Here is a 288,358-nt window from a genome sequence, read left to right on the forward strand (position 1 = left end):
CGGGTGGTGGCGGTCCGTGGACTCCCTTGCAGCACTACAACGCGCTGTCACGTTCCACTCCAAAAGGCGAAGCTTAAGCGACATTAATTAGCAGTTAATTAGTATTCAGGCATTAATCAGTAATTAACCATTAATTAGTGATTTGTTATCACTTAATAATTAGTACTCAATTATATGTGACGCCACCAGTGCCACAGAAACAGCGAAGGTGGTGCGGAAAACGCTTCCGCCTCTACCCACTTTAGACAGTCAAAGTGCCCCCTGAATTTTTTTGGAATACAGAACGGTAAAGATGGCAGTTTTGCCAATATAAGCCAATGTGCAATCAAATTATTTCTGTACCAAATATTACAAGAAATTCCTCGATATCTCAGTGCTATTTCTTGTCCATAAAACTCACCAAAGAGGCCTTCAATGTCAAAGCCCCTGGATAGTGGTTAGGAGGACGGCGGTCGGCTCTTTCATGCTGGACGGTCTCCCGTGCTAACAGGTAGGGTGGCCACTGAGCCGGAGCTCTATGGCTGCGGGCGACTGCTGCCCCCTGTACTCCGTGTTTGCTGTCCGAGAGTAGGGTCGTGACGAGGGGGTGCTCGGCGAGCTCGACGGCGGTTTGACACCGATAGGACGGCTGCGCAGAGGGAAAGCTGTGTGCTGACTTCCCGCGGTGGCAGCACAATTACTGTTCGGCGCCGCTGCGCCAACAAGTTGCAGTCAGGAGCATGGTGCATGCGCAAGCAAAAGTGCTGCTCGGACCATATCTCCCGCGCTAGCACGCGAAAGAAATTCCTCAGTTGACGCGGACATGCCAAAGAGTATGGCATGAAAGAGAAAGGAAAGATTTTACAAGTATTAGAAAAACCCTTAACAACATGTCGTTAATGGGTCGCGTGTGCGGCTTTTTGACCTCAAAACGCTGATATGCTGGCACCTATGTGTGGTGGCAATTACATCTTTATTTAAAACCGCCTTCATTCTTTCAACACCTTTTTTTCCTGATATCAACCCTGGTGCTCGCGATCGAATATGGGTAATAGCGCTTCCGCTCACCTCGATTTTAATTTCTTCGAGCTTAGCTTTCTCGAACGGTTCTGAAAAAGAGTAACGTTTTGAAGCCTCATATACCTGCTAATTACACAGTGAGAAATCGCTACATAATGGCTCACTTTGCATGCAAATTTTTTTAGGCAGTCCACAGACTGTCCATAGAATTCTGTCGATAAAGTGTATGCTCTCTATAGACAAATCCTAGAGAACAGACTATAGGCAATACAAATGCTAGTCTCTAGATAACCTTCAATTTTATGGCCATACAATTTTAGCAGACTTTTGTCTATAGACAGTCTTGGAAAAAGAATAGACAAAAGAAATATTTATTGAAAGGCAATAAAGTCTATAAGAAGTCTATAGACTGTCTATAGACCATTTTCATAAGGGTCTCTACGAACCTGTACAAGAAATGTTTCCTAGCAATTTGCAGAACTTAAGAATTGCAGTGGCAAAAGAATAGCGTGAATATCAGAACTAGTTGTTGCTTTACTGTGTGGCTGTTTCTGTCTGTTTTGTGTACCAAACTTTCATTCAGCTCTGCAGCATGAAATGAGGGTGTACGTAAAATTTCAAGGCGATATCAACCACTATAGAAAGGAATTTCAATTGGCAATCGCATGCGTGTCTGGTAAAGTGAGCACAGTTGACATCATGCGGCGCTTTAAAATTGTTCTTTCGACAGCAAGCTGGATCATAGGTGTCGGTTGAGGACATCGCGAAACGTTGTGCCGCTCCCTCATAAAATTTATAACGCAGTCGAACACTTGGCGGTGGTCTTGATAGAATTTCACTGACACTCCTTGAACAGGCAAAAGTTTGGGATGCGGATTCCCGCAGTGGCGTCTGACGGAGAGGAAAAAGCATGTCCGCCTGGCATTAATCTTTTTTCCCAGCCTTGTTCCATCACATGGCGCACTGGTACAGCGAGGATGCAATGGTGGTGGTGGTGGTGTGACACTTTTTATTAAAAGCCTTTAAGTTAGGCGTTCAATAGGTCCTGGGCCAAGGTGACGAGGGCGCGTGGTAGGTTTAGGTCCCGCGAGGCAAGCCAGATGGGCCACGGTGGGGGGTGGCGGGAAAGGATAGGCGGGGGACTGGAAGGCTACGTGGCACTGTGTAAGGCAGTGTTCTATGTCTGCATATGTGTGTGGACAGTTTGGGCATTGAGTTGTGGAAGTGTGCTGGTACAGATAAAGTTTGGGTGGTGAACATAGGAGATTAAACTGTATTCGGCGAAGAATGCGAGCTTTACGGATCGATTAGGATGGGTGTGGTGGTGGTAAATGAGCTAAGTCTAATTTTCGCTGCGTGTAGTATTCGTAGACAGTGTGTCTGTAAGCCCTCACCGCCTGCTCCGTCGGTGGGCTCGTCCAAGGGATCCCCGGCGCCCGGTGTACAGTTTCGCTGGCAAGCTGGTGAGCCAGCTCATTGCCGGAGATGCCCATGTGACCAGGGATCCACCGAAGGGTCACCGGTCGTGGGCTTAATGTTAAGAGGCCGGCATCTAAGGGCGATCGGGTAGGGAAAGGGAGGGCTCTTTCATGGAAGGCACGCAGAGCTGCCTGCGAGTCTGTATAGACAACGTATTGGGGGGCGGGGGGTAGGGTGGCAAAGTGTGTGATGGCATCGACGATCCCGTGTATTTCTAGGGCGAGCGTGGAGGGTGGGGAGGAGTATGAACCTGTTGTGTGAGTGCTGGTTGTAGAGAGGCAAGGGTGGAGGAAGAAGGCTGCTGTGGAGCCCGCGGTTTCCATGAGACAGGCGTCTTTGTAGGCCACCGCCGCAGCGTCCAAGGGCGGCTTGTGTTTGTATGCGTATGCCTGGCGGCGGCCTGCGTGTGTGTGGGCGGACATGTTGCGTGGAATGGGTGCGAGGCGGAGGTTAGGGGGGTAAATCGGAGACTTCGGTGGGTCTGGGAAAGAGATGGGTGCGTAGGGAGTCTGTGATAGCATCCACCGCCCAGATGATGAACTGGACAGGCGGATGATTTGTCTCTATCGGTGCAGGTTAAGGAGGGCTGGAAGGGGTTGGAAAAGGCCTGTTCTGTACAGGGTGTCTGTAGAAGCCTGAGGGGGGAACCCTAGTGTTGCTTTGTATAGTGTATTGAGGGCCCGGATTTGTTTGTCTTGTTGTGTACTTGTAAGGGGGCAGTAAGGGATATAGTATAAAAATTTGTTTAGGGCCAGCGCTTGAGCAAGACGGCTGGCATGTGTCTCGGAGAGGCCGGCATGTGTTAAGACTACGCGGCGGAGTAAGTGTGTGATTGAGTGCCATGTGCATATGGACTGATTGATGGCAGAGGTGAAAGTGTTGGAGGTCAGTGGCATACCGAGGATGCGACAAAGGTCGACACGGGGGATGCGTTGTCCGGCTAGGGTGAGGGAGATGGAGGGGTTCATCGTACGTTGATATTTACTGCGTGTTATGAGTAGAAGTTCATATTTCTCCGGAGCGGTTTGCAGGCCCGCTTGGGAGAGGCGTGAGGAAATGGTGTTAAGTGCCTGTTGGGGTGTAGTTTGGACCTCTCCCGGTGAGCCAGTGGTGACCCACAAGGTGAGATCGTCTGCATAGAAGAGGCAATGAAGGTCGGGAATATCGGCTAGGTTCCGGGCGAGCGGGACCATGCCTAGGTTAAATAGAATGGGAGAGCCTGTGGAGTGCCACGAGTGAGTGGAATGGGATGAGACAGTTTGTCGAGACAGCGGATACGCGCGGAGCGGTGGGAGAGGAAAGCTCTTATGTAGTTGTACATGTTGTGTCCGCAGTGCGTGTCAGCTAGTATGGCGAGGATTTGGTCGTGTGATATGTAGTCGAAAGCCTTGCGTATGTCAACTGTTACTAAGGCTTTGACCTCCGCAGCGTCTGGAGCATTTGTGTTAAAGAAGGTGTGTTGAAGGAGTAGGAAAAGGTCTTGGGTGGATAGTGCTCGGGGAAATGAGGGTGGGGGGAGATAGTCGGTGGCCTGATGATGGGAAGTGAGGCGGGCAAGCACCATGTGCTCCATGAGCTTGCCCGCGCAGGAAGTGAGGGAAATAGGACGGAGATTATTGATGGTGGAGGGTGTATTGGGTTTCTGTATGAATGAGACCAGGGACGATGTCCAGACCACTGGCAGGGTGCCAGAAGTCCAGGTGTCGTTGATGACAGTAAAAAGAAATGTTTGGGCTTCGGGAGGAAGGTTCTTGAGAGTTGTGTATGTGATTTTATCTGCACCGGGGGCAGAGTGTGTGTTACAAAGTGTGAGTGCTGTGTCAAGTTGTGTGTGAGTGAAAGGGACGTCTAGTGCAGGAAGGGCTGGGCCATGATATGGTTAGTTTAAAGAGGATTGTGAGGATGGGGAATAAAGTTGCTGGAGGTTAGTGAAAACCTCTGTTGGAGTATGGGAGGCGAAGAGGCGTTCGAGAGTGGGTGTGAGATGAGTTTGAGGTCCGAGAAGGGAGCGGAGAAGGTACCAAGAGGATTTTTGATGTACAGTTCCGTCTAAGCGGTCGCATGTTCGTGTCCACTGTTCGGTGTCGAGTGTCTTGCAGTGGGAGATAATGTTGTTGCGGAGTGCTTGTACTCTGTCGCGGAGCTGTGTGTTGTGTGGTTGTGGTTGTGTAGCTAATGCGCGTTGGAGACGTTTTCTCCGCTTCCGCAGTCGTAGAAGGTGAGGATCAGGATTGTCACGCGGGGTAGGATTGGAAATTTCACGTGTGGCCCGCGACTGGGTATTTCTTAGATTAGCGACCCATGAAGTGTAGTCAGAGGGGTGAGACGGGGTTGGGGGTAAGAACCGGCGAAAGTCTGACCACGAAGTGTGTCTCACCTTCGCTGTGCGTCGGGGGTGTTTTATGGGTATGTTGATAACAAGGATCTAATGGTCACTTAGTAGGTATGTGTCAGTATTGTACCAAGTAATATGTGCAATGTTTAGAGCGAAGGTCAGGTCGGGTGTGGTGTCTCTGGGATAGAAGGAACCCTGCCTAGTGGGGCGTAAAAAGTCATTCAGCAAGTAGTAGTGTCGATAGTATATGTGATTGTGAAGTAAGCGTCCTGCCTTGTGTGTGGTTCTGTAGCCCCACTGTGTGTGCGGTGCGTTGAAGTCGCCTGCCACAAGGAGCGGGGTTTGGAGGAAGCCGAAAATGTGGGCTAGGAGGGAATGTTGTGGGGGGGGGGGGGGGGTTGTAGAAGTCAACGAGAATGGTGGGAGGGGATGTAGGTATGAGGAAGAGTTTGATGGCAACTAGATGCTGTGTGAGTATATAAAGAATTTGGAGGACTGAGGAATGGGGTCTCTTCGGACATATCTTAAGACCAGTGGTTTTCGATCCGTAGAACTCGCTTGAATTGCTCTGTATCCCGGGAGGTTGCATTCTCCTCTGGTTTCGTGGAGTAGGAGACCAGTGGGGGGGGAAGGGTGAGGAGATGTTGGGAAAGGGGCGTACGTGCCGTGCGCATGCATCGGCAGTTCCACTGGAGAAAGCTATGGAATGGGGTGTGTGTCATAGTCTGATGTGTCCTCGGGGTTGGGGCTCTGAAGACGGCCACTGGGCTTTTTCTTTTTGATGAGTGGGGAGTCAGATGGTGAGGAGAGGGCTGTAAGTGTATATTGGATTTGTTCTATGAGTTCCGCCTGCTTGGTGGCGGCGTTGGAGAGTGTAGTGACTAGAGCTGTGAGCTGAGTTATCTGCAGTGTTTGTGCCTAGATTTGTTGTTCCAGGGCTTCTTGTCGTTGTGGTATGGTGTCAAAGAAGGAGGCGTGGTGGTTCATGCGTGTCTCAAGGGCCTGCATGTCGAGTTGAAGCTTGGCTAGGGTATCGGGTTGTTCTGTGGGGGTAAGGGAGAGTGCCGGTGCGGGTAGTGGAGCTGAGCGAATGGGAAGTGGCCCACTGGGATGCGGTCGAGAGACTGGTGTTTCTTGGCTCAGGACGCTGGCGTCATCCGTACTGGAGACTGGGCACTGGTGGAAGACAGGTTCTGGGAGCAGGCTCGGTGCTGCAGTGGTCGGTAGTTTGGGCGTTAGGGAGCTGTGCGTTGTTGGTCGTGAAGGTCCTTGCAGGACATCAGCATAGGTCTTGGTGATGCCAGTTCGAATGGGTAAGGGACGATTCTGGCGAGAGGAGGGGTTTGGAGTGGTTGCGGGGATTTCAGGGATGTTGCTCGAGAGGTGGCTTGGCGGTGGGTACTGAGGTCTGGCCTTTGTAGAGGGCTGTGCTCGGGCTTGGTCCTGCTGCTTGCGGACAGGGCAGGTGTTGGCGAAAGTAACGTGGTCCTTTTGACAGTGCAGGCACCATGGGGCACAGAGATCGGCAGCGTTCGGGTGCAGAAGGGTGGTGGTACAGGTAGGGCAGAGGGTTTGGGTGGAAGGGCACTGGAACTGTCTGTGCCCATACTGAAGGCAGCGAAGGCACCACAATGCCCGGGGGCGGTGTGGGTAGCAGCGGTACACTATTTGTTCAAAATAAATTGTTGGTGGGACGGTGCGGCCCTCAAGCGTAACCAGGACGGTGTTTGTGGATCCCATCATCCGTTCCCCGATGATGGTGTGGGTCCGGGAGGAGATGCCAGCCAAGCGTTGAGAGTGAGTGAGCCCGGTGCGGTCGATCCGGAATATTCCACGGGCTGAGTTTGCGGGGGTGAGATCGTAGGGGCTAGATGGTGAAAAGTCGAGCTATAGAGTGATGAAACGCCAGCTTCTGATGAGACGCCAGTATCCGATGAACGCCGGGGCCCGATGAGTCGCCGAAGACCGCTGAGACGCCGGAGACTGATGAAACGCCGAGAAGGCGTTTCGCAGTGTCGTTGGAGTTAGTCCGAAGAATTAGAAGCCTTTGGTCCAGACGGGTGTGGACAGTAATTTCCGCGCGCGCATGGTCAGTGAGGCGGGCGGCGGACGTGATAAGGTGGAAGATATGGCTCACCGGTGCAGCTATGAGTGAGGCAAGTAGGTGAAAGCCAACTGAGATGAGCGTGTGTCGATGACGGGGTGGCTCGGGAAGCTTGCGGGTTCGGCGGCCGTACACAACGGTGGTGCATGGGGTGGGGTCTTCTATGTCTTGAAGTGGAGAGATCTTGGGTAGCAATGCGGGAGCAGGCAAGGCTTGTGGTGAGGCCAGAATGGTGTCCGGCGCAACGCCGTCTTCGGCGGCTTCCATCGCCTGCATAGATTGTCGATGGCATGGAGAAAATTGAGTTATTCGGAGCGGACTCTGACAAGAATGACTTGGTTCCCGAATACCACCAGCACCAGGGGGCCACAGTCGAACAAGAGTTCGAATAGGAGTTTCATGCCTAGGCATAATATTTTTCCCTGTACATCGGGCACTCCTTTCTTTTTTACTTTGAACTACCAAAAATGTTTCTATGGTGTTGTGCAATGTCTTTTCACTTTTAAAACCATATGCATGTGTGCCAAAGCACGCCGTAAGAAATTCCAGCTTGCAGATTGAAGAAAATTCACCTATCTTTTGTATAAACTTAGATTTCCTAAATATTTCCAGCGCAAACTTTTACTTCTATACAAGAATATAAAACACGTCCTTTTGTTTTCATGCATTAAACATTAGCATAAAAAAGCTGACGCTGTGCATGGTTAGGTGTGAACACACAAACAGTGAAGTCTGCCTGTCTCTGTCTGTGCCTGTGCGTGTGCGTGTGCGCGTGCGCGCGCGTGTGTGCGTGTGCGTGCGTGCGCGTGCGCGCGTGTGTGTGTGTGTGTGTGTGTGTCTGTCTCTGTGTGTGTGTGTGTGTGTGTGTGTGTGTGTGTGTGTCTGTCTGTGTGTGTGTCTGTGTGTGTGTGTGTGTGTGTGTGTGTGTGTGTGTGTGTGTGTGTGTGCGTGCGTGCGTGCGTGCGTGCGTGTGTGTGTGTGTGTGTGTGTGTGTGTGTGTGTGTGTGTGTGTGTGTGTGTGTGTGTGTGTGTGTGTGTGTGTGTGTGTGTCGGCTGCGGGAGGTGGATGTGCCCCGCTGTGCCCCTTGCGGGCAAAGCCCGGTTTCGAACAACCTCGCAGCCTGCTAAAGGTGGTAGGCACCCCTCGGCCAACGCGGTTCGAACGCGAGCAAAATGCCCAACGCTGGCACTGGGCGCACGCACGCCCTAGCGCAACGGCCTTTCACTCTACTCGAGGAGAAAGAAAAGCCCCTCCGCAGGGAAAACCTCCCTCAGCGCCACGGTGATGTACACACACACCGTCCTACAGTTCTACCCACAGAACGGCCCAACTCTCGCACTGTTCCGCTGGATCACCGTAGCAGCATCAGCAGCAGGCATCAGCAGCAGCATCAGCAGCAGGGACCGAAGCGTGGCCTTGTGGTAGAGCATCCGCCTCGGATTCGGGAGGTGCTGGGTTCGATCCCCAGTGCCGCCGGGTACCCACCGGTTTCTTTAATGGGTACAAGATTTTCCCTGGCCTGGTGCTCGGCTCTTCTAGGGTGGAATGCTTGGGAAAAAGGTCTTAGACCAAACAGTTGCCTTGACGGATGAGTGATAAATTCCCCCGCCAAGCAACCATAAGTCCGCCTCGGACGGCATAAGCCCAATTTGTGGCCCTTTTTTTTCGCTTTGTCCACACGACTCTCTGCCCACAGTGACGGGATTTGAAGGCGCAGGCTACTTTCCCAAGCAATGTAGCCCTAGTAAGCCGAGCACCAGGCCGGGCCATAGCTTGTACCCATTTTGAGAAAACCGGTGGGTACCCGGCCGGTGGCGGGAGTCGAACCCATCACCTCCCGAAGCCGAGGCGGGCGCTCTGCCACGAGGCCACGGCTGCAGTGCTCGGTGTGTGGTGAGCCGCAGCCCCACCCAAAACGTTAGCAGCCTCGTGTCAGGGCTGGATTGACTGGGGTGTTGTGTCTATCACAGCACCACCGCTTGCTGTCGGCTGTCAACCGGAGGGTTGGCTACCTGGCCGCAGTTGAAAAGCTGTGACTGGGGCTGTGGTGTATTAGGGTTGCTCCCAGGCCGGCTAACACTGGGAGGGATAGCGTCCTCCTGTTACCTAGCGGGGTGTGATGGCACTGGCGATGAAAGTCCTGAGGCGAAACGCTGGGAGTAGTTGCGTACTCTTGTAATCCAGTGAAATAGGAGGCGATGCTAATGCATCCCAGGACCTTGATCCTGGGAAGGGTCTGTGGTGATCCTATCCCAGGACTTAAAGCGAGAGAGTTCATACGCTGCGGCAGTCTAGGGATAGGCTGCTGTGGCTAAGTCTCCAGCAGATTCGCTGCAGGGAAATCCCCGCTGACTAAAGTCATCAGGGGTAGGGGAATCCCTGTGTAACCCGTGTCCAAAGACCACTCGGGAGCGCTGCTGGGGTCTGCCCTCGTTCCCCCTCCGGGAAACCAGGGCCATCTCTGGGAAACGCTGAGGCCTTCGGGCGTCTCAGTAGGCTAAGAGAGCGAGGGCAAAGCGAAAGCAGAACTGGCGCTTGCGTCCCTTGAGAGTCTGTGAGTAGTACCGTCGTGAGACCGGACGGGTGTGGGATGAAGCCCACACTCGCACTGCGGGTACGTAGGCGGTAGGTCCTGCTTGCAGGGCCGGCGTCAAATCCAAGACGCTTAATAAAAGTTGGTAGAATCGGGCTCCCGCTTGCAGTGTGGCGCGAAGGGATTACCCGAAGTCGAGGGCGCTTCGGCGTCTGGCAGGGGTGCACATCACAGAGGTGCACCACGGGGAGTAGCGACCCCGCCTTTCCGAAGCTCGTGGGTTGGACCCACACACGACCATCGGGGTGGCAGTAGTTCCTCAGTCCGCCACGCTCGATGGGAGGGCTTTCGAGCCCGAGGATGACCAAACCTAAATTGGTACAAGAGCAGTCTCTGGTGAGGGGGCGCACCAAGCACTTTGTGCAAGAGACTTGCACTTGGGAAGTGGCCTGGCCCTGGCCTAGTCTGTGTATGGCCGGGGGAGGCTGTTTTGGCAGGCCGAAAACTTCTTTGACCGAAGCGTGGCCTTGTGGTAGAGCATCTGCCTCGCATTCGGGAGGTGCTGGGTTCGATCCCCAGTGCCGCCGGGTACCCACCGGTTTCTTTAATGGGTACAAGATTTCCCCTGGCCTGGTGCTCGGCTCTTCTAGGGTGAAATGCTTGGGAAAAGGGTCTTAGACCAACAGTTGCCTTGACGGATGAGTGATAAGTTCCCCCGCCAAGCAACCATAAGTCCGCCTCGTGCGGCATAAGCCCCATTTGTGGCCCCTTTTTTTTTGCCCACATTTGACGGGAATTTTGCGGCGCAGGCTATCCTTCCCACGCGGTGCACCCCTGAAGAGCCGAGCGCTAGGCCGGGGGACCGCCTGTTCCCATTGGATTGACCGGCTGGGTGGACCGGCGGCCGGGGGAATCGAACCCCCGACCTCCCGTAGCCGAGGACCACTCTCGATCAATCATAACTTTCATTCCCACCTTCCACATTGGGCAGGTTGCTCACAATATGGTAGCCAGATTATCAAATTGTGATTACGTGTAAAGGTGACGTGACGTACCTCGACCAATCAGCGAATTTCGTGGCAAGGGACATCAGCGGGGGTTTCGGATTGACGACAACCTTAAAGCTGTCGCATTAAAACGTGCAGCCGGAAGATGGAAATCCACTCTCAGTTGTAACGGGCGTACCGAGCACTACTGCCAGTGCGCGAGCAAATTCGCAGCATCTGCATAACACACCCAGGGAGCTTGGCACTTGGCATGCGATTTGTGTTGGGTCAGAGATACACAAAGCAATAGCGGAAGGCAACGGCACACCAAGAAAATAAAAAAAATGATTTTCGATATGCGTAGTTAGTAGAAATGCCAATTAAGTGCTACAGGAGTTCTGTTTTGAGTTTGGTTCAGGTGTTCACATGCAGTGTTCACAGATGGCATATATTCGGTAGCGAGAAGAGATTAATTCCATACATACAGAACTAGCCATTCTCTACATTTATATACCCTTGGAGTCTTCCTACCACTATTGGCGCAGTGGTGCAGGGGTCAAGCGATGCGCCACAGCCCTTCTATGGTAGGTGCTGCGAAGTTTGGTACTTGGATGCGTGGGTTGGGTTGTGATCCAGGTTGCTCTGCTGCCTGACGTAGAGGGCTGGTTAGCACGCTGCAACAAACCCAGCTTCATACCAACAGGCAGACAAACACGAGGGCTTCAGGGAGTGGTCAATATAAATGTTAGCGCACTAAAAAAGCTTAATAAAACCACACATAAAACAGAACGTCGGCTGCTATGCACTCAACTCACACATCCACTTACACAGAGCTGTTTAAGATGAATAAACAGCCTTCGCGATCGTTTTCAGTCCACGCAAAAATTAGTCATTTTCTACGCCGTCCTTTGAACAGCCTGGGTGTGAATTCCGGTCGTTTTGAGAAAAAGTAAGTCGGCCGCAATAACTGTTTACAAGAATATTATGGAGATCACTTACGATGACGTACGTGCTTTGAATGCACAAGCAATGCTTTTTTGTTTTCCTTGCTCATGACAGACGTACACATTAGTATGCTTTCATAAGGAAACGCGTACACTAGGTTCATCTTTATTCGCGAAGAAGCAACGCTCTTTTGGGACCTCCGGATTTCCTGCTCGCGCCGCAGTCACAATGTCCTCCTTTCCATTGTACTTACCTTCGGATGAAGTTCTATTTTTCATTGTCTGATGCTTTGGCTGTGGAACACCACTGTTCCTTGACATCCTGTTTCGTTGCCGGGGAGGCAGATATCATAGTATCAGAGCACTAGTGTGGACTACTTTTGCGACTAGGGTCTAACGTCCAGAGTCAGAGCAATGTACGGGCGCTCTAGGCGTTCGGAGATCGAGTGAGTAATGGACGCCTCTGATTGGTTTAAGCCCTAGCGCCGCAGTTGAGGTTCGCCAGGCTGGTGAAAGAAGTGGCGAGAGCACGCTAATTTGTGAGCTCTGGAGAGCAACGGACATAATGACGACGACACGGAGTTCGCTCGGCAAAACCACAAATTGCAAAAGCATGCAACACATGTGCTGATCAAGCGCACTGATGAGAAACCATAATCGTAGCGCCTTTTTTTCTTCTTCATTACGAAGCGACAAGTATTACGATATTTTTACCTTCCATCTCGTTCCTCAAACCTGCTCCCTTCAAGCTGACTTCAGAAGAAAAAATGTGATGGATTCAAAAGGATCTGTTTTGAGAAAAGGAGAGCTTTTGAGGGAAAAGAAAAGGAGCAGTAGCTCTCATATCTCGACACCTTGGTGGAGCGACCTCAACCGCGCCTTGAAGTGTGGAATTGAAGGTGCATATGTCCTCCGGCCGAGCGCCTGTTGGAAGCCAGCCTACAACTTCTACATGTAACCTTCTTCCGAAGGAAATGCTATAACACCACCCGAAACTCTGTACGACGAACGGTTGCTCATAATTGCGGTACGAATGTAGTCGACAATACTGCCACCATATTGAGGTCAACAATTGATGCCTTCGCTGCGATTTCTTCTACTTAATTACAGATTATAGCGTAAGAATTTCTCATGACACCACATTACGTCGTTGTCAGGTTACATTGTGTGTCGTCGCATTATATCGATGTTGCGTGACTGCGTGATTTTATATGATGCCCCAATACAACTGTATAACGTGACTTCGTGCGCCGTCACACTGATATGATGTCATCACTGATTCATTTAATTTGTCTTCGCGCTGCATAATTGCATTATTCAAAATATAATTAAGCATGATAATTAGCGTTAATTATATATGATGTGAAGTGATCATCTTAATCGCGTCACTAGCCGGTTGGTGACGTCACAGGAGGCTGTTTCTTGAGGAAACTTTTTGCGTACGTTACCTTGAAAGTGAGCCCTGTAATGTTTTCGCATTAATAACGGTCCCCTAGACCTCAACATCCGTACTTTGCCCATGTCAAGTGCACATAGTCACGTGCGTATTAATGCGGGTTGCATTTGTGTGACCTCTAAAGGATTCTCTAAAGGAAGTAATAGTCAGATAGATAATCTAGCGCATCACATCATCCCAGCTCTACCTCACTTGCTGGCACAAAATTATTGTCATGGGGGCAGGCTTGGACAAGGAAGATGAAGGAGTATGATGCTTGTGTGGCAGACTGGGTGGACGAAGTATGTTCGGACGCTGAGTCTCTAGGTGTCTTTCATGCGTTTGCGTTTCCGGGTTCCCCTGCTAAATTTCTGCCTTCCCACACCTGGTGCGGCGGTTTCCCCACGGTGCCCATTTTGCGCTGAACCTGGGACAATAGATCACTACTTGCAGTTGTGCCGCCGCTTCTCTCCTTCGAAGAGGCGCCTGATACAAATTCCCTTTCACCAGCTGGGTCTGCCTGTGTCCACTGCCATTGTCCTTTCTATCGGCGCTTCTTTCCTTGGACGACGGAACAGTAGTGTAAGCTCTGCAGCACAAAATTTCCTTCTTGAAACGCAGAGACTGCCTACCTGCATTTCATGTTTTCGCTATCATTCAGTCCGAAATAGAAAAATTACATGCGTTGTACTCGAATTTCCATATAAAGCCATTGTCCCGTCTTCGACCTCCTAACAGGTCCCCTGTCCATACGTCGTCCAACGTGTTAGCGTATACCCGAATACAACTCCTTTTCCTCGTCTAAACGCTCCTGCTTCCAGCAATTGAGTGCCTGTGTCTTGGCAACTGCCTCATAGTGGGCATGTGCCACCTTTATTTTAGGCCAACTAACCAGCCAACTAATCCATACTGAAAGGATGAATGAAGAACATCTGCTTACAACGTCGGAGTACAAACACGTTTTCAGACGCATACAGCGCTCAGCCGTTGGCTTCCTAAACCGTACAGCGAAGACTTAAAAATCAATAGAACGAGAAAAAAACATAGACGCAAGCATGCCGCACACCAGCGGCAGGCAGAAAAGTTCACTGAACATACCAACATAGTCCAAACCTTCATGAAGAGCTGGAGAATGGCCGCAGTACGTGCAACATGCATGGGAAATTCAAGCTCTTGTGTAATCACTTGGCGGCGCAGTGTTGCGCATGTACAGAGCGCAGTCACAATCGCTACTCTTGAGCCGCCGCAGTGGCTAAGCGGTTATGGTGCTCGGGTGCTGACCCCATAGGCGCGGGTTCGTTTCCGGCCGCGGCGGACGAATTTCGATGGGAGCGAAATTCTATAGTCCCGTGTTCTGTGTGATGCGACAGCTTGCTAAAAAATCCCAGGTGGTCGAAATTTCGGGCGTCCTTTACTACGCCGTCCCCCATAGCCTGAGTAGCTTTGGGACGTTAATATCTCAATCATAAACCAATAAAACCAATAGGTATTCTTGCACCGTCCCAGCGGAACGCCACATATGACCCATGACGTAAGCATCCTGACGATATGTGACAGCACTAAGTACATGCCTTTCGTAAATAATAGCACCTGTCAAGGAAGCTTTGCTTCCAGAGCGCGCGAATCGAGACAGACGGGAGAGTAGCCTGAGCTGCTTCCCTCCGAACGCGTCGCTTGTTCATCTGAGGCGACGAGAGCGTCGGCCGCTTAACGCGGGACGGGGATACTGTGGCGCTTATATCAGCGTGTATTTCGCTTTCGTCACGCGTAGGCTGATACCTCAGGCCTGCAGCCAGGCTCAGCCGACCGCGAAGTGTCGCGCTCACGCTCGGAGAAAAGACGCTCACGGGTATTTTCGTCACGTGGTGCTGAAAACGTAATTCGTGCCAAAACATGCGCACACACTACTAAAACTGGGCGTACGGATATATCCAAGCGTGGTCTGTTTTCGACTGTACAGAGATATCAAAGCGTGAGCTTCCCTTCACCAAGGTAGGCATACTTGACCACCCACGACTTGGTGCGGCAGCAAGCCTCCTCTCTAAGCCGTTCTGAAGCAGCACGCCTCGCGGAGCTGTTTATAGAGGATTGCATATGCCAAGGCATGGCCACAGGGTAGTGTACAGAATGCCGCCCCCTCGGCGAGTGGGATGAGAAGTAGTAACTCAAGGCACTCCCGTTCCTAGCTAAGGATTTCAGGGGCCGTCGCAGCGTCGTCGCCCAATGGAGGTTCTCTTTACTCATTGAAAGGTATCTGCGGATGTAAGCTTGCACGGTGCTGGTGGTACTTCCTGCATGTACAAAAGCCCATAAAATTGCTCCATGAGGACCAGCGACCGTATTCAGGTATTTTGAACAGCTTCCGCCCACTCGCCTATGCCTTTTGCAAGCGCTGTAAGAAGCGGCGGAGATATGAGTTTCGTCCTTGGTGCCTTTGGGGGAAATGTCGCTTTTCAGAGAAAACAGAATATTATTTCATACACGTAAGCGCCCGTTAGGGCGCCCACAGTAGGATCTGTGTCAGCGCTGCACAAGATGTTTGGCTATATCTGAGTATATTAAGTTGAGTGGTTGCATGGAGGCCTGTCTTTGAAGCATGTGCAAGTGATGCGTATCGGTGTGTTTACAAACACCGATAGACTGCGTGTGCAACGCGTAAATTCAGCGTGGGAGACGAGTGTCAGGCAGTGTGTGCGTGTATATTTGTGTTGCCTGGGTCATCCCATAAAATTCATTGCATTGTGTCATTTTCAGCCTCCATTTTCTCTGCCTCCCTCTTTCCTTTCCTTCACATTTCCCCTCTGTGGAGTAATAGGGCCGACTAATGTCAACCCTCTCCCCTTTCCACTCATGTTTACTTGGTGTGCACCTCCTGTCGACGTAGTTTAAATAACCGAGACTCTCATTTGACGCATCAATCAATTCTTTACTACTGAAAATTTCTCAAAGAGAAATATTGAAGTACAAAATTTTTTATTTCATTCGTCCCCTGAACACCGCCAAGGCCACGAAGCAGCTGGCGGCTCCTCATGGCCCAATCTGCATAGAAGAAAGATTAGAGATAACGCTGAATCTGCAGTGCAGATTTGGTTCAGTAAGAGTATACAATCCAATACAGCACCTCAGAACCCAATATAAGAAATTATTTCATGTGAGTAATTCCAGCAGATGCCGATACAATCATCGCGCTTATCTACAGCCAGGCCGGAATGAAACGCGAACACGCATATGTCATACATTTCTGCTTTGCAGCGAGATATTCCTTTACAACCTATTTTCCATTATGCATTTCAGTAGGCCCTTTACCCAGACACATGAATCAGGCTAGTTGTACACTTCAGCTGAAAGTAGGCAAGTAAAATATTTTGTTTTCTTGAGATGCTGTGTTCCCGTTTCATTTCGGCCTGACTGTACATTGTTGCGATTTTCACAAGAGTTCCAATAACGCAAGTAAATTTCCCCTGCAACGCGCCTGTACAAACAAGAATCACTTCAGCGTAGGTGTACTCAAACGTACTTTAAAGGCGTTTTCTCACATCATTCAGAATGCCGACCAAAACACGGAGTTCGGTATTATAGACGCGGCTTCGGAGTTTTCTTGCCTCCTTATGCTGGCGATCCATCATGACTTAAGGGCCCGGCCTGCAATGTATAGCCATCCATATTAGGCGCTGTCTGTTCTTTTTGCTTAGTTACAGGCCAGGGTCAGCTGTATCGTGCGTTCCCTGCAATAGAGGCCAGTATTTTGCTCTGGACTGGATGTGCAAGGTTACTGTATTTACTCTGATATAGGCCGATGAGTTGTAGAAATAGAAGCCTCCAATTCGGAAACCAGAGAAAGCAATATAATGCGAATGTCGTGCCGGAGACAAACCGAGGATGGAAGCCAATAGCATTCGCTTAAGGCGACCAGCACGACGCGTAGATATAAGAGCTGTGAGAGCACCTTGCGGAACCTGTCACCGAAATTTGACACTTCGTCTTGAGGAAGGCGCTCCGTTTGCTTTACCGAGCATCTAGCTCAATTTTCGACACTCTTCGACGCCTCCTCCCAAAATTTGACGGCTCTATTAAACGTTGCCGAGCCGTGCGTCTCAACCATTAAGATTCCCCTTTGCGACAGGGCCCCGGGTAGCGCGGCAACGGCGGGGCGATCTTCCATGTTCAATTTCGTATGCACCTTATGCGGAAATCTTTCTTTTGCAAAAGAAAATGGTACCATGGTACCGGTACCAAATGATACCAAATGGTACCGCCGCGCAAGGCGACGGTGTGAGATGGGGCCCTGTTTTTACACAGATGGTATGACGTCACATAGTGCGCAGCGCCCCTGGTGAGAGGAGCGGGAGTCAGGCCGTGGCTATGCGCCGCGCAAGGCGACGGCGTGAGATGGGGCGCCGTTTTTACACAGATGGTATGACGTCACACAGCGAGGTCACGCGAAAGGTCAAGCGTGGCTATGCGGCCGCGGCACGGCACGGGCTGAGGTGGTAGCGAAAGTAGTATTGCTTCGCAATAAAAACGCGATACACGTCGCCTGGAAGGGCACTGGTGCTCATGCTCAAGGAGTCACCCACGGAACAGCCTTGCAATCTGTCCGGCGCTCATTATCAAGCAGCCTCCAAAGCAGACCCAGTTACACATGAGTCAAACGTTTCACCGAACACAGAGTAGGAATGACGATGAAAGATAGGAAGAGCGAAAGTCCTTAACCTCACTGCGGCGCATTGAAAGTACAGGTGGCACTCATTCGCTGAAGTTTCAAATGAAATGCCACGAACTCTACAGGGACATAACGTCATCATCATCAGCCTGACTACGCCCACAGCAGCAAAAAGGCCTCTCTCATGGTTCTGCAGTTAGCCTTGTACTTTGACAGCTGCGGCTACAGTACCGACGGAAACTCCCTAGTCTCGGCCGCCCACCTAACTTACCGCCGGCCCCTGCTACGCCTGCCTTCTCTTGAAATTCATTCCGTTACCCTTAACGACCTCAGCTCGTCTTGCCTCCGCACTACATGCCTTGTCCAGTCCCATTTCTTCCTCTTTATTTCAACTTGGATGCCATTCACTCGCATATGTCCCTCATCTACCATGCATGCTTCCTGTCTCTTAACGTAAACACGCATCCTTTTTCTTTCCATACTTAGCTACGTCGTTCTTAAGCTGAACCCTTTTCGTTAGCCTCATAGTTCCGGCCTCATAGGAAGGTACCAGTAAGATAGAGGGGTTGTATACTTGTCTCTTGAGGGCTATTAGTAAACTATCACTCATGATCTCAAAGAATGAGCCATTTGCGCTTCTTCGATGTTATTTCCTTCCCCTGATCCGGACCGGTGGTGACCACCTGCCCCAAGTAGACGTATTTCCCAACTACTTTCAGCACCTCAGTACCAATTCTGAACTGTTTCCTAGCCAAAATGTTGAACATTGCTTTCGCTTTCTGCATGTTAATTTTTTGACCCACTCTACTGCACTACCTTCCTAACTCATTTATCGTTCTTTGCAGTTCATCTCCAGAGCGATTAGCAAGGCAATGCCATCAGCGAGTCTCAGATTACTTAGGCAACCTCCATGAACGCTTAAACGCAACTGTTCCCAATCTATGCCTCTGAATACCTCCTGTTAACAGGTGGTGACTCGCCTTGGCGAGATCGTGTCTCCGTGCCCGATACCCTTTCTTCTTGACATTTTAATACTGACTTTATGGAGGACTATGCTAGCTGTGTAGCTTTAGGATATATTCGAGCATTATCACATAAATCTCTTCTGCACACAGATAGCAATCCCTGCATGACTGGTGAGGTTTCCACTCAGTCAAATGCTTCTAGTAAACCATGAAGGCTACATATAGTGGTTGGTTACGTTCTGCGCATGGATTGCAGCTGTGGCCTAGTAATCTAAGCATCCTCCTCGCATACGAGAGGTGCGGGGTTCGATCCCCAGTGCCGCCGGCTACCCACCGGTCATAAAATGGGCACAAGCTTTCCCCTGGTCTGCTGCTTGATTTATTTGGGGTGAAATGCTTGGAAGATGGGTCTTCGGCCCCAATTTGAGTAAGCAAATACCTTGTACCATGGTGCTCTTTAACCACACATTCCCTTGCGCTATAAAAATCCATCATCATCACATCCTGCACATTTCTCTCTCTCCTGATTGATGGTGTGAACACGGTCTTTTGTCGAGTACCCTTAACAAAACCTCTCTGATAATTGAGTTGAATGAAATCTAAGATTGTCCTGCTTGTATTAGAGATTATCTTAGAAAATACCTTGGAGCCAGCCGACAGAAAGCTCAACGGTCTGTAATTTTTCAGGTCCTTAACGTCTCCTTTCCCATTAATTAAGTTAATGGTAGCGTTCTTCCAGGCATCTGGTGTACTCGAGGTCGTAAGCTATTCCGTATACAGGGTGGCTAGTTTTTCGAGTGCAATACCCATCCGTTCTTCAACAGATCTGCTCTTACCTGACCTCACGAGCTGCTTTACGACTTTGCCGTGTCCTAAGGCTTTCTTTACTTCCTCTTTCGTTACTGTTCGTGTGTCCCATTGCTGCTGGCTTCTGCCTCTATAATTGAGGTTCAAACCACATACGCTACTGTATAGATTTTTGTACACCTCTTCGGCTACTTTAACTGTATGTTACTAAGGCGGAAGCCTTTAATGCCTCATCGTTGTAAGCAGCAGTTGTTGACAGAAATGTCACGCTTTTCAATTGGACGAAACGGTCGTGACGTCACAGTGCGCGAATTTCAAACGGGGCCAATTGTACTTTGGCTAGTAACCATACAACCAATTAATGGAATCGTATAGTGATGCTCCAAGTAAGTGGGAATGAGTGAAGTTCATTGCTTAATTACTCAATTAGCCCAATTATTCTTTCTGGTCAGGCCAGATAATTAAATAAAACCGGGTATGAAATTGGTCGAGTTCGGGAATCGAACCCCGATCTGCGAAGTGCGAGACGAGCATGCTAACCACTCCGCCATGGCAGCTCGATGGTACGGAATGAACAAAGGCGCGTCTAGTGAATGCGGTGTCTTCGTTCACTCCCATCTTCCTCCCTTCCCGTTACGGCGAGGTTCAGGTGTCGACCGAGATATGCGAGACAGATACATTTCCTTTCCTCAAAAACCAGTTTACCGACGAGCAATTCGTAGAACCGAACGGGCGATGGCGTTCTATGGACTACCTGGCAGCCTTGCAAGACGCTGTCGCGTTTCACTCTTAGAGGCGAAACTTAACATCTTAACAACACATCAGTGACACAAGCCGCAACACCGCGCTTAAGGCTTTCGCCTCACCGCACTTTAGGTCGACAAAGGGCCCCCTGAATTTTTTTTCACATTGCTAAAGACATTACCCTCTTTGTCTCTTATCGCACACATCTGGTATTTATCTAAGGCAATTTTTCTATTCACCGTTTTTCCACTTTTTTAGAGTATGCTCGATTCCCTCCAAATGAAACATCATAACGTCGGCTACCTCGTGACTATTAGCTTGATACCTGTGCCAGTTCTCTTCTCCCTGTAGGATTATTCGCTTGCATGTTTTGGCGTTGCTTAATGCGATGTTTCGTCTCCTGAGAGAGCTTGCCGGCATCCTCTCGAACCAACCTACTTTCTGCACTTTAATGAAAGCTGTGAGATGATCGTTCATTGTTTCAAGATTAAAGCCCTCTTCCGTAGTTAAAACCGAATGTATGTTCTGAAGCGATATCCTGCATTCTTCATCTTACCGCTAACTCTATAATGAACTTCCGCTTCACCAATTTTTTCCGTTCCCTTTTCAAGGGTGAGCTAATTTAAGACCTTGCCATTCTGTGTTCGCTGCAAAGCATCTTTTTCGAGGACATGCACATTCTGCACGATTCCAGGTTCTGCGCATAGTAACGTCTATTTCATTTTAATTGTCACCATTGGGGCTCTTCCACGGTTACGCCCTGTTGTGTCGTTTACAGAAGGCATTGATAATCCTTAAATTTTTTCTCTATGCCGACTCAACTAACTCCCCCTTGCTATTCCTAGCCCCAATGCCATAGTCGTCTACCCCCTGGTCTTCGGCCTGCTTCTTGCCTATACCTTCGCATGGAAGTCCCCCTTCAGTACAGTGTACTATGAATGCTTTGTTCATTGCAAACGTCACTTCTTCATAGAAGCTTTCAGCGATCTGGTCATGATCGCTGGATGTACCTCTTGTGCCTCTTATTAAGCATGATAACGATGGCTGCCATCCTTTTATTCGGCAAGACCTAATTTTTGTTACCAGCTATATTCTGTTGATGAAGGATTCTACATCGAGTTTTCGTGTGTCCGCTAATCCACGATAGCACTGTACCTGGACACTTCTTAGTGCTGTATAGGCGTCATTGGCCCTAACCTCACCAAGCCCTTCGTCATTCCATTTAATACCCACTAGTTCCTCGAACAGCGCTGCTAGGGTAGCCTCACTGGATAAGGTTCTAGCATTTAACGTTGCCAGATTCAGTTTACAATGAAGGCCTGTGCGGAGCGAGAGATTCTTAGCACCCTCCGCTGCGTCACAGTGCTAACCGCCGCCTTGGGAAGTAACTCCGCAGCCGGGGCGACTGAGGGCCAAGGGTGAATTGGATTGTTCATAGAAGGATGTGGCTAAGTACTACTCCAGGGTGGCCAAATCATGCGGGGGTAAGGGAGTGCGCCGTAGAATCTTCATCGGGTACAGTTCGCACCCGAGATCTTGATATTCAATTCTATCGATAAGCGGAGTTTTTCCTGTCAAATCTAGTGGAGATATGCGCGGCATCGGAATTCGATTCCCTTTCATCTTCCACTCGAGGCGAATCCTGTACCTCTGCGCCATCGTTGGAACTGAAACATAAAGTGAAGCTAAGATTGAAGCAAGCCTCCTCCTCCACCACGATTCTGTTGCATGATGTCAAAGAAGATAAGCGCATTTTCCATCCTACGCCGAGCATATGAAATGTAAGAACCAGATGAAACTGCTTTCGAAGTAAAAGCGGCTTCGATGTCGCTAGCGAATTCATCATAAAATTGATATAAGAGATGCGAAGTGCATGCACATATATTTTGCTCTTAGAGGTTCTAAATACGCCCACAAGGTAAAAATCATCTACCTGTTTAATAGATGGCGGCACACTTCTCTTTGGCACGCTTGAGAGGCCAAAATAAGCGGGAAGGATTTTCGCAAGACATTCCTGGTGGCGAAAGCCGCCATTGCTGTTTCGTTTCCTAGTTCTGAAATCTACGCTAAGGGCTGCATGCTGGCACCGGGTAGATGCGGATGCAGTGTGCACGCGCTGTTGAACAGTACTCACGCAATCGCATCAGAGCGGCCGCAGCAGCAGCCTCGCAAAACACCATCCTAGTACCACCACGGATGAACGCGACCTCCAGACCGGTGTTCCTGCAGCAGCGTGGTCTTGGTGGTTTTCGGCCACGCCATTGCCACAATTAGCTGGGCCGCCATCATCCACATGCCGATTAGAACAGCGCACAACCGTTGGTTCACCCCACAAAAGGCTGCGGGCCGTTGCTTGGTGGTAGGCTGCAACAAAAAGGATGAGAAGCTTTGTACAGCAACCTCTACTGCGAATACCTTAACAGTGCTGACTTAACGCAGGTGAATGCAGGTTAATGGCACACGCGTCCAATTACAGAATACAGTTTATAGAAAGGAAACCTGCGCTTGTCGATGGTTTTGTGATATCTGAAACACGTACCTCTCAACAAGGTGGAATTATTGAAGAGGTAAGGTCAGTTAATTACTCGAGTAATTTATTTCGTACCCGCTGCTTTTAATGCGATGGTATTGAAGAGCCCGTGTCACAGATTAGGCGGCGCAGTCCTTGGCGTCCGCTGTTGTTGTCGGTGTGATTTCGGCGTCGTTGACCGCGAGCAGCAAATCCGCGAAAAATCCCCAGAGCGGAAACCTAGGTGGCAGGTCGGCCAGCTATGTCACGCGATCTTGTGGCGTTATCACAGCCTGCCCATCGGATTCTGGGCAAACTGGTCGCGGGAGGTTGAATAGGTGTCGCACGAGCCTCACCAGTGGCAGGACCTGCCATTCCAGGGAAACGGTGCATCGCTTCACCGCTAGACCACTGCGCCAGAATAGGTATGAGGACTCGCGGGGCTCTCTGACTGCCAAGTAGAGAATGACCAGTTGCGCTTGTATTGTCATTTATTCTTTTATGCAACCGCGTCACACTCTTAAGTCTGGGCTTTTGTGTGCCCTTCAATTTTTATGCGAAGCATACTACTTTAGCTACCACTTCAGCCCTTCACCGTGGTTATGCGCCTCCAAATCACGTGATACATGACGTCACACCACGTGACACGATGACGTCACGACAGTAGAGAAACCGGGGCCCACCTCGCGCCGTCGCTGTGGTTGTGCGCCTCCAAATCACGTGATACATGACGTCACATCACGTGACACGATGACGTCACGACAGTGGAGAAACAGGGGCCCACCTCGCGCCGTCGCTGTGGTTGTGCGCCTCCAAATCACGTGATACATGACGTCACACCACGTGACGCGATGACGTCACGACAGTGGAGAAACGGGGCTCCAACTTGCGCCGTCGCTGCGGTTGCACGCCGTGTGAATCACGTGGTATGGTGACGTCACACTCCCGCGCATTTCGAACGCGCGTTCACACTCGGTGTAGGTGAAACGCTCGCTCCACCGGGCAGGCGGACGCGGCTTCCGTGGCAATCCAGGCGCTCACCCAACGCGCGTCTGGGGGTTAGTGGGGCGTTCCGCTGTAGCCATGCCGTTGTCTTCCCCCACGACGAAGGCTTCTAGTGGTTGTATTAAAATGACCAAGTATTCAACCAAGGAAAGCCATGTATTACCAAGCCTAGCCATCAATATGCTTCGCATCTGACCAGGGTTAACCAAGTTAAGCCTCAGCCATTTTTTTAGTGCTGTGGCACTACTAGACACATTTTCCGCATGTGGGCATGCGTACAGTCAGAGACAAAAGTCTCCGGACCACGTGTTCCTCTAACGAAGCCGATAGCTCTGCTATTAGTCGGCGACTGGAGACCACACTTGTGGAGGTAAAAGTTAAATTTTTGTTCTTTCATCTTCACAAGTGCGGCCCCCCAGCCGCTGTCTGATAGTAGAGCTATAAGCTTCGTTTGAGGAACACGCGGTCCGGAGACTTCTGTTCCCGACTGTACGTACAGTACCTATACGTACTTAAGTCCCTTAAGCCTGCTGTACGGCAGGCAGGTCATTTGCAACATGCCACGTGTGTACATCTAGCAGGCGTTCACCTCAGTGAAGGCCTGGTTGTAGGTCTTCAAGGTATAGGGGTTCAATTCAACTGCTTTTAGAACTTAAGTACCTTATGTACCTACCGTAATTTACTGGGCATTTTCAGATATGTGTTGTGTGCCCTGGTTCAGACCAAGTACGACCTCAGCCAAGGTGGCTGTTCGCAGGAACTCAGGAAAGAAATTTTCGAAAAATGGCTCACCGTGGCGGTCACTGGGAGGTCGACTAACGGCTCTGCCGAGATTGGTGTAGTTACGGGCGGATATTCGTCACGGCGTCCGCGGTCCTTGTCCTGGAGCGGGGTGGTGCAATTCAACGCCAGTGCCGAGTGTCCCGTGTCCGCGGGGGCTGAACCGGGCAGAGGAAAGGCTTTGTGCGCGCTCGGAGGACGGCGACCGTCACGATGTGGACGGCATGCTAGTAGTGGTGTCAAAACTCCTGCAATCGCAGAGTCTCTCTCTTTGTTCAGCGACGGCCATCCATTCCTGGTTCCGTCAGGAGCCTCTTTAGCGGCGGGGAGACTGCGAGCCATGGGTTGATTAAACGGCGGTAGGGAGCCCCGTTCAACGTGGCCGTGTCCTATAGACGAAAGCGTCTCAGACCACAGTGGTGCCCCTGGAAGAGGAGAGCAGGTGCAACAAACACCACGAGGAAATCTTCTTCGCCTTCTGCTCCGTGTTCTTTACGCCGCGTGTGCAAGAGTTAATGCTGGGAGTAACTGGCATGTCTAGGTAAATGCAACAAATTTTAAAAGCCTGAACATAGGGCAGAAAAAACCGAAGGGAAAGGAAAAAAAGGGTAGGCGTGTCAGAAATACTTTAGTAAAATCCAAGTTTGATCACAATGTGTTCCTAATTTTACGACTAATTGAAACGCGTCTTTTATCAACGCCCGCACGTGCACATTGCTCGAGACATGTGTGCCGGCGTGCGGCTCCACAGTTGTAAAGACGACCCAGTCAACTTCTTACATTTCGCACAGTGAACTCTGCAATGTCATCTTCTAACAGGCTGCGAAAACGAAATTAGGTTGTAAAGAACATTATAAATACGTGTGCGATCTGTTTCGCATCAGTGTAAAAAAAAACTGGGCGAGGAAATTTGCTTTGCCATCATAATACAACGTGAGTGCCAGTTCTCATCACACACGTTTTAAAAAGCGATAAATTTGCTGCAGCTTTGTAAGAGAAGATAATAGCAAATAAATAATTAAAAAGCTTAGCAGAAGAAAATTGACATGAATGATCATCGCGAAATAACTTTCTATGCACCCATCAAAGAATCAGAGGCGATGAAGACTTGAGTCTTGACCGCCGTCATCTTGCTCCCCTTTCAGCAGGCGGACATTCCTTGGGATTAAGTGCTGCCCAGGGCCAGAGGGATGACCTCCTTTTTTTCTTTGTTGTGGCTGGCATTGAACTCTCCCAGGACTCTACATTGCTGTCGGCTTCCTTGTAGCTAGGGCATGTCCACGGCATGTGTATCATATCTGTAATTTTGTTGAAGTGTTTACACTCTGGTAATAGATCGCCTGCTGCCATCTGCTTACTGCTAGTGGCTTGCCGAAAAACGCTTGCCTGTAACTTTCTCCATATGAGCTCTTCCTTTTTGCTGAGGCCTTTGCCTGCTCGAGGTAGCGTCTATCTTCCTAATCTGCAATGGCTAAGAATATCTTGGCACGTGTCCGGCTCCTCGTCCCTCTGAAGGGTCTCTATGCTCGATGAGACCTCATTGGGATGCCGGTGTATGTGTCCTCGGGCCAATGCGTGCGCTGTCTCGTTTCTTCGCAAGCCATTTGGGCGGGAGTCCAGATTAGACTAATTAGCTCTGCCACTGTCGGGCCTACGTGCGTTGTAGTTTCAGATAGCCTATTTTGAAACTGTTATAATCACCCTGACATTCTGTGGAGTTACGGCAAGCGCAATAGCTCCCTCCTCAGCTGCTGTTGCGTCCCTCTGTCGGATGCTGCAGCATGAGGCTCGGACCTCGTGGTCCTTTGCTGCTACGGCTACGAAACCCGCTCTGCTTTATTATTCCGCCGCGTCCGTCTAAAACACTTCCTGTCTGTTTGCTAGCTTTTTGTAGCGAGAGCTATAATACTGCAGCTGGGACGCATTTCACCGTGTGCCTTCCAATAACCTTGAAACAGCCTTGAGATAAGTCATGGCGAGTGCTGCTATGCACATATAGGTAACAGTGTGTGGTCCATTTAGTGGTTCAACTCTGACCTTGATATTTGAAATTAAACTTTGAACTTTTACCTGAGCTTTGGACATTGAGCTTTAATCTTGAACTTTGATCATGCACTTTGACACTGCATTTTGACCTTACAAGTTGTCGGCAGAGGCAGCAAGAAAGTTACGTAGTAATTATGTGTAATCATAACACGCGAATCAATCGCAGCCGTGACGTCAGGTATGACTCCTCCCAACATTGCGGCAAGCAACTTCCGACCATCCGGCGGACATCACTCGCGAAGAGCGGGCTCTGAACAAAAAAATGAGACTGGCAAGGCTAAACGAGCGGCGGAAACCGCAGATGAACAAGAAGAGCGACTTCCCAAGAGCAGGACTAAAGAAGCAGAGAAGCGACGAAGCTACTACCGCAGACTATCAGCCACCGCAGCTTTCGCTACGTGAAATTCGGTTCGACAGTTTTGAACCGCTGTTTAACTTTTTCTGTAGAGCTTTCGCTCTGTCTTTTCATCTGTCCACATGGTGTACCGGGTGCGTGTTCATTGGGAGCGGTGGGGTTCTGATTTTCTTCCTTGTGTCTGTTGAAATACTCTTTGTGTGTTTGAGCCTCGCTCGAGGTGCGAAGGCGAACTTTTCTACTACTTGTAGGAATAGTTGCTGTTGCACTACTTAGGTAGCCTCAATGAGCTCGTCTAGTCTTTTTTTAAATCCTAATCTTCAGAATGTTCTGGGTGGATTTTTACGGCGGAGGAATATGGTGGTTTCGACGCCTTTCCTGATTAGGATTTCAATTTTGCTCTTTTCTGCCCTGGCCAGCCGTAGGCACGGTGCCACGTATGGGATACTATACTGATTACGAATGATTTGGACTAGTCTCAAGAGTTTCATCTCCTTCATTCCCGCGTGTATATTTGCTATTCTTTTGAGTAGTCTACACGTCTGGCCTGCACTCAATTTGACTTTTGCTATTGTTTCCGTGTTTCTACAGTTCGACTGTATCCTCAGACTCAGTACTCTAGTCATGTCTACCCTGGGCATTTTGTCCTTCTTTACCGTTAGCGTGATCCTGTGTTCATGGGGCTTTCTTTGTCACTTTTACGGGCCGAAGGAGACTGCTTCCGATTTCTCGGCAACGCATTCAAAATTTTATGCATAACAAGAGACACAAGTGTTCCCAGTGCGTTGAAACGACATGAGGAAATATGTATCAGCTTCTTTCCCTTTGCATTTGCAAAGACCCATTACAATGCCAGCAGACCCTTTATGAGCAGCTACGCAATCAAGCATCCCCAAAGCCGGCCCTCAATGAGAGCTTACTGCTCTTTGGGTTGGGAAAAAATGCTACATACAAGTATGCGCGCTAGTTTTTTTGAACCTGGGAAACTGCGATCAGGACGAGTTGAATTTCTTCTCTACATATAATATCTCAAACAAAAGACGAACATAGAGGTAAGCTCGCCGCCAAGTATCGCTATTTTTAATTGAGGATTAGAAAGATCAGCGCTGTGTGTGTATTATCCGTCGTCCTAGCTGCTCTGTCAGGGTTCCAAGCAGTTACACGAACCACTTTCGCGGTGGCGGACATTTTACGCTGGGTTGCTATTCAGTGGTCCTCCTACAAGGAATCTTCGCTTCACTGCCGCATTTAAACCACTCCACGATATTCTAATGCATGTGGGAATGGGCTTGGGAATGGGCGAAAAACATTTTCCAAATCTGAACACATATTGCACGACGACGAGCTTAAGAGTGAAGAGCCACAGCGCAACACACGCCCGAATGGTTTCCCCTTCGTCTGTCGAACCTATTCAAACACTATAAAGAAGAACCGAGCTTTTAAGATACAGTAAATGTAACTTGACCCTCCTGACACCTGAGGAGCGGAGTAAATGCAAGGGTCAGGCGACGTCCGCCAGAGTTGCGTGGTTGGCACGCGGGCGCTCGAAGTGAATATCGTAGCGGTAACCGCCACCGCGTGCTTCTACCGTTCAGATGACAGAGAACAAATTGTGACAAGAGGTGTAAATTCATTCATCTCACCGCAACAGAATTAAAGCCACTTTCTCATACTCACGTCAAGCAGGACTGCCCGCTTCTCCAGAGGTCTCCGGAGGTCTCCGGAGTTAGGCCTTCGCAAAAACCGTCATCCGAGCTGCAGCCCACAACAGCCGCATTACCTCATTCAAGGACACATCCAAAGCGCACGGGAGCGCCGAGCCAGCCGAGGCAGTGGACAGTCGCACGAGAGGCGAACTCGCTGTGTATGTAGACAGACGGCCACATCATGGCAGCGGCGTTAGGCAAGGCAACGGCGTCCTCGCCGGAGCACGACGATGGCACAAGCACCAAGAAAGTCTCCCTTGGTAGACATTTTGACTTGACAATGAATATATTGTGGCGCAAGCAACCGACTACGCGGGATCGACGCCAAACACGTTCAGTTAGCTAAAAGGAACGGAAACTGCTCACTAGGAGCAGCCCGTAACTTCGCACGGCGAGTCTTCGGACATCTTCGATGACCTTAACAACCGCCCTATACAAATTAACTTCATAGTTAAGTGCTTACCAGAGCTGAAAAACTGAAAACTGAAAAACACGGGAAGAATCACCAAGGAGTTTTTCGCCACCCACTAGAAGGTTGAAGCGGGAGAAATTGAACAGATTCATGTCATTGGTAGGCGCAAGTCTGATAGCATCCCCCGATAGTAATTAAACTCTTCACCTACAAAAGCAAAATTTCCATCTTAAAAGACGCATTAAAATTGTAGGACGCAACTTCCCCTAAAGTACAGATTGACGAAGACTTTTCACCGAAACTGCTAGTGGCGCTGGAAAACTTTGATATATTCTGGAGGGCAGGCGAAAGCGAAGTTAGAATGTCACATAAGCTGAGCATAAGAGATATAATATACAGAAACCACAAGATTCGTGGCCGTATTGTGCAGTGAAGCAGAGGGGTGCCCATTTCATGTGATAATTACTAAAACGCTTTTCCGAATGAAGGTATTTGAAACACTTGGACCTATATCATTCATTGTTGCCGACTACCGTAGTTTGCTGCCAAGGCAAGGAGACTTTCCATCATTGGCAGTCGCTATCCAGACGTTACTCTGACAAAATAAACATAGCTAAACAGAAATATCTCGAACGCTGAGCTACTTTTTTCATATGCATTTTCGGTTTTTCGAAGGGACTGGTCCTGTTAAAGGGCTGGAGGCATTCGGATTGGCGTTTAAAACACAACTCGTACATCTCTCTTAATTATCGATTCCACACTTGAAGTGCTATGAATAGCAATATGCACACGTACCCAAATATCCTGGATGGCGTATGTTACAGACCGCGTGACGCTTAGTAAGATTTTATTGATCGTCTGTCTGACGAAATCGATGATGTGATGTCAAGCTTTCCAAATACTCCTATTTTCCTTGGTGGTGATTTCAACTATCCCAGTATTGACTGGATCAACTGTACCATACCGAACAAATTTACCCGGTAGTGCACGTATGGAAATGAGCGATATTACTAATTACTATGAATTAAAACAAATTGTTACGTGCCAATGAGCCATAAGTTTGTTTTAGAATTATTCTTGACAATCAATCCTGTACTCGCGGCATGCAATATTACTGAATGTATTAGTGATCACCACGCTGTGCATTGCACTTTAGCATTTCGAGTTCAGAAATGAGGCCGCATGGGCGAACAAATATTCCATCATAACAGAGGAGATGTGGTATAGGTATTGACAATCCTGAGTGAATTTCGTCTTCCTACTTGCACCAGCTTAATGGAAGAACAATTGAAGAAAACTGGAAGATTTTGCGTGAGAAACTAATTAACTGCCAAGCAGCATGTGTCGTTTACACTATAAACAAACCGCATGGGTGTTTAAGATTTGCATTACAATCTGAAGCCACTGGACTGAAGCCACTCTCTGCCACCGTGAGGTTGCTTGTGGAGCACCTGCCCTGGCAGTGCAGTACACGTCGGTTAGCTGCTGCACCGCAGCGCGGGAAGTGGTATGAGGACTCCCAATGACCTATTAATGTTAAGTAGAAAATGACGAATTTTGCATATAGGTGCCTTAAGAATTAACGCAATCTCGTCATATCGTTCAGTCCGATCTCGCTGATAAATCTCTGAAGCGTGCCTCATATGCTTGAAAACCGACCTGCGTACCGAAACCACAGTGAAAACCAAAGTGCTACAATAATTCGTATTTGGGCTTTCCGCGCCAAATCGTCGGCCATTTTTTAAATATACTTCCGCCATGTGGAGGAGCAAGAAAAGGCACATGGAAATATAAAACTAGCTAGTCGAGCTCCCCCATGTTGAGTTTTCTTCCTTAGTTCCTTGTCCTTTGGTTCAGCGTAAGTATCGTTGCAACTGAGTCTGGTTGCAAAAAGCTGTGAAGAGTCGCCGAAGTGTTGTGTGGTCATGCGACCCGGCTGCTCACTCGAAAGAAGTGGTTTCAATCCCGGGCGCAGCCGTCGCATTTCGATGCCAGCGAAAGACTAGAGGCCTGTGTACACTGCGATGTCAGTTCATGTTAGAGAACCTCGGGTGGTCCAAATTTCCGAGCCTTTCACTACGGCGTCCCTCATGGGCAGAGTCACTTTGGGACGTTAACTACCCAAAACCCATAAACTGTAAAGGTTCATCGTCCCGGCCTTGCACATTTCAGATTGATTCATCAGGAAAAAATAAATTATCACTGATCCATAAGCGGAAATTTATTCACAATACTACGATGTGACAGGCCAGAGGCAAGTTTCTCTGAAAAAGCATTAGCAGCGTTCATTTAGACGTTGAAGCAGCGTTCACTTAGACTGCACCGCCGACTCTGACGCACAGCAACGCCCAGCGTGCGGCCGGCGCCCAGTGTTGCGCTCTACTCTCTCCCTCTGCTCCCTTCGCTCGCCGAAATGGTTATGTGCATGCTTTCTCCTCGCCCTATCTTCCCTGCAGAAGTAGCTCATCGACGCGTCTTCTGTCAACAGTACCACGAAATGAAATGCTGTGGCGACCAGCGACCGTAAAGCAGACGGAATGCCGCTTTTGCACGTCGTTATCCAGCCAGAAACACGCGAAGGATTCGGGTTTATCGTTCAGCGCGCGACAGCCTCTTTCGTTCCTAAGATAACACTTTTTCTTTGGTGAAGTGGCCGATGCACAATCACCAGCATAAGAATCCGGAGAGACCGTTCAATCCTAAACAGCAAATCGAGACTATATTTCCTGTGAGAAGGTCCGTACAAGCGCAGCTAAATTTTCCTTTCAAGGTGCGATGCCTGTTCCTTCAAAGTGTTAATGAACGTCGCTTTTATTTCTATTCCAGGACGTAATAAAATCTTTCTTTTTATGTTCGCGTTTTAGTTCTCTCGTCCGCCTTTCATTTGGTCTGAAGACAACAGCGCAGTAGCAACACCGACAAAAAAGACGGACGCAAACAAAGGCGTACCTCTTTCTTGTCCTTGTTGCTACTGTGCTGCAGGCCTCAGTACGATGAACGAACTAGCCAGCCATTCTGTATTAGACAATTTCATTGGTTACTCACATTTCGTTTAGTGGAGGCAGCTCCGCAAAATGCATGCTGAGTGAAGGCAGTAGCCCGCTAATCTCGCTTGCTGCCGAGCTGTCTGCGCACTGTCCGCGTCGTATAGTGGTGTCGTCTGCCGGTACGCGTGAACATGACACGGTAGGGGCAGCAGACGACAAATGAACCCACGTGGAGGCCGGTACGCTGAAGGCACGGTTGACGGGAAAAAGCGCATACTGTGTATAGGTATTTGAATGCTGGTATTGCGTTAGGGCACATCTCATCTCTCACAGCACCCGTACTGTCCTCTTCTGTTGGCCTATCGTCTAGTGTAGCCGCACAAGCCGAAGAACACTCGAAAATGAGAGCTCCCGATCTGTCGCCAGCATAAGCTCATGATCATTGACGTGTTGTGGAATCCTTTCGTGCCGTCTTTCATTTTGACGCCCACCCTTTGGGCCGAACGTCTGTTTTTAAGCATCGGATAAAAGCAGGCTACTCCTCCCCTGTTCATCGACTGCCGTCCAGAGTCTTCAGTGCCGAACGGACCGTCATCAAACAGGATGTTGAGAAGGTGCTAGGCAAGGACATTGTTGAGCATTCCTAAATTCCGTGGGCCTTTCTCCTCTGGTCTTAGTCAAATCGAAGGACGGTACCTCGCACTTTTGCGTCATGTACAGCCACCGTAACCGAATTGCAAAAAAAGCGTCTATTCATTACCCTCTATAGACGATGCCCTGGACTGCCTTCACAGAGCCATATATTTCTCGTCTATTGATCTTCCTTCCGGTTATTGGCGGATTGCCGTGGACGACATGTACTGCGGAAAAATAGCAGTCATTACTCCCGATAGTTTCTATCGGTTTAATCGGTTTAAACCGTAGAAAAAACGGTTTGTATCAGAGTGACGAATAAGAAAGTACCCATGAACTTCCCATATTATCTACAAGGACAGATGCTAAGGAACGTTCAAGAGTATAAATACCTAGGCATCATAATTTCATCAGACTTAAAATGGAACAAACAGGTAATATATATCGCTAATAAAGCAATGGCAGCTCTGTACTGGCTCAAGCGCTCGCTTAGATCTGCATCAGTCGATAGTAAGCGCCTAGCATACACATCACTTGTCCGCTCTATACTGGGGTATGGAATAATATGTTGTGTCCCCTTCAGCAAAGAGAACATAATAAAACTGAAGCGTGTTCAAAGGAAAGCGGTTAGATTAATTTTTAACAAGTATCGCCGTCATGACTCACCTACAGAACTATTAAGGCAAGCCAACCTTCCAACCATAGAAAGTCGAGCCAGACTACTGCGCCTCAAGTTTCTTTTCGTTCTTTTTATTGCCTGCATGAAAGTCGATACAAGTAAGTACTTACTGGAATCAAATACACGTAGTACCAGAACCAAACAAACATTTAACTGAAAACAGATTTCACAACGACATATTCCGATACTCATTTTTCCCACGAGCGATCCGTGAGTGGAACAGCTTGGCTAGCGATGCTGTCAATAGACGATATGCGAAATTGCTTGGCGGTCTGGCAACACCGCGCCCACAACTTCCGGTTTCCATCTTGGCTCGGTCGAGCTCGTCGAGCTGGTGCATCGTTTGCTATACGTACTTTCTTCTTGCGAGTGGAATTTCAACAGGCAAGCTTCAGCTCCTGCGTCGTTTTCATAGCTGATCTTTGACCAAATGTAGGTGCTTTCAATAAGCGCCAGCTTATTCCTACCACGTCCTCAGCTTCGCTTGAAGTCTGGCGCTGATGATCGCAATAATCGGCACTCGAAAGTGGGTTGGAAAGTCGAACCGGGACCGTGTGCTGTTGTCGTTTTAATGCTCGCATTAAAGCACAAGTTCAAGAAGCATCACGCATTATCATGGCTATTTTATTTCCAGGTGGACGCGAATTCATCTGGTAGGGTAGCGAGCGGCTATTTTGCGGTGAGTGCGCACGTGTGTTGACAAACTTCTGTGACAGTGCGCGCCGACGCCAGGAGCTTCGTGCATTGCAGTATAATCACACAAGACCCTCGACCAGCTGCGTAATTCGATTCCTTTACTGTAATGTCCAATGCGCATCCGCGGTTTTCAACGTCACCGTTTCAGAGCCCGGCGTCGGTTGATTTTCGCCACAATTCGTTGAAACCACCTCCTGCTTAAGACGCACTCAGTCGACATTAACAAGAGGAAAGTAGGCATGCACATATAATTCAAAATATTGTAAGCAAAGACGCAGCTTTCTTTTCAGATAAGCACTGAGCCAACGCGGCGGCTTGATTAGAGAAAGATGCTACCGCTGTAGGTGCATGCACGGACTCGATACGCTGGTCAAGCTGTGTGTGCAGGGGCGAAATTAGCATGTTCGGTTGCTTCAGAAACTTAATTAGCTTACTCCCAAACTTGGACAAATGGCTTTGTTGAGAAGCAAGCTGTTGGAGCTTGCCACAACGATAATAAAATCTGATGGCCTGAAGCTTTTTCAGAACACTGTTGCACGTACTTTCTAGCTTAGAAATGCGTCCCTCCTTTATAATAAAGTAGCTGTATTATTCGCTTCTTCTTTTTTAGATTTTCGTCGCCGCAGGTATCGAAGGTATAGGAATCCTCAAGAAATAAAGCATTCGCACCTCAGTTTTTATACGTAGGGTGTATTGCTTCACAAAGACTCCCTAACGCGCATAACATATGCGTATGGTCCAGAGAGTTTGCTCGTCCTTCTAAAACTAATTGAACACGGGAAAAACTTAACTGAACACGTAGCCAACTAAGCAATAATCGGCATATGGTTCTTCGAGTGAAGCCACGGCACGAGCGATTGGCCCGCTCAAAAAAATTATCTTCTCTATGACGTTGTTCAAGTATGCGTCTATATATATTCACGCCCGACCGTAGAGTTTATAAATGCACGAAATCGGCTTCTAATTTTGATCAGAGACAACAAAGGCTGTGATCCTTATCTTAATTTAAACGCAAATCACCTCGAGATATTTGTCAAAAATCAGCGCAGAAAGCGAAAGCTGCGCACTGATCCGCGTGCTGACACATGATACCTCGCATGGCATTTTGTCTTACTAAAACGTTGGGACGAGGTAAAAAAAAATAGAAAAGCGAGAAGCTGGAACGCACCTAGTTCTGGCACGCATCGTAGTGTCTTTTCGCAGTGGAGAGGGTAGCGCAACACTGCATCGGCATTTTACTTTTCAAACGAAGCGCAGCCGTTTTAACCCAACGCTGGGCAGCGGTTTCGTTTTCTGTACCATACCAACATGGAGGACTTAGTTCTCGGAGCGCCGAGAGATGGCGCTGCGCATTTCGCATTTCGTCTATTGCGCATCTCTCGAAGCTTTCATCGCTTACATATCAAGCAATGCTGTACAGTTTAGACCGGGACGCATGCGCGCTATGTTGCTTCTTGATTTGGTTGTCTGTATGTTTGTTTGATATTTGTCAAAAGATGATGCGTCTTTCATTTGCTTCTTGAATATGTACTCACTTTTTAGACTTTTAGCTTTTTGTCTCTGTTTTCGTGTGCTAAATATTCTTACCTATCATTTACTCCTCTTTATGGCCATTTTTTAGCGTTTGTATAAGCGAACATAGAATACATATCTACTGCCTCATCAGTTCAAATTGCTTATGACCGTGCCTACTTGAAGTTTATTGCTTTCAATGCGTAATGTGTCCCTTTCCTGCAACGGCCTCAAATGTGAGGCTAGCAGTATGTTCAAATAAATAAAATAAAATAAAAAATGCCGTTTGGTCTGTTCAATGCGCAGGCCAATTTCAAGCGGATGACGGGCTCCTTTCTTCGCTGATTCTAATGGTCGACATGCTTATATTACCTAGATGATGTAGTAGTCTTCTCGGCGCCCTTTGACACTCATCTTGAAATACTTTCAGCTATCCTAGCTCTTTTTCGCGGCGCTGGCCTCCAGCTAAACTCCTCGAAGCCTCTTTATGGCCGCCGCCACTTCACAATCCTCGTCCATCTCGTCGGAGCTTCGTCAATGCGCCTGGACCAAAATGAAATCCGCTCCATCAGATTTCTCTATTCCCTAGTCTCCAGAGGATGTCTGCAGCTCTATTGGCCTTTGTCCACACTTCCGACGCTTTGTTTATAATTTCTCGGCAATTACCCGTCCGTAAAAAGTAGTGGGCGACATCCTTCGGCTCCGTACTATCCAGCACAACATCTCCACATGATATCATCCTCCCACTAATGAACTTACCGAACGCCTGAATCGAACACTCACAGATATGCTGTACGTGTCTGCCGACCATCGCGATTGGGATGAAATTTTGCCTTATATCACATTCGCTTATAATTCGTCCCGCCATGCGACCGCAGAGTGCGCCAAGGATGTCATTGCACGTGCCAACATGGCGTGGCAAGTTTCTCACGCTCAATTCTCCGCATTTCAAGTCAAGCAGAAGGCCATTTACGACTGCCAACATCGGGACACGCACTTCTCCCCAAGGTCCCTCCTCCTCTCGTGGTGTCATTCTAGCCGTGTTGGGCAGTCTGGAAAGCTGCTGCCCCGATACACTGACCTTCATCGAATCCTTCGCCAGGTGATCGACGACGCGTATGAAATTAGTCCCGTCTCTTCTGCGACATATCCACCCGCCCTGTAATTCTTGTCGTTGATATCGCTCGCCTCAATCCATACCACCCCCTTAATCAGACTTCACCTTAGCCTTTTACACTGTTGAGCTCTATAATCGCGTTTCGGGACTAAGTGTTATGCGTTTTAACGCAAATCCTAACCCAGTGGTCGCGATCGCAACCGAGGAGATTGCATAATGGAAGAAAATTACAACAGGCGGTAGCGTGATGCCCGAAAGTAAACCGCATCTGTCCGGTAAATAAATCCCTGTCTGTCAGGCGTCACAGTCCAGCCACTTAGTCGTGATATCCGTGTAAATTTTTTGGCCGAACCGTTTTCGGCAGAATGTCCCCGTTGGTGTCATACGATTCTGGTTTTCGTGCACCATAAAGTTACTAGTTTAGTAAGAGCCTAGCTCTCGGCAGGGAGCCAAACCGCCCACCTATGTTATTTGTTTTAACGCTCGATAATTGATCGTTGCGTTAGCGTTGCTCATTTCTTCAACCTTCACCTTTTTAAAAAAAATTAAAACTGCATTGCAGTTCCAAAATATCTCTGCCTCTCCCGTAACCGAGAGTAGAGCAAGCATGAAATGTTTACGGGCATAACACATTGGTTGTAGATGGTACTAGTCAAAATCTTGAAGTGGGTCTTGTGTTCAACACACCACACCACACTCCTCTTCTTCCGTCGAAGCGATCGCCTGCAATAGTGCGGGCTTAAGTAGGCAGCCGCGAACCGTGGCGGCCTTGTCGCTTTCGGGAGCGGCCGCATAATCATGGCGTTGTCGGCAAGGGCGAGCAGTCTTCTGCTGTGGCGTATCACTCGCAAAGCAATCGCTTTCCGCAAGACGCTTCCTACCTCTCCTTTCATCAGGCTCCATTTCTCGGCTTAAGCATCTGTAACGGTGGCGGCATTGAAATGCAGGACGATGCAAAAGCGTACGCGAACACGACGAGACACGGGCCTGACAAGAATGTATATGCAGCGTGTTCGAATACTCCGCGAGCGTGTATACATCTGCTTGCCATAGGGGGAACGTCATGAGCCGAAGGCCCAGCAGCCGGTCTTTTGCATGCGTGAGTGTGGGACCGCTGCGCCATCCTTGGGGACGGCGCGAAAGCAGTTTTTCCGCCCAAAGCCCTTCTCGCCCTGGAGCTCCCCTCTTGCTCTAAGCGGCCCTTTCAGAGATTCTCGTTAAATCTCGTGCTGTGCCCGGATGCTCTTGTTTCAGTGCCCCGATGAGTGGAATTCAGTGCCCGCATGTTGGCTCTCGGTCTCGGCTTGACGTCACCACACTGCCGTACACGGGAGCCGAAAGCATTTCATGCTTAATACCGAAAATGAAATTATGCCCCTAAATCTAGCTGATATAAAGTCCGGCACATGTGTTGCGCCGCAAGTAGTATAGCCACATGTGACGCCGGGGAGCCGCATTCAAAGCTTGCAAAAGGAAGGAGTTTTCCTTGGGCGTCCGACCAACCGGCTCGTTTCCCCTGTGCTCAGCCTGAGACAAAGCCTTCACCTAAAGAGGAAGGCTATTCACCGAGTGCACAGTTACGACGACAATTAAACCCAGCACAATTTCGGCATTAAATTACGTATTCAGTGCCAGTGTACTGCGCAATTTCCGTGCACGTTGAATCAGCAACGTAGTCCAAATTTTCGGTGTCGGCACTGGCGCCCTTTAGCCAGAGTCGCTTTGGAAACGTTGAATATTATAAACGAAATCAAACGTGTTCAACATAAATGACGGAAGCAAACAGCATGCGAAAGGTAGGAGCATAGGGGCTGTATTTTTTTTAGTTGGTAGTTTTATAAGTGGGAAATTTATATAAGCAGGAGAAAAAACAACCAGCGCCAGAGACATCCGAACCCACGACCTCCAATATCGCGTCCCGAGCTCTACCAACTACGGACGGTGAGGGCTGTCCCGTCTGCTGTATTCGTGGGTATTTATGTGTAGTGTAAGCGAACCTTAAGAGTGTTCACCAGCGCCACCCTCGTCCATAGCGGCGGACGTGGTAGGTCCTGTATTATCGCGAGTGCCACGTAGGAACATGGTCGAACATTGAGGCCGGAAGCTGTGCGATAACCCTCTTATGCTACCTTTGGCATCAAAACTACAAGATTCGAAGCCCTCGTTAAACCATGAAGCATACAAGTGAAGAGAAAATATGTGCTCGTGGTATGGTATGCATGACGCAAGCCAACAGCTAGCGAGACCATGGAGCATAGGGGATGTGTTTTTTTTAATTTGTCGTCTTTCATAATTTGGAGAATAATTATAGCAGATGAAAAACAACCACAGGCAAGCAGGTGGGATCCGAAACTACGAGCTTCGATTTTAACTATCAGTGTTCAACATAGGAGAACAGTGGGGAAAATGCATTGAAACGGTAGACTAAGTAAAGTAGCAGGGGATACTGGCAGCCATTGCTGCCTTCTCTGCTGCAGTGTCGCCAGGAAGGGAGCAGAAGCTATTTGCAGAGCAGGAGTCTGCATGACTGCATGTCCGCATCAGGAGCATCCAACGAGGAGTGCTTCGAGTCAAGGGCGCGTCTCTGACGTTTTACAGAATGTGCGTGTGCTTTTGTGGCTGCTGACAGTCCCCTTGCGCGCAGTAGCATGATACCACTTGAGGCGCATGTCACACGTATGTTTTGACATCCACTCGCTTTCGCGCATAATTGCATGTCGGATATCTTGAACTACGATGCGGATCACGAAATTTAGGAAACTCGTTTTGATTGGGTCTTTCAAAGCTTTAAATTTTGGAATTTAATATTGCCCCTAGCAAAAACACTTAAACCCAAATATTAGATCAAATATGCGTATACAAACAGTGCCGTCGTATCTGCTACGCTTTTTTAAAAAAATCGCTACAAAGTAAAAATAAAACACTGGTATGACCAAAGTAAAGCCGCAATTCTATCATTAGAATTATCGAGGAGATGCAAACCTTCCCCGAACGTCACCTGTTTGATCACACCAATCTGGCGCTCTCAGTTACTGGAATCAGCGGAGGGGAGAAAATGCCTCATGGACAGCGTCCCTGAGAGCGCCAGTGTCACTAATATTGCTACCAGCTGGCTGGCGCACAAATTCCACTGACAAAATGTGGCAGCTCATGCAGTCAAATCACATGCTGTAGTAGACACGCAAACACAGTGGAAAAAATACAGCACTTCTTTTCTAAATGCTTGCACTGGGAAGTGGTGTACTAGAAATCTTGAATGAGTCATTCGTTCAGTTCCCGGCTGAGCGCGTTGCAGAAAAGTAGGGCGCAGGCAGCTCGCCGGCCAAGGGGGCTTCATGAAAAACCGGTTTCACCGGTTTGGTCACGCGCGCGCCTTCGTCGGCACAGCTCGTCCGTTCCGAGGGCTGAAATGGCAGAAACAGGGCCGTCGCTGCCTTGACGTGCCTGCGCTCACTTATAGAAACTGTCTTTCTAAACCCTACAGCGAAAACGTACAAACCGATACAATGAGAACAAAAACCAATAGATGCAGGCATTTCGCACATTAGAGGCAGGCACACAAACGCATTGTACTTCAACCATTCATGAAGAGCTGGAGAATGGTCGCACTTCGTGCATCATGCATGGTGAAATCCAGCTCTTATGTCACCACTTGACGGCCCAGGCAATGAGCGCAGTCACAATAGCTATTCCTGCGCCGCCGTGGGGGCTAAGTGGCTATGGCGCTCGGCTGCCAACCCGACAGGCAGGACTTCGATCCCCACCGCGGCGGTGGAATTTCGATGGAGGAGAAACTCTAGAGGCCCGTGTTCCGTGCGATATCAGAGCACTATCAAGAACTGCAGGTGGTCGCAATTTCTGGAGCCCTTCTCTACGGCGTCCCTCATTGCCGGTATCGCTTTGCGACCTTAAACAAACCAACAGCTAGTCTTGCGCTGTCCGCACGGAACACCACGAGTTTGCACTGACGTAAGCATCCTCCCGAAATGTCATAGCACGAAGAACAGACCTTTCGAAAATAACTGCACCTTTCAGCTTCCAGCGCGCGCGAATCGAGTCAGACGGGAGGGTCGCCTGAGCTCTTTCTGCCTGAACTAAAGAAACTTCGCGTGTTTAGCTCAAGGCGGCGAGAGCATCGACCGAATAAAGGCCAGAATACATGGAGGGTTTTTACCGCGGCGAGTCGTCGATTTTCGCCCTACGGCGCAGATTTGACGCCCGGCGTCGAGAAAAACGCCCGCCGCCGCCGATCAGGACCGGCTAGATTTTGACGCGCGGTGTCCGGTGAGACCGGAAGCGGCGGCTGAAGCGAGCCAATAGCAGCGCAGAAAGCCCGCTCTTCCGGTCCTCTGCCTGCCGCCGCCAACATGGCCGCCATGGCCGTCGAGCTACGCAGTGTTTTTGGCACGGAAATGTTATTGTCGTGAAAATAAACGCTACATCAGACTTGAAATGTCACTTTTTTGGATCGAAATGCCTGCGCTCCCTCCCTGAAGCGAATGTGTCGAAGAAAACCGCATCCGCTGGTCTCCGCGGCTGAGCGGGCGTCCAAAGGTACGCGACGGCATGCATTCGAGCACGCAAATCTTTATAGATACTTAAGCGCGCGTGCTAAAATTTGTACAATGGTGTCGAAGTGAAACTTTCCTGATTTTAACAGAATGGTTAGCGTCGCTGTTCTCACAGACCTCCTTGCACAGTGGTGTTTGCCACTTGTTGATCACATTTGCTTTCGCGTCGAGGGGTACTCAGCGGCGCGCCGCCGCTTCAACGCTCCATGTATCTTCAGCCTGGCGTCGCGCCGCCGCGACGTTTTCTGCCGCGCGAATGTCGTAGAAAAAAACGTCGCATGTAACCCGGCCTTAACGCGTGACGGGAAAAACAGTTGTTCGAATCTAAGCGTGCGTTTAACGTTCGTCATGCGTATGGTGTTGCTTCAAGCTTGCAGGGAGCACGAGTCGACCGCGAAGTCTCGTGCTCACGCTTCGAGAAAAGACGCACAGGCGTATTTTCGCTCACATGGTGCTGAAAACGGCATTCGCACCTAAACAGGCGCATCACACCTTGAACTGGGTGCAAGGATGAATTTAAGCGTGGCCTTTTTTTGCACTGTACAGATAGACCTCAGCGCGTGCTTCCCTCTACTAAGGTAGACAAACTTCACAACCCAATCTCGGTGCGGCGGCGGCAGCTCGTCTCTTTGTCTAGGACGGTCTGAAGTAGCACGCTTTCCGGAGTCGGGTATACAGGATTGGTTTTTCGAAGGCAGGGGTATAGGGGAGTGTATAGAAAGACGGTCCATCAGTGGGTGGGATGATACGTTTAAACTCAAGGCAATGCTCCCGTTCCTGGCCGAGCACTTCAGGTGCGCTGTGGCGTCGTTGTTTGGCTATTTCTTTGAAATCGCAGGCGCAATGGTGGTTGTCTTCACTCATTGAAACGGTAAATGAGCACTCTACGGATGTCACCCTGCGCAGTGCAGGTGGTCCTTCGCTGCTAGCAACATCGTTGCCAGCGTTGCCGGCACATACAGGTACCCATAAAGCAGTTGCTTAAATCTTTGCTCAGTTGCAGATCTCGAAACAAGGAAGGAACACCAGCGACCGCATTCGAATATTTTGAACAGCTTCTGATTACTCGCCTGTACGTTTAGTACGTTCAGTACGAGGTGGTGCAGAGCTGACGTTCGCGTTGGTGCCTTTCGGGAAAATGTTGCTTTTTAGAAAAAAACAATATTGTTTCATACTAATAAGCTCCCGTTAAGACGCCCAGAGTAAGATTTGTGTCAGCTCTGCGACAGCTGCATGGCTAAACGGGAGTATGCTTAGTTGAGTGGTTGCATGGCGTCCTATCTTCGAAGCATGTGCAAGTGATGCGCATCTGTGTGTGTGTAAGACAGACTGCGTGTGCAACGCGTCAATTCAGCATGGGAGATGAGAGCCAGGCAGTGTGTGCGTGTACATCTCTGTTGCCTGGGTCATCCCATAAAATTCATTGCATTGTGTCATTTTCAGCCTCCATTTTCTCAGCCCCTCTCTTTCCTTTCCTTCACATTTCCCCTCTGTGCAGTAGCAGGGCCGACTAATGTCAACCCTCTCCCCTTTCCACTCATGTTTACTTGCTGTGCGCCTCCTGTCGATGTAGTTTAAATAACCGAGACTCATTTGACGCATCATTCAATTCTTTAATACTGAAAATTTCTCAAAGGGAAATATTAAAGTACAAAATTCTTCATTTAATTCGTCCCCCGAACGCCGCCAAGGCCACGACGTAGCTGACGGCTCCTCATGGCCCAGTCTGCATATAAGAAAGATTAGAGATAACCCTAAATCAGCAGTGCAGATTTCGTTCTGTACGAATATACAGTCCAATACAGCACCTCAGAACCCCATATAAGAAATTATTTCTAGTGAATTCTTCCTGCAGATCTTGATACAACCATCGCGCTTATGTAAATTGCTGCGATTTTCACATCAATTCCAACCACGCAAGTAAATTTCCTTTATAACTCGCCTGTACAAACAGCAATCACTTCAGTGTAGGTGTGCTAAAAAGATCTTTAAAGGCGATTTAGAATAGCGACCAAAACAGCGAGTTCGGGATTGTAGACAAAGCTAACGAGTTTTTGTGCGTCCTTACACGCGATCCTTCATGACTAAAATGGCCGGCCTGCAATGTAGTCATTCATATTAGGCTGTCTTGTACTTGTTCCAGTTACAGTAAAGTGTATCGCGCGTTCACTGCAAGAGAAGCCAATAGTTTGCCCTAGACTGGTCAGGCTTGGTTACCGTATTTACTCTAATATGGGTCGATGCGCTGTAGAAATAGAGGCCTCAAATTCGGAAACCAGAGAAAGAAATAGAATTGGCAAGTCGTGCCCGAGACAAACGGTGGATCCAAGCCACCGGCATTGAGTTAAGGCGACCGGCGCAACGCATACTATATAAGAGCTGTGACAGCGCCATGCGTAATTTGCCACCGAAATTTCGCACTTAGTCTTGAGCAACGCGCGGTAGAACATCCGAGGTGTAAAAACTATCGTTTCGTTCGATTAAAGTAAAGCAGGCACGCAGAACGCCGGAAACGTCGCGGCGAGGGCGAACATTGGCGAGAGTAGTCCTGACCAGTGGCATAACACGCATGGCTCTGTATCACGCGAAAAGGCGCTCCGATTGCTTTCCTTAGCATCTAGCTCAGTTTTCGAGACTCTTCGACGCCTCCTCACAAAAGGCGACGGCTCGCTGAAGCGCTGGGAGAAGATTCCTTTTTGCAACGCGCACCGGTTTGGGCTGAGGCGGCTCGGCGAGGCTCCGTGTTCATTTTCTTATGGGCCTCACTTGAAAATCCTTCTTTTGCAAAAGAAAAGGAAATGGTGCCATCGCATAGTAATTTTAGCACCAGGCGCACTTTATTGCGAATGCTCGAAATGATGCGAAAGACGGTAATTTTCCCCGGGAGGGTCCTTCCTTTCGTTCTCTCCCTTAATTTTCTGCATTTACAGTTGCGTTTACACCGTGGCTTGTCCATAATTCGCGAATTCGTGTAGCCCCGAGTATGGAGAACGCGATTTGAGAAAAGTGGTGGAAAGGGTTAATATTGCGTGCACTAAGGAAAGGTTTTAAAATGCCTACCAAGGCATACCCTTAAATATTTTTCTAGCCTCCGCCGCTTCAAATGGCCCAATTCTGCCTTAAGAAGCCAGTTTTTTTAAAATAAAACACATAAGACGCCCTTTAGGCCGTTACAAATAGGGCTTTCTGCGTCTGTGTGCTGTAAAGGGCCACAATATTTTCATTAGTGGGCAGCTCATGCAACTCTTTAATGCGAGAAATATCGAGTCACCAAAAGGCACCCAAGTTTTAAGCTTCACTTTTAGAAAAACACGTCTAGTGAGATAAAAACAGGACACGAGTTGCCTGGAAGGGAAGTGGTGTTGACGCTCAAGGAGTTACCTGCGTAATAACTTTGACACCATGTCCGACATTCAGTAGCGAGCAGCTTGCAAATGAGGCCCAATTTCACACCAGTCAATCGTTACACAGAAAATATATTAGCAGTGATGCTGGAAGACAGGAAGAGCGAAAGATTATAACCTCACTGCCCGCTTCCTTCGTCTTAACGCTGCACGTATCATTTTTATTTCCATAGGTAGCCAGTTTATTCTTGAGCTGAACCCTTTTCGTTAGCTTCCCCGTTTCTGCCCCATAGGTTAGCACCCGCAGAATACCGGTGTTTTATGCTTCTCTTTTGAGCGATATTGACAAAGTACCCTTCATGACCTCAGAGTCATCCATATGCGCTTCTTATAAGTTATTTCCCTCCCATGATCGGGATCAGCGTTCACTACCTGTTCTAAGTAAACATATTTCCTAACCACTTTCAGCACCTCGCTACCAATTTTAAACTGCTGATCCAATGCGAGACTGGTGAACATTATTTTGCTTTTCTGCAGGCTAATTTTTAGACCCACCGTTCTGCTCTGCCTACATCTCCTGAGTGACTTAGCGAGGCAATGTCGTCCGTGAATCTCATATTACATACGCATCCTCTATTAACGCATTACCCCTACTGTTCCCAATCTAGGCCTCTGAATACTTCCTGTAAACAGGTGATGAATACCATTGGAGAGATTGTGTCTCCGTGTCCGACACCCTTCTTCATTGGAATTTTATGGCTGACTTTAAGGAGGACTATGGTACCTGTGCAGCTGATATAATATCGTTCAGTATTTTCATATAAGGCTCTTCTACACCCTGGTGTCGCAATGCCTGCATGACTACTCAGGTTTCCACTAGTCATATGCTTTCTCGTAAGCCACAAAGGCTGTATATAGAGGTTGAATATATTCTCCACATTTGTCCATCACGTGATTGATGTGTGATTCCGGTCTATTGTTGAGTATCCTTAACGAAAGCCTCCATTATCACTGGGTTGATTGATGTTTAAGGTTGTCTTGACTCTATTGACGATAGCCTTCGTATATCCCGTGTAGACAACGTACAGAAACCTGATCGGTCTGTAATTTTTCCGGTCCTTAATGCATCGTTCCTCATTAATTAATATTAGCATTCTTCCATGCTTCTGGTACGGTCGAGGTCGTAAGATTTTGCGTATACAGGGTGCCTAGTTTTTCTAGCACAAATATCTCCCTTCCTTCCGTCAACCGATATGCTCTTACCTGATCCTCCCCAGCTGCTTTCCCACTTTGTCATGGTCCTAAGGCTTTCTTTACTTCCTCTTTCGTTACTGGCGAAATGACATATCACTGTGCTCTCCTGCTTGTCTCCTCCACGTTCAGATCAGATTGACTGCTGCAGAGATTTCTTAGGTTTATGGGGTTTGACGTCTCAAAGCCGCTCAGTCTACGAGGGACGCCCTAAGGAAGAGCGCCGGAAATTTCGACCACCTGGGGTGTATGGATACTTTAACTATATTATCAATATTGCTAAGGATATTACCCTCTTTGTTTCTTGTCGTGTGCGTCTCGTTTTTACCTACGCCAATTTTTCTCTTCACCGCTTTTGCGTTCTTTAGAGTATGCCCGATTCTCTCCATATTAAACTTTCGTGTCGGCTACCTTGCGAATGTTCATGAACTTCATACCTTTGCCAGATTTATTGTTTCTGTAGGTTTAGGCGTTTTCATGCATTGGCGTTTCTTAAGAGTTATTTCGCCTCCTGGGAGAGCTTGCCGGTACCCTGCCGAACCACCCTACCGCCTACTTCTACTGCGCACTCGGTAACTGTATGTGCGAAATTGCCGTTCATTTTTTTTTTATCCTGAAACTCCTCTTGCTAAATTCAAGCGGCTATCTATGCTGCAGCGATATCCTTAATTTCTCATCTTTACATCTGTGTGCATGCGATATCGAGAGCTTGGAGTTCGCGGCCTACACTTGAAAGGAGACGCGACGGCGTAGAAGAACCCCATACCTCTTACCTCTAACTCGTTAATTGGCATCCGCTTGACTAGTTTCTTCCGTTCTCTCTTCAAGTCTGAGCTAATTCGAGACCTTACCATTGTGTGGTCGCAAAACGCACCTTGCCGAGGACCTCCACATTCCGCACGATGCCAGAGTGAGCGCATAGTACGAAGGCTATTTCATATTTAGTCTCACCACTGGGGCTCTTCTACGTGTCCTTTCGTTTCCGGAAGCTGTTAATTATCCGTAAATTAATGCCCTCTGCAAGCTCTACTAACGACTTCCCCTGCTATTCTTGCACCCTATGCCGTAGCCACCTACCGCCAAGTCTTGGGCCTGATTCGCATTGAAGTCGGCCATTAACAAAGTATACTGTGATTTTACTTTGTTCATTGGAGATTCCATGTCTTCATAGAAGCTTTCAATGACCTTGTAATCATGGCTCAATTAAGGCGCATGAGCCGGCGCCACCTTCAGCTTGTGCCTCTTATGAAGTCTAATTACGATGGCTACCACCCTCTCGTTAATACAAAAGATTTCATTTATGTTGTCAGCTATATCCTCTTCATAAGAAATCCCGCACCTAGTTCTCGTCTGTCCACTCATACACGAAAGCTGAGTACCTGCCCGCCCCTTAGCACTGTATACGCGGCATCTTTTCTAACCGCACTAAATCCTCTGACATCCCGTTTAATACCCGCTTGTTCCTCGAACAGCACTGTTAGGCTAGCCTCACTGTTTAAGGTTCTATCATTTCACGTTGCCAGGTTCAGATTCCAACCTCAGCCTGTCCGGAGCCCGAGATTCTTAACTCCCTCCGCTGCCTCACAGGTCTCACCGCCGCCTTGGTCAATTCCTCCGCGGCCGCTGGAGACTTAGAGTGAGTTGGTTTGTTCATGGTAGGTTCAGGTCGAGTACTACACGAGAGTGGCAAAATCCTGCGCTCGTGAAGGCGTACGTTGATGAATACGGTCACCGAGTAGAGGTCGCACCCAAGCCCTGGTTATGCAATTCTTTCTAAACACGGGGATTTTTTTGTTATTTTTTTAATAGGTAGATATTTGCGCGGCACCGGGATTTAAACCACGGTCATCTTGCACTTTACGCGGATCCTCTAAATTTGCGCCATTGCTGCTGGTGAAACAATGTGACGCTAAGCGAGAAGAAGGCCTCCACTTACTCCATTACTCTCTAACAGTAGTCCGCAGTCCGCGCGCGCTGTTTCTCTCTGGCGTCGACCATATGCAAATGTAAGCACGAAACGAAAAAATTTTGAAGGTAAAAGCAGCTTCCACGTCACCAGCGAAATCATCGTAAAATTACAATAAGAAGCACGAAAGCACATGGTGATACATTTCGGCCTCAGAGCTTGCAAAGGCTCCCATAAGATAAAAGCCCCTCTATGTGTTTGCTAACCAGCGGCACAATTGAGACACCCGAATCAACACGCCAAATCAACACGTAGCCCAGACTTCGTGGCGGCGAAAGCCGCCATTCCTGTTCTCTTTCCTAGTTCATGAAGGTACGCTGGGAGCTGTATGCAGCAACTTGTTAGATGCGGACGCAGAGTGGATGCGCGTGTTGAACAGTACTCACGCAGTCGCACCGTAGAGGCCGCAGCAGCAGCCCCCGCAAAGGCCCATCCTAAGACGAGCGCCGTCGAGTGCTCTCTCCAGGCCGGTGCGCGTCGAGCAGCGTATTGGTGGTGGTGGTCGACCACGCCATGGCCATGATAAGCGAGGTCACCGCCACCCACACGGCGATTTGAACCACTGCCCAAAACCGCGTTTTGACTCCAGAAAAGGCTGCGGGCCATATCTTGGTCATGGACTGCAAAATGAAGGTTGAGACAATTTGTACACCGAATTATACAACGATTGCCTTAACGAGGCTACCTTGACATAAAGCCGCCGCGTCCCATCCCAGAATCCATATGTTATAGACGGGAAAACTGCGCTTACCGGCGGAGTTATTTGATTTATAAAACAAGTTTTTCTCAATGACGCGTCATTCTGTGGAAAGCAAAGTGAGTTAATGGCTCATGTATTTCCTACCGTACCCGCCATGTTTAACGCAAAAATGCCGCCCATTTTTGGCGTCGGCCTCTGTTGTCGGCATCGCTGTCCGCGAGCGAAAAATCCCCGAAAAATCCCCTGAGAGGCAACCTAGGTGCCATGTGGGCCAGCTGGGGCACGCAATCTTATGGCGTTATCACAACCTGCCGCCGGATTGTGAGCAAATTGGTCGCGAGGGGTTGCTTGGAAAGAGCAATCGGTGTGGCCCGATCCCCACCAGCGGCATCACGCGCCATCGAAGTGCAGTGGCGCGTCGCTTGAACGCTGGACCACTGGGCCAGAAGTGGTGTGAGGACTCCCGAGCATCTCTGAATGTTATGCAGAGAACTACCAATTCCGCATGTATGGGTACCTGCTCATTAACGCAATCGCGTCATTCTCCTAAGACGGGTTTTAAGTGTCCCCTCTAATTTTAGTGCAGCAGCACTATTCGGTGTATTTCCGATTTCAGGCATGCGTACGAATACAGTATCTGCGCTGACTTACGTCCCTGAAGTTTGCTGTGTGGCAGGCAGGTTGTGGGCAACCTGCATGTGTGCACACCTAGCAGGCGTTATCCTGAGTGAAGGCCTCGGGGAAGGTAAAGGCCTTCAGGTCAATTCACTTTAGCGCGTAAGGACCTTAATTATTGACCTTAAATACTGCTATGCGGCACGATATTCCGCGCTTAGCTGTGCTAAAAGTTAAAACGTCTGTATTTTTTTTTTGTATTGTGTGGAACGCTCGCTACAACTTACAGAGCACTAGCCTAGTGAGCTTGCTAGTGATGTTCTGATATGTGTTGTGTTTCCCGGGTGAGATCGAGTACGGTGTCGGCCGAGGCGTCTATTCGCAAGAAATCAGGAAAGAAAATTTTGAAAAGCCCTCACCGTGGCAGTCACAGGGAGGTCGGCTTACGGCTCTGCCAGGGTGGGTCCAGTTGCGGGCGGATATTTTTCATCGGGTTTGCGGTCCTTGCCCTGGAGTGGGTTGGCGCATCCCATCGCGAGCGTCGAGTGCTCCGTGTGAGCGGTGACTGATCCGTGCACAGGAAAGGCGTTGGGCGAGCTGGGAGGCCGGCGACTACCAGGACGAAGACGGCGCGCTAGTCGTGGTGTTACCGCCCCTGCCGTCGCACAGGCTGACTCCTTGTTCAGCAACGGCCAGGCAGCCACGCAATCAGGAGCCTGTTCAGCAATGCGGAGTCTGCGCGCCATCGGTTGTTCGAACGGTGGTAGAGAGAAGCCTCCGACGAAAGAGCCTCCGACCAGTCTTGGACAGCTGGAAGAGAAGAGCGGGTGCAATGAACGCCACGAGGGAATCTTCTTTGCCTTCGGCTCCGTGTTCTTCAAGGCGCGTGTGCAAGAGTGAATACTTGGAATACCTGGCACGTCTAGGTCCATGCCACAATTTTTAAATTCCTGAACCTAAGGCAGAAAAAAACGGAGCGAGAAGAAAAAGAAGGTAAGTATGTCGGAAAAAAGCTGAAGTAAGATCCACGTTGAATCGGAATGCGTCCCTAATTCCATGACTGATTGAAACACGTCTTTCATTCAAAACAGCACGTGCTCATTGGTCGAGGCATCTGTGCGGCCATGTGGTCCCACAGTTGTCAAGACATTTTGCACAGTATACTCAGCAATGTCACCATCTAATGCACCGAGAAAACGCAATAACATTATAAATATGTGTGCGATTTCTTTTTCATACGTGTGAAAAAAAACTAGAGGATTTTATCTGCTATGCCACCTTATTACATCATTAATGCCAATTCTCATAACACTCGTTTGGAAAAGTGATACATTTGCTGGAGCTTTTTAAAGCAGATATAAATAAATTAGGTTAGAAAAAACATAGCAAAGGAAAATTTCATGAATCAAAATTTTGTGCCTAACAAGAGACACTAGTGCTCTCATTGCTTTGAAATTACACGAGGAAATATGTAACAGCTTCTTTCTCTGTACGTTTACAAAAACACATTAATTAGAAAGCTGAATGTTGGTCGCAACCATGGTCACAACTGCCACAACTACATTCCAAACGCAGCACACTAATCTTCCATCCAACTATCGAGTGTAGTTAGAGAGTTCCTTCTATATTTGTCTGTCCGGATTTTGAAAAATTCCTATGCGCCAACTACTGGCTTAATCGAGAGTAGACACGAAGCCCTAGGTTTTGACACAACGGGTCTTGTAAGAATTCAGCAACTGGCATAATCAATTAGCACTGGTGGGTTGTGACGCCAGGGTCCCGTGCACTGCATGGCTTTCTCTCAGGAGGAAAGGGGGGAAGCGGGGGGGGGGCGTGGCTCACAAGTCAGCATATTATAGTATACATTCTTTGAGATATGTAATTAAACACTGATACTTGCCTGCATTTTCTAGAATTAAACTACTGTTGGCTGCAAGCAGCTTTTGTAAACGCAAGCCTCACAAGCCAAGCAGCGTATCCGACTGGCTGTCCCACCTGCTAGACGAAGAAGTAACAGAAAGCCCTGCTCAGTACATAGGCGAGTTGCATATTTGTTTTGATGCATATGGTTGTATTTTTGCAGTGTTTTAGCCAGGGACCCCAGGCAGGGGGAGTGCAAGAGAGGTGGTCGCTCCCCAACATTTCTCCAGAGGGAGAAGTGCTCCCCGTCTCCTTAGGGTGTTTAGAAACTCTATGCCAGTACCAAACTGCTGCACTCAAATCAGATTTCTGACAAGCACCTCAGTTCTAGGATGTTATTAATATAAGGCACAGTGGGGCTCAGCTAGTTAGCTTCATAGGCAGTAGTAAAGCGTTTTGTTTCAGTGAAACTTTCATTAGATTACCAGAATTGAAACAGACTATATGGTCGGTCTTGCAATGCAGCTGATTACTCCTCATTTGTACGTCATTATAAAGCTGCCCATTTGAACTGCAGTGCAAATAAAAATATAAATATATATATAATTTAACATGTCAACAAAATGAAAAAAAAAATAAAAATAAAACAAACTCAGACTTGCCGCCACTCCCCAACTCAGAAAACGTTCCATAGTCCCTGACGATGGTGCTTCCTTTAAACTTTGATTTTAACGAGGAGACAAAACATTGGCTCTCGATTAGGTGCACATGAATTTTTTTGATAAGTGCAGAAGTCTCTACTACCGCAGGGCATTTTATTCCGCAGGGAGCAGAGTTTCACGACTATTTTCGGCGATCATATGGCGCGCTGACATCAAAGATTCCAATTCATTGCGACGCAACCAACTTCACAGGTGCAGCACTCCTTCTTCGCGTGCGCAGACTTCTCTGAGGCACCACGTGCAAGAGTGTCTGGAAGATTTGAAAATTTTTCCAATTACTCAACCATGTACTGTACCACATGCAGGCACATGGCTCGATCTGCCCGTGCACTCAAGTTTCTCGATTTGTCATGTTTACAGACACCTTCACAGATGTCTGTAAAACCATATAACCTACCATATTTTGATGTGATAACACTAAATGCCTCACAGGGAAAAAAATGTGTCATAAAGTTTGCCCATTGGCTGGAGGGGAATGAAGCCAACAGATCTGAAGTGACATCACTTCTGGTAAAGGCATCAAAAAAGAGAATAGTACAGACAATTAGAATTTTTCAAAGTAGCACCCTTTCGCACCTACACGCTACTGCCAATGAATTTTCCAGTCTTCGTACGCCTCCAGGAACGCCCGGACCGGAATGCTGTTTAGCTCCCTCGTCACGGCCTATTGAACCGCCTCTACCGATCCGTGATGTTTCCCCTCGAGCGTCGATTTTATTCTCGGGAATAAAAAAAAGTCTGGTGGGGCCAAGTCGGGGCTGTAGGGGGCCTGAGGCAGCGTTGCCGCCTTGTGCTGGGCAAAAAATCGGGGTCCTCATTCACATGATGAAGATCCTGGCAGATCGCTTTCCGGTTGGACTTTTTCTCCTCTGACAACACTCCTGGCACCAACTTCGCGCACACTTTCCTCATGGCTAAGTTTTCTGCCAGGATCTCAAAAACTTGGGTTTGAGGAATGCTCAAGATCAAGCAATCATTCTGATACTCATCCTACGATCACTGTTCAGTAAATGTTTCACTCGCTACACATTTTCGTTGGTCTTGCTGGTCGAAGAGCGCCCGGAGCGGTCGTCATCTTCCACTCTTTCCTGACCTTCTCGAAACAGCTTGTTCCACTCAAAAAACTCCTGATATACCCATGGCAGCGTCACCGTAGGCCTCCTTAATCATGTCGTGAGTTTCTTTGTTCATTTTATCAAGATGTACACAAAATTTAATCGCGTATCGCTGGTCCAGTAAACGCTCTATGATTCTGCGTGACGAGACATTTCGACAGGGGTTCACAGTACAAGCGACCTGCTCTCTTCAACAGCCGATAGCCGACTGCCGATTTTCCCCAGCATTCCCAATATCCCCCTTCAGCGATCCTGCACGCGTAGACCGCCTCTTGTCCGCCCGTTCGCCCAGGAAAAAACCAGTCCTACTACTTTCAGAACAGACCCTGTATAAGGTAATTAGGTGTATCTGTGAATGTTTCGCATATATAAATTGTGTTGGATTTACCTTTGCTATTAATCATTCATACTGTAAGATATAAAATATTGTGTAGCTAGCATAATGCCACACATGTGCCTAACACTGATTTGACGCCTCGCAGCTAATGAAGCTAGCAAGCAGAGCTTAATGTAGAAACATTATACTGCTAATGGGCACTTTTTTTTTTTAATAGCAACAATATGGTTTTTTAGTGCCTATGGTGACATCTGTGGGCAAAATGCTTTTGATAAGCCCTAATCACCTTAAACCGAACACACAGTGCCAGAAAACTCACTAATAAGCTGGACTCGTCAAGAGCCAGAAATGACAGTCAGCTCATGACAAGCTAAGTACACTAGGGGCTTAAGTAAAACAGCAGTAACGATTGTACAGTGCAAATTACCTTTTATCAGTAGGAGAGAAGCCAACAGCCACAGAAACCAAGGGGCACAGGGGATTTTTAATTATTTTTTTTTATTTCGTGGTGTTGGTCAATTTATAATATTACTGAATATGTTGTCGCTTAAAGTTGATTGATTAGAAAAGCAGAAGAAAAAACAACCACATGCCGCCGGTGGGATCCACGACCTGCGAATTACGCGTCCGGTGCTCTACCTCTGAGCTACGGCGACGGCTGTCAAACCTTCTGCTTTCGGGGGTATTTATGTTTACAAATAACCTAACCTTGGGAGTGTTCACCAATGCCACCCACGTTCTTAAGCGGCGGACATAGAACGTCCTGAGTTACCGCTGGTGTGACGTAGAACGTCATCGAACGGCGAGGGTGGAAGCTGTGTGAGAACCCTCTTATGCTTCCTATGGCGTCAAGGCTGCCAGAACCGAGGCCCTCGCTAAGCAATTAAGCAAACAAGGGAAGGGGAATGAGGGGCTCGTTATAAATATGAGAGAAGCCAACAGCCACAGAAACCAAGGGGCACAGGGGATTTTTAATTATTATTTTTTATTTCGTGGTGTTGATCAATTTATAATATTACTGAATATGTTGTCGCTTAAAGTTGATTGATTAGAAAAGCAGAAGAAAAAACAACCACATGCCGCCGGTGGGATCCGAACCCACGACCTCCGAATTACGCGTCCGGTGCTCTACCGCTGAGCTACGGCGACGGCTGTCAAACCTTCTGCTTTCGGGGGTATTTATGTTTACAAATAACCTAACCTTGGGAGTGTTCACCAATGCCACCCACGTTCTTAAGCGGCGGACGTAGAACGTCCTGAGTTACCGCTGGTGTGACGTAGAACGTCATCGAACGGCGAGGGTGGAAGCTGTGTGAGAACCCTCTTATGCTTCCTATGGCGTCAAGGCTCCCAGAACCGAGGCCCTCGCTAAGCAATTAAGCAAACAAGGGAAGGGGAATGAGGGGCTCGTTATAAATATGAGAGAAGCCAACAGCCACAGAAACCAAGGGGCACAGGGGATTTTTAATTATTTTTTTTATTTTGTGGTGTTGATCAATTTATAATATTACTGAATATGTTGTCGCTTAAAGTTGATTGATTAGAAAAGCAGAAGAAAAAACAACCACATGCCGCCGGTGCGATCCGAACCCACGACCTCCGAATTACGCGTCCGGTGCTCTACCGCTGAGCTACGGCGACGGCTGTCAAACCTTCTGCTTTCGGGGGTATTTATGTTTACAAATAACCTAACCTTGGGAGAGGATTTACAGAAGCTGCAGTTCTGAGGCTTATTGCTTTAACGTTTACATGCAGAAGAGTGTCTACTTTGTGGCCAACCACTTTACACAGCCCAAATGTAACACAATGGGTAAAAAATTATTCCAGAAAAATTCCATGCACACGAGGATGTCGTTGAACTGTAACAGCCCATAGAAAGAGTGGAACTCTCTATCACATGCTCACTTGATGAAGAGACAAATGTGCTCTGAATTGTACATTCTCTTGGCCTTAGCCCACTGCATTTAAATGAGTGTTAGGGAAGACAGCCATGTAGAAATAACTGAGAGTACATTTATTTCCCTGCATAGTCACAAAAATTTTTAATTGTGACATTACGATTCTCTAATGCGTTCATAGTTCTGCATCAGACCGAATGATCATTAAAAGGTGTGGATCGGTCACACATTCTCGATTAGTTTACCTCTGAAGTAGCGTGCTTGTTAAGGCTGCGTATTAACGACAGTCATCATAATAAATGTTTGATACAGAAATGTAAACAGCGAGAAGATGAAATTATGTAGCTCGCAGCTCCCCGTATTCAAAGATGTGTGGGGATGAGAGAATTTCTCCAGGCTTTCCCTTTCCATGTCTTTGTAGTGACACCACTACTGGCACAACCATGCCCTTTATAAACAAGACGAACATGCAAGTAGGGGTGCCTTTTTGAACAGCTCAAGCAATTGACCATACCAGCAGATGTTGGGATGCTATACCAGCTCACTTTCAATTAAATATACAGACATGTATAATAAAGGTGGATGACCGACATGCCCGTTGACTGAACGCAGCTAGTATATGACACTGTATAGATGTCTTAAGTATGTGTTTCTTAAGAGATGTTGTCACTCCAAGAAAGATGTTTCGTTATATTCGACTCGTGAATATATGTCAGGAATCTACCTTGACAACAGCTTACTGAAAGTGCTCAAGGCTGGATCTATCAAGAACTTGCAACACATCTCCAGCATCTTTTTAACATGTGCAGGCTGTAGGTAGGTAAAAACTTTATTGGATGCACTGAGGTGGGATTTAGGGGAGAAAAAAATGTACTCACGCAATGAAAAAAATTGTCTATTCAATATAAGTTAGTCTCTTAAAGCAAAACCTTATTGATGAATAATATCCTAATGCATTTGTACAGGTCAAACACTTCTGCAGGATACTGTCTGCTTACAGGCTGATTGTAAACTTGTACATAAAGTATCACAACAGGAAATTTTTTTTTCTTATCACCCAAGTATGTCTTCTCATCAGCCAAAGAAACACTTCAACCTATTCAGAAAAGAGAGGAAAAGTGGTAACACCTCTAACATTGTCCTGTATTCCCGAGTGTCTTTTGGCCATCAGCACTTATGAGATATTTACTGTACGCTGTGATGAAACTGTAATAATTGTGGTACTATACACAAGTCACTGTTGGGCAACATATAGTGTTTCCAAGATTAAGCTAGTACCATGTACCATGCTCATTGTATGCGACATACTTTTAAACTCATGTGGGTGTACTGAAACAGAGTATTTATCTGCCAGTTACTTTATTGCTGTGGTAACCTAGCTGATATGCTGTGCTTCACAGTTAAATTGCACTACCTTCCAAGAGTTTGAATGATGTGTACTTTTGTAATGCTAAAAACAGCAGAAATGGGTCCGCTTCATTGGCCTTGAATATGAATGATTAATTACCTTTATTTTTCATTCTTAATGTTATGTGCCAAATTTTATGAGGAAACTGTGGCTACATTCATGGCTCTTGTAGGAAGTAGAAACTGCTCTGATGTTCTGAATGAGATAGAGTCTAATTTTTCATTTCTTTGTTTTTATGAGAAAACAGTATTGATCTGAGCTTTAAAACATTTCAGTACGTGCTTCTGGATGAAGCACAAAATGAAATGAAATTGCATGTGTAAGCTTATAACCACATGAAAGAAGGAAGCAAGCTCTTTGACAAACCCATGAAAGTAAGGGCAAAGATAAAATGCAAATATATAATTTGCTTATCAGAATCACAAATTTCAAATTGCTGACAAACCACACGAAATTGAATAACACATACTGTGAACATGATGAGAATGTAGCATACTCACACAGGGCACTCCTCTTCTTGTGTCCCACGTCAATGCGCTATTTTCACATTATGTTCTCACGCAAGCATCAACTAGCCCTAAATAGATACTAAATAGTACTGATGATGATATGGTTATAGAAACTATATATGGTTGTATGGATATATGGATATGGGTATACTACTCCACTAATTTTAATTTGCATTATATATGTGCTAAATTTCAGAACACAACTGGATTGGAATGTTGCTTCGCAATTGAGCTGCATCTGCAATAATATGCAGAGTACAGACCCTTGAAGCCCCTGTGTTAACTGAACATCAAAATGTCAAAGAATCTCTGAACATGCATAGTGTGCCCAAGGGCCAGAATAAAGGCAGGTCTAGTTCCATAGCACCAGATATTGCAATGCCACTTAATCATGCACACAGTTATATTTATCTGAACAATGTTTTAAAGGTGAACTAGGGACCACATAAATAACATTAATAAAAGGGGCACGAAAAGGTCTGTAAATAACCACCATTACATCTTCATGCTAAACATTTTGTTTTCAGAAGTAACAGAATGCACTGCAACTAAATATCCACCTCTACAACATGCAGTTGCACTACACCAATATTCCCTTCTTCTTCCCAAATAAAAGGCAAATACACAGAAGCTAGGGTAAAACTGGGTAAATATAAAGTGTGACTGAGATCAGAACACAGATCAGAAGTGACCTGGAAGGATCGAGTATAGAATGACCACTCCAGGAGCATGAGTAAGGTTGCAAACATAGGAACAACCCCAATGTGAGTGGCAAATGTACAGGAGGTCATAGCTTCATTGGTTTGGTCATGCAATGAGGAGAAATGAAGAATATTTTGGAAGAAAGGCATTAGAAATTGGCACCAAAGGGAGATAGCATGGGTCCACCCAAAGAGAAGGTGGAGAGAGCTAGTGGAGATAGTTCTTCAGGATAATTACTCTGTGTATACAGTTCAAGGAAGGCAGAAGTGGAGGACGTTAATTAGAAACAGTGACCCCACATAGACAAATGGGACAAGCTGAAGGAGGAATAAGATGTTGCATCCGGAGACCATCAGAAACAAGATGCACACAACGAAGTTCTATTTAAGGTCCACACTTTATTTTGCCCTTGTTATTGATACGCCTAATACTCTCTGTAGACAAAGCAGTTCTTTGTGCCAATGTCAAATTTATTTTTCTGGAACCAAACAAGCTGAAGTTAGAATCAAGAGTAAATATATGGCTAGTGAGTTATAGAAACAGACAAGATTTAATTACTTTAATCTAGAAACTAAGTACTATTTAGTGCCTTCCATTACTGCACCTACTTATAGCCATGATATTTATTATTGGTGATAATGTAATGCAATGCACTGTAATGTTTCGATCTCTGTTTTTCATTTTTTTTTGCAGAATGAACATGTTATTTCTTTGCTCAAAGTATCACAAGCAGCAAGGCTGAAAGCTCACTGAAATCAAATTTCAGTAAGCTCTACAGGTGTTATTTAATGACCTGCTCTCATCTACAGCACTGTCACTAGCCTGTAATATCACACCACACCCAAGCAGGATTAATATGACATTTGAGCTCAATAAAAATAAACAACTTGGCTGCACCAGCTCCTTGAGACAGGTCAACTTTATAATAAGCATAATCTAGCAATTTGTGTGTATACTGAAAGGAAGACTCATGATACAAAACTGAAAGTTCCCTTTCCATCCCTCGTGTTCCTTTGACACTATTTTTTCACCATGACTCATGGTACATTTAACAAAATGTAGCTCAGAACGAGAATGCACAAATGAGAACTACAGAAAGTCCAAATTGGGAATGACTGGGCACAGTCCTGTCGGGTGCTATATCCATAGATGTGGATGCGACCACAATGATATAGCGCAATGTCCTCAAATGTGGATGCAATAAAATGTGCTGAAGTCTGAAAAACCTTGCGTAGAAAGGGAGAGAGTCAGGCATATGAAATTAACGCAGGAATCCACTTTTTTCTTAATCCCTGCCACCTTGTTTTATGCTGGTTTGGTTGATTTATAGGGTTTGATGTCACAAAGCAACTTGACCTATGACGGACGCTGCATTGAAGGGCTCCAGATAATTTCGACCACCTGGGGCTCGTCAACATGCTCACACATCACACAGTACACGGACCTCTAGCATTTCACCACACATCAACATGCGACCGCTGCAGCCGGGTTAGAGCCAACATTGTTCGGGGCAGCAGCCTACCTTGTTGTACAGCAACTTCACAATGTGAGTGGTATCAGTTTTCACTTGTTTTGCAAGCATAAACAAGTGCATAAAACAGATTGATTCATTTACATAACTCATCATGACAAAGTATAAATGAAATCTTCAAAAGTGCGGAGTAATGATGCGGATACACAAGGATGCAACAGAAATTGAATATTTACTCATCGAGGAAGACTGGGATAATTTGATGCATAATCCAAGTATGCTCCTTGCAAAAATCTGAAATTATAATTTTCTCTCCACTGGATTATTTGTGCCTGAAGGGAATGAATACTACCAATATAAAGAATTTTTATGCATAGCTACTTAGGGATAGGCATTTCCAGTTCCGCAAGTCTTGCTGTGTACTTAACATTAGTGCCATTGTATTCATTAAATCTCCTGCAGCTGTTTCCCTTATGTTTCATTTTCCATATGCTATATTTTACACTGCTGACATAACAGCACTTACATAGGTGACAAAATTTATCTGGGATATTAAAGTAGCAACAAAGTACCATGTGCATTTGCTTGAAGCCATGTAGCAGAGTCAAGTCAGCTCTGCACAGTGGCACAGTAAATGCACATAAAAATGGCAGCAGAATACAGACAGAACCGGGTTTTATTGGTCACACTTAACTAATCATCCCTGTCCCCTTCCCCAGACCTTGGTGCTGGCCCTCCAGCTGGCTTGGCCATGATGATCTGGTCCACATGCAGAACCGTGGAAGCAGCATTGGTTGCATACTGGAGACTCCAGTGCTTTGTGATGAGAAGATCCAGCAGGCCATTCTTCACCGCATCTCCGACGCCCTCTTCCTTCAGGCATGAATTGGCATCGCCTTGGTTGTGTGCTGCCTGGATCTGAGCCACAAGCTCTTCGGGCTTCGAGGCGCCAGAGTTCTGCGCCAGAGTCCTGATGAGCGACTCCAGCGACTGGGCAAACTTGTGCGCCGCGTACTGCTCGAGCCCCGGGAGGGTGTCTGCCCAGGTGGCCAGGCGCCGAGCCAGCTCGGCTTCGACGGCCCCAGCGCCGGGCACCAGGCGCCCGTCCTTGGTGGCCGCCTTGAAGGCGTTCACGCCGTCGTCCACGGCACGCTCGGCGTCGTCCAGCAGGCTGTCGGTGGAGCCGCGCAGCAGCACCGTAGCCACGCGGGTCTGGTGGCCCTCCTGGCGGAAAACCACCACCGGCGTGTCACCCAGATCGTCCAGGTAGACCAAGTCGCACAGGCCCAGGTCCTCGGGTCGAGGCGCCGCAAGCTTTGGCAGGGCAGTGGCGCCCACGACGCGGCACACGCGTCGCACGTCGAATTTTGACGGCAGCCGGACCGCCATGAGGCCGTACTTGTTGAGGTAATGGAGTGCCATGTTGAGGTAATGGAGTGCCATGGAGTGCTCACCACCACCTTGACGCCAGCATCAGCGATGGCCTTAATCTGCTCCTCGAGCAGGTTCTCTTCGCCGCGCGAGAAGTGGCGCAGCTCCTGCGCCGACTGGATGAGCACTGTGCCTTTGGTCTCGGTCTGCATTGTGTCCACGGCGCACGAGTAGACGGCAACCTTGGCGTCGCGTGCTTTGGTGATCCATGCCGAGGACAACCTGAGACTGGTCGAGACCAGAACCGAGGACTTTGCAGACACGCACGTTGTCCACATTGAGAGCGCCCGATTCAAGTACCACTGCCTGGCAAGCTTCGGCCACCAGCTTGGCCAAGTAGTCGGCGCCGGCTAAAGGCTTGCTGGACATTGCCGTGCGAACTGCCTTCACAGCCTGCTCTGGATTGCGGATGTCTTGTATTTCATCGACGCTCAATTCGGGCAGCAGGTCAAGGGCCTTTTTCAGCGCAAGCTGATAGCCTTCGGCAACTTGCACAGGCGTAAGGCCAGTTCGCACGAGCTCTTCGGCGTTCTCTAGCAAGGCTCCGGCAAGCAGAACGACCGCGTTCGTACCATCGGCCACCTCAGCCTCCTGCATCTGAGACGCCATGACGAGTAGCTTGGCGGCGGGGTGTTGCACCTCGAGCTGGTTTAGAATGGTAGCGGCATCGCTGGTCACAGAGAGCTTCTCCAAGTGGTTGATCACCATTTTGTTCAGTCCATTTGGTCCGTAGGCCGAGGCAAGGCTCCGAGCAAGCTCCACACAGGCTTCGATGCTGCGGAAGAGGGCCTCATCGACGCCCTGGAAATGTCGCGAACCTTCTTTCAGCATCTGCAAAAGGGCTGTCGGAGCACCGCCACGGAACGACATAGTCGTAGCCTTGTTTGACAGAGATGCTTCGGGAAGTCTCAAAACCTCTAACGAGTCCTACCGACTCGATAAATTGCGAAGGCGAGCTTTGAATCGCCCTTATTACGAATACCTCGTGCTCCGCCGGTGGTGACAATGCGCCGGCCGCAGATAGATTCCCTTATTTGGCGCACCCGAGGAGGGGGCGCTGATAGCATTTAGCCAGCTGGCTCCGCATTCTTAACTGGCTTTGGATAGGCCGCTGCTGTGGATCGGCCGCTCCAGCGCTGCCGTCGTTAACGAAACCAACGAAATTGTCGACAACTGCTTGTTGCTGCTCCGATATGAGTCATGTTAAAGGTAGTTAGTAATAAAGGATTAACTAAAGTACAGACTGATAATAAATGACTGAGTACATTATTTATATAAAAAGGTGATGAAAGGACGCATGCAGTTCGCATACACGCCAGCTGAGCGTTTTGCTACATATGTGAAAAGCGCGTATTTTGGAACCCGCGAAGTGCCATCTTGCAATTTTTCTGTCATTACAGTGTTCTCTAATTACAGCCAGCATAAGCATAAAATTCAGTACAAAGCTGTCGCCATTCTCTCTTCGAAGTTCATTCTCCCCTCTTTTTCCCTCTCTCTTGTCAATGCGGTCGGTGCGGTGTTTCAGCAGCTTTTTTTTTTTAAATCGTTATGTCAGGTCGCCACATCCAACGTTCGGGACAGGAAACGCTTGTTTTTTTCCTTTTTTATTCGAACATATTAACGAGGGCACAAACGGGTGCGTCTTATGTCAGTGACTCACGGCGACCCAGATCAGTGCCCAGATTGACCATAAACAAACGCTTACTCAACTGAGCAACAGGAGCTAGCGCTTCCAGCCAACGATAGCACTGGCATGAATGAACGAGTGCCGAGCCAATCGAGCATATCGAGTATGACACAGACAGCGTAGCGTGGTAGTAACGAATGTTACGCACCGTTCTTGTGCTGCCGTAGCGGACTTCCCATTTTTAAGTTTACTGGTTTGCTTCTACACCCACTGTAACGCTGCGCGAAACTGTAGCAGGCGAAGGAAAGAGGTCAGGTGACTCACGGACTAGAGATTGGCAGTTCCGATTGAACGGTTTTGAGCAGCTGGGATTTGAACGCATCATCTTGTGTATCAACGGTGCGTCCACGGGTCTGCATCTCCTTGTATGCTCTCCGACAGCTGTAAATCGGGTCCCGTTTCAAGCTGAGAACAGTAAGTTACCCTTTTGTCTTTGTTAACATTTGCTTTTGCGCTTCAAGGCGTTGACGGCGGAGTTTCCTGGCCTCGTGTTTCCGTTCCTTATGTTCGCACTAGCGGCGTTACTGCGCTGTTCGGTCACCACACGCTCCGTTTTGCATGCGTTCACTATCAGCAAGCACCTCGCAGGAAGACGAAGTCTGATTAACCCATTAAAAGATTTGACGGCAGCTGCTATGTGGGCAGTCAAACTAGTTCTTGCCTTGTATGGTGTTTGTAGCGGTTATAACAACCAGAAAAACGGCTTAGTACATACATGTTTTACGTGGCCGATATGAAACCTGTCATGACTCTGCGTGCATTGTGTTTTTTACAGTGGCTGAGTTCCACGCGAAGGACATCGGCCTGCGCGTCCAGAAAAAACTGCTTAGTCGCGTGAGCAACAAGAGCGTCGCCAAGGCGTTCATCGATGATGTCTCCGCAAGTCTCCTGGATAACTTGTACAAACTTGTAAAGCATGTGTCGGGCAATAAAAAAGATGCAGAAAAAATTACCAAGAATATTATTAAGGTGAGTGCTTGCAAGCTGCGGAGAACGTTGTGACTCGGTAAGCCGCATGTGCGGTCGCACCACCCTCTCTGGCGGCCGTGACAACGTCAGTCCACAGGCCTCTTTTCCGATACTGACAGCTGACATCAACAGTGCATTTGACTTGCGCGTTTCGCATTCAAAAGTGTAATTTTCTTAAAAAGGATGATTTTGAACGATTCGGTTTTGCAGTAGATTTGTTTCGCCTCATTAACCCATATATGCCCTAACTTCAGGAAATGTTTTAAGTAGTAAAGTGGGTTTCAGACTCTGAATCGCCCTTTTATTGATGGAAATATTTTTCTCAATACCGACTTTTGAGCCATAATATAATAGGGGCACTAAGCAAATGCACTGTCTATTGCGTACGTTTAATAATGCTTTAAACATTTGAACTCATCTCTGTCACATTTCTCATCACATATGGCCATTTTCTCATGACAGTATGAAAATCCTGTATGCTTCTCTTGCAGACTCATATAATGTAGTCGGTGGGGTTGAATCAGCTCACTGCTACCAGAGAAGACTCGCTGCTTTCTCAGAACCCAGTAAAAAAAAAGAAACGCAAGTGGAATCAGTTGAATTTCCAACTGGTTCCAGTTGGAATGTTGTTCCAATTCGATAGTCAAAATGGAATATCCAGTTGGGCCAGTTGAGTTTCTACTGGTGAGCCCAATTGGTCTAAGCTGTTTTATCCAATTGGTCTGTCCAAATTTATGTGAATGTTTGCGTATTTGACAAACAAGGCAGAACTAATACGGTTCTTATAATAAGAGCAGTCGGCAGCTTAACCTACTAAATTGCATTCATCATCTGCACCACCACTGCGTTCAAAAGTTAAATAACTGCATTCAATGGGCAAGCATCACTGGCTCCAGCATGAGAGCCTCATAAATGGGGTATAGAAGTTGGAGTCGAAGTGTGTTCTCTGGATGTACATACTGAGCTAATATATATGCTACTAGTGCAGTGTTTCTTGTGTTTGATGTATGCGTGTCTATTGGCCTTGATTTCTATAAATGCATGTGGATTTCAATTCCGTACTAAAAATGTTGGTTGGCACCAGGGAGTGTCTCCCTGCAGTCCTCACAAATCGGTTATCCTTTTGCATGTTAATCCGAAAGACGCGGGTTCGAACCCGGTCACGGCGGCTGAATTTCTTTGGAGGAGAAATTCGAGGCCCGTGTACTGTGCGATGTCAGTGCACGTTAAAGAACCCCAGGTGGTCGAAATTTCCAGAGCCCTCCACTACGGCGTCTCTCATAGCCTTAGTCGCTTTGGGACGTTAAACCCCACAAACCAAACCAAACCAAACCTTTTGCATGTTAATAATATGTTAAATTATATAAATATATCTTGCACTATGTATTTTGCACAACCTAATTGTGAGGTATATTTTGTGAATATTTTGTGGATGCAGTAACTGCCTAGGGCCTAATGGGTCTAATTGGTTAGTCCAGTTGGATCCAGTTGGTCAGATGGCTAAAAACGCAACTGGAACCAATTGATTCCAACTGGAGAATCCATTTGCTCCAACGCTCCAAATCCATTGCTTGCACAGAAAAGTTAGAGCCTCTTGAACCTACACAAGCAGGTGCATCCCGGCTGCGGCGGCCGAATTTCTTTGAAGGTGAAATTCTAGAGGCCCGTGTGCTGTGCGATGTCAGTGCATGTTAAAGATCCCCAGGTGGTCCAATTTTCCGGAGCCCTTCACTACGGCGTCCCTCATAGCCGGAGTTGCTTTGAGACGCTAAACCCCAATAAACCAATAAACCAAATAAGCAGGCGCAAGCTTTTAAAAAAAACTGTCCTACATGTAGCACATCAGGGCGCATTTGGGTTAATGCAATTGACACATGAAAAGCACTCCGGTATAGATGTACTGATTTCTGAACGCTCCAGTAAATATGTTATGGGTATAAATATAGTGATCGGTCTAAATATGGATTGTTTTGCTCTTGACATGTCTTGTGCAGGTCTGAAGAACAAACCTAGAAATCTGGTTCTGCACACTTCGTGCAGATTTTTTTTTTTACCTTAGGATCATAAGCTTGAACTGGTTTAACAATTCAAGCATGCATTCTTATGTTTTCTTGCATTGTTTTTGTACTCGGTCCTGAGAGTATGTTTGCCTCTGATAAAACACTTCTCAGAACCCACTTTTTTCTCCCTATTATTTTTGTCTGTTGGTATCACCATTGCAACCCGTTTTCCCATCCCAGATTGTGGTGAAAGTTGGTGTCCTGCACCGAAACAACCAGTTCTCACCAGACGAGGTAAAGGTGGCTGAACAGCTTCAGCGCAAGCTGCGTGCTCTCGCCATGGCTGTGGTGAGCTTCTACGAGATGGAGTTCTCATACGACCGGCGGTACCTTGTTGGCGCCTTCGACGAGTGTAGAGCTCTGCTTGCCGACCTTGTGCGCTCCCACTTGACGGCCAAGTCAATGGGTCGGATCGAGCACATCTTTGGCTTCTTTGGAAAACCTGAGACATTGGTCTCGGTGTTTGGAAACGACAGTGCTCACCGTGAGTGCCTGGGAAGAGTCGTCAAAGATTTACACGAAGCCTTGGACAAAGAGAGCCTCTGAGGGGAAAGCTGGTTGGCAGAAAAGGAAAATGTGCCTCTGGTGTTTATGCATCTGCCTGGGTAGAGATTGCACTATGGTGAAGCCTTACTCGGTGCGCTTGAAAGCACGTGTCTCTTCGAAACGTTATCACAGCGCACAGGCTTAAGGAAAAGGAGCCAGCCAGTTTCTTCTCCTTGCCGAAAGGTTGGCAGGTTTGCTTTCAAATGGCGCTTGCCTTTGCATATTCAAGACTGTACGTGCATTCCATCTGAGTGCTCGTAGCCAGGTTTGTTCTTTTAATGCTCACTGTAACTAATGGGAAAATGAACGGAGAGTGTAGACACCTGGAGCAAAGAACAAGGAAAGTGCTTTATGCATGGGTGACCCACTGTTCTTATACTGTCCATGTAATGTATTTGGTTGTTTTACTTATACCTGGTGATGCGCTGGAAAGTTACTAGATTTGTGCCTTCCAAGGCGCTGGTCTTTTCTATGCAAGAGGTACCTTTTCATATATGTGTGTAATTAATGTGCACAGGAGGGTCAGTCAGTTATGCGACCCACTACGCAACTGTGCCTGCACTTGGTGTTCAGAGAGACTTGGTACAGCACCATTTTTTTTTAACTGGTTTATACTGTCATCTGGTGGGACACACAGAACATCCAAAATGGGACGGTGTCTAAGGAGAGCCATGGATGCTGAAACCAAATTTTGACTCATTACCTTCTTAACTCACTCACTATGTGTTGAAAAAGGTTAAATGTTTACCACAGAGCAGAACGCTGGCATGTTTGTAGAGCGTCTTGTTAGTGGAGTGTCACTGAGGATGATTGCAGCTGGTTTTTGCCAACTGTCTTACCTGATCAGAAACGTTAGCTAACGCTTCTATGCACAAGTGAACAGTGAGAGCAGGGAAATGGGTTTCATTTAGCCACCAGAGCTGCGCCATTAGGAATAAATCACGTTGGCCGAAGAAACAAAACTGACAGCACAGCAGTTTCCTCATTTTGAACAAAGTTGTGGAACGGAAATAGTTTTTACATGTGTATTCAATGCTGATGCCAAACAGTGTAATGCTCAAGTCTCGGAGATGATGAAGATTTCAATTTCGTGACTGTGTTTTTGTGAATAACATGTAAGCATCCCTTTCATGTAAAAGTATGGCTGCATCCTGCACTGTACTTAATGCTTGTAAGAGCAGCAGACTTCATTGAAAGCAGTACAGTGGCTCTTTCGAACAAAAAAACGCAGTAGTAATGGTGAAAAAATGTACGCACTGCCATATACATTATACAAGCACCGGAGCCAAAGCTGTCTCTTAGAAACCTAAGTGGCCTCCTGATTCAGTACAATTTACCCTGGCACCATTGGAGATTAATGTGCTTAGTGCCTTATGCCAGGTCTTCGGCATACCTGTGACACTACACATGTGGCCAACAGGGTGCATTATGCTGCCAGCCGTGTTTGTCAGCTATGGAGTCTGGCGTACAATTCTGAGCAATGTGCACATTTTTGATGCCTACTTAGCTTCATGCATGCAAAAAAAGGGGTGGAAGGGGACTTTATCATCAATTTCTGCTTGAAGATGCCTGTGCATTATTTCGTCGCTGTTGTCTATAAATAAGTGCCTAAGTCATTGTTGCATCAAGCGAAAGTCTATTGAGTACCGTAGTGTCTGCAACGGCATCCCTGATAGTGCTGCTATGTTTCATTGTGGTTGATTTTGCAGTGGCTAACTGTCTATTATTCCATGCTTTCTTGTGTGCTGTTTTATGATCATTTATTAGTCGATCTACCACTTTCTCTGCAGTCTTGCCATGCCGTAAGTGGTACTGGGGAACAAATATTTATTTATTGTGATACCGCTAACCATAACGGAAGCAAAGCTTTTTGTCTTGGCTAGCCATTTTCCAACAGCATATTGACCAGAGCGACCCAGCTCTACTTGTGGAACTTTGACTCTTTTTTTTCAAAGTTTCTTGACATGTGTGCCTCGCCTCGTATAATCGCATGTCCCTCTTGCCCAGCTGGATGGTTGCCTGGTGTCGCGTATATGGACATGGTGTTGTCATACAGAAAAAAAAAGATCTTGCTCAGTAACTCAAGTGACAATCAACAGTTTGGCAAACGATTGCCATATTCATAGTGTGCTTACTGTTCAGTTTCTTATTTTCCATGTTTCAGAAGAGCTGCGGACTCAAAAAGCCTAATGGGCACTGAACAGCCTGCATGCATGCAATATATATATATTTTTTTCTTTTGCGACACATGCTCCTCTGACGTTACCCTTCGCGCACAAATGGTATTTTCTTTACTCTTTTTTTTAACCTCTTACCGAAGTTTTGCCTGTTTACAGCCTCACTTTGTTATTGAAAAGCCTGCTTACGACCATTTATTCTAGTCGTGTTTTACAGGTTTACTAGCAGGAATGAATGTCGTACTCCATACGGTGCCCCTATTTTTCTTTGCTGTGTTTTTTTCTAACATTTTGGTTTGCCATAACTTTCACACTCACCGGGCCAATGTCGCCACTTGGTGCTGACGCATGTAAACAGACAAACAAAATATCCAGTCACCTGTGTCAATGGGGAAGCCTTTTAGTCATCTGTGTACCAAGTTAAGCAGTGCCATAATCTTGTACTAACCTTTATGGTTAGCTGTCTTTCTTCAGTGGAAGCACTGGAGTTTGGTGAATGTTTGTGTTTTTGATTTAGTGCTGAAAGCCAGCTAAAGCAGCTTCTATAGCAAATTAGTGTATTGCAGCCTGAATATTTGTATTTGCTGCAAGTCAAACGCCTGCTGGTCAGTAGCCAATATACTTAGAAGAATCTTTCAATCTGAGGTCAGGTTGAATATAAACAACAATGGCATGCAAGTGGAAGAAGCTCCCAAATTCTCGGCAAGCCTTGCACTTTGGTTGTCAGTGCCTTTATTGCCCATCTACGATGCAGTTGCATTTTTACACTGCAGCAGATGTTGCATAGCAGCTTAGTTAACTTCCAGACATGCTATGCAGCCAGTTTTATAAATTTGAAAGATCTTGTTATGCATGGAGGTGGTTGTGCCAGCTGCTATTTTTGCACCTTGCTGCTAACTTTTGGAGAAACCGGTTTTCAGAAAAGTCAGTCATCTGCTGTTACTTGCACCTTTTTATGCCCAGATGTTTGTGAGACCCCTCTTTTTTTTGTACTTAACAGAGATAAAACAGTCCCGTAAGCTAACCTGTGCTTTTTCATTGCGTAAACAGCTTTGCAAAACACAAAATCACTAAAGACTTTGTAGACGCTGTGTCAGGTAACTGACCCCTCATTTCTTTCTGGTTCAGTTCTTGCAGTGCTTGCTGCAGTATGTTGTAGCTTTCTCTTAATCCTTGTAGTTTTTGGTCCTAACAAATGCCGTCCTGGTTTTACAACCTCGCAGCTGACGAAGTGAAAACAGCAGCCCTTTGCCCTTTTATGTGTCCTAGCCAAAGCAGTTGGCAAGAAAGACTTCTGGTCAGTCATAGTACAACCCAGTTATAGGAGTATAAGTCAGTCATAGTACAACCCAGTTATAGGAGTATAAGTCAGTCATAGTATAACCCAGTTATAGGAGTATAAGTTCGTCTTTCCAACCACTTGAAAATGCTCTGAAGGCAAAACACCAAGCACTCTAAGCCTTTGCAAGCATGGTGAAGTAATGAAGTCATGAGGCTGTTACAAAAATCAAGCTGTATATTACACAATGCAACTTGCAAAAGGCACTTTCAGATGGCGTTCAATTCAGTCCATTTTCTCTGAGCATTCTCTCTCATCTGCTCCATTCTTCTTTTTCTTCTGTAACCTTTTGGAGCTTGTTGCTGAAAGTTGGAGAAAACATTTTTCACATACGGTCATTACAGTCATATCACACACAGTCGTCAGATTAAGGCATCGTGTACTTTTGGCCAGTCTTCAGCTGCCTCTGTTATGACATATGAAACATCCAAGCCAGAGGAAAGCTCACCTGTGACGCGACAGACTTCGCAGTCCACACCCAGAGCCAAGAGCTCGCGTAGCCAAACAACCTGCTTTGGGGACAGTGTGTCCCCAGGTCCTTTCACTTCTGCTGCCTTGATGCACCGAAAAAAAAATAAGTATGTCGAAAAAGATGCATAGATTAAAAATCACGAAAAGAAGAAGCAGATGCAACCGTCCCCAGCACACAAATACTTTGTCGTACCAAAAACCGTGCAGTTTTTTTTAAATTTCTTCATTGTAGATAGAGGTCCGCAAAAAATGTGCTGGACTAAGTAAAAATCAATTGTACTAGTAATGTAGAACACTGAAGCTCTCCAGACATTTGCTTTAAAAAACTAAAAAGCCGCCATGGTGGCTCAGCGGTTATGGTGTTCGGCTGCTGGCCCAAAAGACACTGGTTCGATCCTGGCTGCAGTGGTCACATTTTGATGGTGACGAAATGCTAGAAGCCCATGTACTGTGCATTGTCGGAGCACATATTAAAAAACCCCAGATGGTCGAAACTATCCAGAGCCCTCCTTTACGGTGTCCCTCGTAGCTTCAGCTGCTTCGGCACATTAAACCTGATAAACTACACTAAAAAAAACGCAAAGATCTCTGCTACTACTCTGTGCAACAGGCATGAAAGCAGAAACATCCTTCACCTTAGCCTTGTTCGTCTCTGGGTTCCAAACAAGCAAGTCTGGGAGGCCGCTGCGACGATGACGAAACTGACGCGCCAGCAGCTCGCAGACTCTTGAAAGCACAGTGGGGCCCAGACAACGTACTATTTCCTACACATGTCATGCCACTGACAATTACCATCTTGAAAACACGTTGGCAACGTGTTTGAATTTACTACACAATCACATAAAATAAAGAAGGCTGAAATGGTGCCATGCCAAAAAAACAACTTTAGTGCACCATCAAGGTGGAATAGAGCCTGAAGAACATGAAGCCCTTCATACTATGTTGCTACACAATCAGTTGGAAAATTTTCGTTACACATGACAATTAAAGCTCAAGCAAGGATCAGAATACCTCCTCACGTGGGTGAACATTAAAATATAATGTGCTCTGGTTCTAAGAAATGGTGCGTCTTCCACCACGACTCAAGAGTGCACATCCTGGCTCCACAAACTGCATTACACTAATATGGGACCTGGCGCTCTTTACCTAGCCTATAACTATCCCAAGGTTGCAGGATTGAATTCCGGCCACAGCAGCCAAATTTTGATGGAGGCAGTATGGTGTGTGATGCCGGCACACGTGAAAGAACTCCAGATGGTATAAACCAACCAAGAGACAGCGTTCTTCGTGGCCTAGGTGTCGCTTCAGGACATTAAAGGGACAGTGAGGAGAGCACTATTAATATCTTTTTTATAGCAAAATCCGATAGTCCGGCATGTCATCGCTTTGTTGCCACTTGGCCGGCAGCGAAAGATGCGTTTATTTCTAAGAAATTTGGATTCGAAGTTGAAAAAGTTTTTCCCGCCGCTCTGATTCAAACTTGGGATTCTCCTATGACGACACAGGACTAAGTGACGTGAAACATGACGTGCATATGACGTAACGCAGACTCCGTGATTTCTGGCTGCCAGCAGTGCGGCCTGCCAGCAGCCAAAAAGAAAGCTACCGCCGGCCGCACGTTGAAGACATCTATCGGCTATTGCGGCCGTCGCTACAGTCGCTTCGCTTACGTTTGCACTGGCGTTTTGCCAGCGTTACGATGGATCCCGTTCTCGAAGCCTTCAACGAAGTTCTCGCAAATAGACACCTTTAGCATACCGTGTACCTTGTTACCGCTAGCGGAACACCGGGAGCCGGTGAGCAGGCGCTGATTGGTCCCGATGATTCAGGCGCGCGCGTAGCTGCCGGGCTCGTGGCGCCATCTGGCGACGTCAAGGAGATTTGCGCATGCATTGGCTGATTTTTGGTGTGAGAAATTTGCGTGGAAATAACTTTCTGCATATCCGCCTGACGGTGTAGTGTGCACATACTGTCAGATGGCTCAACACACATGTCCTCTCGCACACCAGGAGAATCAACAACCTCGCCCCCCTCCCGCACAAATACCCTGCAAAAAAAAAGCACACTCTGCTTACGTGCACAGGACATGATGTAAAATGATTACAGGCTCTGCGATAACGAACATTCACAGCACAGTCCTCAAAGTGCATGCAACAAAAACAAAGAAAATGGCAGAGAACTGCACAAAATGAATCACTGTGTTTACCTTCCTCAATAATCGTGGCTATGTGTGCAGTGCCTCTGCATGTCGGGTTGACACAAGCTTGACTCTTGCTATAGTGGCGAGATAACTGAGTCACCACCTCATGTCAGGTACCCTGTGCACATGTGATATCCGCCGCCCATCCAAATTAGACCTTGGTCTAATTTCTTTGATTTAATAAGTTTCAAGCCATCGAAGAGCGCATATTTTTTACATGACAGGGTGTCCGAATTATCCAGTTCTCCGAATTGAGGGGGGATTGAATTAATTAGGTTGTACTGTACTACTACTACTGGCCGTCATGCAGCCAAACTACTGGTGGAGTGACACAGGGTCAGAGGCTCCGCCCCTGTATCTTTCCTTCCATTGCCAAGAAAGGCTATTACCAAGTGTAGTATTCCTACAGTTCACATGTGAACAAATGCTTCATTATTTGTGAAAAAAGAAACTGACCCAAGAAACTTTACGGCACAGTGCCACTGGCACAGCAAGTGATACCAGACTGCACAAATCAGCAAGCAGAAGTGTTGGTTTGGCACACCCAAACATAGAAAGAAAGAAGAAAGTCAGGCTACCCGAGCCTGAAATGTATTCGCAGGGTTAGTCCAGCATGCTCGCATGAGCTCTCGGAAATGCCAAGCTTCTCGGCCTTTTCATGAGGCAGTGGTGCTGGGTTAAATTTAGAGAAACAGTGTTGCAAAGCTGACTCGGCAATTTGAGTTTGGGATCTTCCAAGGACCTCAGTATTTAAGCTCAACATTAAGAATATATCATTTAAAATTAATGTAATTGAAGCTAAGTGAAAGACTGCCTTTTTTACTCTACAGTTCACAAACAAAAAAGTATGCAGGAGTGAATCTAAGAAGCCAGAACTCTATGGCTGGCACAAGAACAATGCTACAGTCAAAGTGGCTGTAAAGAAAGCTAATAAAAAATACTTGAGGTACATGTGTTGAAGTCAACTGTGTCAAAAAGATGCGCTGCACTGAACGGCAAGTGCAGCACTAATATCATTTCATAATATGGAAGGAAAAGTTAGCTTTTCCTTCTTGTTAGTCCATTATTTAGTGTGTTTGTACATATATATATTCTTACGTGGCGGCCAGCCGAAGAATGAGGCGTGATGAACGATGGACAAGAGATGTTTTAATGGCCGCTGGCCTAGCGCGAGTGCTCCGTCCCGCGCCACTGCCAGCTTCGTCTTTGTCACAATATATATATATAGAGTAAGTAAAAGTAAGTTCGTAAAACATCAGTTTTTTTAATAACTAGCAATGCTGTGCAAACCAGCTTCTAAGCCTATTCCGGCCTGAAATTGGCACTCATCACAAAAGAAAAGAAATGAAACTTAACTTGAATCCATTATAGTCGAATACAACTTAATTAAGTCTGCAGTGAAGCTCCGCCAACATTCAGGACCGCCACACAGAATTCCTCCACGACAAAAAAGTAGTCCATAGTTAAAACTTTCTTTGCTGCCTAAGCAAGAAGCTGATCACAAGAAAAAATAAGCTCTAGACTTCTGATATCTGGATTGCTTAATTAAAAAAGTGATTTCGGTGACAGTTGTGATTGGCTAGAGGAGTAATATAGGATGCGGATCATGGCCTAGTGTCAACTGCTGCTGTATTTTAAGTTGTATCCTACTATAGTTAATATGTTAGAGAAAAAAGCATGGAATGTTTTAGTGAAATTGTTGGCATAGAAGTAGAATTTTGGCTGTACTACTTAAACGCAAAAACAGGTCACAAGTATTGAAAAAAAATGTTGTTTTTATGAGAAAATTTTGTGCATGGTTCAGCCATCAAATGCCATAGCCACTGGCTCAGCCGCTCATGGATGGATAGTAATATAGGTAAACGCAACTACAGGGGTATGCAAACTCTTATTTTTTACAACTGTCTTATTTTTTTGCTTCATTCTGTGTGTGTGTGAGGGATGGGGGTGCGTGTGTGCGTGCATGCATGCATGAATGTGCATGTAAGTTCCTCTACACACTTCACACTTCAGTTGAAATAAAAATGCACAGGTGATTATACTATGCGATGTGAGAAATATCAGCTAGCACTACTATCTATACGTTTCACTTTCTGCACTGAGCGCCTTTTTATCACTTATATCAATCTGCTTTTGCCGTAGGCTTCTGAAGGGTGCCCTGGAGGAGGCATTTTCCAGAGGTTTTTTTCTCTCACATATGCACATACAAATGCACTCACACAGATACATGCATACAGACAATGGGTTGGATGCTTTCTACTGTCGGCACAGAGTAGTACTAGTAGTAGTAGTAAATGCATGAGCCAATGACTCCGGGTACCTGGATGTCAGTGCAGCTGAACCAGTCCCACTGCACTAAGCTGGACTTCCCGCAGTGGGCGCCGTAGGTAGCTGCAACCGTCTCCTCAAGTTCCTGTAAAAATAGGCATAATTGATTTCAGAACACCCTGGACAGTCAACTCCCAATAATGAACTCAAAGGTCACCAAAAATTTGTTTCAAATATTCGGAGTTCCAATTAAAAGAAGCCCTTTCGTAAAAATACACCTGAAGCTGATGGGATCAAACCTTCAGTTTAAACTGGCAGTGTGAATTAATGACAGTTGACCCTGACGAGCAAATGGATGACATTTAGATGGCTCATTCAACTAATTCAAGAATGGTAAGCCATTTAAGGGCAAATATTTTTAGCCACTGAGAATGTGGAACTGTATTTACTATACAGTCAAACCCACTTATAACACTACCGGTTATAACAATATATCGGATATAACAATGGTCAGTTGCGACACCGTCAGCTTTTGCATGTGTTCTATGGTATTTTCGGCACAACCCTGTTATAACAATTATTGGTTATAACAATGGTATTTCCATGGCACTTCAGTATTGTTATAAGTGGATTTGACTGTATCTTTCAAGTGAAATAAAATTTTTAGACACATCAAACTGTGGACACCTTAAAATATCTGAAAAATATGATGTTACTATATTCAAATGTTGAGTATTGCAACAAACATTTGTTTCAAAAAGTCACTTGTATGCTAAGGATCAGAGAAGAAAGAAAGAATATTTACATATGAAGTTTCAAGTATGCATAAGTATTCCATTTTTTGTACTCGGGGTACTAACAAGGGTAGGCAGAAGTTAATTTAAATACAAAGTTTAATATATAGACTGATTTAAGAAATACATACAACATCGTTTAACACGGGCTTTGAGGTCACCATCTTTTAAATATAGAGCCAAGAAAATTGCAGGTCTACAATTCTGAGCTCAGGCAAATACTACAAATGCCCTCAAATGACTGTCACCTAACTTCTCCACTTTTCCAGAGTTGTCACTATTACCTGTATTGTGCTTTCTGAGATAGCCTTGAATGCTTTCAGGAAGTGCTCTTCCCGGTTCGCAAAGAAGCAATCTGAGTGAAGGCCCAAGGGCAGGGCCTGGTGTGCAGATCGAAACGCATCTGGTACACCACTGACGTAGATTACATCCCAGCAGAGAAGGCCAAAAAGCGCACGAAATGTAGAGCCTTCACCATGTACCCCTAAAGGAAACACACCAAATGAAAGAACCCTAGAGGTATCTGCAGAACACAACAGATCATCAGAAAAGCATTTAAAATGTAAAAGACAACAAACTTTCGCATTTTAAGAAATCTCACCTTTTGCCAGAGCTGCCAAAGGGTGTGGACAAAGCTAAAAACCACCTCAATAAAAAAAAAACTGAAGGTAGACAAAAATAGGCACATTTGCATTGCTACAGCACTAAAAAACGCACTTTGCCATTTCGGTATATTTTCCACGAACATAACAAACAATGAATGCAGTATGATATTATAACTAAGTTGTATCTTGGTGCTTGGTACCCTGACAGGACCATGCGATGTTTGAGGAGTGGGATAAAGGCATGGACCGATAATGATATTCTTACCGAAATTGTTCACTGAAGATTCATAGTGTCCTTGTACATCTGCCATTAAAAATGGCACAGCTTACCCTACGAGCATCCAACCCTGGCACTCATGCCATCCGGATGGTGTCGCATGAACAGCAAATTAGGCTCCGAAAAATTTTGACCAGGACCCTGCTGATCCAGGGGCTAGAACACATTGCACTGCGTTGCAATACTTTCAGTTATACTATTAGTCTTTAAGCGTAGAAAGTTGGGCTAGTTGGTTGCTAGTACTACTGTGAGACATTCCAGCGGCTAAAAAGACAGGGACGAAGGTAGACGAGACAGGACGAACGCCGGACTTCAACTGAACTTCAACCAGTTGAAGTCCGGCGTTCGTCCTGTCTTGTCTACCTTCTTCCTTGTCTTTTTAGCCGCTGGAATGTCTCACAATAATACTATTGGTCACCACCATCTCACAATCATAGGATTCAAAACAATGAATGCAAGGGTGCCACGTTGGATTATTTGATCACCACTATGTACAGATGCAGATAAAAGTAACTGGAGCATACTACTGTCTACCAACATTTTTCATGCATTGGCTAATTGAAATTGCGAGCTATGACATGTGCATGCTGTTAATGGAAGTTAGTGCACTTTCTCATAGACAAATAATCTTTCTTGATCACCAATAGTGATTATATTTAGAACAGAATAGCGCGCTCTGCTCACTTATGTCCGCATCTGTACTACTCACTGTGGACATGGATATGCTTGATTTCTCAAGATAAACAGCATAAGGTACATGAACATAAGGGAGCGTACTTCCCTTACATAGATAACTTCCCCCTTCCTTGCTTCACTTTCAGCAGAACATTGCTGAGACATAAAAACTGCTGGTCAAATGTTTAGGGGAATCCCCCAAGGTGGAGTAGATTTGTAATAAGGGAGTAATTACTCATTGACATCCACCCAGAAGGAACAGGCACTGCAGTGGTGGTTCCTAGTTATGAATATCATAAAAGGCCCTATCTACAATTGGGTGGATGTCAATGAGTAATTACTCCCTTATTACAAAAAATTGCTATAAGCATGGCTCCTACATCTAAAAGCATGACAGCACTGCGAATGTAACACAGTATCAAGGTAAGCAAAACAGCAGTGCAACCAGAGAAGGCGCATCTGGGGAAAATGGCAGGACACCCACCTAAGGCTATGTCAGTGCGCAAGTATCCACTATCCTATTCTTCCTCGTGTAGTTGATGGCACGTGCAATGCCAACCAGTGCCAAGCTCACCCTGGGCTGCATAACTTCCCTATTTGCGAGAAGAAACAGGCACTGCAGCGGTGGTTCCTAGTTATGAATATCATAAGGGGCCCTATCCACAACTCAGATGATAGTATTATGTCAGTCATTGCACCCACAGGAAGGTGTCATCTGCAGCCCTCGGGTCTGATAATCTGTCCCAGAATAAAGGTTTGTTGTCTTCAAACTGTACCTTGCCTTCATAAACGTAAGAAGCGGCCTGCACTCGCAATGCCTTTTTTACCATTCTACAGTAGCTTGGTAACTATGATGTTTTGCTACAGAACACAAGTCTGTTTGAATCCAGTCAAGGTAGCTTCATTTCAATGGTAAAATGTAAAAATGCTTGTGTGCGGAGATTTCAAAGCAAGCCAAGAACCTTAGGTAATCGATATTAATACGAAGCCCTCCACTACGGTATGCCTTATAGACCAGAGTGAACCTTCGACGCATGAAGTCCATTACATTAACGCCTTTACATTCTAGAGTGTGGCTAGTACCAAGTTTAGTAATTGACGTGCATTCATAGCTGACCTATGTGGAAACAAATACGGAAGAATATATGCTGTGAAAAGAAATAAAGCACAACAATCAGCATAAGCATCAACCACATTAAAATTTTAACGCACTTCACTTGCCATAATCTTAGGTTACCTTTAGGGTATCCTTGCATGCTGTAGTGTCGCAGTGCCACCTCTTCAACAGAGATGACTTCCATTGTGCTCCCATCTCGCGCAGCAAAAAGATTGGTCCGCCCCGGCACCATGCGCTCAGCCAGCTGACCCTCAATCTCCACCTGAAATGGCAAAACCACACCGGTGCACTCCAAGTGCGGCCCACGACGATGCTCTCTCTTTGTCTATGGAGGCGGCCAACAGCAAAGCACATGTGCAGAAACAACCTGTGATGTTGAACTAGCTGACAAAGGTTAGGCAATTCTAAAACGGAAATGATGAAAAGTAGGGCTCTGGCAATTTGACAAACTCTAATAAAGGGACCCCAAATATGGTGCAAACATTAGAAGCTGAACTGAGATTTCCACATTACCTCATCGTCAGGCATAGTCGCAAAATGTTTACTGCATAAATGTCAATGCCATGCAGCAAACTACACAAAGGAACTCAGCAGTTCCATGCTTGACACCACTCTCAACAGTCGTACTTCGTCACCATCAGCCTAGCTACGCCCATTGCAGGACAAAAGCCTCTCCCATATCTCTGCAATTAACCCTGCCCTGTGCCAGCTACAGCCCCGTTTTCCTCACAAACTTCCTAATCTCATCCACCCACCTGAGTTTCTGCCACATTCTGCTACGCTTGCCTTCTCTTGAACTCCAGTCCGTTGCCCTTAATGACCACCAGTTATCTTGTTTCGCATTACATGCCCTGGTCTTGCCTATCTCTTCTTCTCGGTTTCGACTATGATGTCATTAACTCGCACTTGTTCCCTGACCCACTCTGCTCTCTTCCTGTCTCAACGTCACACCTACAATTTTCCTTTACAAACCTCGCTGCGTACTACGCCTCCAGCAAAAGATTGGTTTTGCCGGTAAATTGTCTAATATTGAAAGCAATCTAGTTTGCATGCTACCTAATTAACCCTTTCACTCGAAACCCTCTAAACAGTGATACTTAAAGCTCCCAGGGGTAGGCAAACTTTGAGTTCCATGATAAAATTTGTTATGGTTTCATTAATTTATTCAAAAACTCGCAGAACACCACACCAGCGCGTCTCATGCTTAATAGACTCAACAACGCTGGCTAGCACCCCACAGCTATTATTGTTCACTGAGCCCTCTACAAAAGCGTTCTACCATGTCGCCTGCAATAGCTGACACATCATCATCATCATCAGCCTGACTACGCCCACTGCAGGGCAAAGGCCTCTCCCATGTCTCTCCAATTAACCCTGTCCTGCGCCAGCCGCGGCCGCCATATTCCTGCAAATTTCTTAATCCCATCCGCCCACCTAATTTTCTGCCGCCCCCTGCTACGTTTGCCTTCTCTTGGAATCCACTCCGTTACCCTTAACTGTTAAACGTCAGTTAACCTTTCTTTATTGGGTAAATGTGGATTCACCTGTGGAAGTGCGTCCCATTTCTCCAACTTCAAGAGTGATTCTAATGTAGGTGACACGCTCTTGGGCATCTTGACCACCAATCGATTTGCCCGAATCACCAGGGCATGACGGGCAGCAGGGCTGATAGTGGGATCGTCCAGGGCTTCGTGCAGAACTTTCAAGGCCTGCAGTAGGTTCCCACCATTGGGAAAATTTTAATGACGTTTCACAGGCATAAGTGAACTCATCCAACAGCTAACAGCTAATGACAATGCAAACCTCTCTGGCTGAACATTTTACTATTTCAAGTTTTGTTCTGCTCAAGACAATCACAAAAAGAGATCCATGGGTTAACCTGAACATGTTGCGGAGCATATCATGCTTATTTTTTTTGTTGTTGTTGCTTTGGCCACTACAATTCCATTAACTTCTCCTCCTTCACAGCTCGACACAGATGCAGAGAGAGAATTCAGAGGACATAATTTAGGCCCCTAACTTACCATTACTTCGTCTCCGCAAAAAATCGCAGATTTATGCATTTCCCGCAAAATCTAGAGCCGGCAGCCAAAATCTCATTTTTTGATACCACTGATGTTACGGACATGAGTAAGAACTACATAACAAGACATAACAATGGAAAAATGACTCATTTACTTTAACTACACAAATATGCCATGAGGGAGAGTTTGAGACCTCAGGAAATTTTAAAAGAAATATTATGATTACACAGAAATCCCAAACAGTGCAGGTCAACCACAGCTGAAGTACGATCAGCTACAGATCAGGTTTCTACCAGCAAAAAAGTTTGCAGTTTGCAAGCATGCCTGGACTTAGTCAAGAATAGCTTAGCTGCTGAATGGCAAGTGTACCTGCTCTAGAACTTGAGAAAACTGGTTGAGAACTGAAATCAAATGAAAGATGTACACTTTCTTTCTATGCAAGATGAAAAAGGTGAAGATTTTGACATCCTGTCTTTCTAGGCTGGACTGGAAGAAGTGACCCCAACATTCTCTTCCACTGGATTGCTTTCAAATATTTGTTCTATCACAATCAACCCTGCTGATGCACGGGGATCAATGAGTCGTTATGGAGATCTGGTATCAAACAAGCACCATTGCTCGAGTGAAGGTAATGGAAACATCACTTGATGCGCTGAGTTCCAACAGCCATATTCAATTTTAGAAGCGGGACCTCTGCAGCATGTGAGGCATGTGCTCAAAAAATAAACATGCATGTTTCTTTCATGCATCTTACACTTCCCGATTAATTTTGCGGATTCTTAATTCTGCATCCGCAGAATGTCACAGATTCTTTGTTCTGCATCCAAAATATTTAGAATTTTCCACCGCATAAAGTTAGGGGCCTTACACATAATATGCTTTCTCTTCTGAATTTTTTTTTCAGCAGTGTTACTGGATAAGTAAAGATATAATCAGCATGCAAAACAACTGTACCTCATTGGGCTTTCCAAGGTGAACTTCCAAGTTGAGCGCCAGCCGATCCCACCAATGACCTCTGCGGCTCTGGCAGTACAGCTGCAAAATGAATGTTGTGCACATGATATCAGCTAACTGCCAATTTCATTGAGATAACTGCAGTTTCAGTAATGTGGCAACAAACTGCTATAAAATGATGACCTTCTAATTTCCCTTGAAAATCTAAGCCTGTCTGTTTGACCAGAACAGGGGTTCTCAAACTTGGTTTCCCTATGTACCTAAATTCATGCATGCCTCAACTGCAACTTTTCCTTTATGTGCTTTATTTTGAGACTAATCACACTATAACTTCTTACTGCAGAAAATGCAGGCAGTGATCATTAATCAGTTTTGGTCGTTTTATTTAGAAGCTGCAGATGCGTGTTCTCATTTGCATACATGTTAAGTAGGAAGGGTCACGAGACAGGGCACATGGATTCCACAGTACCTTTTGAAACCAGTGGTGCTACCAGTGGCTTTTCTGAAAAAGCTACAACCCTTGGACTAGAATGACAATTAAATTTTTCAAGACCAGCAAACAAAAGGAACACTCACTGCTAATTACAGCCGAAATACATTCCTTTTGCAATGTGCAAGCACTCAGCACAAAGAAAAGGAACAAATTACGAGCAGACATGCATAGAACAGCAAGCACATGGCACAGCAACTTGTTTTTCTATGTCATGACTCTTGCTTCCCAAACATTTTTCTGAATAAGATTTTTAACTACTTTACTGATAACTCCCCAGGACAACCAATTTATCGATTACTATATAATTAAAACATATTCAACATTTAGTTTATTAAAATATGTAATGCGCTTACACACAATTTGTGATATACTAAATTAAGTCCATACTTTTTCCCAGTCTGTACACAAGAGGATTTGACTAAGTTCATTCAGGCATTACTCCAATCTTAACAATTATTGGTCACCATTCATACACATTCATTCACAAGCAAAAGAAAACATTTTTTAAGGATTACACAGTCACTGAGTAAAAATGACAGATAAATGAATTGATTACCTTAGGAATATCAGCAGACATTTAAAAAAATCTTTGACAAATTTAACCATCGCACCGTTCTTTGAAGAACTGGGAATGTGGTGTAAGGAATAAAGCACTCAATTTGCTTTCCAGTTATCCTTGTAATTATTTATTTATTTTATTTTATTTATTTACGAATACTGCTAATCCCAAATGGGATTGTGGCAGGAGGGCTTAGTAAGGTTAACAGAACCCGGTCAAGCATAATTGGAACATTCAACTGGTCAGCATGTTAAGAAAAACAACGAACGGTAAAACGAAAATACAACCGAGCTGTGACGAAAACAATCAAATAACGCATAAAATAAGGCTAATGTCGGTAGTATTATACAAAGAATAACAAAATGTTGAAACATTGCTAGTTGTTATAATACGCAGACAATAAGTAAACAGTAAATATTATAATCGTACACTGCAAAGGCATTAACACAGTATAGGTGTTTAGTTTAAGTAACACTGCATAGTTTGACAAAAAAAACTTACACATCAAAAAATTTACACATTATGCACAACATTTTAGCAGTAATTCCTTGCCGCCTTACATAACTGCACTGTGTGCCTCTGGAAAGCCTGCTGGCCCACTAGTGATTTAATGCTTACATGAATGATATAATACATACAATACTAAAGTTTAATGCATGCAGGAAATAAAGTGTGATATATGATGTATTTTTCTCAGTATCTGACATCAGTAACTTTGTCTACAGTACTAACTAAACTGCATGCAATTTCAGTCCGTTATCAAATTCAAATGTGTAAAATATTAGTCATTTAAGAGCTATAAGCTCAACTTGTAGAGGCTATTCATTCTCAAATTTAGTGGCCATTTAATTGTTGGGTGGGTCTTGACTAAAAACTCAAATTGAGGGGAAAATATTGGTAATGCCATGCAAACAAGTAAAACAAGACAAACTTCCACAAAATAAACATGTACAGCTAAACATTAACACTGCCTTCTTTCCCAAAGAGATACAACCTCACAAGTGACACAATCTAAGCTGAAAAAACTCCAGTGCTTGAACAAGTATTCCTCAAACAGGTGCATTGGAGGATCTACCCACTTTTTGACCAAGAAGGTCCTGAAGAACCTTGATGGCATGCCGGTGCTCCTTAAGGCGTTGCAGCACATCAACACCCAGACAGCGGCACCGCGTGTAGACACCACACATGCTGAAGTGCCTCAAGAATGGCGGCAACTGTTGATCCCTGCAAGAGCCCCATTTGAAGAGCACTGTGACAAAATACCACTGGTGCAGGTGTCACCTTTCCTGACGCTCCAATGCATCAGTGCTTTTGGCAAGCTTCTCTATGTCGTAGAAGAGCTGCTTGGCCTTGTCCCACTTCTTTTCAGCAGTGGCTTGGATCAGCTCTGTTTCCAGGATCCTCGATGTTTCATACCTGAAGGAAGGGGTCTGCATTTCAAATATGAAACGTTGCAATCATGCACTCATGTAATCTGTGCAGAAACTGCTGCACAAACTACATGACTGCAGTCTTGGTAGCCTTCACAAATGAGTGAAAAAGAGTTGTGAAAAGCATTCTGATAAAAAAAAAGATTCTTCACTAATCAACAGCCCAACTAAATACATCAACGGCAAAGCTGTCAAGCTGCTGCAAAGGTTTTTTAAATACCAGCCAGTACATTTTCTGATGAAGAGAGTTTGCTGATGAAAACAAGTTGAAGGTTATTTCCACTTGCTGTAATTATGTGTTAGCAAGAGAACTTCGTAGTTTCTGCTGCAATACAACACCAGTGTGTGATTTGAATCACCATTCTGCTTCATGGTCAGAATCTCTCTAGTGTCCACATCACATTATGACTACAATAAGGTGGATAGTGCTGCACTTTCCCTAACACAGTACTGCTACCAAAGAAAGCAATGGGTTCATATGTTCAGCATCTGTCACTATTATATTCAGATGTGATTGATTTATAAAATGAGTGATGCAAAAAAAGACAAAAATATTTGGTTATTTTACTCTGCAGTATTTACGAGCTGCATGTAATTATGAGCTATACATAACCTATCAACTGCTGCTGATTCTATTTGAACTGTCAAACACTTGTGCCGTTTTATATCAAGCTGTACGTCGTATTGTTTCGTTAGCCGGTTACCATCTTTGTAAGCAGAGCAGAGGTGACCACATCTAGAAAGGTGAAATTGTGGATTGATATACAAAGTCTCCTGTATTTGGCTGATGAATTTTAAAAATAACTCTGTGCAAACTACTCTCCTATTTGCAGCCAGACAGCACATACCAAGATTATATTACGTTCTACATTGCTTGAGAAGTAATTTAACATTGTTAATTGCCAGGATTGTCTGGATCATTAAAAAACTGCTCTTGCTCGTGACTCGTGTTTGCAAAGAAACAAGCAGAGCAGTGCATTCAGCAGGTGGCATTATCTGCTGAAAAAGAAGCAACCATGATACTTGCCCATCCACTTAGTTCATTTGCACTTTATGTCAGTTGGTACTTGGCTCGGCAGGTGGCGTCGCCTTTCAAATCCGGACACAAATTCTGTGCCCGCCCGCTACAAAGGGCAATGCCACAATATCATCATCATCATCAACTGCTCAGCTTGCTTCTCAAGAGAAAAGAGTCCCAGCCAACAACCGTTTCCTGATGCCCGCAGAAAACTGAGGTAACTGCCAATGTTGCCACTATGTCTGCATATCAATATGCACAAATCCCACCTTATTAAGTCCAGCCGTGAGGAGAAAACAGCATGCTCCCTGGTGACTTGGTATTCTGGAAAGGCCATCTTGCCTGCTGCAACTAGTTGCAGGCCATACCTGCGCAAGCGGACCATATACACTGCTTGTAGCATATTATGAAAGGGTCAGTGGCTACAGTTTAGAGGTGGAGGGCATTACTCACACTTGAGGAGTCTCTCCCGCCTCCTCCATGTCCCATGGTATTCCCAACGAGAACAGTCTGAGTAAGCGTCTCCAAGCATCTCTTGGCTCATCACACAGTCGCCATGCAGGACCAAGGATATCTAGTTCTCTGATGTGCATAACATTGATTCGGTGTTAATAGGGTGCAGATGTCTGACTTTGGAGCAGGTTCAATTCACAGACTCAGTGAATGTTTGTTTTCTTCAACTGTGGCACTGTTTGCCTCAGACCTGCACTGTATAGAGGACTTAAAGGGCTAGGCCGCTATTCCAAGGTGTCCATTAAGTTCAAAATAGCATGTCCACTTGTTTATGTGCGTTAATCAGCATGAAATTACTTGTAGCACAGAAATAAAGATTAAATGAATCATCCCAAGCAGAAGTTAAAGTAATAGCATTGTCATCTTTTGTAGCCACAGTCTAAAATCTGTTACCTGCAACACAAGTTTTAGCGTACAGTATTTCTTTCGGAGTTGAAATTGAAGAACGCGTTGGTCACAAAGCAGAAATGTAAGTGCAAATATAAAACACTGCATTCAAAAGCCACCATGATCTTTGAAATATGTGCAGTTTATGTTTATGTACAGTTTATGTGCAGTTTATGTTCACAAATATAGATCTGGTTGTTTTAGCTTTCACCGAAATTGCTGACATCTCCTGCACAAAAAACCAAGTGCTGTAATACCAGCATGAATTTACCATATTTCTTCATTTCTATTTTTCAATCAATTCAGCAATTTCTGCATTTTAATTAAGTGCAAAACCCCATTACACAAGGAACACATCACTTCAAGACATTAAGATTAAATGGCTCTATCAGAGACAATCCTTAACTCAACTAGTGGATGCAATATGTTGACAACACCAGCAGGCGAGCTTGTTTTTAATACTCGATATAAAAGCCTCCCACCGTTTCAGTACCAGCTGCTGAAGCGATGTCTTCCTGGAGCCGAAGAGCACAGGCTGCTGTTTGCTGCAGTGGTCTAGCAATGAATCTGCGAGACTGCCTTTGCCCTGGCCACCAGTCTTCAGTTTAAACACTTGGGCTAAGGTCTTGAGCTCATAAGGTGAAAGAAGGCGGAGCGCTACGCCCAAATCCTTCAGGCTTGTCGCTTCCAATGAGCAAGCAATCATCAGTTGCATGGCATGCACATTCAAGCTTTCAGGGCTTACCGTCTTCAATGTAGCCTTTGTCCCGTAAGGCCAGAAGTACTGGGGAGATGTCACGGGCAATGTCAGGATACCCAATCTTTGATGTACTTCTCCCCATGTGTTTTCGCTGTAGAAGTCGAGCAAGCAGCTTCTGACATTTCTCTGCCAAAAATAAGTGTCCACGATGATAAGTAAACACTGTTCTGTTAGTGGTCTTCACGATAGACATATATTTCAGAGGCGTCAAGCAGATTATAGCAAAATGATTAACAGTAGGCCATCTTACAGTGCACCAGAACCAACAATCACCGTCAGCTTCTAGGAATTCAAAAAACATATCTTGCTCTTGCTGACTGAAAAGATTCCAGTCTTCACTATTTTTTACCGTGTTTATAATCAAAACAAGGTTGTCTAAATAGTAGGGACTCTTAGCAGCACCACCATCAGCAGATTCCTCCACTGGAGTTGACACAGTTTGGTCAGTTGAATTTGACTGCTGGCACTGAATGCTGTCACCAGCGGCTGGTTCTTTCGGCACAGGCTTCGTTACACCACCTGTCCGTGCAGACAAGCCGCCACAGTCAGCTGTTATTTTCACTGGACTAGTAAAGCTTTGGGCAGCCGAATCTGCAGGTTCGCTTTCTATGCCACGTTTTTTTCGTTCTATCAGAACACTTTGCTTTAAGTGACTGACTGATCTTTCACGCTCTGCTGTTGTAAACACAGCACCAACACTTGTGGACTTTCCTCGGGTGCATTCCTTCCGTTTTGTGTCATCTTGCGAACTTTTTTCGCGCTCTATAATCGCAGACACAGCGCTAACTGCTGGTGGGCTATTTTCTTCAAACTTTTCACGGATGCATTCTTTCTGCTTCGTATCTTGCGAACTTCTCTCACTTTTCGGCGGCACAACTTTCACGATTTCAACGTCACTGTCATCTCCGCTGGGCAATACTACCGAGCGGCAGAGGTCTAATTTAATTTTTTTACTTGGGCTGTTCCCACACAACCGGGTAGTTTTATTTTTAAGTGATAGCTTTCCACCTCTTCTTCTTGTCACCGGTGTAGAAGGTTTCACGCGTTTTCCAGCTGCCTTAGTAGGGCTTGAGGAAACAAAAAAACTTGTGATTTTAGACTGCCCAGCAGACATATTGTATCATAATTGGGCACATTTAAAGTCAGAAAAATGACTTCTAAAATTTGTGGAGCTTCCCCCCATGCTTTTATCGACCAATATTAACTAAAACACCAGACCGAAGCTGCCGAAGCTTCGATGGCAGTGGTAAAGGAAGTCCGTAAGTCTAGCTACCAAAGAACCAAGGGCGACGCATTCGCATGTAAAAATCCGCTCTGTGCATTAAATCTTTACGCGATTTTGTTAACAAGAATACAGCTCATCAAACGAAAACGGCGCGACCCGCGAGCGCAACACAATCGCGCTAAATGCGCCACCATGCGCGTCACAACGAAGATATAGAGAGATGAACGAGCTAAAAGAATGAAGCCAAAGTGCTGAGAGTGGTGGTGGCGCGCGCGATGTTGCCGTCTCATAAACTCAAGCAGCTGGCGTCTTGAAGTCGGTTTGTCTATAAGCAAGCTGTCATCATGGCGACGCCCGAAGTGCTGAAGATGCTCGAGGATCGCATAGAAGCATTAGAGAGGCGTCTCACTGACTGCGATCCAACGAAAGAACCGCCTAACAAATCTAGCATAACGGTAACGAACCCTTTTTAGTGCCATTCGATGCGGGTTGCTACTAACTATCTCTTACTGCAGGAAGTACTGCTTAACGTCAACTCGAAAATACAAGCTGCCGTCGCTTCTCGGGAGAAACTGTCAGTGCTCAAAAAAAGTACGTGCGCGCGAGATCTGTTAATGATTGCTTCAAAGTAACAATGCTGCTTTTGGCAGTCCTTCAGCTGACGAGCTTGACAAGTACCTGGATGCTGAATTCCAGGACCGAGCCGATTTGACAGAGGGTGCTAAGCTCCAGCTGATTTTAGCAGGCGAGTTGTGCACAACTTTTTTGACGCGTATGCTGATGTTTAGACACTGTGCATGTAACAAAGTGCATTATATAGGTCATATAAACTCCTAGTGATTGTAATTAATTGAAGTGGCTGAATGAAGGTAGCATAGCCAGAGACCTGATTATCATAATTCTATCTGAAGCATGTATGTGAAGTTTTGCTTTGGTCATGTAATAGATTGTGCGCTTCGATGAAAATATGCTATGTGCTGTACTCAGTGTGCGCGCAGTCAGGCCGAGTTCTGCAATGTCAGCGCAAGCTAAAGGACCCCCAGGTGGTCTAAATTAATCCGGAGCCCTACGCTTTGAGACGTTACCCCACAATTTACAGTTTAGCTTTTCGGTTCTGAGCATTCAATCTTCCTTGCTACAGCCAGCCAATGTAGTATAGCAGTGACTGTATGTGCAAAGAAAAAACTTGTTCTTGAGCTGGGTCTGTTTTAAGAAACTGTGCTGAATTTGCCTTGCATTCTAGACGAAGACAGAATCCGACAGGTGATAGCCGCCTTTCAAAAAATGGAGGACCTCAAGCCAGTCCTTGACAGCACTCACATTAAAGGTGAGTATTTCGTACCATGCATTAATGTTCATATTTGTAGCACATTCCTATTTGTTAACGTCTCATTTTTAATCTACAGATGCGCCATCTCACATTGGCAAGGTTTCAGCGCTTGCTGCTATTCAACTTGAACAGCAGGTACGTACGTCACAAATAATTTTCTTGAGAGCAGGCTTTGACTACTGCTATGTAGTAGATGCTTTAAGTTATCACAGTTCCCAAGGGCAAGCTCTCACTAGAGCCCAATGTTCTCTTTTTGTCATTTTCTATTATATATAGTAGTTGTAATATTTTTGTATTTGTGTGCGGCTACTGTGTTCATAAATTTATGTGCATCTTTAAATTGTTTAATGCATTTCTAAGTTTGCCATTGCTAAAAGTTTGCGTAGCTTTTTTTTTCATGCAGTCTGGGCTGACATTACTTTTTTGACCCTGTAGGAACAGGCTGACGAGCAGACCAGGAAATTGCACCATCTGCTAGCAACCTACAATGATCTGGTATGCACTCATTGTCTTCTCCAACATGTAATTTGTAAAAAACTTGCGCAAGAATGAAATTGTCATTTATGATAGCTTAAAAATATGCTTTGTTCACTGGTAGAGTGCAAGTCCAATTTCTGGCTAAAGCTAGCACTTCTTGAACGGGCTCCAGGGGTGAGCTGTTGCAAAGAAATCAGTGTTATACACCATTCACGCGAGCACTTTTAATTCTCAGTCAGTTCAGTCTGCGATCATATTTCCTGCAATGTGATGCAAGCGAAACATTGTACTGTCACACTCAGTGCCCTTTGAGCCAGTTGGTATTTTGACTACCATGAGCTGCTGAATGTTTCCATAGGTGTAGTTTATGTGGGTTTCTGTCGTACTCTGAAAGTGATGTAGAAAGGAAGTTTTAATAAAAGAAAGTTAGTGTTTTAACTTTGTTAAACCGAGTAAGACATGCAAAAGCACTTGAGGCAACACAGCCTCAAAGGCAACCGCATGCAAGATCTTATCGTCAGCTGCTGTTGGCAATGACACGTGAAGAGAGGGGCTTCCACGCATTGACGGAGCAACTGCGCAAGGCCTCCACCGCTGGCACTCTGTCAAAGATCAATGTAGTGTTCCATACATGCCCCTGCCAAAGATTGAGGCTTCACACCTACCCCGAGTTTTTCAGATTTGCTAGTAAGCAGTGCTTTCACACTAAAAGTGCTACTACTAATCGGCAAAGCAGTATAAAGTTGATTCTTGAAATTTAAATCTGCTCATTTATCCATAGAATTGAACAAGCTTACCTGTGCAGTGTTAATATTTGTTGCAGTAAACATTTAGGTGTTGATCCTTGTGACAATCTCTTTTTTAGTACAGCAAAAGCTGTTATAGCCTTATAGCCCCACATTCTAGTATGGATTGTGCAGTGTCAGCCTTAAGATCTTAATTACTTAGTGAATTAATTTAACTTAATTAATGGTGTTTGATTTCAGCCAATTTAATTTATTTAAATTCAGTTTCATTGTTATCTTTCAATTGACTTGAATTTGCCACCTACCAATTCAGTTGCCACCTGTCAACCCAACCATGGCAGGTGGCAAAGTGGAGAGAGGTAAAGCCCTCTCTACTTTTTAGGGAGGGAAGAGAGAGAGGGTGGGAGGCGACGGATGGCCTATACTCGTTTTCATACATAGCAGGCAATGCTGCCAAAGCTAGCACACCTGTTCGCGCAGGCTAAGTCCGCACGCAAAAAGTAGTTCGCCATACGACCAAAGCGAACACAGGCATATTTCATTGCGACAAATCTTATGTGTCATGACTAGCACCTCCTAGACTTCTTTTATCTCTTGCCACACTTTCGTCCTGCGACTCATCGAGTTTTTGAGAAGCAAAATGTACACGTGGCAGTATGATACGCGGTTGGTAGGGCGAATCGCTCCTACTCAATCCGCGCCGAAAAAAATAGTTCACACTCCGTGAAAATTATGGCCAGAGAGCCCGAACACTGAGCACCTGACAGCTTTGACTGTGATTTCCAGTGCTACCACATCGTTTTATACCGCTCTTTGCATTCGTCCAAATACTGACCAGCGTTTCAAGAAGAACGAATGATACTGGGCGGAGTAATACGGTTTCCTGGACGCACTTCTTCAGCTACCTCCGTAACGTTGCCTGCTATGTATGAAACGGAGTATAGTAGCTTGGAAGGTTATGGCGAGAGCGGAGGAGTGGGCAACCTTAAGGTGACGGGAAGAAACCATAGGGTGGCTACCATGGAAGGAAGAGGTTATGACATTTTCACAAGCAAACTGTGATGGCATCAATTCTTGCTGCAGATCTCTGAGGCTAGGCCAAACTGTCATTCACTTTGAAAACGTAATCATGGAATCCTTTTGATCTTTACGCCATGAGTTTATTTCGAGTGGTTGGAAAGTAATGTTCCATTCTTTTAATCTAATTTTCTCAGCATTAAATGCATCTTTGGCTGCCAAACAAGCATGACTATAGCCACAAAAGCCAAACAATAGATTTTTGTGAAAAACATAAATTGGATGGAGTTGGCCTCGCTGTCCCTTCAAAGGAGATATGGTACACTTAGCAACAACTTTTCTTGGAAATGAAAGAAAAGCTACAAGGGTGGAGCATCCGCAACTGTGCCGCTGCACCAAGCAGCTTTGTCGTAGGATATTGCTGCCTGCACGGTTGTTTCGCTCCATCGCTGATGTAGGTGGTGCCATCTATGGAAGTTTCTCTTAACAAGGCATGCTGAGGAAATTCTTTGTAATCAAGGACAGTGTTTTGCCTTGGCTTTCCAACATTGAAACTTGGCAGTAAGGTTATAGAGATGTGTCTTAAATTACGAGTATTACCAGTATGTACCATGTTTTGAGAGGAAATTATTAAAGGGCCTCAGAAAGGGGCTCTCAATAAAGTTTCGGTATGTCTGGGACGTTAAAGGTTGCTGCTTCACAAATGTCCACTAGCAAGAATTTTTTTAATGTGTTCTGTGTAAGACGAGTTATATGCAGTCAAATTTGAACTTCCGCGTCCTTGCGCCTTTCCCTCTCCCCTCGTCAATTTTTGCACGCCAAAACATCAGCGCTCCTCTGCCGGCCCCTCCGCCGGCTGCTGCCATGGTAGCTGCCTGATGGCTGAAAGAGTTTGGCGTCGTGAACCAACGATAACCCCCGGCTGCTGATGTCACTTGCGAGACTTGACGTCATATTGTAACGTGGCGGCCAGCTGAAGAATGAGGCGTGGTGAACGATGCAGCAGAGATTATTTAATGGCCGCTGGCCTAGCGCGAGCGCTCCGTCCCGCGCCACTGCCAGCTTCGTCACACTACCCGGGTCCACCGAGCGAGCGTCCCGATCGGTGACGAACGGATGCGCGAAATGGCGATGGTCTTAAGTGGAGGGTTGAACAGTATGTAAAAGATGGTGCAGTGCTGGCCGCCACGATGAGAAAGATGAGAGAATGAGTCCCGGTCCACGAAGCATCCGGGCGGTAGAGTGCCCGGAGCTGATGGCCGAGGCCCTCGGACACACCGAACGGCAGGGGCAGGGGGTTGGTGTCCTCATGTGTGGGCAGGGTCTTGGGTCGGTCGGGTCATTATGGTCGCGGCAACGTTGTCAGTTCGTCGTGTCTTTTGGTCCGGGCGGGGGACGGGGCTGGGGCGTGCGGCGAGGTCGGTTCAGGTCGGGCGGGCTGGGGCACGGCCGTTGGGGGCGGACCAGGTACTCACTGCCGACGTCCACAGCAGGCGCAGGACGTCGAAGCCCCGTGACCAGGATGGCGATGAAGGGACCCCAGCACCTCACACCAAATGTAACGTGGCGGCCAGCCGAAGAATGAGGCGTGGTGAACGATGGAGCAGAGATGATTTAATGGCCGCTGGCCTAGCACGAGCGCTCCGTCCCGCGCCACTGCCAGCTTCGTCTTCGTCACACGTCTTCGTTGGGGGGTTAGCCCAGCAGCAGACAGGACAGGCCACAGTCAGAAGGCACACCGAGCTAAATCACTCCAGCACAAATTGCCACGTCCTCGTCGTCGTCCACTGCCGAACGTCCAAAACAACGTCGTCTTCGCCTAGCAACTATGCACCGTAACAATATGCCAGGTTTCGCGCGAAAATCTGGCACCGTATGTCGCCACGAAGTGCGAAAGCGGGAATTTTCAAAGATGTATTATAAATTTCCCCCTTACTTTCGAGGTCTTGTAGTTTACATAGTGCAAGCATTTTAAAGCCAAGCTTGAACACCCTTTTCTGTGGCCCTTTAACTGCAACTAGGGAGTATTTTGTGCTGCGTAGGAAGAACGGGCATGCTTTGGCCCTGTAGCTTTCGCTCCTTTCCAAGAAAAGTTGTCATGGAGTATATTTAAGTTCATTTCAGTTTCCTGCTAGTTGTTTACAGCTTGGATGTTGCCCGGAGACGTAAAATATTACACTTTTTATGTTGTGTCGCTAGTGCCGACTAACAGGCTTTCTTTTTCAGGTAAACACAATATCAAAGCAGTTTCTTCTTTGGGACTCCATTCTGACGGGCAAGCTTGAACAGCAGAACACAAAAACCACCTCATCTGAGTGACATTTTTTGACAAGAGTTGACCTTGTGCAGCTTGGTGGAAAAAAATAAAATTAATTTAACGCTTTCTTCACTCTGTTGTATCCAGAGAAATGTTCGAGCGCACATTTTCACTTCTCTTGTGCAGGCAGCTCCACTTATTTACAGCTTTAGATACAAAGAAAAGCCTGTATGGCCTTGGAAAAATGGCGTGGGACATAGAGTCTTGAACAGAATGCGAGCTGGAAATTCCCCTTCATTTGTAGAGTCTTGGAATGTTAATTAGACTAAGCAACGATATACAAGGCCAGTCCAGATTATCCAAATTAAAAAAAAGGGTGAATTAAGTTTTCTTGAATTTACATATACGTTTAGTGAAGTAAGCACTTGCACTGAAAGGACACTGTAGAGGCTATCCTACAATGCAGACATGCTTGGTTGACATCGTCTTCATGTGCAAGTTTAAGAGCAGTTTTCACTTTAATCGCAATTTATCCTGGCCCATGAAGGTCTTTGTTCAGGAACTGCGTGCATGCACAGCAACATGTTGAGTTGCCAAGCTTTATGGTGTTTGGATGCCTGGAGTGTGTCCAGTCCGAACAGATGCAATCTGTTCGGATATCAGCACTGCCTCCGTGACACGAACAGAAAAGTTATTTTAAGTGTTAGTACCAAGGTGCAGTGGCCATAATATGGCCAGGCCAATGAAACTCTCTCCAAGATTTGAGATTTACAGTAGACTCTCAATAATTCAAACTTGGATAATTCACACTGTCAGTGAATTCAAACAAATTTAAAAATTTTGGTTGGCTGGCAATATTTTAAATGCATTTTAAAGCCGTTTAATTCATGCCGTGGCTTAGCTTAATTCAATCTTTTTGCATTGTGCCAACACTCCAAACACTTGAAAGAGCCGTGTCCGAGGTTGGCTACTTCAGGCTAGCAGCGCCATGTCAGGTGCAAGTTCATCCTTCGTATGCGTACCTCGACACGACAGGTGAGCGTTCAAATACCCCTCGCACACTGTTGCCCGCCATGCTCTGACGTGCGCTCAATGGCAGGCGTGATGATGATCGGCAGGCCCTGCTGGGTATAGTTTCATTTTCTGAGCTACGCTACCAGGTGGCGGTGATTGCATCGATAGCGGTTATTGGCCATGTATGGCTCAGCCCAGCCCAGTGCTATCAATTCGTGGATTTATTCAAGAAATCGTAAATTTGTACACAAATAACACCATGAAAAAGCCGTGATAGGGAAGCAAAGGTCACCATGTGACATGAAATCGAGGTAATTACATTCTATCCGATAAGTATTCTGTTTCTTTCCTTGTTAAAGAAACTGGTGGGTCACTGACAAGGGCTATAGCTAAGTACTTTTCAGATACCTTATTATCCATGCATCAGTGGGCATTACAAATATCTTGCGTTCATGTCACAAGATGACCTTGTATGCTTCCCTATCATGGTATTGTCATGCTGTGATTTTTGTGTAAATTCACAATTTTTTAAAATGAACTTACGAGCTGATATATCGTCAATGCTGTTTGTGTCCAGTTTTCGTGTTCATCTATCCTTTTCGTGCTGTGAACAAACGACTTGCGTGAACCTCTACCCTTGCAAGCCCAGCAGTCCAGCTGCACGCCCCTTCAGGCACTGATTGGCGCTTCGCTAGTTGTTTTTCTTTTCTAAAAGGTGTCTCGCGGTTCTGCCGCCAACTGCACCAAGTGATCATGCGCTCCCCTCACTTCCGCCTGGATCTTCCTGTGCGCCAAACCTGCGCGCTTGTCACGAGCTGTTCGCTGTGCGGTGAAGCCTCCTAGTCAACATACCGTATTTTCCGGTGTATAAGACGCACCTGCCATATATGCAAGCTGTCACTGAAAAAGTTTGTATATAAGACGCACCCGTGTATAAGACGCACCCCAGTTTACCCAGTTAGGCTAGTGAGGCTTCATTAAACACGCTTGCGCGACTATCGCGAAATGCACCGTACCTGTGAGCAATTCTTAAGCAACGCTAAGTGATCAAAAAAGCAACACTTACGCCATACCCGTCCACGTTTTAGCAAAAATGAAAGAAAGAACGATACAGCTCCCCATATGTCCATAACAACATTTTATTTCTACTTGAAACCTTTGAAGTCTTCGTCTTCAGATGCGCTATCAAAAGGTTCACCCATTTCTGGAAGCAACTCGGCTGAAACATGCACTACGTACACGGAGCAAAAAAATTGCAAAGGGTGACTAAAAAAGAGCGCCGGCTTGTCTTGACAATGGCGAGAAGCGCGATTGTCACCATCTTTTGGTGCTTCTCGTTACTTTTGCCTTGGGTCTTTGAAACAGCCGCGCGTTTGTGATCCCGGAAGTCGTCATCCCCGCCGTTTCAGGATAAAGATCACCTAGAATGTCGCGCACGGCGGTCCCGGTATTGAAGTATTAACTGTGTTGCAACCGCGTTATTGGTAGTGATATTTTTTAGGTGAAAAAAGCTTGAGCATGAACCGGAGTAATCGATGAACTCGCAAAAAAAAGATGAAAAATTCGCATATAAGACGCACCCTTGTATAGGACGCACCAGCAAGATTTTCGAAAAAAAGCTGCGTCTTATACACCGGAAAATACGGTAGATGCCACCACTTCTGAATGACTACACCGCTACCGCGTCGCACCGTGAAAGAGACCGTGGAGGCCCAGGTCTGCTTCGACACTAGCTCTCGACAGCGTGCACGAAATGAAGCATTGATGGAACAGAGAAAAACCGTCGTCACCGTGCAGTTTTCAGTCGGAAGCAGACAATCGACAACCATTGGACAATTTTTTTTCACAAGTTATATCTTTTATGATGTGAGACTATTTTTGGCAGCATTTTTATGGACATTTTACAGTTGGACTTTCAGGCAATTCAGGTGTCTTATAATGATATTTCATTCCAGTGGGAACTCATACTAACTTTTTTTTTCAGCCATGTTGTGACTGCTGGCTGACTAAACAAATCAGTGGCTTTCACTATTTTATGTTGCGTTACCGCTTACAGTGTAGAGAAAATGGTCCAAATTACTATTTGTATACTCAGATGTGCATAAAGCAAAACACATTTCGCTCTGACTCATACTAGCAACACCACCTGAAGAGACACTATTTTGCCATCAATAAAAAAGTTCATAATACTACTACAGTGCACTTCTGATAATTTAGACAAAAATCTCAAGTCCCTTAAAGTTTGGTCTAGAGTCTACAATACATCAGGATTTACATACGATTGTGAATGGGTTGTAATACCACTTGAGGTCTCAAAATTAAAAACTGCAAGGGGGATCCCTATTATGAATTGGACAAAGATTCCAACAAAAAACAAGCATCATAAACTTGAAATAATCATGCATAATATAAAACAGCTTGCATCAAAAAATTGTTTATTTTGTTCCAATATTCGACATTTTTAATTCAAAATATCAATTTTTATGTGCATAGGAAAAGCACATGGGTACTTGTCAGGCCTTGTTTAACTTCACCTAATTTTTTGGAAAAAAAATTTTGCTTTGTGTCAAGAAGTTTGTAAACCATGCCTAACAGTCTTAAACTCTGAATGTGACGCTGTCACTTGAGATTGTTGACATTCACACAATTGACAAAAATTTGGGGAATGTGGGTTTGCAAAAAAAAAAAATTCTGCGTAATCAGGCAAGGCACGTAAACAAAAAGCATAAACGCTCGAAGGGAAAAGCATGCTGCACCTACATCCTATAGAATGAATACCAGCTGACTGACTAGCGAGGCAACACAAATCATTTTTTTTAATCCACATCCCACAAACATTTGTCTATGACTGCACCAGATAAGAATGCACACAACACAATTAAATGAGAATATTTTAATGCTGCACGAAGGCAGCTGCGTCAGAAATCAAGACTTTATATTACAAGTACTATGTCAATAAATAATGCAGACGGGTGTGTGTCAGTACACAGCACCATCATCCAGATTGTCATCTTCATCTGTCAGATAACTTTCACCATTGTCGAAATGATTGAACGCATCATCTGTCTCCTAGAAACAAAATAGAAAACAGTGACAGTTTAACAGCACATTCGCTCATAAGTTAGCATTTTGACAAAAAGTTAATCACACTGATCACTAAACACACACCTTGTTGGCAAGTGTTGCATAGACAAAATTTACAACCTTGGGTTTTTAGGGGTTTGGTTTCAGGGCAGTTTCAGTAAAAATGAGTTTCTCAGCTGAATATCAACTGGCTTTTCGTGTACACAGTGAATGAACGAAGCTTATATCAAGAAAGTGACGACTGGTTGACCGCTAGGTTAGGCCACTGGTTCAGAGCTCCATATTATGTCATTCAACACAGCCTGTGAAGTCGAGAACATGACCATGCCTGTTATTTAGTTCCACAGATGTCTTAAGTGGCATGGCTAAATGCAATGGAGGACATTAAAAGAAGACCATACCACTCAACTCTGAAAGCATGACAGCAGAAAATATAGAGGGCTAACACAAGATGTGCTTTGCACGTGAACGGCAATGTGGTATAAAACAATGCTTCATAAGCTGAATTTATAAAAAAAGTTACAGCACTTGGGCAAAAGAGAACACCAAATTTCAAAAACATGGATACATTCTGTGGGCTCTTTTCATAACAAGCTAGTGTGGCTGGTGTATCACACAAGGTTCCAGAGTAAATTGTAATTTAGGTTTGCTTTTCTTTCCCTTCACACTACCAGAAACCTAACAAAACAGAGCATCTTTACATGGAAACATGACAGAAATGGCGATACGGCTCCCAACCAGTGGTGTAGCTAGGTTTTTATCTTTTTTTTTTCAGGGGAAAGTATCATGCCTCACATAAAGCTGGCCCCTTGGGGTGTAGAAAGGTGAGAGAAGAGGAAAAGGCTGGGTTGTTTATATATAGGTTAATATTATCTCAAGACAGCATGGAGTTTCAACCTGACCCCACTTGACCCCTTCCTGACCCTTGCTCACAACTGCAGTCTGTGTATGCTTACTGCTTGCAGGGGCATCAGGCCAGTGTTGACTGCACATTTTGACAGTGCGAGTTCGCATGCACATATGCGATGCTCTACGAAACTAACTACCTGAATGCAGCACAAACAATCAAAGACGCACAAGCAATTCATGCTAAAGTGCTACAGCAGCCATTTAGTAGCTACGCAACATTTCGGATGCGTTTGACACTCCATCAGCGAGAAGCAAAGCTTGCCGAGCATGCACAACTCTTCGCAGTGTCTGGCAATAAACTTGAGAAGCAATATTCCAGATGCAGCTAAGCATTGGCTTAATTACTACGAGGATGTGCATGCTGAATGACCACCAACCAAGTGGCACAGGGACTGGTTTGATGCAAACATTTCTGAAGCGGCGGCAGCCTGCCTTTCCCATCTTACGGACAGCACCGCGCTGAATGCATGCACACGCAACAGCTGCTAGGCACGACACCCGTAACGCCAACTTATAAGCGCCTTACCTCTTCCAGCTCCTCTTCGTCCAATTCCTCAGCTCCCTCTTCCTCTTCTTCCTCCTCACCCTCTTTGGGTTTCTTCTCACCAGGCTCTTCATCACCTTCCTCACCACTTTCACCACCTGCCTCCGTCTCTTCCAGAGCCTGCAATGGCATATGACGTGCATGCATTAACCTCCCCGGGACGACAGGGTACACAATGAGCTCTCCACTGCTTATTGGCATAAAACATCCACAAAGCAAGAAGTTTAAGTGCAGACGTTTTTAACAAATAAAGAAATTCTGTAGTTCACCCAGTGCCAACTTAGGAGGCTGTCCTGCCAGTAGCATTGACGGATTCTCATGACATCACGGTTAATCCCCTTAGGCCTGCTAACACGAAATCCCAGGGGGTGGCAGATTAAAGGGGCTTAATCACAGCTTAAAAGGATTAACCACGAGGCCATGAAAATATCCATCCACCCCACTGGCTGGAGGGCTTCTTCTGAGGGGCGTCTGTCACTTTGTTCTTGAGTTGTATCCGACTAAAGTTCCATATCAGAGATGGCATACCAACCAGTTCACAGCAGTGAAGAAATTTTTCAAATGCCATGGCGGCGGCAAAATATCAGAAAGATTTCTCAACCCTCATGCGATATTGGTCTCACAGGTTTTTCTCTGTCCTCATAAATTACCTCAAACCTGCACCTAAGGATGCCATAAAAGTGCACCTTCATTTGAAATGCTTCAGGTCACCGCAGAACAAACCAAATTTTCACTCAGAGCATCCTATTATTATGCGGTACTGTTGCATCAATACCAAACAGCATGCTTTTAATCAGTACTAATGTCTTTTGGCACTAGAAATAACCAAATATTTACACAGCTCTAACCTCTCCCTGGCCTACTCTTCAACCTGCGACTTGCAACCATGTGTCTTACCAGCTGCAGTGATCCAGACCAATACTGCATAGCCAGCACACAGGTTCTCAAATGAGGTTCCAAGAGCTTTGTGTGATCCTTACATTTACAGGGTCTCCAAAGGTGCTGCTTCTTACTGAAGCCCTTTACATTTTCTTGTATAGACCACAAGACCCAATCAAGCTGTGTGTTGATTCAAGTATGACATTCACTAAATTATGCCTATCCAGAGACTCATATAATTAAGGTGAACCTGTTTAAAAGCCTAGAGTTAATGTGACATAATGCATCGATACACTAAAAAAATGAAACATTGCAGTAGTAAGCAATGCTGTAATGGCAGCTAGTTGGTTTGTCATCTTTAGGCTGGCACGCTATATTTGAACAAGTACTGTTTACAAAAACCAGGACAAGACAGGTATGTGCGCGAACTTTCAACTGTTTATTAAATTCACTGCTCTCCTTATATGCTCACATACAAAGTACAAATGTACAAACACACATGAGATACAAGATGTTCAGTGCTACTCATGAAACCGTAACCCGTGTATCACCGCTTTCCATCGCGCTGCTTGTTAACCATTCAACCTCGCTGTGTGTCAGCACTATTGACAGATCGCTTACGCATTCCGCGGAACCGGCCCGTGCCATTTCGTACTCTTCAAAGACTAATCTTTCATTCCGGTCTGTGAAATTCCCGATTATAGTGGTTTCCTCGAATCTTGGGATGCATTCTTTGCAGCGAGCTACAAGCTTGGCGAGATTGTTTGGATTGTTGATTTTGCCACAGTTTCTTCGATGCCCACCCAGTCTGTTTTCCATCTTGTTTTTCATATGTGTTTGTACATTTTTACTTTGTATGCGAGTATAAGGATACATTTAATAAACACTTGAAAGGTTGGTTGGTTTGGTTGGTTTATGGGGTTTAACGTCCCAAAGCGACTGAGGCTATTAGAGACGCCATTGTGGAGGGCTCCTGAAATTTTGACCACCCGGAGTTCTTTAACGTGCACTGACATCGCACAGTACACGGGCCTCTAGAATTTCTCCTCCAAAGAAATTCAAATGCCGCGGCCGGGATCGAACCGACAGCAGCCGAGCACCATAACCACTGAGCCACCACGGAGGCTAAACACTTGAAAGTTCGCGCACATATCTGTCTTGTCCTGTTTTTTGTAAATATAGTCCTTGTGCTTAAGCATAGCGTGCTAACCTGAAGATTGCAGTAGTGTGGATTCCTGTCTTGTACTACATACATCGTGCATAAGTTATGGGCTCACTTAGCTGGATAACCTGTCCTTTGGAATGAAACACTTGTTTTATCAGCGTGCTTCCCAAGCAGGAACTTGCATTGGTCGTGAGTCAGGAACCTATATGTTAACGTCTCAGCACATACCTGCAGCTTTTTCTGTATGTCTAGTCCGGTGGCAATGGCATCGCGTCCTTTGGAAGCCTTGGCTGGCTTGTTGGTCTTTTTAGCCTTTTTAGCGACCTTGAGTTCAGACGGGAAGTAAGAGAAGTCTGCAAAACATATATATATATATATATATATATATATATATATATATATATATATATATATATATATATATATATATATATATTGTAACGGGTGAGGTTTGGTCTTGGTCGATGCGGGAGCGCTGGCGATACTGGGTGTCAGTCGTGAGTGAGCGGGCGATTTGGCGGCAGGCTTCGGCGTGTTGCGCGGCTTGGGAAACAGGCCGATATTCAGATTCATCAGGGTGGTAAGGGAGAATTGTGTCGATAGTAGCAGAGGGTTGGCGGCCGTAAAGTAGGAAGAAAGGAGAGAAGCCGGTGGTGGACTGCGTAGCGGTATTGTACGCATAACGTACGGAAGAACTAGATCCCAATTCGTGTGATCAGAAGCGACGTACTTGGAGAGCATGTCTCCGAGGGTTCGGTTAAATCGTTCAGTGAGGCCATTGGTCTGCGGATGATAGGCGGTGGTAGTTCGGTGAATCGTGTTGCACTCTTTGAGAAGCGCCTTCACCACCTCAGATAAGAACACGCGGCCTCGGTCACTGAGCAGTTCACGAGGTGCACCGTGACGAAGGATGAATCGGTGCAAAATGAAGGAGGCAACGTCCGTCGCTGTGGCAGCCGGAAGGGCAGCAGTTTCGGCATATCGTGTAAGGTGATCCACCGCGACAATAGCCCAACGGTTGCCGGCTGCAGTGTAGGGAAGCGGACCGTATAAATCAATGCCAACGCGGTCGAATGGGCGTGGAGGGCATGGTAACGGCTGCAGCTCAGCAGCAAAACGATGGGGAGGTGTCTTGCGACGTTGGCAGGGAATGCATGAGCGTACGTACTTCATGATGAAGGTGTACATTCCGCGCCAGTAGTAGCGCAGCCGTATGCGGGTATAGGTCTTGAAAACGCCCGCGTGACCACTGTGGGGGGCAGCATGGAAATATGCGCATATCTCCGAGCGTAAGTGGCGTGGAATAACGAGCAGCCACTTGCGACCTTCGGAGCTGTAGTTACGGCGATAAAGTAGGTTGTCACGAATCGCAAAATGGGCAGCTTGGCGGCGGAGCGCACGTGACGGGGAAGCAGCCGTCGGGTTGGCGAGAAAGTCGAGTAGGGAAGCGATCCACGGATCCATGCGTTGCGCTGAAGGCATGTCGCTCAGACGAAGCAAGGGCAGAGAAGCGCCGGAGGTGGAAAAGGTGGAAAGGCTGGCGATCTCGGCTGGAAGGGGGCAGCGTGACAGTGCATCGGCGTCTTGATGCTTGCGGCCGGTGCGATACACGACGCGGATATCATATTCTTGCAAGCGAAGGGCCCATCTAGCGAGGCGGCCGGAGGGGTCTTTCAGGTTGCAAAGCCAACAGAGCGCATGGTGGTCGGTCACAACGTCAAAAGGGCGCCCATAGATGTACGGTCGAAACTTCGCGAGGGCCCATACAATCGCCAAACACTCCTTTTCAGTTACGGAGTAATTGCGTTCTGCTGGTGTGAGTGTGCGGCTAGCATAAGCAACGACGTATTCGTCAAAGCCAGGTTTTCGTTGGGCGAGGACAGCGCCGAGGCCAACACCGCTGGCGTCCGTGTGCACTTCGGTAGGAGCGGCCGAGTCGAAATGGCGCAGAATGGGCGGCGCCGTGAGGAGACGGCGCAAGGTGTTGTATGCGTCGTCGCACGCTGGAGACCACAGTGATAAATCCGCACTTCCAGACAGCAGTTTAGTCAAAGGCGCAGCAATGGACGCAAAGTTGCGAATAAATCGGCGGAAATACGAGCACAAACCCAGGAAGCTGCGCAGGTCTTTGATGGAGGTGGGTTTGGGAAAGTCAACCACAGCACGAAGTTTCGTTGGGTCGGGACTGACACCCTGCTTAGAGACAACATGACCTAAGATGGTTAATTGACGGGCGGCAAAACGGCATTTTTTTAAGTTCAGCTGCAGGCCGGCGTCAGAGAGGCAGGTCAAGACGTGCTTCAAACGGGAGAGGTGGGTGTCAAAGTCCGGGGAAAAGACCACAATGTCGTCGAGGTAGCAAAGGCATGTCTTCCACTTAAGTCCGCGCAAAATGGTGTCCATCATCCTCTCAAAAGTCGCGGGGGCGTTACAAAGCCCGAAGGGCATCACCGTAAATTCATACAAGCCATCCGGTGTCACAAAGGCGGTTTTGGGGCGATCGGCTTCTTTCATAGGAACTTGCCAGTACCCGGAACGCAAATCGAGGGAGGAAAAGAGTTCGGCCCCTTGCAAACAGTCCAGAGCGTCGTCTATGCGCGGGAGGGGATAGACATCTTTGCGCGTAATCTTATTAAGGCGGCGGTAATCTACACAGAAGCGTATGGAGCCATCCTTCTTTTTGACGAGCACCACAGGCGACGCCCATGGGCTGCTTGAGGGCTGAATGACGCCGCTCTGGAGCATCTTGTCGACTTGGTCTTCAATAACTTGGCGCTCGGCGACAGACACACGATAGGGACGTTGTCGCAGCGGTGCGTGGTCACCTGTGTCGATGGCATGGGTGACAGTGGAAGTTTGGCCCAAGGAACTTTGATGTGAGTCAAATGAGGAGCGAAACTGATCAAGTAAAGTGAGAAGCTGTGCCCTTTGCGGCGCTGGAAGGTTGTCGTCGATGGAGCGAAGGAATGCTTCGGTTGAGGAGGGATCGGGCGCAGCAGTAGGTGGGCTGAGTGCGGCTATGGAGAGGTGCGGCGCGTCGTCCGCCTCTTCGCGGATGAGCAGAGACGCGAATGGCTGTACAGTGCCGAGACATTCACCTAGGCGCAAGGCGTTGGGGAACGAGAATGGGTTAGACACGAACAGTACGGAGAGGCCAGCGGATATAGTCAGTACGGCGTATGGCAGAGGCAGGCACTTGCGGTGCAGAAAGATAGAGGACGGAGTGAAGAGGACAGTGTCGTCGCGAAGAGGGCCGCAAGAAAGGGGTACGAGGACAGAAGAGCAGGGAGGCAGGTCAATGTCTTCGGCAACGAGGGCCTTAACACAGGCACCAGAAGGGGGGGCAGTGTCCAAGACAGCTTCGGGCAGGTGAGAGAACTCGATTTCAGCTCGAGCACAATCGATGATAGCAGCATGGCGCAATAGGAAATCCCAGCCCAGGATAACAGCATGAGAACAGCAGGGCAATACGACGAATTCGACGGCATAGATGGTCCCCTGGATGACAACGCGAGAGGTACACGCTGCTGACGGCTGGATGTTCTGAGCGCTGGCAGTGCGCAGTGAGAGTCCAGCAATTGGCGTCCTTACTTTTCTTAAAGAACTACACAGCTTTGCGTCCATGACGGAAACCGCAAACCAGTGTCGACAAGCGCCATGACAGAAACGCCGTCGACGGAAATTTCAATGAGGTTAGCGGCTGACGAATGAGGCCTTTCGAAGTTCGTTGTGGACGCAGTTCTCGCCTCAGGAACTGCGGCGCCTAGTTTTCCTCCTGCTTAGCGGTGGGGCGACGTCGCATAGGCGAGATAGACCGGCGTCGTGGAGAAGAGGGCCGGCGGCTGGAGAGGGTAGAACGGTCCGGCGAGAAAGTACGACTTTGCGGCGGTGCAGCTGGCACAGAGTACTGACTCGGTGGAGGCCAGTACCCAGGAGCTTGGGGAGGAATTTCCGCGTCCGGGAGACGACGGCGGCAATGCCGAGATACATGACCTGGGAGACCACAAAAGAAGCAAATCGGCCGATTGTCCGTTGTGCGCCAATAATCGCTGACCCTTGGAGTAGGTCGACGGTAAGCCACTGGCCCTCGCAAATGCGCCGGAGGCGCATTATAGATTTGCGGCTGCGGTCTTGCGACGACATCGGCATACGTCACTGGAGCCGCGACAGGAGGCGGTCTCGCGACGGCTTCGGCATATGTGAGCGGAGCCGCCACAGGTTGTGGTCTGGCGACAACGTCAGCGTATGTCAGCGGAACCGTGACAGGTGGTGACGGATGGGCCGGTGGAAGAGCCTCAGCAATTTGTTCTTGAATTGTATGTCGGAGGGCTGGAGCCAGATATGATGGTCGGTCGTGAGCGCTCGGCAGAAAGGAAAGTTGACGTGCCACTTCTTCCCGCACGAAGTCTTTAATCTGCTGTAGCAGCGATGGGTCAGGAGCAGGCGTGAGCCCAGCAAGCGACTCAACCTGCTGTGGCCGCTGGCGTGTCAGAATCCTCTGCTTGCGCAACTGCTCAAAGCTTTGACACAGCGTGACAACTTCAGCAACGGTACGCAAGTCGCGCGCTAGAAGCATCTGAAAAGCGTCGTCATCGATGCCTTTCAAGATGTGTTGGATCTTGTCGGCTTCCGACATACGAGCGTTGACCCGCTTGCACAAGTCGACGACATCCTCAATGTAGCTAGTGAAGCTTTCACTAGCCTGCTGAGATCGTTCGCGCAATCGTTGTTCGGCTCGGAGTTGCCTGACAGCCGGCCGACCAAATACTTCGGAAAATGTAGTCTTAAAGGTGGACCAGGTTTGAATATCTGCCTCATGGTTGCGATACCAGAGGTTGGCCACACCGGCGAGGTAAAAGATGACGTTGTTTAGCTTCGTCACATCGTCCCATTTGTTGTATACGCTCACCCGCTCGTACGATGTGAGCCAATCTTCAACATCGTTCTCGTCGGTGCCGCTGAAAATGGTCGGGTCCCGTTGACGAAGGGAGCTGGCACAGATGACAGCCTGGCCCACTTGTACGGCCTGGTGTTGGACGTCCTCAGGCATCTTGCGCGTCGGGAGAGCACGACTACGGAGCTCCAGGGCCGATGTTTTTACCCCGGCTCCTCCACCAAATGTAACGGGGGGTTTAGTACGAGGTACTGGGGCGACGGGAATGGCAACGGCAGCAGTCCGGGATCAGGTCGGCGAAAGGCACACAAGCGTAGCGCTGGCCAAAGACTCTCGAGAGCACTGTCACCTCGTCTTCGTCTTTGCAAAACCATCAGACGCATCTTCTTTAGCCTTACAATATATATATATATATATATATATATATATATATATATATATATATATATATATATAACCAGCAATTCCGCTGATCAGAATGGTCATGCAGTGACCAGCGTCACACATAGAATACAGATAGTATGATTTGGTATATAAACCATTAACTCAGAAGAACAGGCTACCGTGGAAAGCATTTTACTTATCCAGATTATCTTTACAATGTAGAAATGAACCTTACGGCTTGTAAGCCAGACTTTCACCCACTTTTGCGTCCACACCGCAGCGCTGAGCTGGTAAACGATGGAAGCCCAACCTCTGGTAGACAACAATAAATAGCACTGCGCCCATGTCTTTAAAAGCGTAGTAAACTGCATGCATACAAGCTTAAGTACAGATTGCATAGATGGCCGCATAGGACGCCTGAACATCACATTTGGCGAGCGAGTATTCTTACCAAATACAACATCAGGCGCCTTCGGCACCTGGTAACGGTCAGAGCACCTCTTCACAATTTGAGGCGGCTTGCAAGGTGCGACGTTGAAGCTGGACTCGCGCAAGTTCTTGCGCTGCTCACGGAGGAGGACGGCCAGGTAAGTGTTCTCCCCCGAATTAACTAGCGGTGCCGGGGAGAAGTCCAAAGGCTGCAAAGCGTGAACCAAAGTTAAATGTGAGCGCCTCGCACAGCAGCACTGGTACACCACAGGCGCCTTATCAAACAACAATCACATGGCACAGACAAGATACGCTCTTCAGACAAACCGGGAATGCTGGCGGCGGCTGTTGGCACAGTGTCAGCGCTGCTTCTTGCCGTGTCAAACCCAGCTGTTCAACATTGAAGGACATTCCACTGCCACGACCGCGTCCCCTTCCACGTCCGGCCATGGTGAAATGAGACTTCTCGCGTGGTTTCCACTAGCCGAAAGATGGGAACACGTGCGGAGCTCAAGAGCATCGTACAACCTGTGTTGTGCAGGAAAGACGCGGCGAGATTTTGCAGGAGACGGCGGCCAATCCGGCCTGACAAATCACGACCACCGGTGACTATGGCCGTGATGCCAAGGTTGATGCGACTGCGCGGCTGCGATGAGTGTATTCGAGAGCATGAGCATGAAAAATGTTGCAGAGCAAAGGCACGCGCTGTGAGATAAATTAAAATTACGATACTTTTTTAAACGCCTCACTCAATGCAAAACCGCCTTTGAACAACGCGCTTCAAGCCGCAGTGCTAAAATACGCTCAGGCGGCTTATACAATCCAAACAATCATCGCATAAAACAACATGGCCGCGTCGTGAGCGTAAGTTTGCAGCCAACATGACATCTCCGACGAAGGTAACCGTTTCGACAGTTAGCCGTTTTTCATTTTAGTCGTTCGTTTAAATGGCGCGGAATATATATCATTGGTTGTAGTAATCGCTGTTTGCACAATTTGACTGCAAGCTTTTTTTCATCAGGCGCGTGCAGTATTTTGGCGGCACCGCTTTCCTAAAATGAGTTCCTAGCTTAATACAGAGCCGGCGTCTACTTTTCTCGAAGAATGAGTAGAGACCGGCCGGTTTTTAACTGAGTTAAACATTGCACGCTTTGTTCAGAGTTCCGATGAATGAGTTATGTGCAGCAGTCGGATAGTGGTTTTTCGCGGGAAATTTCCGCTGTCTAAATTAACGCATCTGAGATCTCCGGATGCATACCTGCCAAAACGCTACATGAAACGCCCATCTCGGCTAAGATTTCACGTTATCGTGCTTCGCATGTTTCCCGCAAAACATGACTTGTTGTCGAAAAAGAAAATTAAGATACGTTGGTGTGAAGTAATTAATGCCTGGTATTATGCGCGCTACCTGCATGCGAACATCGGTTCAGACCTGCTCCCTTGAAACGTCAGCTCAGTGCTTGCTGGCTACGCCACCTTTTCACTCTCTCCGTTCGTAGCACCGGCGCGCATCTCACGTAGCGCGGTTTCTCGTTGCATCGCTTCCGAGACGCCGAGGCGGCGCGGCGGCATCCAGTGGAGCTCATGCAGACGTTAAAAGAGTAGAAAACTGAGCTAGTTGGTTCATAATTCTTGGTGGGTACAGCCGAAATAACAAGACGCAGACACAGAAAGGAACACGTAGAACGTAGACGAAGCTGACAGCTTCGTCTACGTTCTACGTGTTCCTTTCTGTGTCTGCGTCTTGTTATTTCGGCTGTACCCACCAAGAATCATGCAGACGCCCCGCTATGGCGTCAGAGCGGGCCGAACTAAGCGCGCGCTCTCCAACTTGCAGTCTATCGAGGTGAAGCTGGAACTGGGTCACAGGGCTGTGCTCCGTGCTCGCCCGACGGCCGAGGGTTTCACCCACGACTGGACTGTATTCGTGCGTGGACCCGAGGGCTGCAACATCCAGCACTTCGTTGACAAAGTTGTCTTCCTTCTGCACGAAAGTTTCCCGAAGCCCAAGCGAGGTACGCCTGCTTCTGCTCTCCTCTCACCTAGCCTTATCTCCTCATGGCCTGCGTCGCTCTTGTTTATGTTGGCTGTTTCGTTTATCTCCTTCGCTCTGGTTGCTCCTTCCCAGCCGACGTGACCAGAGCCCATGTTTTGTGATCACTGGAAAAGTGAATTACAACTGCCACTGATAAGTCCGGAACTTGGAAAAAAAAACAAAAAAAAACACTTTGAATCAGAGTACCTGATATTTTCTTGCCTCCTGGAACACTGCGTAACATGGTGTCCTCACCAAAACATGTTTCAAGTTTTATGAACTATAGCCACAGCTTTGGAACAGATGGGTGTAAATATTCCTTTAGAGGAGCCTCACTGTGTTTGATTCATGCTCACATGAACTGAGACTGAAATTAGTTTGGTTAGGTTTATGGGTTTAACGTCCCGAAGCGACTTAGGCTATGAGAGATGCCGTAGTGAAGGGCGCCGGAAATTTCGACCACCTGGGGTTCTTTAGCGTGCACTGACATCGCACAGTACACGGGCCTCTAGAATTTCGCCTCGATCGAAATTCGACCGCTACGGCCGGGATTGAACTCGTGTCTTTCAGGTCAGCAGCCGAGCACCATAACCACTGAGCCACTGCAGCTACTTTACCGCCTGAGAGCTTTACTCTAGAGTGTTCGGTCAATTAATTTATCAATCAGGTGGCACTGAAGAGACGAGGACTAGTGGAATAAGCAGCAGCTGCCCACATTTCTTTTTAATCTAGAAAAATGCACCTTTATAAATTCCTTTGCTTCGGCTGCAGCTGTGTATCCATAAACTAGTGTGTGTAGTTGTCTCAAATTCAGTGAAGATTGATACTCTCCTAGTGAAGCACTTAGTGACAGTAAAAAAAAAGAATGCATGTGTTAAAGAATTATAAATAAAGCATCTGCATTTGTCATTCATTCTGTTATCGAAGGAAAAAGGTTGCACATAGCTTTAATGACTGTTTCTGAAAGTACCTGGCCATTGTCGCAGTGCTAGCAGAGTGTCATGATAACACTGACTTGGTTAACTGGCCTTAGTTGCTGTTGTGAAAAGAGTGAGGTAGTGTTAACACACACCTTTCATGTCAGTGGGCATCAGTTTCTCCCTTTTGCTTTCAGTAGGGCTCTGAACATTGCAAGTGCAACAGTTTTGCACGCAGTCTTTGCAAAGTATGCAAAATGGTCTAGAAAGATGAAACACTTGTGTTGTTTTCTCCCTTACGCAGTGCTCAAGGAGCCACCTTACCAAGTCTCCGAGAGCGGCTATGCAGGCTTCAACATGCCCGTGGAGGTGTACTTGCGCACTCGGGAAGACCCCAAGAAGGTCAAGTTTGTGTACGACCTGTACCTCTCCATGGATGGCACACCCATCTCCAACATTCGGTGCGAGAAGCTCACCTTCCACAACCCACCGGATGACTTCTGTCACAAGCTGCTCAAAGCAGGAGGGGTGAGCACCAACTGATAAGCTGTGTTGCTGCCGCTGTGCTGCTTATGATTGTACCCTTCAGTTACTGGCCTCGCGTAAAGGGACACTGACGACAACTGCATTCAGTTTTCGATCTCAGTAAAAATTGCTTGTTTGGCTATTTGTAGCTATGTTGATGTTTGTTTTGCAACAAAATACATTTATTGGTGAGAAAATTGGATTTATTAATGGAGCATTTGTGTAGCAGTGATGGGTAGACAGTTTCACTGTCTGTACATTGCTGCGTGCGCCTTTCGTTTTTGCTATACACTAAAGGACAACAGACTTGAACGAATCTGTCATCCCGCTGTTTGTCTTTTTTTATGCGAAGCATATTGCTAGAGCTACCACGCACGCCGTTGCCGTGGGACCCCCACGTGACACCGTGACGTCACACCACGTGACATCGGATGAGAGAGCCGGCCTCCACCTCGCGCCGTCGCCGTGGGACCCCTAGCCGTCACACCCGCGCATTCCCGCGCATTTCGAACGCGCGTTCACACTCGGTGTAGGTGAAACGCTCACCCAACGCGCGTCTCGGGGTTAGTCGGCGTTCCGCTGTAGCCATGCCGTTGTCTTCCCCCACGACGAAGGCTTCTAGTGGTTGTATTAAAATGACCAAGTATTCAACCAAGGAAAGCCATGTATTACCAAGCCTAGCCACTAATATGCTTCGCATTCCCCAGGCTTAGCCAAGCTGAGCCTCAGCAATTTTTTTTTCATTTCTCTTGGTGTCGACTGAGCATCAACTAATGCAATCAACGACCCTCATTAAGATTATCGTGTTGCAAAATGTGGTTGACTTAACTTGTCACTAAACTAATGCTAGAGTTGGTTTGGTTTCCCAGACAGAGGCCAACCGTGCTGGCGCAAACACATCACCCGCACCTCCAAGCGGCATTCCCGGCAGTCCTACACGCAACAGTGGTCCACCTGCCCGGTCAAAAAGTGAAGGCCACAAGAAACCACGGATGGCAAGCGTAAGCACCCTTTGCCCTCTTATCGTGCAGTGAGTAGTGTGTGTAACATTCTAATTCTCATAATGGTCCTAGTTCTTTGTATGTCGTTATGCTTATATATTTTCGTGTAATCATACTGATGTTCTGTTATGGTTGACTGATGACAGGAAAGTTGGTTGTAGAATGGCATCCTAGCAAGTAGTTTTCAAACTTATGTGACCGCCACCGCGGTGGCTCAGGGGTTATGGTGCTCGGCTGCTTACCCAAAAGACGCGGGTTCGATCCCGGCCGCGGCGGCTAGAATTTCTTTGGAGGAGAAATTCTAGAGGCCTGTGTACTGTGCGATGTCAGTGCACGTTAAAGAACCCCAGGTGGTCGAAATTTCCGGAGCCCTCCACTACGGCGTCTCTCATAGCCTTAGTTGCTTTGGGACGTTAAACCCCATAAACTAAACTAAACTAAACTTATGTGACCAATTGTGCGAACTATTGGCTGAATGTTCCTAACAGCAAGTGGACTGTTGATAACATGTAAGAGGTTGGTCTCATATAGCTCTCCAATACTGGAGAGTTGTCTCTGACCTAGCCTGAATTGAAACGGGCTATTCAGTAGCTGTTCAAGGAACGAGGAGTCTCAGTTTGGTTAAACTAGAGCAGCTAGTATGAAGCTTTCTAAATGGAAATTCGGAATAAAACAACTTTGGTAAGGGATGCTCAATGCGTGATGTTCAATATCTTTAGTGGAATATGTTCTGCTGAGCAGGTATGAGGATTGCCTGTGCTAGTGCAAGTACAGATTTGCCGTTTTAAATCCATTCATGTTCAGCTGCCCAGTATTTCTCTGCTTCTTTGGAAACGTGCTTTGCAGTTGTGTGGACAAATAAAGAAAATCGCAATGACCCCCTCTCCCCATGAATTTTCTGTTACGCGGAGACTATATCACTTTGTACTCTGCGATAAAAGTGTTGAATTTTTGTGATTCTTAAGCCATTACAACCATGGCTACTTCATGTTTGTTGGGTGCATTGTCCAGATGCTGCAGTTTCAATGCAATGTATACTAAGCATTTCTATAAAAAGACAGACTCTGCCATTGCAAACTGGCAAACACTGACTGACTTCTCTTTTTTTTTTTTGGTCTCAAGTTCAGCCAGAGCTGCGCGCAAAAAGGCTTTGCAGAATTGAGCACAGCCTACGATACACAGCCTCTCCCAGGCTCGTTCATTCTCCACAAATTTTGTGTCAATATCCAGTCCAGTAAGTTTAATTCTTCAGCTCTTAGGTTTGTTCGGAGTTTGACGTATGGCCAAGGGGAAGTACCTTTGTGCAGTCTGATGTGTAGCTTAGCAGGGCACTTCCATTTCAGTGCACACTATGTGCCCCACTACATCACCCTTGTTTAGAACTGTGATGAGTAGTTTATGAGTACCTGTCTGGCTTGGGTTATCAATCAGTTTATTGTGCTTTCTCTCTGAGGGCATAGCTGTTTGGTTATTTGAGCGGGCCAGGCAGTTATATGTGTGCCTCGTCTTGCTTTGGGTGCTCATGTGCTTTGCGTGGAAAAGCTAGATTTAGAAGCATTTTTTTCCTTTATAGTGGATTGTAAAGTTCTACAGTATATGTGCCGAGGAGTTAATACTGTAGTGACAATTTTGAGGCTGTGGTAAGTGCCGTGCTGAAAATTTTAATCATCTTATTCAGGTAGTGTTAAGCTCTACTTGCAGAACCTTATAAGCAAAAAAGAAACTACTATACTTGTAGAGAAGTAGTGGGCCAGAACTGCTGCAGGCTTTTCACACACCATTTCACCATTTCAGCGATGGGTGCAGTAATCTGTCCTGCTACCGGCTAAAAGAAACTACTATACTTGTAGAGAAGTAGTGGGCCAGAACTGCTGCAGGCTTTTCACACACCATTTCACCATTTCAGCGATGGGTGCAGTAATCTGTCCTGCTACCGGCTTAGAGTAGTAAACATGATTCAACGCTGCTCTTCTTTAAAAGCAGTGATTTTTAACTCGTAATGATGTGGACATTTTTGATCACACAAACAGTTGAAGAAAACATTTTATGGGTCAAATGCTCGAAACGGTCACGCAGTGCAAAGAAGAAGTAAAGGAAGATACAGGGGCCAGCATAAAAGCCAATGGAGCCCTGACATGGGGATTGATGTCAGCTGCAGGACACCTGTGCACCATTCAGAGAACTCTGAGTGAGGAATGGACATCATTCACTCTTGTGACAAGTCCCAAGTAATGATTAGCTCCTTTTGTTGCCTTCCTGTTATGTTCTCTCAGCTGCTTGTTCAGGCGCTGACTGTTAAGCATGCGCAGACACAAGGTTACGAAATCGTATACCCTACTGTGCGACGGTCGAATAACTTTTGAGCACACTGATTAGTGAAGGAACATTTTTGACTATTGCATCTTCTTTCAAGTGCTCTCCTGGTATTTCATGCAGTGAGCCAGCATTAGTAGTGTGTTTAACAGACCTCCTCCTTAAGCCCTTTGTAGGCTCTCAACGCATTTTTGGCTGCTGGATATCACTCTTCGCACCGCTTTTGCTTTACCCATAGTCCTGTACCTGCCTTGCTTTACTTACAGTCGGGTGGGGGAATAGCCTCACGCAAGGCCTCTCCTGATGACATCTCCCCTCTTGTCGGCAGTGTGATATGGGATAATGTCATGTTGTGGTTCTTAGTCACTTAACTGGCAAGTAAACAAATATATAGTAAAGCCTCAATTATTCAGACTTAGTTAATGCGAAATCCTGGATAATTCTAATAGCTTTTCCACGATGCAGCAGTGCAGAGCAATGCCGATGCTAAAGTGCCTCCCACCTCTAGCAACGACAGTGCATGTCTCACGACGCAACCATTCTTGCGCTGTGCCTCTGAGAAGTTGACTGCATGCATTGCTTCCTTGTGCTGTTTCTTTGTGGGGTGCGTAATGGTAGGTTGCCGGCATCTATGTTTCCTAAAATAATCACAAAGTTCATCCACTGAAGGTAGCACGTTCCCTATACCAAATATTTTTCCTGGGTCCCATTTTGTTATTGCTGCACTCCTCTCCGTTAATTTAAATATTCTTCGTGGTCTCATTGACTTTGGTTTGGTTTGGTTTATGGGGTTTAGCGTCCCAAAGCAGCTAAGGCTATGAGGTTTTGCTGTACATCGAACTGTACTCGTTCTTTTGATTTCCTGAAGTAGCCGCTGCTGCACAAATTGCTGTCGAGAAAAAACTTGCGAACTGTTTACACACTCTGTTGTGTAACGCACTAAACTCAGCGAGAGCTCTCACTGTGCTCCTAGTTATCTTTTGCCAGGTGGCTAAGGTCTAAAGACTTTGTGGCAGCCTGGGTTACCACAACAATCGCAACAGGTGTGCAGTCACGGGATGACAGGTGACCTCATATGGATGGTCAAGTGATTGGATGTTGACGGTTTGCACCCTAAATCCACTTGGGAGGGCTCTGCATAACAGCTTTACTCGGTGAAAGCTGCCATTTGCCTTTTTTTCCCCTGATGCTTCTTGTCCCTTTCAACGTTCACTGCTCTTGGTTTCTTAAGAAACACTCAAATTATGAGCGTTGCCGCGTTATTCCGTCTCGCACTGATATATCCAGGTGTTATGTATGATGCAGCATCCCTCATGGCATGCTAGTTTTTTATTTTTTTACTGACTGCAGTCATTTCAGCTGCTTTTAAAGGTCATGGAATATAACCACCCAAAAATAACTTTTCTCAAGGTCCATGGCATGTGGCAGAAATGACAGCATGTCCCACCTTGTATGAGCTTGTCGATGATACTACTAGGTCGACGAAAGGCTCAGGGTTTTATGAAAGTGTGACTTTTTTTGTCTGAAACTTGTCAACTTCGCATATCTTAAACATTTCTAGGGAAACTATTTGTATGCACTGAATTATCTGTGGTGTCTTAAGTGCATTTATGCTTGCCATTTAGCCGGTAGTCATTATACTAGCATTAATACTTCGCATATTTTTACTCATTTGTCGGGCTATAAAGCGAGACACAGGCATGTTAAATGCCCGAAATAACTGTCTTATGCATTCTTTTTTCTTTCGGAGGGCAATAGTAGGCTGACATAACTTTTTGCTTCTTGAAATTACCTGCAGCTGCACTGCAATTGTTGAATTCGCATGTGTATTGTATGTGTGTGTTTTGTTGTGCACCCACCCTCTAATGTTTTTGTAGGAGGTCACAGTATTTATAAACACTGGAAAAGGCAATGGAGTGCTGTTCTCTGCCTTACCTAGTCTTTCTTTGTGTCATGTTTTTCTTTACACCTTCTGTCTGCCGACATATTGCTGTGTGGTCTTGCCAGGTGGTGCCTAGAAGAAGAGGTAGCAATAGTGTGCATTTATTTACCTTCAAATGGGTGCAAACACCATGCTTGGTACTCTGCATTAAATGATCCCTTTGTGTGCTCCAGGTGCATGAAAGAACTGGTGGGATTGCTGGCTGCGTCTCAGTGAGTCAAGAATGCCAGCCGTGCGCCATTTGACAGCCAGGTTCATCTCGCCTGTCAGAGAATTTCAGGACTGTTCGCTGAGCTTGGTATATTTCCCAGGGACCATGTCGACTACTGGTTGAACAGCTGTGGACAGTGCAATGCTAGCCTGCTACGTTCCCCAGGGTTGACAGATCCCGAGGGCATTCCACGGCTATCTTCTTAAGGACCTTGAAAACTGGCTGAATCACTTTGGTCGTGCTGCTGCATTCGTCCATCGGGAGGGTGCAGCAAGAATGGATGAATATCTACTTCAGCCTTGAGGACGGTGCTCATTCATCTAGCAGCCTACACCTGCACAGGTTGCTGTGAACAAGCTGAGCATGTGATCAAGTCGAGTGTTCAGGTGCAGAATGAAAACCTCAAGATGTTGTCCAAGACATGATGCACCTTTTCAAGCAAGCAGAGAGGATACATCACCTCATGCGTTGTGCAGCTAGCAGCAAAAAAAGAGTACCAGCTAATGGCAGCCATTGCCAAGGGCGTAAGCACGAACACACGGGCATGCTCCCTCTCACACTTCTTGAACTTGGTGTTCAAAACGCGGAAGACAACAGTGGCTTTCTTGGAGCAATGGGAGAACCAAGCTTGATCACAAAGTTGCTAACTGACATGGAAATGCACTTCGTGATCGATCATTTAGAGGGCCAGAATGCCTCTAAATTTTGGCACATTTCTCTAAACATGACCTGTTCCTCTCTTGAGAGGGGCATCTAATATTACAAGGAAAAGCAAGCTCAGACAACAAAGCCTACCTTCAAGTTGTACCAACGAACGTCTGTGATTACTTTTTTTTCTGCTTTGCTTTGTCAAGACAAGCCCATCTTTGGCAGCGGGGTTTTTCATGGACACTGGACGTGCTGCTGATCTCAACTTGCTGCAACCATCAAAACAATATGCCAAGGGCTGCTGCTTCCAGCATTCGTGTTCTTGGACTTTCTGGGACCATTTCCTTCGTAGCCAGCTGTGAATAAGTGGATAATATCCATGACTGACTATACTTTCCTCATTCAGCAAAGGCTAAAGTGTTACCATTTGGCTCAACATCCCAGTGTGTGCAATTTTTAAGTGCCAACATTGTCTTGCACCATGATGCTCATAATACATGACAGCTGACAGACGGATGGCTTTTACAGACAGCTGGTGGACACCTTCACGCCGGTCTGCGTAGATTTCGAGAAACTGCCTGTCGCTTGCACATAAACACACTGACAGAAAGACTATAAACAGAACCGCCATTGGTGTGCTCTCGGTGTATGTTGGTGCCCCGCAGAAGCTTCAGATGTAGTCCTTTTGTACACCAGATTTCCTTGTAACATGGCCGTGGTGCAGCACTTCGCACCATTTTATCTTGTCTTTCCATGTGAAACCTACTCTGTCATCACCGTACACACTGAGCAAAATGCTCAGCTTGCTGAGGAAGCTTGTCAGATTGCCCATATTCATTTTAATTTTTTACTGCCTATATTGCCTCAGAAACATTGCACAAGAGGTGTTAAACAAACAGGCTACATTAGGTTACGCACGAGAAAGTAGACTACAATTTAAAGGAAACAGTGCAAAAGTATCGCTTAATAAGTAGTACAGTGTGTACAAACAAAAATAGGATTCGGGAAGAATAACTCATTATCAGCACCAATTGTGAAGTGCCACTTTGTAGAAAAAATAGAGAAATTAATGTAGTTTATAATAATCAGATCTTTGGTTTTTCCTCTAGTATTTCATTGTAAATAAACAAGCAACAGTATTGGGGTTGTACTGCTGTCCAAAGGTTTTTTTGTGTACTGTCTCAACAAGATGACAGGTACGCTGGCTTCAACAGATAGCGGCCACAGCTGACAGCAGACTTGTTATAATAAACTTGATGGAGAAGCTTTGGTCTGAGTTCAGTCTTGATGTGGTTTTTATTTCCGAGATATTTGCAAGTCAACCCTAGTAACTATTGACAAATCCAGCGGATAGATTTGGCCCCCTTAACGTTTGACAAGATGCTACTGATGAGCTTGTGCAATCGCACAGGCATAGTGCAGTGTGGACTTAATGAATATAGAATGCGCTATAAACTATGATCATGCAGCATTGAGATGCAGATCAGCATCACTATAATCGTCCCTGCGAATGAACTGACTATCAGCCAAGTGTGCAAGTTCAGGGTGTAGATCGTCATTTATTCGCAGGCTTGTCTGAATACCTGCTTGGCAGCTATTTTGGACCGCACAAATCTTGCACCACATCAGCAGATGGAATGGTGAAGCCCCTATGGAGGGTACCTTGTAGCCTATAGCTTTGATACAGCCACGCCGAGATTGTGCATATTGTACTTTCGAAACAGTATGTCTTAAGCAGTACACTGGGCTTTTTCTTTTTTCTTTGTGGGGCAGTTAAGCTTGCTTCTTCCTTTATACCATCCTCGTTTTCCTCTTCTACTTGAGCTGCCTAGTTCCATGATGATGATGATAACATCCTTTATTGAACTTCAAATTGGTGGTTGGTCGCCGTATTCTGAGAGCCCGTTGTTGCCTCTGAAGGAATAACACATACCTATGGTGGGTAATTGGGAGCCCGTTCCATGAATATTATGCTGATGTTCTTCTTTTTCTTCTGGAATGAGTTGCCAGGTGGCACATAGATGAAGAGGTAGTCGAAGTGTACTCTCTCTTGCGGAACACGCATGGTCATTGGACTTGGTGCGCGGCGATACCCTCTTGCATTATCCAAGTATGTAACCATACATCTGGGCTTCACTGAAGTGAAATATGGTTTGCAGTAATGATGCAGGAGTCCTTTGTTGTTTTAATCTGTGACTTACTATCGGGATCATAGAAGCACTGCAAGACGCAGAACTTGCGTCAAATCCTGTTCCACGAAGAAAGCGGGTTCTGTTCTGCATTGCTGCAAAACTGTAGTGCTGTGTCTTCATGTATCCTACAGCCACTTGGGTTTTTGTTCTGAGCTGGAAGGTCTGAAACGTATTTGTGCATTTAGTGGCTAAGCCTTGTGTGTGATCAGATTAACTCTGTGCTTAGTGGTTGTGTGCTTCTGTTTGGTTTATATCCAGGATATGGTCAAAAGCCCACCCATGGAACACCCACCAGGACCGTCCTCCACTCATCCATCACCTCACAGCCCCATTCCCGACTTATTCAGTGCTCCGGCTGCTAAAAAGGAGGCACCAGTTGAGAAGCCATCCAAAGGAAAGGTGTGTGGGTTGCTACTAGTGCCCTTCTTTCTTTTTGTGTCTTATTTCAGTCTGGGGACTGGCTATTGCCAGTGGGGACTGGATGTTGTCTGTGGGGACGGCAGGTGTTGGCGATATTAAGGCGGAAAGCGTTTAATGCCTCATCGTTGTAAGCAGAAGTTGTAGACAGAAATGTCACGCTTTTCAGTTGTTCGAAATGGTCGTGACGCCACAGTGCGCAAATTTCAAACGGGGTTAATTGTACTTTGGCTAGTAACCATGCAACCAATTAAAGGGATCGTATAGTGATGCTCCAAGTAAGTGGGACTGAGTTTAGTTGATTAGTTAATTAACCAATTAGCCTAATTAACCTTTCTAGTCAGAGCAGAGAAATAAATAAAACCGAGTAGGAAATTGATCGAGTTGGGGAATCGAACCAGGTTCTCCGGAATGCGAGACGAGCACGCTAACCACTCCGCCATGCCAGCTTGATGGTTCGGATTGAACAAAGGCACATCTAGTGAATATGGTGTCTTCGTTGACTCCCATCTTCCTCCCTTCCAGTTATGTCGACCACCGAGATATACCAGACAGATACGTTTCCTTTCCTCAAAAACTAGCTTACCGACTAGCAAGGCATACAGCCGAATGGGCGATGGCGTTCTGTGGACTCCCTGGCAGTGTTGCAAGACGCTGTCGCGTTCCACTCTTAGAGGTGAAGCTTCAACACCACGCTTAAGGCTTTCGCCTCACCGTACTTTAGGTCAACAAAGTGCGCCCCTGAATTTTTCATGAAATCGACGCCATGCTGCGACAGCATTGTGAGCTAGTCGAATAAGAATTGGTGCGCGTGGAATCACATCACGTTTTTGTGTTGCTTGAATTTTTTGGTAGCACATCAGTCATTGTTATCAGAGTTTAGTAGAAACACATCTTAACTATTATGTGGATGTTTTCTTGTTAACGAGATAGAAGCGGTGCTTCTATCTCGTCATCCTGCTGCCAACAGTACAGGGAAATCAGGAAATCGTGGAAGCAGGAAGTTTCCATGCTGCAGCCTGCAGGACCATTTCAGTTCAGTTCTTATCAGGCACCCACTCTGCATTTTCTAAAGAGATGATTCACCTGGAATAGCAGGGCCTACACAAATACCAAGTGCTGTTTGTTAAGCAGCATGGCTGAGCATGCATGACTAACAAGCACATTTTGAATGCAAGGTGCTTTGTGCCTGACTGTCTGTAATTGGAGGCCTCATTACGGCATGCTGTATAGTGATATGGTGCTTTGTTATCAATGAAGATGGGGCAGCGAGGTGATAAAATGATTTAATTTGAATTCTGTTTCATTCTGAATCTTCTTTCACTTTGACTGCCTCATGCCCACGCTGCCGTGTCACTGAGTCATTGTCTGAGTCGGGCAGATAGGAGGATGACCAGAATCGAATAGAATTGGGCGAAAAGAATAGTATCTAATGGTCTTACGTTCATTGCATGCCTTCTGTCCACTGCTTACAAATAAACTCAGAGCACAAGGTGCCATTAATTGCTCTGAGAAGACAGTGCACGAAAAAAGGAGACATAATTTTTTTCTTGCTTGCCTGCTGTACGCACCATTAGAAAGCTATATTCATAGTTAAGGGGGGAATAGGGTCTTAGAAAAAATTTTTAATAATGAAGTCACAATTGTGAAACCTTCAGGCAACGTGTATTTTTGCGTGCTGATTCCAAATGTGGCATTTAATTTTATGAACACTTGTCCGTGTACACTTATTCAATATGTTATGTGTAAGGTGGGATTCGTACAGCGAAGCTTCTCAACGGGAGCAGGGCTAACAGCAGTCCGAAGTCAGGCAGTGGAGCTGAGGGCGTCCATGGCGACCGGCGGTGGTTCTGCGGCAGCGTCGGGGTGGTTGAAAACAGAATCAAAGAGCTGCACGGTTCCGACGCATTCCCCTCGGCGCAGTGCGAAGGGGCTGGAAAACGGGTTGAAGACCCACAGTGCGGTGAGGCCGGCGGATAAAGTGAGCAGGGCATAAGGCAGCGGCAGACAATGGCGGCGTAGAAAAGTGGGAGACGACGTGAAGGTGACACTGGCATCGCGAACACAGTCACAGGAGAGAGGCATGATCACGGAAGAGCTCACTGGAATATCGGTACTGTTGGCGACAAAAGCTTTGGCAGAAACAGGGGCACCACAAATTTCAGTCTCTAGCACGGGATTCGGCAGCGTAGAGAGTTCTACTTGAGCCCGAGCACAGTCGATGACGGCGTCATGGAGCGATAGGAAGTCCCAGCCCAAGATGACCGAATGCGAACATGATTGCAGAACGATGAACTCGACCAAATATAAAACGTCTTCTATGACTACTCGAGCAGTACACGCTGCTAACGGCTGGATGAGGTGCGCACTTGCAGTTCATAACGACAGGCCAGAGAGGGGCGTCTTCACTTTCCTCTAAGAGCGGCAAAGCGCTGCATCCATGACAGAAACGGCAGCACCGGTGTCGACAAGCGCCATGACAGATACGCCCTCTACAAAAACTTCAATTAAATTAGCGGCAGACAAATGAGACCTTCCAAATTTCGACGACTGCGCAGTTCTCGCCTTAGGAACTGCGGCACCTAGTTTTCCTCTTGAGTGGTCGAGGGACGCCATCGCATTGGAGAGATGGAGCGCCGACGTGGAGAAGGCGAACGGCGTCCAGAGAAGGCGGTGCGCTCAGGAGGACGGCTTAGGGGCGGCTCAGCAGGAGGTGGTCGTGAGGCATTCCTGCGTCGATGGCAAAGCCGCGCCACATGACCTGGCAAGCCGCAGAAGTAGCAGATTGGGCGGTTGTCAGGCGTGCGCCAGGAGTTGCCCAGTTGAGCTGGCGGTCGAATGTTATCAGGCGTGCCCCAGGAGGCTCGCAGATGAGCAGGCGGTGGAATAAAAGCAGCAGGCTCTCGAACAGGACCAGGAGGTGGAGCATAGGTAGCTGGTCGAGGTCGCGCAACAACCTCCGCATACGTCAGCGGGACCGCGAAAGGTGTGGGCTGAGGGGCTTGCGGAAGAGCCTCAGCGACCTGTTCTTGAATGATGTACCCCAGATTCGGAGTTATGTTTGGTGATGGCTCTTGATGGCTTGAAATAAGCGAGAGCTGCCGAGCAACTTCTTCACGGATGAAGCTCTTGATGTGCGGCAGGAGCGATGACTGGTCTCTTGCATCATTCAGGCCAGCAAGCGAGTCGATGCTCGTGGTGTGTTCGCGTGTCAGAGCCCTCTGCTTGCGGAGTTCGTCGAAGCTCTGACATAGAGTGACGACTTCGGCGACGGTGCGCAGGTCTCGTGCCAACAACATTGAAAGGCGTCGTCATCAATTCCCTTGAGGATGTGCCTGATCTTGTCGGCTTCGGTCATCTGTGCGTTCACCCTCTTGCACAGATCCACGACATCCTCGATGTAACTCGTGAAGTTCTCTCCTACCTGCTGCGACCGCGCACGCAACCGCTGTTCGGCACGAAGTTTTCTGACAGCCGGGCGGCCGAATACCTCTGAGAAGTTCGTTTTGAAAACGGACCATGATGTAATGTCCGCCTCGTGGTTCCGATACCATAGATTTGCCACGCCCGTCAGATAGAAAATGACATTGTTCAGCTTGGTTTCCGCGTCCCACTTATTGTATGCGCTCACCCGCTCGTACGATGTGAGCCAATCTTCAACATCATGGTCGTCTGTGCCGCTGGCGGAGAGAACCAGCACAGACGACGGCGGCCGGGCTCACTTGAAGGCATCGCGGTAGGGGATAGCGTTCGGCTGCGGAGTTCCAGGGCGAGATGATATTACCCCGTACCTCCACCAAATGTAAGGTGGGATTCGTACAGCGAAGCTTCTCAACGGGAGCAGGGCTAACAGCAGTCCGAGGTCAGGCAGTGGAGCCAGGAGCGTGCACCAGGCGATGGCAATGCGGCTCGCGCGTATGCCCGTCGTCTTCCTTACATTATGTAACGTTTTGCTGAGAGCTTTAAAGAAAATTTACTGCACAGGAATACAAATATTTCTTCCTGTTTGTGAAGTGGCAGCTTATTGCATAGCTTGATGTTAAGAGAAGTTCCCTGGAGCAAAGTTTCTTGAAAGCTCTCGGCAAAAAGTTATATAATACATTATATAAGTGCACAGAGACTTGTGTTATGTAAGATTAAATTACATATTTAAAATCAGCGTGCAAACATACATATTTCCCGATGTTTTCATAACTGTGCCTTCATTAATAAAAAAATTTCGAGGACGCTTAAGCTTTACCTGTAAGAGTGGAACACCAGAAAGTCCACAGAATGGAACGCCATCATCATTTGGCGGGATGCTTTGCCCTTGCACAAATCGAAAATTGTTTTTTTTTTGAAGAAAGGAAATGACGCAGTAATAGTCTCACTTGTCTTGATGGACAATGGAACTGCGCATGATAAGCAACCCCGTACTATAGGTCGCCGGTTCAAATCCCTGCTGCGAGCTAGGCTCTAACTTTACTAGTACGTTTATGTTGCACGAAACGCTGAATCGTATGACACCATCCAGAATATTCTGCGGCAAACAGTTGGCATGATACGAATTTTTTCCGACACGATGTGCTCATGAATACTAGGACGGCGACTTTTGGATGGAAGGAGCTGTATACACTGTTGCTTAAAATTTTTTTCTAGGATCAGCTTCCCCCCTCATAGTTGCTTATGGGTAATAAAATTTACCACCAGCAAAAAACATGAAAGGGCACATATTTATAATTTCAAAATTAAAGGAAATTTACTCACAAAGTTCTCTTCTGCAAAGCAACCTGACAAACTGACATATGCTGCGTCCTGCTTATGTCTTGCTTACTCTTGATGCTGAATTTAAAAAAATTGCGCTTCTTTTTCATCATTCACATATTGTACAAAAGTTGTCATCGTCGATGTCATTGGGAGAGAATTTTAAATCCCTCCAAAACGCGTATGGACAGTCTCTCACTCTGCTTTCATGCTGTTCATTTTTGAACGCCATGCAGCGATTTCTTTCTTGTCTCTCATTTATTCGTTAAAGGGCATCTGAAGAGGTTTTCAAGTTTTAAATCTTTTTGTGTTAACGTTTAAAGTGATGACGTAATATCTGAATAAGCCTGTGGGGGTGTTCGGGCATCTCCACACCTCCACTGCTTTGAAGAAAAGCTTGAAGATTGTCGTGACTTTTATTAAACAACTAAGCAAACAACTTGGTATGCTTAGCCTACAAGCAGCATCCGTGAATCTCTTCGAATCCTCAAAAAAGCATTTCAGCTTCCCTTTAACACCCTTGAGAAAAGAAAGACCACCCAGCTCACGTGAGGTTGCCAGCGTCCGCAAAGAAGCACGAGTTTAACATGCAATTTTATGACAAGAGATATTATACCTACACCGACCCCTCAAGCAGTCTTCCATAGTGCCGCCATATTGGACCAGTTGAGGCGCCCCTTCTAGATCATGAAAATTGTTGATATTGACTGTGGGGCATGGATATTGTAATCCTTCGGGAGGGGTGCAGTAGAATCTCGATGGTACTATCTCGGTTGATTTGAATTTCGTGATGATACGAAGATTAAATATGTCTCGGGCAGAGTGCATTGTTTACTATGTGTTAAGGTTCAGGGTGATGTTAACAATTTCTCAAGCCATGGTGGATGATAGGAACATGCATACCACCGAATGCCTGCCCTCTGGTGCCTGGTGTTGATGATGCCGTTGAAAAGAAACTACTTGGCCACATTAAGGAAAAGAAAAACGGATCAAACTAATGTTATGGACTTTTTCGTCCTAAAATAACCAATCCAAATAATGAGATATGTTGGACTCTGCAGTGCCAAGCAGTTCCTGCTCCGATAGCATGTTGCAGACTTTGCCGCACTGCACATGCGGCTGTTCCTTTCAAGTAGCTATAACATTCGATGCTAACGAGCGCAGTCATTTGTTATGAGAGCTGTTTCCAGCCTTTTCTGTGTTGTTATTAGCATGCACACTTCTTGATAAAGGTAGCATGGATTAGCATTAATTTCCTGGGAATCCTTGATTTATTATGTTTTAGTAGTTTGTGTGTAGACAGGGATTGTTCTTCTGTTATTAATTTTTCTTTCGAGTTATAATCATGCTGGGGCATCCAAGCTAAGGCACTTACTATAGCAAACGAAATAGGCTTGCCAAGGAAATCTGGCATATTAAATCTCAGTTGTTTTACTGGGACCCTTCAGTTGCAGTTTTATTGTTCGTTTTCTTGAATTCAGGGGTTAGAAATTGGGCACTTTTCTTCTGACCCAAGATTAAAGTACATATTGAATTCTTCTAGAAGCCATTGCAAGAGTTTACTGTTTTCTAGTTTGTGGTGTAGAAAAGAATTGCCCACGAGCACTAGTTTTTGTGGAGCATAAAATATACTTAATTTTCCCAAGGGCGCTTTAAAGGACAATATGCACTGAGGTAACATCTTCTAACTTTTACACTTTTCTCTTTATTTCGAACCGTTTCTTTTTTTTACACATTGCCGTCTTCATTGTGCACATATCTGTACGACTGCTGCCCTGTCAGGCCTTTGTACATACTCTAACCTTGTGAGCATTCCTTCAGAATTGCAGTTGCCATCTGGAATGAAAAAATATTGGGAAATTCCAGTCGCAGATTTGGAACGCTTCAAGGTCATGTTTTGCCTCATTTCAGAGCCGTTCTATTCCAATGGTAGATTGGGATTGGGGATCGTTTGTTCTGGCGGCAGATTGGGAGCAGCTGTCAAGCCAAGATGGCTCCATGAAGCAGACCAGACTGCTCCACCGAAAATGGCGGATTCAATGTTCCGCAGCAGACGATGCATGCAGGAGAGTGCAAGGAATGCTGGTTACTTTGCGAGCGCTACCAGCTTGCTACGGAGAGAGGTGTTCCTAACATGGATTTGGGGCAGGTGCTCTGTTGTAGGGTGGGCTCACCGCTCTGAATCAGCAGTTGGAATTCACCATAAGCCTGAAACTTGTGCTATCACACAGAAATAATGCCGACAATTAGTCAACATCTGCAAATTTCAAATTAATTGCTCGTGAACTGCTGGTTAAGTCCGCCAGTGACCTTGGGAGTACTACTCTTGGCTGTACCGCTCCTTGGTCGCATCAGTGGGATTCTGACGAGTGTTTAATTCACACCTCCACTCCTTTAGTGATGCGGTGCCGTTTTTCTTTGGCATTCCAACAACATACGTAGGTTGACTTTGTGGCTCTTTGCTTCTCAAACAATGCAGCGCTTTTTCTTCGTGTTGAGCACTCGGCACTCTTCTTGGAAGGCGCAGTAATTGTGTGCACTGTATTGCAGAGCTTGTTGTGCATGATGTTTGTTCTTTTCATTTGAAAGAAGCCTAAAATAAACGTGTAATGATGAACGGTTATGCTTGCTTGAGGTACTGCTGCCTACTATTTGTGTGAATGGCTGTCAGAACAGCGAAGGCACTGTCACTCGCCAGCTAGCAAGCCGATGCATTATGTATGGTCTTGTTTATCAGTAGAATTCTCTCTCCATTGTGAAGGAGAATCGATCAACTGTTCATAAGATTTTCCTGCTTCAGTGCTGGGTGGAATCAGATGATGTGAGCCTCTAACAAATGTCTCTGTAAAATGGCATTAAGGCAGTGTTTGCTAACATGGGGTAATGCTTGATGCAGCAGTTCTAACTCATTTTGACAAAAGGTGAACGTGGTGCGCAATCATGTGCAATATCTGAGGAGATATCTCTTAGTAGGCCTAATTGTAGCTGCTGTTTTCTATGCCCTCTGTTCAGCTGTTTGCCAGGGTTGCCAGATGACTCCGACCTCAGGTAGCCAAATTGGCCTCCGTAGTAGCCCAAACGTAGCCAAAAGCGAAATTTTTGCGTAGCCCAAAAGTAGCCAAAAATATTTGTTTTTTGACGACATTTCTTAAGCATATTGAATTAATTTTCGGCAAGAATATTTGCATATTAGATTTATTTCACGCAGATGATGTCTGAGGGGGCGCGCACGGCGTGTTCTTTCCGTGTTACGTTTCCCATCCGTAATGCGCGCTAACCAGTGCGGCTAACAGGTGCGGCTAACCAGGTCCTAAAGACGGAGCCGCAGTTCCACTTTGCAGGCGCGGCAGTAGGCCTTATCACCTGAGGCGGGTGACGCCCGCCAGTCTGCATGCGGAAAAGAAAGGCGGCGCTAAAAAACGCAATTGCAGCTCTAGTTTAGGGATATTTCACCTTTTAAATGTTCGCGCGCAGATTAGACACATCGACAGTGGAAATACCTTACTGTATACTTACGCAACCTCACATTTCAATTTTATGCTTTAAGAGAAAGGTTCTCACTGAGAGCGTCGCCTCAAAGCATCGAGCATGCGCCTTCTTGAAGCTACATTCTACGATATGCATGAGCTCAGAATAAATCAAGGATATATGCCATTAGATGATAATCTATGTCGATTTTATCTTCAGTATAACAGCATGTTCACAATAATGAGAAAAACAATTACCCTTGAATTCCGGCTCCTTTTTCCATTTTTTTTTTGTAGTTCCGGATGTACCTACATCGCCCACTTGCCCATTCTGAAAGTTCTCGTAGCGACGGATCTAATGCCATGTCATGCCACTAACTTCCGCCGCCTTCGATAGTTACAGTGGGATCCACGCAGCGCCAAAGGATGGCTCCGCATGAGTGCACGCAGATTAAGCAACGGACACGGCGCTCTCGCGTCGCTTGCAATGAATCTCGAGGGCTGCACGTGTGCCTCTTGAGGCTGCAGAAAAAGCGTAGGCTCTTGCGAGCGGCACGCTTGCTGTGTCCACCACGCGAATAGGAAGAAACAGAAAAAGACCTTATTAATGCGCGTAAGCATTACTTGCCTCATGCGTGTCTTGAGCAGAATGTGTCCACAGAACCAGAATAAACAATACAAGAAAAGAACATGCCTGCCGGTGGGTTTCCAACCAGCCACCTACCGCAGCCGAAGCGGACGCCCAAACCACTAGGCCACGTCTATGGTTAACGGTTAACACGTGAGGATCACGAAACCAGGCAACAGAAGCGAAATAGTAGCATTTAATGCTTACGCATTCGCACCACGTAGGCAGACTTAAGTTCTCTTAATGTTTTCTCTCTATTCTGGTACCATGGTTGTCATGGTCACCCGAGGTGCACCGTCAATGGGAGAACGCTCAAATGTGCAGACGGCAACAGTTTATATTCGGTGGCGCGCGCGCGGGGGGGGGGGGGGGGGGTGGCGTTAGTTCGCGGATTAAGTGGAATCCATAGGCCGTGAAGTGTTTCCGGGGCGCAACTTTCACGTAGTGTCCATTCTTTAGAAATCGAAAGGCCATGATCCTTGACCGCCTGAAGTACAAGTTTTCTCGAACACAGCGTTTACAAATTGTCATTTTGTAGCAGACGCGTTCAATTTCTTTAACCTTCTATAGCCTGCATTTTGATTCCAGTATGCCTTTTATTTCTGTCACTGTATAATTGTAACAGAGCACATTATAACTACTTTAACTTTTTTTTCACGCACGAAAAAGATGCAGTCCAAAAGTAGCCACATAGCCAAAACGAAATTTCTGACGCCAACTCGGAAAACAAGTAGCCCAATTTGGCTATTAATAGCCCAATCTGGCAACCCTGCTGTTTGCCCTCAGAAACATTGCCAACTCACTACTCTGCCGAGGCGTCTTGTCCGGTAGAATTCAAGTTTCAATCTGATTCTCATAAAGCTTGCTCAGGACGCTGAAACTGTTAGAGAAACTTGGGCTTTGTCTGAAAATAAGAGATCAGAGGGAGAAATGAGAAAATAAGAGACTGTTGCAGGACAACAGGTAATAATTCTTTTCTGTTTGCTTTTAGCATTGAGAAAAGCCTGATGTTTCAGTTCTTGTGTGCCTCATACGACAACTGTGTCCAATAGATTTTTTTTCTATGATGGGCATCGACTGGCACTTTACGGACTGCCAGCTTGGGTGGCATTTTCCTAATGCTGTTTCTCTTTTCCTTTTTTGTTTTTATGCTTTAGGAGCAAAAAAGCAGCCAGTCCAAATCCAAGTCAAGTAAAAGTCATAGCAGCAGTGGCAGCAGTGGCAGTTCACACAAGCTGTCTTCATCTGGCAGCAAAGAGCACAAAAGCAGCTCTCGAGACAAGGATCGGCATAAAGACCCTTCACGGGAGAAAAACAAGGAGAGAGATAAGTCACGGGACACCAAACTTCCTTCCACAGGAGAGGTTGATGTCAAGGCACCAGAGCAGAAGCCGCAAGACCACAAGGCTGAACACAAGGCGGAACACAAGGCTGAATACAAGGCGGAACACAAGGCTGAATACAAAACTGAACACAAGACTGAACACAATGCTGAACACAAATCTGAACACAAGGCAGAACACAAATCTGAGCACAAGGTTGAACACAAGATTGAGCACAAGGCTGAACATAAAGTTGAACACAAAGTTGAACACAAAGCTGAACATAAGACTGAGCGCAAGGCAGTTGAACCGAAGCCTCCCGAACCAAAACAGGTGGAGGCAAAGCCTATCGAGCCTAAATTACCTGATGCCAAGGGGCCGTCGGAGACAGAGTCGAGGCGAACAGAGAAGTCATCTCAGAAACACAGGGATAAGTCCAAAGACAAAAGCTCTAAGGAGCGTTCTGTGAAGGAGCATAATTCACAGAAAGAGACATCCCACAAGGCGCCTTCACTGCCACCACCTGCACCTGCGGAAGCTAGCTCTTCAAAAAGTTCAAAGAGCGTTTCAGCACCTCGCCGCCCCCCATCACCACCTCCTCCTAAGAAGCCACGACTGCAGGAGCCAGAACGAAAGAAAAAAGACTCTTCCAAGCTGCACCGGCCAAAGGACTCGCCCAAGAAGCACCCAGAGCAGCTGGATCGGAAGCCACCCGAACCCCTTGATCGGAAGCCAGCCGAACCTCTCGATCGGAAGCCGCCTGAGCCGCCCGAGAAGCTTCCGTCACCACTGCTCCCTCTGCCTGCTTCCCCACCACCCGTGCGGCCAACTTGTGAATCAAGCCCCGTGCATACGATGAATCAGGCTGCCCCTCCACCCGTACCGTCTGAACATTCGAACAGCCCCAAGGCAGCAGCCCCTGTGAGGGGCCCTCTGAATGCCCTCATGCTGGAAATGGAACAGGAAGATCTGCTCTCACCACTGTCAAGCCCATCAGTATCACCCAGGCCGACTCGGGAACTCCCTGCTCCTGTCGCAAAAGCACCAGCGCCTGCCACGGACCATCTGGAGGAGCTGCGCGAACTCAAGAATCAAATCCTCACCCTGGACGACCCACGCCGGCTGCAGGCAGTTGTGGACCTCGTGGAGGGCACCGGTCTCTACAAGATGACCGAGGAATCTTTTGACTTTGACCTTTGTGCACTGGATAGAATGACTTTGGAGAGGCTACAGGCTTGCCTCAATGGCAGGTGAAATGGCCTTTCTTGTTCAAGCACCACGCGATGCAGTCTTGGATCTCCTCTCATCACCAAAGAATGCCCACTCTATGTCCCTTCATCAAAGATCTCGCTTCTCAGCCGCGCAGGCGTGGCGGTGCAGTGGGGGCAGGGGTGCCCCTGTGGGAGTATGTGCAATGTGCTGAGTTTGGTTTCCTGTGCAGCTCTTGTACCTGTTAGAGTAACACCATCTTATTGTTGGCAGCAGATCTTCTTGCCTCACCTTTTGGACTGTGACGAGCTCTGGATAGATCCCATCGAAGGTTCAATGTGGCATTTGTGTGCATATTTTGTCTTCATTTCTTTGTCTCCTTTCATTGATTGCAAAGCTGTGCCATCAGAGGCATACAAAATGCATTTGGCCACAGTGAAGTTTAATTTAAAGCTATTCATATTGGCATGAGACACAGCAAGAGCAATACAAGCAACTTCAGCTCCTCCACTGAAGATCAGCTCAAGCGAACCAGTATCATGACAATAACACAAATGGCGTCATTTGCACTATCGAGAGCAAAATTGAGACCGCTGCCGTCGTACGCCGATCCACGCCAAACAGCATGCGAACGCTACTTGACGAAGCACTCCTGGTTATGAGACCGGCGCAGCGCTCATGTTGCTCGAGATCAGCGTGCGCCGGTGTGCTGGTCTCGGAACCAGAACTGCGTCGTCAGGTGGCGCTCGCATGCAGTTTGGCATGGGTCGGCACGCGCAGGCAAGGGGTCTCTTAATTTTGCTCAGATAGTACTTCGTGGATGTAAGTCTTCTAAGTTTACCATTTCACCTTGTGAAGACACGACTTTGTGCTGTGAAGTCGTGTTTTTGTCACTTTTATTTCTACTACTCTTCTTATGTTCTGCTGATTGTAAATAGAGCAATGAAATACTTTATCATCTCTTAGGTCCTCATCGATGCCAAAATATTTCTCACTGGTCAGCTGTTGTTGTTACCTGGTTCCTCGCGTGGATTTGCTTGTTTGAAAAGTTTTAATTTTTATATTTTTTTTGTCACATCCACTCATTTGTTATCAACCTGAATTGTCAAGTGGTTTCGTGGAAATGTAAGAACGGTGCTTGTATGCAAGCTGACATGTTTTTCTGTCATGCCCATTCCTCGATTGTTGTAAGTAAATACAGTGCGTTATCGTCTTAGTGTTGTGATTCTGCTTACAAGTTCTTTGGTTTATTAGCAATGGTATAACCTATCACGTTTTACCTTTTAACTTGCTGGTCTTTTTGGCAAACAGGTACAATACAGCATGAGTGATGTGCTGCTATGTGTTCGAGTTAAGCATAACTGTGCCAAAGTGCAGATAATATTGATCATAAAGTGGTGCTTAGTCTTTATGAAACATTTCAATATGCAAAATCTTTATTATTTTAGATGATCATTTACATTGTTCAATGTCTGCTGACATAGTGCATGTGTCGCCCAAGGAAGTAAGTTGCAGGTTTTGTTAAATGCAGCGTTCAGGAGCTTTGCATGCTTTTATCAGAACCAGGTCTAAAAATGGCAAAGGCAGTGTGAACATATTTTGCTCAATAAGATTACGATGTACACGAAAGAATTTTGTAAAAGATGGGCCCGTATCACTTGGCTGGTATTATTTTCATATTGTAATTTAGCATGCTCAAAAGGGTAAGGAAGATTGGCAGGGTTGCAATTCTGTCATATTGCACATTATTTTGTCTTATGCAGTTTGTGTCAGAACTCAATGTAGAGCCATTTTCCTGAGCCTTGTGCAACACTTTGATCAATACAGATAGATATTTTACTAATTGTGTAAAATATCGATATGGTAGCGAAAGAACCAGATGATTTCCATCTTCATTTTGATCAGCAATCACTTCAGAAATTACCAGGGGCACTTAACGAGCTTACGCGCGAGTAATTCGAAAGCGTTCAAATTCCATTTCAATTTATTTATTGCTGCAGTTCTACTTTATTGCTCAATATTTGGTAAAAATTAATTTTTGAGGAAAGGAAATGGCGCAGTATCTGTCTCACATATATCGGCGGACACCTGAACCGCACCGTAAGGGAAGGGATATTTCGCGTTTTCCCTTCTTTTGTGGCGTCACACGTTACTACCAATCGCGAGTTTTGCAGCGCCGCCACTTTCGGAGGGACGCCGGCTTTTCGTGTATATGAGCCACCTAATTAATGCTTACGCATTAATAAGATGTGATTTATGTACTGGCCCGGTTAACCACGTTTGTTGCATATCGGTACAAGTGATCACTACGACATGCAGCCGGCCGCATGTCCGAATGGTTTCGGTTTTGGTTACATTTAGACATGCAGATAGCAACATTTATGAGTTTCAAAGCATTTCAGCAAATCATATTATGCAAAAAATAATTACTTTTGTTTAATTTTTTTATTTAATTATTAGATGTAAAATGACTAATTTTTGAGCATCAATCCAAAACCAGTTTTGTTGACAGTCTGCGCAGCCGGCTTGGGTCACTATGGCGTCGCTTATTTCGGTCTCCTGCGTGGACGAGCATTAGCAGAGTAGCTGCTTTTGCTAATATAACTGCGGCAGCTTCAGTATGAGCCGAAGATGAGCCTATGAAGACGACGATGAGGATGGTAAGAGTTGTCCTGAAAAAGATAGATTAATGTTTTGCCATTTGGGCCGTCGCTAGCGTCTTTGCCCATCGTGCTTATTTGACGTGCAAACGCCGGCATGTGTTGACCGTCGCTCACTGCACCTTTGGCATCGTGTGTTTATTTCTGCCAAACAGCTTTTGAACTCATACCTTATTTCAGTGGCTCATCTATTCCTCTCAAGTCCCTTCAAGGTTCAGAACATGGTTGCCGCTACTAAGTTCTCGTTGATTTTCAGATTTCCGCATTCGCAAGCGACGAAGGGTCAGTTCAGAGCCCAGGGAGATCGAGGACCGGCTGAAATCTTTAATCGAGAGGGTCGGTGAGAAGGTGAGTGCTCCATTTTCACCGTGCCTGCAGTTCGGTTCAGTTTTCACCCTGTGTATTCTTTTACTCTTTACTACTTTTAAAGTGCGCTGGACTATGACCGGAACATAGTGAGCTAAACGTCGAGCTACAGGTCGCTTACGCTTTCCTTTCAACGTTTAAATTAGGCTGCCATTGTGATGGATTATAATTAAAGTACGTCAGCCTTAATTAACGAGCCATGCCGTCTACTGCTGGGTGTTGTCGATTCGGAGTGCGTTAGAATAAAGCAGGATACCTTGCATTGACTGCAAGTGGCAGCTGACAGGCATTCGACAGCCTGCCGTGCTCTGACGTTGAAAAGACGAGGTACCTTATATTCATCCCCGTGATTGCAGCTGCTGAATGCATAAAGCGTGACTCGAAGACTGGGGCCAGCCTACAGCTGTGTTACGATGTGTGATCAAATTCTCTCAGCTGCCTAGTTCATCACTCTTTGTCTGGGGTCGTTATCTGGTAGTTGCATTTGCACATGCAGCCGCGTATGGGGCCCAAAGATGGGCCGTCTTACGCCTAGCTGTAATGAGGCATATAAAAGAACCACGTAGAAGTGTAGGACGGAGCCAGGGGACACAGTCATTCTGCATCATTGATGGTGCAAAAGACTTGTAGCCTGACCTGTGCAGCTACAGCATGAACAAGAAGCTTAGTTTGTAAAAAAAATGTGGGTACCATTTATTTAGTTTAGATTAGTTTTGCTCCTGATTATCATGTCTTGTTTGCATCAGCATTTGGAATATGTGGATCTTGGTAATCTTCTTTAAAGGAGTATAGACATCAAATTTTTCGATAAGTGTTTTCTTCTTTGTAATTATATGTAAGACATCGGTGTACATGATCATCATGTGGTATTTGTCTTCAACCGCTAAATAATTCATAATTGAATTTGTTCTCTTGTGTTGTTTCCCTTTCGACAGCCGAATGATGGCCGTGATGTCAGTGTTCAGTATAGGTCACGTGAGGAAGTAAAAAACTGCGATATAATCACTGCTTTGTCGTTTTAATTCATGACAACACTAAAACCAGCCTGCTCCAAGGGGCATAATGACAACTTATGAAGAAGCAGCGATGCTGTCGTAGTTTTTTCATTCCTAACGTGAACTGTTGCTAAGCATTGATGTCGCAGCCATCATTCGGCTATTGAAATGTAACCAAAATAGCATGGCAGAAGAAATTCAATTATAAATTTTTTAGATGTTATAGGTGAATACCATGTGGTGATCCATCTATACTAATGCCTTATGCATCATTGCAAAGAACACATGCAGCCAAAATCTAGTGTCTATACTCCTTTAAAAGTTTAGTTTAGTTTATGGGGTTTAACTTCCCAAGGTGACCCAGGCTATGAGGGATGCCATATTGACCACCTGGGGTTCTTTAGCGTACACTGACATCGCATAGTACACGGGCCTCCAGAATTTCACCTCCTAGCTCTCGATCTCAAAAAGGCATTTGATAACGTCAAACATGAGGCAATATTGAAAGGACTCAGCCACGTCGGAGTAGGCCACAAAACCTATCGCTACATCAGAGACTTCCTCACAGATAGAACTGCGAGCATGAGCTTCCAGGAGATTAAATCCGGGGAAATAAAGCTGGGAAGCAAGGGAACCCCTCAAGGGTCGGTGCTATCACCCATTCTCTTTAACATGGCCATGAGAGAACTCCTGGGCGAACTTGAGAAAATTGGCAACCCAAACTTAGAATATAGCCTGTATGCGGACGACATTAATCTATGGATCAACCGAGGAAGTTATGCAGAGATTAATCAAACCCTACAGGCAGCTGCCAATATAATTTCGACGTATGCAGAAGAAAGGGGCTTAGAATGTTCGCCCAAAAAATCTGAAATATTCATATATAACGGTAAGGCTCTGAGGAACAAACCACCCTCGGAAATTCAGATTTCTGTAGGAGGAAAGGAGGTACCCAAAGTGGACACAATCAGAATCCTAGGCCTTTATATGCAGTCAAATGGAAAAAACATGATAACCATCAAAAAGCTTGAGAGCCATGTGATGCAGACCCTCAATCTCATCAAACGTGTATCGAGCAAAAGAGGCGGTCTTCAAGAAAAAAACCTACTTAGGCTCATACAAGCTTTCATAATAAGTAGAGTCAGCTACGCCACGCCATACCTAAATCTCAAAGCAGCAGAGAGGAACAAAATCGACGCTCTCATAAGGAAGTGCGTCAAGAAAGCTCTAGGCCTGCCCATGTGCACATCCTCGGAAAAACTCCTATCACTGGGCAATATAACACGCTTACAGAGATCGCAGAAGCAGTCCATACATAACAGCTAGAGAGACTCAGCATAACACATGCGGGAAGAGCCACACTAGCCAAAGTCGGACTCAAAACAGACAGGGGAGCTAGACAGAGGGAGGATATCGACATGGAGATTAGGAGCAATCTCAGGATTCCCCCCTTACCCAAGAACATTCACCCAGAAATAAACAAGGAAAGAAGACAAAAACGGGCAGAGGTGATAGACCGCATCTACGGTGACAAGCCTCAGGAGGAGGTCGCCTACGTAGACGCAGCAGGTGATACACATAGTCAGTACACTACCGTCACGGTAGTGAACGGAGCGGGTAGCCTCATTACGGCCGCAACTATCCTAGGGACAAACACTGAGACGGCGGAGGAGGTCGCAATAGCACTAGCTTTTGTCGGTTCCAAAGCTAAATACGTCATAAGCGACAGCAAAGCTGCACTCCAAAATTTTGGTAGAGGGAGAGTCTCTCCCCTCGCTGCCAAAATTTTAAGACAAGCGACAGTGAATAGAACAATCAATATAATCTGGACCCCCGCGCACGAATCTGTCCGTGGCAACGAGGCGGCCCACGAGGTGGCTCGAGATCTCTACCACCGAGCTGCACACGACGGTCCACCGCTCCAAATCACGGGAGAGAAGGGCGACTAATCGCCTGTCAAGAAGTTACAGAATATTACAGACAACATAGCAGGTACTTTACCCCGCCTAGCATAACACTCAACAATCAACAGGCGGTGGCGTGGAGGCGTCTACAAACAGATATCTACCCACACCCAATTCTATGCAAACACATAATTCCTGAAATAGAAGACGATAAATGCAAGAAGTGCGGAGCGAGAGGGTCCCTCGACCACTTAATATGGGAGTGTAGCCAATCCTCAGGCAGGGCAAACAACAATAATAGTAGAGACGCCTGGGAGACCTTGCTCCGGAGCTCGGACCCTGAGCTCCAGATCACCGCCGTCCGACTGGCTGAAGAGGCCGCCGGGATATAAGAGATCCTGGCCAGCATCTGACGCAACTACCCCATGCGGCCGGCTCTCTCCTGATCCTCCTCCCTCAACTGAGGGTATAGGATGGGGGAGGTCTGGATGAGTTAGTCTCATTCTGTTGGACAATAAATGTTTTTCACTCACTCACTCCATAGAAATTTTACTGCAGTGGCCGGGATCGAACCCGTGTCTTTCGGGTCAGTAGCCGAGCTCCTTTAAAAATGCACTGGCACAGTGCATGCACAATTCTTGTGGCACTGATATTTGAAAACTGCCTGCATATCTATAGTTGTATTTGCCTTCTTAAAAGCAACTTTACACTGGGAATTACTGCCTCTGGTGACAGATGGATGTGATTAGTGTTTGTGACCATCAGTGGTCATTCTTTTTATATATATTTGTACTTCACAGAGCACATCATCACTGGAGAGCAATCTGGAAGGATTGGCTGGAATGTTGGATGCAGACCTTCCAAGTTACAAGGGAAACATCTTGAACATTTTGGTGGAATGGTACAAGCATTGTTTTTATGTAATTAATGTGCTCGATCTCATTGCATATTCGGCCCTATTTAAAACGCTGCTGTGCGAAGTGGGAACAAATGCAGATGTTGTGAACGGGTAGCTTTCATTACTACCTGGGCTTAAGAGGTGTTTCAGGCTTTGAGTAGAGGGTGGCGAACGTATTTTCCTCTTTGCCTACAGTGAACGTGGGTTGCAAACACGACAAAATAACTAAGAACTATCTGTGCAGCATATTAAGGCGAAAACATTTAATGCCTCATTGTTGTCAACAGAAGGTTGTCAGCAGAGGTGTCGCGCTTTTCTTGCCAGACCAGAAAAAAAATCTTTGTGCACAATCGGATTCGAACCACCATCCTACCGTTCCGCAGCCGAGCGTGCTAATGGCTACGCTACTTCCTACCAACACATGTGTTGTTCTCCTTGTCTAGGACGCTGGTGAGTGTTTGCAGAAAGGCGTTGAATCAGACGGATGCCTTTCAAACGCCCTCCAGTGTCTCAGCATTTAAGATTCACAAACAACTGTGTACTTAATTAACATCTTAACCGCACATCAGTGACATAAGCAGCAGCACCGCGCTAAACGCTTTTGCCTCACCACACTTTAGGTTAACAAAATGCCCCCCTAAATTTTTTTTAGCCTTTGCTGCCTTTTCAACCCAAGCACATTATCTAATCTTTCTATTATGCAAAACTGATGCTGACAAAAACTTGTTTTTTTTTGGTTCTGTAGCAGTTCTGGTGGTTTTTGCACAGTTTTGTTTTTTGTTTGTGTTTGTTTTCATCGTTTGGCTAACATTCATATGCGCATTAATGGGAGCTCGTCTGGCTGAATAACATCAGCATGAATAACATCAGCTGCATTTGCTTGAGAGGTGGAGTTTTCTTTTTTATGGCAACCTGTGCTATTTGTGCAAGGGCATGCTTTGCAATCAACCTGTAATCTTTGAGGGGCAAGTAGCCGTCTATTCATTATTGCGTAGCTGTGCACAAATGGTAGCTAAACCTTCAAAGGTATATCTAGGCCTCATTGTCCTAGTATCTGATATCTTAGTAGTTAGTTTTTATTTGGCCTAAGCTTGGCGTTGCATTTCTAGTCTTATGGTTCACTGAGATGTTAGAACAGCTAAGCTGAACATTGAGGGCATTGTTTGTCAAATAGGAAATTCCTCATTTTTCAGACTGTCAAGCTTGGGATAGTAGGTGATTTTGTTTGATAACGCCTGCAGTGGCAGATATTCTATAGAACTGTTGAGTTTTAATGTACACACCTAAGTTCTCAGTTTTTTTCCTGAATAGCTGCTCAGAATCTACAGTTGTTGATATTAGGTATTTATAGCTCCTGCGCTACTCCGAAGCGGTTGCCGCAGCAGTGCACCATTTCGGAAATTGTGTAGTCAGTAGTTTTATTTCACTCCCTGCATTTTCTTTGTGTAACTAGACACAGAGAAAATAAGGTCCACCAAGTAGCTTGCTTCTTTAAAATCAAGATTTGATGACTTGTGCATGTCAGCTATTGCTCTGAGGGATAGAATTTTAGCTCAGGGCAGCATGTTGTATCACATTGAAAAGTGCTTCAGTTGTCAACTGCTTGCAGCTTATTTTCTGTCCAAGACTGTGTGCATTATGGAGGAAAAATCTTATGGCTGATGCTTACGCACTTTCCATCTGCAGTGCCATCTACATGCCAGAGAAGACAACAATCTATACAACACTAATTGGTCTGCTGAATGCTCGAAACTACAACTTTGGAGGAGAGGTGAGCATGCACTGCACAATGTTCAGCCTGCTTAGGCATAAGTGGACATCAGCTGATGTTGTGTTATTGCGTTTAAGTGGCACATAAAATTGCTTAGACTAACAAACCCTATGGTTTGTTTCCTCTGTGTATGGTGGTGCCTTCCAGTAATTTTCAATCATGAGTGCGAACAGGCATGAAATGGAACATAATTTAGCCAGTGTTTTATGTGGTTAGTCCTTTGGTACTTGTCATTCCACTGAAGCCTGTCAGCATGGAATCTGTTTCACCGCACTGCCTTGTCATTTAAGACATTAAAGGGACACTGAGGAGAAATTGAAGTTGGCTTGTATCGGCAGAATACCAGCTCCTGATTACAGAAACGCCACTGATACTGACAACAAAGCTCTTGTAACGTAGAAAAGAGCAAGAACCAAAATACAGGTATCGCCGCCACAGGCCAAACTCGCAAGTACAAGCGTGATGACGTCATAGGACAAAACAGTGTTGCTAGAACCAATGGTTCTAGCAAGTCTAGGACCCGAGAAGCCACAAATCACTGAGGCGCAGCCAATGCAAGCGCAAATCTCCTTGACGTCGCCAGATGGCGCCACGTGCCCGGCAGCTACGCGCGCTCCTGAAGCATCGGGACCAATCAGCGCCTGCTCACCGGCGTTAGGGGGGCTCCCGGTATTCCGCTAGCAGTAACAAGGTACACGGTATGCTAAAGGTGTCTATTTGCGAGAACTTCATTGACGACTTCGAGAACGAGATCCATCGTAACGCTGTCAAAACGCCAGTGCAAACGTAACCGAAGCGACTGTAACGATGGCCGCAATAGCCGATAGATGCCTTCAACGTGCGGCCTGCGGTAGCTTTCGTTTCGGCTGCTGTTGGGGAGCGCTGGCCGCTAGAAATCACGGAGTCTGCGTTACGTCATGTTTCACGTTACTTAGTCCTGTGTCGTCATAGGAGAATCCCAAGTTTGAATGAGAGCGGTGGGAAAAACTTTTTCAACTTCGAATCCAAATTTCTTAGAAATAAATGCATCTTTCGCTGCCGGCCAAGTGGCAACAAAGCCATGACAAGCTGAACTATCGGATTTTGCTATAAAAAAATATTAATAGTGCTCTCCTCACTGTCCCTTTAAGAAGTTGCCGCAATGGAAATTTTCATCTTTGAATGGTTCTTACCAGATGGTCAAATCCTATGTGCCTGTGGCTTGCCATACTGCGTTTGCCTTATTAGATGCGTGCATTGAAATGCCTTTGTGTGCCGTGCAGTTTCTGGAGCTTCTGGTGAAGAGTTACAAGGAACGGCTCAAGGAGTGCAAGTTTGAAGATGCGAGGATCATCGTAAGTTGTGGATTTACCTCCCTTCCCTATGAAAGCCATACTGAAAACAATGCGCTTTCATTGTTCTAGGTACGAGTTTTTGCCGACCTTGTTAACTGCCATGTCATTTCGGTTGGCTCAGTCGTCAGTCTCTTTGAGAGCATGCTGGAGGTCACCCTGGAGGAAAACACACCTCAGGTAAGCCACTCAAACACTGCTTGGCACATCACGACATGCATTGCATTTGGGATGCTCAAGTTGCTCGCCATGGTTGTAGCCACAGGTGAACATTAATTCATTCCTGTGTACCATTTTGTCAGTCATCATTCTCATTTATTGACTCATTGCCACTTTCTTTTTGGAAAACTGCAGGTTCGCTCAGATTGGTATGTGTATGCTGTGCTGACTGCTTTGCCATGGGTAAGTGTTCTTACAGATTTGTCTGCATGTCATTTGGCTGAGTACAAACAGTAAACTTTGGCTTGTGTGAATATTTTGGTTACGGAAGATTTTTCAGAATTGATTTCAACTAAGTTTAGGGCAGTGCTCACTGCTATTGTATAGTATTGTTTGCTGTGTGTGATGCTGAACTGAGAGAATTATGCAGATTATCTGAATATTAACTGGTATTGGTCTTTTAAAGTAATTACTTAAGTTGTGAAAGTGTGTGCCTATGCCACATTTGGAACCTTCAGAAGTGCGAAATCGAGAAAAGGCTGAGTTTTTACGTGGCTAAGCATACAGCCTGAATGTCAACAGATGCAATCTCTTATGATTGTGTGACCAACACAGTAATCATTTAAAGCTTTGCGTTGAGTCTACAAAGACATTTGTCCTTCTTTGTAGACTATGTGACTCATTTTATTTTTCTGAAACTTGATTTCTCTGTTCAAAGTTCAAAAATGCATCGTGTGAAAATGACGTATCAAAGGGTACAGTCAGACCTTGTTATAGTGAACAGGTAAAAATTGCAAAACAGTTTGGCATAGCTGAACTTCAAAGAATAAAATTTTATCAAAAAGATATGCAAGAGCAGCGCAATTTACTCAGTGAAAGGGATGGCAATTCACGGGACCCTTACTAAAGAAACGCGACAGCATTAAAGGCGTTACCCAGAAAATCTAGCGCTGGTGTTGTGGGCGAATAATCACAAGCGTGACGAGCAGACTGCCCACCGTAAGTTAATGATTGGTTGCTTGAGAAGAGCAACCTGGGCCACACATGGTCCACAGCATGGAGCACCTGCCATCGATGGGCAGTGACTCATCATTTACATGCTGCTTCCCTGCACCAGGAGGGGCATGAGGACTCACAGGGATCTACGAATGCAAAGTAGAGAATGACCTCCTGCGTGTATGGCAGTTAACCCATTACGCTTTCGCGTCATACCCTTTAGGTGGGCGTAGAACTGCCCTCTTGGAACAGTGGACACCTCAATCGTGCTTTAAGAGTTAAGCTACGTGGCGGTAGCGACAGATGTGCGCTGCTGGCCGCCGCGGTGGCTCAGTGGTTATGGGGCTCGGCTGCTGACCCGAAAGACGCGGGTTCGATCCCGGTCGCGGCGGAGGAGAAATTCTAGAGGCCCGTGTACTGTGCGATGTCAGTGCACGTTAAAGAACCCCAGGTGGTCGAAATTTCCGGAGCCCTCCACTATGGCGTCTCTCATAGCCTTAGTCGCTTTGGGACGTTTAACCCCATAAACCAAACCAAACATTTAGGTGGAGCTTCAGTGTCTCCTTCAATTTTTAGTGCTGTTTTGAGAAGCTGTATAACGCCGAGCACCAGTTAGATTCTCTTCCCCGCGCAGCACCGCAAGCGCACAATGATGGCAGGCCACGCATCTGCTGGAGTGGCTGCCCAGCGTAACAGCCGGGCTGACGGAGAAACAGGACGTTGCACCAAAAGCTGTCAATGTTTTCACCACCTCTGCGTGACAGTCAATACAAGCGAAGGACAGTTACTGCAAGGCTATAGCTGTCCATGCCACTGCTTCCTAGGCACTGTCAATGGATGTGAGAGACGTGAACTTGTGCTGACCACCTGGCTATCAATTCTCCACGCTGCTATATCTTCTGTGGCGCTGTTGGCAAGTGCGAGATACGAACGCTAGTGTGAGATAAAAAAACGCAAACCTTGTGTTGCGCGGCAAAGTCTGCCATCTGCCATCCGAGCGGCCTCTGCTTGATGCTGGGGAATTAGATATATTTGCTTTGTGGCCAACCATGTGAGATATATAAAGTAAATAATTTGATATAAAAAATAATTTGTAATATCCCTATTCGTTATATCGAGGTTTGACTGTACATCGAATACTATTACCTGGGTGTCTGCGGGTGTTTCTTTTCTTGGGGGCTCCTCTCTCACAACCTCCGGGAGAACATGTCGGCCATGAATGCATTAAAAAGCATTCTACTATACTCATTTTAAGAATTGGAAGTGAAGCATTTTGCGCTTCAAAATAATCTTGAACTTGGTGTTCATTCTGCTCATCTTTCACTTGTTTTTTGCTACAGGTTGGACGGGAACTCTATGAGAAGAAGGACCAAGAACTGGACAGAATCATGCGTCACATTGATGACTATATCAGGTGTGTAGCTTGCTAAGTGTAAAATGTGAAGGAACTTTAGGCTGAAGGTTTATGCAGTCGGCACACTTCGTAGCATTTTAAGCATGAAATACCTGTAGCTCCCATTCTTGGCAAACTAAGGTGGAACATTGTTCAGGAACCGTGGTGAAGCTCAAGCCAAACATGAGTGCAAACGTGAAGCAGAACTTATCTCAAACATTGTGAAACATTACACATCTGACTAGTATCCAGCAGGAAAAAGCTTACCGTAATGTATCCTTGAGCTGGCTTTGAGCCAGGGGCAACACAGGCAGAGCAACCTTGTTCCCTGGTGCCTTAAACAACTCGGGCCATTTCCGCAGCCTCTTGAGCGACGTGTTCAGGAAAAGGGCGTGTTCAGCTGCCAAAGGACCTGGCCAATATCTGAGTACTCTATCACCACTCACTGTCCTGGAATGTGCTATGCCTTTTGTGCAATGCATTTCATGCTTGCTTAAACTCTGGAGGACGAGATAGACTACAGATTTTGCAGAAATACTGTACATTAATTAGTTCAGTACCATTGAAGGATTTCCCTATCTTTTTTTCAATTCCTTCTGCCAAGCAGTATTGCACTCCTTTAAATATAGCATTTTATGTATTTTTATGTTCAATGCAGTGTGATGCTGTTTGGCAAAAAGAAATGAAAAAAGACAAGTAAATGCTTCTGTGGTGCTGCACTAATTCGTGCTCATTATTTCTCTGGAGAAATTTGTTCACCACACTTTAAAAAGCATTTTCTGTCAGCTTATATATATGGAAGAAATACTAGATTCTACAGTAGGCGCTTGTTTCCTTGGCCCATATTTTAACATAGCATAACGAAAATCATACTTTTGTTCCTTTTTAACCAGTTTGACGGTTTTTTTTTTGACGATTATTAAAAGGTTCTTTTGCATTTTTATTATTATTATTATTTATTTTTTTTTCTGAGGGAAAGAGACAGTTACAGCTCGACCTTCGGACAATTCGGGCATATTTCTCTGGTCCATTGAAGTACAAATTAATGAGGCTTTACTACCCGTCATTGTATTTTAAGTTGCCAGTATGAGCGTCAAATCATGAATTTGATTTTGTCACTCTTTTTGCATGACCACATTGCAAGTAGCGCGCTGTTACTCTGTCTAATCAGTGTACATTCCTGCGCAAGTCTTGTGTACTTTTTTATTTCGTACTGAGTCAGTCTAGTTTTTTTGTATACTTTGGTTGCAAAGACCATGGAATATTTAAAAAAAAATTAAGGCCAACAACATTTGACTATGTTTTTCTGAAGATATTTTTCATACCGAACAGATATTTTAATATTTGAAGGAATTTTTTTTTTCATATTCATATTTGAAAATTTCAATATCCTTACACCCCTATTTAAAATTCATATCAAAAGAAGTGGGTGTCATTTCTGTGCTCTTCATGCTGCATTGATTTAGTTGCACCTGACTAGTCAATGCAAGGGTTTGGAAGCTCTTACTTGTATCCTTGTTTTATTTAATGGCTTGCCTCACTTCATACCTGGTGTGCATGTGAATGCAGCAAGCGTCAGAAGAGGCATGCCCCAGCACTGCGTGTCTGGCAAGCTGAAGTTCCTCATGCCCAGGAAGAGGTGAGTTGTAGGCCCCACACTTCCCGCATGCCAGCGTTTTGTGTTTGGATCACCGCTGCTGGTTGCAGAGTCTGTGCCAAGGGCAGCAGCAGTCATTTACCAATGTCGTGTTCTGCGAAAATGCTGTAAGGTGGTGTGGGAATAACAAAGCTCAGTCTTGTGGCTGCTAAGGAAAACTGGGCATTATTCTTTTATTCTACTTGGTTGGAATGAAGAAGACTTTGATCGGAGCAACTTCGCCCGACCGCTTTCTGGCTACTTCAGCCTCACTGTTCTGGTGAGGCGGTGGTGCTGGGTTTTGAGTCCCAAATTGGTAGGATGAGTTTGTCTTTTAAAAAAGTGTATTTAACCCTTTGAGGGTCGAATTATTTTGAAGAAAACTTTCCCAGGTGGTCAAATTACTTTACTGCGGATCTTGAATCTACAAAATGTATATAATCGAGAATAAATAGTAAAAAAAAATTAGGAACAGTACTTTGGAGACAGCATCACTCACAACTGGAAAATGTTCAATAGAATAGAATAGCAATGGTGATAAGCAAGCTAAGAGCAGCACCAATAAAGATAGAAATCAACTTTCGCAGCCTCTGCAAGAGAGTGCCCAAAAAGAGAAAACACGTTTCGCGCGACTCCGTTGCGATCCCGCGGCGGAATTGAAACCGCGTAGGCGCGTTGCCACAGAGGGCGAGAATACCTCGCGAGCAATGGTGATAAGCAAGCTAAGAGCAGCGCCAGTAAAGATAGAAATCAACTTCGGCAGCCCCTGCAAGATAGTGCTGACAAAAAGAAAACTCAAATTTCGCGCGACTCCGTTGCGATCACGCGGCGAAACCAAAGCTACAAAAGGGGTGTTGCCGCAGTCTGTGCCGCAGCGCTAAAGCTAGACATAAGTTCTGCTTATCTTCGTAAGAAGGCAGCACAAAATTCAAACACTTCTTGTAAGTCCTAAGAGGTGGCAGCACCCCCCAGTGAGCACGCATTGTTCTTTTGGCGCAAAATTTCAAACGGAAGATCGAAACTGTACCCGTACGGCAAAGACCTTGCGGGGCAGAAAACCGCCGCCGTACATATACGGCAAAAACCTTCAAAGGGTTAAGAAAGTTGCTTAGCTTTCCTGTAGCCCTCTAGCGATGCTCAAGTGGAGGTTTGGTCTTCACTTGCTTGACTTTTCTCTTTGGTCTTCCGTCATTTGGCCTGCATGTTTTGCAGATAATCTTAGTATGCTGGCATGGACAGTGTTACGTTGGTCATTCCATGTGGACAGCAGCTGCCGTAGTTGCCAACCGTGTGTGCTGATGGGATGTATTATTGACTAGTATGTGTAGAGGCAAGTAGTATAGGGGAGCGGCAGTGCAGCTAGTGCCCTCTTCTTTTTTTTTCTCTCTTAGGTTTGGCACAGATCGACATCGGGGGGGTATTCTAAAGCACTGCAGCCAATTCAGCCTACCTGATGCTGTAGGAAAATTTGAACCCAGCCATTCTTTGTAGATAGCGTAGGGTTATGGCAGCTAACAGGTGACTATATTATGAATATTCAAGGCTGCACTTCTACAGCAGTAGCGTCTGCAGTGGAGGGGCTAGTGGTTTGAGTGCATTACAGCCCCCCTCCCCAGGGAAGTTCAATGTTCAAGGTTCGTGTATTGCATGTTTATGGTACAAGAAGAATAAAAAACACTGGAAAACAGAAGGAGGTCCCAAAGTCAGAGACTGTGGACGGGACCACCTGTAAGAACAATTGTAAGAATAAATATTGGGCAGCAGATGCAAAAATTATAAAGATGTTGGCATCAGTAAAGAGAAGAAAGTGAGATACAGGAAATAATGCAAAAACTTATTTGAATTAAATATGATTACACACCTAAAAGCATACAGAACACAAAACAAAAATCATAGAGTGATATAAATTACAAAACTAGTACCATTTACCATGAGAAATACTATTAGAGGGATTGTAAAAACTGACGAAGAGCGGATCTAAAGGCACAGATATTTTATGAGTGCTTAATGGTAATAGGTAATGAGTTCCATAAAGTGGTAGTGGAGAAACAAACTGTTTGTTTACCAGAATTAGTGTTAGGTTTAGGGAGTAAGAAGTTATTGTGATCAGCAAAGCGTGTGTCGTTGCGACGCGGAATTTGTTCACCGGTAGTTAGCGAAAAAGGAAGTAGCTTTTTAACAGATTTGTACATAATGGTGCATAATTTGTATTCGATTATTTTGCGCACAGACAAAATATTGTGGGATAGGAGCAGACGAGGCGCATTTACAGAGTAGTGACTGTAAGTTAAAATACGAATGGCTTGGTTTTGAATAGTTTGCAGAGATGATAAAAGCGAATGATATGTGTTTCCCCAAGATGAAATGCAATACTGAATATGGGAGTGGATGAATTAGTACTCTAATACCACATGCCATTTTTCGTGAAATGGATGTAATGTGGGTCTGAAATTTAAGATGTTTGTCAAGTACTACACCTAGAAAGGATGCGTGATCAGCTGAAAAGATCGAGATCGAGAAGTGTAGGGTTTTTCAGGGGATAAAAGCTTTCCCTTGGCCTTCTGCTAGCTAAAATGCTTGGAAAAATGGGCTACTGACTCCCATGTCTGCGCTGCCCTTGCACCATTAAATTCAATTCATCAATATCAGTACTCGCGGTAACACGCATTTTGGACTGTTATTACCAAATTCAACATATTGTATTATCTGGTTTGCAATTGCTGTTAATTTCCTTCTCTTTGTTCAGGAGGTCTTTGGGACTTCGACTTGTAAGGAAATTCTGATTCTAATAGGCTTTGTTGAAGCAAATGCCCCTGTGCCATGCATGGGTGCCGTATTGGTCTGATCGTTCTCTCTCTGTGTGCATTGCAGGGTCTGGACTGCCTCTGGGCGCAGGTGTCGAAGCTGCGTTCGGAGAAGTGGGTGGAGCGCCACCTGGTGCGGCCCTACCTGGCCTTTGACGGGGTCCTGTGCGAGGCCCTGTAGCACAACCTGCCCACTCTGAGCCCACCACCCCACCAGCCACATTTCTCCTACCCGTTCCCGACCGTCGTGTTCCGCCTCTTCGACTACACAGACTGTCCCGAGGTCGGTTATTAGTGGAGGCTGTGTCCCAACTTTTGGTTTGGTTTATGGGGTTTAACGTCCCAAAGCAACTCAGGCTATGAGAGACGCCGTAGTGGAGGGCTCCGGAAATTTCGACCACCTGGGGTTCTTTAAGGGGACAGGGTAAGCCCCATCTTTCCCATGTATTTTTGGGCATATTGTGGTACACTTTTCTCAGCAACTAATAAAGATAGCAGCAAGATATTTATGTCATTTTGTTCAGAATTTTATCTTCTAGCCGCTGTACCAAAATTATTTTAGTATACAAGAAATTAAATTATTAGTAATTTTTTTTACTTTCTACACCCTAATTTTGACCAAATTTAGTATATATTTTTTTAAACAAACAATATTATTTGCACGCTGATGATTTTGGTACAGTAAATTACCACATATATTTACTGTATACACAGGAAAATCAGCTTGATATCTATTGTCTTTTAGAAAATAATGGTACCGACGTAACAAAAAATATTGTTTTGAGAAAACTGAGTTTAAAGTAAACAAAACCTTCAATCCCAAGATTTCGAGTTAGCCAACTCATTTTGACCAATTTATGCAGTAGGCACCAGCTCCATAGTTATCATGTAGACCAGCTTGGTGCTTCTTTTCCTGCCGTTTAGCTTCTCGTGCCTGTTTTGTGACTTGCTGCGTAGCTCGATCAGCAAAGTAAACTCGACGCCGATCGACTTGCGTCAGCCAGCGGACAGTGTTGCTGCCCGGACTTAGTCCACATGCCCCAAGAACTTTAGTTCTTGCGATGGTGCCATCATTGAAGGTCAGAACAGCATCTAATGTAGCAATCTTCATTGTCTGTAGGCCCGCAAAGACATTTTTTTGAGCACACTCCCATACGACGTTGTTGAAGGACTCGTTTGGGTTCTGGATGGTTGCCAGAGAGCTTTCTCTTTTCGACATTTCGAGTTTTTTTTTTTGGTTTTAGTAAAAACGGAAAAAAACATATCGCTGGTAAAGGGGTGTGTCGCTGACCGCTTTGCTTTCAGATAGCTTTTTCAGGTTGATATAAATTGCCCAAGATCAAGTGGGATACATCAAACGATGCAGAAAAGAATGTAATTTCATATTTAGCAAAAAACTAAAGATTGATATTTTTCAGATTTTTTGCTTACCCTGTCCCCTTAACGTGCACTGACATCGCACAGTACACGGGCCTCTAGAATTTCGCCTTCATCGAAACCCAACTTTTGAACCGCGTATACTAGGCCACTGCCTATAGCCACTGGCACTGAGCCAGGATTATGAGCTGAATGTTACCATAATACTGCTTAATGATATCGCCTTCCAAAAGCTGAGAATACTGACTCTTAATTTATTTAGAAGTAAAATTTGTGCGCACTTGCACGAATAGCTTTGCATGTGATTAATGTTGTGGAGCAAACATTCAGACACCTGATTTTTTGGACATGGTTGATTATTCTTACTTTTTTTGCGGCACCATGGCATGCCCCTTAAAGCCAATGTATAAGAGCAACTGAAATTTCGAACGCATTGCAACCGACAATTAAATATTTCAGACCTCACTTCTGCACTGAAATATGTACAGTAGAACCATGTTACTTCAAATTCTAAGGGGATTCGAAAAATTGGAGGGGACGCTTAGCTCCCCCTTAAGGATATGATGCAATAGCCAATGGGTTAATGTCCGTATATGGAGAATTGGTTATGTTCCACTTAATTAGCGTTCATTGATCCCTGGGGGTCCTCATACCGCTCCTGGTGCAATGCGTCACTGCCCTCGATATCAGATGCTGCCAATGATGAGACTTGTGCGATCCAGGTTGCTCTTGCCAGCAACCTTTTGTGGCCAGTCATTAATTTAACTGCCACCTGCCATGATGTGCAGTTTGCTCACAATCCAGTGAACAGGTTGCGATGACGCCACAAGGTCACGTGACCTAGATGGCCCACCTACCTCCTGGGTTGCTTCTCCGGGGATATTTCATGAATTTTTCACTCATGGTCAATGGCGACGCCGGATTTTCTGCGACATGAGCTCCTTAATGTTATCGCGTTAAAACTTGGTCTAATGGATCAGAATTCAGGCTAAAAGTGTCTTAAATGGCACAGCTGATATTCTCTGCAGTGTGACACGTTGTGGACTCGTTGTTGAGAGCTTGTACTGGTTGCGGACATCATCCGCTGCACAAACTTGAATAGTGATCATAGTTCACATAGCTCACCTTTTCCGAGTCCTTTTGCCCCGAATTAGTGAAGAAGCAGCAGCGAAGTGCTTGGGAGGCATACAGCTTCTGGAGACTGCAAGCAGAAGAAAATGGCACTGCTCTTCAAAACTAGGAGCTCATGCCCATGACCAAATTCACCGCAGCCCTGACTTTTCTGTCGCAAACCATCAGAACTGGCGTTTTGATTGCAGGCAAAAATGCCTCTCAGTACAAACAAGCCACTGTAGCGTGGATACATGAAACATATTACTAGTTCCAAGGTTGATTCTTGGCTCCACTATCCATAGTCGGTTACAACTTGTGAATGCAGCAGAGGCTTCGCCTCCACGGACTTTCTACTGCCTTTCCGGCTCTCTGACAGATGGAAGCGTCTCTTGAACAACTGCTAGGCAGAAAAAGTTCCATGCCTGGAAGGTGCTCATAATGACAAGTAGGAAGTTGCAGAATTTACAGAATGCTTTCATGAGCGTATGTCGTTGGTAACGGAAACACAAAAAGTTTCGTTCCATAAAAGCTTGGTGTGGAACAGCTGAGCGATCAACTCCTGGCAAAAATCGAACGCACGCGGTTTGCACCATCTGCTGAAATAAAATTAGTTATCTTCAGTGGAATTAGAGCTGTTATTTCAACCACTATATCAGAAGTAACAAGACATTGCCAAGTACGCGACATGCTTTAGAGAACTTGACACTTCCGTGCCACTGTGTGCAGTGTCATCTGTGTGAACGTGGGTTATTGGTGACATCGACACGCAATGCATGCTTACACATGTGGCTAATGTAGACTGGCCATGTGTACCCCCACCTGACATCTATAAAAAAATGGCATGAAATAATAAGCATGGCTGCCCAGTTGTCACTGGCCGGTGAGGCCTCGGTGCACGGTGAGACTAGCCGGTGCAGTGTAACACGACGCTAAGCAAACAGTCAAGGTGACGGCACACTGTGAAGCGTGAGCAGCCATTCTGAAAGAAGTTCACTGGGGTGCGACGTCACCTCGTGGGGTTGTTGTGATTAGCTGGCAAATGTATGCCACTTTGAGGCGCATTGGAAAGCCGAGCTTCTTCTGCATTTTCAAGTTGTAACCGACTATAGGGAAAACCAACGCCAGCGAAATGCTTGCTTTGGCCGTTTTTTGAATTTTTGTTACCTTTATTGCCGTCTTCTCCTTTTCGTTTCGGGTCCTTCGTAGGGCAGGCACAGCGAAATTCTGTAGCGGTGGATTTTCTTTCGTGTCTGAAATTTGTCCCAACTCGTGCGTTCGTCCGTAACTTCCAACAGCAGTACAAACATCTAAAGCTGTGTTTATGAAAGCGATCACTGCCCCTCGTCTGTGCACATGACATGCTGTGAGGTTTTTAGTGATGTGACGCTTCAGACTGTGCTTATAACTACTGACTCCTTCCCCCATTATACAGGTTATATCAGAAGTTGGAACAACTGTCCAGAAGCAACATATGGACTATGAGGTGTGCCGTAGTTCCTTGCATTTGTTTTTGCTCATATCATTCATTTTGTTTCCTTTTCATTGTTTTCGTTTGAGTGTGTGCTGTGTTTGCTTTATGATGAGTTGCGTCATATTTTCTTGTTTCCTATGACCCTTGCTTCACTTGTTTTCTTGTGGCCTACAACTGCATTAGACTGTGAAAGCGTGCAGTATCTATAAAATAGTCAGATGAAAGGCTTATTAGGACATGTATACTTGGGAGCCAACAAAATTTTGAAACCGAGGAAAGCACAGCAGAAAATAACTCTGCTCACTTATTGTGGTTTTTCAGGGCCCTGTATTACCTGGTTCCCACTCCATTGAGCGCTTCTTGGCTGAAGAACAGCTGCGCCAAATTCTTGACCGCAACTATGCTGACCGCAAAGTTTGGTAAGCCGACCGTCTTTTTGTTTCCTGCTTTCTAAATGATAGTTATTGTGCTGAGAATATCTGCACCAAAAACTACTTCTCGTTACTGGTAAATTAATAGCATCCATTACTGGTAAATTAACAGCATCCACGTGCTCTAGCACAAGCGCAATTTCGGTGTTGTTCTGATAAGCTGAACTGATTTATACCAGGCTCTTGCATGTTCGTTTTTGTTTGCTGTAATAAATTCACACAGGTGTTTAGAAAATTTTCTGCTGCTGAAAGTAGTTTTATAAGGAAGACGTTGCCGTCTAACATCAGGTGCCTAAGTCCTTGCAACTCCTTCAGAAATAGATGTAAATTTTCAAAATTATTCACAATTGCTGGCAATTTACACCAGAGATATAAGAGAAGTGAATATAAGGTAGAGTGCTGCCTCATAAAATGGGCCAGGTTTGCTTGCACTCAGTTTTGAGTATCAATTTAGAGATTCCAAAGCCAAAGATGCTGACATCTGATTTCAAGGGGCAAAAATGCTTACTTTCATAGTGATTTTGTTACACATTCTAGATACCTTAAATGTTCACAGTGTACTCTATGGCAAGACCAATATGGCCTGCAACACCTACAATGATTAGGGCACTGAGCTACCGAGCTGGAGGTCCCGAGTTCAATCCCGGCCGCAGCTGACGCGTTTTGATGGAGGTGAAACACAAAAGGTGCCCAAGTGCTGTGCGTGCAATGTAAACGCATATCAAAGATCCCCAGGTGCTCTAAATTAAGCCGGAGCCCTCCATTACGGCATATCTAATAGCTTGTGTATCTCTTCGTCTTCTTAAACCGAAAAATTTACAATTTACAACACCTTGGTCTTCAAGCTTATGAATGCGCTTTGATGCACAACACATAACATGCAGACACACTCCAAGGAGGAGCCATAGTCTGAATGGGTAACGTTTCAGCACTGCTGAGGTTGCATTGCTTCAGGAACTGTGCTTAGGCAATGTATTGCCTACTGTAGGACATGTGTGTGATAGTACAAGTTTTCACTTGCTAGCAGAGTCTTGCTAATACCGTATCAACGCGTGTAAGGGTCGCACTTTTTTTTCCTTATTCGAGGGCCAATTTTCGGGGTGCAGCTTATGCACGCGATATGTGAAAAAAAAATTCTTATGTAAAAACACAGCGACCAGGGAATAAATGGCATTTATTCTACGTCCACTTGTCACTCGCGGTCTTCTGACTCCGAGCTGGTGCTGTGCTCTGGTGCACACTCATCCCACAAGAAGTCGTGCAACATGTCCGCTGTCGACGTGCAGCCATTGTTCCGCACTTCTATCACATAGCAGAGCAGCTCTTCCAGCACAAGCACATCAAGTCATTAGTTCATCGGCTATGAAATGTAATGCTGCTGCGACTTGAGAAAGGGGGCTTTTCAAGTGCGCACTGAAATGCTATTGAGCTTTGCCACCATAAAAGTGTATAGCTGCCACCGCTAGAAATTAAACATGCACGCATAATCCAGGCAATTAGTTATTGAGGAAAGAAAATGGCATAGTAATTGTCTCACATCTAAGTGGACACCCGAACCCACCATAAGGGTGGTGATGAAGGTGGGAGTGAAAGAAGAGAGAAAGAGGTGCCGTGGTGAAGGGCTTGGGAATAATTTCGACCACCCCGGTATCTTTAACATGCACTGAAATTGAACAGTACACGGGCGCCTTTAGCGTTTCGCCTGCATCGAAACGCAGCCGGGTTCGAACCTAGGAGCTCCGACTCAGTGCAGTAGGTTTGCGGCATCTGGAAAGCCTGCCCGTTTGTACCTTTATTTGAACCTATTTTATTTCTTGGCTTCTCTTTGGCCTTTGTTTTTTCTGTCCTTTCCTACCACAAGCAGTTTGTGTCAAGTTTTGCCATTCACCACTCTCTCTCCCACCCCTTTTGTTAGCGCTGCGCAGCTGCTGAGCTTCCAAGGCAAGCTTAAGGTGCCCCTGGAGTACATGATCGTTGAGGTGACTGAGCCTTGCCAGAGAAGCTCTCGAGTCTGGCTGCTTTGGTGGTAGGAACATCGGTACAATCTGTGGCCGAAAGTTGAAGAGTGCTTGCTAGGCTGTGCGGTGTCATATGAAGCCGTGTGGCTTAGCACTGCACAGTAATGGCTCTTCTCAGCATTTGGCAGCACAGGTCACTCCTTGGTTTTAGACATGTGTTCGTATTTTGAGTAGTACTGCCCTTTTGTGTTCCCCTGTGGCACCACCATGTGGGGGCCACAATAAATAAAACTGGCGACAGTGTAGTGGACAGCTGTGAGGATGCGCCACATGTGGGAGCGGTTATTGGTGTGTAGGTAGAAAGAACAAGAATATTGGCAAGTGTAGCTGTTATTATGAGACGCTTTGCTAAAGCTGCAGAGCACGCTCTATGACAATTCTCAGATATTGGTGGTGCACTCAGTGAATCAGTCGCGACTAGGTTTATATACAGTGAAATTTCAATGATATGAATCTCACAGGGTCCCAACAAATACCGTATAATCTCGTGTAAGAGCCACCTCCGTGTATGAGCCACACACCATGTTTTGAACTAGATAAGTAAGAAAAGTATGGTTATAAGTTGTTTTTTTTATTTGTGTAGGGGCCACACCTTCAAAAGTCACGCCTGAATTAAAAAATGTGTGGCCCTTACATGAGTTTGTACAGTATTCGTATCATCCAAAACAAGCAAAATCCGCATGTAGAAGCTCAGGAACTGCATTCTCAGAGACCTGCTTGCAGCTGACGAGATTTATTTGTGACCACACACACCACAGATTTCGTTAGAAAAAAATCTTACTGGTTCCCCGCAGCTTCCACTCTTTCCATTATACCTCTAATTCTTGTTCACTTTAGTCTGTGGTCTCCGGAGTGGAGACTACTTGTGGCGTGCTCTGTGTGCAGCAGTGTTGCAAAATTTAAAAATAAAGGATTTCTCACAGTCAAAAATTGATGCCATTTCAGAACTTTTCTTATTCTTGGGAAAAGCCTAAGGTTTGCAAAGGCATTTTTTTAAATGTATTTTTGCTTCGAATGCCAAGTGACATTTTTGATACCTTACATGGTTTGGAAGTTTTTCCTTGGTACCGTGTTGATTATTTTTAACCAGAAATATTTTTAACATGTTCTTTGTTTTCTTTCTTTCATGCACCACAACCTATGTAAAAAATTTTGCCTGTGCACCTTGGAGCTTTTTGAGCACAAAATTTCAAATTTCCAATTTTTTTATGCTTTTATGTGAGGTATATTCCGTGTTATCACCGAATCTGACATAAAATGTTTTCCGACAGCCTCTACAATCCTCTGGCCTTCTGTAATAACCAATAAAAGTATTTAGCTATTCAAAAAAACTTATATGAAAAATTAAGCAGACGAGGAAAGGGGAATGAGGGGCTCGTTATAAATATGAGAGAAGCCAACAGCCACAGAAACCAAGGGGCACAGGGGATTTTTAAATAATTAATTAATTTTTTGTGGTGTTGATCAATTTATATTCTGAATATGTTATCGCTTAAAGCTCATTGATTAGAAAAGCAGAAGAAAAAACAACCACATGCCGCCAGTGAGATCCGAACCCACGACCTCCGAATTGCGCGTCCGGTGCTCTACCGCTGAGCTACGGCGACGGCTGTCAAACCTTCTGCTTTCGGGGGTATTTATGTTTTACAAATAACCTAACCTTGGGAGTGTTCACCAGCACCACCCACGTTCTTAAGCGGCGGACTTAGCACGTCCTGAGTTACCGCTGATGTGACGTAGAACGTCATCGAACGGCGAGGGTGGAAGCTGTGTGAGAACCCTCTTACGCTTCCTAAGGCATCAAGGCTGCCAGAACCGAGGCCCTCGTTAAGCAATTAAGCAGATGAGGAAAGGGGAATGAGGGGCTCGTTATAAATATGAGAGAAGCCAACAGCCACAGAAACCAAGGGGCACAGGGGATTTCTAATTAATTAATTTATTTTTTTTGTGGTGTTGATCAATTTATATTCTGAATATGTTATCGCTTAAAGCTAATTGATTAGAAAGGCAGAAGAAAAAACAACCGCATGCCGCCGGTGGGATCCGAACCCACGACCTCCGAATTACACGTCCGGTGCTCTGTTGTTGTTCAGTGCACCCTCTACCAGTTAAATCGAAAAATAAAAGCGCCATCAAGATGCGGAAATATTTTTTTAAAATATTAAGCCGGCAAGAGCAATCTGTAAGTGTGGGGAAACCTGCGACATTTATTCCAGTGAAATCCATCATGGTTGAGGAAATGCTGAATCACTTGGCGCGGAATGACCCGCCTTATAAAAACTCATCTTTTGCTTGGAGTTCTTTGTAAGTGAATCAGAGAATGTCCTCTCTCTTGTCGCCGCGTCACAGGTGATCTTCGGTGAGCTACTACGGCTTCCCACCTCCAGGCACTTGGAGATTTGCTACGGCTCGCTTCTGCTGGAGTTGTGCAAGCTACAACCGAGCACAATGCCCCAAGTGGTATCCTTTTGAAAGAAAGCAGGAAGTGCCTGCAGCTTCTGCCGGTGTGACATCCACTGAGAGGGTGACTGTAAACAAATATCATTTCAAAGTGGATGCCTGTACAGCATCATGAGATGCCTCAGGAAAGATTAGCTTGCTTCAATGGATCTACGTGCTGGTGAATTGGTATGAGTTAGATTGAGTAAAGCACAGATTATTAGCTTGCGTTTCATCCAGCCTTCACTTCTTGTACGAGGTGGTGTCAGAAAGTTTTGGAGACTAGCTCTGTCTACAAGGAAGGGCTTTATTTATCTGCGTTTACCCCCCTCGCACAGCAGTACAATGCTCCCAGTGTTTCTGCCACTGTTGGAATGTGCCCTCGAAGTCTTCTTTTTGAAGTCCTGGGTCAGAAGTCGGGGGACAAGCTTGGCAGCAACACGGTGCTTGTTCAAATCACGCGTGAAGATTGCCAGGACTGTTCGGTATGACACCTCGTAGATGGCAGCAGTGTTGTGGATTTTTGTCAGGCAATCCTTATGCACAAGTTGCTGAATGGTTTCGACTTTTCCACGGATTGAACATGAAGGTCTTCCTGACCTCTTGTCGTCTTCCAGCGATGTTCTGCCGTACTTGAACCACGCGTGCCACTCAAATTACCTTGCATGACCCATTGTAGTGTTGCCGTAAAGTTGCCGAATCATGCCAGACGTCTGTGTGGGAGATTTGCCCACTCTCATACAGAATTTCATTTTCGCCCTTTGTTCTAACATGCTCTTCATAATGAAATTGTAGACGTGATAATACACGTGGTCAGGATAGCAACGGTTGCACAGTTTTTGGTATAGATTGGACATCTCTTTGGCACACTGGCTTATGAAGGTGGGTGCTTTCTGTGGCTGTGTATGCAGCCCTGTGCTGCCCTCTGTTAGCGTGTTACAAAACTTGTCTCAAAACTTTTTTATACCACCTCTTAGTGTGGGCATCTGCTTCATCTGCCACATAATAATTTGTGGCTAAAGACGTTGTGCTTATTTGGTTGGTTTAGTTTGGTTTATTGGGGTTTAACGTCCCAAAGCGACTGAGGCTATGAGGGACGCCGTAGTGAAGGCCTCCGGAAATTTCGACCACCTGGGGTTCTTTAACATGCACTGACATTGCACAGTACACGGGCCTCAAGAATTTCGGCTTCATCGAAATTCAGCCGCCGCGGCCGGGATCGAACCCGCGTCTTTCGGGCCAGCAGCCGAGCGCCGTAACCAGTGAGCCACCGCGGCGGGGAACAGTCATTGGCTTTGCATTGCATGGCTGGTCGCCCACCTTCAACAGCCTCCTCTTTCTCAAGCTGTTTCGTTCATTTCCGAGAGGTACGATGGTTTTGTGTGCAGTGTGTGTGCTCTGTGTCTTGTCCATTGTGAGATTTTATTTGCACTTAATGCTGTTGGCATTCAGCTTGCACAGGCTGTCGAGCTTCTTTATGAGCAGTTGGACACAATGAATACTGACTGCTTAGATAGGTGAGCCAGTTTTTGATGCTTCCCTTACTTCCCAGGCATGTTGTAAGAGGCCTCTCTTTCACCGTGGACAAGCCTTTGTTCCATAGCACATAGTGTTCAGAACCCAAGCAAATATAGAATGAGGGCAGTGCCTGCTATGAAGGGTTGTTGATGTTTACGGGTTCGTGGCTGATGCTGGGCAAATGAAGAAATAGTTTGGACATTGCGAAGTTTGCTACCAAATGTTTGCTGACTCTTGAACATGTTGAAAAGTAACAGGCGAAGTGGCTTTGTGAGCATGCTTTGCATTCTACTGTGCCTCATGTGTAGCCCAAATTTATATGTTCTTTTTCATTCTTGGGGTAATGTAGGCTCCTTTTAGGAATGTTTGTGCTGTCTGCTACCATCCTTTATATTTTTAACTGGGCAGGCTGAGCTGGCAGTCAACTTTTAACAGTGTTGGCCCTGATATGGGAATCTAATGTACTAAAAATGCCTGAGGAAACCTGATAGCTTTTTAGCAAAGCAGGTGATGCTCAGGGGAGAAGAACTGTGCACATCAGGGGAACATACGTTGGAGAGGGTTAGAAAAAGAAAGAAAGATAACAGTGCCCTGCCCGCATCGCCTATTGTCATGATGGGCTCGTCAGGAGCACATCAAGGATCATCCTCTTCTGGATTCTATTGTGCACAAGGCAGGGGTAGCTCTGAAATCAACTCAGCTGGAAGTGTACATGTGCATGCACACAGTACAGCATGGTGTTTACACCAGTCAGTTAGTACGTGATAGAGTTTGGCTTCTGTAAGTTGCTTTTTTTAGGCAGGCAAACAAGGATTTGTTCATTCTCGTTGCCTCCTGCAGGTTCTGCAGCTGGTTTGCCTATCATCTGAGCAACTTCCAGTTTCGGTGGACATGGGACGACTGGGCTGACGCCGTCTCTCTGGATCTTCTTCACCCCAAAGCTGTGTTCTTGAGACAGGCACTGCATCGTTGCCTCAGGCAAGGAGTTTGGAACCTCTTAGCACCTGCTGAATTTGAAGTGGTATACAGATAAGATGACATCAGCTTCAAACAAAGGGGTAGCTCTAATGTACAGTATTGTATGCTCATTTCTTGATGCAAGCATAGGTAGGAATGTGCACCAGCTTTGACTTTTCTTCGTTGAGTATTGATGAGGGTGGCGAAGTGAAAGGTTCTTGCAATAGACTCTTGTTAATTAAGACCTGCTTTATTTGAACTGACAGTTTTGTCTTGTCAGTATCAGGGGTATTGAAAATGCTCCTCCTAATTTTAACAGACAAGAGAAGGAAAAAGAGGGGCTCTTTCTGACATTACATGACGGAAGCCAACAGTCAGCGAAGCCAAGGAGCGAAGGGGCTGTTTTTTTTTTTGTGCATAATTTGTGTTGTTCATCATTTGTGATGATAATTTTAACTGCACATAATCGTGATAGAAGGATCGAGATAGGAGTGTGACTGTTGCAGGCCTCTCCTACATTCATTGTTCTGTAGTTGGTCTTGAAACAGATTTTGATTTAAATTTTTTTGGCTTGCCTACAAGCTGGCAAATCCTAGTGGAACTAGTGTTGACGGGCACTGCTTTATTGTGTGTCTAAAATTCCTGAAAATTTTTTCCATCCGACACCAGGTTGTCCTATCACCAGCGTGTGGTGGAACTTGTGCCACCTTCGTTTGCCCCCTTCCTGCCGGCAAAGCCAGTTCCCGACTACCCCTACGACAAGAAAGGAGCAGGTGATTATCAACCTCAGAATGCTGCAACACAACTCCGCCTCTTGACTGGCGTGAGCACATTAGTGCATATAAACATCAACCTCATGCCAGGTATCATTATATTTGGCTTACTAGTTGTCGCCATGCTGATTTTTTATAGCTGCTAAAGGTAGGGATAGCTGTTTCTACTTAATAAACTGCCAACCTGCTTGCTGTAATATTTTATTTTATGCCGATTTTTATTTATTGTCACGTTGACTAGTTGCACTTCCAAATGAAAATCAGTTTATATGAAAGCTGTAAGCTGCCAGAAGCTTCAATGAAAAAAGCCCTTAGAAGAGATTGACCAAGGATCAGCACCTGCTTTTTCCAAATTTCCAAACAGAAAATTCTTAGTGCCGTAGAAGAACGAGGGGCAGACCACACATTGCTAGAGAGGCAGCACTTAGTGTTCTAAAGCACAGCTTACTTGGCTGTAGCTGAAATCAAACCAGATAGCCTGTGGCATGCCCATTGTGCCATGGCTGTGTCGTGAATGCAAGTAGAAAGCTGTTGCATTGTTGCACCATCCTATTAGAGGAGGTACTGTTCCTTTTTTTTAGAGAGCCAATAAAAGTAGCATAAAATTGGTTAATTAGAAAATGAACCTGAAATTAACTAATAATAAACAGTGCAATGCTTCACTTGCGTGTGCTATCTTGCAGCACATGCTTGAGAACCGGTTCATCTCGCACTCACTTTCAGAAAGGTGGCTGCCTGCTTTGCAGATCTGGCAAGATGCTGCCCGCTGTATGTTTAGCATTGCAAACTGTGTTGTTGGCAGTGTTACCAGTAAAAGGGCGCTGCATTTAGAGCTGATGGAAGGCAGCAACATCAACGGGATATGTTTGAGGGATCGGCTGCATTCATCCAGTGAGAGTGGCACACCAGTGGATAGCCCAATGCATTGGCAAGTGCTATATGTAAAGGATGTTTCCACTGACCACCTTGTTTGTGGAAGCATTTGTGGCAGCCCATAGCGTCCGGGTTAGCAGACTACAAAAGCAAGAAGTTGGGATGAAAAAGATGTTACAACTTTACTTGAAGGGGGGGGGTGGCTTGCATGAATGGAGAAGGCGCATTGTGTTGTATAGAAAGTTACAATTGGATTGCCTCAATATCTGGTATGTCATGCCACTATGCCACTGCCCCAGAACTGGCAGAGGGTGGTAACGAAACGAAATTGATTCTTACACTTCTTATGGCTACGCAGACAGCCTACCAGGAGCGGCGGTGGAAGCTCGCCTGAGCAGCTGCATTCGTAACAAGTGCACCCCAGAGGAAGCCCTCGAAGTGCTTGCTGAGTTGCCCAACCCTCTTCAGGAGGACGATGGCAGTAAGTCCATTGAACATCGGAAAAGACCTGAATTCGTGCAGGTTGCTTCATGTGAAAATTTTGTTTCCACACATGTTGCATGTTACCGTTAAAGGTGCACTGAAGAGGATTCTGAACTTGTCTTTTTGCCGTGGGTACTCGAACTACACGTTCCTAGCATTCTTAGAAACTGCAACTTATTGCCCTGTATGGCCAATTTCCCTAATTAAATCGAATTAACATCCGGCTCCCGCCCTTTTTTTTAATTCTCCCTCGTATGATGGGCGGAGTCGACCAATGCGTGAAGTTCCTTTCAGCCTGCTCCGTGGAGGTTTTGCTTTCGCTTTATTTTGTTTTTTAGGTTTCCATCAATAAATAGTTTCATTCGCAGATAATATAGCCGCAAAATAAGCCCGCAGAAATAAAAATACACGCGGACTATTTGCTACTACGGACTACTACGTATTACTCCACCGATGGCAGAGCGGCAAGCCGCCATGGGACTGGGTGAAAGGCACTCCACACATTTGTCGACTCTGCCCACCGTACGAGGGAGAATTAAAAAGAAAAAGGGCGGGAGCCGGACGTTAATTCGATTTAATTTAGGAAATCGGCCACAGAGGGCAATAAGTCGCAGTTTCTAAGAATGCTCGGAACGTGTAGATCGAGTTCCCGCGGCAAAAAGAAAAGTTCAGATTCCTCTTCAGCGCACCTTTAAGGTGAAGGTTGCGCAAACACAGGACGATCCACAATGAAGAGACAGAGGGACACACACAGGCGCTTCCTTCACCTTAACCTTCCTTCACCTGCGCAACCTTCACCTGAACAGTAACATGTACCAACTAGGCCCAACCGAAGTTTTAATGTTGCATGTTGCAGAAGTTTTGCATGTTGCAAGCTGTGTTAAAAAAAAGGATAAACGCCTGCCGGACAGCTGTAAAGAAAGACAAGAAATTAAACTTTTTGCATATAACCAATTTTTCGGTGCCTTTGTTCGCTGGTGTTGCCGTGGCACTTGTCATGCTCTGGCTGTTATTAGTATAGTCTCACTTTTGTACTAGGTGTCCCAACTAACTTTAACCAAAGATTAAAATATACCGAGGCACAATAGGTGGAGGCAACCTCAACTATGCTGTAGACCATTATATGTAGTTATTCAGAGTATTCTTGTATGTTGTTGTTCAATTGAATAATTATTTTAAATAAGCTGAAAAAACTAACTGTTATAGTATTGTAAGTGGGCGAGCTTGGAAGCGCATGCCGAAATGGGTCACCGACGTGCCCTGAGGAGGGCGCGGGAAGGGGCGCCCGTAAAGCGACAGTACACGTTGCTGGCGGGAGTCAAACTGGCTCCTCTCCTTGAAAAGCGAGGGAGCGTTTATTTCCCTTTCCCTTCTTCCCCGTCCAGCTAGGTGCCGCTGAGACGGCGCCTGCGGTGTACTTCGCGTCCGCTGACTTGGGGAATCGTCACACTCCTCCCTTTGTTATGAAGCCTGCTGCACGGCACTGGTGTCGAGCGGTGCTTGTTTACGCCTCTATAGTCCGTAGTAGATAACAGGCTTCCGGACCCGGGAAGACCGACGAAGCTGGGGGTGCAAAGGGGCCGCACTTGACTGCTGTTGCCGCGCCGAGGCTGTTGTAGACGGCTCGGTGCTTAATGAGCAGCGAGGTGGGCACAACTGTTCCGTGTCCGTTGTCGCTGCCAGTCCAGGAAGAGGCTCCTCGTCGTCGGAGAGAACGCCGGGGGTCCTTCGCGGTCGCACATGGTCCGCGTGTCTGTTCCACAGCGTTCCGTCTTCGAGCTGTATTTGAAGCGACGAAGAACTTGTGGGATGGCGAACCGTTCCGGCAATCCAAGCTGGGCCTGGTCGGAAGTTGCGAACGAAGACGGGCTCGCCGGACGGAGGCAAAGAGCTTTTGCGTGCGTTGCTGTCGCAGCGCATCTTTTGCTTCAATTGTTTGAAGTCCACATGCGCCCTTAGTCCGGGGTGCATTCGTTGAATGGGCGTTTGCAGTTGCCTGCCCATAAGGAGCTCAGCGGGAGGAGACCCAGTAAACGCGTGCGGCGTTGTTCTGTAGGAAAGCAGGATCCTGTCGATGTTTGTTTGGAAATCTCCAGGCGCTGCCTTCTTGAGCTTCCCCTTAATTGTCTGCACGACGCGTTCCGCTGCTCCGTTCGATGCCGGGTGGTATGGCGGGATAAGAATACGCCGTATGCCGTTCTTGCTCAAGAAGTCAGCGTACTTCTCGCTGGTGAATGCGGTGCCGTTGTCGGAGACAATGATGTCTGGAATGCCATGTGTGGAAAATATGCTTCGCAGGCATCGAATTGTGGCGTCCGCTGAAGGTGCATGAACGGGAACCACCTTTACCCATTTAGAGTAGGCATCGACTAGCACGAAAAAGTAGTGCCCTTGAAATGGACCACCAAAGTCGACATGCAGTCTAGACCATGGTTTCTTCGGTAACGGCCACGGATTAGATTGTGCTTTCCTTCCCATTCTCTGGTGTTCTTGGCCTTTGAATGTGCCTAGTCCCTCTGAAAATACTTCTTTGTAGCAAGTCAGCAGCTCGTCAATGCTTGTAAGTGAGTCAACGGATCTGACGTCATTGAGGTTGAGCTGCAGCGCACTGATCCAGTTTCGTCCGAGAAGAGTTGGACACTGGTCCGGAGCTACAAACAAAGGCAGTGTTGCCTCTCTTCGCCCGAACTGGACTGGAACGGTAACCTTGCCCTTAACGGGTGTCAGTCTTCCGCAATAACTCTTCAGAATCACGTCTGATGGATCTACTGAGAGCTCGGGAAACCGCGGTTGGAATTCGGTCTCCCCCATTACGGAGACACTGGCCCCCGTGTCCAGCTCCATTCTAAGAGGTCTGCCTGCGACTTGTAAAACTGCGACAAACGGAGGAATTGTTTGGTCGCTTTTCATCTGCCACGTCTCGTAGACCTGTGACTGAATTTCAGGAAGATTTCCACTCTCTGCAAGGCTGTAAACTGGCTGCTTTTGTTGCCTCTGCGTATTGTACTTCCTTGACACGTTGTTTTGCTTTGTGTCGGTAGCCCTTGAGCGGCATACTCTGGCCAGATGCCCGATCTTGCTGCATGTGTTGCACCGGGATTTTGCATGCTGGCATACTGTTGCGTAGTGCGGCTCTCCACAGCGATAACAACTTATCGTCTGTTTCATTTGCGCTCGCATCGCACTGTGAACTGGCTGAGCTTCGGCCATACACTGAGCTTGCATCAACATGCTTGAGTCTTTTTTCGCCGTCTCGATTGCAACTAGGACCTTGACTGTAGACTCGAACGCCAGGTTTGGCTCTTCAAGCATGCGCCGTTGCATTGGCGCGTCATTAATGCCGCAAACGAGTCTGTCCCGCAGCATGTCAGAAAGGAAGGTGCCGTACTCACAGTTTGCTGAAAGCTTTTTGAGTGATGCGATGTAGTCGCTGACAGATTCATCCGGTTGACGAGAGCGACTGTTGAATCTGAAGCGGCAGATCACCACGAAAGGCTTAGGAATGTAGTGGCCCGACAGCATGGAGAATATCTCGTCGATGGAGACTTGATCGGGAGTCTTTGGCGTCAGCAGGCTCCGTAGTAAGGAGTAGGTGCTGGACCCGCAGCATGTCAGGAACACGGACCTTTTCTTCTCCTCTGGAACACTGTTGGCGTCGAAGAAGAGCTTGACTCGCTCTAAGTACTCTGTCCAGGCTCCTCCTTCCCCGTGGAATGGCTCCAATGCTCCGTAGGTCGGCATGGTTGCAGATGATGCGATGCCGGAAAACTTTTACCTCGTCGCCAGAATTGTTATAGTATTGTAAGTGGGCGAGCTTGGAACCGCATGCCGAAACGGGTCACCGACGTGCCCTGAGGAGGGCGCGGGAAGGGGCGCCCGTAAAGCGACAGTACACGTTGCTGGCGGGAGTCAAACTGGCTCCTCTCCTTGAAAAGCGAGGGAGCGTTTATTTCCCTTTCCCTTCTTCCCCGTCCAGCTGGGTGCCGCTGAGACGGCGCCTGCGGTGTACTTCGCGTCCGCTGACTTGGGGAATCGTCACACTAACTTTATAGTTTTTGCATTTCGGAGCACTTATGACCGGACCACGTTCTGTGTAGAGAACAGTGGGTGCGCCAGTTGCTGGTAGTTATATGCAGACCAAAGCGAAGCAGCATTCCTAGTCATTGGTTGGGTGTTTCGTTTGTCATTGTGGAGTGAAATTGCCACTTTCAGGAGCACAGCACTGTGTTGGAATGCAAAGACGACATATGCGAGGTACCAGACGCAAAACGCTGTCCGCTAAATGTAGCACAGCGTAGGGTTTCGGCCTGTGTATAGCTGCAGTTAACTAGCGCACCCGGTGTTATTTCTGCACTGAGTGTGGCGAGGTCACAAGTGTTACTTTCAGTTTTGGTGGCAGCGCTCCGTTGATTGTTTCTGCCTCGTCACATTCATGGCACTATCGAACCTGGCTACGTTCATGGATTCCGCATTTGAGAGTGCGCTTACATGGCCAAATGGGATTTTTTACATATTTCAGGCACTTTCAATTACTCTCTTTACTTTATTTCATTATTTAGTTGAACAAAATACAGAAATACTGAGTGATTGCATACAATGGTCAGCAACATTGTTTAACTTGCCTGCAACAGTCTTGCCTCAATATATTTTTAACCTTTTTTCTAAACTAAGTTGGGACACCTGGTATATATAAGGCAAACTGCATTTTGAATGAAAAAAGCTGGATAAGACCTAGTGTGATGGCCGCCTATAAGCATAACAATATGTGTCAGACTTTTGGGAATCAGGCAGCTTTTGCTTTGAAGAGTAGTGTTTCTCTGACTGTTGACAACCGTCTCTGGACCAAATGCCTATGTAAGTGTTTGCCTTATTCCTTTTGAAGTGAAAGCTCTGCTCCTCGGGGTACAACTTCCAGTTTCAATGTAGATGAGAGAATGACCTTCAGTGGTCAATCCGAACTTAACTGCGTGGTGGTATGGCCTACGCTATGGTTGTATGACCACGTGATCATATGACTATGACCATTGGGTACCTGACCTTGACATTTGATTTGAGACAGTAGAGACCATGCTTAACAGAGCTTTTGTTCGTATAACTTGGTGGTGTAATGACATTCTGCTGTTTCAGTCTTGCATACAGAGCGATGCAGCCAAGACTCCACATTGTTCTTGCTGCTTCTTTAATTCCATCTGGTGTCTTGCGAACTTTTAGTGGCCATTGAATTTGAATGTATAGTGAGGCTGTAGGTGAGCTTCGTGTGTTTGATACCTGTCAGGTTTAAGGGGGGACATGGGTCTTAAAACATTTTTTTATTTACAGACCAAATGCAATGAAACTGCACAGACTTATTCAGTTTTTTCTGCTGATTTCAAATATGCAATTTGTTTATTTCTAGACCAATTAGTTCCTGAGATATTAATATACATCATGTCATTGTCTGCTCAAACAATAGGAAAAAAATGGGCCACCAGAAATTTAATTTTAATATGTGGGTGGGTACTGCAATGTGTGAGGAATGCAACGCTGGAAGCAGTTTTCAGTTTTTTGTCCGTGTGGACAAATGGCTTAATAGTTAGTTTCATGTGTGTCATGTTTTTTCTGGCACTGTATGTCTGGTTAAAGGGCGACCCACATGGAGCGAACTTGCGCTGCTGATTTTGAGCGGCGCGGCGGAACGCGGACGCACCGCCGCTGTGCCGCACCACAAGAGACAGAAAACGGGCGGCTGCCGCCAAACCGCTGCCGCCAAAAACAAAAAAAAAAAGATTTGTAAGCTTACTCTAAAGCCATTGTTTATTGGAGGGCGCATTCTCACTTTTTAGTTCAGCGTATGCTATCTCCCCTCTCCACTCCACCCCCACTCGGTTTCACCCTGCGCGCCGAGCCACCGGCAGCTGCTGCTAGCAGAGACGCAAAAATAGACTCAGCCTATAGTAGCGCCATCTGGTTCTCGGGACAGGAACCATTATTGTAAACTAATCGGCTCTCCTCTTAAGCCTAGAAGTGGGAGAATCGTCACTCTAAATAAAAAAATAAGGCAAATTTATCACTTATAAGTTTTATTATAGGCAAGGCGAGACGAAGTGAAAGACCGGTGCTCCATTTAAGGCCAGTGAACGCAGTGAAAAAGGCAGCAACAACGAGAATTCAGTCCAAAGCGAGGGGTCCGGCTTCGAAAGGCGCCGCCATGTTTGTCGCCGCGCGCGGGCGGAAGCTAGATGCGGGAAGAGAGCGCCCTCATTGGTCCGCGCTGACAGCCCGCATTCGCCGCTTCCAGTGAGCGGCTGACCGCCGGGCGAACGTATCTAGCACTGCTTGGTCGGCGGCGAACGGCCGCCGGCGGCCAAGCGGCCGCCGCCGGGCGGCCGTACGCAGGTTTTCCGCGAGAAAACCGCTCCATGTGGGTCGGGCTTAACTCACTTGAAAACTAACTATTAAGCCCATTTGTCCACACGGACAAAAAACTGAAAACTGCTTCCAGCGTTTTATTCCTCACACGTTGTAGTATCTATCCACATATTAAAATTAAATAAATTTCTGGTGGCCCATTGTTTTTCTATTGTTTCAGCAGACAATGGCATGATATATATTAATATCTCAGGAACTGGTTGGCCTAGAAATAAACAAATTGCATATTTGAAATCAGCAGAAAAAACTGAATAAGTCTGTGCAGGTTCATTGCATTTGGTCTGTAAATAAAAAAAATGCTCTAAGACCCATGTCCCCCCTTAATAATCATTGAAACTTCCTGCGCCAAAGGGACACAGAATAGTGCTTGTTTGCGATAAATACGTCTATGGTGTAGTGACATGTTTCGTGGCGGTGTTTGAGTGCTTGCTGTCGCACTGGGGTTCAAATCGGGCTGTTGTTTCCATACTGTGGTTGCAGTGGAGCCTGCGCACAACCACCTCAAGATCCAAGTTTTTGTGGAGACTTTGCTGTTCATAGCAAGCAAATCTTTCTCTCATTCCTTTGCAGGCATTGCCAAGTAAGTATTGCTGTTTTTTTTTCGATTCTTGCTTTCACCATTTGTGTGGAGGCGAATTTTAAAATTCTTCGTTTCTCTATATATTTTACTGACGATTTGGAGAAAATGGATAAGCAACTCTTCTCATACATGCTGTGTAGCATACCGAACAACTGGTTTCTGAGTTGAGCCGTTTGTTCTTGCATTTAGATTTTGTGAGCTTGATGTCATATCTGACCAGCCTCTATATTTGTAGTGAATTTCGGTTCACTGCAGCTTGGTGAAATATAAAACGGACAAGTCTGTTCAGATTTTCTGGTTTCAGGTTCGTGTTGCTACCAACGTGTGTTCTTTCGACAAAAGTGTGTCAAGATGTGACATGCAACAGCGGTACTTGAAAAAAGTTCAGCCTTCTTTGCACTGTGTGGTATTGTTATGGGAGAAATGTTAAGTTTTTGGCTTGGTCACCTCAGCCTCGCCTGCATCACCCACCCTAGCAGGGGTGAGGCTGTGTGTTACATTATTCCTGGATTGTGTACTGATGTGGAACTTTTTGTTCTCAAGTCAAAACTTCTTTTTCTGTTGCGTAGATTTCACTATGCATTCAAGACGTTAGCTTCGACAGAGGAGGCCCAAATATGTGTCCTGCGCAGTACTTATGACCTCTGGCACAACCATCAGCAGGTCGGTGCTCACCTTTTTGCTCTTTGCAGCTGAACCTTTTGCTTTGCTCTGACCTGTGCATTAAGAGCGTTCTTTGCTGAGAAAAAATCAGGGGGCACTTTGATGACCTAAAGTTCGGTGAGGCGAAAGCCTTAAGCGTGGTGTTGCTGCTTGTGTCACTGATGTGTGGTTAAGGTGTTAAGCTTAGCCTCTAACCTAAACCTCCTCGTAACGGGAAGGGAGAAAGATGGGAATGAACGAAGACACCGTATTCACTAGACGCGCCTTTGTTCATTTCAAACCATTGAGCTGGCATGGCGGAGTGGTAGCATGCTCGTCTCGCACTCCAGAGTCCGGGGTTCGATTCCCCGAGCTCGGCCAATTTCCTACTCGGTTTTATTTATTTATCTGGTCTGACTAGAAATCTTAATTAGGCTAATTGGTTAAGTAAGCAATTAACTAAACTCAGTCTCACTTACTTGGAGCATCACTATACGATCCCTTTAATTGGTTGCAGGGTTACTATACAAGTACAATTGACCCCGTCTGAAATTCGCGCACTGTGACGTCACGACCGTTTCGACCAATTGGAAAGCGTTACATTTCTGTCGACAACCCCTGCTTACAACGATGAGGCATTAAAGGCTTCCGCCGTAATAACTGCCTTGCTGGAACCTGATGGCTTCTATCTTAGGCATTTATGAATAACTGAAGCAGCTAATGAACCTGTATTAGCCGCGTGTTTGCTTATGTGTTCAGAAAGAATGTGATGTCGCAGTGTGGGTTGCAGTGTACCACATGTTAATGACAAGCATGTGGTAGACCTCGAAAGAGGTGTTAATGACATTTTCGCGGTAAGACATATTGCAGTGTAATTCTACTGGGCGCCATGCCCGTTCTGGGCTAATGGGAATCAGAAGACCAAGAAATCCACTGTATATTAGGCTTTACTTTGCCAATTAAGGGTCAAACTGCTCTGCACTTTTGCTATTAGTTGTGTTTTGCTCTCTGTGCTATCCCTGCACACTTTATGCTTGCACGTTACATCCAGGTTAGATGTACTGTGGGGTTCCTCTATAATTTGAACACAATTGTGCAGTGCTGTGGGCTGATGAAATTTTACAGTTTGGTTCACTGGCATCCCTTTTAAGTGTATTGTGACAGACGTCTTGTCCGTATGTTATGTGTGTTCACCAACTAGGTTAGCCATGATAGTTAAGCGTGTTTGATCTCTTTTGTAGATGCTGGTTGGTAGTTCAAGGGTGGAAGCGTATGTAGCCCACAGTTTTGAAACAACCAAATACTTGTAGCGAAGGGTAATGGAGCAAAAAAGAACAATGACACCATCTGCTGACTTGTGGCTTTGGTTGGATCAACATAGTAATGTGTTCTTTTCACTTTTATGGTTTGTAAAGCTTTTTCAAGAAAAGAAGTGCTGCTTTTGAGTGCCACTTTTTTGTGCTGCCAGATGATGATTGGACTTGTGGACAAGTACTTGAAGACGCAAATCGTCGAGTGTTCTGCAGTGGCAAACTGGATCTTCTCCAAAGACCTGGCACCTGAGTTCATGAGGTCAGGTGGCTCTTCGTTCTTCCCACAGTTTGTTGCATAATTTTAGATGGCGTGTTGCTGTGCACATGATAGCTGTGCTTCCAAAAAGCCAGAACGCTGGACACGCACACGGTTACTGAGACCAAATGATCTGGCCAGTGCACACTGGGCACGTGGTGTACAACTTGCAGGTGTCTAGTCACCACTTATAGTCAACAGCTGCGCAGTGACGCACTCGCAGTTAAGAGCAGCAGTGGAAGGTCCCACAGACAGATCTTACACGCCATTAATAGTATATATATGTTGGCACTGCAAGTAGATCAACTCCCCCCCCCCAATTTCCGATTGGCAATTTTTGGAAGAAATATTACTTCAGTGAGCTTGCAAAGCTTCAGTACACTTTTTTTTTCCTTTTCGTGTAATGGCCTTATGCGTTAGAAACGTACATGATTTTGAAAATGCTTATTGTGCCATTCTACATTTTTTTTTGCGCAGTAGAAGTATCCAAAATATTCTAAGAAATCTACTGTTTGCTTCCCTTAGCGGACGTGATAAATGAATACTTTGTGCATGCAGCAATGCCTGCAACAGGCCAGGTTGAAAATGACTGTAACTATGATGAAACTAGTCAAATTAATTCTCTTGTGCTGTTTGATGTTACTCCAGCTGAGGTCGCTAGATTTATAAAGGAATTAAAAGCCACTGCTTCGAGTGGATATGACGAAATTAAGGTAGCGCCAATAAAGGAAGTCTCGTCTGTAATTAGTCCAATACTTGCGTTCCTAATAAACCTATCGTTTCTGACTGGAATCTTCCCACAGAAACTGAAGGTGGCGAAAGTAGTCCCCGTTCATAAGGGTGGTTCTACAAATGATATCTCAAATTACCGACCAATTTCAGTCCTGCCCGCATTTTCAAAAATTTATGAAAAGTGCATTCACAAGCGCCTTACAACTTACCTTAACAAATACAATATACTTTCGCCATCCCAATATGGTTTTCAAAAAAACAAGACGACAGAAGAAGCCCTCGTAAAAGTTAAAACTCATATTATTAACAATCTTGACAGGAGGCTGTATACCCTAGGTATCTTCCTCGATTTACGGAAAGCCTTTGATTCGGTGAATCACGATATTATGCTTAGTAAATTGAACAGATGTGGCATTAGAGGCATTACCTTAAATCTTTTCCAGAGTTTCTTGTCAATGAGGCAACAGTACGTTACCTAGAACAACGTATGTTCCCAGAAACTACTTATAAAAGCAGGTGTCCCACAAGGTTCGATACTAGGGCCAGTACTATTTCTGTTATACATTAATGATATCACTGAGCTAAAACACACACCTGAAACCACATTGTTTGCTGATGACACAAGTATATTTTTTACAGGCACAACCATCCAAGAAATAAGAAATGAAGCTAATGATTATCTTCTAGAACTGTCCCGTTGGCTAGAAAAAAATAAGTTGCAGCTCAATGCGCAAAAAACTAAATACATAGTATTCAGACCCATCAATAAGAATGCATGTGATAATATCAATATTAAGTTTGAAGACCATTACTTGGAGAAAGTGCAGACGCAAAAGTTTCTTGGAATATGGTTTCACGAACATTTGTCATGGACTTATCATGTAGATCATTTAATTTCGGAACTCGCGCGTTCTGTAGGATGTTTAAGTAAAGTGGCCCATATCTTACCTCTTTGGCTGAAGAGATCAATGTACTACACTTTATTCTATTCCAAACTGCTCTATGGTATGCTAGTATGGGGTACGACCACCAAAGGGAATTATGAGAGAATATTAGTTCTGCAGAAGCGCGTACTTCGGATATTAGAGAATTACAAAGGTCAAGTAAGAAACTTGCCTACGCAACCACTTTTCTTCAAACATAATATCCTTCCAGTTAAAAAAGTGTACAATTTCCGGATAATGCAACTAATATACAAAAAACAGCTATATGCCGATAACGTCCAGCATGCCTCCATGAGATATGCAATCAGGAATCGTAAGAGAAAGGTACAAAAATTCAGAACGAACTATGGCAAACAGGCTATGGACTATCAAGTAGTTAGACTGCTTAACATACACGAATCTTATGTTGACTTCAGCCAACCATTCAGAGCCTTCAAACGAAATTATCGAGCATTCCTATTTTCCTCAAATATAATTTTAGAACCATAAACGCATTGCAAATACAGTAAACATCTTCTACATGGTTATCATGCATTTGCAACTATTATTCTAAGTTTGTTCTTTTGTTTCCCTTTCGTACTGCTCTTTGTTAGACTGTGATATACGCTAATACTCACTTCTGTTCAATTGTGTTATTAGAAACTTGCAGTTTGTACGCAACGTACGCAAGTTATGGCTTAGTTTCTTTTCATTTGTACATGAATGCCTATGTACCTTCATTCTTGCTCAACTTTTGAACTGCACTTTAGTTATATTGATGCATTGTACTGTGTATTTCTCGTATTCATTGTGTTGTAATTGAAAAGCGTGAACATGTTATCCTATTGCAACCGCGTACATGCTTAAATTCAGAAAATGTGTGTCTGCTGCTGCTGCAGGCTGTAACTGATGTGAGGGGGCTAAGGCCTCGTCAGGCTTCCAAGCCTTTAGCCTTACGCCACCCGCAGGGATTCATCTGTGTTGTTTCCTGCAAATAAAAAGCCAATTCAATTCAATTCAATTCAAAATTCACTTCGAACCTGAAAACCGCTATTCGCACACCCGTAGTGAATATGCTATTGCTGATTTGACTCCTGGCAATATTGCTTGTAGAATGTACATTTTCCATGCTGCTTTACGTGCATGCTAGAGCGGAGGGATTAATGCTGAAGAGGTGCAAGTCTCTGTTGTCAGTTTTCCCCATTCTTTTATAGTAGTTAATCCTTTTGTGGCAAATTTCGGTATATTAGTAGCAGTGAAATACACTTGTGTGCAGTCCATTCATGTCAGTGTGAGATATTTACTGCACCCTTCTATGGGGTTCAGCTTCACTTAGTGCAGGTGAGCTAGTTGCTTCAGATGCGAGCATTGTACAAACCTATCACTTCTCCTAGCTATGTGCTTTGCACAGTCGTCAATGCATTCAGTTTACAGGAAGAAGCTTTGCAGCTCACTTGTAACATTGCAACTCTCTTGTAATGAGGCTGGCTCATCGTCGCCATCCAAGTTTACTGTTAAACAGCAGCCTCTTTCAGCAATAGTAATCAGTTATCTCAGTGGTAGAAGTATGTGTATGCTTGGCGTTTTTTTACATGCTACATTTTTATTTCTTTCTCTCTTCTTTCAGGCCCTACGTATGGGAAATCCTCCACCTCACGATTCGTAAGATGATCAAGCATGTCAGGAAATTGGAGTATGAACTAGAGGATGCCAAAAGCAAGCTCAGCAAGGTAGGTGTTCCAACATTATTTCGTGCTACAGTTGAACCCCTCAATAACGAAAGCCCTCAAGAACGAAATTCTCGCGGCAACGAAAAATTCTGGCGCCCCCGGCGAACTCCCATAGGGTTCAATACATTTGTCCTCTCTCAACAGCGAAGGGTTTTTAAAAAGCAGTCCCGCATTAACGAAAGTTTGAGGTAGTGATCTGCAACATTTTTCGGCACATCAGCCAGTCGGGAACATAGAATGGGCAAAACTGCAGCAGCACACTCATCCGACAAGTCGGGCCCATTCATTTCGCCTGCCAACAAGCACCGGCACAGCCATTTTTGTTTAGTTTCGGTTGGTTCGGTAATGATGATAGCAAAGCAATTTCTTTTTTTGCCCTCTGAAAGCGGCTTTTTGCTAGCCCGTCTGTTGGCGACTACGCACGCACGTGACGTTTCACGTGACTACACCGCCGGCCAACCGGGGAAGAGCAAGGAACCCTTTTTTTTCTTTTCTCTAGTGCGGCGACCACGCTATCTCGCCGATCTCGCCGTCCGCCTTGTGCAAGCCGAATTCGCCCTCGACTTGCTTGTGTACAGTGTTTTTTGTTGTTTTTCGACTGTCGGAAACATGCTGCCTCCTGTAAAGAAGCGCAAGTTTTTTACGCTGCAGGAAAAGGCTGCTATCTTCGCCCAAGCTGAAAAAGGCAGAAAGAAGACGGACATTGCGGAGGAGTTCAGTATCCCGTGCAGCTCACTTGTTCAGTATCCCGTGCAGCTCACTTTCTAAGATTCTGAAATCAAAGAATGGCATCATGGCGGCACTCCAGAACGGCGCGCGCGCTCTGAACAAGACTTTGGCAACGCCGGTCTACGAAGGCGTGGACAAAGCCGTATTTCAGTGGTTCCTGAACAAGAGAGCGAACAAGGTGCCTTTGTCTGGAAGCCTTCTGCAGCAAAAGGCGATTGACTTCGCGTGCATTCTGGGGCAGGACAACTTTAAGGCGAGCGCCGGTGGCTAAGTCGATTTAAAGCGCGGCACTGCATCGTCGCCAAAGTGTTGTCAGCGGAGTGTGCGCGCGTCGACGCTGAAGCAGCATCGTCCTGGATGCAGGAAAGTTACGCAAGTAAGCTCGCGTGATGTGCTTGATGCTTTCGATGTTATCCGGACTTTTCTCGGCGACCACGACGACGACGAAGCTATGCATAGCTTATCAAGCTGCGAAGCCAGAGTCGTCAAGCTCCTGCACAGCAATGTCAAGCAGAGCAAAATAAGCGACTTTTTTCATTAAATTTTGGTTCTGGATGGTAATGGGTGTGCTTGTTTGTCCATTTTCGCGACAGCGAAATTCTCACGACAACGAAAAGGTTTTCTTTCCCCGGCGGTTTCGTTATTGCGGGGTTCGACTGTACTTCATTAGCTCGAGCTGACATGACATTCGTACCTCATTTATTTCACCTAGAACTTCTCTGTGTGTAGGTAGACTACGATCGCATTTATCCATTACAAGGTGGTGCTGTTCTTTTCTCTTTTTGCTTGCACATTACCATTTGATGAGTTTACAGAGTGCTGACATATATTGCCACGCCACTGGCTGTTTGCTACTGTCTGCCTTGCTTTGTAGTTAAAGCTAGTAAATCGAGCAAGCTGGTGATGTGTGTGGTGATGGTGTGTTACGCACAGGGTGACTCAGGTGACAAGGATCAGCCCACAGACGAGATGGTGGAGAGGATGGAAGAGAAGCTGGAAGCAACCCAAAGTGACCTAAAGAACCTGTTCCTCATCATTTTCCAGGTGCGATGTGGGCAGGTGCCCTTTTAATTAGAAACAACTGATTGAACATTTTTCACCCATTACTACCACCATGCTATTATATTGACATTCAGAAAGCTGATCAGATAGGATTGGTATCGTTGCTGTCTTTGGGGTGTTTGTCCATGTCGTAATGTGAAATTAAAAGCCTCTCCTACACTGGTCTTTGAGACCAAAAAATCAATTTTCAAGAAATGACATTTGCGGAATCTACAGCTATGATTTTCCAACTGTAACAATTTTTTCTTTCAAGAAATCAACATTTTTTACCATAATATTCGATTTATATCATTGTGTGGGCTGAATTTATGCAGGAGCAGATAATTTAATGGCATGAAAATTTCGCACATCTGGCTGTCTTAATATGTCGATATCTCAACATCTAGGACAGACAGAGATGACATATTGCTTGCTAAGGGAAGCTGAAAGCACAGTGTGTGCAATAATCGAAGCAGATTTGTTCAATCGCACTTTAAAAATCTACAATTTCTCAAAGTTTATCGATGCATTACATTTGAACCTTGAACACTGATATTCCAAGTGCTGTAAAATTACTAATGAGGGTAAAATGAAAAAATGGTTTTGATTATTGCACTCTTTACTCACCATACTATGTAGCCATGGATTAAAAATGATTTTTTATTGAGCAGTTCTTTTTGCACCGAGGTACTAATGAACGACTAGTTAAAATTAATTATCTTGGGAGCCGACTAATTTATGAGAAAGGTAATTTTAATGCTGAAATCAGTATAAAAAACTGAGCAAGGTGGTACAGTTTCATTAGAATTGGACTAAAATAAGGAAAACAGGTCTAAGACCAGTGTCCCCCCTTAGACAGAGTTCTGTCCCTCATAGCCTGAGTCGCTTTTGGACGCTAAACCCCAATAAACCAAACCTAAACAGAGTTCTGCAGAACCCTTGGGCTCCTTGAAGCACTTTTTTGGTTCCCCAAGCACCTAAATCCCTGCATGCCTGGTATGCATGCTGGCAGTATGCTCTCCTGGCCTTCAGATCCACTGTTGCTTTACCCACTTTATTTTGTGACTAAGTATCGTATACTGTTTTGCTCATCACAGGCTGTTTTACTATAGAGCCAGGCGTAATTTTTTAATTTGGCCACATTTTCTCATGGTCCATACATTTGCATGCTCTTGTTTGCACACATGTTAGGTAGGAAATGTCAGAAGCCGAAACATGCGAGATTCCTCTGCACAGTTTGAAAGCTGTTGAGGTTTCCCGAGGCTAAAGATATGTAGGACCCCTGCACTCTGGAGTTATTACTTTAGCGTGTGCTCTTTGATACCTAGTGGCACAAGTAGCACAATTAAGTCTGCATCATTGCTTGCCCCCCTCTTTCTTTCTCCAGAGATTCATCATGACACTGACCGAGCACATTGGCCAGTGTGAAGTTGAAGGCACCAACTTCCAGACGTACTGGTTTCGCTGGACGCTGGGTCGCCTGCAGGAAGTATTCTTCCAGGTGAGGTTGCTCACGCAGGCGGTCAGTAGAGTGGAGTGTGGAATTTTTTGGTACAGTCTAGCCCGGTTATAACGAAGTCGGCGGGAATCGGAAATCACTTCGCTATATCCACTATTTCGTAATATGCGGACTACGAAAAAAATGCAAACATCGGCATACCGATTTATTGCCGCTGAAAGAAGTCGTCCAGCGTCCCCTGAACACGTTTCGCGAGTGCGGACTTCAGGATTGCGGCTTCCATACTACCATCCAACTTTTTTTACATTTTTCCCCTGCGCGGCGTGCTCTACCGCTCTACGCCGTGACACCGTTCAAGGACGGCGCAACACGAGACTGGCGTGCCATGCGATGCAGTGAAGCAACCTTTCGCTCCGCAGGAGAGCAGACGACGCCACAAAAGGACGCCGTGAGCCGAATTTTGCTCTTATTTTCGCGGAAAAAATCTCCTCAAGGACGCAAATATGTGATGATTGGCAGATTATTTTTCGGTTGGTATTAAATCTCTTCGTTATATCCGCTGACGCGCTCTTATTTACTTCGTTAAAACCGGACTCAAAATGTATTGAAAATGTGAAAATGGGAAATTGAAATACCTTCGTTATAACCGCTATTTCGCTATAAGTGGCTTCGTTATAAACGGGCTAGACTGTAATTTGAACTTCTGATTTCAGTGGATGAATGTTTTGAGTGAATGCTTATGCTTTAACTCAGTGTCCAGGTTATTATGTATTAAAGATTGCATGGTTTTCACTCACCTGGAAGAAGTAAAATTTCAGTGATATGAATTTGTCACATCGTTGCAAAATATCCGCGTCATCCAGAATTTGTGTGATCGAAAACGCGGAAAGATTTGAATTCTACAAAGGTAATGGAAATTCCCTCAGTTGTTTCATTCGGTCTATTCTGAGTAATAGACAGAATTATCACTATGTCTGTTACTCATGTCTACTATTGCTTTATGTCACTTATGTCTATTACCGTAAGTCTGTTACTTCTGAGTATGTTATGCTCAATTGAAGCCACTCAGTTTTGTCAAGCATACACATGTGACGCCATTCACACTGCCTGAGGACGTCACTTCATGGAACAGCAAGTTTAATGACCAACTTTGCCATTGTTGCTCTGAGATTAGTGCTTTCTCTTCACTGATAATGCTGCCACTTGGTTTGACTCTACAAGCAGGTGGCCCGCCACCCAGTGCGGGCAGCCTGCCCACCATGGCCTGTGGCAATAACATCAATTCAAATAAATTCACTGCAATTGCCACCTGCCCACCGTGGCACTGCACATCAGCTCAAGGGTCAATTCTTGAAACACTGTGCCAATTGCAATGAAATTTTCAGGGATGCCGCATCCTTACGCTGTTAAAACAGAACCGAAGTTTTAATGCTGTACCTTGAGTGTGGCAAAAGTTGTTCAACACAGAATGAGCGAATAAGACTGTCAGGATTAGGAAAACTTATCATTTTAAAAATTCTTTGATTTGTTCACTCTTTTGGCATAAATGACCCCAGAAAAGCCTCTCGTACAGAATAAAGGGAAGACAGTGTTGTTTTTTGCCAGTGTTTCTAAATATCCCACAACTCAAAAGCAACTTTGCTTTTTGAACTCACTGCTTTATAAAATTTTTTTTTGTCATAAAGGCCTAACGATTTCAGAAAGCATCTTGAATGTCAATTTTGCCTTCGCAGTTTGAAAACGAGGGTTCTTAAATCTGCAGTTACGCCCAAGAATGTGAACTGAGTAAAATGACTTCAAAGGTTTGAGCACCTGTGATTTTGTTTTACGGGCTTTTTTTCGTTTGTTTGTTTAAAAACCCATGCTGCATTCGTAAGGCTTCCTCCTTCGATGTGATGCAGCTCAGTAGCAAGCACTTGCCGCTTTGATGGGTTATTTTTCTGTTCTTGAACTGTGGGCGACTTTGTCTGTGCTCAGAAACCCACAGAGATGCGCTGAACAGTGAATATAGGCAGCTAAGGCAGCCATAAAACCGAGGTCTTTGAACAATAAGGCAATAAAGGCTTGAAATTCACCTTCAAGTGTCACGTGATGTGTTTCCGCTAATCACTGAGTTAGTTTCACTTTGCCTACCAGTTACAGCTAGCAAGGTCAGGATCATGTGTTAGAAACAACGTTTTTACGCACTGCTGGCGACACCTCGTGCACCACCCTTCAAAGAAGAAAACTAAATTTTCTAAACTTCTACAGCGCAGTTCATGACCAAACTTAGAAGATATGTCCCTGATCTGTAACCTTTTTAATGAGAATCCAGAAGTTTTTTCTTTATCATAAATTCATTTTTCGGCCCACATACCCCTTCAACCACTGCACCACTGCGCCAGTGGTGGTATGAGGACTTCCCATTATCTGTGATTCCATGAAAGAGAAGAAGTGCTTTCATGGAGGGATCTCTTACGCTGTTGCATTGTAGTACTACTCTTAAGGGTAGGTTTAGCACCATCCAAGTATTTTTTGTTTCTTTTTACACTTTGAGATACTTTAGCACTTTGTATGAGTGGCTTCCTGTTCATCATCAATTCTAATTGTCATTTTGAAGTCGGTGACTTGTGTGCTAACTAGCGTTCTGTGCCGTTGGTTCTTGTTTACTGAAGTTGGTTGTGTGTCTCCTTTTCTTGCAGCACCATGAACATGTCTTCAAATATGTAACCACACTGGAATCACTCTTGTTCACCAGCGACATTGACCCACACGTGCTGGAGGTTTTCCAACAATTTGCTGCATTGCGTGCCTGAGGGAATCATTAAAGAACCATCTTCACTGCTGCTCATTGTCTTGTTTTATAATGACCTGTGCTGCATATTGTACAGGTGTGCCATTTGCTGTTATGTTGTTAGTGGCTATTTATTACTAAAGTAAATATAACAATGGCAGAAAAAGATGTTGCTAGCCGCGGCATGTACCATTGAAACCTGAAGCACCTGAGCTGCGGCTAGCGGGAATAAAAGGACAAGGAGAGGACAGGCAGAGGATAAGGGTAGGGCAGGGGATAAGGGAAGGGCAGGGGACAAAAAAGGATAAGGGTAGGGCGGCAGTATACACTATGTACAAATACAGGATGTGGAAATACAACCAATTACTATATTTACTGGCATAATTTGCGCACTCTTTTTCTTTAAATTAGGACTTCAAAAAGGGGGTGCACAAATTACAAGGAGATTATGGGAACCTGTCCTTAAAAATCTACAAAGGTCATAGCGTACAATACATGCCATATATTGCCACCTGTACGTCGACATCTCAGCTCTTGCCCCTCGCGCGGCAAAAAAATCTGTACAATTGCAAAGGCAGCAGTCAGGTAAATGGAAACAAAAATTGCAAACTCCTAAACAGCCCTTGGGAAGACAAATGTGATGGCTTTACAAGTCACTTAGCCCTTCTTCGCAACTCCACAAGCACCGTTTCGATATGCACGCATCCTTTTTGGATCTTCGAGCCTTTTTACATAATCGCGTAAGCTCGGTTCTGCTGAAAACCTGGCATAGCCCGTCGTCCTGCGTCAGTCAGAAAAAATCCCTGAAGTTTCAAATAATGCAAACAAATTAAACAAATGAAGCCAATATTGGTGATGAAGTTCCTCTAATAGGGTGTGTCTATGTGTATGAGTATGTCGTGCAGCGTAACCTAGATAGTGATTGGTGTTTGGTTATTGATAATCGATAATTGTGATTGGTGAACGGTGAGTGCGGCTGTAATCGACGACCGTGATATATAATGATGGTTGGTAATTGGTGATTAGTGATTGGTGATCGACGATTAATTGTAGTCGATAATTGGATTTGGTACTTGGTAATCAAATCCTCTTTATGATTGCGAAGGCAACATAACCGCATATCCTTTTGGGTAAGGGAGTAGATTCCAAGAGAAGGCAAGTGTAGCAGGGACAGGGGACCGCAGAAAGTTAGGGGATGAGATTAAAGCCTCACATGCAAGTGAAAATGCTAGCGAAACCTGTCGCTGCGGCGGAAAAACCTCTTCGTCGCAGCGATGAGCAGCGAGGTTCCAACTAGTTGGATATTTCCGCTGCAATGCGCCGCTCAATCGTTCAGTCGCTTCGGGGATACTGTGGCCACAGCTTAAGGACAGCTCACTTTAGGCAGGGTTAACTGGAGAGGCAGTGAGCGTAGTCAGGCTGATGATGATTATTGGTAATTGAGACGTGATTTCGGAAACTGCTACCGCGTCTACTCTTAAGGCAAAGTCCAAAGCGTCTTTCCAATTTTTTTTTTCTTTTTGAGAGGCATTCCTTCGCCACTCCTCTACCTCCACAGCCACATCATGCACGCAGCCGCACATTCTCCCCAAGCGCAGCAAGGAGCATAAAATATGCTAGTAAACCCGGGTAATAAATTAGCAATGCGCAACGCAATGCAAACGCGAAGCTAAACGCAAAAGGTGCCTGTGTGCTGTGCAGTGCCATAACGTTAATTTTATATAAAACTAATTAATAGCTAAATCAATAGATAATGACACGAAGTGCTCACAGTTTGTTATATATTTTTTTGTTAAGTTTGGTAATGTTTTAGAGCGTGAGACAAAAAAGAATACCCGTTAGCTCGGCACTTTGGTTGGACGGCTTAGCATGGCTTAGGTCTAAACTTGGTCAACTTGGCACTGTCGGGTTTACTCGTCTGGCAACGTCCTTTTTCACCGACTCTTTCGCGAGTGCGGCCACGCGTGTCATAGGAGCCTGTAAGTGTGCCTTTCGTATGTTATGAACCTCATCGGAAGCATAAAATAATATTGGTGGTGTGCTTTTAGTGTTTCCTTCACTCATTAAAACCAGAGGCATTGTGTATTAAATGTCGTTAGTTGTTTTACGGACGTGTTGTTGGGTAGGCTTAAGTCGTATTGGGCTCTCGGCCTGGTAGTGATGTCCCTAGCTAATACGACCACATGTGGTCGGGTGCTGAACTAGTTTTTTTTTGAGCCTGAAGCTAGGATGTGGTTATTGAAAACGGAGACTTCGAATAACCGTGACTACCTGGCATGGAATGGCTGTAACAGCGTCTTACCTTGCTTGCGCTGCCGAGTGTCTGTTTTGCGCTAGCCCTAATGCTCACGCCGGCTGCACTTGCGCTGCAATGCCGGTTTCGAACCATAACCGCGTTTGTGACAAGCCTTCGTTCGATTAGCTCCTCAGCTAAACTAAACCTTAAGATAATGTCATCTGAACGGGAACGTCCAGCTGATTTTAGCAGCTGCAAATGTTGAAGGGCCCGTAGGCGGCGACTAGCACGATTTTTGCGTGTTGCACATGTCGGCAGCCCGCCACCTTTGAAAGTAAAGCTGGAAAGCTGTCCTGAACAGCCTAACTTTGCATTTTTGCTTTCGATCAGTCTGCAAGGTTGCTGAGTTAGTTTGCGATCCCGCCCGGTCGTGTGTGCGCAGTTTCTTGACCATGTCGCTTGAATCTCGTTATTCTTGAAACGTAAGCGCTGCATGCATTTTGCCTTTCCGCATGGCGCGATTTTTACGCTTGCGAGGAATAATTAGAGCTTGCTTTGAACCCAGATGTGGGTACTCAACAGATGTTTGCTTTCTTGACTTGTAGGCTTTCATGGTTTAGTCTTGGATTTGGTGCTGGATTTCGCTTTAGCGCTCGTTTGACATGTGTGTTCTGATTGGTTTTGCAGGGTTGCGTAGCACAAGGTATCCAGGATGGGGCGTATGCACTGCAGTGGCAAGGGTATTTCCCAGTCAGCGCTGCCATACCGGCGGAGCGTGCCCACATGGCTCAAGCTGACCCCTGACGACGTCAAGGAGCACATCTACAAGCTCGCCAAGAAGGGCCTCACACCTTCCCAGATCGGCGTCATCCTTAGGGATTCCCACGGAGTGGCACAGGTGTGCACAGCTTATGTTCAGCATTTGCAGGGGACTTCCTGTATGGTTTGCGAGTGTCCTGGGCAGGTGTTTCAATTTACGCCTTGTCTGGTGGTGGTGGTAGTAAGCAGCAGCCATACTGCACTGTCTGCTACGTGCTGCTGTAACTGGGATCCAACAACCAACAGGAGCCATAGCCAAAGACAGGTTGCAAGGGCTGTCTATTGTATGTGCATGGCCCATTGGCTTATTCCCTCTGTGTGTGCCAAGAAGGGTGTGATCAGCAGATTCCATCCCCATTCCACTTTTGCGCACTTTTTTGCTGAAGGTCTGCACAGTGTATGCACATTATTCCCCTCTGCTTCTCTTGAGCAGACATCGTTATCCAGAACGAACATAAGTGCACATGTGTGAAGCAAAAAAAAAGGTTTCCGCGATAGACCCACTTGAATACTTCTAAAAGGAGCTTAATTTGTTTTTTGTCACGTTCATATTGTCATTCTCACTGCCTCGTGTGCCACTTGAAGTTAAAGGGACACTGAGGAGAGCACTATTAATATTTTTTTTTTATAGTAAAATCCGATAGTTCGGCATGTCATGGCTTTGTTGCCACTTGGCCGGCAGCGAAAGATGCATTTATTTCTAAGAAATTTGGATTCGAAGTTGAAAAAGTTTTTCCCGCCGCTCTGATTCAAACTTGGGATTCGTCTATGACGACAAGGGACTAAGAGACGTGAAACATGACGTGCACATGACGTAACGCAGACTCCGTGATTTCTGACTGCCAGCAGTGCGGCCTAGCAGCAGCCGAAAAGAAAGCTACCGCCGGCCGCACGTTGAAGGCATCTATCGGCTATTGCGGCCGTCGCTACAGTCGCTTCGATTACGTTTGCACTGGCGTTTTGCCAGCGTTACGATGGATCCTGTTCTCGAAGTCGTCAACGAAGTTCTCGCAAATAGACACCTTTAGCATACCGTGTACCTTGTTACCGCTAGCGGAATACGGGAGCCCGCCTACCGCCGGAAAACAGGCGCTGATTTGTCCCGATGCTGCAGGAGCGCGCGTAGCAGCCGGGCACGTGGCGCCATCTGGCGACGTCAAGGAGATTTGCGCATGCATTTGCTGCGCCTCAGTGATGCATGGTTTCTCGGTTCCTGGTTGCTAAAACCATTCGTTCTAGCAACACTGTTTTGGCCTATGATCTCATCACGCTTGTACTTGAGAGTTTGGCCTGTGGCGGCGATACCTGTATTTTGGTTCTTGCTCTTTTCTACGTTACAAGAGCTTTGTTGTCAGTATGAGTGGCGTTTTTGTAATCAGGAGCTGGTATTCTGTCGATACAAGCCAACTTCAATTTCTCCTCAGTGTCTCTTTAACCTTCGGATTGTGCTAGATTTGAGTCCATTCCCCGTCATTGTTGGTTTCTCTCTTTCTTGTTGCTTCTGCATCCAGAAGTTGTGCTTTCCGCATAAACTTCATGCGTTCACAATTTTATCTCCTTGTGGTCCAAGTGCATTTCATTACCATCTAACATTCACTACTGCCACTACACTTAGTTCTTGATCTCTGGGTCCCGCATTTGCAGCACGCTGCAAGCTTCACTCTCTTGCCATATCCTCATGACTAGTTTCAGGGCAGCAGGGCCCAAGGGCGCGAACCCCTTGCTTTTTCAATTTTGGCTGATAAGTACCGACCTGCAGCGGCAATGAAAAGGTGGAGAGAGTATGTGACTGGTAGGGTGCTTGCAGCTGATACGCTCCTTGTCACATTATTTTCCTTTCAGTTTCTGTTTGGGCACCTAGGTTTCCTTTTTTTGCATATTATGTGCTATGGGGTACTTGAGTTTGTGGTTCTAGTGTAAAAACATATATTCATCTCGACTTCAGCATTGGGCTTGTAGTTCCAAACACTAGAAAGCTGCTGCAAATGTACAGGGTTGTCAGCACTTAGTGTAAATGTGTGAGCCCGTGGCTATGCTCTGTGGAGTGCCAGTACGTTCGACACAGCCACGAATCGAAGAAATGTGTTGCAGGCGAGGATGGACCTGGAGGTGCTGCTTTGTGAGGGCTGCCACTTCCTCTTCAATGCGTGGCTGTGATGGTCGCATTGGCATTCTGAAGAGGGTGGCCGCATGCTCTCATTTTCACGCTAAGTGCAGATGACTTAGTAAGTCTTGCCTTCTGTGAAACCTGCTCCCAAATGCTCTTGGCTTGTCTTTTCACCAGTCCACATCTCAGGCACATTGTCCAGAGTGGTTCATTATTGAATATTTTGTAACTTGGCAGGCAACAAAGCAGTGTCATGCACTTTCCAGCATGTGAAGAGTAGCTACTGCTGTTCAGGTTGTGTGCAATCTTGCGGTGCATGTCTCTACACAGGTCAGCTCTGCAGGCAACTTGCTTCACAGCTTAGTTTTATTCTGCCGTTTCCTTCTTGCTGACAACTGCGTACTGTTGTTTCTTGACTGCACCACTGTACACTTTCCATTCCACACTAATTTTTTATTTAGCTTTCTTGGTTGCGTTGGAAGCACTAGGCTAACGCAGCTGTCACCGTTATGTCACTGCAAAAACTTAATATTTGGGTCCGTAGTTTTTGAATATGTCTTGATGCGCTGGTCTTCTTGGGAGGGCCCTGCTATTTCATAATAGCACCTGCTGCCCTTAATGGGCAGAATAAAGTACCTTTCGGTTTTGCATTTAGCATAGCTGTACCGTATTTACTCGCATAATAGGCGCACTTTTTTTCCAGAAAATCCGGCTCAAAGTTCGGGGTGCGCCTATTACGCGGGGTAAAATTTCCGGAAATTTTTCGACTCGCAAAATTGAACACACCGCGTAAACGCACTCGTGTACGGGCCGCACCCCGTTTTCGCGAAGAAAATGTTAAAAAAAAAAAGATCCGTGTAAGGGTTGCACCGAAACTTTCCACGACACACGCGGGAATAGCCTTAGGAATGCCCGCGCCGAGGCCTCCGCGATCGGCTCCGGCTGCGCGCAACGGGCGCTTGATCGCGGAGGCCACACACGCGCGCAGGAGCTTCCGACGCCGCCCACGGAGGGCGCCCAAGGCCAAGCTTATCATCATCATCATCGTGTTCCCCCGCCGCGAGCTCGTTTTTTTTTGTTGTTAGTGCTTTCAAGTGCCGGGATTTGCGGTAGCGCGATAGTTATCGTGGTTTATGGCTTTGCCGGGGAGCGTTGATGTTTTAGCTCGATGGGCAAGCACCTTAACAGCTACACGGCTGGGAGTGTGCTCTCGAACGCGGCAAGCGTGCGGCAGGTCGGAAAATACGACGTGGCCGAGAAGTGCGGCAGTTGCGACTGCGGCGTCCGTAAATTTTCGTACGCGACTCCAAGCACCGACTCCAAGCGCCGAGGTTTTCGCGGGCCTAAGGGCTCATTCACACTTGCGAGTCGCAAAGGGCGTGCGACTCGCAGTCGCATGCGACCTGGGAGCAGCTCGCCACTACCGATGTTCACACTAGCAAGGCGACTACGCGAGTCGCCTTCTCGTTCTGTTCTCGTCCCAAACGAGAACCATCAGGAATGCGGTCGTACGCGCCCTTTTTCCGTCTGCTGCGGTTCGCGCCAGTCACTGCTCGCGCTTGTCCCGAGACATTTTGTTGCATCGCTCCTCGGCTCAACACAAGAATGTTTTACGGCGACCTCAGCGAGGAGGAAGACGTCGTCGCTGTTCTGATGTGCACTGCGGCCGCGCAAGCTTTTGCTGCGCGCGCGCGTACGGCACATAAAGAGCGGCGACGGCGTCGCTGGTGGGTTCGACCATGCCTCCGATCGCGGGATGTCGCCGGACATGCAAGCCGCCTGCTACCGCAGCTGCGGGCGCACGATGAAGAATACTACCGAGAGTATGTTTTCATTTCTGTCTTTATGGCGCAAAGCACAACTTTGCAACCTTCCTTGTTCAATCCTTTTTTCTCCTTTACGCATTCCAGCTTTCTCCGGATGCCGCCTCGGACTTTCGACACACTCCTGGATCTGGTGCGAAGTTCTATAACTGTGCGGGACACCAGGTTCAGGAGTGCCATTTCAGCGGCTGACCGTTTGGCCATGACAATTAGGTAACCCGCGTTGTCAGAAAAATGGTAACATTTTTTCTCATGTATAGCGTGTAACAATTGTAGTTCCGATGTCATAACACAATGCTTGCTGAATTGATCTGTTTCATGAGTTCATGCTGCATAGTAGTGAGCACTGTTTTCATTATAAATAGTCAAGTATAAACAGTTCATCTGTGGTGTGTAAATCAATTTCCCAGTGAAGTGAGTATCTATGCTGTTCAACCTTTCTATGTCATTGCTTTGGCAGGTTCCTGGCCACGGGTCAAAGCCTCAGGGAGCTTTCCTACAACTTTTTGATAAGAAGGTCTACTGCGTGCTGCCTCGTGGCAACAGTCTGCCAGGCACTGTGGGATGTGCTGAAGCCACTTTACCTAAGGCATCCACAGGTGGCAGACGAGTGGCTAAAAGTAAGCTTCATTATATTAATTATGTTATTGTTGCTGTGCTCTGCAGGCAAAGGTTGTTACTGCACATGGTGTTCCGGAATACTTCACAGGAACAACTAATGAGTGACCAACGCAATTCATTTTGATGAATGGAAGTATATCCGTTAAACTTTATTCTGCAGATCGCAGCTGACTTTGAAGAAAAGTGGCAAATGCCACACTGCGTTGGGGCCATTGACGGCAAGCATGTCTTGGTTGAATGCCCTGCCAACTCTGGGAGTGCAGATCGAAATTACAAAGGATCATTCAGCAAGTCGTTGCTTGCTGTTTGTGATGCACACTACAGGTAAGGCTCTCTATTATGACAATCTTGGCATGTTCAGTTTGCAGACACCTTCTTAATAATGAGGCCGACCACAGGTTTGCATGACTGCTGACTATCAGGTAGCGATGAATAAATAAGACACACTGTCAATCTCAATGCCATGCAGAGGGCAACATTTCGTTTAAGCCCTTTGGGTTTCAATCCATGTATAAAATCATTGAGCCATAATCAAAAATGATGACTTCTTACTTACACTTGCTAGGTTAGAGCAAAGCAGAACTGTGTATGATACCCGCGCAGCAGAGCCTTGGAATGTTAAGAAATGCCGTACAAATTATGGCAAACAAATGTTGCAGCATACCTTACCGACACTTCTGAACCAGTTGCACTGCCACAAGAATCTTGATGTCTCCAATATTTCTCTGAAAGAATTGCCCCAAATATTCGTGTAGTTCTTCTTTTTCTTGCTATTACCATTTTGAGTGCACCTGTCAGTTCTGCTGTCCTTTATTTTCTCCTCCCTGTGTTTGCCTTTATAGTCTCTTTGACCTAATATAGTTCTTTTTTTCTTTTACAAGCAGAATGTACTGCTTACTGAACGTACATGTGTCATTCTATGTACAGAACATACGAGTTTTTTCTTACTATTTGTTTGATGTCCTATTCCGCCGCCGTCAATGCTGCACTGTAAGAGGAAGCCAGGACCTCTCAAGCTGTCTATACAGCTTTTTCCCTGGCTGTCCTCGCAACACCTAGTTGCGGAAATAAACCTTCAAACCTTCAAACTGCACATTCTCAGCAACTGCAACATGTAGTGACCTTTAAAACATAACTTACAGGTACAAATCAAAAGAGCAGTTGTCAGAAACACATTCATTGCTACTCAATCTGCACTGAATTTCAAACTATCTTCCATACAGGTTCCTCTACGTTGAAATGGGGCACTTTGGAAGCGACTCTGATGGCGGAATTTTCGCCTCGTCGACGCTCCAAAAAAAGATTGCTGGTGGCGAGTGGGGCTTTCCCACTGCAAGGCCTCTAGGTGGTGAGGGGCCGCTGCCCTATTTCTTCGTGGGGGACGAGGCCTTCCCGCTGAAGGACTACATGATGCGGCCTTTTCCAAGACGAGGTAGAGGACCACATCTGAAGTTTCAATGCACTTAAAACGTAAAGAGCTATGTCACTGGCATGATCAAGCAGTGAAGTGTGCATCTGTCATAATCTGAATTTTCAATATTTTTTTCCTCTCCAAATATTGCATGCCTAGTTTCATCAATGTTTGTCATATTTTACCATTTCAAGAAAGCTGTAACACAGGCCATGTAAAGCATTCTAAGAGTTTTGTGTTGCATGCCACAAATTTGTCAGCCCAGCCTTTGCAGTGTCACTTTTTCATCTAACTAGGACGTTTGTGGTTCATTCCTGTAAACCGGTGACCTTGCTGTTAACAAGTGTATCGAAATCACATTACAGAAATGCCGCTCTAGGTGTGCATTGGCAGGAGTACTAGAAAAAACAATACACATGCAGTAACTTTTCTACACTTGGCAGCAACATGAGCCTTAAGTATTCTTCATGCTTGAAACTTTTCAGCTTCAGTGAAGGCTCCAAGGTCATGCTTCCCATGCAAACAAGTAGACTGTTTGGTCTCACAGTGCATTGCTTGCGACTGAGAAGTGCATGCAAATGTTCTCTATACTTCATCACTCATGTTCTTGTCTTCAGCCCTGCATGAAACTGCGGTGCAGTCCAACTACGAGCGCCGGATTTTTAATTATCGGCTAAGCCGGGTACGCCGCATCATCGAAAATGCGTTTGGCATCCTGGCACAGAGGTGGAGGATTCTGCGGCGACCCTTTAAGGCAAAAACAGTTAACATCAATAGATATGTTGGTGCATGCATAGTGCTGCACAACTATCTCCTTAAAGAGTCCGCAGAATCCTCCTCCATGTACTGCCCGCCAGGCTCTGCCGACGCTGAAGATTGGGAGGGCCGCCTCTGTCCTGGAAGCTGGAGGAGTGACGACTCCAGCTCGGCCTTGAGGGCTCAAAGGCTCACAGGCTGCAACGCAACACGGTATGTGGTTTGTTATACAGCTGTTTGTTCCAATCATTGCACTACATGTGCCACCAAAACAGGCGCATACATTAGGTGTCCGGCATTGTCAATCATACTCGTTCAACTTACTAAACCTCATGTAATTTGTTTTGATTTCTTATGTACAGAAAATCTCAAAGGAAAAAAGTAACCCAATAAACTATAGGGTTCTGTAGAAGCCAGTTTCAGAAGTCCTCGTTTATAATGGTACACATCAGAGGCTCGGAGCATTTCAGCACTGTGTGACATGCAGCACTAGAGTTGGCTTATCAAGATAATGAAATATAACTTGAGTGCAATTTCTTCCCAGGCATGCCAAGCAAGTACGTGAAAAGCTCACGCACCACTTCGTCACGGCAGGTGCAGTACCGTGGCAACATGGAATGGTGACCGGAAATCACGAGTAACCAGAGGTGGGTTACACAATGGTGAATTTTATTTTATACAATAAGTGCTTGCAAGATGATGTTTTGCTTGATAAAAATATGTACTGTCTGTAGCAAAAGTTGACAGTCCTCCATGCCTTTGCTTCTAAGGGTATAGCACACTGTAAACTTTTGCAACAGATGGTACTTTTACATGAAGAGGGAAAATATGAGCTTCTTTCATAAGAACAATGCATGAAGTGAGGTCATTCATAAATTAAGTGCAAGTAACATTAGCAGTGAGTAGTTGAAGATGAAGATTGCACAAGTGTTTGTATGTAAAACGCCATTGGTAATTTTTATCGGTTCCTTATTTTAAAAATATCACATAATCACATTGATCACAAAAAATAAACAGGAACATAAATACTAGGCACATCGATATCAACTTGTACTTTTAAGGGCAGTCACGTCGCCGCAGTGGCTCAGTGGTTACGGTGCCAGACTGTTGACCTAAAAGATGCAGGTTCAATCCCTGCCTCCACTATGACGTCCCTTATAGAGTTGCTTTGGGACGTCAAGCCCCAGAAAACTCGACTGTGATATTACAATTCTACAGCCAACCTTACACAAAGTGTGGCTGGGTGAGGGCTTATGGGTTTAAACTTCCTAAAGCGACTCGGGCTATGAGGGACTGGGATCAAAAAATATCACAGTTTAGTCATGTCACGTAAAACAGGGCTAAAAATGGGAACTTCTGAGGTTCAATACAATAAAATCTGGATTAGCATATGTTAACTTGAGTACTATAAATTACATTGTAGCGCTTAAAAAAGGAACCTAAAAAATGACTAAGTCGCAATTGCACATTCATTTGTATAAAACATTTGCAGTTAATGAAAAATAAAAGCACAAAAAATATCACAGTTTAGTCATGTCACGTAAAACAGGGCTAAAAATGGGAACTTCTGCGGTTCAATACAATAAAATCTGGATTAGCATATGTTAACTTGAGTACTATAAATTACATTGTAGCGCTTAAAAAAGGAACCTAAAAAATGACTGAGTTGCAATTGCACATTCATTTGTATAAAACATTTGCAGTTAATGAAAAATAAAAGCACATCAACACTACAGCGTGTTCCGCAATTAAACGTGCTCCATATAATGCACCTCATAGCTAAACCAGTGAATTGTTCAAGCTCAATTATCGCAAATACATGGCATTTGGTCGGCAGAATTGCTTTCTACCACATTTCTTTGGGGTACTTGCCTGAATCAATAAGAAGAAGTCGGATATTCCCATAGTTTGCAGCAACGACGAAACGAAATGGGTCGCTCTATCGGTGATTGCACTGGTGGTGCCATCTCGTTGGTCAACCATGGAGATTAGGCAAATGAGGGGGTTCTTTTGTGGGAGGTTTGAAGACTTTTCAGCAACTGCTTTATCAATGACCACAAAAGGCTTAGTTTGGCCAAAACTGCACCAAGTTTGAAGTTTCTTAGGGTAGAGCACCTTCAAAACCTCCCACAAAACTCTGCCCCACCTCCTTTGCCGAATCTCCATGGCCGACAACGAGACGACACCACCAATACAATCGCAGAGAAACTGGCCCATTTCATTTCATCGTTGCTGCAAACTATGGGAATATCCGACTTCTTCTTATTGATTCAGGCAAGTACCTCAAAGAAATGTGGTAGAAAGCAATTCTGCCGACCAAATGCCATTTCTGCACGAAATTTGAGCTCAACCAATTCACTGGTTTAGCTGTGAGCAGCGTTCTACAGCGCGCCTTTAATTTCGGAACAGTCTGTATGTTAATTATTCAATCCTGCCCTGCACCTGCAGGCTATACGTCATGACTTCAATGTTGTGCATGAGGTCTTCAGCCAGGTGTTGTGGCATGAGTCTCATGCGGGCGTCCAACAGCATACAAAAAAGTCCGATGGGATCCCTCTGCTGTTGCCGCTGTTGCCGCTGTTCCCTAATCTGAGCCAAATGGCTCACACAAGCCCTCATGACGTCATCGCCAGCATTCCTGCAGACCAAGCAATTTAGTGTAGTGCAAACTGGTTAGTCAGTTCACCAACCGTCATGGAAGGAAATCATGGGCAAAAGAGATTGGACAAGGGAGAGCAACAGACAAACCGCAGTCTCACAGTTAACCTTACTGCAAATGCCTTCAACTTTGGGAACACAAACATGTACACTCTCAGTAATGATCAGATTGCAAAACTCACCCAGAATTTTCTGTTGTTCTCTTCTGCGACGTGCGTGGCCTATAATGCAATACAAAGTTTTCTTCATTAGACGAAAGAACTTGTCTTGGTCCGCCTGTTTAGCAAAGTAATTGTTTTGCCAGAAACTCTGCCCACGTACCGTTTTGCAGGTGTCAGCTCAGCAGCATCCTGCTCATGCACGTCAGGACTGCATCTGCAAGACGAGTATCATTAGGGCACTTTTCTTGCACGTGCAATTTATAGCAGAACACAACCTAGTGCAAAGTAGGTGGACGACAAGAATGTGAAAATCTACCAGGGTATTGCAAATTTTTCTTACTCTTGCTCCCAGGTTTCTCCTTCGGCATCGTGCCAGTGGCCTGAGGCAGTAGCTCCACATGCCCCTCCTGCGTTGCCTGCGTGGAGCTGCAATGCCAGAGATCAAGGATAAATATGCAGCAGTATGATAACAGACTGTGCAAAGGCACCATGAATATGTTCTTTGTTTTCGCTGATGGCAACAGTTTAAACAAGACCGCTTTAAAAAAAGACTGCTTTCAAAGCTCTGCTCCTGCTGTACTTTTGGGCCTGTAGCGTGCCATCGTGGTCCGGCAGCCGAAGACGACGACTGTCCCAGTACGCCTGCCAAGCACGCGCAGACTGGATTTTCATGGCTGCTTAACTGCAAGGCCGGCGCAGCGCTGTTCCATCCAAGCCTGGCTGAGCGCGTCCAGCCGAATATATTTGTGGAGACCTGACGATGACTGGTGCCCACGATTCGTCTCCACAAATTTGGTGACCCGGACGTGATGCGGTGCCGGCGGAACAAGGCCTCGATTGTGAGGAACCAAAGTTCCGAGTCCGATGACCAGAAGTCGGGGAGCTTGAGGGCGGAGACCGCGGACTCATGAAGTGACAGCGTGCGAGGCGACGGAGACGGCACAGGAGTGGAGGGATCCATGGCCAGGGCTTACACAATGGAAGGTAGGCGGGGTCTCGAGCTCCGGCCAACGGTAGGCCTAGCGAAGCGGCTGATGCAAAGCGCAGGGCAGGAGCAGAGAACGAAGACGCGAAGTCCGGAGTCACCAAATTTGTGGAGGCGAATCGACTGCGCCGTTCCCCTAGTTTGTGATACATCAACCGGTCGCCCTCGCCCCTACGTGCCTCCACCATACCGAAGAACCGTCTTTGATGCCCTCCATTCTTTGGCCCATCCTGGCATTCGCGCAACACAGCGCATTGTCACGGCTCGCTATGTCTGGCCTCGCATCAACGTCGACGTTCGCCGCTGGTCGCGCGCGTGCCTGAGCTGTCAGAAAAGCAAAGTGCATCGACACACTGCGACGCCGCTTGGCACGTTCCCGTCCCCGGATGCCCGCTTCAGCCATCTTCATGTCGACATTCTCGGTCCCCTTCCTACCTGCGGGAACCACCGCTACCTGTTAACCTGCATTGACAGGTTCACGAGATGGTCTGAAGCGATGCCCCCTCTGGACATAACGGCGGAGTCGATCGCAAGAGCACTCATCACAGTGTGGATAAGCCGCTACGGTGTCCCTTGCACCATTACGACTGATCATGGTCGTCAATTTGACTCCACCTTATTTGCTAACCTCTCTCGGCTCCTCGGCGTCAATCACATCAAGACGACCTCTTACCACCCGATTTCCAACGGTGTCATTGAGCGTTTTCACCGGCAGCTGAAAGCTTCACTTATGGCGTCCGCTTTTCCTTCGCCATGGATTGAGCGCCTACCCTTCGCCCTGCTTGGTCTCCGCACTGCACTTCGCAGTGACTCTTCTACCTGTGCAGCAGAGCTAACGTTTGGCACTACTCTCTGTGTCCCTGGCGAATTCTTCGAGCCCTCAGCACCCACGCCTGCTGACGTCTCAGATTACGCCTACCGCCTACGTAGCGCTATGAGCAGTGTAGTTCCACCACGTCAACGCCAGTATTCCCGTCGTGTCCACGTCCCCTCCGACCTTCAGCGGTGCATTCACGTCTTTGTTCGCCACGACGCCGTACGCCCGCCCTTACGGCCACCATACGATGGTCCGTACCAAGTGCTCCGGCGTGCTCCTAAGCACTTTCTCCTGCTCATCAACGGCCGGCAGGACACAATCTCAGTTGACCGCGTTAAACCTGCTCATCTTGACACCGACGTCATCGCTAACTGTGCCGCTGCATTCCCTCCCGACCGTGCCAGTCCTCGTCGCGTACGATTTGCGCCAAGCCTATCCGCTTTTCGCCATTCACACCTTGCTCGTGGCTTCATCGCTAGAGGGGGGGCCCTGAAGCGTGCCATCGTGGTCCGGCAGCCGAAGACTACGACTGTCCCAGTACGCCTGCCAAGCACGCGCAGACTGGATTTTCACGGCTGCTTAACTGCAAGGCCGGCGCAGCGCTGTTCCATCCAAGCCTGGCTGAGCACGTCCAGCCGAATATATTTGTGGAGACCTGACGATGACTGGTGCCCACGATCCATCTCCACAGGCCTAAGTTGGCCAGCTGCTCAATCGGCAGTTCATTTATCATGTTTATTTCCATGTTGCCTTGGCAGGCCCATACCATGCGGTATAGGTCTTAGGTTGTACCTAAAAAGCCTCCTTTTTGTCACTAACCTTTCACCACCGTCATCAGCAGCATGGACAAAGCTGAAAAAGAATTAACGTACATATTTTACACCAGAATGAACTTTTTGAATAACCAAGTGCAGTTGCTTGTGAAATTTGTTTGCGCAAGATTAGTTGTTTTTTTAGTGGCCTATTTGTTTCTCACCTTGTACCATCTTCCTCTGTACTGCATAGGACTCTGGAAAAACAAATTATGTAGTTCAACATTTCATGATCCACTCTCATGAAAGCAAATACAGCTGCTTGATTACACGCAGAGATAACAGTACTACTGCTCAATGCACTGAGGCACAGATGAGAGGGTGACTTGTAAACATGTGACTTGGACATTGACTGCCTTAGCAAAAGAAATCCTAGCGTTCAGCTTAATGTTGCTAGCAGTGTAGATATGTAACAAGAATACTGCTAGAGGCACTAAGCATATAGTTTGATAACACTAAACTAGCCTTTCTGCTTAGACTACCCCAACAATCACTTTCATGCTATGAGGTGCCTGCGTTTGTTCAATGGAGTGCTCTATGAGATGCCCGTGTTGTTCAACTACCATATTTTTGGCCTTGTAAAAGTCACATTATGCTTGCTCTGGCTCTGTTCTCCTTTTCACATGTATTTCTACATCAAGTGTTGCAGAAGTTCTCATTACACAAGCAAATTAAACTCACAGTGCAGGCTGCAGTGAAGATTCCATGAGCTCCATCATGGATTCAAAATGCGGCCATTTCACAGTAGGGATATCTGCCGCCCCAGCTCCACTCTTCTGCTTTTCTTTTATTTCCTGGCGTTTCCTAATGTAGATATCCTTCAAATTTTTAAATTTTTTCTCTGCCTGGGTGCCTGGAAGATAAAAACGTTCTCATGAATATATATGGCAAATAAAATAATCATCATTCAAAAAACGCTGTGCATTCAGCTTGTTTTGTCTGACTGTGCTTGAAAGCTCAAAGTGTTGCTTCTTTCAAGTAATCACTGCTGTGGCTTATCTCTAGAACTTTGTGCTGCATGGAGATGCTGATGCACGTGCATGTTCCGCATGTGCACATTTTGTGCTGTCGTCGAAGTACCGCAGTTGGGTGAGCATGGAAGTGCGTAGCAATAATAACTTGCACCTGAGCAAGCGTTTCACAAGGCGCGGGGAGAGAAAAAAAGATAAGAGGCCGAGCGTACACTGTCCTCGCAGTAGCCAACGCACGTGTCTACGTGCACACAATGCACGCTTTTACGCGAGCGTAAAAACACACGTCTCGGCCCTAGTGTTCTCCGATTTCGAGCGAAACGGGGACGAACGCCAAGCGGTAGAAGGAAAAATCAAGTTCGGAATATGTTTTCATCGTGTGTAAACATGAGCACGCGCTCTTGTGAGGAAAAACATGCTGCCCTCGTCATGCATGCTACAACAATACGAACTGAGCACATCTAAAAAACAAACGCGGGATACTTACGGGTTAAGCCGAATAGTCTTCCAATTTCTTCCCATGTGCAGTCCTTTTTAGTTCGGTTTTTAAATTCTGGGTGGTGTTTGTCATACAAAAATCTGTACTCGCGCACAGCGTTGATGAGCAGCTCTGCGGAGTACTCCATCTTTTGAGTGACCACGCTGGTGTGACGCCGATTTTGATCTTGCCGCCGGGAATGAACAACCGGATGTAGGTGACGCTTTCGTCAACTTCCGAAGCGCCGCTGATTGGTTCAGCGGTTTGCGACTCGCAGTCGCGAAGCTGAAAAATCGAGCAGCGAGCGACTGGCCTGCGACTGTCGCATTTCGACCAGGGCGACCGTTTGCGACTGTCGCTTTTCGACCAAAACAGTCGCGCGACCTCTGCGACTCGCAAGTGTGAACGGGTCTTAAGTCGGGAACGTTTCCGGCTGGAGATGAAGCTTTCCAAACAGACGTTTAAAGTGAGCATCCCTGAAAACTGTGTGCGGCTGTTCTACGCGATGTCGTTGTACGTGCTGTGGGTCCGCAGCAGCTGCGACGGCAGCAGCACTAGTAGGGACTAGTAGTCAGTTCAGCAAAAACTTTGTTAAAATAAAGATTGGGAAGCGGGGGGTGGCGAGGCGTCGGCTTGCAATCGTGTAAATACAGTACTGATCACAGTGCCAAGTTCGGGGTGCGCCTATTATGCGCGGAAATAAAAAAATCTGATTTTTCGCGCCCTAACTAGGGGTGCGCCTATTATGCGAGTGCGCCTATTACGCGAGTAAATACGGTATTTAATTTTTTTGCGCAGTCTTGCTGTTGCTCCCAGTGCATTCAGTTGTAGCAGAACTTTTGTATTTTGTTCAACTCTTACGCAAGTTTTTCATGGTTTTGTTGCTCTTGTGCTGAAGTGCAAAGTAAACCTGAAACAACATTTTTGTTTGTTTATGGGGTTTTATGTCCCAAAGCGACTCTGGCTATGAGAGGCGCCGCAGTGGAGGGCTCTGGATGATTTCGACTACCTGGAGTCCTTTAACGTGCACTGAAATAGCACAGTACACGAGGCTTCTAGCATTTCGCTTCTGTCAAAATGTGACCACTGTGGCCGAATTCGAACCTGCGTCTTTTGGGTCAGCAGCTGAGTGCCATAACCACTGAGCCATTGCAGCAACGGTAAAAAGCAACAGCTGATGCAAGTAATAACCTGTAAGGCTTTGGGAAACTGCAACTTCGCGGTTATTTTCATAGTGTGTGGCTTTTTGACTGAAATCTTTCCAGAAAGCACATAAACGTAGCTTTGTGCGGGCCACATATAAATGTGAAAAAGGTCCGATAGCATCAAGCATTAGTGATTGTCACTAACATTACCAACACTTCACATGACCTTGAGGCTGCTGTTTGTGGCCGCGGAGTTGCACAAAGTTAGTATGCCATGCTACTACTGTGGACTCTGCCATCTAGTCCGTCAATTCTTCAACAGCAGCAAGTTGTCTGTAATGGTGCTTGCCAGTTCCTTAGCTGACATTTAATACCGTAGAACAGCGCAGTGAAAACTTCGCATATTATTGAAATCCATCAATCTGAAATGAACATCTTGTTTTATTCAGCCACTTAGCTGCATGACTTCACCAATGACTTGTGTGGGCAAAATAATAGAATGAAGTTAATGCTGATTGTCACCTTTTACTCTTGAGAGATTAACAAAAATTTTATGCTGCAGTGTCGGTCACAAAGTCAAATATTGTTTCACTTGAAAATTACCATATCTACACACATAATGAATGCACGCACCCTTTGCTTGGTGGTTGCATTACGCCATATAATGAACTCAGCCCGCAAACATCTAGAGATTTTTAAAGAAAGTAAGTAAGTCCGTTGTGCGACTAAATACAGTATTGATCATCTGGGGAAGAGGTTTTTCTGTTTGGTTCATGAAATTGCTGTTTTGTGGATCTTCACGAGAGCAATGCACTGCTTCACACTTCATTGGCTGCCTCTATTCTAAACAGCTTTTCAAAAGCTTTTCTTCCGTCTGAGGACACATTTGATTGGATGCCATTCCATTGCAGGGGACAACGTCTGGAAGCTGTGACATTGGTTGTAATCATGTTAACTGTTATTTTCCAGCAGGCTGCCACAAAAAGTGCGAGCTTTCGATGGAGGTGAAATTCTTGAGGCCTGTGTACTGTACGATGTCAGTGCACCCTGAGTCACTTTGGGACGTAAAACCCCATAAAACCAAATAGTGCAAGCACTGGGCGTGTGTGGATTCTCGGGTGTCGTACAGGATATCACGTCAGTACAATTAGGTTCTTTTCAACCAATCAGTTTTTGGCTACTATTCTCATCATTTTCTGGACTCTGCCTCACATTTGGAAAGTTCTCGACGAATTGTTTGAATCCTCTTTTACCGGGCACTAACTCTTGGGGTTTGAGCTGTCTGCTAAATAAAATGATAAAAAGCATTTTAAAAGCATATTGACATAATTAGCTTGCACAGATGGATGGATGAATTTACATCCATGCCTTTTTGGTCGGCCTTGCTCACATTCCAGATAAGGTCTTGTTTGTTGAAGTAGGATTGTGGATGTGATTTTGGGGATATAAACATTTCTCATTGTCCTAGTAGTTTGCAATAACGGCGTTCTGCTGTCGTTAGTGCTACAGGTAGTGTTATTAAGTGTCATTACACGTTTTCTCATGTCAGCATTGCGGTGGCTGAAAGTGTGCACTGAAGGCCTTATAACTGGTACAATTCATTGTACAGGGCTAGAATATATTTTTTACTTCAAAACTTTAAGCCTCTTGAACATTCTGGGCATTTTTCTCTGCAACAGGCTGTGCAGAAAAAATTTGAAAAAAAGAAAAGAGGCCAGTGCATACATTTTCTTTCATACAATTGTGTGAATTGTGAGCCGTTTGAGTATTGGTGTGTTTGGGGTGTATTCACTGCATTGTTAAGATGTGAAAATGGTTAAAGGGAGGATGAGTACTAACTTAAGTTGACATGGGTCAGCAGATTTTCACATTCTGTTGCCGAAGAGGCTACTTTTAATGAACAGTATACGTCTTTTAGTAAACTAGAAAGACACCAAAATAAGTGGTAGGGTTTTAATGTAGCCAACCTGAGTAGCTGTGCGAAAGCATGTGTTTAGCCTGGTTGGCTCATGTTTTTACTTTGCTTGGTCGTCGGCACGTCTGGCCACAATATTTGACTCGGGTTTAGCTCATCTGAGCTTTTTGTGCCGCATATGGAAGTTGATGAAGACTGGCGATGTGTAGTGTGCAGCGCAGACACACAGCCAGAAATATTTTTTCAGGAGGAGCCCAGACAATTTTTTGTATTGAAGGGGGGGAGCTAAGCTTCAGGCCCCCTCCCTCCCTCCTTTGGAAAAGTGCCTGGAGCAGCGCGAGAGTGTCTTGCAGTTAAACACAAAGCGTAATCGGCTGCGGTGATAAGCATAGTGCCCACGTGCAGTGACCAGCGAAGTTGACCTCTTCACTCTGCCACGGGCTGGAAACCCAGTCGCGGCAATATTTATTTTACTTCTGCATGGGCTATTGCTGTGCTAGGTTTTGCCAAGGTCAAGCTTCACACAAACTTGGTGATGTCATGAACTAGTACTTTTGCACTGAAATGAAATGCGAGTATTGCTGTCACTGGCTGTTTTTTTGTTTTTAGAAGCAAACTGGATTGATACCAAGACAGATTTTTGTGCAGCTCTTGTTTCTTTTTGTTATTCAAATAGTGATTAGGAATTTTTTCCTTTGACGTGAGTTTTAGTCCAGTGGTGAGGAGGAAAAGAATACTGTACAGTGGACTCTCGTTAAACGGAACCTCAAGGGACCGGGAAAATATGTTCTGTTTATTAGGAGTTTCGTTTATAGAGAGAATAGGTTCAGCATTGCGCAATCCGCTTCCGCGTGGTCCCGACGCGGCTGGCGCGCGCGCGCGCAGTTGGCAGTCTCAGCGGATCTCAATTTGCGAAATCTAGGTAATAAGAACGGTACCCTATGAGCACAAACTTTATTAGAGAAAGATAAGCAGTGAATTTTTTTTCCAGTACTCGTACTGGAATTAAAAAACATGTCAAAACAGTGGGAATTGCCACTTATTGGCTAGTGAAAACGGATTTTATATTTGCTTGTTTGAGCTCTCGCAGCCGTTTTTTGTTAATGGCATCACCCATACTTGACAGGCTGTGCAGAAACACTTCAGAACCTTCTTCTCGTTGGAAGAAACTCTTCAGCATTTGGACTGCCGATTCCGCCTGCACAGGTGTCACCACAGGATCAGAGTCAGCGGTCTCGTTTTCAAGCTCTTCTTCCTCGTCTTCACTTTCATCAGGGGGGCAGACATCGGCTATAATGCTGTGCACGGTATTTTCTGGGCATGTTGCCACATCGCTGTCGATCTGGACATATTCATCAAGTTGAATGCCCATCGCAGCACAATTCTCTAGCAGCAAATCTTCCTCGGCTGCGTCGTGGACATCATCAGGCTCACCCTGTGTGCTGGGTTTTTCTGTGGTTGCGGCAAACCCCGCATGCCTGAAGCAGCTGGCAATGGTTGTTGCACTAACCTGCCGCCAAGCATCATTCAGGAGGTAAACGGCACGCAGTACATCCACCTTGTACTCCTTCCCCTGGTCCATGCATAAGAGCATCCTCCTAAGAAGATTTTTGCGGAAGCGCGACTTGAGCGCTTGAATCATACCCTGATCCATAGGCTGCAGCAGTGCTGTGGTGTTCGCTGGCAGGAATTCCAGCTGTATGGACTTTAAAACCTGTCATAGTTCCGTGTCCAGGGCAGTTGTCGACCAGGAACAGAACTTTCCGCTTGTCGCGAGAGAAGCGCGCATCCTCGCGATAAATCCACTCACTAAAAATGGCTTGCGTCATCCACGACTTGCCATTGGCCTGGTATGAAACGGGCAAGGTTGCGACGTTTTTGAAGCAACGAGGATGCTTCGATTTGCCGATCACTAGCGGCTTCAACTTGTCGCTGCCCGTCATGTTGGCACCAATAAGGACGGTCAGCCTGTCCTTACTCAGTTTCCCTCCGGTGCATTTCTCTCCTCTAAATGATAACGATTTTGAGGGGAGCAACTTGTAAAAGAGTGCAGTCTCATCTACATTGTAGATGTTCTCTGGATCGTATTCCTCCAGAATCTCGGGGAGCCGTCTTTCTCGCCAGTCTCCGCATGCCGTCGCGTCAGCAGCGGCAGCTTCACCTGAAACAGCACGAAACACCAGTCCATTCCGCTCTTTAAACCGGGTCAGCCACCCCTCGCTGCACGAGAAACCCTCGATGCCGAGGTGAAGAACAAATTCTTCTGCTTTTGCACGAATGAGTGGCCCGCTGATTGGGATGTTTTCACTGCGGGCTCTCCGCAGCCAAAGCACCAGGCATTTCTCCAAGTCTTCGTGGTCAGCCGCTCGCAGTCTTTTTCTTTGAGGACCAAAGTGTGACGTCTCGAACGCCTCCCGCAGCTTGTCCTTATCCTGAAGAATTCTTGTTAGGCTGCTTTTGGGGACGGCGTACTTCGTCGCTAGCGCCGTTTTCGTCTAATTCTTTCTTACCTGGAGCGTAATGAAGCATCGAACAAAGCCTGATCTCAGTGAAAGCTTAATGCTCCTGGGGATGCAAAAAAAAAGTGTTACACGGAAATCTATGAGCGCAAATTTTTTTCAAGCTGGGAAACTGGTATCTGGACATGTTGCATTTCTGCTCTTTAAATAGCAACGCAAACGAAAGCGAACACTAAGGTGAGCACGCAGCCAAGTAATGCCGTTACTAATAAAGGATTACAAATACCAGCGCTTTGTGTGTATCCTCGGTCTTCTTTGCCCCGTCGGGCTTCCGAGGAGTGGTAGCCGCCACTTTCCCAGCGGTGCGTTTTCATGCTAAGTCACTGTCGAATGGTTCTCTTACTAGCAATCGTCGCTTTTCTGCCGCATTTAGAGCGCTTAAGCAGATCGTAGTGCATGTCGGTACGATTAGGAGTCATCAGCAAGTTTTACAAATATGAGCGCAGTATGCACGATGACAAACTGAAGGGTCATGAGCCACAGCGCAACACACGCCCCAAAGGCTTTTTCTTTTGCATCGAACCTATTAATTCGCAATAATGAGGAAACCAACCTTCATGATTCAGGAAATGTAATCCGAGCCTTCTCGCACCCTGTGTGGAGCGGAGTGAATACAAGAGTTAGGCGACGTCCGCCAGAGCTGCACGATTGGCTAGCGAGCGCAAGAAGTGAATGCTGCAAAGGTAACCGCCACCGAGTTGTAAATTTGGTAAATTCAATAAAGGAATTGAGTGGGCGAGTTGGTTTTCCACTTTTACAGTGAAAGTGCTCAAAACGACAAGGACGACAGTAAAGGAGATACATACAAAGCGCTTACTTTCAGCTGATTTTATTTTATGCGAAAAACAATTTTATACTCATGCTAATCACCTGCGCATGCTTACAAGAGCATTACCAACGAGTGATAGCTGGCACGTTTTTTCAGACAACCGGCGTGCCCAGTGTAAGATGGGACATCTCCTTTTCTGACAACAAAATTGATGGAGCGCTTACGCAATCATCACCCGCTCGTGCTATCTCGAGAGCCTTCATAATCTCTCGTGTTATTTGACATTCACTTTTAAAAAGTACTTTACAACTGTGAAAAACGGGACGGCAGCCTAGGAAGTGGCATGCACTAGGAGTGGTTGAGGTGTTTTGGTTTACTGACGATTTTTCAATACTTTTAGACACCACTTGTGTCCCCCTCAATGACGCCGTTGGACGTGTTTTAGATCATTTTTCAGACTGCTTAACTCCACTAGTCGTCACAGATGAGCTGTCTGAAAACAATAGCATACGTTTTCTTGACATCAGGTTAATGTTTTTAGAAGATGACACATGCTGGACTTATAATCGTAGCGAAGGAAAAATGGCTTTGCCTTTCACTTCTGGTATTCTAAGCTCATAAAACGAAACATAGCCCGTTTAGGGTTTCTCAACTGTCTAAAAAAGTCATGCCCTCATGTGACTGAGGAGAGCCTGTTTATGCAGTCAAAAGGGTTGCAAGACGCGGGTTATCCGCTTCACTTGCTGGCATCAGTGGCCGAAGGACTTGTCAGAAAGAAAAAAAAGGAAAGCTACGACCAAGCAAGAGCAGGATAAGACAAGTGACAAAAGAAAATTGGCTGTTATTCCATATAAGCATAGGCTATCATACAACCTGAGAAAAATTGGCAACAGGGTAAACGTAAACGTTTTGTTTTCAGCCCCGAATAAGTTGAGCGCCCTGTGGAGGAACAGCACTTCCGGAAACCAGGGAAAGGCCGCTTGCACAATCAGGCACCAGAAGTTATTTGTTTAGATGCGTAGAAAGCGTCGTGTACAAGGTGCCCTTGACATGTGGCAAATAATATATAGGCCAGACAGGAACATGCATAAACGAGAGGTTAGGAGAGCATAATTACAACGTGGAAAACAAAAAAGGTGCGCACTTGAGTATCCATTGTCTGAAGTCCATGGACATAAGCAAGAAAAGCAAGGAAGGCTGCCTTACCGTTTTTCACAGTTGTAAAGTGCTTTTTAAAAGTAAATGTCGAATAACGCGAGAGATTATGGAGGCTCCCGAGATAGCACGAGCGGGCGATGATTGCGTAAGCGCTCCATCAATTTTGTTGTCAGAAAAAGAGATGTCCTATCTTACATCGGGCCCGCCGGTTGTCTGAAATAACGTGGCAGCTATCACTCGTTGGTAATGTTCTTGTAAGCATGCGCAGGGTGTTACCATGAGTATAAAATTGTTTTTTGCTTGATATAAAGTCAGTTGAAAGTAAGCGCTTTGTATGTCTCTCTTTTTCTGTCGTCCTTGTCTTTTTGAGCGCTTTCCTTGTCAAAATTGATAAATTAGTCTGTGAGGAACGCGCACGGAGCGCCGCGCCAGCCAAAACAGTACACAGTTGCACGAGAGAGGAACTGGCTGCGTCTTTAGAGAGACGGCTACCTCACAGCAGCGGTAGTAGGCAACGGAAACGGCGTCCTCGCAGGAGCATGACGATGGCACAGGCCCCCGAAGAATGTCACTTTGCAGGACATCATGAGTTGGCAATGAACATATGCTGCCGCCAGAAAGCAAGAGTGCGGGATCGACGGGAAACACTTTCAATGAGCAAGGAGGAAGGTGACTGCTCACACGGAGCAGCCTGCAACGTCGCAGTGTGCGTCTTCGGACATTGTTGATGACCTTAATAATCACCCTAGACGAAATAACTTGATAATTAAAGGCTTACCAGAGCTGAAAACTGAAAACTGGGAAAGCACGGGAAGAATCGCCAAGGAGTTTTTCGCCACCCACTTGAAGGTTTAAGCGGGCCAAATTGAACGCGTTCATGTCATTAGTAGGCGCAAGTCTGATAGCATCATCCGCTACCGCATATATCCGGCTATAACATCTGGGTTTCGACGTGGACGCTCTTTAATTGACAACGTGGTCAACCTGGTGTCATCCATCCAGCTCTAAAAACATGTGAAGCGCTTAACTGCGGCATTTTTCCTGTATATAAAGAGTGCATACGACAAGGTAACTCACCAGGCTATTTTGAACGCTCTGGAAGCTGCCGAGATAGGTGGTTGTGTATTCTGCTGGAAACGCAGTTGTTTATCCAAAAGATCTTTCTTTGTGCAGACTAAGGATTGCCCAACATCTACTCACTTCACTTGCCGTGGAGTCCCGCAGGGTGGTGGGCTCAGCCCAACGCTGTTCAACCTTACACTTGTCGGGATCGTCGATATACTACCGCAGTCGGCGCAACTCTCCGTCTATGCGGACGACATTTGTATCTGGGCAGCCGGAGGTACGTGCCCACAAGTACGAGAGAGACTTCAAAAGGTGTCAAATATTCTTGCGGCTTACCCTCACCTACAAGGTCTAAAGATTTCAACCCAAAAGTGCTCGCTTGTTGCCTTACACGCAAGAACACGTCTCATTATACCGTATGCATAAACGGCACAGCAATACCCTACGTAATGAGCCACCGGTTTCAGGGAGTAATCATCGATAGAAATCCATCATGGACCCCCATATTTCGTACATGAAAAAGATACTGACAGCGATTTTTCACGTCGTCGCCTTTCTTGACGGAAAGTCATGGGGACCCTATTGAAAATATTGAGCGTGAATTCTGCGTGCCTATCTTTGCGTGTTTATTGCCACGCAAAATGCGACGATTGAACGAGGTCGCAGAACGCGAGACATATTTCACATTATTTGCGCAAGCTGAGCAAGCTCGCAAACGCGAGACATCTCTCACATAAGTGCGCAAGCCGCGTAAGGCTCGTACAACAGGAGACATCCTCGCGTAATATGCGCAAGCCGGGTGAGGCTTCCAGAATGTCCGAGAGCCAAGGGTGAGTCCCAGAATGTTCAAGAGCCGAGTCTGGCTCACAGAGCACTAGACAGTGTCTAATGGAGTTACCATCATGATGCCGATAATACCTTGCATGGCTGCAAGGCTCCTACATCACTGCTCAACACGGTACGCTAATGTACTGCATTAAGGCCTCCTCATCTGTCTGTCACTGCCTCATTCAGCATGCATGTTGTGAGATAACAAGCTTTGCAGAAACGGTGCTTCGTGGGATGGTTCTCATGTGTGTAGCATGCTTGCAAAAGGACATAGATAAGGTCACCTTAACTGGCTTTATTAATGCCACATCCCTCATGATGGGTGCCACACAGTGGCTAAACAATTTCTTCAGTTTCTCCAAGTCCAGCAGGTTGGCGTCTTGATACAGGTTCTCACTATGCAGCACCTGCAAAAAGGTAGGAGTATATGCAAAAAAGTTCAGTTAATCTGTTTTCTGGAAATTCGAGAAAAGGGCACAAGTACTTCTTCCATTAATCAACTAATGATGATTTCGAAAAGTTTCAGGTTTGAAATACAGACACTGGAAAACCCGACTCAAGCACGCAGACTGCTCAGCATCAAACCTGCACAAAATCTAATAACCGTGTCACACAGGCATTTTGAAGGCTCTCAAATGGCTATTAACTCAGTGGCACTTGAATACAGCTAAATGGGCATTTCCAATAGCCACTGAGTCCCTAGAACAGTGTGGACATCTTTTAAGATTTTGAAGGCTTTTCAGTGGTAGAAATTTGCACTCAGACATGGAGCACTCGCAACTATACACGAAGGAATAAAATCAAAGCAATTTAATCGCTCAAAGAATACTCAACATGAAATGTACAACTTATTTCACTAAAAAAAAGAAGGCTAGCCACAAAACACTGCAGCAAGCATATTATTACTGTTGCCAATAGCACAAAAACAATGAATACCACCTTTTCAAAACTGTGTGAGCGCTACAACAGCTTCCCAGCAAAATTATCAACTGTGACAGTGGCGCCACAGCAGCTTGGTGCCAGATGATGAAATATCTCTACGGCGATCAAGTATTCTGTGTAGCAGTGGCATAACTCCCGAGTTGAAGTGCAAATCTCGAAGCTCAATCTCCCACCTCAACTGTTATCTTTAAATACATATTTAAATTCATTGGAGCGTGCTGCAGAAGTAGGTGGTCAGATCATTCGAGAGGATACCTGCAAGCTATCTCAGGAGACGAAAGATCTGATGAAGAAACGCCAAAGCATGAGGACGTCTAACTTCAGAGATAGAATAGAACTAGGAGAGCTATCGAAGTTATTTATAAGTGCAAGGTAGCCAACATAAGAAAGTTTAACATGGAGAAAACCTAGCATGCTCTAAAGCATGGAGGTAGCCTAAAATCAGTGAAGAGAAAACTAATCACAGATAAAAACCAGATGTATGCGCTAAAAGACAAAGAGGGCAATGTCATAAGCAATATGGATAAGATAGTTAAAGTAGCCGAAGAGTTCTGCACAAATCTCTACAGTAGTGAATGTAATCAGAACGTTACGGAGAGAGGCAGTAGAGCATAGCAATGGGACATCCCGCCAGTAACGAGGGAGGAAGTAAAGAAAGCCTCAGGAGCAATGCAAAGGGGCAAAGCAGCTGGTGAGGATCAGGTAACAGCAGATTTGTTGAAGGACGGAGGAGAGATTGTGCTAGAGAAACTAGCCACCCTGTACACGCTTGCCTCGTGACCACGAGCGTATCAGGAGCTTGGAAGAATGCGAACATTATTTTAATTCATAAGAAAGAAGATGTCAAGGACTTGAAGATTTACAGACCGATCAGCTTACTATCGATTGCCTACAAGGTATTTACTAAGGTAATCACTAATAGAGTCAGGACAACCTTCGAATTCAATCAACCAAATGATCAGGCAGGCTTTCGTAAAAGATACTCAACAAGAGACCACATTCATGCAATCAATCAGTGATAGAGAAATGGGCAGAATATAACCAACCCCAATATATAGCCTTCATTGACTACCAGACAGCAATTGACTCGGTGGAACCACAGCTGCCATGCAGGCATTGTGGAATCAGGGTGTAGAAGAGTGTTATGTGAAAATATTGGAAGATATTTATAACGACTGCACAGCTACCATAGTTCTCCATAAGGTCAGCAATAAAATTCCTCTATATTCCGAGTTTTCTAACACCACCATCATTTTTTGGCACCGTGACCATATCATACAAGAATGTGAGACCTACTGCATACCTAAAGAAAATATGTGTGTAAGCCAAGCATCAGCCGTTGTATGCAATAAGAAGTCTAAGTGAAAAAGATTCGATGTAAATTAGAGAAAGCCTTGCCATTTTTGTACTTCTGCTTCTATGACTGCTTGCTGGATTTTTTTCTTTAGTTGGAAGCATTCTTCCATCCCTTATCTCTATACACTATTCCTCTGCCAAATGACTGAGTAACCCAAATAGCAATTCCTAAGTAGGGAGGGGGCCTTCCACAGTGACCACACAGGGGCCTTCAAGTTCTTGCAGCAATCAAAACATCCCTTTGTAATACTGGCCTTGAATGCACCACTATACTTTTGTGGCAGGCCAAATACTTATACAATTTATGTTTTAAAACCACACAGAAATCCACAACTGCCATTATGAAAACAACCTAGTAATGTAACCATAAGCGTACCTGGCCAGCATGATCAGCATGGAAAGGCGCACAGCTTGTGAGCAGCTCCTAAAATGAAAGCAAATTCACATGATTAATTGCAATTTCCACAGAGACATTCTTGAAAAATCATGTTTTTGCACCACTCAGCCTCAAGCCTGCCTTATTGCTCCTGCAGCAATGAGGCAAATCTGAGCACAGCTTGGGGTGAGCTGGTGGTATCACATTACGCACCTGACACTACGTGCATCAATCCATTTGTATGATAGAATTTCAGACACACACACAGGAAAAAATGGTGGGTGGATGAGATTAAGAAGTTTGTGGGGATACAGTGGCCGCAAGTGGCAAAGGACAGGGTTAATTGGAGAGACATGGGAGAGGCTTTGCCCTGCAGTGGGTGTAGTCAGGCTGCTGCTGCTGCTGCTGCTGATGATGATGATGACAGCCTGAGCACACCTACAAAGTAAAACTGTGATCTCGACCCAGCAGCACTTTACTGTGTTGAAAGAGAACAGGTACAATTGAATTACTGCATTACCTTGTTATTATCATTAAAAAGTACAGGGCTCTAAGGACTTCCTAATTTACATCGAAACGAATGGGTTACAGTGAACTTTCACGGATTACACTAACAGGCACTGAAAATCCAACACAGCTGCCCAAGAGAATATTAGGCAGCCGCGCTAGCCTTCTTTTGCACTATGCTACCTGATACCAGATTAAAATTCCAGAGCAATTTACTCATACTCTAGCACTGGGATACCTTATGTCCCAGACTGATGCAGCTGTCTTACTAAAGGCAGAGAAGCTTTCAGTGGGGGTCATGTGTGCTGTGGCGTGAACACATGCACAGCATCGCCTGCTACCATTCAAGTCCTCTGTGTACACAAATGCAGGTGCAATAGAAAACCCACATCACAAATTTGGCTAGTCTGGTCGGCCAAGCATGGGCCAGCTGATAGCACGAAGCAGCAGGTGCGACACATACCATCATCATCAGCCTGACTAGGCCCACTGCAGGGCAAAGGACTCACCCATGTCTCCACATTAACCCTGTCCTTTGCTAGGTGTGGCCACCATATCCCCGCAAACTTCTTAATCTCATCCGCCCATCTAACTTTCTGCCGCCCCCTGCTACGCTTGACTTCTCTTGGAATCCACTCCATTACCCTTAAGGACCAGCGGTTATGTTGTCTTCCCATTACAAGCCCCGCCCAGGCCCTTTTCTTCCTCTTAATTTCAAGTAGCATGTCATTAACCCGCGTTTGTTCCCTCACCCACTCCGCCCCCTTTTGTTCTCTTAATGTTAGACTTATCATTTTTCTTTCCATAGCTCACTTTGCTGCCCTTATCGTTTGGCAAGTGTTTTTTTCTTTGTAATAAGGCATAAAGTATTATACACGGATTACCACATGGCATCCTCCTATGACCGCTAAATAATTTATAATCAAATTTCTTTCTCCTGCTGTATTTGTTTCGGTTTCAACAGCTGAATGATGGCTGTGACGTCAAAGCGAGGTTATTGGTCACGTGAGGCATGAAAAACTGCAATACAATTGGTACTTCTGGCTCTTAAGGAATGCTGGTGTCAGCGCTGTAGCGAATTAAAATGATGAAGCAGCGATTATAAGTGCAGTTTTCCCACGCCTCACGTGACCTATAACCTCTCTTTGATGTCATAGCCATAGTCAAATTGTTCACCGAAACAGGATGGCAGCAAAAGTTGATTATAAATTATTTAGCGGTCTCACGCGAATACCAGATGGTGATTCATGCATAGTAGTGTCTTCCGCACCATTATAGAGAAGAAAACATGCCACCAAGATTAGGTGTCTATACTCTTTTAAGCTGAACTCTCTTCATTAGCCTCCAAGTTTCTGTCCCAAAAGTGAGAAACATGCAGGCTAAAGAAAAGATTTCAGCTTAAGTACCAAAGTGGCTCTAATCACACGATGAAGCGGAAAAACTCTCGACACTTGAACAGAGAACAAATAGGAATTCCAACAAAATTTTAGATTCTTGTAAGGCTATCAAGCATTTCTGAATATTGTAAACTGCACTTTCACACATACAGTACGCATGTATGCCAAGCTCACATTCAGTAGCTCTGTTTACCGGCAGTAATTATCACGGTCTGAGCTCAGCTACAGATTTAAAACCAGCCAAAAGATGCAACACAGGAAAAGAGAAGAAAACAGGTTGGACTATCAATTGAATTTTTTGTAAAGGAACAGAAGGCTCGCATGAAGATGCGCCACACATGACCCACACCAGCGAAAGGCACGACAACAAATAACTGTCACTGATATCCAAGCACGTCATCTAAAAGAGAAAATTCTTTCCGTTGAAGATTGACTAATGGCTTCGCTACTCATACAGCCGTTGCCTTGGAGATATGCATCAAATACCTTACAGATTTGTTTACCACTTCTATACACCACTGAAGTGTCACAGAAATCAGGCGTACACTCTGATGGGTCATCTTATGATTTACACTCACGACATTGGCACTGTAGTGCCAGATTAGAAGCTGCCTTCCCCCTAACAAATTAGTGCTCACTCAGGAACACATTAAAGACACCTGCACATATCCCTGAAGTAGTTTCTTGCACAAGCTAGCGGAATGTGATAAACCACTTCCTGCAAGTCCTGAACCTAGTTTTATGGGATACCATACTGCTATCCCGGTTTTAACAGCAGCGCAAAGGCCATCAACACAATGATTGGCGCAAAAATTACATTTAAAAATTTTCCCGCCACTCGATTTGAACTCATGAAGTCTACACAAAGGACTCCATGATAACCGTTCTGAGGTGAATGGCAGTTCAGCCTAGCCTCTGGAATCTGTGCCAAAAAAAGACGGAGTCAGCGCATCGCAATTTACTTCCGAAATCAGCCGGTGCTGATGAAAATTGTATGTTTTGCTTTCTCTGGCTTATAAAGCTCCACTTTCACAAAAAGTGTCGTCTTTGTGGTTAGGATGCGGAACTTCATCATCACAGGTCAACTTCAGCTTGCCATCAGTGTCCCTTTAATGCCTCAAAGTTGAACAATAGCTCCATTCATAGAGGAGGGCTGTGCATAAATTTCGACCACCAAAGATTCTTTAACATGCACTGACATTGCATAACACACGAGCAAATATGCATTTCGCCTTGTCGAAACGAAGCCACCACAATTCAATCCCGCGTCTTTGGGCTCAGTAGCCGAACACCAATGCAGTAGGCCACAGCAGCAGGTGAAAAACAAAAGAGAGCCCTTAATAGGCAACCTAACTTGCGAAAATCAACATAACGAGGGGTCACACAAGTAGCAGTGGACTAGGAAAATAAAAGCTACTTGTGTCGGAAGATGTCTTCAGTGCTTACCTCAAAAGCCTGCTTGCTTGCTGGGCATCCTAGCACCAAGTGAAAGGCTGGCACAGCCATACTGGAGAGCTTGGAAGAGGCATTGCTGGTAAAGCTATGTGGAGATTGCTGCAAGGTAAAAAGACACATTTAACAGCAGCACAGTGCAAAAAATGGACTAGAATCAAGCATGTAAGGCAAAGTGCAAGGCACAAAAAGGAGCCGGTCGCAGAATGGAACACAACTGTTTAACCACATTTCGAAGTGGGCCAGGCAACAAGAAATTCATAACCACGGCAGTCATTCACAAGCTAGCCTCAGACGAGACATCACTTGCATATCGATATCCTGCATCGTTTCTACAATACATGCCACCATTCAAAAGAACAGACCACAGCAGAACGATATTTTCAGTAGAAGGCTGGTTTGCTTCAAATTCTGCATGCGTCCCTCAATTTGAAATCTGGCATGATTAGCACTGATTTCACATTCTCACAAGTATGATGAATTAATAGTGCCAATTGCAGAAAAACCACACTTTTTCCTTTAACATCAAATAAGGTATTGGAGAGGTACCTCAGCATATTTAAGTCAAAGTCAGATTTATTTGCGCCATTGGTTATAATCATGAAACAATCAAGTTTATTCTTCGTACATATTAAAGGCTCAATTACCCTTAAATTTCACTGCAACTTCGGGATTTAGGGCAAATGGAGCTAGGGCACCTGTGTGCATTTTGCAGTTGTTTGTACCATTTCAGCTCCGAGCCAAAGTATGAAAAAGCGAATGCCAAAATAGAGGCGGAAAACTTCAGAGCAATTTGTTTTTATCTCACCGTTCTGCTATTCAAGGCTCGACTACACTGGCTCGGCTATAAGTACTAACGCAGCTGGATCATATGCAGCTTCGTACCTTAAATACACAATTTATAAAAGTACAAGTGAAATACAAGTGAAAGAGGAGGAAGCTCAATCCTAACGCATACAGCTGAATCGCAGTCTACGTAGTTAAACTGCTCGAGCGCTGTTACTTCAATTACAGCGTAACATGCGGCGAGAATGTAAAGCCCGGGCCGAAGATCTATTGGTGGGCACATATTCCATTCTCGGCGAGAGATGAATGGCAGTACGGCGCCGACATCGTGCACCCCGCGATCGGATCAGCTGTGCATATTTGCATGGCATACTGACCATGACCGTGTGACCACTGACACTACACGCGCATTCATGCCCGTGTGCCGCCAGCAAACAACCTTTCAGCGCTGCGTGCTGCCGCGATAGGCACTGCGTCTTCGCGTCTCTGTACTAGCTGTGTTGACGTGGCCAGTTGTGCGCAAAGGCTTTGAAATAATGAACAGGTTCGAAGAAAATTAACTTACCCCCAAGATGCGAGATGTCACCCGGGTAGTGGTCTCCCACCAGCTGCTCCGCCATGGAGGAAATGAGCCCCACCGTCAGCATAGCGTTTCCAGTGAAGGCGCGCAAAGGACGACGCGCTATCCGTCGAGCCCGCTGCCGCACGCTATAAACACAGGTTTACTCAGCACCTTACCACGTTTTCGTACATCGCACCAGCGAATTTCACTGCTGTCGGCACATCACATATCGGAAGAGTGACAAATGCTCATGCCAGCGACGGTTCATGCCCTCGGCACCACAAAGGACCACGACAAACGTAGTAACGCTGACCGCCATGCTGTCCCTCCCCAGACGCTGCGTTCGTTGGCTAGCGCTTCGGCCAGTTCCGGCTTCATTCGGCCCGTTTAGAAAGGCATCGCCTCCAGGCATTCCTCCAGGTCGTCTCTTTCGGGCTCTATGCTTTTGGGCAGTGCGATAGCAAAGGACTAAAACCAAATGAAACTTTCGTTACAAAAATAATTAAGTTCTTGTGCACATATTAGCATTAAAAGCTTGAGAAATTTGTGACGCATGGACGCATTAATATGCGTGTCGGTACATTCGTGCGTGCGTGCGTGAGTGGGCATGGTCTAGCGCGTCAAATCCAAAGCCTATCCGACATGCTGCATGGTTTCTGAGATCACCGCCGTGATCTTCGCTTGTTTTCTTGTGCTGCTGCTGGGCGGTCTTGCGCGCCGCTGTTACTGTGCTGGAATCGCAAAAGAAGAAGGATTACCGGTGTGTGCTGCCGGTGGGCGCGCTCTCATCCAAGAGTGGTAGTTAAGCGATCCGTCGGGGCATATGTGTTATGGATGTCTGGTCGACAACGATAATGAGGTCAGCAGTGCGGTGCCGTCGTTTGATGAGTCGAACCTTTCGGCCTATTGCACTGCTAACTTCGTTGCAAAAATGCCTGGCTCATAAGCAGCGACAGTGGCCATTGTTTCTGTGGTGTGTTTCGATTACAAGACGGCGCCCTTCTACAGTGCGGCTTCCTTGGAAACTTAGTCGGCGGTGTGCCTGCAACGCCTGTCGCTGTCAGCTCAAACTGCCCGCCTGCGAGCGCTGCCTTCTTTTGCGATGTGAACGGTGACGGGACACTTACTGCCTGTGGCCGGAGCTTATAGCAAAAGCGAAGAGTGTTTTGTGTGAAGGTTTGACGAAGTGCGTGTGTCAGTCTGGACCCTTAGCAAGTCATACGAGATGCGACATGCAAAAGTGGTCCACCAGTCGCTTCAGCAGAAAGGAGTGCGGATGTTTTTTACGTTACTTCAATCGAGAACTGCCCACGCAAATATTTCAACTCGTCTCTTGCCTAAACAGCATAGTAAAGAAGCTAAAGCAACAAAACTGCTGTTTCCATGCTGTATATTGATTCCGCACTCGTGCTAGAGGTGGGAAATATGTAGCAGTTATTGGCGGAGTTACAGCCTATGAAGCACGTGCAGCTTCATGTAATTGCAGGTTAGGATATGCGCCTTACATGGTATTGACTTTGTAACCAGACATAGCCATCTGTCAACCAAAAGAAATTTTCTTGCTATAGGATTCTGCAGCATTATGTATGCTTCTGGACACTGAATACCGGGTGCGTCACCTCTCTTGAAAGCAGTCAGATTTGTGTACTTATCAGTATGTTTGAGATGAGAAAATTTTATCAGCTTCTTTTCTTTATTTTATAATTAGCTACACAGCATGTCGCAAAAAAAAATGTTTTAAGGAAAAGTATTTCAGTTTAGAGTAGAACAGTTCAACAAAGTTGTTTTGGGCATTCTGGTAACTTCAAGATGGTATCTGATGGTTGCATACAGACGCGCAAGTCAAACCTCAAAGGGCATCAAACTTAACAGTACCGCTGAGCTTATCCTTTTGTGCTTTTTATGTGTGTGTAGATCACCTGGGGAAGTTCAGTATTGTATGTTGGATTTCATAGTTCTGCTACAACTTTTATCTTCCTTTCTACACATGAAACATGACTGAACTTGATTACATTCCCCAAGCAAATACCTGACGCCTTACAAGCGTTCCTTACTGTGCACAGTTGTCCCAGTGCATTATATCCACTCATGTGCAGCACACTGTTGTGTTGCTCTTGGTCTCCGAATGTGACTCTCAGCAATATGATGGAATCATAGTCCATCCAGATGGTCTTTGTGGTAGTGCAAATTTCAAAACAGATTGAAGAAGAATGAAGAGTGTGATACTTCGTCATGCATCATGCAATGCTGGTGCTAATCAGGCAACATGTGTGGTATATATACTTCGCACATTTGAGATTCATTGGATTTGTTCTGGAGCCATACTGGGAATTAATTAATCGATCTGTGATTTGTCACTGAAATTGAGAGAGGGCACTAATTTCTGAACTTTTGACACCAACTGTGAATTCAAAACTGTCTTTTCGTGTAGGCTTACATGGCCTTTTTACGTGTATGTAAATTTATGCTAATGACTTTGGAAATTGCTTTGGAAATGGTTTTGGAAATTGCCTCGTAACATTCCTGTTACAGCTCACAATTCGCTTTCTGCACGTCATATTTGATTGAACCTGATTATATCCCCAAGCTTGTTTGTTGCACCTAACAAACACTGTTGCCCTTTATTCCATTGATTGACTCCTTTCGAGTGCAAGCAACAAATGGTTGTGTTGCTTCTGATTTCGAAATATGGCTGTCTGCATGACGGGCAACAACATAAGTGCTCTGGATGGCTTTCATCATGCATCTATAAGATATCTGTAACTTTCAGAATTGGTTAAAGGAAGAACTGAAGGATGCTGTAAGAGTCATTAGCAGCTTGTTTTTTACATTATTTTACAATGAACTTGCAATGTTGACAAGTTCTTGCTCAGTGTGCATGTTGTCATGTACAGGTCCCTGCAGTATCGAAGGGAACCATTTTGCACTAAAAGATAATTTTTTGGTTATTTGTTTGCAGAAGTTGAAAATGATTAATGGGTACTTACGCCAAGACGAAAATTATAAAACAGCAAAACGTGAGCTTATTGCTCATTATTGAGAAGTAATCATTAACTGAATGCTCGAACTTTGTTTGCTTTCACCCTAAATGGGCCTTTACAGTCTCGACAAGTTGCTACTAAGCAAGCAAACGCACACATGGCCACACGCAGCCTCACTGAGCTTGCTCAGTATGCACATAAGCACGCACAGCTTCGGCAAGCCCCTCTCAGCACGCAGATGTCCACGTACAGAGAGTTCTCCACGAGAGTCCACGATTTTTTACACGCAAAGAGTGTGCGTGAACGTCTATCAGCTCACAGTACGCGCATATGTACACACAGGACGCACAGAATGCGTACAGGTAACGCACAATTTCTGCGCATTCGTGTGCAAAATGAACGTGATCGTACAAAAATCACTGTTCTCGTGCAAACTCACGCAGAGTTTTTTCAATAGGGGAGCGCCAGTGTGGTCGATGATGCAGCTTTAGAACGCCTTATTCATGGGATTTCTTCGCTACAGCCTCCGTGCACTTAGAAACATTCGAAAAACAAGCATACGAAGTCTGAAAAGCGTCCAAGCTCCGGAATTGCATAGAATTGCCGAAATGTGCCTCTACGGCCGCATCTGTACTCACCACACAGGAGCATCCACTCCCTACCTACCTAACAGTTGACGCACTGAGGGCGCATTTCCGACACATATCCCGGGTTCCGTCCCACCACCTTTCCAGTATTACTATTACTAGGCCGCGCGCATCGTTTACAGACACCATTGATGCACATCGCGCCATTCTGCCGACCCAGTTTACACCCACCTCTGGACCATCCTCGCAACTTTGGAGCCTGCTCAATCCCCGTGTGCTTCTTTCAATACCTGGCATCAGGAAGAAGACCGATTTATCGCCAATTGAGCTAAAACAAGCCACTGTGGAATATTTCTATGAGCTCCATGCAAACCGGGTGCACGTCTACACCGACGGCTCAGTGAACCCTAACAGTTCTTCGGGCTCTGTGGTCATACCGGCAAGGACTACAGAAATTAGAGTTAGGATAGCTCACCAGACTTCTTCGACGGGTGCAGAACTCACCGCTCTTCGTGTCGCCATTGAATACATCAATCAGCAGCGCCCTCAGCGGTGGTCTATTTTCACCGATTCTAAAGCTGCCCTCCAAGACTTGAAAGCTGCTCTTCGCCGTGGAGCCCATGAAGAACTGGTTGCGGAAATTGGACAACCACACCACTCTGCCATCAGTGCAGGACATGACATTATCTACCAATGGCTGCCGGGGCACAGCGGCATAGCAGGGAATCACCGCGCGGATGAGGTCGCGCGAACTGCTCAATAGGACGGCGATTTTGTGTCGATCCCCCTTACGAGATCAGACGCAACGGGTAGGCTTCGCGCACTTGCGCGGGACATCACGATTGTCGCATGGAATTACTGCCAATTTTCCGATTGACGTTTAAAATCCTTGGACCCAGATCTGAAGCTCCGGCTTCCATTCGGCCTACCACGACGTGATGAAACTTTATTGTGTCGCCTGTGGCTTGGTGCATCTTTCAACAACCATTACTCTTTCTTGATCGGTATGGCTGATAGCCTGCATGTGCCATCGGCGGGTATAACTAGACTATACCCCACATTCTGTGACTGCCCTGCCTACAGCGTCGAAGGGAGTGTCTGAGACGTGCGCTGGAGCGTCTAGATCCACGCCCACTGAGGCAATGAAGATTTTCAGCCACTGGCCGCGGCGATCGTCGGCGGTGAAGTTCTCAAAGGCACTGTTCCGCTTCTTGCGGATTACTGGCCTGCATGGTAGGCTGGGACTTCACGAATGCTAACTTTCATGTGACTTCAATTTTCTGTTACTCTCCTTTCTCTTTCATTTTTTTATACCCTCACCCTCTTCCCCCCGAGTAGGGTAGCAAACCGATTATTCTTACGGTTAACCTCCCTGCCTTTCCTATTATTCCTCCTCTTCCTCCCTCCAACTACAAAAGAAAACTTTCCATCTTAAAAGACGCATCAAAACTGAATGACGTAACTTCACCTAAAGTATGAATGGACGAAGACTTTTCACCGAAGCTGCAAGTGCCACGGAAAAGTTGACGTAGTTCCCGAAAGCTAATGCAGGAGAACGCAAATTTTGGTTCTTCTATGATAAGCTGAGCAAATACGGATATAATTTATTGATACGACGAGATTCATAACCATGCCATGCAATCAAGCGACAGCAGCCCACTTCCGGTGATAATTTCAGAATCAATGTATTTGAAACAATTGGACCTATAACATTCATTGTTGCTAACTTACGTAGTTTGACACCAAAACAAGGAGACAATTTCCATCACTGACAGGTGTGATGCAGATATTATTCTGAGAACAGAAACATGGCTAAATCCAAGTATCTCGGATGCCGAGCTAGTTTTTTCATATGTATTTTCGGTTTATAGGAAAAGGACCGGTCTTGTTCCAGGGCAGGAGGCGTTCTGATTGCCGTTAAGGACACAACTCCTCCTTCTCTCTTAGTTGTCTATTCCACACTTAACAATAAGATATACGTTTCCAAAACTCCTGGTCGGTGGATGTTACAGACCGCGTGATGCTGACGAAGATTATATTGATCATCACTCTGAGGAGATCGATGATGTGTAGCCAAGGTTTCCAAATACCCTGTTGTCCTGGCTACTGATTTCAACTATCCTGGTAATGACTGGATCAACTTCCGGCCAAATGTACTTCGCGTAGTGAATGTATTAAATGATCCAAATCACTGATTACTTTGAATTAAAACAATTTTTTAGCACGTTGACCAGAGATACGAGTGTGACCGTCAATGTTCGCAGGGCCTTTGACGGTGTTTGCCGCGATCACATCCTTTCTCAACTCGCCTCTTTGGATTGTGGCTCCCGCATGTACTCTTATATCCGCTCATTCCTCTATAAACGTGTGGCTCGCTTTCGAGTAGACACCCACTTGTCTGGCCCACACCACCTCACCCGTGGCACTCCTCAAGGTGCTGTTCTCTCTCCTATCCTTTTCAATCTCGCTATGACCCCTCTCGCCTCCCAGCTAGCTGAAATTCCCGACCTGAATCATATATTTTACGCCGATGACATCACTCTCTGGCGTTCATCTGGCTCTCCCGGTCACGTACAGGACACCCTGCAAAGTGGCCTAGATCTCACTGACTCCTTTCTCACCACCGCTGGCCTGTCTCCTGCTCCTGAGAAATCCCAGCTTCTCCTTCTTAACCATTCCTCCTACAAGCGCTCACACAACCACTTCGTCTCTCTCCACCTTTCTGGTTCTCCCATTCGTGTCGTCACACAGTGCAAAGTTCTTGGCTTCCCTTTGCATGCGACCAAGAATGTGCAAGCCCTCCACCGCGCTGTCACCACCTGCCTGCCACTCGGTAACTCACCTCCTGCGGCGCGTGGTCACTCGACGCTCAGGTCTCCACGAGGCTCACGCGTGCCGAGTTGCCCACGCGCTGGCCCTCAACAAGGTTTTGTACTTTGCACCCTACGCTTCCTTCACTCAGACTCAACTTAACGCTCTCGAGACTGCCCTTGTGGGCCTCTACAAGGCAGCTCTCAACCTCCCTGTCACTACCTCTACCACTAAGCTTTTTGCCACAGGCCTCTTCCATCCTCTTCGTTCTCTTCTCAGTCTCCCATCGTGACTCGCAGCTTCCCCGGCTTTCCCTTACCCGTCAGAGTCAGTGGTTATTGACTCAAGCGGGTATCTCGCCCATTCCAATCTCCCCGTTTACCTCTCCTATTCTCACCCCCGCTACCAATCTTCGTATCCTTCCCCTCGCAACCAACATGTCCCCCGTCCTGCACGCCAGCCGTCGTCATGCGGCCGCGCAGCACTATTCCCCTCTCTTTGATATCCAGTGTGTAGCCTACACGGATGCCTCCTTCGTGGCTCCTTGAGGTTCCTGCGGCTAGGCCCTGTACAATCCACACCTCCCTGCTCCTAAAACCCACACCAGCGGGTCGTATCTACACCCTCCAGACACATTGTCCCTCGAGGTCCTCGCCATTGCGCATGCCCTCCAGTCATTTGCCCCTCTTCCCTCTCTCCAAGAGTACACAGTCTATTCAGACTCCCAAGCCGCTATACACCACATAAAGAAACGCACTCTAACCCCTTCTCTCCAACAGGAGCTGGCCCATCAGCTCGCCCTCGACACACTTTTCCGAGCACCGTTGATCCCCTGGCCCAAGCCCTCGGAGGACGGTGGGAGACTCACCCTTCGCCGCACCATAAAAGAGGTCTACCGTGATCTCCGCCCCGACAAACGCCTTTAAACTAACCCTCATCCATCACTCACGGTGCCGGAGTCTCGCCTTCTTCGGCACATCGAAATGAATGCAGTTATCACCCCGTCCCGCCTCTTTCTCTATCGCTATCGGTCGGACCCTTCCTGTCCCAACTGCCCCTGTATCTATGCGGACCTGGCCCATTGCCTCTTCTATTGCCCGGCTGCTCAGCAGTCGGGTTCCTTCCCCCCACCCTCTCTATCCATCACCACCTGGCTCGACTGGCTTGGCGCTAAAGGGGAAGAAGAACACCGGCTTCTGGTCGCCCAGGTGGTCGACATGCTCGGCCTATAAATTATAATCGAATAAAAGTCTTTTACTAATAGTACTCTTGACAACCCATTTGAAGTCGTGGCGTACAATGTTATTGAATGTATGAGTGATCATCGTGTTGTGCAATGAATTTTAGCACTTCAAATTCAAATATGTGGCCGCATGGCCGAACAAAAATTCGATTATAACACACAAGATGCGAAGAGGTATTAACAATGCTGAATGATTTTCGTCTTAGTACCTGCATCAGTTTAATGAAAGGACAATCGAACAAAACTGGCAGATCTTGCGCGACAAACATATTGAATGCCAAGACGCATGTGTATTTTACTCTATAAACAAGCCGCATGGTTGTTTATAGTGTGGCAGCGCTAAACCCCAACCTCAAATTTCGCAGATATTTGTCTTACCGAAGCCTCTCTCCACGACCGTGAGGTTGCTTGTGCTGCTACCCGTGTGCGGCCACCCGTGCAGGTGCTGCTACCCATGGCAGCACCTGCCGTGGCAGTCAGGTTACACATCGGTTAACCGCTGCACGGATGGTATGAGCACTCCCACCGTCCTTTTAATGTAAAGTAGAAAATGACCAATTATGCATATAGGCGCATTAGCCATTAATGTAATCGCGTTGTACCATTAAGGCGGAGCTTAAGTGCGATTTCGGCGATCTTTTCCTGAAGCTTATTTGAGCTGCTTGAAAGCTCAGCTTTGAATCGAAACCGTAATGGAAACTGAAGGGATAGATCAAAAAGTTTGCATTTGGGCTTATCCTGCTAAATCATCAACCATTTTTTAGCAATACTTCCGCAATGTGGAGGAGCAAGTCAAGGCACAGAGAAAGATGCAACTGTGAGGTCGAGCTTCCTCATGTATAGTTGTCTTCGTACACAGTTCCTTGGTATTTGGTTCGACGTAAGTATCGCTAAAACCAAGTCTAGTTGCAAAGCTGTAGTGGGTGAACGGAACTCGGCGACTGCCCCGAAAGACGCGGGTTTGATTCCGGCCATGGAATTCTCATTTCGATGGAAGCGAAATTCTAGAGGTTCGTGTCGACTGCGATGTCAGTTAACGTTAAGTAACCCCCGGTGGTCGAAATTTCCGGGGCACTTAAGTACGGCGTCCTTCATAGGCGGAGTTTCATTGGGACGTTAGTCATCCAAAAACCAGAAAACTGAAAAGCATCAAAGAAACCATGGCACATCTCTGGGCGATTAATGAGGAACCAAAAACCCTCTTTGAACAAGCCTAAGCAGCTTTTACCTAGGCGCTGAAATTATCGGTGTTTTGAAGTGACCTGTAAACTCCAGCTTGAATGTAACAAGACGTCGGGCTAGGCCTCTTACTATCATTTCCGTGCCAAAAACCTTGTTATAACTGAACGTGTTACCGGCTGGCCTTTCTTTAAGCACGGCTTCGGCAATGTTTAATTTAGAAGTTTCTATTTAGCATTGTTTGGTCGTTTTTCCTTCAAGATACGCGTGCTTGGCTTGCTGGCTGTATTGGTATTGAGTATGGGGTGAATTATTTCTAGTTTTTTTTTTCGAGCTTTCGCATTTGCTTCTGCGATACCCTTTGCCATGTGTGCGGTGTAAGATAGAGAGGATCGAGCACCGAATCGTAAGGCCTTGATAATACCACGCCAACATCGAGCGTGCCTGCGGCGCATAGCGTAGCTGTGTCCTCTCTCCCTCGTCTGCGCTTCGCTCTCCGAAATTGCTTTGTGCACGCTTTCTCCTCGCCCTGTTCTCCTTGCAGAACCAGACAATCGACGCGCCACCTCTCGACACTGCCGTGAAATGAAATGCTGTGCCGGTCAGCGGCCGAAAACAGGCGGGATGCCGCTTTTGCGCGTAGTGTGCGAGTCAGGAAGCACAATTAAGGGAGTTGTGTTTATCGTTCAGCGCATGATAGCCCCTTTATTTTCTAAGATAACACTTTTCAGAAGTATTTCAGTCACAACCGAAATCTCAGTGCCTACCCAAATGTATTTATTTGAAGGCTTCGATTTGCAGCGCAGCGTCGTCTCCAACGTCGACATCACTGAGGATAAAACTTCACTTAAGCGTGAGCTGTACTGTCCCAGGCACCATGTCATCCAGGCCCGACACATGGCAAAGGGGTGCTCTTGCATTTTTACCTTGCAAGGCCCTCTGATACTACCAGGCTACCTGCACCACTATGGCTGTAATTTACGACCTCGGCCATGTAAACCGAGTGCGGTATATTGCTACAACTGCTTCCGTACTTGTCATATGCGCATATACATCCCCTTTGCTGCTGCCGATGAAGGTACACCGGAAGGTAATGTGGCTTATTGATGCGGCCTCTGTAAATCCATCTACCACGAAATAACATCTCCAAGCTGCCCGTGAATACAAAAGGCCACACAAAAGGCTCGTTGTCGGATGACTAAACATTGGCCAATAAACGACAATGCAACTCCATTGCAGGCATCCAATCAATTCGCAGCTCTCCAGTGGGATGACGACGAGTGGTCGGAGCTTGCTGAGAACACCTGACGCGATTGTTCAGCTCAGCAGCCGTCTAACGACAAGGTGCGTAAGGAATACCGCCGACAACCGCCAACAAAACAGAGCAGTATGCCTGAACTACAGCAGGACTCTTTGGCCGCAGTCGACGAACTAATCGCACATCTTTTGCCGGAAGTCACCAAGCTCCGGCAACGCCGCGAACTGCTCGCTCGTCGTCGACGGGCAGTGGAATCATTCGCCACGTCAACCAGTAGCGCAACAACATCGACTTCCTCAAGAAGATCTCTAGGGAAGAACTCTTCCTCCCGCCCACCTCTGTCATTTCCTTCCTCTTGCCACTTTACCGCAATGACATTGGACAACTCTGCAACATCTTTGCTACCGTTTATGATCAACCAGTTGTCCAACCTTACCTCCATGATACTCCAGCGCTCGCGCTAGTCACTGTAAATGGCAAGTTTCAGTCGTCCTGGTGTGCTGCAGTAGAATGGCTGAGGCATTTTCATGAAAGTGGGTGAGCTCAAGTCCTGACTATGAAATAACAAGCCCCAGGTACGGACCACGTTGCTATAGGAAACGAACACCTTTCCATCTATTCCTGGCTTAAGTGCCTACCCGTCTCCTTCCTTGATAGTCCCTCGTGTACACACTGCTTCCCTCCCAGGAAAGGCGGCGGTGTGTGTGGACTCATTTTTCCTCGATGTACGCCTTGCTCTTGAAAGCTGGTGCACATCATATCAAGCGGTAGTGGCAGTGGCTGCGAAAGTTAAGAAGGGAACCGCCATGGTCGTTTCATTTTCCGTTACACCAGGGGGTGGCGCTTCCTCCGTATTAATCTTGAGTAGTTACTAAGTGTGCGTCAAGCAGTACGACGGGTGCCCGATTTTAGTCTGGGGCGACTTTAACGCCCCTCACTTGGATTCGCTGTACCCCACTGCGAGGCCTCGTGGGAGCCGTGTGCGGGACGCCTTCACGGATGCCCAGTTTGTTTTGCTCAACCACCCTAGCACAGCAGCACGGCCAGTGCGTCAAACTCACAGGGATTCCTATGCTCCAGACTTGAAGTCGTGGTCGGGTCCGGGTACTCCCTTGTGGCACATGGATCCAGACTGTTGGGGAAGTGATCATCACTCTATCCTCATCGGTCACCATGCCTCACATCTCCGGCCTTTACGCTACAAATGTTCTGCGATCAATTGAGACTGGTTCCGCTCCTGTCTCGGCTATATCTCCTAGTTGAGCGCATTCATACAGCGCTCAACAGTGCTGCAACTACCACTTGGATTGATGTTGGTCGACCGGCACCAGATCTCGGCCTCTGTACTTAAATTTGTGATCTGCACGCCGTCACGCCGAGCTGGTTGCTACGCTTCGGCGCAGTCACGTACACGAACGCATTATATTACTGCTAAGGCACGGCACGCACGGCGGTGGAACGCATGATGTGGACAACCTTCGCCAAAATCCTCGATCGCCTCTCCCTGGCGAACATACCGTACAGTGGAACACGGTCGCCGTTGTACTGACACAGCAGCAACCGCATGCTCCGCAGCTAACTTGTCGCCAGATGAATTAGCCACAGAAGCAGTCCGAAAGTTTTTTTCAAAATACGATGCGCTGCCTCCTTCAGCTGCTACTTTTATTGTGGCAGGTATCCCAGCGCATGTATACAAACTGCCATCTGATGTCGGCACAGATGGAGTCGCATGACCACTCTCTATGCCTGAGTTGCTGGCTGCAATAGATGATCCGAAACGGAAAACAGCGCCCGCCCGGGACTATACTCATTATGAAGTTTTCAAGAACCTCAGCAGCGCTGCACTCCCTCAATTACTAGACACCATAAACAAAATATGGCTGGATGGCGTCGTGGCCGATAATTGGAAATAGGCTGTCTTGGCATCCGCAGTTTCGTCATCTGCCCTCAGCCGCAATGTGAGTACCGTTTTAGCAATGGACGTTGAAATGCATATGAGAACATGAGTCATGCTGCCATCCTAAACTCCATTGGCATGCTTCATCTCCCTCTGAGAGTGCGTAGTTTTGTTGAATCCTTTTTAGAAGGCAAAAAAAAAATTGCAATACACCTGAGCGGTGAAGCGCTCGGATCCTTTGTTCCGCTCCGCGACGTGCCCCAGGGATCAGTATTGCCACTGGCATTATTTTAAATTGCTTTCATCCCGCTGGCATGGCGCTTAGATGACATCCGAGACAAAATTTCTGCAATACGCTGATGACATCACAGTGTGGAGTACTCACTACGATCTCCTAGCTGAGGAGCCTGCCTTTCGATCAGCTGTAGATGCTACCTCTAATTATGCATCATCCATCGGCGCTCAACTTTGCGCGCATAAAATTAAATACACGTCGTTGGCTCTCCGCAGGGGATGCCGTAAACCTGCGGCAAGTACAATCCGTCTTCGTGTATCAGGCAGCCGACTATAAAAAAGTCTGAAGGTCTGAAGCCACCGCGGCGGCGCGCTACGTCGCCACTTCTCCTCCTCGCCACCGTTTTACCCCTCGCCGCTGCCGCGCGGTCGCCGCGGCAGTCCCAAGAGGAGAAAGTTCTTTCGCAAGGCGCTGGGAGAACGCGTGAGCGGCGGCGACGGCCGTAGAAGAGGCGCCGACATTCGCCATGGAAGGACGAAAAGAAGACCCAGAAGTGGTAGCGAGGGAGCTGGCTACTGCGCGCTCGCCTCCTCGCCACCGTTTGCACATTCGTTGCAGCCGCGTGTTTACCACAGTTGCTAGGCATGCGGAAGGAGGGCTATAACGCGCTTGCCTGCACCGTTATTGTGGTGCTCCCAGTGCATTGTGCACGAACTGCGACAGCCATGGTGTCAAACAAAGCATAACTGCGGCTTTTCGCTTGTACCTGTATATCCAGGCTTAACCAGGGCTAAGCCACTGCCAATTTTTTTTATGTTGGTCTGACCCAGGGTAAACACCACATATCTGATAATGTCCAGGAAGCGCAGTGGAGTCGCGGTCTTACACTCTTAGAAAAAAAGGTAGTGAAAACGTAGTAACGGCTGCTGTTACAACCTTTTTTTAACCCTTACTACCTATGTACTATGTTGCTACGACCTTGTTACTACCTCGAAAGAAAATTAAGTAGTAACAAGGTAGTAACTTATGCTGTTACTACGTTTTTTGGCAGTTACTACACTTGTACTACCTCATTATAACCCTGGTAGTATCCATTACTACCTTGATCTGGAAATGGATGATCGGAATGTGCACATGTAGGTATACTAACATTCCCGGTGACATTGCTACTCAATGCCCCATGTTTTTATATAATGAAAAGGGTTTCCTAATTGGCAGCAAATCTAACAAAATTGCCAGTGCTGTTTTTTGTTTTCAATACAATATACGCAGCGCATGTGTATCATTCTTTAGTTTGATTTCTTAATTGCACTTTTTCACCAACCCCAAGCTATTGTGCCTGACTTGTGCTCATTTTTCCTTCTAGTTTACTACATGACGCACAAAAATGGGCGTTGAGTTTCTGAAGTCATGTTCATGCACTCCTTGTGACACATTAGAAAGTCACCACGAAGTCAGGTATTCATGTCTTTCGACAAAAAAAACTCAGCAGAGACTCTTTTTCGTTAACACAGAACATTTCCTTATGTCATTGGCCATCAGCCACTGAAAGGTCCTTCTCAACAACATTGTTGTCCCGTGCGAGAATGTAGATGCTGCTGCTACATTTACACGCAATGAAAAGAACAAGAAACAACTGTGGCTGCACATATCACGGCACATAAGTTGACGAGTTGACGTCTGGTGGCGTGGCGTAGTGGTTAGCGTGGTAGGATAGAAAGTATAGAAACAGGTTAGGAACACCTTGAGGATAGAAAGTCAAAGGTCGGCGGTTCGAATCCTCCTGAGAGCAGGCATTTTTAAATTTTTTTTTGTTTTTGCTCTAGTTTTTTTTTTTGGCTCTTATTTTGCACTATTACTATCTTATATGCATAAGATTCTAATGTCAAACGTCATTAGATTATTTCTTAAGGTGTTTTCTCTCGAGAGGTAGTAAATGTTACTACCTCGCAGTTACTACGTACAGTTACTGAGAGGTAGTAAATGTTACTACCTTGCAGTTACTACGTACAGTTACTACCTAGGTAGTCATATATGTGACAGTCGTTACCACTCCAAAATGTAGTAACCTCAACTACCTTTTTTTTTAGAGTGTAGGTGTTAAGGTGCATTTTTTCCCTTGAAGTGGCAGTTTGACACACAAAAATTGCATACTGTTTATGATGACTAAAGGCAGAATATCGTGTAGTCAACGCTAGTTACAGCATGTACTTAATAGCCTTACAAGCTAAATGCACTTGACCAGAAGGCGTTTGCCTAGAAGATATTTACCTTCAGGGCCTTCACATAGGCCTTCACTCAGGTGAAGGCTTGCGAGGTGTACACACCTGCAGGACAGTGGGAAGGTGGGCCGCGTACTACAAAGCAGGATACAGCCACGTAAGTACGCAGAGTCAGGACGAAAAATTATTAGCACTATCATGTGTCACCGGAGCGGCAGACAGCAGCGCTCGGCGCGGTGGTTATGAACGCACCGATTACAAAAGTGCAGTTCGTGCTCGCGAAGCACAGCGCTGTGCCAGCCGAATGGTGCGAGTTTTGTCGCTCCGGTGTTGTCATAGTGCTAATCTTTTTTCATTTCGACTGAACGTATTGTATGTAGTATGTACGCATGCTTTAAATCGGAAAATGTGCCTAGTAGTGCTAGTGAACTGAAGAAATTGAAGGGTACACATAAGCTGCGCCTGAAGAGTATGACATGGTAGCGTTAATTAGTTCATACCCATATATGCGGAATTGTTCATCCTCTACCTCACATTCATTAATCCCCTAAGTCCTCACAACACTTATCGCGCAGTGGTCCAGTAGAGAAGCGGCGCACCACTGTGGCCTTCGTTGGCATAAGCTGCCAAAGCTAAGGTTCACGCGACAAAAGTTACTCTTTTGAGGAACCTTGCTCGATGAGTTTTCTCACAGTCCAGCGGGCACGTTCTGATAAAGCCGCAATATCGCGCGACCCAGCTTACCACCTGCCGCATAGGTTGCCTCTCAAGAGATTGTTTGTGGATTTTTCTCTCGCGGTCAACGATGCCGAGAATAGACTCCGAGATCAAGAACGGACGGCAGCGACGACGCCGGCTAATCTGCGACACGGGATCTTTAACGCCATCGCAGTGAAAGGGGCGCGTCCGAAATGATTTACAAGGACCATTAAGTGATCTTCCTTCCTCCAGAATTCCACTTTATTGTGAAGTACCTGTTGCATAAATCAGAAAACCACCGACAACCACAGGTTTCCCGTCTATAAGGTACGGATTCTGTAATAGGACGCCGGTGCTGTTCCCCTATGTTAAGTTGTCCTTTAAGGATTTCGTTGTTGATGCTGCTATAGAAATCGTCTAAACCTTTCTGTTGCAGCCCATCACCAAAATATGGCCCAGAGCACTTTCCGGGCCTAAACCATACTTTTGGGCCGTTCAGATTAGCGTGTGGGTGGTGGCCCCCATGCTCATGGTGGCCTTGGCGTGGCCGACTTCCACCACCACCACTCTGCTGGAGCTGCACCGGACTGAACAGCGCACTCGACGGCGGTGGTCCTACGACGGGCCTTTGCGGGGCAGCTGCGGCTGCACTGCGTTGCGACAGCGTGAGTACCCCTCAACAGCACACGCACACAGCGTCCGCATCTAACCGGTGCCTGCATACAGCTCCTGAGGTAGTTTCAAGAACTAGGAAAGGGAACAGCAGCGGCGGCTCGCCCGTCTCTCGAAAATCTTTGGGGTTGATCTCGGCGGCTCAAGCGTGCCAAAGAGGAGTGCTCTACCAATTACCAAACAGCTGGAGGTACCTTTACCTCCTCAGTGTATTTACAAAGCCGGAGGGCGAAAAGTGTCAGCCTGCACTTTCTTACTGCTTATTTAAATTTTGCTATGATTTCACTAGTGACCTATAAGCCACTTTTGCCTCTAAATCAGTTTGATCTGGTTCCTACATTTTCATAAGGTCAAGACCACAGTTATTGTGTGAGTTCATGCTACACAACAGTGGTGAAGGAGGAGGCCTCCTCTTATCTTAGCTTGACATTGTACGTTTCAGCTTCAGCAATGCTGTGGAGGAAGAGCATCCGCCGAGTGTGTAAAATGACCGGGGTTCGAATCCTGATGCAGCTCAAGTCTCTACCGGGTTTTAAAAAAAACTCATGGTGTCGATATTGACGCGTAACCATGTCTGGGGTGCGACCGATAGCACAGAGCCGACAACACACTCTCTTACCAGAGCATGATTTGGCTACCCTGGTGTAGAACTCGGCCACAATCTCCTATGACCAAACCAATTAACCCTCGGCCCTCAGTTCCCAGCAGCTACGGAAGAAGTGAGTAAGGCGGCGACCAGAACTGTGACGTAGCGGAGGGTGCTGAGAATCTCTGGCTCTGGACAGGCCGCCATTTGTAACTGATCTTGGCAACGTTTAACCGTAGGACCTTCTCCAGTGAGGCTAACCTAGCAGTGCTGTTACTATCGATGATTAAATGGGATGTGATATGGCTTAGTGAGGCTAGGACAGATGAGGCGTATGCAGGTGCTAAGGGACGAGCATGTACAGCCGGCCAAATCTTTAGCTGGGGTGCGCGACGGCCGCTTTTTCTCCGCTACTGCGGTCTGCGACTGAACAACCTTGCAGAAAGCTTAATTCTAAGAACATGCTTAATGAGCCTTTGCTTAGAGTACATATTTTCGCAGGTTTGCTCCGTCATGAGCTGCAGGAGCACGAAAAACGCGACCGTCACGCACGCCAGCTCAAGATTTGGCCGTTTGTACTGAGCTATCATGGATTAGCGGACAAACGAGAACTAGGTTTAGATTTCTCTTCTTCAGAATGCAACTTGGAGGCACAATGGCCTCCAAGCTGCATACTGCATCTTTTTTTGTTGTGTCCCTTTTGAGGGTAGATTCTTCGAGAGAAATAAAGATTTTTCGGTTTTCAATTTTCAGCATAAATGAGTTGCATAGTATTAACGGGAGGGTGGCAGCTATCGTAATTAGGCTTAATAAGAAGCGCTTGCTGAAGGCGGTGCATGCATACGCGCCTACATCCAGCCGTGAAGATCGTTGAAAACTTCTATGAGGGCGTGAAATTTGCAATGAACAAAGTAAAGTAACAGTACACTGTAGTGATGGCGAACTTCAATGCGAAGGTAGGCAAGAAGCAGGCCGGAGACCAGGTGATAGGCGACCACGGCATCGTCTCTAGGAGTAGCAGTATCGAGTTATTAGTCCGCAGAGAAAAATAATCCACGGATCATCAATACCTTCCACAAAGTAGAAAACAGGAAATAAACGTCAAAGAGCCCACTGCTGAGACTAAAAATGACATAAACTTCATACTTTGCGCTCATCCTGGAATTGTGCACAATGCAGATGTCCTCAGAAAAGTGCGTTGTAGCAACCACAGAGTGCTAAGGTCTTGAATTAGCTCAAATTTGAAGTGGGAACAAAAGAAATTAGTGAAGCGGAAGCCGATTAACGGGTTAGCGGTAAGATGGAAAGCAAAGAAATTTGTCATATCGCCGCAGAGCAGATATTCAGCTTTAGCTGTGGAAGGCAATCTTATTCTTTAAACAGTGGACGATAATCTCCCAGCTATCATTAAGGATTTCACTGCAGAAGTAGACGGTAAGATGGATGAGCAGGATATCGGCAGGCTTCTCAGGAGACGAAAGATATGTTTAAAAAACGCAAAAATGTGAAAGTTTCTAACCCAACAGAGAGAATAGAACTGGCAGAGCTATAAATTTAATAAGACGAATGCAGACGACAGAGTGAAGTTTAATATGAAGAACCCGAGCGTGGCCTAAAGAACTGGGGTACCCTAAAAGCGGCGAAGGGGAAGCTATGCCTAGGTAAAAACAAGATGTATGCGATAAAAGACAATGAGGGCAATGTCATTAACATAATGAATACGATAGTTAAAGTAGTCGAAGTGTTCTACACATATCTGTACAATAGCCAATGTAGTCAGAACGCCAGTTATAGAGGCAGTAGCGCTCAGCAAGGGGCCATCTCGCGAAGAACGAAGAGGAATTAAAGAAAGCCTTAGCAGCAATGCAGAAGGGGATAGCAGCTGGTCAAGATCAGGTAAGAGATGATCTGTAACAGGAAATTGTGCTAGAAAAACTAGGCACCCTGTATACGCAATGACTTACGACTTCGAGCGTACTAATTACGTGGAGGAACGCTACCATTAGTTTTATACATGAGAAAGGAGACAAGTGCTTCAAAAATTACAGACCGGTCAGCTTGCTGTCCGTTGCCTACAAGGTATTTACTAAAGTAATCGCCAGTAGAGTCAGGACAACCTTAGACTTCAATCAACCCAATAACCAGGGTGGCTTTCGTTATATTTTTCGTTAATAGACCATACTCATGCTGCTATCAATAAAGTGACAGAGAAGTGGGCGGAATATAACCGACCCGTATATTTAGCGTTCAGGGATTAGGAGAAAGCATTTGACTCAGCGGAAACCTCAGCAGCTATGAAGGCATGGTGGAATTGGGGTGCACAAAATCTATGTGATAAATCTGGAAGATATCTATAACGACAGAACGGCTACCATTTTTGTCCATAAAGTCAGCACTATAATTCCAGTAAGGATTGGTGTGAGGCAGGAAGACGCGATCTCGCCAATGCTATTCACCACCTGTTTCAGGAGGTAATCCAAGGTCTGGTTTTGGAACAATAGGGGATAAGAGTTAATAGAGAATACCCAATTAACCTGCTATTCATTGGTGACATTGCCTGAATAAGTCACTAAGGAGGCGAACTACAAAAAATGACCAATGAATTAGAGATCAGAGCAGAACGTTTGGTCTAAAGATTAACATGAAGAAAATCATAGTAATGCTCAACAGCCTCGCAACAGAACACTAGTTCACAGTTGGTAGTGGGGTGCTAGAAATGCTAAGGGAATACTTAAGTCTACTTAGGGCAGGTAGTGACCGCTCATACGAATCGCGAGAGGGAACTAACTAGAAGAAGAAGAATGGGGTGGAGCGGATATGCCAGGTTGTCTGAGATCATGAATGACAGTTTATCAATACCCATAAAGAGAGAAGCATGCAACTGTGTTTTTCGGTACTCACCTGTAGGGCAGAAACGTGGACGCTAATTGAAAGGGTTCAGCTTCAGAACAACGCTGCGAGCTATGGAAAGAAAAATGGCAAGTGTAACGGTAAGAGACTGGAGACAGGTAGAGTGGGTGAGGGACCATACTCGGGTTGACGACATCTAAGTCGAAATCCATTACTACCACACTCCTACCATTCCATTCCTACCATTCCTACCAAACTGCTTTTCTTTCGCAAACGGAGGATTTTCAGATAAGGCTCATAGGAAGTTGAACACTGAGGCTTGCCGCGCCGTCACAGCTCTAACGGGGGCAACGTTCAAAAGGGAACTTCGCCCAGTCGCTCAGCCGCGCGGCAGTGTCTAAGTGAGCCGTCGTCTTTTGTGAAGAGATGTCGAAGACTGCGGAAAAATGATCTTGATGCGCTGCGCCGTGCGTTTCGTGCTTCTGTTGAAGACCACTGTCGTCTATGTACGGCATCGGCGGCGCTTCCGATGTTCCGCGTGCCTGCCTTATTTTAATCCAACGAAATGAATGTTTCTACGCCTCGGATGTTTTATCGACCTTTGCTGAGGACGAAGCGTCAAATTTTGGTGACAGATTCCTCCCGGCGCTGTCCAAGCTCCGATATATGATGCGCTGTGCCAGTCGCCTTAACTGAATCATGTTGCCTTTAATCATCCGTTTGTCTCCGGCACAACGTTCAACTTGTTTTTCATTCTCTGCTTTCCGATTCCGGATAGTCTATGTGTATTGCGCATCGACTATTATTGGAGTAAATACGGTAACCTAGCACCACCAGTCCAAGCAAAAATAAATGCTTCCATTGCAGGGAGCACACGATAAAGCTCGCACTTCAGTGTAGCAGCAAGACGCAGAAGACAGCGCCTAATATGAATGGCTACATTGCAGGCTAGGCCCTTAAACGAGGAAGGATCGCCTCTAAATGACTCGGAAGCCTTGTCTATAATCCAGAACTCCGTGTTTTGTTGGCTCTTCTGAATGATGTGAGAAATTGCCTTTACAGCTCGTTTGAGCAGACGTACGCTGAAGTGACTCTTATTTGTACTAGCGTGTTGTAGGAGAACTTTCGATGCGGTAATGGAACTGTTGGGAGAAACACAGGTATATGTGCGTAAGTTCGATGGTTGTATTGGCATCTGCTGGAAGTCGAACTCTTTTCTTGTGTGTGGTTTTGAGCTACTACAGTGGAGTGTATACTCGTACTGAAACCATTATGCACTGAGAATGAGCATGGTATCTCTAATCTTACTTCTATGCAGCTTGTGCCAGGTGCAGCAGCCTGTTTCTTCTTCTTCTGGAGGCACCCGGGAGAGGCACCGATGAAGAATTTTGGGAATATAATATAATCCCTTTGAGAAATTTTCAGTAAAACAGAATTGATTGATGCGTCAAATGAGAGTCTCGCTTATTTATACTACATCGACAGGAGGTGCAAAGCAAGTAAACAATTAGAGGAAAGGTGGAGAGGCTTGACGTGACTCTGTCCTGCCACACCACAGAGGGAAAATGTGAAGGAAAAACAAGACGCAGGCAGAGCAAATGGAGGCTGATAATATCACAATACAATGAATTTTATGAGACTACCCGCACACACTGCCTCGCACTAGTCTCTCACGCAGAACTGATGCGTAGCACACGGAGTCCATTACTTACACGCCCCCCCCCCCCCCCCACACACACACACACACTGCTTTTAGCGTGCTCTTGTAGGGCTTGCTGGCCCCCGATACGAGAAGTCACTTCTCGCCCCTCCGGAAAAAACTCTCTAGCGACGTACGTACCTGGTTCACATACTTAAAATACGCCTTTGTTGTCCATGGCACATGTGCAGGCGCGTACTGCACTACGCTTAACTATTCGAATACGTATTTAGCGGCCGGCGACTTTCGTCACAAGGAAAGGGATTTGTGAAGTCTCTTTCTGGTGCAAGATAAAACCCTCGTGGTTTCTGCCGGCGCGGAGGAAAAACCCATTCCGAGCCGTCGGGGCAGACGAGCGTCCAGAGGGACGAGGTTCCAACAAGTTGGAAATTTTTCGCCGCGACGGACCGCCCAAATAGCTCAGTCGCTAGCATGTGAAGCAGCCTTAATCGTGAACAAATTCCGTGATATTCGTCCATAGGAAATTGGCGGTCGCATTGCTATGAGCACTGTTGAGCAACTAGCCGCTATACTTGCAGAGAGATCTCAGTGTGCGCTTCCCGATACTAAGGTCGAGAAAAACCTGACAACACAGATTGTGTGCGGCAGTGAGGCAGGTCTCATCGTCTAGACCTGTGTGAAAAAAAAAGAAAAAATATTTCGCACAAATCACATAAAACATAAAAACCATATCTCCGTAGAACACGTTTCTGTACTCAAGTGAACCTGTCCGTTTCGCTCATCAAATCATTCATTTAGGAAGAAGTGATATTAAAAATTTGGTTCAATAGTTAGGTGTATGTATAAGGTGTCTCATGGTATGAGGGATGTGGTAGTGGAGAGCCCTGGATAATTTCGACCACCTAGGATTCATTAGCATGTACTGACATCGCATAGTGCACGGGCCTCAAGCATTTTTCCTCCAAAGAAATCCCCAACGCAGTTGAGACAAAAAAAGCGTTGTGCGATATGTTTTTCATTCAGCGGTATTAATTAATGTGAAATTAATTTTGTAATCATTTTTAACACAAAAGCGTAGTACGTCCATGTCGGGAAAAAAATTTTCCGGAGTCGACGTTGGCGACTCGTTGACCCTGGCATCCGGAGCGGCCGGTTGCGCCAGCCGCTGCGGCAACCCGCCGAGGGCACGTGACCTTGTGGCGTGATCACGTCCTGCCCACGGAATTGTGAGCAAACTGACTACCACGGCAGGAGGCAATTATATGAATTATTGGTCGCGAGAGGTTGGGCGGGAAGACCAATCAGGGTGGCACAAGACCAAGGATGCAAAACTGGGCGAGTTCGAGGGGTAGCTTGTAGAAAAAAAACAGCTCAAAAACGATGACGACGAAAGAAATCGAACCCGCATGCGCGTCACCTTTCTACTGTGGTCGTCTTTTTGGCGCTGCACCACTGCGGAAGGAGTGAATGAGAACCTCCAGCGAGAATAATTGTAGAGAGTCACCAATTCCGCATATATAGATATAAACCCAGTAAGGCTATCGGGTCATATTCTTAAGGCGGAGCTGGAGGGTCCCCTCCAATATTTAAAATTTATACTGTGGAAACACTACTCTGGACGTAGCCACTCCGAGGCAGTATCTTGTCTTGTGAGATCTGAGTACCTCGGGTAATATCGGGTTATTTTCGAGAATCGTCGAGGAAGCTACAGCCAATGAGAGGCCCGCATTTATGCCAGCATTCTCACAGCGTTGCAACCTCATCTACAGCGTTATCTCCGCGGCAGTTCACGGGATGCGAAATTTTACCTTCAAAATTTGAGTTGTAAATCTCAATTCTTCTTTACTTCTGACGAGAATGTTTTTCAGGGCTGAAATTTTCGAAGAATCATGGGGTAGTTTTTAATTAGTATGCAGATCCATGCAGAGTTTCTCTTTCTGTGTAACGAACTTATCCAAATTGCCAATAGCATTGTTGCACATCCCACTCCTTACCACCATCGCCACGCAAACAGCAGGCGGAGGAGGCGAGCACTGCAAGTTATTACCGAAAGCGAAAGCAGAACAACATTACCTACTGTGAAGACTACACAGGTGTGTCTCATTATCTGAAATCGGCAGATTGATACGCGCTACCTTAGCGCAGCCTACCTCCCGCTTCTCATTGAAGATAAAAGGCCATAAGGCACCGTTGCTTGAGAATTTAAGTGAAAATCCATCACCAACTAAGCACCGCATTTTCGCCCTATGAGGTAATAGATACTTTCGGTCCAGATGTCGTCATAGGTGGCGCTGGACACGCTTCGCCGTGAGCAAACTCGTTGCCTTAAATGACAACGTGTGCAAGCAGGAGATAGTTTAAAGGGTATGCCTCAGCTGGAGTTCTCAAAACGTGCCGATGATACTACCGTCCAGTTAACTTAACGGGCTTCCCCCAAATCGCCTGCAGATTTCATATGCTCGGAAAAAGGCGGTTACATGATGAGGCCGCTAGCAAGGGAAGGGATATACCGTGACTTTTCTGTCAGTATTGATGGAATAAGCGAGGCTATCTTTTGACGCATTATTCCATGTTTTACTACTGAAAATTTCTCAAAGGAACCGTCATTGCTCCTTTGCGGTCCTGGTCCTCTTCGGGAACAGCATGAGGCCATCAGCAGGAACATCCGAACACTGCATAAAAAAACGCAAACGTTAGACTTACCATATGGATACGACATAGGTCCTCACTCTGAAACAGTTAATGCATCAATTTCAATGAAGCGGAAGGTATGCGAAAACTATTTGATGCCTTTGCGTTAAACACGGCGAGACAGGCGGTCGTAACTCTTCGTATAGATTCCCTAATGAAATTATGCACGCCTTTTTTTCTGAGGCCTCATCCACCCTGTTGGAGTCCTGCAAAAACTATCGCTAGGAACCACCTTAGCTACGTCCACGTGCGCAAACTGCGACGCATCAGCTGTGGTGGGTGATGACATTGTGATGATCATTTTATGATGCGAGGGCAGCTGTAACGGAAGAGCTTCTAGAAGAATGTTGACGGTCAACAGGCGTTTTCAAGATATGTTAGGTAGGTGAATTTGCGCTTGTCGTTCTCGCCCTGTTTCGCGCGCTATGGAGTAGCAACAAGCCCGATGCCTCAGAGTTGTGTAACACCTGCAAAGAAAACGCATAACGTATGCAGATTTCATGAAATATGTTGAGTCAGACGCCATGTTCCAAAGCAGAGAGTGCAGTAAGAAGAAAAAAAGAGACTGAAATGGTGTGCAGGGACTAACCGAGATAAAACGTTAATCATTGTTAATAGCTTTTGAAACTTACCTCCGCGGTAGGCTATATAATTCCCCATATCATTGTAGTGCGCGTTCGTTCGCGCTCAAGGCCGCAGGAGGGGGGCGTTATCATTGTTGTTCGTGACGCGGGAAGCGACCGGACTAATCTCGATTGATCATAGCCATGAAGAATTGCAGCTACGTTTTTCCACATTACTGCAGTTGATTTTGACCTTTTATCTCGAAGTCTCCTTGGCGGCTTTAAATTGAACGATGCAGCGAATGGCGGGCATTCGTAGTTCGACGACTCGCGATCATGTTTGGTGCTTTAGTTCTTTTTCGGGCTCAAGGCAGCCCAAATAAAGAGCTTCGTTTGGAAGTCTTGTTGCTGTCTTCCTGACCGCTGGACTGCCGTCACTGCAACATCACAATAGGAACGTCTTTCCGCGAACATTTGTAGTGCAAATCATAGAATAGAATGTAGGCAGGACTACTCGGAGTCTGTCAGCCACAGTCTGCAATGAGTATAACTTTGCATTGGTAGCCCAGTTGTCTCTCTGAAGTTTAAAAACGAATTAGGGATCTCTCTATATTGCTCAGATTTTTGTTATGCGCACAGAAAGACGACAGAATAAGACAAGGTAGACAGGACGGAGCGCAACTTTCAACTGATTTTATTCCGGAAAAAGTACATGACATTTATACAAAAAAAGAATGGATAGTCGTCAGTGCCACGTGCAAGTCAACACCCGGGAAAAGTAAATAGGAAGGGCACAGGTGACTCACCTCTTATGTAATTTATCTAAAAAGGCAAAATGTTTATCATATATTGTCAAAGATGGTGCGCTGACACATGAACTACCGCTTTTCATTATATGGTAGGCCTCAGCCAATTCTCGCGCAAGCGTGTCAGTGCTCCTGCACAAGATGCTAGTGCCTTGGAGCGTGTCATCACAGTTCTTTTGCTTTCTGTTTTTTGTCGTTATCTTTTCCACACTCACTGATGTGCGCCGGCAGGTGCGAACCGCTACCGTTCTTCAAAGAAAAATTGTGTTCCCGTGGTTTTCTCGGCCCCAAGGAAACTCTCTTCACTGTGTCGTCTAGTTTCGCAAGATGGTAGCCGCAACTCAGATTGCAAAATCAAACATGTTAATAAGTTTGTGAAGTGTGAAAAAGGGGTAGTGTACAAAATTCCGTTGAAGTCTGGAAAGGTGTACGTTGGGCAGTCGGGCCGATGTGTTAATGAGCGGCTAAGGGAACACAATTTGTCTTTGAAGAACGGTACCGGTTCGCATCTGCCGGCGCACATCAGTGAGTGTGGAAAAGATACGACAAAAAACAGAAAGCAAAAAAACTGTGTGATGCAACGCTCCAAGGCACCAGCATCTTGTGCAGGAGCACTGACACGCTTGCGCGAGAATTGGCTGAGGCCTACCATATAAGGAAAAGCAGTAGTTCATGTGTCAGTGCACCATCTTTGACAACATATGATAAAGATTTTGCCTTTTTAGATAAATTACATACGAGGTGAGTCACCTGTGCCCTTCCTATGTGCTTTTCTCGGGTGTTGACTTGCACGTGGCACTAACGACTATCCATTCTTTTTTGGTATAAATGTCATGTACTTTTTCCGGAATAAAATCAGTTGAAAGTTGCGCTCCGTCCTGTCTACCTTGCCTTATTGTGTCGTCTTTCTGTGCGCATAAAAGAAATCTGAGCATAAACCAACTAGCCCCACAACGCATATTACTCTATATTGCTATAAAGCCCATGCCCTACTTCCTTTTTCGTCCGTTCCATGTCTCGGCCACAGAAATTTTATAACCCACTGGTTAGTGGAAGCATTACGGTGCTCTTGGCTTTGACCGTAAACCATATACCGGTGTCTTAGTGACTATACTTTCAAAAATCTTCAAGCATACGCTTTTTTGGGGAGAAAATATGGCTTTTGCCGCATAGTGTTACCAGTGTTCGACGACACCAGAATGCCTATTTTCAAAAATAGGCAAAAATAAGCTTATTTTTTGATAAATAGGCATTTTGGGCATTATGGCTTTTGCGGTGTAGTATTATCGACATTCACGGACACCAAAAAACTATCTAATCGTTTTAGACAGTAAGCTGGTTAACTCATTTTTAATAATTACTTTTGTAAGTAATGAAGTTCGGTGCTTAATTGAAATTAAAGATTTGTAGGATGTCGACAAAAATTGCCATATCATTTTTCAGAATTTCGAAAACACGATTACACTTGGCGCTGTCGCTCGACAAAATTTCGCTTTTTCGTCCAGTTACGGGCACTGGAACGGTTGCTTTGCTTGCATGCTTTCGTAAGCGCATCTATATTCGCAGCATGCAGCCAGAATTTGTCGAGCCACAGCGCCTAGGTTAATCGCATTTTCGAAATTCTGAGAACTAATATGGGTGGTACTAACGACCGGCTACAAATATCTGATTGCAACAAGGCGTCTGACTCCCGTATTTAAAAAGATAATTATTGAAAATTAGTTAACCATCTTACCACTTCAAACGAGATGCCGGTTTTTTGGTGTCCGCCAACACTGCCGTATTTTTGCCCCAAAAGGCGTATTCTTGATAATTTTAGAGTGGTCACTGAAACACCTGGTATACACTCACGTAAGAAAGAGCTGAAGCTCGTTAAAGGGGCTCTGTGAGGGGCTCTAATGAAACTGCGGTATGCCGGGTATGTTAAAGCCCGCCGCTTCACTGATGTTGAACAGCAAGAATTTTCAATGCGCTTTGTACAAAAAGAGTTTTCTGGAGTCCAAATTTGGAGTCAAAATCTGTAGTCAGTTTTTGCACGTAGGCAGGTCGACGTTCCTACGTCCGCCCAACCACCCTGAGCTAAGTTCCCTGACCCACCGCAGCTGCTTGGCTTATTGGTTGCAGCCATGGTAGCTGCCTGACGTCTGAAAGAATCTAACCAATAGCCACCTCCCAACTTATATACGCAAGTGCGAGCGACGGAGGAGGGTGAGAGCATGAAAAAACCGCCGGGAAGGGCTCGGCAACTTTCGGGCGTGATTACGCGGTCTCTGTTACGTGTAGAATTGTGTTTTTAATGCGAAAGCATTTCTAGGCTATGTCGGCGTGGCCGTGTCACAAAAACGCCTCCGCAAAATGTGCGTGCAAAACCTGTCCGCAGCACTTGCGATGTTCGCAAAAAAAAAAAATATGGAATAGCATCATCAGTTAATTATATAGAGCCAAAAATGCTGAAAAACCGCCGAAATAGGGAGCACGTCGATATAGTGAGTCGACGGAAAAACCGCCCTGGACAGCGAAAATATTGGAAAAATAGGCAATGGAGTGAAAAAAAGTTTGAAATGATTTGAAATCCATTAGATCAGTGATATTTAATCCAACAAACAGTTTCATTGACATAATTTGTTAATTATTACAAAAACCTTGCATGATTAAATAGGCGGGACGGGAATATAGTAAGTGAACGGAAAAACAAGCACGGTGTCATATTTGAAAAATCGAAATCTTTCATGAAGATAAAAGAACGTATAATCATAGCAAAAGAACTGATGCTTAAATAAAGCACACGATAATTACGCAAAATTAAGTTGTTAAATTAATTATCAAACAATAAGAAAATTATAAAGAGAGGCAATGAGAGGCGCCGAGTGCCGAGGAGGCTTCAGTGCTTTCGCATTTTCACAATGCTGGCTGCCACAGTGATCTCTAATTTTTGATCTCTATTTTTCAGACAATATATCATGGAATGCCTATGTAGAATACGTAGCCACAAAGCTCTCACGCACAATAGGTTCCATAAGTCGACATCTTTCAGTATTTCCTCTCTCAATTAATATTCTCCTATACAATTCACTCTTTTCCTCTATTTTAAACAATTGCTCACTAGTGTGGGCAACCACAACTGGAGAAAATATCACGAAGTTATTACTGCTGCAAAAAAGAGCAATCAGACTAATTTCTAAAGCCCCTTTCGCCGCACACACAGGGCCATTATTTGAGCAACTAAAAATTGTTAAAATGACATCTTTGTATAACTACAGACTTTCCCTACTTTATAGACTAGGCATCACCAAGAAGGACGACACTCTAACATTATTAGCGGTGCTTCAACAAAACATCAATACACATAACATCCGAAATCCAGAACGTTGGCATATCACTGGCTGTCACACAAACTATGGCAAGCAGATGCTTTGTTACAGGCTTCCTGTTTTACTCAATCAGCACTCACGCAATATTCGGAAAGATTTTACAGTTGTTTCCGTGAAACAATTCCGTCAAATGTTTTTCTGAACAGTTTGTTCATGTCCTCATTTAGTCCTTTGTACATGATGTACTTTGATTTTTTTTGTGCTTTCTAACACAAATTTCTTTCAATTTTGATTTATTGATGCAAAAATTCAATCAGTTGATTTATCCTGCGCTGCCAAATGCCGTCAGAAAGGGGGCAGTCGCCCCGTCAAGCTGCTCTCTGAAGCAGCTTTTTCGCGGCTGCTCCTTTCCTTTGTAAAAGAGGAAAAATAAACTATTATTATTATTATTATTATTATTATTATTATTATTATTATTATTACTATTATTATTATTATTATTATTATTATTATTATTATTATTATTATTACCCCCCCACCCCGCGATTTCCACCGTGCGGATTGTCTGGTCTCGCCCTGTCCTTATTCCACTGGTTGTGGCCGTTGGATTGGCGGTTGGAGCGATTTCGGTTGCGACCGGCCGAATGACAACCGCCTCTGGCAGGTTGCTGTTGACCCCTTGCGCAGGCGTCGTCCGAAGGGCTGATGCGTCGGTTGTTCCCGGCGGGCTCTTTGCATTGGCCCTTTTGAGGAAGCGGACTATCCGTCTTGGGCTGCCGACCGGCTCCGGGCGCTTTGCCCATCAAAGGCGGCGTCGCCTGTTCGGGCTCGTAACGACGGGTGCTGTGGTATTCGCGCCGGGCGTGCGCGGGCCGCTTGAAGTCTTGGGCCTTGAGCGCTGTGGTGTCCCCTTGTTCTGTGCCGTCTTTGCGCTGTAATAATGAATGTAGGTAACCAACTCGCCCAAAATGTTGTATTATGAAAAACCGCAGTTACGGACCCGCCGCGGTGTCTCAGTGGTTAAGGCGCTCGTCTACCCAGCCGGAGAACCCCGGTCCGAACCCGACCGCGTCCGCGTAGTTTGGATGGAGGCGGAACGCGAAAGGCGCCCGGGTGCTGTGCGGTGTCAGTGCACGTTAAATATCCTCGAAATTACTCCGGAGACCTCCCCTACGGTACCTTTTTCTTTCACTCCCACCTTCCTCCATTCCCTTATGTTCCTCTTCAGGTGTCCACTGAGATATGTGAGAAAGATACTGCGCCATTTCCTTTCTTCAAAAACCACTTTGCCAATTCATTTTTAGTTACGGTTGAGGGCTAAATCTCATCGCTATACACACGTTTCCGCTTCGATGCTCTCTTCGGAAAAGCTTAGACTTGACCAGTGGGTGTAGCAGATTTTACTAGCAGCCTTTTGTTGCGAAAGCAACACTACGCTAAGTGTGAGCGATTTCGAGGAGCCCTGGAGAGCCCCAACTGCGCATGCGCGAGGAGCGATTGACGTCAGAGCAGCGCGGAGCCGCCGCTGACTCCACCGCTGCGCGGGTGACTCAAAGGTGCCATCGCCGCTGCGCCAGCAGTGCATTCTCTATGAGGAGTACACGACGTACAGCTACAGCGCTGGGGCCACCGCCTACTCCTCCGCTACGCGGGTGACTCAGAGGTGCCGCAGCCGCCGCGATTGCCGCGCCGTTGCTTCCGCAATTCTACTGGGGATGGCCATTGGTCAAACTACAGGCAATTTTTTTCCCGTGCTTTGTTCCCACCCGTCGCCATATGTTTCAGACTTTCTCTAGGGAAGGTGCACTAGGCACGCGATAATTCGTCTTATAATAGGGTCTTCTCGCAATCGGAGTACATAAGTGTGGGTTTCAATGTAGGCTGAACAGCTCAGAAGAAGAATTCCGGTTTTTGGTGTAATGTCTGGCCCGAGTACAAATGTCGGAATAAAAACGCAGCTCTCAGTCAAGTGTTAACGGCAGGTGTTGCGGAACCTACGCGGCCCTTTCGGCAAGAATAAAGGCATCGAACGAGAACACGCAAATAAGCAAAGATAAAGGACGCTAAGAATCGGCTTTCATGATCTTTCATTTATTCTATATTTGTGTTCCTAGTGACCAGAAACAGATGGCTGTAGCTCCACAGTCTACTCCGAGCACCGACTAAATATCTGCACTGGGTAGCTGATGACCTACTGAAAAGCGCGCTTTGATTTCTATATCTGCTAAGGACTGAATTTTGCAACATTGGTATGTCGTTGCGGCATTCGTGGGAGTCCTCCTGCTGGGGAAAGAACGTCCCCTAATCGATATATGGAACGCGATTTCAGTACTTCTGATCCCTCAGTTTTCACTTGACACGGATTACACCCAGAAGAAAGCTTATTTGTGGCGGCTATGTATAGGTCCCTCGATGTATCACAAGTTCTGACTGTATACACTTGGTTAGTACAAGAACGAAAATGGCATGTTTATGGTTATATTGGTTCATGTCGCACGTCTTGTCGGCTTACCGTGCTCTTCAACACTTCTCTTGTGTTATTAGGCTGCCCTTGCGACCGTGGAGAGCGTAGCTTAAGGCGAATATTTCGCCACGATTCTGAACGCAAGCAGCAGCGAGCAAGTTACTTTTTGTATTATTGCATATTTTCATGATGATCTGCATACAAGCCGCAGTTAAACGCGGACGCCAGAATGAAGGCGAATATGGACCTTTACTCACCTAATAGCAGCGCAGAGAATCGCTGCAGCAATCTCGAAAAAGCCGGCACGGTTAGCACCGTGGCCAGACGTGCAAGGAGTGCCAGCATATGGCGCGAACGTAGCAGTGATGTTGGTGGCTCGCTGCCACAGCCCACAAGGAGATGCATGGGGCGGAAAACAGCCGTCTTGCCCCTCACAAAAGGCCAGGTCAAGCCTTGGTCGCTGGCTGCAGCAAAAAAAAAATGTGGTACGGTTTAACATGGGTTCTGAAGGAGGGTGTAATAACACATTGGTATGCCTAGGGTGTTAAATGAAGCCATTCACAAATATCCTCCAAAAAGAATTTGTTTAATTAGTTTTGTGGAACCTGATTTATCTGTAGTCAAAATATTCATTGCTGCATCTTCGCGCCTTTACATCACCTCTGGTCTGTTTTCGCGCTCTGAAATGTCGGCGCTCCTCCGCCGGCCCCACTGACTCAGCCCCTCCGCCGGTTGCGTGAATTTGGCATGGTGACCAAATCACAGCAGTCCGCAGCTGACGTAAGGAGCGCTGCATGAAGCGTTGCGTGCGCAATGGGGCAGAAACCAGAAACCGCTGGTCGCTGCTAGGCGCGGAAGTTGAAGTTATTAGAAATGTACCATAGATTATCGGCTCGATTTTGAGGTTACGTATGCGGCACGAAAGCTCGGTGGCCTGTATTGTACATAATGCAAGCATTTTATAGCCAACTTCAAACACCGTTTTCAGGTACCCTTTAATGTAGTTAAACCTACTAGACATGCGAAAGCAAACGTTCATTCTTCATTTGCTCTTTCCGGTAATAGCATGTGCACACAACCGCGTTTCTCGATACTCATCGTCCTCTGTCCTCTATTGAAGCAGCTGGCACGACGCCCTCCTCCCATTGGGTACTGCTGGCGTGGCGCTCCCCACATATTTCCCGAGCTTACCCAAGTTAATTTCATCCCACAAGAAAAGATTCTTGCTCGAGGTGGGTACTTCCGAAGGAGTGCTTTCGAGCTAAATGTTTAAAAAATTGGAGGAAATACTTCAGGTCCCCCTTCATGGCATAAATGCGGAATTGCATATGGGGAATTGCATTCTCGACTTTACACTCAAAGATCACTCCTGGCGCAGTAGTGCAGCGATGAAGCGATCCTTCAATGCCCTGCGATGGCAGCTCCTGGCCCTGGTGGGGCCTGTGCGACCCATTTTGCTCGTCCAGAGCAACTCCTGCCGGCCAATCATTAATTTAACTGTCGCCTGCCACGGTGTACAGTTTGCTCACAATCCTGTGTGCAGACTGTGGTGGCGCTACAAAATTACGTGACCAAGGTAGCCAACCTATGTTTCTTCTCCGCCGAATTTTTGCCCACAACTGCGATGGCGTCGACGATGACGACGCCGTATTTTCTGCAGGACGAAAATTTGCACACTATCGCCCTAAAAGATAAGATAAAACCCGCATCCGAAACTGCAGTGAACAGACTAATGGAACGCCAACATATGGCCGTTCGGGGTCTAGAAAGAGCAAAGCTACTCCGGCGCTCTCATTCAGTGCACAGGTGACGCCTGTGTTAATGCGGTGTCTTGATGGATAGTTACGGTGAAAAGTATTAACTGAAACCTCGTTCTCAGATTCACATTCATTAGCGGCATGCAACGAGCTTTTTTGCCGATAGAAACTGTACCGTGCTAATAGACCTTTCATGCAAGTTTTACGTTCGAAAGTTTGCCGCAGCGAAAAGAATGCGCTTGCTCCTCACGTCCAATTCAAAGGGTGAGCGAGCCGCAACGGCATAGTCGTTGCGTAAAGTGCACCGGTTGGTAAATGGGAACACTAAATAATGGGTACTCAAGTAGTGCAGTTTCAGGCAATTGTTTACGCGCTCGAACGTAATTTATATGTAGGACCATTGTTTCAAGGGCAAATGTCCAACTGAAGGGAAGGGGGCGTTGGCAGCGAGCTTGCCGATCGTGTTAATTCACGTAGTGTATTCATGGCTGACCACTACAGGTAACGGAATCTATTGGCTGAACTCAGTGAACAAGCTTATGAAAAAAAACGTCGTAGCGGTAGGTGGGTTTTAGGCTATTGCCTATGCAGGGATGGGTATACTCCCAAAGTCAGGACAACTCACGACATCCGCGGTCCTTGTTCTGTAGCAGGGTGGTGCCTGCCGTCACCAGCGCCTTGTGCCCCTTGTTTCCAGATGTTGAACCGCACACAGGACAGGCGCTGGACGAGCTCGGAGAACGCCGACCACCAAGATCAAGCCACCGCGCTGGTTGTTGTGTGACCACCGCTGCCTTTGCAGTGTCCGGCTCGGTGTTCAGCGACGCCCAGCCATTCCCGTTGCAATGAGGAGCTTCTTCAGTCGGGCCGGGTTTGCGAGCCATGGCTTGGACGAACGGCGGACGGCCCAGGCGTACAATGTGACCTCGTCTCATCGACGAAAGATCTTTTGGGGGGAATCGAACAACCAGAACAGGGGAGCGCATTGTTGTTGTTGTTGTTGTTGTCCTCTAGAAAATGGCGCATACCCACTGCGGGGGATTGGCCAAGACACAGGCGGCAACTGATAGGTGTACAAAATGTTAAACAAGAAAATAATTGTGGGGAAAAATAAAATAATCATGATAATAATAGCAATTAGGAAATAAATGAAAGGATCTCAAATGTGTAATTGAAATAGGTTAAACAAATGCTGTGAGATCGGTGACTGAAATAGAGAACGGGGCTAAATATTCCACGTTTCAGAAAGCTTTCATTCCAGAGAAATATTGGTCATGAGAAAGACCAGAGCTTAAGACGGCAGCCGTTTAGTGTCTGTAAGGAAGTTTTGCATGGCGGAGAGCACATTCCAGTTGCTGTGCCCAAGGGAGGAAGCCCCAAGAGACAGAGCAACCCCAGCTGACAGACTTAGACCAAGCTGTCGTAACGGAAGCTCCAGCAGGCGGCTCCGTAAAGAGGAGAAACGGCGGCAGGTCAACAAGAAATGATCTATCGTTTCGGGTTCTCCGCAGAACGGGCACAATGGGGAGACCGCCAGACCAGATCTATAAAGGTAGAAGTTTAAAAGAGGCACGCGACAACGTAGACGAGTGAAGGAAACCTCAAGCTTGCGTGATCGCCATCCTTTACTGCACCACGGGTAAAGGAGATGCCGGAATTCGGGAGAGGAGGTCAGAGCTGATGCTGCGAATTCTTTCAGTAGCAGATACCTGCGAAACCTGGCCGCGGTAATATATGCGCTGGGTGGAAGCACAGAAACGACTGGGCCTTGAAGAGATGCCTTCGCCAGGGTATCAGCAACCTCATTCAAATGGATTCCTCTGTGCCCAGGCACCCAGACCAACCGTAATGAACACACGTGGGGTGGAACCAAGCATTTGAATAACTGAAGTGCCTGAGATGTTGTAGGCGCGGTGAGAGAGGAGCACAACGATAATGAATCTGTCATAATTATCACAGAAGACAAGGAGCTGTTTAATTTGCGCAACGCTAAGACTACTGCTAGAAATTGCAACGAACACCACGATGTAATCTTCTTTGTCTTCTATTCCCTGTCCTCTCGGGCGCGTGGGCAAGAAACAGTGCTGACAATAGGCGTCATGTGCAGGAATATTCACAATATTTGTATACGCGCTTGACCTATAAATGAATGTATCGATCGAAAAAAAGTTAAAAGAAAACAGTACAGTGATCTCATTGAAAAGATATTAAAAACTAAAAACCCATGTATCACTGCGATGAATTACTTAATTTAGGTTAAAAGCGACATTTCGGGGCACTTATGAAGCTGACGCTTAATATACTCTATTTTACCTCTTGAAACGGGTTCCCGCTTTCACACCACGTCTGTTTGTTAGTGGATGCACGCGGTGTCAGCTTTGTTGATCGTTGCAAGAACTTGAATCTGCGTGCATCAGTTACTTCTATGTACGGCTTATCAATGAGAAAGTATAGCGAGGTAATCAACCTGCGTGTTCGCTGAAGGCGCAGAAGTGCGCCCGCCTATCAGTAGAAGCACTGCTTTTTTATGTACTTTAGGCGAAGTAGGTCTTCTTTGTATTGAATAATTTTCTTTTTCTGCAGCTTGAACCAAAGCTGCGATTGGTCGGTTCTTCTTCAATACAGCACCCAAGCCGTGGCGCTTAGGCCATAGCTTAGCCCCCTCCAGCGCTCGACCTTAAGGGCTGACTCCGCAGCAGGTAGGGCGTTCCGTGTCTCCTTGCCTGTAGTAGCTCTGTAGGGCACTGTAGGGCCCCGTGTATGGATGGATGGATAGGAGCGCCCCCTTTGAAACGGGGTGGCGGCAGTTGCCACCATGCTGAGCTTTTCTTTCTTTACTATTTTTTTTTGTTTACTGTGTTGGCAATTCTCATTGAGATTCGCCATCATCTTTACCTACGGTTTCGTACAATTCTAACCTTATGCCACATCTCTGCTTTTCAGCCACCAATCCTCCGATCGCTCTCCTAGCGAGCGCCCTCACGCGGCGGGCCGAGGAGGCCGTCAAGTGGTAGCCGCCGCGCCGAGCGAAGGAACGACTACGGCCGAAGAGATGAATTGGGGCCCCTGCTCTCCTCTGGTCGTGACGTCAAGCTGTCACGTGGTCGTGCCACGTGACAGCAAAGGAACGACCTCCGCCGACGGCAGAAAAGTGCTAGCAATATTGCTTTCGCAATAAAAACGCTTAAAAGAAAGGAGACAGATAAAAAAGAAATCAAGGCCGCTTCAGCACGTGCCCAGGGGCAGTAATCGTAAAGGCTGAAGCACAAGGGAGCGTCTCTTCTACCGCATTTGTCGCTCGCCGCCGCAGGAGAGGGCGATCCAATACATAAGGGCGTATGAACTGGCACCTCAAGCCGGGCGTTACGTGTGTTCTTGTCGTTCCCTGTTGTGTTCCGCTCGCGCGCGATACGCTTTGCCCTAGAAATTTCTTGAATTCAAATTTCTTATGATTGCAAGCACGAGTAAATGCAAGCAAATAGACACAATTCTATACGTATAAATGGGAAAAAAATACAAAGAGTGGCAATTTATATAGCTGGAGATACGCGCAAAGTATTGAATATGCTATTACTGTAAATCGTTGTATATATATATATAAATCAATGCACGTAAACGACCCTTCTTCTCTAGTCTTTGCAGTGAAGTTCCTCAGCCCCGCATAAACTAGCTTAGAATCTGCCACACTGCACACAAAACTGAAGCAGCAGCCGTACTGAACATAATTAACCAATGCCATTTTACTGCTGCTTCGAAGCTCCTCGTAAGCGTTGCGGACCGCATCATTTTCCCACGCAAATACAATTTTCGTTAACGATGATGCTACAAAACGAACGAACGTAACAACTTTCAACGCAGCAGTCGTCAGGCAAGGAACAGCAAGAAGCGGCGCAAACACCTGAGGCAGCGCCTCAAGTATGCCAGCCGACCCCTGAAGTGACAGACTGGGCGAACGCCTCAGCCCACCTCTGAAAACGGCGAGCAACGCTGCCGTTCGAGCCGATTGCCGTTGGAAAAAGCGCCATGCCGCGGAGGAAGCGAAAGCTTCTCAAGAAGGGGTAGGAAGCAAGAATCTTACAGACTCGTGGTGTAGCAGTAGGACAGAGCTATCACCAAAAAGCCAGCACCGCGCGACCATGCGCAAGCATGACGCCAGCATTCCTGTCATCTGGGTGGCGCCGAAGCGCGGCAACTAACTGAAATAAGGCGTACCGACGGCTCCCATTGCGAAGCGGTTGATACGGCTGGCATTGTAAAAATAAAGGAGGCGTTGGTGGAAGCCACCAGTCATAGATCATGGCTGCAAGGTCCCTGCCTTTCTTCACAAAATGTGCGGTAATTTGATTCCGTTAGAAGGTTTTTGCCTTTTGAACGTTTGATATCTTTGATTTCTTATTCTTCACATACAAAAAGCTTTTCTTTTCATGGTGGCACATTTTTATGGTTGTTACTGTACTTATTTTCACGAATGCACCAATTCGTACGGAGCTGTACTGTTTGTGCCACTATCCTATACAAATACTCGGTGTAATTATCGGCTCTATCTTACTGCGCACTCGCACGACAGAAAGGCGAGGAATATTACCTATTGTGGAATACTCAAGCAGGGTTCATGAACACTTCCAAAGGGGAGTTTCCGCACGTTCGAAGAGCAAACTGCGAGAATAGCAAGCACTAACTTACCGCAGCTCTACTCCCGTTCCTAAGTAATGGTTTTATGTGGGCTGTGGCGTTGGTTGCTTGAAATATCTCTGAAGATAAAGGGTGCAAGCGCCACACATTTTTTCCACATGCAAATGCACTGAGCGTAGATGTGACCCTTCGCGCTGCTGGTAATTTAGCTGTTCGCACACTCGTTGCCTTCAATCCCAGCGAGTCCAGGCACTTAAGGTATCTTATAAAGGGCATGCCGCAGATGGGGTTCTCAGAACTTGCAGAAGGGATCGCCAGTTTGGTGCGGTTAGCTGAATGGGCTTCCTAAGTGTCTTCCCAAGCATAAGTAGTAGCGGGCAACGCCGCGAGGGGACTACTTCTGTGCTGTGGGGACTCTCCCGGCTCTATTTCTTTGTGTTCATCTCCCCGTAATATCGCATCCCCCAGTTTTATCTATCAAGATATTGCGCCTGAGTCGCAGGAGCACTCTCTGCCTCTTCGGACTCGCGAAGTCAACGTTCGCGGACGTTTCGGCGCTTGTCAGTTGTTCTTCACCGGCACGAAGCCTCATTCCCACGAGGCGTTCCCTCACTCCCACGAAGCGGGGCAAGCTGGCCTCATCCTGCCACGGGATATCTCCTGGCACTGCCCTAGCGTGGGCGAGCAGTCCCAGCTAAGCTTGCTGGTCAGTCGGACGACCTCGACTCCTTAGCGGATTTTTTTGGCTTGCCGGCGTTAATGTTGTATCAAGATAAACTGCCTTTCTCTGTCAGCTTGGGTCTCATTGTTTCTTAATTCAAGAGCAAGACACGCCGTGGTCGGCGTGCGGTCGGTAGCACGCACTACCCGGTAGCGCGCACTACTCTCAGCTGCAGACAAGCGCGGAAAACGTAATGATACTCATTTCTAACCTGAATGGGTTTGGCAGCTTTCAGAGAAAATATTGCTTTTCAAATAAATTGTTATGGCTAGGGATTCGCAAACTGCTAGGAGGCGCTCGGTGCAACTCCTAGATACAGCTAATTCGTCCCGATGCAACTGAAATAAGCGATGCCTCTATTTCACACATCAATAGGTTTTTGATTACTGTGTAAGACAGGTCTTCGGCTCCAGCACCATCGGTGGCTGGTGCTTAAGGCAGAAGACGACGAAAAGTGAAACAACGTGCCGCTCGTGAGTGCGTTAGACTGATCGCTGCCTTTGGCCTGTACCGGGACTGTACCGCTAGTCGCGCCGCAGTTCGCGACGCAGTGCCTTGGAAGACGCCCTACATTACACTTGGTGGATGTGCCGTCTGCTCTCGCCCTCGAGATACGACACGATGCCCAGGCTACCAGGCTCTACCATGGTGCCCGACACCTCGACCCAACCTTTCCAGCCTGTTCCCACTGCTCTCCTCTGTTCCAGTACCGTCCGTTAGCGCGACCCTACGATCTTCAGTGGCACGGACGATACCAACTTAGAAGACTGGCTCGCCTCCTACGAACGCGTCATTGCGTATACCAAGTGGGATGACAGCTTCAAGCTCACCGACGTCATATTTTATTTGAGCGAGGACGCCAATCTGTGGTTCTGCAACCACGAAGCTGACATCTCCAGCTGGGCGGATCTTAAAACTAGCCTCACGGAGGTCTTTGGCCGTCCCGCTGCGCGAAAGCAAGCGTTGCTGAGCAACGCTTGCGCAGTGGGGCACAACGAAACGGCGAAAACTTCACAAGCTACATCGAATATGTCGTCGACCTTTGCAAGCGCGTCAATGCTTCCAAGAGCGAGCCCGACGAGATCAGAAATATTTTGAAAGGCATTGATGATGACGCCTTTCAGATGCTCGTCTCGAAGAATCCCCAGTCTCTGTCAGATGTTAAGCTACTGCCAAACTTCGATAAGCTCAGCAAACAGCGCCTTTCCAGCCGCCGGACCGGTTTCAAGAGGCAACCATTTCCAGCTTGGCTCTTCCCGTTGACGGTGCTCTGAACCACCCGTCGCTCCTCCAGCACATTCAGCAGTTTGTCCATGAGGAAGTCGCCCGCCAGCTGTACTTGTCTACCAGCCCACCTACGGCTGCGCCACCGCTCGCTCCCTACCTCCAGCGTGTCATACAGGAGCAGGTCGCCGAGGTACTGCCCTCTCCTCCTCCACCTCCTCAGCAGTCACTGATCGGGGCTCCTTTATGGTACGCTGATGCTTTGTTGCGTCCGGGGTGCTTACCTGCTGCTCCTGTGTACAGGCTTCCTCACCACCAGCGACCTACAACTCCGACTTATCGTCCCGTTGCCCGCCCACGAACTCAGCCGCAGCCTCTCAACCACTGGCGCACGTAAGACAACCTTCCTATTGGAGTCGCTGGCCACGTGGCTCATTTGTGCCGCAGTCGCGACCATCGTGCGCAGAATTATAGCCGTGAGCCACGGTACGATCGTCCGCCGTCCACCTCGCCTGCGTCACAGGAGCCGCTTCCGGATTCCTCGTCTCCTTGTTACCATTTGCGCTCCCACTGTTCGCCGCCCCCTGGCCGACGATCCCGTTCTCCGATGCGCCCCCGCCAACCCGCCGCGCAAGCGGAAAACTAACCGCCGCAGTTTCGGAGGCAAGAACTGCGCCGCCAGCGGCTCGCTCAAGACCTGTTTGCGTGCCCGCCAACATTATGTGACGACACTTTTCCAGCCGTTTCTCTCCGCACCGCCAGCGCTCAGGACATTCGACCATTAGCCGCCTGCACCGCCCGCCAGCTTATCGAGAACGTCCCCCACACAATAGAGTTCATCGTCCTCGCCCGCTCATCTCACGACGCCATCCTTATTCGGGACTTCCTTTCCACACATCAAGCCGGTATTGTCTGCGACCGTGCTCGCCTTGAGTTATCGCCCTTCAGTGACGCTTCCTTGGACGTACTCGGTGCTGCTGCCGCTACTGTGGTCGTCTTAGAGGACACAGACGTTCCGCCTTTCTCTACAGCGCTCGTGCCACTTTCTTGTGCTGCTCTCTCCGGCGCAACTGTCATTTATACGTCCTCTTTACGATGCGCTAACCAGAAACCTGTTTTACTGCCTCATGCTGCTTACAATTATTTGTGGCTCAAGCGCTATGTATGTGTCCAATACGCTCTCCTGCGCTACCACATTACTCCGAGGCCAATCACTTGGTAGTGTTGCCTTGCTCCATCCCGCCTCAGCATACCCCCTCGTTTATAGCACGGCCGGCCTTCACGTCAGCGCCATTACACCTGTTCCCATCGCCAATCCGTCTCCTCTCGATGTTTTCCACCGTTCCGTCGACGCCGCCCTGACGCCTTCCCGACGAGCCCAACTTGTCGCCGTCCTGCACCATTTTGCAGCTTCGTTTGACTACCAGCAAACTTCATTGAGCCGCGCAACCCCCGTTAACCACTGTATTGACACTAACCCTCATGCCCCTTTACGCCAACGTCCGTACCGCGTGTCAGCCGCTGAGCGCCGCATCATTGAGGAACAGGTGACCGACATGCTCGAGCGCCACGTCATACAGCCGTCGCACAGCCCGTGGGCATCGCCGCTGGCCCTTGTCAACAAAAATACGGTTCCTTCCGGTTCTGCGCCGACTACCGTCGTCTGAACGAGATTACACGCAAGGACCTTTACCCTCTCTCTCGTTTCGACGACGCCCGCGAGTGCCTGCAGGGCGCTGAGTTCATCTCTTCATTAGACTGTGCGCTCAGGCTACTGGTAGGTGCCGATGGCAGAGGCCGATCACCCAAAAACTGCTTTCGTCACCACCGACGGGCTCTATGAATTTGATGTCATGCCCTTCGTCCTCTGCAATGCCCCCGCCACATTCGAGCCCTTAGCAAAAACTAATACGTTTGGAATATACGGTGGGCTATTTAAAATGTATTTTAAACATATTTTGTATTCATGAATGCACTAAAAATATGTAGGAAATACGTTTCTGAAATTTCATGCTTGGTATTCGAAATATATTTTTAAAATGTGCCAAAAATACCTCACTTAAAGCATACTTCGAGCACTTTTCAAATACGTGAAAAAATATGTATGCAGTTTTAGCATCTTGTCAGTGTATTAAAAGTGTATTTTCGGAAATATGAAATTAATTCATCGAAAGTATACTTCAATTCTGGAAAACGGGCAGCCCTTGTAAACGTATATGTATGCAGTTTTAGCATCTTGTCAATGTATTAAAAGTGAACTTTCGTAAATATGAAATTAATTCATCCGAAATATACTAACAAACGGGAAGTCCTTTTAAACGTCTTTGCACACTTATATCTGCCGTTGAACTGTCCAGTGCTCGAAATCGCGTTTCGGGAAAAGGCATTTGCGTGTCGTCAATGTATTTGAAGTGTACTTCCGTAAATACGCCATTAATTCGTCCAAAGAACACTGAAATTCTAGAAAATTGCATTCCGCATTAGCATGTATGCAGCGCACTACAAGCTGTCGTTGAACAATCTAGTGCTCAAAATCGAGTTTCGGGACATCGCATTTTGGTGCTGGCCATCTATTTAAAGTGTACTTTCGTAAATACGCAATTAATCCGTCTGAAGTATATTTAAATTCTAACAAATGGGTTGTCCGCGTAAACATATTTGCATTACACTTCAAGCTACCGTGGAACAATCTAGGGCTCGAAATGACGTTTCAGCGAAGAGTGAAAACTTTCCCTTTCTTGTCATCCTTTCGTTTATGGTAACTTCTAGCAGGAAGGTAATCACCACTTATACCCCTGCTACACGGGCGCTTCGAATGCCTTCCAGCCGAATGTCATCTAACGATGCTACACGTGTTCTGTCTAAGGGAGTGCTTGAAGATAATATTACGCCAATGAATATTAACCGCGTCAGCATGAAATTTCCCCGGGAGTGCACCGATGAGGACGACTGCACTCATACTGTTGTTTACATCGCTTGTTTACATAACATAAAGCGCAATCTGCGCTTTCGTTCTATTAAACAATCTGTTCTCTTTTTTACTGGTTGTACTCGTGCTTGTTTACGCAGTGCGACAATATGTGGGAAGCGATGATGCGATCGAACGCCTGAGAAAGCCGGGTTGTTGGCATCGCGCAGGACTGGCGCTTCTCGCTTCTTGTCCCGGCTTTCTCCGACGTGACCAGTACTTTTTTTTTAAACTACTTTATCCAGAAGTATGTCTGGCGGCTGTTCGCTTTAACTGAAACGGCCTAACTTGTTATCCACAAACTAGCGTCGGCGACGACTGCTCCTGGCCGTAAAGCACGGCTCGGCAGTCCGGGTCACACCGGCGATTCCCGTTCATCGTACGCGTGCCCTGCGATGTAAGCAATAGTTGATTTCAGGTCACTGTTGCCAAAACTACACCTGGTGACCATTTGCATTAGCTAAGCTTGTGATTCGCTCTTCACAACCGCCGAAATCACAGATCCAACCCTGCGAACTCGCTGGGCCTAGTCGTCGCGGAAGGGAACAGAGCCGTCGTCGATTGAAATTTATTTGGCAAGCGCTTATCGCTGGTGAGTGTTCAGGTGTGCACACGTGAAATATAGCCGTTCGTTTCACTCATTTAGAAGCGCGAGCATATACACACCGCCGCCTCATCACCGTGCTCTCGCTCAGCCGCCGACAAGGCTGACCGTCCGCCGACCGGATTCGTCGGTGTCGTTGGCCTGAAAAACGTGTCCCTCTAGAATCATATTATAGTAAACTAGATATTTCACTATAATTACATGCTGTTGTTCAGTGTGATATATACTGTCATTGTCGGACTAGTGTGACCGCCGTCGTCGTCGTCGCTGTACACTGAAAACGAGCTGAGGCTTTCGAATGCGTTTCGAAAGTGTCGTGCAGCACCGCGGCAGTCCGTCGAGTCCGAATGTCATTCCTATTCTCGAATTTCATTCCACTAAATGTCATTCGAACATTTCCGTGTGAGATCGTGATAGCATTATACCAGCAAAAGCGCCTTGGGTACTTCTGGGTCCGAATAAGCCAGCGGAAAGGACCCCGTCTGGCAGGGCAGACCGGCTCCCTTACACACCCATGTATCTGTTGGTTGGCAGTTCGACTCCTGACCTGTGCCTGACGCAAGTTTCAACTAGCAATTCCGTTCTCGATTAACCCCAGATTCAAACGCGACCAGTAGGGTACTTCTGCGATAATTTGGCAGCCCACAGTATTTGCGCAAAAAAAGGCCTCACCGCGCAAAATAGTGCGTCGCTTTCGCTGGGTATATATATGGCAAGCCAAGTATAGCGCTTGTCGTAGGATTTGTTGTTTGCTGTGTCACTGTCGTCTTGGTATGCTGTGTGTAGGTATCTGCCGTTCCCATTCAATCACGTGACCTTACAATATCGGACTCCTGTTGATTAATGACGTGTACGATTTGTTCTCCAGTTGAAGAATTAACCCTTGTCGTTCCATGGAGCCGCCCAGTAGACTTTTTTTAAGCCCGAGTAAACACATTTTTAATGTATTAAATGTATATTTTTAGTATATTTCTAATGTATATTTTTAATATATTTTTAATGCATTATAAATATGCTAAGCAGGCAAAAATGTACTTTTCACGTATTTTTAAGAACGTTTAAAATATTATTCCTAGTATACTTAGAAAGCATTCGTATTGCAGTTTAAGCATAGGGACAAAAAAATGCGAAATAAATATGAAATTAATACAATACGTTTGAAATGCATTTTTAGCACATCCTCTTTTTCGCTAAGGGAGAGCATGATGGACAACCTACTTTGTGGGCTTAAATGGCACATATGCCTTTGTTACCTCGACGACATTGTGATCTTTTCCCCGAATTTTTCGTCTCTCCTCCAGTGCCTTGAGACTGTTCTTCACTGCCTGGCCGACGCTTGCCTCCAACTCAAATTGAAAAAGTTCCGCTTCGGAGCTCGGCAGCTCACCATTCTCGGACATGCCGTGTCCAATGGTGGCGTTCTCCCTGACCCGGCAAAGTTGCGAGCTGTAGCAGAATTTCCGAAAGCCACTTCTGTAAAAGACCTCCGCAGCTTCGTCGGCCTCCGTTCCTACTTCCGCCGCTGTGTCAGCAACTTCGTCACTATCATCGACCCTCTTACCAAGCTCCTTTCCGGCCACGACCTTTCGGCCTGGTCGCCAGCATATGATGAAACATTTACGATACTCCGTCGCCTCCTGACCACTCCGCCAATTCTGCGTCATTTCGACCCTCGTACTCCGACCGAACTCCACACCAACTCCAGAGGCGTCGGCCTCGATGCAGTACTCGCGCAGCGCAAGCCTGGCTTTGACGAATATGTTGTCGTTTACGCCAGCCGAACACTGACAAATGCTGAAGCCAACTATTCTGTCTCCGATAAGGAGTGTTCAGCCATTCTTTGGGCGATTATCAAATTCCGCCCTTACTTATACGGGCACCCTTTCGACGTTGTCACCGATCACCACGCCCTCTGCTGGTTGTCGTCGTTGAAAGATCCCTCTAGTCGACTGGGGCGCTGGGCTCTGCGACTTCAAGAATGCGACATTCACGTTGTCTATCGTTCCGGCCGTAAACATCCCGATGCTGATGCCCTCTCCTCAGCCGTCTGAGGCAGTGATTTGTATACCCGCCCTGCGTTCTTTGACATTTGAGTCCGCTGATATGGCTTCCGAGCCACGCAGAGACCCGTGGATCTCTTGCCTCTTGGATTTCTTATGTGGCCAATCGTTTCGACCTGCTTCCCGTGCTCTCCGTCGTCAGTCCCACCATTTCGCCATCACAGAGAAGCTTCTTTACCGCCGTAACTACCTTCCGCATGGTCGCAAGTGTCTGCTTGCCATTCCGACCAATCCAGGCTCCTTCATTTGCTCTTCCTCCTACGATGATCCCCAGTGTCCCCATGCCGGCTTCTTGAAGGCCTTCACCCGTCTACGACATCGGTACTACTGGCGTGGGATATGTCGTTATGTTCGCAAGTTCGTTCAGTCCTGCACCCCATGCGCCGACCAGCCGCTCCTCTGCAACCACTGCCTTGCCCAGCGCAGGTCTTCGAGCGTGTTGGTATTGAACCCTACGGCCCTCTTCCCACCACATCAACCGGCAACCGCTGGATCATCGTTGTCATCGATCATCTTACGCGGTACACCGTAACGTCGCCTTTACCATCTCGTACAGCCCACGACATTGCATCATTCACCTACCGTCGCATCATTCTTCTCCATGGTGCTCCCAAAGAGTTTCTGAGTGATAGAGGTCTGGCCTTTCTAACTGAAGTTATAGAAGCTCTCCTACAGGAATGCAACATCGTTCACCGCACCACATCCGCCTAAACTCCGCAGACAAATGGCCTGGTTGAGCATTTCAACTGCACTCCTGGCGACATGCTGTCCATGTACGTAGCTTCCTATCACTGCAACTGGGACCGTGTTCTACCTATCGTCACATATGCTTATAATTCCGCTGCTCAAGCCACCACCGGGTTCTCTCCATACTTTCGGCACTATGGCCGTGAGCCTTCTTGCACAATTGACACCATTCTCTCATACCGCCCTGAGCCTTTTGAATTTGCAACTCATTCTCAAGCCGCTATTTATGCTGAAGAATGCCGCCAGCTTGCCCGATCTTTCACTTCACGCGCCCAGAAGCAGCAGAACAGCACCCGTGATCCCTCTGCCCTTCTTCCAACTTATCTTCCTGACTTTTTGGTCTGGCTGCCTTCCTTATGTCCCGGGCTTTCCTCCAAACTTCTCAGCAAGTACGAAGTCCCCTACCGCTTTCTTAAGCCGACCTTCCCTATCAATTACCTCATCAAACCCCTTATTCTGTCCACTGATATCGTCGCCGTAGTCGTGAAATTGTCCATACGGACCGTCTCAAACCATATACGACCCTGCCGTCGCAACATCACCATAGGCCGCCAGGATGGCGCCTTTTCGCCCGGGAGAAGTTAAGATAGCCTTCGGCTCCCAAACCATCGGCGGCTGGCGCTTAAAACGGAAGACGACGAAAAATGAAGCAACGTGCCGATGCTCGTGCGTGTTCTGGACTGACCGCTGCCTCTGGTCTGTACCGGGACTGTACTTCTAGCCGTTCGCTACGCAGCACCTTGGAAGGCATCCTACATCACAACTAAAATTTCTTTAAAGGAGAGGAGTCCCGGGACTCTTCCAAGCCACGAAGAGCCCCCGAATAGACCTGGAGTGGGCTGTGTACGAGCAAAAAAGAGTAATGTCAGATATGCGATGTAGGTCGTTCTTGTAGAAGTGATCAAAAAGCAATTTGCGAAAAGCAAATCCAGTGCCACTTAAATTTATTGCATTTGCCTTATTGTGCACAGCGGTGAAGGAGCTAGTAGCAGTTAGCTGTTCACTACTGGTATGCTGGCTTTTTCCTAACGCCCTACTCCTTGCTGCCACTTTGTACTAGCTGCGACCAAGGTGCAATGCTGGTAAAACTATCGCTAGCCGCCACCTAATTTTACACCCTGCAGAAACTCCTATGCACCAAACGTGATGGGTAACTAAAATGTAAGTTTTATATGTTGCAAAGACAGAGGAATAATAGTCAGCGTATGTCTCTAAGAAGTGTTGAGCTGGGGAATTCACATAAAACCTGAAATAAAAGTGTGCGTGATGTGCGGAGGGCCTGGAAGAAGTAGAGTGCAGTGCAAATGATTCGGGAGGGTGCGCATTGCGATGAAAAGAACAGAAAATGGGAATATCGTTCAGGGTCTAAAATACTGAAAGCTAAATCGTTCGTCAAAGCTCGAGATGCTGTCAGGATGTTTGGTCCCTGTTCTCAAGTCCGATGCCGCATTTCTGAGTGGGCTAAATTCGGATGCTTCTATGCTGATACTTTTGATGCGGAACAGAGAACACCCCATGGGTGCGTTCTGAAGTCAGAAAAAGTTACGATTTTATGTGAGCAGCCCTGGTGTTCTCAGTCCGTCCGTCTCGGGGACTGGTACAGGGCACAAGTGTTTTTTCGAGAGGGGGCAAATCAGGGTCTGCGTGTCCTCAGTACTACCTCCAGCACGGGTGTAAGAAGACGAACTAACCCTAGGCCTTACCATAGCCTTCATCTTCCACGTGGAGGTTTAGGAAGATGCAGAGGCGTCGTTGTTTGCCGGCTGCTTGAAAATTGAGCGTCCAACGGGAGCGTGCTTTCGGCCAACTAAATGCTAAGCGCGGTCATTCCAGGTGCCCTTGTACATGGCCGTGCTTCGCTGTGCCCCCTGCTCGTTGTCGCTGAATACGTGTGCAGGCTACTAAGGAAATATAGCATATACGCTGCTCAGTTGCTCTCTGGAATTTTTGAGAGCAGATTACTGACCTTGTTTGTGCAGAATGACTGACTCACACTTACAGGCCTGCACGTTAAGTACACGCATGGACGAGGATAGGATTAGAATAAATCTGTGCTGAGTGCTCTTCGGAAGTTTTGCTTTTAGATTTAAATGTTTCTTGAGGCTCACAAAATGATGTAAATATCAAACTGAAACATCCAGAGACATCCAATTTGCCTTGATAAGGTTAGATGAAGTTTTGTATTCAACTGCACACAATATTTAATTTCATATCATTCAATATATCTCGAAGTTCAATGATGGCGCCTCCCGCAGTGCATGGCACGGTTCTCGCAGGGAGCACGAAGAGCCACGCCGCTGGTCCGGGGCTCATACTGCGTGGAAGTAATCAAGAACGTACTATACTACGCTAATTTGCGCTGCAGGATCGCTTAAAGACGAGTACCGTCAAATACAGCAGACTCAAATTGATAGTCACGGTATGATCACGCAACACTAGTTGTTAAAGCGTTTGGTGAAAAAGAAACGTAGCCGTTCCGTCTCCTGTTTTTCACAAAAGGTTATACTTCACGAACATTGCACAAAATTTGCGAGAAACGCCTACACAGACCTCCTGTAACAAAGCACCACTGTCAAGCTTTACTGCAGCTGCAAACGCTCTTAAATGGGCTAGTTGGTTACTGGATCACGACACATGAACTAGCGCGGAAAAAAAAACGTGGACACTATAGATGCAAGAAGACGCACGTTAGACAAGAAATAGAAGCATTTAATGCTGTTAAATGGGCTGGTTGCATAATGGGGAGCACCTAGGTTGTGTGCTTCACCAGCTTGACTATCCGCGTTTTTCAGAGCTATATAGTTATTATGTCTCAATTTAGTGTAGCTCACATCAGTTCAAATGAAATCAGAGGCGATTCCAATGTCATCCATTTACACTCAGAGAACAGGTTTCAGAGTATATAGACAAAATCCCCGAATTGTTGCTTCTTTATCCTCCTTTTCTTGTGAAACAAATGGTCTGCAGTGTAATCTGTTTTCTCCTAGGTAATCACAACATGCGTAGGGGTTTACGACGCATTAAAGCGGTTGTGAAAAAGCGAAACTTTAATCCTTATTCATTTTAATAAATCGATTTGCTAGCCTGGAACTCATTTTCTTGTCTTAGATAACAGCATGCTTAACTAGCTAATCTAGTGTGCAAAAGAGAACATGACCAATTAGGGAGTAATTATGCATTGACAGCCACCGGAGTACAGCCATATGGTTACAACGGAACGCAACAAAGCCTTCCCAGCAGCTTGGCAGTTGAAGAAAAACTTTTTCCTGGTTTGGGGATCAGGCTCGGGATCACCGCCTGTCCAGGGCAGCCGCTCTGCTGACGGAGCTAATAAAGACGGCTAGAAGACATGGTAGGGCGCGACCAAATTGAACAACAAATCGAAACGGGAACAGCGCGAACCCAGTGTATTTGGGGGCAACCCCTAACATAGCGCTCATTTCAGTTAGGGACTAATTACTCAGCACCATCATCCTGATCGGCTCTATACGGTTACATAGGAACTTTGGGAGTTTGCCCCTAATATGTGCACTACAAAAGCGTCGAATATCACGACAAATCACGTGCAAAGCCGTAAGAAATACTGATGGAAATACGGAGATCAATTTCTATATAGCCTGCTGGCACTTTCCAGCATCGTGGCTTAGCTAGGTGCATTCATTTGCAAATGCGCGCGTGAGCTGAAGGCCCCTGTAGGACACCCAGCCGCCCTGGTTCTTCGTGGTGGCTAATCTTGAAGGTTTCGCCAGTTTCCCTCGCGGCACCATGCCTGTGCTATTTCAAATTGCCTATAACTGTACGTAATGAGCTGTGTGACGGCATTAGTTCAAAACAGACGCAAAACGTAGACGCCCCTGCAACGTTACTCACGCATTGGCACCGGCCAGACCGCAGCAGCAGACGGAAAGACCCCAGCCTGGAAGTATTTGGCAAAAGACGGATCAAGGCTGCTGCGCGCCACCCAGTGTTTGGCGGTGGCGATTGGCCCAGACGACGTCGGAATCAGCAGAGCCACCGCGGCCCATATGGAGATGCGTGAAGCGCAAAAGCGATTTTTTTCCTCCAGAACAGTCTGCGGGCCAGGCAGTGGTCATTGGCTGCAAGAAACAAGTTAACAGGCGTAGTGTGTATTGAAAACTGCACAGCACAGGGTCCAACGCGGTGCTCTTAACAGAATAGAAAAGCATCGCGTCCCATTAAAAATTGTGTATCTTTATGACCGCATGCCTGTGTTTGTCGAAGATATCTTCTCAGTTATAATAGCAGCAGGTACTTGTCAATCAGGTGGAAGCCTTGCGTTAGCAGTCACGCAGTCCGTAGTGCTTCGTATAATGCCCTTCACACATGGCCGTTTTTTTTTTATATCACTGCTGGCTAAAAGGAAAGCGTGCAACCTAGAAGCGCCTTGTTGGGCTACATGGCACATGTTCGAAAATGCGGTATCGTACGAGGAATGTAACGTTGCGAAGCGACACATGCGCTGTGAGGGACACCGTATTGGTGAGGTCTCCCGGTTAATATAGACCACTTGGGATTCTTTCACGGGTTTTGGCATCGCACAGACGTTTTCGCTGCTCGCGACGATCGAAATACGGCCGGCGCCGCCGGCATCGAAGCTGTTGCTAGGGGATCAGCAGCAGAACACCCATGCCACTGAGGCACCGCAGCAGGTAGAAACGCGGTGTATTGCGAAGTACGGGATGTGTACAGCGGCCTCGGTCAATTTATGCATTAGCGGGAACGCATCAAAGCAGCATCGAAAATACATCACCGTGGTGGTCGCTGGGAAGTCGGCTAGCGGTTCTGCCGGGCTGGATGCTCTCCCCTGCAGGTGCTTCTCGCGGCATTCGTGAACCTTGCAACCTCCCACAACCAGAGACGAGAGCCCCGTGAGTGCGGTCGCGGAACTGGAGCAAGGAACGTCTTTGCAAGGGCTCGGACACCGGTGGCCGCCAAGGTGAGGACGGCCAGCTGGCCGTGGTGTGGCCAACCTTGCCGTTGTAGCAGCCCGCGTCTTGTGTACAGCCGGCCAGACATCCAAGAGGCTTGCAGGAACCTCATCCGCGGCACCTATGCTGCGGGCCATGCATTGAAGGAACAGCGGCATAGGCGTGCTGCGTGGCGTGGTCACGTCTCTTCTACGAAAAGGCCTTTGGCCTAAATCGAACAGCTCGAACAGGAAAGCGGGTGCGGCACGCGCCGCACAAGGAAATCTTCTTTGCCTTCTGCTCCGTGTTCTGGCGCGTATGGAAGAAACAGTGCTAGCAAAGGGAGCAAGTGCTAGTGCAGCAGCGAATTGTAAGAGCGCGGGACCTAGGGAGAAAAAGGCGGAGAAGAAAAATTAGAAAACAGCTGAAGAGAGGAGAATTAGAAAAAGTAAAATGCCCTGATTAGAATGTGTCGCTGATTTCATTGAGAAGTTATCGTGTCCGCGCTGTTTGGGCAAGGCGAATTTCAACTGTGTTTATCGAGACTTTACATCGCAGCCACCGCGACATACGTCTTCGGCATATCGGCGTCGATCGCGTCTGATGCGCACTCCCGCTGAGCGCGCGTGTGGCGCCATCTGTCAGTCCTGACGCGCAAGAGTTGCTGGGCTACAGGTCCAGGTGACTTGGCAGTTTCACGACGCGTCGGCTTCTTGCCGTGACCATCCCTGGTTGCAGAGGATGCAGGCCACGGCTAGTGACCACTGTCATTTAGACGTATTAATAAAACTCGCTTTTAAACCTCCTCCATCTCCTAATAAAGTTTTGGTTTTGTGTTCGCATTCTGGTTCCTTTTTTCACGTTCCATCTGTAACCAACGTTTTTAGATTAGGTCTCCGCAAAACAAAAGATCACTGAAGAAAGCAGCCCGCTAATCTCGCTTGATGCTGGGCTGCCTGCGGACCGCCCGCGTTGCTTCGGGGTCGGAATGTATCCGTGATCATAAAAGGGGCACGCAGACGACAAGCGAACCCACGAGGTGGACACTACTCAGACGGCACGGAATACATGAGAAGCGCGTATTGTGCAGTGTTATCATTCTGGTCCTGCGAACGTGGAGGGTAGACGACGAAGTCTTCTATCGTTCCCTGCAAGCCAGGATATGACAAAGTAAAGTTGTTCGCTCAGCATTGGAGCGCCGTTCCGAAACCGATGCCGCATCTACAAAGCTGAGTTCCGGAAGTTTTATGCGACGCATATTACAATAGGTAACCCAAGCCCTTCGTGACGGTTACACGCCATGCACACCACGTGACACAATGACGTCACGACAGATGAGAGATGGGGCTCCAACTCGTGCCGTCGCTGCGGCTGCACGCCGTGCAGACCACGTGGTATGGTGACTTCACACCACGTGACACAATGACGTCACGACAGATGAGAGACGGGGCTCCAACTTGTGCTGTCGCTGCGGTTGCACGCCGTGCAGACCACGTGGTATGGTGACGTCACACCACGTGACACAATGACGTCACGACAGATGAGAGACTGGGCTCCAACTTGTGCCGTCGCTGCGGTTGCACGCCGTGCAGACCACGTGGTATGTTGACGTCACACCACGTGACACAATGACGTCACGACAGATGACAGACGGGGCTCCAACTTGTGCCGTCGCTGCGGTTGCACGCCGTGTGAATCACGTGGTATGGTGACGTCACACTCCCGCGCATTTCGAACGCGCGTTCACACTCGGTGTAGGTGAAACGCTCGCTCCACCGGGCAGGCGGACGCGGCTTCCGTGGCAATCCAGGCGATCACCCAACGCGCGTCTCGGGGTTAGTCGGCGTTCCGCTGTAGCCATGCCGTTGTCTTCCCCCACGACGAAGGCTTCTAGCGGTTGTATTAAAATGACCAAGTATTCAACCATGGAAAGCCATGTATTACCAAGCCTAGCCATCAATATGCTTCGCATCTGACTAGGCTTAACCTTAGCTAAGCCTCAGCCATTTTTTTATAAATACGCAAAGTATCAGGGTGTTGTGCTAGGACAGGTGGCGGGAATTATTCTATAGCCCCCCACTAAGCTCTCTCTGTTAGCTCATCCGCAAATGCCGGATGTTAAACCCGACATATTTTACGCTTTTCCCGATGCAGTACTAATACTCACTACACGGCTGTCGATGGAACACACGAGAAAAAAGTGAAAGAACAGACACGAAACACGTTTGCACGGAGAGACCGCGCAACGCAGCACATGAGCTCTATGGAGTAGGAAGAAGCAGGCTGCTAACGCGGCGACGCAGATGATGGCGCCAACGCAGCGCCGCGCAGCAGGCAACCGAACTGCATGCCATGACCCATGCTTACATTTGTAAACTAAGGGAGAGGAAACGTCCCCATTGCGAACCCCGGCACGGCCGGAGCAGCGATATCGTAGTAGTGCTGTACCGAAGCCAATGGCAAATCCAAGCGCCATGTATTAAATGCCCTCCCCCACAAGCTCTCTCCGATGTAGCAAAATTGAGCCCTTCTCATGAGCGGAGTCGGTAATCCTATATACCTCCGTGGACGCGGGTGTAGACCTTAAGGCGTGGAGGACGCTTGTCGCGGTAATTTCTGCAAAGGATCGAATATTTTTGACATGAAGTTGAGTTCAGCGCTCTAGTTTGTCGTCCTCGTCTTACCCCTTATGTTGTTTCATACGACTGCAAAAGTTAACCTGTGCTGTCATTATTAATTGCATTTGGCTTGTCAGAGCTGCAAACGCTCTCAAGCGGTTTGTTCTTGGCATTTAATACTTGGGATCTAAAAATAGAAGGAGAGAGAAGAGATCGAGAGGGAGAAAGGAATTTTAAAGACAGAAAAAGGAGGAGAGGTTCGCCGGTGGCAACATAGCCCTAGCCTGCTACTCCGCACTGGGGAAAGGGTAGGGGAGGAAAGGGGAAGTGCGAATGAAGGTTGATGATGGCATAATACAATGAGTTTTATGGGTGATGTCCAAACTCACACACACACACTGGATGGCACTCGCATCGCGATGAGTAGAAGCACGTGAAATTCATATCTTGAACACACACACCGACGCATGTCGTTAACATATACTGGAGTAGGGGTCCACGAAAACACAAATGTGCACTCTCAATCATGCCTCACCGTAAACCGAGTAAACTGAGTAGGTAGTGCCTAGGCAGTCAGAGACGGGTGTCTTGGCCTGTTTCACATAAAAACTTGAGCACGGCCTTCGCCGCACACCACCAGTCCGAACGTTCTGCCCTGGCGCCTAGAAGAGTTTCTTAGAGAGAGGGCGAGAGTCCAGTTTTCTCACGGTCGCTTCCAATGTTCTCCTGTCATCAGTGTAGTTCGGGAACTCGCAAAGAACGTGCCAAATAGTCTCTGGAGTGTGGCACTGTACGTAGTTTTCGGGTTAGCTTCAAATCCGATCTTGTGAAGGTAGTGTAAGAGGTAGCCAACGCTAAGCTGTAACCGGTAGAAGTGCCTTGACGTTGTTGAGGACTCAATTTTCGGTGCGAAGATTCACACGGCATAGCCGCATCTCTGATAAGGGATGCGCTTTGTAGGTAGAATTAATTCAATACTGGTGGCTGGTAACCTCCTTTGATCGGCGTACACGGCATTCCAACAGTTTTTCTTTCTCTGGTTTTCGAATTTTTTGGTTCGGTTTGGTTTATTAGGGTTTAACGTCCCAAAGCGACTCAGGCTATGAGAGACGCCGTAGTGACGGGCTTCGGAAATGTCGACCACCTGGGGTTCTTCAGCGTGCACTGACATAGCACAGTACGCGGGCCTCTAGAATTTCGCCTCCATGGAAATTCAGCCGCCTCGACCTGCATCGAACCCGCGTTTTTCGGGCCAGCAGCCGAGTGCGAATTTTTTGGCTAAATATATGCGACGTATCGATAAATATTTGAGCAAATACGTAACCTAGCGCGACTAGTCATATTCAAACTAATGGCTTCGATTCCTGGGAACACACAATAAATCTTGCACTTCGCTATCTGTAATATCACCGCGGTCATCATCGCAACAAGCATAGGAGAACGCTAAACCCTGAGGTTTCATTGCAGGGCCTTCAATCAAGAAGGACTGCACGTAAAGACGCAAAAGAATCGGAAGCCTTGGCTGTAATCGGGAACCGGGTGTTCTGGCAGTTGTTTTGAATGATGCGGAAAATCGCCTTTGAAGATCATTTGAAAGAAAGTACGGTGAAGTGACCCTTGTTTGCAGCTTCGAGTTCCAGGTGAACTGAATATACGCATATTGCATCTCTTGTAAAAATCGCAGCAATATACAAAACAGCCGGTGGGTGTATCGACATCTGCGGGAACGGTACACTTTAAAACTCACTTCTTGAATGTGATTTTCATATTAATGCATTGGAGTGTGCTCATACTGGAGCTATCCTAAACAGAGAATCTGAGTCGTACATCTAATCTTCTATGCAGCTGGAACCAAGTGGAGCCGCCGGCTTCTTCTTGCTCATGGCCACGGCCGAGAGAGGAACTGATGAAGACTTGCCCCTTGTGAAATTTTCAATAATACAGAATTTATTGATGTGTAAAATCGTAGACTCGCTTACTAAACTCCATCGGCACTGTACTCAGAGAAAGTAATGTTCAATCAAAGGAAGGGCGGAGAGTTTTGGCGTGACCCTCGTATGCTACTACTTCACGCAGGGCAAATGGGAAGGGAAGGAGATACGTTATTAATGCGCAATCTCAGTGCGAAGGTAGGCAATAAGCAGGCCGGAGAACAGCTTGTCGGCGACAATGGCGTAGGCTCCAGGAATAGCAAGGAGGGGGGGGGGGGGGTAGTTACCAGTAGATTTCTTTGAGGGAATTAATTTGCGGATAATGAATACTTTCTTCTGGGAACGAAAACACAGAATGCGAACGTGGAAGAGCCCCAATGGTGAGATTTAAAATGAAATAATCTTCACATTATGCGCTCACCCTGGTAGAGCACAGGATGTGGAGGTTCTCGGATAGATGCGTTGTAGCGATCACTGAATGGCGAGTTCTCGAATTTTCTTACTCTTCAAGAGAGAACGGAAGAAGCTAGTGAAGAGCAAGCCCGTTAACGAGTTAGCAGTAAAAGGGAAAGTAGAGAAATTCAGGACCTCGTTGGAGAACAGATATGTTCAAATAATGAACAATGATCTCACAGCTATCATTATGGAGTGGGCAGTAGGAGTAGGTGGTAGGATGGTTCGACCGGATACCGGCAAGCTATCCCAGGAAACGAAAAATCTGATTAAGGAAACGCCAAAGTAAAGAAAGCCTTAGGAGCAATGCGAAGGATGAAAGCAGCTGGTGAAGATCAGGTAACAGCAAATCTCTTGAATTAGTTAGTTGAATTAGAATTAGTTTTGTGGCTGAAGGGGGGAGGGGTGTGTACTCTGCGTTTATGAAAATATTTATCTCAGTTTTTGAGTCGCTTATTATCATCTTTGCCTCTAAGAGTTTTATGGACATGGCGTATGTTATTGGTGCTCCTTCTGCTTCTTCCGGACTTTTCGCCATTATGGTCACAGCTGCTATGGGTTCTCCTTTGTGGTAGGCTATAGCCACAACATATGCGTCTTTGTGCCTGTATTCGGCAGCATCAACATGCAGCACATGCAACATGCAACATGCAAGCAGAAGAATTGACAGCCGTCGCCGTAGCTCAGAGGTAGAGCACCGGACGCGTAATTCGGAGGTCGTGGGTTCGGATCCCACCGGCGTCAGGTGGTTGTTTTTTCTTCTGCTTTTCTAATCAGTTATCTTTAAACGATAACATATTCAGTAATATTCTAAATTGATCAACACCACAAAATAAATAACTTTAAAAAAAATCCCCTGTGCCCCTTGGTTTCTGTGGCTGTTGGCTTCTGTCATTTTTTATCTCTAGGCTACTATGTACATTGGCCAGGAAGGCTTTTCTTCTGCTGATGTGCCAAGGATTCGTGTTTTTGGGAGGGTGGTATTATGATCCATCCCCTTATTTCCTTATTTCCCCATACAGACACATGATTTTAGGTGAGTCTTGCTGCATGTTATGTTGGCACTTTCTAGGTGTTTTCTGCCGGCGGCAGTTTTGCCAAATCGCATGCTGCAGTAAACATGCAAATACGATGGAAGAAAAGAACACCACTTTTTCATTAAGTACTCGCCATGGAAAGCGCGTCTACTGAGTAGGTTGAAAAGTTACTCGTTCAGTTCACAGCTCAGCGGGTCGACGAAAAATCGAGCGCAAGCAGCGCGCGAGCGAAGGTGGCACCACGAAAAAACGGTTTGACCGGTTCGGTCGCGCGTGCCCCTTCGCCCCTGCCGAGAGAGCTGCAATGGGATAAACAGGTCCGTCGCTTCCTTGAAACATCTGCGCTTTCTCCGGCACTTGCAACGTCGATGTATATATAAACACGTTTACAGACACAAACAGCGCTTAGTATTTACCTTTCTAAACCGCACAGCGAATACTTAAAAACCGGTACAATGGGAATAAAGAACAAATAGGGGCAGGCATGTCTCCTACCAGCGGCAGGTACACAAGTGCACTCTACATACTAAGATACTCCAGCCGTCCATGAGGCGGTGTAGAATGGCCTCAGTTTGTGTATCATGCAAGGGTAAATGCAGGTCTTGTCACAGCGCTGTTACAATAGCAATTATTGCACCATCCGCGCGGAACGCCACAGATATCGACTAACGTAAGCATCCCGACAAAGTGTCACAATAAAAAACTTTCGAGAACAAAATTATGCGGGAACCTAAGTCGGCTTACGTTGAGGAATGAGAAAGTTTGTGTTTTCAGGAAAGGAAAGGTTTTTGAGGAAAGGAAAGGGTGCAGCAGCTCTCAAATCTCATTTCGGTGCACACCGCCACACCGTCTTAAAGCCTGCAACTGGAGCTGCATACAGGGTCTGTTCTGAAAGTAGTAGGACTGATTTTTTTTCTAAATTTTATTCATGATAATAGTACAAATGATTAGCATTTTTCAAAGGCGCCCCCTTCCGCATCTACACAGAGCTGCCAATGAGTTTTCCAGTTTTCGTACGCCTCCAGGAACGCCTGGACCAGAATGCTGTTTAGCTCCCTCGTCACGACCTGTTAAACCGCCTCTACCGATCCGTGATGCTTCTCCTTGAGCGTCGGCTTTATGCCCGGGAATAGAAAGAAGCCTGGCGGGGTCAAGTCGCGGCTCTAGGGGGGGGGGGGGGGGGGGGGGGCGAGACAGCGTTGCCACGTTCTACTCGGCAAGACGATGACGATGAACACCAAATTGGGCGGTCGCCCTGTCTGTTCCGATTGGCTACTTCCGAGCTTTTTTTGTGCTGTGTTTATCTTCCCGGCCATAGTGTCACCTCTTCACGCTGCCTGAAGATCCCAAGAACGCCACAAGACCTCGGGACGGACCCTCCGACACTGCCATCAGAAGGCCGACGTTCGTTTTGTGAGGCGCGCAGGCCTACCCCAGCCTGGACAACGGACATGAACAGTAATTATGACATGGAAAGGACACATCCTGCTATTAATGCGTCTGCTGTTTCGCCTACCCTTCCACCTCAAGGATGTATTCTCAGCGCCTCATCTCCTCCTGCACCCGGTATTTCATCCCTACTCAAGTCACCGTCTTCACTTGCAGGGGACGAATCATCGTTCACCCCTACCGCATTGCCTACTCCTGTGCCTACCCCTACACCACTCCTGCCCACTCCTGCGCGGACTGTCGCTGATGCCAGCTTTGAACCGGCTGCGAAAAAGGTAAAGGCCACTCCAACCGATCCTACCCCTTCAAAGATGACAGCGTCAAAATATTCACTCCCTGAACTTAATCGCTCCTTCCGAGTGCATATTAAGCCTACCTTGCAATACGACATAACATCAGTTCCTTCAAGATCGGTGCAGCAGTTCACTGACCGTGCACTGGGCGTCTCAGGGTACCGCGGTTTTATTAACCACCGTCACTCCAACTCCATCACTGCCCAAGTAGCGTCACTTGCCGATGCTGAAAAGATCTGTCATATCGACAAATTATATATCAGCGAGTCACAGTATGTACCTGTGCACGCCTACCTAGCATCCGGACCCGGCTTGCAAAGATGTGTCATTTATGACCTGGAACCTAATGCGCCTCCGAAGGAAGTGATGACGGATCTGTACTCCGACACCCACTCAGTGCTTAATGCCCGCCGACTAGGCAACCGAGGCACGTTTCTTCTCCTGCTTGCGGGGCCGTTAGAACTTCCCATCCGATTCTTCTACAATGGACGAATCGTTCATCCGAAGCCTTTCCGTCCTGCACCAGTCTTCTGCTATCGGTGCCTGCGACAAGGTCACGTCAAAAAGTTGTGACCTGCATCGCAAGACACTCTGCCTAAACCACCAGCGGATGGCGTTCCCTCATTCTCGTGTCCATTTTGTAAGACAAACGACCACGACATCACTTATTCTAAATGCCCTCGAAAGAAACGTCGTCCGATAGCTGTGCATACTCAGCCTGGAGTCAAGATCTCCAACCGTTTTGATGCTCTGTCGGCAGACACATATGACAATGATACTGAAAAACCGCCAGCATCGTTGCACTCACCTTCCAGTATCCGCCCTTCCTATGCCTCTGTTTTAAAGCCAGGTTCCCGTAACAAGTGGAAAACAGAGGATGAATTTCCTCCGCTCAACCCCTCTATGTCTGATGAGATCTCTGCCATCGATGATGCGATCGCCAGCATTCGCCATCAACTTGACCAGCTATGCCGACGTCGCTCTCTCCTACTTCAACGTCCGCGTCTACCGCCAGTTGCGCCTATCTGCCAAGTGCCTAAACCTTCAGGCTCAAAATATGAACAACCCGAGCAATCTGTAACTACAACTTCAATGTCATCCCTTATTACCCTGCTGCAGCAACTGCCTCAAATGATTGCATCTGTTTTGCAAGCGAGTGGCCACTAACGCTACTTCCCATGTGCTACAATGGAACTGTCGGGGTCTTACTAATAAGCTCCCTGAATTGAAGCTGCGTATTCAAGACGGCAAACTCTCTGTCTGGGCTTTCCTTCTACAGGAACATAACGCCATCCTTCCTCTGTCTGGTTATTGTGCATATCACTGTCCAGCAATACCCGACCGCCGAAGTGGTCTTGCTCCTGGAAAAGCAGCTATATATGTTCATTATTCGACACGACATTCTCCCGTCGACCTATCTCGTTGGTGCAATACCCGTCAAGAAGTAATTGCCATTATCACTAAGCCACAGCGTACTCCAGTATTATTGGTCTCTTTTTATGGTCGGCCACAAACCTCTCTACTCAACTTTGGATGGCTTACACATCTACGCACCTCCTACCCAGGTGTACCCATATTAGTTGGAGGAGAGTTTAATGGCCCACATACAGCCTGGGGATACACTCATACCTCTAAACGTGGAGATCAGATTTACGACACGTTTTTCGACCAGTCCTTTACACTTTTGAACAACTCCTCTAATTATACCCGACCACGTGCTCCTCCATCAACTCCGGACCTTACCTGGTGGCTGGGTCCCGGCAATCCTCACTGGTCTTGCGAAGCAGACACCTGGGGCAGTGATCACTCCCCCATTCTAATTGACTTTGTCTCAAGTACATTACGTAAAATTCGCCGCAAGATCCATATCACTTCTTGGGACAGTCTCCGTATGGATGATCGCCTCCTCTCAATAACTCCTGCCTCGGCCCTTTCTACATTCATGCTTTTCTTAACTCAGAACACAAGTTCTTCCACTCTCAACGAAGACCAACCAAATCCTGAGTTTCACCTGCCTAATCTCTGGGCAAGGCGCAAGCAGCTGGACGTATACGTCACTCGCCATCCGTCAGATCAACACGCACGAACGGAACTTCATAGAGTCACAGCTAAAGCCCGTCGGTATTCTAAACACCTTCCGCACAAGCTGGACAGAGTGGTGTTCTCAACTCAATACCCCTGTCGGCAACCGTCAATTGTGGCGTGTGTTTCATGCAATGGATCGCAGGCCGTCCGTCAAAGACTATGCCGAGAGTATTCGCCTTGCCCTCCGTCTTTCTCCAGATGAATTCGCTTCGCAAGCTGCCCTTCAGTTCTTTCCAAATTATGATTGCTCACCTGCGCCTGTTCCAGTCAGTCCCAAACATGAGGCAGAGTATGAGATCACCTGCCCGTTCACCATGGCTGAGCTTATAGCTGCCATTGAAGACATCCGCCCTAACACTGCACCTGGTCATGACGGTGTACCTTATGCCTTATTCCGGAACCTGGAAGGTGAAGCATTGACTGCACTTCTCAAAATATTTAACCAAATCTGGACATCCAGTGAAATGCCATCCGATTGGAAACATTCAGTGGTTGTTCCGATACCAAAGCCCGGAAAACCACCCACAACTCTTGGAGCCCTACGACCGATTTCTCTAACCCCAACAATTTGTAAACTCTATGAAAAACTGCTTGCCACTCGAATCTCTTGGTCGCTCGACCATCATCAGAAATATTCGTCTGCTCAAATTGGTTTCCGACCAGGATACGGCGCTGAGGATGGTCTTGACCGCTTTGCCAACGATGTGATACGTCGCTCACCTCACAGCCGTCTCGTTCGCACAGTCCTGGCAACAGACATCACGAAGGCCTACGACAACATTCTCCACGCAGCCATTCTCAACACTATGGCATCACTTGGCATGCCCTTGCAGCTTTGTCGAGCAATTCATGCCTTTCTTTCGCAAATAACATTTGCTATCCGCGTCAATGGTAAACCCACAGGCCACTTCATTTCTAGTCGGGGTGTACCGCAGGGCTCAGTTTTAGCCCCAGTTCTATTTAACATAGCATTCATTCCTCTGGTACACAGTCTCTCAACCCTTCCTAATGTCCTAATGTTCAGGTTCTAGCATATGCAGACGATATCACTCTCTGGTCCACAAATCGCTCAGCTCAGGTGCAGCAAGACTCCCTGCAAAATGCCCTCAGTATCCTGCACAACTTTCTTGCCGACACTGGCCTCTCTCTCAACCTCTCCAAGTCTTGCTATGGCCATGTGGGCAACAAAGCTGGCCGCCGTACGTTCAAATCCACTCCGTTCGTGCTCACTATTGACAATGCCCTACTTCCTGAGGTGGAACATACCAATGTTTTAGGCCTTCACGTTCATTCTTCAGGCAAGGGCACGGCTTGGTTGTCAGCCATGCGCAAGAGTGCTATAAACACCCTTGGCCTCATCCGCAGGATAGCCAATCGCTCTGGAGGTGCCCGTTCAGATACAGCTCGTCGACTTGTTCGTACTGTCTTTCAACCTCGGCTCCTATACCAGGTTCAGTTCCAACAACTGAATAAACGACAGTGGTCCACACTTGAAACACTCAACCACGAAGCCATGCGAGTCATTACTAGCCTACCACGAGCAACTCCTATTTCTCTGCTGCAGGAGTATGCGCAGCTCAACACACTGGAAGATTTAATTACCCAGGGACAAACAAAGAGAGCACGTAAAGTTTCTCTTCGTCCGATGTTCGCGCCTCAACTACCTCCATGGGACTACTGTCACATCACATCAAACAAGCCTGCCCGTCATAAGAAGTCGGAGTTCTTCTCACCGCCGTTACCACAAGGTTTTTCTACGCGACATGACAGCTGAACTCTTTACACAGAGGTCGCCATAACCCCAACAGGAGGATCAACTGCTTTTATAAGCCCGACACACCCTCAACTCTACGACCGACAAACCTACTCTACTGACACTTCTTCATTTCTTTCTTTGGAGCTGCAAGCAATATTAAATGCCATAGCAGATTTACCTGACGACCCTCCTTATAACCAGGTGCACCTATGTACCCATTCACAAGAAGCCGTGAAGCATCTAAAGAAAGTCCGCGGTACCCTTCGGGTTTCCCAGGCCATACATGCTGCTTGTAAATCTTACCCGGTGCCTATACGCATTCAGTGGGTTCAAGCTCGCACAGATGTCCACAGCATCGCACCTGACATATCTCGTGAGACTGACACTCCACAAACTCCACCTGCCTCTTTGCCACCAGATCCACTTCTGACACATCTAACATCTTCAGCCTCCCTCAGGCAGCGTACACGTGCTCTTATTCCCCCGTGTACCTACCCCCTTCCCCCCAACCTATCACGGGTGGAGGAGGTCTCTCTGAGGCGGCTGCGTGTCGGAGTGGCCCTTACGCCTGCAGTTCGCAAGCAGTGGAAAAGTGACAAGATTCCTGCGCCGCAAAAATTCCCTCACTGCGAGGCACCCGCTTCCGACACCATGTCCACCACCTACTGTGGACATGTCCCAGAACTTCACTGGTGCGCGCTCGAGTTCTTCAAGAGGCAGGACTGTCTGCAAACAATGACTCTAGTTTGAACGTGTGGGTAACTAAAAACATTAACGCCCGAAGCTTATGTGACTTTTTACACGCAACCGGGCTTCATGCATTTCTGTAACTTATTCTACCGTTCGTGACTAACACCGCGTTTTATGCCGCGTGGCACACTCCGCGTCACAAATAAATAAATAAATACTAGGCAAGATACTCCATTACGAGGAACACTGTGTGGCTCGGCGCGTTGTCATGGTGCAGCCACAATTTGTTGGCGATGGCTGGGCGGACCCTAACAATGCGTTTTCGCAGTCTTCTGAGGACTTCCACGTAAAAAACCGCGTTAACTGCTTGTCCGGGTGGTACGAACTCTTTGTGGGTGACTCCATGTCGATCAAAAAAGCAAATGAGCATGGACTTTTCCTTGGATTTGCTCTTTCGAACTTTCTTGGGGCGTGGGGAAGAAAGGGTGGGCCATTCTGAACTCTGCCGCTTGCTCTCCGTGTCGTATTCAAACACCCACGTCGCGACACAGTTCACTACGTTATCCTAAAAATCGGGGTCCTGATTCACGTGATGAAGAACATCCTGGCAGATCGCTTTCCGGTTGGCCTTTTGCTTCTCTGACAACACTCGCGGCACCAAATTCGAGCACACTTTCCTCGTGGCTAAGTTTTGTGTCACGATCTCAAAAAATTGGGTTTGAGGAATGCTAAAGTCATCAGCAATCATTCTGATACTCATCCTACAATCCCTGTTAAGTAAATTTTTCATCACGACACATTTTCGTTGGTCTTTCTGGTCGATGACAGTGCGGAGCAGTCGTCGTCTTCCACTTTCCCTACCTTCTCAGAACAGCTTGTGCCACTCAAAAGCACCTGACCTACCCATGGCAGCATCACCGTAGGCCTGCTTAATCATGTCGTGAGTCTCTTTGCCCGTTTACCAAGTTTTACACAAACTTTGATCGCGTATCGCTGATCCAGTAAACACTCCATGATTCTGCGTGACGAGGCGTTTCGACAGGGGTCCACAGTACAAGCAACCTGCTCTCTTCAAGGGCCGAGAGCAGACTGCCGACTTTCCCCAGCGTTCCCAATATCCCCATTCACCGATCCTGCGCGCGCATACAACCATTCGTCCGCCCGTTCGACCAGGAAAAAACCAGTCTTACTACTTTCAGAACAGACCCTGTATGTCATCAGTCCAAACTCGTGTCGCAAGCTAGCCTCCAACTTCACATCTCGACATCTCGGTGCACACCTAAACCGCACCTTAGGGGCAAATGTAATCTCAGAAAGCATCCAATTGAAAGTGCATATGTCATTGCCCGAACCCCTGTTCAAGCTAGCCTCCAACTTGACTATAACATGTAAGCTATATGACACCACCGGGAATGCTGTATACATAGGACAAACGGGTTGATTAATATTTTGGTGAATGTATTTAGGATACTGCCACCACATTGACATCAACCATTGATGACGTCGCTAGGATTTTGGCTTCTTCAGCGATATCTCTTTCTGAAACCAGCGTCTTCGCTTCAGCGGACGCGGTTTTGCGCCGCATGTCTTTTTCAAATATTCCTTCTCTTTCTTGTGTACATGTGGTAGCGATTGTGACTCAGCTCGTGTGTGACGTAATCACTCTCTAAATTTTGCGTCATCTTGTCACGCTATCTAGGACGCCGACGGCCTGGCTTCGTTCCCACCTAGACACAAATGTTCTTTTCTTATTTTTACCATAATCTCTCCAGGCGTCATATGACCGATGACGTCACAGGGGAGCAACTTCCGGCGACACCTCCAGCGTCAACATAGCTTTTTAATGAATTTGAACTAAAACTGCACCTGTGAAGCAAGGTTGGTTTCCAGCGCGCGCGAATCCAGCCAGACCGGAGAGTCGCCTTAGCTTCTTCTGTCTGAACAAAAGAAACTTCGAGTGTTCATCTCAAGGCGACGGGAGCTTCGACAGCTTAAAGCACGACGACGAAGACTGCGGTGCAAATCTAAGCGTGTGTTACGCGTTCGTCACACGTAGGCTGATGCCTCACGCTTGCAAACAGGTTGAGCCGATCGCGAGCTGTCGTGCAAACGCTTGTAGCAAGGACGCGTATTTTTGATCACCAGGTGCTGAAACATGCGCACCACGCCTAAAAGTGGGCATAAAGATGGATTCAAGCATGTATTTTTTATGGCGAAAACCTTTAATGCCTCATACTGTCCTGGGCAAGACGTGTTAGCAAATGTGTCCGCGTTTCGGATGCATGCTTTATATGGGCATATGCCAATCAATAGCTAATCCGTCTAAAAACTGAGGAAGTTACGTGCTTTTGCTTTCTTCAAACCAACGGACGGTTTAGACTCCATTAGTTTTGACTAAAGGAAAGTCCCGTAACTGGCTTGTTGGGTAAGTGGACATCTCAACTTTGCTCTGAGTTTCGTGGCGGTGGTGTCCACCTACAGAAACGCGTTACGCTTAACTCGTTACACGTCTACCGCTATACAGCATCAATTGTTTCTCCTAAATGGGTCGTACAAGGCTATTCCAGCTTTCGCTGTAAAAACCTTCTCACAGGGCAACCACTGCGGGGCTCGTAGGTACAATACGACTCATAACAATGCGACGCATAACAATAACAATACGACTGCGCAATACGACTCATAACAATCAATTACAGTGTGTTATCCGCCGGAAGTGCGCGGAGCATGCGCGTAATATTGATCGTATGGCGGCAGCACCTCGCTAATAGCCGAGAAATCGGCGTACAGGATGAAGTTCAACGCAGGAGCGCATCTTGGTGCTATCCGCGCTGCAGCGCGGCCGCCGAGACGCTCATGGATCGTGCCCTCAAGAGCGGCATCTTTTCTGGCTCGTCAGCATTTCTCCACCGGCGGCGTAGATCTGGCCCCTACTGTGGGCGACTATGGCGCCTGCAGTCTCGCCTTTTGCATCGCGTTGAACTTCGGAGTTGTGTCGCGTCGCTCGTTGGTATGGATTAGCATCGCATTGTTCGTGTTACCGCGTTAATTAACCAGTCACTCGGGGCAACGCCAAGCCAGTGCCACTAAGCCTAACCAGCTGCCACTTTCTATTCTGCAGACAAACGACTAATCTTTTTCCTTCTCACGTCATGAGCGATGTAAACGCAATATTTTTGAGTGTTCAAAGCCAAGCGGGCCGTGGTGCCACCCAAGCGAACTATGTTGTGCCACTGCCTCCCAAAATTCACAACTCTGCCGAAGTTTGCGCTGCTCTTGAAACCATTTCTTTGACACTCGCGAGTGTCTGAAGGATTACCCTCTGAAGCCTGAAGGATTAGCCTCTTCTCAGTGTTCTTCCCTTTTGCGATAACAGAAATGTTGTTAAAACCTGTAACACAGGGCCTAACTAGACGATGTGTTACTGACCGGGCACGCGAACATAATAATTCCCTGAAAAATTCGTCAGACCAAAATACTCTCCCACGTCACTGCAGGAGTTGTAAAAATTGTGTTCCAGGTTTTAACAACATTTCTGTTATCGGAAAAGGGAAAAACAGGAAGGAGAGGGAAATCTTTGAGGCCTTTCATATTAGGCTGCAAGGCAGTATTAGGCGCGCGTCCTTGCATCTCACTAGCAAGGAAGTTAATTTCCTAAGCAGAAGTGTGCGCGTGCAAGATTGATAGACGAATTAATTGTATTTTGTTGTTTGCCAGTGTTGGAGCGTGTATCCACTCCTCGGTGATCTGCCGCTTATGTATTTGTTTGTTTTGTTTAGTGTGTGTGATACGCTTGCGTCTTCTGTTGACCTAGGTTGGCCGCTTCTCGATTAAACTTCAGTTGTTAGTCCAGCGTTGTTCTGTGTTCTTCTCCTCGTGTCTCGTTCTTTCGCTAGTGAAGTTAAGTCTGATGTACACCAACTAGCCCACATGGATACCTTGTTACAGTGAGCAGGTTATTGTCCGTATATGAGAAATTGGTGGTTATTTACATTCATATATCCATGGGAGCCTTTCTACCACTCCTGGCGCAGTGGTGCCGGGGTAAACGATGTGCCATTGCCTTTCTATGGCAGGTGCTACCATAAGTGGGACTTGGTTTCCTTGAGTTGGGTTCCCAACAAGGCTACGCTTCGCCAGCAGCCTGTCACGATTAACTGAACAGGCGAGCAGCCTCCAACAACACCGGTTTCAGACGGAGATAAAGACAAACACTCACAGCGGCTAAACGCTGGGTGGAGGAGGAGGAACAACTTTATTTTAGGAAAAGAAAAAAAAAGGCCCTCAAGGGTGGGCTCTAACTTGCCCAAGAGCCCACGGGCCTCGGGCTCATGGAGAGCTCTGTCCACTAGCAATGTTTTTCCCGCTGGTAGAGCAGCTCGCAAAGTAGCCTCCCATGAGGAGGGGGATTGGTTGGGTATGGGTGGAACTACCATGGCATTTTGGAATTCCCATAGGATGTGCAGGAGGGTAGGTTTGGCTGCCCCAAATGCTAGTAAAGTGGGAGGATCAAAATGGCCGTCTAATTGTTATGCGGACTCAAAACTATTATGAAGGATGTTTATACGGCTAAAGCAGATTTGAAGTGGACTTGTGAAAATTTTGAAGTGACCATTTCGTCCTAAATGCGGGGAATGTCCACTGTAAGTGCTTGAGCACTAGAGGGGCGGGAGCGCCGACCGATTAACACGTCACTGGGAAGCCTATGGTGCGATTCTAAGCGTGGGTTTCGCGTTCGTCACGCGTAGGCTGATACCTCACGCTTCCTCGCAGGTTGAGCAGACCAAGAAATTGTCGTGCTCACGCTTGGAGAAAACACGCTTTCGGTCATGTGGGGCTGAAAGTGCCATTCGGGCCTAAACATGCGTAAAACACTTAAAACTGGGCGTTAGCGTGTCTTTCAGTGTGTCCTTTTTTACACTGTGCAGTCAGATCTCATCGGGCGCTCTTGACAAGCCAGACTCTGCACGGCAGCGACGCCTCGTCTCTTCGCCTAAGCCGTTCTGAAGTAACACGCTTTACGGAGCCGGGCATACAGGAATGCTTTTGCCAAGATATCGGTATACGGTAGTGTATAGGAGGCCGGCCCATCGGTGGGTGGGATGAGACAGTAAATCAAGGCATGGCTCCCGCTTCAGGCCGACAATTTCAGGGGCATCCCGGCGTCGTTCCTTGCATATTTCATAGAAATCAAAGATCCAATGGGGGTTGCCTACATGTACAGGTACACACCAAACTGTTGCATATATCTTTGCTCAGTAGCAGCTCTCGAAACCTGGAAAGTATACCAGCGGCCGTATTCCGGTATTTTGAACGGCTCCCGCTCACTCGCCTGCCCGTTTCGTACGCGCAGCGAGAGGCGGTGAAGCGATGACGTTCGTCGCTGCCGTCATTCGCAAAAATGTTCCTTTCTAGAGAAAATAGAATAGTATTTCATACTAGTAAGCTCCCATTAAGATGCTCAGAGTAATATTTATGTCAGTGCGGCGAAAGCTGTATTGCTATACGTGAGTATGCTGTTGTGTATTTGCAAGAAGGCCAATCTTTGAAGGATGTGTTTGTGTAAGCCATGCACTACGTGTGCTGCGCGTCAATTCCACATGAAAAACGAGTGCCAGGCAGTGTGTGCGTCGAAATCTGTTGCCTGAGTCACCCCATCAATTGCAATGTATTGTGACATTGTCACCATCTATTTGCTCTGTCTACCTCTTTCCTTCACATTTCTTCTCTGTGGAGTAGCAGGGCAGCCTCACGTCAACCCTCTCCGCCTCCTGTCGATACTATTTAAATAAGCAAGGCTGTTATTTGAAGCATCAATGAATTCTGTATTACTGAAAATTTCTCAAAGGACAATAGTATAATCCGAAATTCTTCAACAGTGTGCTCCCGAACGCCGCCAAGATCACGGAGAACATGGCGGCTGCACCTGGCCGAATCTGCATAGAAACAAGATTACATATATGACGCGGATTCTGCAGTGCAGCTTAGTTTCAGTACGAGTATTCACTCCAATACAGAAACTCAAAACCCCATACAAGAAATTCTATTTTTGACAATATCTACAATATCTAGTGAGTACTTCCAGCAGATGCCGACACAACCATCGCACTGACGTACAGCCTTTGTCAAAAGTAACCAGGTTGCATGGTTTCCTTCTAGCTCCTACAGTGGAGCCCTAGCTTACAGCTTGCCTGAAGCTGAAATGGTCGTTAAAGGTAAGGACTGGGGGTCTTCTTACGTTCCAACACGTTTTGACCTTTAGGAAAGCCGCAAGGCCTCCACTATACAAGCTAGAAGCAAACCATGCAGCCTGGTTACTTTTGACAAAGACTGTATATTGCTGCGTTTTTGAGAAGAGTTCGAATACGGGAACTTCCCCTGCAACACGCTAGTACAAACAAGAATCACTTCAGCGTACGTTTGCTCAAACGAACTATAAAGGCGATTTCTCACACCATTCAGAATAGCCACTAAAACATGGCGTTTTGGATTATTGACTATGCTTACGAATTTTCTTGCGTCCTTACACGCGATCCTTCATGATTGAAAGGCCTGGTTTGCAGCGTAGCCATTCATAGTAGGCCCTGTCTTCTGCTTCTTGCTTTTACAGTGAAGTGCGAACTTTATCGTGCGTTCACTGCAATAGAAGAAATTAATTTGCCTTGTACCCGTCGTGCTGTATTTCCGACGGGTCCGTCGGACCCGTCCGAGGCTCTAAGCCACCAGAATTAAGTTACGGTGATCGACACATCGCATAGCTTCTCACAGCTGTGACAGCGCCGCTCCGAATATGTCACCGAAATTAGACACTCTGCACTGAGCAATGCGCGATAAAATATCCGCGGCCTAGAAATCTTCATTTCGTTCAAACAAATTAAGGCAGGCACGCGGAACGTTGGAAGCACCGCCGATGCCGTACATTAACGACAGTAGTCCTCAAGAGCGGCATTGAACCCATGGTGCTGTAGTACGCGAAAAGGAGCTCCGGCTGCTTTCCCGAGCATATAGCTAAATTTTCGGCGCTCTTCGAAGCCTCCTCCCAGAAAACGACGGCTCGCGAAACGCTGCCGAACAGCAAGGCTGAGCGACAGGGATAAGATTCCCTTTTCCGACGTGGCCCCGCTTCCCCCTGTGACGGTGCGGCGAGCCTCCGTGTTCATCTTGTTCCCCTGACTTCTTCGCGCAGTTTTATTATGAATGATTCCAAGAACCAACTAGGTCAACTTCCTCCCTTACTCATCTGAAAATCCTTCGTTGCAAACGAAAAGGAAATGGCACCATTCTGTAGTAATGTTAGCAGCAGGCGAACTTTATGGTGAATGCTTGAAGCGGTGCGGAAGGCGAGAACTTTCCCGAGAAGTGTCCTTCGTTTCGTTCTCACCCTTCCTTTTCTGCGTTTACAATAGGGTTTACATATTAGCCTGGCTATGATTCGCGTATTGGTCTACCCCAGAGTTTGGAAAGCACGATTTTGGAAAAGCGGGTTGATCTATAGGCGCGCAAAATATCGTAGGTGACAGGTTACAGTTAATATAGCGTGCATCAAACAGCGGTTATAAAATGGCTACCAAGGCATACGTTTAAGCATTGTTCTATACTCAGCCGCTGTCAAATGGCACAATTATGCCCTAAGCAGCAAGTTTTCCGGAAACAAAATACAACAGTCTCTCTTATTAAGGTAGTTTCCTTGGGACTTTCTTCACGTGTACACAGTGAAGGACCTCAATATTTTCATTACTGGGCAGCTCACGCAACTCTTCACAGGGAGAAATAGCATGGCACCAAAAGTCACTAAAGTTTTCATTCTTCACTCGTACAAAAACAAGTCTTGTGAGATAAAAACACAAAACACGTTACCTGAAAGCGCAGCAGTGCTCACGCTCAAGGGGTCAATGTGTCAATAGCTTTGACACCTTGTCCGAAGCTAAATATCCAGCAGCTTCCAAAGCAGGCCCAATTGCACATGAGCGAACCATTGCACCGAAAACATATTAGAGTGATGCTGCAAGATAGGAACAGTGAAAATTCGTACCCTCACGTGTTCTCATTGAAAGTACAGGTGGCACTACCTTGCTGAAAGTTCATCTACAACGCGACGATCTACAAAGAGACATAGTGCCATCATGACCTGCTTCACTGAGCCCATTGCAGGGAAAACACTTCTCCCATGTCTCTCATATCCCTGTCCTTTGTAAGCGGCGGGCACCACATTACCAGAAATTTCTTACTCTGAACAGCCCATCTAACTTTACGCCGCCGCCTGCTACGCTTCCCATCTCTTGAAATCTACTCCGTTACCCATAACGACCAGCGGGTGTTTTGCCTGCACGTTTCATACCCTGCCTATATCCACTTCTTCCTCTTGATTTCGACTAGTACATCATTTACCCGCGTATGTTTCCTCGCCTATTCCGCCCGCTTCCTTATTTCCATATGTACCAAGGTTATTGTTAAGCTAAACCCTTTTCGTTAGCCTCCCCGTTTCTGCCCTATAGGTGAGCACCACAAAAATATAGCTGTTGCATACTTCTGTCTTGAGGGATATTGGTAAACTACCATTCATGATCTGAGACAATCATTCATATGCGCTTCTTCGAAGTCACTTTCGTCACCTGATCCGGACCAGCGGTCAATATCTACCCTAAGTAGACGTATTTCCGGAAAACGTCCAGCACCTCACTACCAACTCGGAACTGCTGATCCAATGCGAAACTGTTGAACATTATTTTGCTTTTCTGTATGTTAATTTTTAGACCCACCGTTATTCTCAGCTCATGCTTTGCAGTTCATCGGCTGAGTGAATAAACAAGGGTTGTCATCCGGGAATCTCAGATTACTTAGGCTTTCTCCAATAGCGCTTAACCCTACTCTTCCAAATCTAGGCTTCCGAATACCTCCTGTAAACAGGTGGCGAATAGCCTAAGAGCACTTGCTGCTGGGCTAGTTGGTTTTGGTTCATATCTGAATAGGTTTTAGGCGCAAAAAACAGACGAGACACATAGGAAGGTAACAGGACGAAGCGCGATCTCCTGGCGCTTCCTGTTACCTTCCTGGCGCTTCGTCCTGTGACCTTCCTATGTGTCTCGTCTGTTTTTTGCGCCTAAAACCTATTCAAGAGTGAATAGCCTCGGCGAAAACGTGTCTCCCTGCTCGACAGTCTTCTTGATTGGAATGTTCTTGACTTTATGGAGGGCTGTGGTAGCTGAGCAGCCGTTATAATATCTTCCATTATCACCCCATACGGTTCTTCTGCATCCTGATTCCGTATTGCTTGCATGACTGCTCAGGTTTCCACTGAATCAAATCCTTTCTCGTAATCTATGAAGGCTATATATGGGAGTTGGTTGTATTCTGTGGATTTCTCTATCACATGATTGGTAGCGTGCATATGGGCTATTCTCGAGTATCCTTAATGAAAGCCCCCCTGATCACTGAGTTGATTGACGTTTAAGGTTCTCTTGACTCTATTAGCGATTGCCTTTCTAGATACCTTGTAGGCTGTAATTTTTAAAGTTCTTAACGTGTCCTTTCTCAATAATCAAGTTAATGTTAGCGTTCTTCTAAGTATATTATACGCTCCAGGTCGTAAGATAATGCGTATAGAGGGTGGCTAGGTTTTTCTAGCACAATCGCCCCTCCTTCCGTCAAGAGATATGATTTTACCTGATCCCCACCAGCTGTTTTCCTACTTTGCTATGGTCCTAAGGCTTTTACTTCCTCTTTCTTTGCTGGCGGGATGTCCCATATCTATGCGCTTCCGCCTCTCTCATTCACGTTCTTATCACATTGGCTACTGAATACATTTCTTTAGGTTCATGGGTGTTTTACGTCCCAGAGCGACTCAGGCTACGAACAACGCCGCAGTGAAGAGCTCCGGAAATTTCGACCACCTGGGGTGTATAGAACTCTTCGGCTACTTTAACTATCTTATGGTTATTGCTAATGGTAATACCCTCTTTTACACTTATCGCATACATCTGGTTTTTACCTATGCCAGTTTTTCTCTTCATGGCTTTTCCGTTCTTTTGATTATGCTTCATTCTCTTCTTATTAAACTTCCTTATGTCGGCTACCTTGTGAATATTTTTAAACTTGATACCTCCGCTAGTTCTGCTCTTTCTGTAGGGTTAGGCGCTTCCATGATATGGTGCTTCCTAATGAGATCTTCGTGTCCTGAGAGAGCTTTCCTGTATCACTCGAACCATTCTACCACCTACTTCTACTACGCACTCCGTAACGGTAGGTGCGGATGTAGTTCTTTGTTTAAAGCTCAAGGTCTTCGTGCTCAGTCAAAGCCGAATATCTGTTCTTCAGCGGTAGTCTGAATTCCTCATCTTTAACACTTGCCGCTAACTCACTAATGGGCTTCTGTTTCACTACTTTTTACGTTCCAACTCAAGTCTGAGCTAATTCAGGACCTTACCATTGTCTGGTCGCTACAACGCTCCTTTCAGATGATTTCCGCATTCTGCTGGATGCCAGAGTGAGCCCATAGTATGAAGACTTTCATTTTCAGTCTCCAGTTTGGGGCTCCTCTACGTCCACTTCCTGTTCTCTCGTTTGCAGAAGGTATTCAGAATCGGTAAATTTTTTCTCTATGCGGACTAACAACTCCCCAAAGGTATTCCTAGAACCTATGCCATAGTCGCCTACCGCCTGGGCTTCGGCGTGTTTCTTGCCTACCTTCGCTTTGAAGTCCCCATTTGTACCGTATACTGTAATTTTGCTTTGTTCATGTGCGATTCATAGAACGTCTTCATAGAACCTTTCAGCGGTCCGGACATTATGGCTGGATGTAGGCGCGTAGGCATGCACCATCCTCAGCTTTTACCTCTTATTAAGCCTAATTTCGACAGCTGCCACCGTCTTGTTAATACGAAAGATCTCATTCGTGTTGCAAGCTACATCCTGTGTGATGAAGAATCCCACACCTAGTTCTCGTTTGTCTAGTCATCCATGATAGCAGACTGCCTGCCCACCCCTTAGTACTGTATACGCGTCATCTGTTGTAGCCTCACGAAGCCCTCTCAAATACATTTGATTACCCGATAATTCCTCGAACAGCACTTCAACGCTAGCCTCAATGGATAAGGTTCCAGCATTTAACGTTGCGAGGTTGTTTCCAAACGCGGCCTCTCTGGAGCACGAGATTCTTAACACCCTCTGCTCCGTGAACAGGTCTGACCGCCGCCTTGGTCAGTTCCTTTGTAGCCGCTGGGGACTGAGAGCCCAGGGTGAATTGGTTTGTTCATAGAACGTTTGGTGGAGTACTACGCCAGCATGGCAAAATCTTGCGCTCGTGAGGGAGTGCGTTGTCGACTCTGATCACCGAGTAGAGGCCGCACCCCAAGCATAGTTAGGAAGTTCTAGCGACACGCGGAATTTTTTTTCTTTTCAAATCCGCTAGAAACTTGCGCTACACCGGGATTCGAACCCCGGTCATCTTGCACTCCAGGCGGATCCTCTACCTCTGCGCCATTGCTGCAGCTGAAGCATAATGTGAGGATAAGATAGAAGGAGGCCTCCATCTTTACCTTCACCACTACTGCAGGACGAGTCGAAACTGTTTTATAGGTAAAAGCAGCTTTCATGTCGCGAGCGAGATCATCGGAAAATTGAAATAGGTATGAAAGCGCAGGCTAAGACTCTTTGGTCTCATAGCTTGTAAATAGTCTGCCACGGTGGCTCAGTGGTTATGGCGCTTGGCTGCTGACCCGAAAGACGCGGTTCAATCCCTGCCGCGGCAGCCGAATTTCGATGGAGGCGAAATTCCAGAGGCCCGTGTACTGCGAGATGTCTCTGCACGTTAAGGAACACAAGGTGGTCGAAATTTCCGGAGCACTTCACTACTGCGCCCATCGTACCGTGAATTACTCTTGGACGTTAAACCCCCCTACAACCCCATAAAACCCAATAGCTTGTAAACACACCCACAACCTAAATGTCCCTCTAGGTGTTTCCTAACATGCAGCCCACTCTTCTTTGGCACGTTTGAGACGGCTAAATCAGCGCCAAGGATTTTCGCCACACTGCGTGATGGCAGAGCAGCCACTGCTCCCTTTTCTAGATCTTGAAAGTACGCTAGGAGCTGTATGCAGCCACCTGTTAGATGCAGACGCAGTGTGGATGCGCGCGTTGGAAGGTACTCACGCAATCCCACCTAAGACGCCGCAGCAGCAGCAGCCCCGCAAAGGCCCGTCCTGGGACCACCGCCGTCGAATGCGCCCTCCAGACCGGCGCACCTCCAGCAGCGTGGTGGTGGTCGAGATCAGCCACGCCAAGGCCATCATGAGCATGGGGGCCACCACCCACACGCCGGTTTGAACGGCCGAAAACCATGGTCTACGCCAGAAAAATGCTGCGGGCCATAACTTGGTGATGGGCTGCAACGGAAAGGTTGAGAGGATTTATATAGCAACTCGTGCAAGAAATACCTTAACGGGTATCCTAACTTAGGCGAAAAGCACCAACGTCCCATTACAGAGTCCGTAGTTTATAAACGGCTAACCTGCGTCGGTAGAGGTTTGTAATTTATGAAACAGGCACTGCTAAATAAGGTGGCATTCTTTAGAAGGGGAAGTCATCTAATGGTTCAATTTCGCACGAGCCAGTTTTAACCCGATAGCATTAAAGCACCTGTGTCGCAGATACGCCTGTGTCGTCGTTGCCGTCCATTCTTCGCGTCGGCGTCTGTTGTCGGCGTCGCTTAAAGCGATTGAAAAATGCGCAGAAAATCCCCGGAGAGGCGACCTAGATGGAAGGTGGCAAACCTAGGTCAGGCAGGCTTGGGGCGGTGTCACAAGCTGCCCGCTGGATTGTGAGCAAACTGCTCGCGAAAGGTTGCTCGGAAAGAGCAATCGGTGTGAAACGATCCCCTCGAGTGGCAGCTTGTTCCATCGAAGTGCAGTGGCGCGTCGCTTGACTGCTGGACCACTGCGCCATAAGTGGTATGAGGAATCCCGGGGATCTCTGAATGTTAAGTAGAAATAACCAATTCCGCATTTATGAGTATCAACTCATTAACGCAGTTGTGTCATACTCTTAAGGCGGAGCGTAAGTGTCCCCTCTAATTTTTAGTGCAGTGGAACTATTCGAAGCATCTTCCGATTTCCGGCATGCGTACGTCCCTGAAGCCTGCTGTATGGCAGGCAGGTCGTTTGCAACATGCCAGATGTGTGCACCTAGCAGCACCTAGCTGAGTGAAGGCATGTGTGAAGACCCCTAAAGTAAATACCTCCCAAATAAAGGCCTTCCGCTGAAATACCTTTAGCACGTAGGGACCTTAAAGGTGCACTGAAGAGGAATCTGAACTCGTCTTTTTGCCGCGGGAACTCGATCTACACGTTCTGAGCATTCTTAGAAACTTCGATTTATTGCCCTGTGTGGCTGATTTTCCTAATTAAATCGAATTAACGTCCGGCTCCCGCCTTTTTTTTAATTCCCCCTCGTACGGTGGGCGGAGTCGACCAACGCGTGGAGTGCCTTGCAGCCAGCTCCATGGAGGCTTTGCTTTCGCTTTATTTTGTTTTTTAGGTTTCTGTGGATAAATAGTTTCATTTGCAGATAATATAGCCGTAAAATAAGTCCGCAGAAATAAAAATACGCGCGGACTATTTGCTTCTACGGACTACTACGTATTACTCCGCCGATGGTAGAGTGGCAAGCCGCCGCGGGACTGGCTGCAAGGCACTCCACGCGTTGGTCGACTCCGCCCACCGTACGAGGGAGAA

At 46.5% G+C, this 288,358-nt stretch overlaps 6 protein-coding genes, 1 non-coding gene and 4 pseudogenes across 9 annotated transcripts; 4 read left to right on the top strand and 7 right to left on the bottom strand.

Annotated features, from left to right (window-relative positions):
- Positions 1–59,559: 59,559 nt before the first annotated feature.
- On the bottom strand, positions 59,560–61,217 carry LOC149354619 (T-complex protein 1 subunit theta pseudogene; annotated as a pseudogene).
- Positions 61,218–62,218: 1,001 nt separating this feature from the next.
- LOC149354620 (protein salivary glands marred-like) lies at positions 62,219–66,007 on the top strand. The gene is made up of 3 exons (XM_089577526.1): positions 62,219–62,433; positions 62,795–62,988; positions 65,229–66,007. Coding segments are annotated over exons 1-3 (561 nt in total). The 5' UTR covers positions 62,219–62,432; the 3' UTR covers positions 65,595–66,007.
- A 3,166-nt stretch (positions 66,008–69,173) lies between these two features.
- On the bottom strand, positions 69,174–86,828 carry LOC149354621 (fanconi-associated nuclease 1-like). The gene is made up of 15 exons (XM_089577527.1): positions 85,929–86,828; positions 85,641–85,781; positions 85,378–85,579; positions 84,449–84,577; positions 84,265–84,363; positions 82,829–82,963; positions 82,627–82,771; positions 80,496–80,576; positions 79,062–79,226; positions 77,638–77,779; positions 75,128–75,327; positions 74,102–74,194; positions 70,217–70,345; positions 69,559–69,664; positions 69,174–69,412 (listed from the first exon to the last, which is right to left on the bottom strand). The coding sequence occupies exons 1-15, from the start codon at positions 86,767–86,769 to the stop codon at positions 69,336–69,338; spliced, it is 2,685 nt and encodes an 894-aa protein (XP_089433653.1). The 5' UTR covers positions 86,770–86,828; the 3' UTR covers positions 69,174–69,335.
- A 396-nt stretch (positions 86,829–87,224) lies between these two features.
- On the top strand, positions 87,225–92,777 carry LOC149354622 (dynactin subunit 3-like). The gene is made up of 7 exons (XM_089577528.1): positions 87,225–87,335; positions 87,396–87,471; positions 87,539–87,625; positions 88,124–88,207; positions 88,287–88,345; positions 88,646–88,705; positions 92,677–92,777. The coding sequence occupies exons 1-7, from the start codon at positions 87,225–87,227 to the stop codon at positions 92,767–92,769; spliced, it is 570 nt and encodes a 189-aa protein (XP_089433654.1). The 3' UTR covers positions 92,770–92,777.
- Positions 92,778–96,700: 3,923 nt separating this feature from the next.
- Positions 96,701–106,874, bottom strand: LOC149354623 (DNA-directed RNA polymerase III subunit RPC7-like). Its single transcript, XM_089576014.1, has 5 exons — positions 106,337–106,874; positions 106,032–106,218; positions 100,531–100,655; positions 98,241–98,378; positions 96,701–96,790 (listed from the first exon to the last, which is right to left on the bottom strand). Exons 1-5 carry the CDS (start codon positions 106,457–106,459, stop codon positions 96,701–96,703), a joined length of 663 nt encoding a protein of 220 aa, XP_089432140.1. The 5' UTR covers positions 106,460–106,874.
- Positions 106,605–130,581, top strand: LOC149354624 (uncharacterized). The gene is made up of 6 exons (XM_089583440.1): positions 106,605–106,908; positions 107,847–108,024; positions 109,266–109,489; positions 110,356–110,487; positions 118,052–118,192; positions 128,206–130,581. The coding sequence occupies exons 1-6, from the start codon at positions 106,891–106,893 to the stop codon at positions 129,622–129,624; spliced, it is 2,112 nt and encodes a 703-aa protein (XP_089439566.1). The 5' UTR covers positions 106,605–106,890; the 3' UTR covers positions 129,625–130,581.
- On the bottom strand, positions 120,793–122,494 carry LOC149354625 (uncharacterized; annotated as a pseudogene).
- Positions 130,258–178,583, top strand: LOC149354626 (nuclear cap-binding protein subunit 1-like; annotated as a pseudogene). Its single transcript, XR_016289339.1, has 24 exons — positions 130,258–130,345; positions 132,496–132,587; positions 136,305–136,405; positions 138,089–138,173; positions 139,436–139,507; positions 139,577–139,684; positions 139,859–139,906; positions 142,000–142,073; positions 143,622–143,691; positions 146,560–146,775; positions 150,775–150,872; positions 152,800–152,863; positions 155,252–155,362; positions 156,794–156,858; positions 157,700–157,837; positions 158,486–158,589; positions 159,821–159,943; positions 166,834–166,933; positions 167,503–167,596; positions 169,044–169,147; positions 172,427–172,529; positions 174,192–174,302; positions 175,687–175,800; positions 178,440–178,583. The product of XR_016289339.1 is annotated as a nuclear cap-binding protein subunit 1-like (transcript).
- Positions 154,438–154,509, bottom strand: TRNAA-CGC (transfer RNA alanine (anticodon CGC)). The gene has a single exon. It is a non-coding gene; the product is annotated as a tRNA-Ala (tRNA).
- Positions 178,584–190,679: 12,096 nt separating the features above from the next.
- On the bottom strand, positions 190,680–195,334 carry LOC149354628 (uncharacterized; annotated as a pseudogene).
- A 9,223-nt stretch (positions 195,335–204,557) lies between these two features.
- LOC149354629 (uncharacterized) lies at positions 204,558–212,113 on the bottom strand. Of its 2 annotated transcripts, XM_089577530.1 has the most exons (4): positions 211,967–212,113; positions 210,610–210,717; positions 207,260–207,307; positions 204,558–204,992 (listed from the first exon to the last, which is right to left on the bottom strand). In XM_089577530.1, the coding sequence occupies exons 2-4, from the start codon at positions 210,667–210,669 to the stop codon at positions 204,768–204,770; spliced, it is 333 nt and encodes a 110-aa protein (XP_089433656.1). In that variant the 5' UTR covers positions 210,670–210,717; positions 211,967–212,113; the 3' UTR covers positions 204,558–204,767. The 2 variants fall into 2 exon arrangements, with proteins under 2 accessions (XP_089433656.1, XP_089433655.1); XM_089577529.1 differs by lacking the exon at positions 211,967–212,113 and having other exon boundaries at positions 210,610–210,942.
- Between the last annotated feature and the right edge of the window lie 76,245 nt (positions 212,114–288,358).

Source organism: Amblyomma mixtum, chromosome 3, assembly GCF_055824585.1.
Source record: "Amblyomma mixtum isolate Tamu chromosome 3, ASM5582458v1, whole genome shotgun sequence".
Lineage (NCBI taxonomy): Eukaryota > Metazoa > Arthropoda > Arachnida > Ixodida > Ixodidae > Amblyomma > Amblyomma mixtum.

Excerpts from the sequence above, each read along its gene's own strand:
- LOC149354629 (XM_089577529.1), bottom strand. The coding sequence starts at position 210,738 with ATGTGTCTTTTTACCTTGCAGCAATCTCCACATAGCTTTACCAGCAAT. Across the intron at positions 207,308-210,609 it reads CAAGCAAGCAGGCTTTTGAG|GAGCTGCTCACAAGCTGTGC; the intron begins GTAAGCACTGAA and ends CTTTCATTTTAG. Across the intron at positions 204,993-207,259 it reads ATGCTGATCATGCTGGCCAG|GTGCTGCATAGTGAGAACCT; the intron begins GTACGCTTATGG and ends ACCTTTTTGCAG.
- LOC149354623 (XM_089576014.1), bottom strand. The coding sequence starts at position 106,459 with ATGGCCGGACGTGGAAGGGGACGCGGTCGTGGCAGTGGAATGTCCTTC. Across the intron at positions 106,219-106,336 it reads AGCCGCCGCCAGCATTCCCG|CCTTTGGACTTCTCCCCGGC; the intron begins GTTTGTCTGAAG and ends CACGCTTTGCAG. Across the intron at positions 98,379-100,530 it reads ACATACAGAAAAAGCTGCAG|GCTCTGGAAGAGACGGAGGC; the intron begins GTATGTGCTGAG and ends ATGCCATTGCAG.
- LOC149354624 (XM_089583440.1), top strand. Across the intron at positions 108,025-109,265 it reads TTTCCCGAAGCCCAAGCGAG|TGCTCAAGGAGCCACCTTAC; the intron begins GTACGCCTGCTT and ends TCCCTTACGCAG. Across the intron at positions 118,193-128,205 it reads AGAAGCCATCCAAAGGAAAG|GAGCAAAAAAGCAGCCAGTC; the intron begins GTGTGTGGGTTG and ends TTTATGCTTTAG.
- LOC149354620 (XM_089577526.1), top strand. Across the intron at positions 62,989-65,228 it reads TTACCAAGAATATTATTAAG|ATTGTGGTGAAAGTTGGTGT; the intron begins GTGAGTGCTTGC and ends TTCCCATCCCAG.
- LOC149354622 (XM_089577528.1), top strand. The coding sequence starts at position 87,225 with ATGGCGACGCCCGAAGTGCTGAAGATGCTCGAGGATCGCATAGAAGCA. Across the intron at positions 88,208-88,286 it reads TGACAGCACTCACATTAAAG|ATGCGCCATCTCACATTGGC; the intron begins GTGAGTATTTCG and ends TTTAATCTACAG. Across the intron at positions 88,706-92,676 it reads TAGCAACCTACAATGATCTG|GTAAACACAATATCAAAGCA; the intron begins GTATGCACTCAT and ends TTTCTTTTTCAG.
- LOC149354621 (XM_089577527.1), bottom strand. The coding sequence starts at position 86,769 with ATGTCTGCTGGGCAGTCTAAAATCACAAGTTTTTTTGTTTCCTCAAGC. Across the intron at positions 82,772-82,828 it reads GCATTGGAGCGTCAGGAAAG|GGATCAACAGTTGCCGCCAT; the intron begins GTGACACCTGCA and ends GGGCTCTTGCAG. Across the intron at positions 75,328-77,637 it reads CATGCAAGGATACCCTAAAG|GGGTACATGGTGAAGGCTCT; the intron begins GTAACCTAAGAT and ends TGTTTCCTTTAG.